Below are 280,456 nucleotides of genomic sequence, written 5' to 3'. Positions count from 1 at the left end.
ACGGATAAGCCCGGGCCCAGAGCAGAGCCCTGAGAGAACGCAGCACAGATTTAATCACCCTCTCCTCTCATTCCTTTCGACCACCTGCTCCCTAACTAGTAACCAGTTCTTCATTCACCCACTCATTCATCAAGTATATACTGAACAACAGCTTTGGATCAGGCAATGAATTAGTCCTATAAATTCAAAGGTAAACCCAACAGAGATTGCCTTGTCCTTAAGAAGCTTACACTCCTGGGGTGCCTGGGTGGCTCAGTTGGTTAAGCGTCCGACTTCGGCTCAGGTCATGATCTTGCGCTCCATGAGTTCGAGCCCCGCATCGGGCTCTGTGCTGACAGCTCAGAGCCTGGAGCCTGTTTCAGATTCTGTGTCTCCCTCTCTCTCTGACCCTCCCCCGTTCATGCTCTGTCTCTGTCTCAAAAATAAATAAACGTTAAAAAAAAAAAAAAAATTAAAAAAAAAAAAAAAAAAAGAAGCTTACACTCCAATTACCCTCCTCATCTGTCCCCTCCCCAATTCAGAAAAAAAAGCAAACAGGCAATTCTGACACTCGGTGATAAGTGTTACAATCCAGGCAGCTTTCAGGTGTATCTAGACATTGTTAGGAAGCACTCCAGGGAAGCTTCCTGGAAAGCTAATTATAGGGTGTATTAGTTTGCTATTGCTACTCTAACAAATTACCACAAATTTAGTGGATTAAAAGTTTATTATTTTAGGGGCGCCTGGGTGGCTCAGTTGCTGGAGCGTCTGACTCTTGATTTCAGCCGAGGTCACCATCTCATGGTTTGTGGGATGGAGCCCTACCTCGGGCTCTGCACTGACCACGCAGAGAAACTATTTATAAAAAGCTTATCATGTAGGTCAGAAGCCTAACACGGGGCCCACTGGGCTAAAATCAGTGTGTCAACAGGGCCATGTTCCTTTCTGAAGGCTGTTGGGGGGCATCTATTTCCTTACATTCTCCGGTTTCTAGAAGATGTTCACATTCCTTTGCTCAGAACCTCAGTTCTCCAACTTAAAAGCCACCAACGTCATATCCCTTTTACCATTCTTTCATCATCACATCTCCCTCTGGCTTCAGCTGAGTAAAGTGTTCTGCTTTTAAGGACCAGTGTGATTAGATTGGGCTCACCTGGGTAATCCAGGCTAATCTCCCCATCTGGAGGTATTTAACTTAATCATATCTGCACAATCCTTTTGCCATGTAAGATAACATATTTATACGTCCCAGGGATTGGGAAGCGGACATTTCCTCCTCAAGGGGGCCATTACTCTGCCTGCCATGTAGAAAGACAGCCACATAATGGGAAGGGCAACAGAGGTGGGATTTTGGCGGGTAGGAGGCCCTTTCCAGGCAGCGGGAAGAGCGTGTAGAAAGACCCCTAGTTGGGAAACGCATGTATTCTAGAAGCAACATGGAATTTGCCTTGGAATGAGGGAGGGAGTGATTCATTCAAGCCCCATTTATTAAATGATGACATTATGGGCATTCTGAGGATACAAGATGAACAAGACAGTCTTTGTCCTCCGAGGCTAGAGTGAAAAGCAAGGGCCAGATTATGAGAGGCCTTGATGACTTTCTTAAAAGTTTGAGCTTCATGCAAGAGCTATACAGAGTCATTCATCCGTTCGTTTGGCAAATTTTATTGAGCACATGCTACATACCAGGCACTGTTCCAGGCTCTGGGAAATACAGAAGTTTAAAAACTAAGGTAGGGGCGCCTGGGTGGCGCAGTCGGTTAAGCGGCCGACTTCGGCTCAGGTCACGATCTCGCGGTCCGTGAGTTCGAGCCCCGCGTCGGGCTCTGTGCTGACAGCTCGGAGCCTGGAGCCTGTTTCGGATTCTGTGTCTCCCTCTCTCTCTGACCCTCCCCCGTTCATGCTCTGTCTCTCTCTGTCTCAAAAATAAATAAACGTTAAAAAAAATTAAAAAAAAAAAAAACTAAGGTAAAAAAAATAATAATAAAACAATAACAATAATAATAAAAAATAAAAACTAAGGTAAAGAATCCCTGCACTGGGGCCCCTGGGTGGCTCAGTTGAGCGATCAGCTCTTGATTTCAGCTTAGGTCATGATCTCATGGTTGGTTCCTGGGTTCAAGCCCTGAATCGGGCTCTCACTGACAGTTTGGAACCTTCTTGGAATTCTCTCTCTCTCTCTCTCTCTCTCTCTCTCTCTCGCTCTCTCCCCTTCCCCCAAAATAAATAAACTTTAAAAAAAAAATCCCTGCCCTCATGGAGCAGACAGGCTAGTTGATGTTAAGGAAGGGAAGCAGATGTCTGCTTTAGAAAGATCATTCTGGCTAGGGTGTTGGAAAAGAGACAGGACTGGAGCAAGACTAGAGGTAGCCCAGCCCCTTAACCCCCTTCCTCAAGATTCATAGCCTTTCCCCACCTTCACATCCCTCCCTGGCCAGTTCCTGTTTTGTCAGGAACCCTCTTTCCCCTTTATCCTCCAAGGGTACCTATTCTGCAACACCGCCGGGCTCCCCGCCCCCAGCCCTGATTGAACATTCTATACCTGGGCTTCCCAGTGCTGCAGAAGAAAATAATGAAAACGTTAATACCCTAGCCACTACATATCAGAATATCTGATTCCAGCCACATCCTCCACCCTGCTGACAATTCCATTCCCTCTCTAAGAAGCTACCGCCCTCATTCCTTGCCTGAACCACTTTCCTGAACTCCTCAAGCCCAGCTTGACCCCCTTCTCTCTCAGGAGATTACCTACAGACCGACCGTCAGGTAGCAGCCAGTTAGCGCCTAACCTCCAGGCTTACCGATCTACACAAACATCTGCGGGTGCACCCTTCCTCTGAGATATCCCAGACAACCCCACCCCCCTGTGTCCGGATCCCATCTCCTCTGCAACATTTTTCATTAATCATCTCTCTATCTCCTTGGTCTCCCCCCTCAACATATGAGCATGTTTAAGCCTTCCCTTCTGAAAAAGGAAAGACATAACAAAAATCTTTCCCTTGATCCTGCAGCCCTCCCCCCACCCAATTGCCTTACATTTCTCCTTTCCTTTAACTGTCAACCTTCTAGAAAAAAGTGCTCAATGCTATTTTCGGTCTCTCGTATTCCTTAACCCACTGGAGCCTGGTGTTACTGTGACTGTTCTCACACCACGGGTCCCAGTGACTTTCCTGCCAATCCAACGGGCACTTTCCGGCCCTGCCTCCCCTGGATGTCCCCGCCACACTGGTGTTCCGGTCACTTTCCTGACACTTCCTCCCACCCTCCTTTCTGACACCCTATGGTCTCAGTTTTTTCCCCTGTCGACGTGGTTGTTTCTTCTCCATTTCTTTTGCAGGGCTCTTGCTTCCTCTGTACGCCCATCTGGGTGATCTCACGCATGCCCACAGCTTCGCCGACCATCTATGACTTGAAGAGTCCAAAATTCCTGTCATCTGTGCCTCTGCTCTGACTTTAGCTTCAGAAATCCACTGTCTGTTAGACAACCTCACCTAAACATTCCACAGGTTCCTCAAACCCAACATGTGCAAAATTAAACTCACGTTTGCTCCCCCAACACCTGGGCCCTGTCTTACGTAGTCCCCCACTTAGTGCTGGCACCACCTGCCACCAATTCCTATGGCATCAAGCAGAGAGGGATTCTAGATTCCTGCCCCCACTTCCCACATTCAATATATTATCAAATATTATTTTTTTAAAATTTTTTAACGTTTATTTTATTTTTGAGACAGAGAGAGACAGAGCATGAATAGGGGGGAGGGGCAGAGAGAGAGGGAGACACAGAATCGGAAGCAGGCTCCAGGCTCTGAGCCATCAGCCCAGACCCCAACGCGGGGCTCGAACTCACGGACCGCGAGATCGTGACCTGAGCTCGGACGCTTAACCGACTGAGCCACCCAGACTCCCCTATTATCAAATATTATTGATGTGACTTCCTAACCATCTCTCGTACCTGTCCTTTCCTTTTCATCCTCATTGCCACAGCCCTGGCACATCAGAGATTCTCTGATCTTGCACTCTGAACATAGCCATGGCCTCCTAAGCTCTCAGCCTGTTCTCCTAACCTGGCAGGGAGCAGATGGCACGCTCCAATCTGAAGAGACAATTTACAAAGAGTCAGCAGGGTGAAGGAAAGCCACAGGAATAGTGTGCAGTACTTTGGGGCCAGCAGGAAAGCAAGTTTCCACCCCCAGGCCTGCGAAGGCAAAGGAACTGAGAAAAGGGAAGGAAGAGAGGGAGAGGGAACCACCTAGGGGGAGCTGTGAACTTTGGTTGAGGGTGGCAGCCAGCCCACAGTGACTCCAAAGAGAAGGAAATCCCGAGAAACAAATATCCAGACCTCTTTGACCTCCTTCCTTCCAATCTCCTGCCAGGGCTCCCCAGTGGCCACGCCCTACTAGGAAGCCAGAGGGTCAAGATTGAGCCTGCAGGAGCAAAGGGAGGACACAGTGCATCTTCCAAATCCTTCCTCCCGTGTAACATGCCAGAGGTTTCTCTGGTCAGATCGTTCCCAGCTCCACTTGTCTACCCCCTGGGTTCTCTGTCACCTGCAGGACAAAATCTAAACTTTTTGGCATGTCCTGATTTCTCTTATAAGGACATTTTTCTCCCCACCAAAGTGCGTTATAAAGCCTTTGATAAGACGTTCAACCCAGTGACCCAGGCCTCTTCCCTGTTAGCTCTCCATTTGGGACTTTTCACTCCAGCAAAACAGATGCTGGTGGCCCACAGGCTCCTCTGTTCTCAGGCCTCTGAGCTTAGCCCAATGACAGGCAAACAGTAAGCTGTCACAAGTATTTGCCTTGCCAACAAGTGGTGAATGGGGGAGTAAATAAACACGTGTTTTTATCCCCCGTGGCTCTCGAGGATCGGGACTAGGATCATGTGTACATTATGATGTACGTGCCGCATTCTGTCTAGCCATTAACAAGTTTCACTCACATTCTCTCATTCGAGCCGCGTAACAGCCCGGAGTAGGAAGTGAAGCTGATATTACTGATGCTTAAGAGGGTGGAGGGGGCTACGCAAGGTCACCTGGCAGAGGGCCGAGAGAAATGCAAACTTCTCCTTCTCATTAGGGATCCTTTGCATTCACTCAGATTTCATCTTACATGAGAACAAAATAATATCCCAAGAAATCCTTGTGAACCGCAAAGTCACTTTTCATATTGTTCCCCCCTGCCCCCTGCCCTCCACGTAGGACGTCCTCCGGTTATTCAAATTCCCTTCCTAATAAATATCCTCTTACTGAGCTCTGGAGTCTCTTCCAATTCTACAACTATGAATCTAAGTATCGTGTTGGCTTTGTTGCACAGTTTTGTATTAATGAGGAAAATTTAAAGGCCCTGTATCTTATTAAAAAGGCCCTTCTGACATTTTTTTAAAAAGTAAAACTCTAGTAAACCCTAAATAGACTGAAATAGTAGCATTTCAATAAATATTTCCTTGAGACCAGGGAAGGGGTAGGTTGGCAGACGTTTCCATGGGATTCCCCTGGCTGGGGAGGGCTAGGCTTCTGAGGGAGGCTGGGAGCCTTGAGACCCTGGACACCTGAAGGGGACTGCAGAGCGGGGGGCCTGGGCGTCGGGTGTTGATCCTCACAGACCCGCCAGAAAGGAAGGAGGGCCCTGGGGGAGAATGGGATACAAGTGTGAGGAAAATATACTTTGAGATCAGGGATCATAGTTACTATGCCAAGCAAATGCAAGTGAGGAGCTGGCCAATTCTCGGTTTCTTTTGGGTGGAGTCTTTAGGAAAATTCTTCTAGAGACCACTGCTCAAAGAAAGGCACTCGGAGTAAAAATGTTAAACATGACCTACTGAATTGAAAGAAGCGGGCTTTTTCCCTACCATAGTTGGGGTGGAGGCCGCTCTACCTCCCCCACCCCTACTAAGGGTTGCTATTCTCTGGGGTTCAGGTGGGACGACCCACTTGGGCGAACCGAAAACCCAACGAGGCTGAGCGCACAGCGCGGTGACAGCTCCCCCTCCGCCGCCCTCAAGGTAGGGACTTTGGCGGGCGTCGCAATCCTGATAAAGATGGGGGCGGAGGGGGGATGTCCTCGAACCGCTAAGTGGTTCGTTTTCAGCCGAAGGACCTGGCGTGCATCCGACCCGGAGCAAAGGGGCCCCCGCAGGGAGAAGTAACGACCATCCGCAGAATCCTCCCCCGGGCGGGAAGCGGCGGCGCGGGCAGTCGGGTTCCCGAGCACAATCGGACGCCAGCGCGCAGCTCGCCCCCGCGCCCCCGCGCCCCCGCCGGGAGGGAAGGAGGGAGGGAGGGAGGCGGGAGGCGGGAGCGAGAGGTGGAGGGCGGTCAGGGTTCCGGGGCCCGCCCCGCCCTCGCGCTCGCCGCCGACTCGGCGCTGCGGGCTGGAGCGGGCGGCCGGGCGGCTGCCTGTCCAGGCCGGGGCTGGCCGCGCCTCGCGTCGCCGTGCAGTGCGCCGGGTCTCCGGGAGATGGCTTCTCCGCTCCCGCCCGCTGCTCCCGCTATTGTCTCGCCCGGGGTGGCCTGACTCTGCGGGCTCGCGCACGCTCGTGGCCCGGAGGGCTTCCCCCGCGCCCCCCGGAGCCGGTCCCGCGTCCTCCGCTGCCTCCCCGCCAGCCCCCGGCTCCCTCCTCCCCCCTCCCCCCCCCCCCCCCCCCCCCCCCCCCCCCACCCGGGCCGGCGCTCGTGGCTCGCGGAGAGGGGAGCGGCGCGCGCGGGCGCGGGGACGCCTGGAGCTGCGGGGCCGGCAGCCCACGTCGCCGAGCACGCGACACGTCGGGTCTCGCAGGGAAGCCCGCAGCGAGCACAGGTAGGACGCGCATCCGGCCGGGAGCCGCCGCCCGGGGTCTGCAGATTGCTCGCCGAGCCGAGGGAGCGGAGGTCAAGGGGCTCTCCCTCCAACATGGCAACAGCCGAGGTGCAACAATGGAAGGAGCCGCGGGTTCCCGGCGGCCGGCAGAGCTGCGGACGCGGTGGCAGCGAGAGCCCCGGACCGCGGCGCCCTGCAGGTTGCCGGCTCCCTCCGCCACCCCGCCCCAGCAGTTTCGGGGTGTCTCGGGTCCCCGCTTCTCACCCCTTTCCCACCCCTTTCCTCTAAACACACTTCCTGCCCTCCAGCTGCACGGCGATCTGAAGCAACCAATGGTTTGGGGGTTTAAGATGAGAAATAAAAAGCAAAACCTGCCCCGGAGTGGGGGTGGTGGGGATGGTGCTTTCTGTTGCGGTGGGTGAAAAGTCAGCATGTAGCCGGGGGAATGTATACATTTTCTGGCCAGACGGATGGCCGACTTGGCTTCTCCCTTATAAGGGTACTGCAGCACCAGGAGCAGCTTGGGGGAGAGAGAGGGACCCTCAGGCCTGACTTTCCGGGCCCTCCGCGGAGGCGCTGCTCTCCTGGCTGGTACTTGTCTCTCATTTTCAGCTCCCGACAGCGGCGACTTTGATGTTGGGGAGTTATGGCAGCTGCAGGAAGCCCTGGGGACGCTGCCAAGCAGGGGTGGGGTAGGGTGGGGAGCCAAGGGGCTTGGCCAGCTCCTGGGTTGTGAGAAGAGGTTCCCGAATGTATGAGGTTAGTGCACACACCCTAATTGGCTGAGGGTGTGTGTGTGTGTGTGTGTGTGTGTGTGTGTGTGTGTGTGTGAAGAATCTGCCATTGCTCTTATTCCCCGGGCCAACCTTCTCTCCCTCTGTCCCCACCCCCTTTTGGGGTCTTTGTGACTTCCCTGTCCCAGTCCCACCAGCCACGCCTGGAATGGAATCTCTATTGTCTCCTGCTGCCCTGATGTTTTTTTTTTTTTCCTTCTTCTCAATTCCGCTGGTGAATTTTGTACCCTGTGCTGGCTGGTCCCAGCATGGCACCAGATTCCTTAGCACACAGCTACCCCGGCTTCCAGAAGTGGGCCAACGCTGCCCCTCCTTCTTTCTCTAAACTACCTGACTGTCTGGGATGGGGCCAAGCAGATGTAAGCAATTTGCGCCGAATTCCAAGCCTGTATCAGTTGCTGAATGAAAACTTACTCCACTGCCGCACCAGGCCTTGGAAAGATATCGGAAGACCCAGTGTTCCAGAGGGTGGTAAACCTGATCCCAGGTTACTCCTCCTCCCCCAGTTCCAGCTGTGCATCCTACAGCAGAGAGGTTAGGAGGCTACACAGTTACATCTCCTCCAGAGCCTGGCAGTCGCATCCGGGGTTGTGTCCATGGAAAAATTAAGTAGAGGCATATTTTATAGCTCTGCCTGGCAGCCAGCGTCCGAGGCGATGGTGGCTCCGAGCCGGAGCCCTGGACTGAGGCTGTGGCTGCTTCTCCTTTGGCCTTTGGGTGAGCTCAAGGTTTGATTTCCATGGCTCTGAGTTTACTGCTGAGTGTGCATGGGTGTGTGTGTGTGTCTGAATTTGATCAAGCTCTCAGCCCTGGCCAGAAGGGAGCTTGTGCGTTTCCCTCTCCCTGGAAGCTTCAGTGAGGGAGGCCCGTGGGTGTGCTGGATTTTCCCTGGGGTGCTCCCTCGGGATTGCCCAATGACCTGGAATTCTTCTGGTCTTTGCCATGACATAGTGGCCCTCTAGCAGGCACCCCACAGCCTTGTGGACCTTTGAACCCCTCTCATTGGTTTCCTCACCCCACCTGGGCCTGGCACTTTGCAGGTACCTCATATGGATGGGCCTTCAGCCTGGACAGCCCTGCCGCAGCCAGCAGGGAGAAAAATGAGAGAACTCTGTTGCCTTTGGGGGGTTCGTGACTGGCCATAAACTTCAGGCTCCTCACGATGCCAGGATGTGAACTTGGACGTGACAGTGCGGAGTAGTAGAGAAAAGGGTGGGTGGCTTGGGGGTCAGGAGGCTTTCAGTCCTTGTGTGACTGACTTCGTAGCGCTGTGAGCATGGACAGCTTGTGAACCTAAGACTTAGTTTGCTTATCTGTAAAATGGGGAAAAAATAATACCCTGGGCTCACAAGGTTGTTTTAAGGGTGAAATACATTGCTTCCTGTGAGCTGAATAAAATCATGTGTGCAGAAGTACTCTGAAAGCTGCAGAGTACTATAGCAATGTGCGTTATTCACTCTTGAGTTTAGCCTTGGTAACAACAAAGGAGGGAGAGCTGGTGGGGGTTGGGGAAGGAGTGGGAGAAAGGGATGGAATAGAGAATGTTCTAGGACATGGGAAGAGTGATCTGATGATACCAAGATAGCTATGTTTTGGGTTACTTCTCTTTTTTTGGAGGGGGGGGTTACTTTAAAAAGGGCAGGATGGGAGCTAGGAGAGAAGAAAAGGCTGCTTAATAATATTTGTAGGGAAGTGGGGAGACATATACCACCCCCCACCCCAAAGGCTGGCTACTGTCCAAAGAGGAGTGCTGAGCTGGCAAATAATATAATAGCTAACGTTTACTGATGTCAGTCAGCTAGTTAATGACAGAGGAGGGATTTCAAGCAGGCTGTTTCACTCCAGACCCTGTGCTCATAACCTTGATGTCACTATCAGGGAGATGTTGGGTCTTGGGAGAATGGAAAGGGATTAGCAGAGTCACGGAATTCATTCACACTGGCTTCCCTTGGATTCGCATGCCCCTGACATGTCACCAGACTGGGACATACCTTAGACGATAAACTTCTCAAGGGCAAGGGCCCAGCATCGCATCTCCTTAATTCCCAGGTATTTGGGGGTTGAGGGTGAATTCCTTGGGTTTCTACCTCACAGCCTTTCTCTGCTTTCTCATTTGTATCCCTACCTTCAGTGTAAGGAGAAGGATGGGAATAATGAAGTCAAGCAATTTTGCTACCTTCTGGGCAACACTAATACCGTTTGGGAATTGAGGTGCTCTGGGAAACTGAGGCAAATCTTTTGTTTTAGTATTTCTATATCTGCTTTATTTTGTGTCTATTTAGGAAATTATTATTTTATTTAGGAATTTAGGAAATTATTATTATTTTATTTAGGCATTTAGGAAATTATTATTCTTGCATATCCTACGTATGACTTTTAGAACCGGAAAGGACTTTGGAGATCGATGCCCTGAGAAGTGACTCTCCCAAGGTCATGCAGTTAGCGATGCTGGAACTTTACGTTTGCCCCACAGATCACAAGATGACCAATGACAGGACCTTTCTTTTGGCACCTTAGAGTTGTGTGCAGACGATTGGGAAATTCTCTTAGAACACTGGTCATGGAATTCACTCACCCCAAATTTCTATGTCGGTGAAAGAGATTAAGGACACAGAAGACACCATTTGTGCATCGGGGCAGAGGCCTTCAAGTTCTGGAGAAGGAAGAGGAAAGAGGTTCTTGATATTCCTGAGGCAGAATGCAGAACTTGTGACTGAAGGAATCTTGCAATTCACGCCTTCCTCTTTTGGGATACTTCCTGTAGGAAGTCTCATCCAGCAGAGGCTCCGTGGCGTTTCAAAGAGGAGCCAAAGGTCATTTGTCTCTTCAGAAAATGTTTTCCTTTCACCAAAATGTTATGACTCCTGCCTCTCTTCCTTGCTGAAAACGCTGGTCAATTCTCTTCTTCCTGGACCTTTCTCTCGAGCCACCCCTAGTCACTGAGAGTCATCTCCTGGGTAATAGTTTTCTTCTCTGCGCTTCTTCCTGCCATGATTTGTGCATCCTATGTCTCTGCTCCTGAGGGTCCTGTCCTAATGGCTAGATTCCACTTTGTCTCCTCTCCTGTATTCTCCCCAGAGGGAGGTGGGTGTCCGAGATGAGAGCTGCTGTGCTCACATGGCCGGTTGCCCAGGTCCCATGCCTGGCTAAGCCAGGCCCACCAGGAGTTAACGCTATGGAGGCATCCTTTTCAGCCAAGTTCTTCTATCTCAGAGTAGTTGGTCCGCTTGGTAGCAAACCAGAAGACATAAGGGGAGGGGCAAAGGGGAAGGAACCAAGGAGATTCCATTTTCAGGAAATGCTACAGCTTACCTTGCTAGCGAGAAGAAATAGATATGAGCCTTTCTTGTCTTAGGTCGCAGGCTAATCTAGAATGTAGGTAGGTGTAATGATGGGGCTCTTCCAGGGTCGAGACCCCTCTTGAGAGCCCCCCTTTTCTGAAAGCAGGGCATCTGCCACATTCCTGATTCGCCCTGCTGTTACCCCTTCCTACAGGTAAATAAAGGAAGTTAAACTGACAAGGAGCACCTGTAAAGTGCACTTAATGCTGACCAAAACTGGAGAGATTGTTTGCAAATTGGGTATTATGGGAAGCTGGGAGAAGACATCTATATTATTTTCCCCAAGAATATTATGGCCAGGATTTCAGATTTCTGCTCTAGACCTTAAGAAGGCAGATTCTTATTATTTTTTTAAATTTTTTTTAATGTTTATTTTTGAGACAGAGAGAGACAGAGCAAGAACAGGGGAGGGTCAGAGAGAGAGGGAGACACAGAATCGGAAGCAGGCTCCAGGCTCTGAGCCATCAGCACAGAGCCCGACGCGGGGCTCAAACTCAAGGACCACGAGATCATGACCTGAGCCGAAGTCGGCCGCTTAACCGACTGAGCCACCCAGGCGCCCCAGATTATTATTTTTTTTAAGTAAGAGAGAAGTTAGATGTAGTTCCCTGACAGGAGACTTTGAAACATAGAGTGGTTCCAAAGGGATAGCCAAGTCTCCCAAGTGCAATTTTGATGACGCTGTTGCAGACCGTTTCAGCAAGGAAGGCGAAAAGGAGCCACCTGAGCTCAAGTTCAAGTACCACGAGGCAAGAGCACATGATGAAGAATAACCACCGCACTGAGTGTCCACCTGTAGCTATTTTTTGTTTTTGGGGGGTTTTTTGTTCTTGTTTTTAGTTTTTATTTTAATCCCTGTTAGTTAGCATACCGTTTTATATTAATGTCAGGTATTGTCCGCCTGTAGCTTCTCAAACGTTATCTGTACTTTCCCCTTCCCCTAACCTTGGAGAAAACCGCGATGATGAAATGGTCTCCTCCCCTTTCACCGATGTGTGACCTGAGGTTGCGGTTAGGTTTAGTTCAAATTAAGATTCCGAAACATGCCGAAGGTTGTAGGACTAGTTAGAGAAGAAGCAAAGTTTGAGTCCAGGTCAGGAAACTTCCAGCACCTGTGTTTCTTCCCTTGGTGCTCCCCTGAGGGGACCACTGAGAAGAAGTGTCAGTGAGCCCCAAGTTCTGAATGAGACAGGGCTTCCCCAAGAGTCCGCTGACAGAGTCTGTTGACAACAGAAATGGTTGTTTTCAAAGCCATCTGTGGTGAAGCTATGGTCACAAAGGGAGATAAGTCAGAGAATGTTTAAAAAAGAACTCATTCATTCAGCAGATGTTTTTTGAGGGCTTACTAATAATGACTTTAGGTGCTTTCAGTGATGAGGACTGATAGCCTTCCAGAACTTACAGTTGAGTGGGGAATACAGACAAGTAAATGGGCTGTGTGTTGGGGGCGGGGTGGGGGGTGAAGCATGGGATGCTTTGGAAACTCATAAGTGGGACACTTGGGGTAGTCAGACGTCCTAGAAGAAATTAAATGTTAGTCAAGGGGCTCCTGGGTGGCTCAGTCGGTTAAGTGTCCGACTTCGGCTCAGGTCATGATCTCACGGTTCCTGAGTTCGAGCCCCGCATCGGGCCCTGTGCTGACAGCTCAGAGCCTGAAGCCTGCTTCTGATTCTGTGTCTCCCTCTCTCTCTGCCCCTCCTCTGCTCATGCTCTGTCTCTCTCTCTTTCAAAAATAAATAAAAACATTAAATGTTAGCAAGATCTGAACGATGAGTAGAAATTGGGGTGGGGGATGAAGTGAAAGGCAAAGGGGGTGAAGTGAAGGTACTTTAATGTGACCAGAACCATTGAAGGAGTTTACCTTTTATCTTTTATTCACAATGTACCTGATGTTCTCCTCAGTGCACAGCAGTGGAAGAAGACAGACATAGTCCCTGTCCTTCTGGAGTTTGTATTCTGGGAGAATTTAGTTCACTAAGTTCACTAAGTTTAGTTCACTAAACCAAGCTTTTTTATTTTGCTGACAGGGATTCTATGCTGGTATATCAGGGAATTCCTCATAGATAAACTCTGGCGGAACTTAGGGAAAGTTTGAGAAAGACTCTTGTGATAGTCCTATGGGTAACATGGGGTGGAGGCAAGAGGTGGGTTAATTGATGGTTGGTTCCTTGTTCTCCGACAAAAACATCTTCAGTGCCTCTGTTCATTCATTCTTACATCTATTGATTCATCAACTGAAGGGCAGTATAAATTCAGTATGTACATACGAGTATGGCTTCGGACCCAGATTCCATGGGTTCAAAGCCTAGCTCTCCCTCATACTAGTTGTTTGACTTTGGGAAAGTTACTTGATTTCTCTGTGCTTCTGTTTCCTCGTTTGTAAGATGGGGAAAATAATAGTATGGGGGGGTGGGGGGGGAACAAGCTGTGGTGAAAATGAAATGAGTTCATTAATGAACTATCTAGAATAGGGCCTGATAAATAGTAAGGGCTTAGAAAATGGTGGCGGTTACAATCACATTATCATCCTTCAGGCAAGTTTGTGCTGAACCCTAGGGATACAAACGTAAATTCAATATGGTCCATGACCTTGAGGTAACCACATTGTACTCCAGAAATTACAAGTGAATGCATGAGTTGCTTTATGGAATGGGGTAATCCTATAAACTCGGTATGAGGCAGTTGTCCATGGCTGCCCCAAGAGGTGGTATAATATGAGGCAGCATTTCATAGAAGTATAGAAGCTAGGACAATAGCGTTTAATATTTTGGGGACTTCTAAATTCCAAGAATCTAATAAATGCAATGGGGTATCAACCGGAAACGTAAACTACAATTTTGCCTTCCTCATCCAGAATCTCTGATTCTGTAGCAGGGAGGTGTTAAATATTCTCCTCTGGCTTGGTCTGACCACCCTCAGAACACGGTATTTAACAGCTCTGTCCCTAGTGTAAAACGCTGTGCTGAGCGTGGTGGGGAAGACAAGATAAATAAGAGGTAATTTTTGTTCTTAAGATTAATGGGCTTATGTCTGTGAAAGTGCTTTGTAACTATAAAGCACCCACCTGGATAAAAATTATTTTTATTCTAATCACTAGTAGGTATAACACAAAACACTAAATGCCGTGTATATTTAAATTAAAAAAAATTTTTTTTTAATGTTTTATTTCTGAGAGAGACAGAGACAGAATGCGGGTGGGTTAGAGGCAGAAAGAGAGGGAGACACAGAATCTGAATCAGGCTCCAGGCTCTGAGCTGTCAGCACAGAGCCCGACACAGGGCTTGAACTCATGAGCTGTGAGATCATGACCTGAGCCGAAGTCGGACGCTCAACCGACTGAGCCACCCAGGCACCCCTAAATTTTTTTTTAACATTTATTTTTTGAGAGACAGAGAGTGAGTGGGGGTGGGGCAGAGAGAGAGAGAAGGAGACACAGAATCGGAAGCAGGCTCCAGGCTCCAGGCTCCAAGCTGTCAGCACAGGGCCTGATGCGGGGCTCGAACCCACGGACTGCGAGATCATGACCTGAGCTGAAGTCTGACGCTCGTCCCACCAAGCCACCCAGGCACCCCAATGCTGTGTATATTTAGAGATGTTCAAAAGAGAGCAAAAGTCACTTTCTGTCATAGGAGATGATAGAAGGCTCAAATACAAGGGCAGGTGTTTGTAGAGGGCAAGCCAGAGAGGATTCCAGAAGGCACTAGCGTGACCGAAGATTCATGGGAAAACTTGTGGCTCCACGGAATGCTTAATAACCATCAGTATTTGGGGGGCCTGCAGGGAACTGGGCTGGGGCTCAGTGTGGGGAGTCTTGAATGTCCAGTATGAAAGCAGGGAGAGACAGAAACCTTTTCATCAGAAGGATGATATGAACAGAGCCATTGCTCCCGGGTTGTGGCCGTGGAGCAGATGCTTTAGGGGTCAGTGGGGAGACAGAGACGCTTAAGAGGTTGTTTCAATTGTTCGGATAAGAGAAAGAATAATAATCTTTGGTGCTAGGGCACCTAGGTGGCTCAGTCAGTTAAGCGTCTGACTTCGGCTCAGGCCATGATCTCATGGTTCGTGAGTTTGAGCCCCACATCAGGCTCCCTGCTGTCCGCACAGACCCTGCTTCAGATCCTCAGTCCCCCTCGCTCTCTGCCCTTCCCCTGTTCGTGCTCTTTTTCTCTCTCTCTCTCAAAAATAAACAAACATTAAACAAATAATTTTTCGTGCCTAATGGGTGCTTTCAGTAGGTTATTTAACTTGAGGAAAGTAATCGGAAGCTTGGAAAGGAATGGACCAGTCTGAGAGAGACTGGAACAGGAAGGCTGGGAGATTTCCTTCACTGGAAAATAGACTGGTGGTGGCTCAGTCTGGAAAGAGCACTGGAGCGGGAGTCTGGGACCTGCCTCTAGTTTCTAGTCCCACTTCTGTCACTGACTAGCTGTGTGACTCCAGACAAGGCATTTCTCCTTCTGGTCCTTGGTTCTTTCTCTCTCTCTCTCTTTATGTTTTTATTTGAGTATAGGCGACACACAATGTTACCTTGGTTTCAGGAATACGACTTCTCCGTATGTTACGCTGTGCTCACAAGTGCGGCTACCGTCTGTTACCGTGCGATGCTGGTGCGGTATCGTCTGCTAGATTCTCTGTGCTGTGCCTTTTATTCCTGTGACCTACTCATTCCATAACTGGAAGCCCGTATCCCCCACTCCCCTTCTCCCATTTTGACGCTCAGCCTTTGGTCCTCTTATCTGGAAAACGGGGCGTCGTCCTTTGGTTTCCTCTTGTTTATTATTTGCTTGCTTTTGAGGGGCTTGCGACGGTGAAGAAATGCTTTGGGGTGTCGGGGGAGAGGGTGGAGGCGTTGTACCAAGGTAATCACCAACGTCAGCTTGCCCGTTGGGTAAAATGTGACGTGCCTGGGTCCCATTCTGTGAGATAGGAAAAACGCTATGAGTTTTGGCCTGAAACAGTTTCCAGTTTAATTCCTGATTTTGTCGTTTGCTAGTTGTGTGACCTTGGTGGGGGGGGGGGGCAGTAAATTATTCAGTCCTTTTCCTCTTTTCCGCTTGCCTCATCCATTAAATAAGGATATTAATATCCACACGTAAGGATTGTTGTGAGAATTAAACAAGACAAAACCTCGCACAAAATGCCAGAGGAGAAAAGCAGGTGTATTTCTTTCCTCACTTGACCTCCCCCCACCACTCTGCCTGCCCCCCTCCCTTTCCCTTTCCCCTAAACAAAGTATGACACCTTCGCTCCAGGGAGGACTGGGGACGTATCCCTGGGGATACTAACTTGACAGACTTTGTGATGGTGTTTACATACATTGGACTGGCATTTCAGCAAGGTGCCTATGGAACCTTAGCCCTAATGGGCCTGCACCCACGGTCACACCCTGGCTACACTTACCCAGCTGCCAGCAGTGTCACCTAATCCCTGCTGAGAATGGTGACTCCTGCTACCCTGGTGCCCTGAGTGAGGGTCACATGGGCAAGGCCCCCATAAAGACGGGGCTGGTGAGATGTTAATGAGCTACACTGTGCCAGGCTGATCACCCCTCTGTCGAATGTCCCCTTTGCTCAGCGTAGACTGAGGCCCTGCTCTCCGGAGACCTCGGTCTCCCTTGGGACCTTCCTGTGCAGAGTGGGGCATGGGAGATGGGAGAAAGGCATCAGGCAGGTGCAGAGCAACACCAAGTCGTTGTGTCACACACGCACACAGCCTCAGAATGTTAAGGAGACACTGAAAGCAAAAGCAGGAATTGGAAGGATTGACCAGGGAAGGCTTCTGGGGCTCTTGAGTCAGAGTGGGAAGAGGAGAGAGAGAGAAAGTAGGAAAGAGGAAGGAGCCTCCAGCTGCATCCAGGGCTTTGGAGGCCCTAAGAGTCAACCGGGTGGGGAAATAGGGTACGGGGAGTCTATACCAGGCTGTGAGTGCTGATGGGTCCTTCTGAGGACTCTGGAACCTACCGCTGGGACAGGTCTGGGGGGAGACCAGACAGATGTGGGGAGTCCTGGCTGGGATCTGGTACCACCGGACACTGCCTGCTGCCTCCTTCCCAGGCTGCCGTCTCTGTATCCCTTTCCCTGTGGTTTGGGGATTCTGAACACTGGGAGGCCATCTTGGAGATGGCCTTGGTCTCAATCTTAGTTCCCTCTTAGGGCCCAGCATCCTGAGTGGAGTTTCTCCTTTGACCGGGGTAAGCTAGCATCCTTAGTCTCCCTTGGGGGTCAGTGTCCTTGGCTGACCCTGAGCAGGATATCCTTCTCAGCTACTGAAGAAGGCCTGGGGGCCTCCTGGGTCAATCTTGGCCAACAATACCCAAGGCCTGGGTTAGGAGGTGTCAGTGACTTAGAGACCAAGCTGCCTGCTGGGCCTCGCTGAGGGGGACATGAGTTCTGGACAAGGACAAGAGATGCCTAGGCCTCAGGAGCTGAGACCAGGGAGGCCATGAGGAGGCACAGCCACCATCAAGATCCACCCCGCCTACCTATTAATGGGTCATTCCTCCCAGGCCACTGGAAATTTCCCTTTCCACTTCCAGAATGGGTTGGGTTGGGCCCTCCTCTGCTCAGACTCTGCTTTTTTAGATGCAAATGTCCCTGGGTGGGACTAACACCTTGGCCTCTCAAATGTCCCTGGGTGGGACTAACACCTTGGCCTCTCACACCCCTGTGTAAATTAGTATCAGATGTTTGCTGGTGTTTTGTGTGTGTGTGTGTGTGTGTGTGTGTGTGTGTGTGTGTGTGTGTGTTTCTGGGCTGTAAGATGGGGGCTGCTTGAGAGCGGCACCCCTTTCCTTTCCTACCCTGGTCTGTGGGGACCTCAGGGCCTTTTCAATGCACCCTGAACTTAGGAAATAACTGAGTACCTCTGAGGCTTCCCAGAAGCTAGGTGGCCCTTGGGCGAAGGTCCTCCTGGGCTCAACTGCCTGGAATCCCCTTCCCTTGCATTCTGGCTCCCTGGTCCCCTCCGGGCCTGCGAGCCTGCCTCCAGTAGGCTGCAATGTGGATGCCGAAGGCCCAGAGCTGCTCCCTGGAGCGGAAAGGTCCTGTTTTCCTTTTTCTTCCGGGTTCACCCTTCCATCTATTTTCTCAGTCGTCTTTGCCAGGGACACTAAGATCATGACCTCTTGGTGTCTAAGTCCACTTCCCCAGGGAGCTGATGAGGGAGTGAGTGAGGTGGAGGGGATGTGCAGGGGAGGGGGGGGACCTGGAGGGTGGGAAGGTATGGGGGGTATGCAGGGGCAGATGTGGGTAATTGTGGAAGGTGTGGGGATTGTGCGAGGTACGCGGGGCACAGAGGCGTGTGTGCTTGGGGGAGGGGTATGGAGTATGCATGGAGAGTGGGGGGGGGGTACCTGCAGGTGCGTGGGGGGAAGGTATGGGTGTGTGTAGGGTGGGGAGGGAGGAGGTGGAAGAGGTAGGTCTTGGGGGGTGAGGGGGTCTGCACAGGGAAGGGAGTGCGTGGTAGTAGCTACGATGGATGTGTGGGGGGACGTGGGGGAAGGTGTGGGGGTACATGCAGTTCGTGTGATTACCAAGGCTGTAGGTCCTTGAGAATGACTAGTCTACCAGGGATTTTCTTGATCTGGGGAGTTAGCACCAACCGCAGATACTCTTTCTTACCAGATCACACGTCCAGGTTGCCGTTTTAGGGACTGCGGTGGCAGAGGAGCAGCGGGCAGGGCTTGCGTACCGCGTAGAGCCTCCCCACCGGGATAAAGGAGGGCAGCTTGCCCTGGGCCCGGTGGCATGGTATGGGGCCTGGTCTCCAGCTCCTCAGGTTCCCGAGGAAGACTGGCTCAGCCTTTTTCTGCTTGACTTCCTTTTGGCCTTCCTGCAAGCAGAGCAGGTGGCTCTCAGCCAATGGCAGCCCACCGCCCCCACAGCCTGTCCCCGCCCACTGGCTCCCTCACCCAGGCTTACAGGCAGCCGCCCCCAACCTTCCCACAGACCACATGGGGGCTGGGGCCCCACTTTCTGCACTCTGTGTGTGTGTGATCATTCTGGGGACCGGCCCTCCGAGTCCTTCTCATTCTCATCCTGGGGTTTGGTCCCAGGGGTGTACTTGTGGGGGCGGATAGCACAGGGCTAGGGACAAGATTGTTCCTGAGTATTAGCACCCTATGACCCCCCACGTCGGGTCGGTGGCCCCTTCCCCACCCTGCCACAGATCCGGTATGCGTCCCTGGGGCAAAGTCGCTGACCCTTAGTGGGCCTCAGTCTGCTCATCTCTAATGGTCAAGGGGGCCCTGTTGTGGGGAGATCGCTTCCCTGATGTGTAAGGAAGTTGCTACCAGAAAACCACCAAAGGATTGTTAGAAGTGAATTAATCGGAGATGCTCCTTAAAAATCCAAGCTCTGATCTCCAGCAAAGATGTCCCTCTGGAGATAGTCCCACCGGCATTATTCCGTGCACTCTTCGTTAGTCCGATGCCTCTGCAGTTCCCCGAGCTACGCCCCCCTCCCCTTGCCGCGGGCCTGGGCCAAAATCTGAAGTGCTGCTCCTTGCTTCTTGCAGACTCTGATGGGTTAGCCCCGCCCAGCGTGCCCAGCATGTGAGGACTTGGGGCAGCAGCACGGAGCAGTGAGGTGGCCCCACACTGCCTCTCCTCTTCCCTCCGGTGAGTCCTCCAGGCAAAGCAGAGACTCTTTGGTGTGCTGTTTTCCCTCTGGTGCCACGGGCCGTTTGGGAACAGCTGTGACCTGCTTTCTGGATTCTGTTTAATGGGCTGGCCTCCTCCAGGGAGTTTCCCCAGCCTACACAGGAATCCTGGAGAACTGGATTCCAAAGGACTGAGCTGGGGAAGCTGGACTGGAGGTTCAGCTGGAGGTGACAGGTGACAGCAAGGGGCCTTGCAGGAACCCTTGGTTTGCAGGAAGCCAGTGGCCCTGTGTGACAAAGTAAAGGAGGGGGTGGCAAGGATCGTGAGGGCTGCTGTGTCCCCATCCCCCTTTCCACCTGTTTTGTGACATCCTCCTCCCAGAGGGGCTTCCTTTATACTTCGTGGAGTCTCTAATACCCTCAGAGAGATTAAAGGTTCATAGATGTTGGTGTTTGGAAATGTTGGGGTTGTTTTTATGACATGGGATGGGCTGGTGTAAATCTTTGTCTGAAACGAACTTCCCTTAGGAATCCCCTCAGCTAGAGGCAAAGCATAAGAGACTCTTAAATACAGAGAACAAACAGAGGGGTGCTGGAGGGGATGGGCTAAATGGGTGATGGGCATTGAGGAGGGCACTTGTTGGGATGAGCACTGGGGTGTTATATGTGAGTGATGAATCACTGAATTCTACTCCTGAAACCATTATTACACTACATGTTAACTAACTTGGATTTAAATTAAAAAAAAAAAAAAAAGGAATCCCCTCAGGGAGACCAAGATTAGCACAGGAAGGTCATCCTGGGAGCTCCTCCCCCCACCCCCCCATCCTATCCCACTGCCTTTCTCTGGAGGACCAAGGAAGCTGGAAGGGTAATTCTTTTATTTATTTATTTTTTTAATGTTTGTTTGTTTATTTTGAGAGAGAGAGGGACCATAAGTGTGTGGTAGGGGCAGAGGGAGAGGGAGAGACAGAATCCCAAACAGGCTCAGTGCTGTCATTCCAGAGCCCGACTTGAACCTTGAGATCATGACCTGAGCCAAAATCAAGAGTCCCAACGCTTAACTGACTGAGCCACCTAGGTGCCCCCTGGAAGAGGAATTCCTTTTTTTTTTTTTTTTCTTGGTGCAAAAAGGTGATTTTATTAAAGCACGGGAACACGACCCATGGGCAGAAAGAGTTGCCCAGGGATTGTGAGAAGAGACTGCTTATATACTTGGGAGTTGGGGGAAGTAAAGGCATTCTTAACCACATGCTGCTTGGAGGGAACCCAGCTGATCAGAACTAGAAGGGCTGGTTTTTGAGGCTGTGGTGGCTGAGGGCAGGTGGGGGTGGTAGGAAGCAGGAAGTATAGACCAGACAGAGAGGAGATGTGGCCGCTCTGGCACCAGGGATGGTTCCTGGATTAGAGATCCACACACTGCCAAGACCTCTCTTCCCTCTTTGCCAGGGGTTCCATTCAGGTGGCTGCCAGCTCCTGGCCCCTGATCCACGTCGCCAGCTCTAGGAAGGAAAGTTTTGAGAGGAGCCACGAGTTGCCTGCCCTCTTCCATCCTGACTCTCTTCTTACCCGAGTCCCAAATCTGCAGGGTTTGTGGTAGGAGCTATGATTGCCAGGGAGTGTGTGTGTGTGTGTGTGTGTGTGTGTGTGTGTGTGTGTGTGTGCGCGCGCGTGCACGTGCGCATAGACTAGCTGCACACGTGGTTTCTGAGCTGGACTAGAGGACTCTTGGACTCTGAATGCAAACAGAGCTCTATCTAACCATGTTGCACAGGCTTCTGGCATCTGTCTCTACTCTCCTAGGACCCAGAGAACCCTCTACGAACTCCAGTATCAACTTTGGCTTCAAGTTAGTGGAATGTCCAGGGGTAGGCCCAGGGAATCCAGGGATGAAAAATGAAGTTCCAGCAGCAAAGGCTGAATCACGTGGGGCTGCTTTAATTTGGCGCAGAGGATGCTAGAGAGGAGCTGGATGAGTAGGACAAGAGCACAGGCAGCTGTTTTGTGTCTCCCCACATTTGGAACTAAGTGACAGCCACAGAGAGGAAACAGATAGGAGAAAGACCTTGTGGGTGCATGTGACTCCGTGATGGGCCTGACATCAAAGAACCTCGTGGAGCTGTGTACAACCTATAGGCTTACAGTACAGAAGCTGGGATCAGATATACATCTGTTTGAGACAGGGAGCCTGACCTTTTGGATACACCTTCCTGTTGGGGGAGTTGACGCAGGGCATGCTGACATTCCTTCCTAGAAATGGCCCTCTGGAGGTGGGAGTGGGGGGTGGGCAGCAGGCCTGTGGAGTGAGGTGTGGGGGATGGGTCCCTGGCTGGAAAGCCAGTGAGATTTGGGGTACGGATGAGTATGGGTGTTGGGGGGTGGGGAGGGGCAGGGGTCATCTGAATACAAAATTCTGGAAGCCAGAGCTTCTATGTCCATATGGCCTCTAACCCCTTGACCTATTCTGTTCTGAGAGGAGGTGCTGAAGGCCCCTTCCTAGGTAGTCCTAGAACTGAGTCTTCTTCCCTTATTAAAAACTACTAAAAGGTGGGATGCCCAAGGCTGGGGGCTTGAGACCCTTCATATTTTTTACCATCTTGCTCAGTAGCTCTCCATTTTCCCTGCCCAGTGAACACGGGCCAAGACATGCAGTGTTTCCCCGCTTTGTGCCCCAAGGAGGGGGGATTGAATTATTTATGGATACGTCTATCATCTTTGCTAGGTGGCGAGCTCCCCGGAAGTGTGCCACAGCCCTCTGAGTACTTCTAGGGCCAGCATGGCACCTGGCGTGTAACCGGTACTCATTGGCCATTGACATTCAATTTCGTGGTTCTGGATGTGAGGAGATGACCCAGAGCTCACAGGCTGAGCAAAGGCAGAGCAGTTCTAAAAAGGTGCCCTCCAGCCGGGCAGCCGGAAGCCCTCTGCGCGCACAGCTGGTGTCACTGCTGGCTCACTGGCACAGGGACTGAACGGTGGGGAGTGTCCTCTCCTTTGTCTCCACCCTTGGACTCCAGACCATTGTGTAGCTCTGCCCCGACCCCATTTCCTCCCCCGCCGGCCTCCAGCCATCCTTTGGCAGCTGTGTGGACTGTTCGGTGCCTGGTGCTGCTTGGACCCTGGCACTGACCTGCTCAGCCATAAGCACGCCCCTCTTCCTTCACCAGCTGCCTGGTGGGGTCCCTTTTCCCCGCTACCCTCTGGTCTTCCTGGGAGTTCCGAAACCGCGGTCTGTGCGGTCAGCCCTGGCGGCGCATCTGAATTGCCTAGGGGAGAGGGCTTTGAACTGATCAGAGTCCAGGGATTCACCCTACCGAATCAGACCCCCCCAGAAGAGGGGCCAGGAACCTGTAGGTTTGAAAAACTTCCCAGATGGCAGTTGTGAACATTCCATTGTGGACTATGTATTAGATAATATTATCGTGTCCACCTTAAATGTTGTGGCTGTGCTAATGGCGTTGTGTTTATATAGGAGAGCGTGCTAGTTGTTTAGAGATTCAGCCTGAAGTATCTGGAGGTGGAGCCCTTGCATCTAACTTTCAAATGGTTAAGCAGAGACGGAGCGCGCAGAGGTGGGGAAGCGTTAACAGCGCATGTAGGTGGCCAAGGGAAACTGGCCGAAAGTGATCTGAAAGATGGACGGGAGCAGGGAACACAGCCATGTCACCGAGGTGTGCAACTGCAGGGGGCGCCATTCACATGGTTCTCTTTGTTGTGGTCCGAGGGTGACATTCACATAGAATACAGTGTGTGGGTACCCCCCCGCCCCCCGGAGTTGCGTGACACTGTCATACTGGCCCCAGCTGTCTCTTTTTGGATGGGCTACAAAGCCCCGGGCCCTCACCACCCCATGTCTTTCCTGGGACCTACATGGGTTTTTTTTTCACAGAATCCCTAGTAGCCCTTGGGGACTGAGGGAATAGAACCGGTTCTGATTTGTCAACCAGCAGAGGCTGGCAGAGAGGGAGCTGAATTGGGGAGGGGGGCGGGGAAGGCAGGAAACCTGAGACTCTGATTGCGAAAATACTTTGTGTATCCCCACCCGTCCCAGAAAATGAAATTTGGGGCTTGACTTCTTAGAGGGGAAGCCAGGTTGCTCTGGCTCCAGGTTGTTAGGACTGTCGCTCCTGTCTTCCCTCCATCCCCCGTCTGGATTTCCCCTATGCCAGGCTACCACTCAATACCTTCACTCCACCTTGGGGTGGGGGGGGGGCTCTCCTGGTCCTGCGGGGGCTGCTGCTTGTCCGTCTCCTCCTTCAGATCCCTCAGCATCAGAGTGAGCAGAGCACTGAGCCTTTTAGAAGGAGCAGCTGCCAGTGTGGCCCCGGGCACAAGATCTGTCAGCCGCTGGGCCTCCTCTGCCTGGCTGACAGACAGTCTGGTGGAGTCCTGGCCAGGCACCAGGGGACGGTGGTTAGAGAGGGGTAGCTCGGCTTTCCTCATCTGAATTCCAGTCTTGGAAGAACCTCAGGAGCCAGGCCTGCTGGATCATCTGTGGGTCTGTCTTCTCTTTCCTCCCGGGGCTGGGGCTGTTCCTTAGCTCCGGGATATGGCTTTGGAGTCCGCTGAGAAATTTGACTCAAGGAAACCGATCGGTTCAAGTCAGAGTCCCAGAGCTCGGGAGGTGCTTTGTGCGGTGGTCCCGTCCGTCTGCCCACCTGCCTGTACAGATGCCAAACCTGGCCCAGTTGAGGTGAAACCCAGTCCTGTGTTTGTAGGACCCCAAGGAAGGCTGCCAGCTGCATCCTGATCACTGGTCTTATGTCTAAAAACTCTTCCCACCAGAAAGCTCTGCCCTTACATCCCAGTTCCAGTTGCTTTTCTCGGTGGAAATGAGGTGAATTTGGAACTTAAGGAGCTTGATGGTGGGGGGGGGGGGGGGAGGTGACAGATATGTACCTATTTAATTGTGAATAAACTACTTTAAGATTATATTTGAGGTGTGTACAGGGTACTGTTGGGAGCATAAAGAAGCGGCCCTTAGTCCCATCTGGGAGTTCAGAGAAAGCTTCCTGAAGAATGTGATATCTGGGCAAAGTCTGAGGGGCGAGTTAGAGTCACACAGGCAGAAAGTGTCAGGAGTTGGGAAGGGCGTACCCAGGGGAAGGACAATGTTGAAAGAAGTCACTGAGGTATTGAGTACATGGCAAATGAATGGCTGTAGATGAGAGGGAGATGGGGCAGGTGATAAAGGATTTGTAAAGGAAGCGGATAGAGAGCCTTTGAAGGGGTGGAGGCCAGGAGGAGACGATCAGGTTTACCCTTTAGAAAGAGCCCTCTGGCTTTTCTGGGGCGAATGCCTTAAAGCGGGGGCAGATTAGAAGGAAAGGAGAAGGTGACAGTTCAGTGGTGGGCATTCGGGACTCGAGTTATGGGGTGGGCATTGAAACTGGGGGGGGGGGGGGTGAGATACACCTTTAGAACTGCCAATGAGTGGAACAAATGGGAAGATGAGAAGAGGCGAGGTTGCCTGAGTGTTGCCTGGGTGTTAACAGTGGCTGAGAGTGGAGTCCTGAGCCAACACCAACATTTCAGGGGTGGACAAAGGAAGAGCAGAACAAAGAAGGGAGTGGAGAACAAGAAAAAAAAAAAAAATAGGGTCATGGAAGCCAAGGGGTGGAGGGTTTTGAATAGAAGGGAAGGGTCCATAGAGCAAAATGCAGCAGCTATGTCTGGGCAGACAGAAATGCCTGTGGAATTGGATGGCCGGGACATTATTGCTGGGGCAGTTTTTGTGGAAGGATGGGGACAGAAGCCAGATTACAGTGAATTGAAGGGTAAATGGAAATTGGGAAAGTTCGGGTGTCTTCTGAGCTGTTGTATAGCTCAGCCGGGAAGGGAAGGAAGAACAGAGAAGGTATTGGCTGGAGGACAAAATGTCAAGAGAAGGTACTTACGGCGTAGGGTTTGGGGTTTTTTTTTTCATTTTCTTTTTTTAAAAAAATATATTTTTGAGAGAGGGAGAGTTGGAGAGGGGCAGAGAGCGAGGCATACGGAGAATCTGAAGCAGGCTCTGCGCTGACAGCGGAGAGCCCGATGTGGGGCTCAAATTCGTACACCGTGAGATAGTGACCTGAGCTGAGTCAGAGGCTTAACCAACTGAGCCACCCAGGCGCCCCTCATTGTTTCTTTTTAAGGCTAGGAGCAGCCTGAACATGTTAAAGTGCTGAAGAGAGAGACCCCGTTAAGGAAAAGAAGTGAAGATACAGCAGAGGGAAGGGAGGTTCATGGGATTGTGCCTCAGCAGGAGGCAGGAACCCTCTTCCCCTGAGACCAAAAAGGGCAAGAAGGGGAGGCTGAATGCAAGTGTGGATACTTTCATGGGAAGAGAGGCAGGACGTTGAGAGAGATCATTTCCAACGGCCTCAGTTTTCCTCCTCACAGTGGTGCCTGGTGAAGGCAAATCTTGATACTCTCTGGAATAAAAGGCTTGGTCCAGCTTGGAGCATTTATCTGGTATCTCCTGTCTAAAGCACTAGGACCTTCTCCTGGGACCAGTCTCCCAACTCCCAGCAGCTGTGTTCTGGGTATTTCCATCTGTTCATCCAACTCCTTTGAATTTCAAATAGCAAGACTCCCTCTTAGCCTTAGTAGGTAAAAAGTAATCTGTAAGAGGGCGCCTGGGTGGCTCAGTCGGTTAAGCATCCAACTCTTGGTTTCGGCTCAGGTTTTGATCTCATGGTTCATGGGATCAAGCCCTGCGTGGGGCTTTGTGCTGATAGCGAGGAGCCTGCTTGGGATTTTCTCTCTCTCTCTCTCTCTCTCTCTCTCTCTCTCTCTCTCTTTCTCCCTCTTTCTCCCTCTTTCTCCCTCTTTCTCCCTCTCTCTCTCTCTTTCTCCCTCTCTCTCTCTCTTTCTCCCTCTCTCTCTCTCTTTCTCCCTCTCTCTCTCTCTTTCTCCCTCTCTCTCTCTCTTTCTCCCTCTCTCTCTCTCTTTCTCCCTCTCTCTCTCTTTCTCCCTCTCTCTCTCTCTTTCTCCCTCTCTCTCTCTCTCTTTCTCCCTCTCTCTCTCTCTCTTTCTCCCTCTCTCTCTCTCTTCCTTCCTTCCCCCCTTCCCGCTCATGCTCTCTCTCTCTCTCTCTCTCTCAAATAAATAAACTATAAAAAGTGAAGAAAAAAAAAGGTAATCCGTAAGAAGCTGTTGAAGGGTGGGCAAACTCAACAGGCAAAGAGTCACGTCATATGCCCTGGGCTATTCCATCTTTGGGGAACTACTTGTTAAGATTCACTGAGCCAGCCATGGCCTTCAGGTCAGGGTGCTGCACCTGGGCCTGATGGAGGCACCAGGGTCCTAGACAGGCACCTCAGGCCAAGGGATACCTTTGTCCTAACTCGTTTGGGACCTGATGGAATTTGCCACCCAAGTATCTTTTGGAACCTTTTTCCTTTTGACTTTTTCAACTTTCTAATCATAAGGAACAACATGCTCTTGTTTATTACCTGCTGGGTAAAGCAGTGCAACAGAATGAATAATTTTTGATGATTCCATGAAATCATGAAGTTCTTGGCTGCTGGCACTAAGGGTCAGAAGCGGCCACTTCACCTTCACCTCCCCCAACCTAACCCGAAACATATACACACATGTGTCTGTGGTTCTCAGCTTCAGCTGCAGACTAGAATCTCCTGGGGTTTTTAAAAATACCACTGCTCTACCACAGACCGATTAAATTAGAATCTCTTAAGAGAACCAGGCATCAGTACTTTAAAAAAAAAAAAAAAAAAAAGTGCCCCCGGTGTTTTTAATGCGTAACCAGGGTTGAGAACCGTTGGGCCAGGCTAGCCTTGTCATTACAACCATTCAGTGCCATCTTCGTGTCATGGCTTCTAAAGAAAAGAACACTAACAGTGGGGTACATGAAGGGGGCTGCTTGCGGCCAGGGGCAGCTAGCCTGGGGATTCTGCCTTCCTGCCTGGCTTCCTGAGGGCCAAGGAGAATTAATATGGCACACCTATCATCCACCAAGTACCCGGGTCTCACCTGTTGCCAGGCTTTGTTTTACTGCTCATACTGGTGTATTTTGGGAGGACCTTAGTGCAGTCTGAGTAATTATACGGTCTGTTTCATTGGACTCTATTGTACATTTCACTTTATAGCTTTATGGAGGTATATTAGACGTACAATAAACCGTACGTATTTAAAGTGTACAATCTGATAAGTTTCGACGTATTTATATGTCCGTGCAGCTATTACTGCAATTAAGTCCTTGAACATATTTGTCATCCCCCAAAGTTTCCTTTATGCCTCTGTGTCATCTTTCCACTCCTTCCCGGAGAACCGCTGATCTGCTCTCTGTCACCGTAGATAGTTTTCATTTTCCAGAATTTTATATAAATGGAATCCTACATATTCATACTTTTGGGGGGGGGGTCTGGCTTCTTTGACGCAGAATAGTTATTTTGAGATGCATCCATGTCCCTGCACGTGTCGGTAATTTCATTCCTTTTTGCCTCTGAGTTGGTATCATTATGTGCACGTAATCACATTTTTTAATCCGTTCACCTGTTGATGGACCGACCCGGGTTGTTTCCAGCTTGGGGATATGACCAGGCTGCCGTGAATATGCGTATACGAGTCTTTGTATGGACATATGCTTTCATTTTTCTTGGGACGGTAACTAGCAGTGGGATAGTTGAGTCCTGTGGTAGGCGGGTGTTTATCTTCACAAGAGGCTGCCTGTTTTCCAAAGTGGTTGTCCCATTTTTCATTCCCCACCAGCAGTGTCTGAGAGTTGTCCTCTCTAAACGGACCAAAGAGCCCTTGTTTCCATCTTCTCTTGGCTGATGCAAGGCGCTTCCTCCTTTCCTCGGGGCACATGTGAGAGAGAGGAGGGTGGGAGCAAGGGACCACAGATGGAAATGTCTATTGATGAGTGGAAGGGTAGATGTGTTACATAGATAGAGTTGTCTTGGGATCTCTTTTTTTTATTATTATTATTTTAAATGTTTTATTTATTTTTGAGACAGAGACAGAGCATGAACGGGGGAGGGAAAGAGAAAGAGGGAGACACAGAATCTGAAGCAGGCTCCAGGTTCTGGGCTGTCAGCACAGAGCCTGACGCGGGGCTCGAACTCACGGACCGTGATATCATGACCTGAGCCAAAGTCGGACGCTTAACCGACTGAGCCACCCAGGCGCCCCGGGATCTCTTTTTTCTCTCCGTCTTTTTGTTTCTTCCCATCGGTTACAGGCACGCAAGAAGGAGGCAGTGGCCCAGATGATGTCGCCTAAGTCAGATTATTAAAACAAGTCTTTTCGTGGCTGAATGATTGACATTTTTAACCTCTCACCTGCAGGTGCCGAGACACCATGCCAGAACCCTGCACCCCTGACACTGGCAGGAAGTAGAAGGCTTCCTTGTCTCCTCGGTCACCTGTCCTCACCATGTCTTCGACTCAGGGCAATGGGGAACATTGGAAGTCCCTGGAGTCGGTGGGCATCAGCCGCAAAGAGCTGGCCATGGCCGAAGCCCTGCAGATGGAGTATGATGCACTGTCCCAGCTCCGGCACGACAAGGAGGAGAGCAGAGCCAAGCAGAGCACAGACCCCACTCTCATCAGCTGGGACGAGCCCGTCCTAGACTTCTACAGCAAGCCGGCGGGGAGGCAGAAGGACCTTAAGCTCTTACGCGGTCTTTCTGGCTCTGATCCTACCCTCAATTACAACTCGCTGTCCCCACAGGAAGGGTTATCCAACCACTCTACCTCCCAGGGCTCCCAGCCTGGCCCAGATCCCTGGCCCAAAGGCTCTCTGGCTGGAGACTATCTCTATATTTTTGATGGTTCAGATGAAGGGCTTTCTTTGTCCCCAGGACCAGGAGATATAGATGGCTCTTCCAAGAAACTGTCCCCACCTCCTTTGCCACCCCGAGTCTCTATCTGGGACACCCCTCCCTTGCCTCCCAGAAAGGGGTCTCCCTCATCCTCCAAGATCTCCCAGCCCAATGACGTCAACACTTTTTCTTCGGTCGAGCACCCTCCAGGCAAACTGCTAGGGCGTCGCATCCTAGAAGAGGACGAGGAGCTGGGGGGTGGGGGTCCGGGGCGCCTCCTGGGGCCTGTGGACTATGACGGTATCAATGATGCGATTACACGGCTCAACCTGAAGTCAACCTACGATGCAGAAATGTTGCGTGACACCACCAGGGGCTGGAAGGAGGGCCGGGGGCCCCTGGACTTCGGCAAGGACACTCCCGGAAAACCCGTGGCCCGGAGCAAGACCATGCCCCCTCAGGTGCCGCCCCGAACATATGCCTCCCGCTATGCCAACCGAAAGAATACGACACCTGGCAAGAACCGCCGGATTTCCGCTGCTCCGGTGAGGACCTTGTTGTGTGCCTCCCGTTCCCCTTCGCAAGTGCCGTTTGGAAACGGAGAGGAGTCCTTTCTTCTTGTTGTTCCAGACCCCAGTCTGCTGCATACTCCCCCTGGTAGTCCTCTCCTCCCCTCTGCCTCTGTCTCCCGGCCCCTGGGCCCTGGCAGGGGAGAGGAAAAGGGACACTAGTAGAGACATGGCTCCTCTTCAGGGCTGAGTTTTGTGCCCAAACAGCCCTTGTGGGGGCAGGTGTTTTGGCATCTCGGTTCCTAGTGGGTAGTAAGGTAAGGACTGAACCAGGCTTAGGGGATTCTTTGTGACCCTGTGGCCGGATGGCCTTGGGGACTGGAGCAAGTTGCTTCTGCTTTCTGACCTGCGGTGCCCAAAACGCTGTGTGGTAATGAGGCTCAGTCACGGCATTAACCAGTGTTTCGTGCTCCCTGGTCACCAGACCCTGGTCCAGACCCCTCAACAACCCTGCCTGATAGTCCAAGGCATGCAGTTCTGGTCTCTCTTGTTTCAAAGCCTGCTGGTACTTGCTCTCTCCCTCTGTCTTTCTCTGTCTCCCTCTGTTCCCCTGTCCCTCTTTCTCTCTCCCCCACCCTCTGCCTCTGCCCCCTCCCGTCTCCCTCCCCCTCCCTCTGTCTCTGCCTCTCTCTCTCTCTCTCTCAGCTTCTATTTCTTTCTCTCTGTGTCTCTGCCTCTCTCTGTCTCTCTCCTTCTCTCTCTCTTACTCTGGTGAAATATACACAAGATTTACCCATCTTGGCTGATCTGAAGCATCCAGCTCGGTGACATTGACCACATTCGCATTGTTGTGCAGCCATCACCACCGTCCATCTCCTCTCACGGGGAGAATATTTAGCAAACACATGCAGGACGACAGTAATAATTTCGCTTTGACCAGCAGAGTATAAAACAGCACCGTGCCTCCATAGAAGCACAGGTGGGTTCCAGGGCAGCTTTGATCTTTTTTTCTGGCTTAAAAAAGTGTCAGCAGGGGCACGCAGGCAGCTCAGTCGGTTGAGCGTCCAACTCTTGATTTCAGCTCAGGTCTTGATCTGAGGATCGTGGGATCGAGCCCTGTGTCTGGCTCCACGCTGAGCACGGAGCCTGCTTAAGGTTCTCTCTCTCTCCCTCTGCCCCTCCCCTCCCGTTCTCACTCTCTCTCTTAATAAAAAAAAAAAAAAAAAGTCAGCAGCAGCATCTCCGTGGGTAGGACCTGAGGCCACTTTGAGTTTCACCCTTGGGTCTGGAAACCCTGGCTGCAGAGGGAGTCAAAAGTTACCTCATAACTGATGGCTTCCGTAGGAACAGCGTTCCACTTCATTCCGTCCCTGTTTCCTCCTTATCCATTGTTTAAGGGACACCGGGGCTTTCCCACCGTGTGTCCCAGTAATTGGGATCCTTCACAGCCTGGGAAAAGCCACGTGGTCCTTCCTTCCTGTGCTTCTGCGAAGAGAGTCCCCCAAAGCAGGATCGGTTTCTGGGACAAGTCATGACTCTGGAGCTCAGGGCTTTTTAAGGGCCCTGCTTGAGAGGTGGGGCGGCTCCTGCTATTTATAGGGACGGGGAGATTCCTGTTCCCAGCTCTGAGTTCCTCACCCAGAGCTGGGCCTGCTCGGAGTCAGGCCGCCCGGGTAGGTGGTCACCTCTGTCGCTCCCTCTCTCTCTCTCTCTCTCGCCTCCCTCCACTGCCTCGTCCTTCCCCCAACCCCTGTGTGTCACCAGGGTCCTGAGAGGGAGCTTGGTGCAAAGTCTCCTTGAAGAAGCTAGTACAGAGCAAGAGGCTCTGGCCAGTTCTTAAGGGGCAAATGCGGCCCTGGTCTTCCCCACCTCAGCTCGGTGCGGGGGCTCATCCCACCGGGAGGGGGGACCCCTTGGACCCGCGGCCTATCCCACCGCCCCGCTTCCGCCGGGCTTTCAGACGGAGGGACCCTCCTTATCCCAGGCCTGTGGAGCCAGCTCTGGAAATGGGTGGCTCCAAATGCCAGCCTGGTACCCCCACTGCCAGCCTCTGCCCGGCAGACTCCCCCAGCCAGCATCGGGCGATGCCACCAGGGCCTGCCAGCAGGGCAAACGTAAGTGGCTTTTGTTTTCTTATGGAGCCAGGGAGTGGTACTGAAGGGGCATGAAAATGGCCTTCAGTAGCCACTCTGTTCTCTATCCCCCTCGCCTTCCCCTCCTCTGTCTCTCTGTCTCACTGTCTCTGTCGCTCTCGCTCTCTCACCCTCACTTTTGTGGGTTAATTGCTGACAGTGGTACTATTGTTGTGAGCGGGACACAGGCTGGAACTTGGCAGAGCAAGGGCCTCACATGCCAACTGCCCCCGCTGCCGCCCTCCCCTCCGCACCCCTCCATCCTCACCCTGGGGAGCAAGGCTAATGAGAGGGGTCACTCAGAGGAAACAATTTGGATATTCAAATGAGGAGCTCAGTTGCTGCCATCTGCCCTTAGGGGCGGGGAGGACGTGAGAAGAGCCAGTGGGAGGGTGAGAGGTGAGGCTTTGCTATGTGCACAGGCCTGAGCTCCCCGGAAGCAGCTGTTGGCAGCGGCTGCTTTACCGGATGCAGGCTGGGGCTCCATCTGAGCTGCCATTCCCATGGGGTGGCCTCCCCTGGCGGCTCTGGGCAGGCCCGTCAGGCAGAGAAACCTGTCATGCCCCAGCTCCCCCCCCCACCACCACTTCCTCCTCCCTGGGGCTGGGCTGCAGGCTTCTTTAGGGCTCCTCTTGGTGACTGAAAACAGCCCTGTACCGGGAGGCAGGTTGAGTCTCATCCGAGGGAGAATCCCCACCACCACACTCGGTGTTCTCTCTGATGGGAACCGGGGCCCAGGCGGGCGCCCTGACATTCCAGCCGTTCACGGCCAAAAGGCTCAGGAGCCAGGTTCTCTCCTGCTCAGAAGGCCGCTTTGATGCTTTCTTCCTCAAATAGCATTGACCGAGAAGGCACGTGGGTCTGAGTCACTGCCTCCAACTGAGTGTTCTCGGTCTCTCTCTGCTTTGGGTCCCTGGGGCTCGCTGTCGATGCCGAGGCATTTGCCCGGAGCTGGGCTTCCCCAGGCACCGTTTGGGTAACCCTCTTGCCCTGACCTCTGAGCTGGGACTGGGAAAAGGAGGCTGCCTGCAGAGCTCCCAGCCACACCCGTAGAAGCACCCCCAGAAAGCCAGCCCGGTGACCCAGCTGTGCTGTGCGCTGCCTAACCTGCTTGAGCTTATTAGACACTGCCTCCCCGGAGAGGAGGTTTGGCCACACGCTTGTCCATCCCACCCAGACTTCCAGCCTCAGCCAAGGCTTCCGGGTCTCTCAAGTAAAAAAAAAAAAAAAAAAAAAAAATAATAATAATAATGTTTATTTTTGAAGGAGAGATACAGAGCACAAGCAGGGGAGGGGCAGAGAAAGAGGGAGACACAGAATCCAAGGCAGGCTCCAGGCTCTGAGCTGTCAGCACAGAGCCCAATGCGGGGCTCGAACTCAAAAACCACGAGATCATGACCTGAACCGAAGTCAGAGGCTTAACCGACTGAGCCACCCAGGCACCCCTCAATTTTTTTTTAAGTTTATTTATTTTGAGAGAGAGAAAGCATGAGTGGGGGAGGGGGAGAGAGAGAGAGAGAGAGAGAACGAGAGAGAGAGAACGAACGAACCCCAAGCAGGCTCTGCACTGTCAGTGCAGAACCCAATTCAGGACTCGAACCCATGAACCGTGAGATCATGACCAGGGCCAAAGTCAGATGCTCAACCGACTGAGCCACCCACGTGCCCCAAGGCTCCCTCTTTTCACTTGGCTCTTGGTCTCCTAGGACAGCTGATAAAGAGCTTCCTGGATTTCCCACATTTTCCTGGGGCCCTGAGTGTTCAATGCTTCAAGAGCCTTTATACCCAGAGTTTCAGGGTGCAGATCTGGGAGCAGCCCGCTGGAAGGGAAATGCCCTGAGGCAAAAGGCACTGAGTCGGCTGCTCTTCTCTTAAAGGTGGGCTCCCGGCCCCATGCTGTCACCAATGGCCATGAGTTGTTTGAGGTCTCAGAGGAGAGAGATGAGGAAGTTGCTGCGTTTTGCCACATGCTGGATATGTAAGAGTTAAAGAATGGGGTGTTGGGGAGGGCTCTGGGGGCTGGGGGTGGGGGAGGGCCAGCCCACTCAGAACTTTCTCTGGGAAGGAAAAAGAGCCACATTTAATAAATCTCAATTCATCACTATGGGGTGCTGCCTACAACAGGTGTTTGTGGGCTTTTTGAAATCCTAGAAGTTTCATATTTTGGACAAAGTTTACGAACCCTTGATCCAACAGCCACATTATCCCAAGGGCTTCAGGCTCGGTTGCCCCCAGGAGCAAATGCACCCCAGATGGAGATAAGAATATTACCTGGAGCTAACAGAGAAAGGAAATGGAGCGAGGAGAATTTTTCCCTTGAATTTAGCATGGAAAACTTTGTCACTATAGAACTGTCCCTACGCTCAGCTGGGCTTGGGAAACGTTACGTAACCGTAGCAAATGTGTCAAGAACATGGTTTCCCAGAGCTGCTTCCCCAGTGCCCCCAGCCTGGCCTGCAGACCTGGAGGGACAGAAGGGCCCTTGGCCTCAGGGTGGGAGGGTCCCAGCAGGCCTCTTCTCGACTGCTCTCTTCTGAAGGCACAGCGAGGGTCCTTCTCCCTCTCTTCCTGCACAGCCTTCGATCTGGCTCTGACATCCAAGACTACTCCCTCACCGGATATGTCTGGAGTGCTGTCACCCCCAGCCCCGAGCACCTTGGGGATGAAGTCAACCTGAAGGTGACCGTGTTGTGTGACAGCCTACGGGAGCCACTCACTTTTACCTGCAACTGTAAGTGGGGGAGGGGGTATGAGCATCCCTTGAGGTGGGGCAGGGATGACTGTGGTTTGGACCGTAGGATCCTTGGACCTCAATTCCCACCCCACCTGTGGCTCCAGTGAGGGGCAGTGGGGAGGCTCCTCTGGGGGACTGGCTCAGGGGCGACCTTTTTGGGCCCACGGTCACTTTCTCCAAGCCCGAATTATGTGTTTGCCTGCTTCATCGTGGTAGCAGTGGTGCTAGAGAATGCTTAGCCAGGAACGTGGTGGGGGGCGGCGGGGGGTCAGGAGGGGGACCCTGAGCCCCGCCTGCCCCGGCACCCCGCCCCCCATCATGGCTCCCCTGCCCTACCCCTTCCAGGTTCTTCCACGGTAGACTTGCTCATCCACCAGACCCTGTGCTACACCCATGACGAACTGAGAGATGTGGACGTGGGGGACTTTGTGCTGAAGCCCTGTGGGCTGGAGGAGTTCCTGCAGAAGTGAGTGAATCTGGGGGGGAAGGGGGCAGGGAGCGTGGGTAGGAAATGGCACCTGCCTTCTGGGCGGTAGGGTTTTGAGGGGGCTTCCTCGGGGTGGTGCTGGGCTCATGGCCCCAGGCCGGCAGCTCCTCCCTGATCCCGCTGCTGCTTTCTGGGCACACTCGCAGCCACGTCGCACTTTCCCCAGCGCTCTGTCTTCCAGCAGGGCTGGCCTGCTTCTGAGCCAAGTCTGCTGCGGAAAGAGCTTGGAGCTGGAAGCAGGCAAAGACTAGGTCATATCTGCTTGCAGACGTCTGCGTGTGGAGAGAGGCGTGCGGGGGGCTGCTCCTCTTAGGTTGTGCGGTCTCTTTACGGTAGATGGAGGACTGGGCAGAAGTGCCCTTGTGGAACCTGGGGGAGAAATTACAGTTGCTTCCTCCTCGCCCTGCCCCTGCCAACGAGCCTTTCCCCCTTGGCATGTGCAGCTGGTTATCCTCCTCACCAGAGGCTCGCCTCCAGCTCCTCTCCATCCAGTGCCCCCTGCAGCAGGCGGCCTCCCTGGAAAGTCTGATGTGGACCAGCTGCAGCCATCCCCTTCCGCTGCCCCGGGGCTCTGGGTGCCCCGGGCGGGAGGAGAGGGTGTGCACCCTTCAGATGGTGCTGTAACATCGGCCGGAAGGCAGCAGATAAGGAAAACAGAGATCTGCTTTCCTCCCCAAGCTTCTGGGGGTGCCCACTGTCCAGTACCCCTGACCGCTTGGAGAAAGCCCCCTGGCCAGTACCCCTGACCGCTTGGAGAAAGCAAGCGTCAGCAGTGGGAAGGGAGGGGCCCGGATGTCAGCTCTTAGTGCCACCACTTGTACGCTCTCTCTCTCTCCTACATCCAGGTCTAGATGCAACGGTGCTTGACCAATGACTAGAGCAGTCCTTGGCTGGTTTCTCCCACCTTGAGAATATTGGGGGACCTTTCTGGAACACTGAGGGAAAGCAGGGGCAGGGCCCTGCATGGCGCAACTCCAGGAACACTGTTCAAGTGTGTTCCATGGGCACTTGCTTTCCCTAGAAGAATAAGAAGGGGTCCCAGACTCAGGGTCTCCTGGCAGAGAGCACCCCAGGCACTGTCGTAAGGGACAAGGGACATCATGGATCACACCGATCTGGCTGGTTTGGGTTCTAGCTTGCCACCTACTAGTTGTAAGACCCTGATCCTCAATTTTTTCCCTTAAATGTGATAAGGACTGAGTGTGAGAATGACCCAAGGAGCAGGGAAGGACCAGCCCAAAGACCAGAAAGCGTGAGGATTCAGATCAGCTGAACACTCTTATTTCCCCTGCAGTTCGCCTAGTCCTTGAGCCCTCAGGGCTGAAGGTGGTAGATAAGCTGTGAGGTTCTGACTTCCTGTCAGGACCTAGCTGGAGTGTTCAGTGTGATGGGTGGGTGGATGGGTGGTCCTGGGGTCACGCCCCTCCCACTCTTAACTTGAATGCATCCAGAGGAAGGCCTTCCACAGAGAAGGTCAGTCAAGTCCCCAGAGGAGCCCAGTGTCCTTGACTCTTGTTCGAGGAGCCCCCCCCCCCTTTTCCACTGAGGCTCTTTCTTCCCCACCCAACAGAAAAGCCTAGAAGACCCTGAGCACAAGACGCTGCCTTGGGTGGGGGTGAAGACACTTTGGGGGTTCCAGAAAGTGGCTAGCTCCCAAGGAAGCCCTGTGGTTTCCTACCCTTGCCGAGCAGGGCCTGATGTAAAGGGGGCGTGGTGGGTCCAGGATGCAGGCTGCTCTCAGATAAGAACCTTGAGACAGTCCCAGGGGAGGGCTGGGTTTCCTGCCACCTCCCCCATCCCCAACCACACTCTTCCTTCCTCCAAGGGCACTCCCTCCAGACCTGCCCCCTGCCCAGCCTCTCCACCCCCAGGGTTTAGCCACGGCTCAGCCTTGGCAGGTTGGGGCCTGGATCCGAGGCTTGGCCCCTCAGGATGTGGAGAACCCCTTAAGTCCTAGCTGGACCCAGACTGGTCTCTCAGGCTGGCACCGCTTAGGCTTCTGCACATACTCCTCCCCTTTGCTCCTCTCCTCTCCCCTCCATTTCTGGCCTAGATTCCCAGCTCTGCTGAGGAAGGAAGTCCCTTTCCGGCTTCTGTTACCCAGCTGCTGGGACCCGGCCCAGGCCTGCAGGGCTGGCCTGCGGGACACTCATTCTGCCCCTTCTCTTGGGTTTCCTTTCTGACTACTGTGTGATTTGGGAGGGAGGAAAAGGCTGGGTCACGGAAGGACTCCTAGGCCTTCTCTGAAACTTGGGTAGACAGGGTCTCACTTGTTGTTGCTTGAGCAGTGAATGGCCTGCAGGTGGGTGTTTATCAGGAAGTCTATAGAGATTTGTGTTGTTATTCACAGTCAAGCAGGACCCATGGAGGAAGGGGAGAAGCAGACTTCTTAGGGTTTAGGAATAACAGACCTGGAATCTTGGTAGGTTTGTTTGGTTGGCCTTAGCACCCCAGTCACTGATGGCAGGGGGTGGGAGCCTCAGGACCACAGTGTGGGGAGAGTGTCAATCAGTGAGCTCCACACCTGAGCACAGGTGACATTCAAAGTGTCCTATATACCAAAGCCAAGAGAATGGGACTTAATCACTGCCCCCTCCCTCCGAGAAGTCTCTGTTCCCCACTCCTTCCAGAAGGTCCCGCCCCTGGAGTGATCGGTGATGATGATCCAGGTAATAAATGCCTAAGAAAATCAAAGTTTGTACAGACCAAGGTTAAGTGTATTAGGTGGCTTTTTTTTTAGACAGACCTCTGAGCTCTGCTCTGACAGTTTCCAGGAGCCCAAGTACCCTTCCCTGCCTACACCCTCTTATTTCTGTCTTCCCAAGGCCAAGGTATGCATCTCCCTTCCCACTGCATCCCCAGGGTGCTAATGGTCTTGTTCCCCTGTCCCACCAGCAAGCATGCCCTGGGCAGCCATGAGTACATTCAGTACTGCCGCAAGTTTGACATCGACATTCGACTACAGCTGATGGAGCAGAAAGCTGTACGCAGTGACCTGGCCCGGACGGTTCGTGTGGGGGCGTAGCAGACAGCTGCCCGGGGATGGGGAGGTAGAGGGGGCAGGAGGTGATGCGGAACACAGTCAGTGGGAGTAGGGGAGGAGCTCTGGGTGGAGGTTAGGGTACCACTCCTCTCTGAATAGGCCACTTCTCCCATCCAAGTACTAACCAGGCCCGACCCTGCTTAGCTTCCAAGATCAGACGAGATCGGGCACGTTCAGGGTGGTATGGCCGTAGACTGAATAGGCCACTTCTTACATAGGTGAATGATGACCAGAGCCCCTCCACCTTGAACTACCTCGTCCATCTGCAAGAGAGGCCAGTCAAACAGACCATCAGCAGGTGAGAGTGGGTGCCATCTTGGATGTGGGCTAAGCAGGAACTGTGAGGGGACCCCAAGAGATAACCTTGCTTACCTTTCTACCAGGGGTTCTTACAGGTGTCAGGGATGAGACCCAAGAGTATCGTAGGAGAAGGTCCCCACTCTAGGGTGTGTTACATCTTGTCCCTCTAGTACTTTGCCATCACTCTCCAGGTGAGGGGTGGCGAAGCAGAAAAGACTCACCATCCTTCAGTCTTCATGAGGCTTATGGAAAAGAGTGGGAACCCCTTTAAACTAGAGTCTGAAGCCTGAGTTGTGGGAAGGGAGGGAGAGAAGAGGTCTTCCAGTACACCGGGTCTGTCCTGACCTCTCCTGTGACTTTTCCCTGTCCCCAACTCCCCAGGCAGGCCCTGAGTCTTCTGTTCGACACATACCACAACGAAGTTGATGCTTTCCTGCTGGCTGATGTGAGTATAAATCCCGGGGCTGGCCCAGCTGCCCAAAGCTCCTCCCCTCCTTTCCCAAAGTCCTCCTGGGTTCCTCCAGCCCTAATGGGATCTGGAGCAGACACTGAAAATCTGTCAGCAGGGCACTTCTTGCCATTCCCCCAGCCCTGGGCAAACCAAGACCGCTGGCTGTCGGGCAGCTGGCAAGTGTGGTTACAGGGGTTCTGCTCCCCTGTAGGAATAGGCCAAGAACCGTGCCCTGATCCCTGTCTCTGGAGTAGCGTCTCCAGGGCTAAGGGGCATAGAGTTGTCAGCTGCTGTACTTGAATGTGCACCGGAGTGTACTTCCTGTGAGCAACGCTCAGGAACCTCAGATTTGAGACAGTCTGATGTGCTGGTGTCGCAGGTAGAAAACTATCAGGAGGTGAAGGGTCTCAAAGGTAGGGTAGGGCTTGGATTCTCATGGAGTTTTAACCCTTAAAATCGTGAGAACAAACATCTGCCCCAAATGTCATGGAGCTTAAAAACAAAACAAAACAGGGGTGCCTGGCTGGCTCAGTCGGTTGAGCAACCGGCTTCGGCTCAGGTCACGATCTCGCAGCTCGTGAGTTCGAGCCCCGCGTCGGGCTCTGGGCTGACAGCTCAGAGCCTGGAGCCCGCTTCAGATTCTACGTCTCCCCCTCTCTCTACCCCTCCCCTGCTCACGCTCTGTGTCGCTCTGTCTCTCAGTAATAAATAAATGTTAAAAAAATTAAAAAACAAGACAAAAAACAGACAACGATCTTCACAACCAATCCCTGTTTCATTGATCCAGTTAATAGTGGACCTCGGACTCTTCGTTTTGGGGGAGTTGAGCATTCCATCTAGCTCCGTCCTCTACCCACCACCAGGATCCCTTCTCTATCAACCTCTGCTCGAACATTTACTGTGATGAGGGCAAAGGTCTCTGAACACCTCTTGTGTACCAGTCTGGTCCTACCTTAGTGGCCCCTATGGGTAGAGAAGCCTAAGGATCATCTTAGCCTTCGGGGAGTTTGTGTTCCTGCTAGAAAAATGGAATAGTGGGGCGCCTGGGTGGCTCAGTGGGTTAAGTGTCCGACTTCAGCTCAGGTCACGATCTCGCGGTGCGTGAGTTGGAGTCCTGTCCTCTGAGCTGCGGGTTCTGTGTGTGTGTCTCTCTCTCTCTGCCCCTCCCCACTCACTCGCTGTCTCTCTCTCTCTCCCTCTCTCTCAAAAATAAATAACCGTTTAAAAAAATTTAAAAAAAAGGAAATAGTAATATAAAACTATTTGTTGGGGCACCTGGGTGGCTCACTTAGTTGAGTGTCCGACTTCGGCTCAGGTCATAATCTCACGGTTCATGAGTTCAAGCTCCAAGTCGGGCTCGCTGCTATTAGCTCAGAGCCTGCTTGGATCCTCTGTCTCCACCTCTCTCTGCGCCCCCCTGCTTGCACACTCGGGCGCGCGCGTGCTCTCTCTCTCTCTCTCTCTCTCTCTCAAAAATAAATAAGCCTGTTAAAAAACTGTAAAGCTATTGGTAGACAAAACAGGATGGTAATGAATTCGTCAAGGGCTCTTGGAGAGTGATAGGAGGACCGACCAAGGAGGACTCTGGGAAGGAGGCTGATTTTCGCTGGTCCTTGACTTGAACTTATGCAGGTAATCAGGGCAGGATAAGTGAGGGGATTCCCAGTGAGGAGACTGCGGGAGCCCAGGTGCAGAGAGGAGCACAGGGGCATGGCCTGTCTGTGGCGCTGAGATGAGATCCCCCGGAAGCTCTAGGGGACAGCGTGAGACATAGGCTGCATAGGCAAAGGGGCCTGAATATGGTCCCTGGCTTCCTTGCTGTTTCCTATGGATTGGTTTTATTAAAACTGCATGTCTCTGGGGGATGTGTTTGTGTTACGTGTTTATATAGTAGCTGCCAGAGGGGATCTGGGAATAAGAGGCCGTTCAGGGAGGGTGGCTGGAAGAAGCCGGGAGTGTGGGCGTGGCTCACTTAATTCAACAGGATTGACAGTTCGCTAACTCCGGATGTTTGAAAATAAAGCATGGGAGTCCACTAGTTACTCCTGAGGGTCGTGAACCCCCACTCCTCCCAACCCATTCCCCTCAACAGGGTGGGTGCTGGGGTGCTTGCCTGCCAGCCTCACTGGGCCGCCTCCCACAGGGGGACTTCCCACTGAAGGCCGACAGGGTGGTCCAGTCCGTCAAGGCCATCTGCAACGCCCTAGCCGCCGTAGAGACCCCTGAGATCACCAACGCCCTCAACCAGCTGCCCCCCTGCCCCTCCCGCATGCAGCCTAAAATTCAGAAGGTAACGGGGACCCAGAGTGTGGGGAACGAGGAGAGCAGTATTCACAAGTAACGAGGTGATTAGGTGCCCACTTACTAAAAAGGTCTTCTCTCCACCTCCATCTTTCATGTTTGTAGTTGAGCCACATGAGTTCTTGTATCCCTTCTTCCCGAAGGTGAGGGTGGGCTAGGGTCTGCCCCCCGGATTAACTGCCAGGAGCTCAGCCCAAAGGCTTTATTCATAATCACCCAGGCGTCGCCTGGCACTTTGCATACCCGCCAGGGTGCAAAACCCAAACCTTCCCCTGGCTTCTTCCTGGCTTTCTTCTTTCTGGCTTCTTCCTGGCTCCACGACTCCCCACTGGGGGCCCTGTGCCTCGCAGACAGGCACTGTGAACTGGAGTGGAGCAGCCTGAGGGTTGGAGTGTCTCGTTTGGGTGGATTTTATCCTCGGCCCGGCTCACTCTGTCCGTCGCATGGCTCTGGTACAAACCATGACGCTGTCTCCCCCGGGGAGTCTCTGCTCCTCCAATTACAGTCCAGTCCCGTCCAGATGAGCACAGCTGTTGAAAAGCCCTTCTTCCAGCTGTGCCGGAAAAGGCCACAGCCCTGAAGCTCCCCTCCCTCTCCTTTTCCCCAATAGGATCCCAGTGTCTTGGCTGTGAGGGAAAACCGAGGTAAGGGAACTGTTCTCTGTCTGCATTCAGTAGGGGTGGCTGAAAACAAGGCGCTGCCCAGATTCCTTTTTCTCCCTTGGTCCCCTTGATTTATGAGTCCAGATCTGCCTCTGTGTGTGTGTGCGTGCGTGTGTGTGTGTGTGTGTGTGTGTGTGTGTTCCAGCTGGAGAGCACATTTCTTTCCACAAGATGTTTCCTCGTTATTTTTACTAGTTATTCCTGTGGTGTCCCTGGGAGATGGTGGTGAGGATAGGATGAGGCAAAGTTAGCCCTGGGCTCCCGATGAGAGAACTCTCACTTGGGTTGGTTGCCATTATTCTCCATAACTCTTGCCTTTGGAACTCAGAATGGAGGGGCGCGGGGGGGAGGGGGGTAATAAGGAATTTTTTACCTGGAGTCTTTCAAGTCCGTATCTCCGGGATTCTTGGTCAATGATTCCCAGTCTTTTGGATTTCATGAACTAATAACGTGTCCCACAAAGCACTGTTTTGGGGACCAACGTAGAAGCTGTCAGCTTTTATTTTGCCAGGCAACGACTTTTAAAGTTGTTGGCGATAATCATTCCTGCTATTTCCCAGAAGAAAGGACATTTAACACAAAATAAGTAGCAATACGTAAAAATAAGGAGAAGGTTTGACATTGAGCATCATTTTATGAGAAGCTCCTGCTTTTTTCCTCTCATTTCACCACGGATGGGTGAACCTTGTCAGGGCTGTTAGAAACCGACTGGCATTTGGGGGCTACCTAGCCAGTGCCATGGCAACAAGATGGGGCTTGTTGAGGCCTCGTGACCTTTCCTTCTGACCCCTTCCTTTCACAGAGAAGGTCGTGGAAGCTCTAACAGCTGCCATCTTGGATCTGGTGGAGCTCTACTGCAGCACTTTCAATGCCGACTTCCAGACAGCCGTGCCCGGGAGCCGCAAGCACGATCTGGTCCAGGAGGCCTGCCACTTCACCGGGCCCCTGGCCTTCACCGTCTATGCCACCCACCGCATCCCCATCACCTGGGCCACCAGGTGAGCCCAGCGGGCTGAGTTTGACTTGCAGGTGGCTTCTCCCGTCTGCTCGCATCCTGAGTTTATGGTCTGAGGCATGTGGTGCACCTCGGCTGAGCGGGGTGTGGGTTGGGACATCCCCAGGAGAGACAGAGGTCCCCCAGTGGGGGTGTGGAGAAGAGGCTGCAGCAAGATGGATTGAGATGGACCCGATCCTGCTGTGCCCGCTCCTTGCTGGTTGGTGCTGGTTGCATCGGCATCCCTGCCCCCCATTTATCCAAGGCCAGCTGATGGAGACACTGCGACAGATGGCCGCTTCCCAGATAGAGTGCATGCCCCAAGGCCAATGACTGCACTCCCTTGCAGATGCACAATGGGAGGGGGTGGGGAGGTGGGAGATGACCCTTTGTGGGGAGTTCCCTAGGCCTGCAGGGGTGGGTGGAGGGGGACGTTCTTGTGGTAATCCTCAGCTCCTCTGCCTGGTCCCCTGCATCCAGGGCCTAGGGGAAAAGGCATTTGGCTCCACCCCCACCCTTTCCGGACCCCCCTCCCTCTCCCTTCCCCCTCTCTCTTTGTTCCTCACTTAATGTATTCCTCTGGGCGATTGGCGAAGAACAAAGGAGGCAGCCTGGGAAACCAGGGCCTTCTCTGACCTCTTCTGTCAGGCACCTGTCACGAGCCACAGGGACCCCCATGTGTTGGCATTCACTTCGGCATATGTCGATTTCATCCCCCACCCTGGTCACCTGCGCATGCGCCTCTGTGCGCAGACACCCCATGGGCTGCATCCGACTGTAAGGAGGAGGCTGCACGGCTAGTCCCCATAAAGAAGGGAGGAAAACCGAGGGCCCAGCGTGGAGCCTGAAGCTGGGCGGAGGGACCCAGATCGAGTTGCTTCTCCTGGAGCACGCTTTCGCAAATCCAATTTGGCTGTCCTGTCCCGTGACCCCAGGGGCCAGGGAGGAGTTTTAGCAGGAGAAATGGAGCTTGGCAGAGGTCGGGTGACTTAGATGGGGTTTGGGAGCTGAGTGTCCTTGCTCTCTTTCTGTTGCAGCTATGAAGATTTCTACCTCTCCTGCTCCCTCAGCCATGGCGGGAGGGAACTGTGCAGCCCCCTGCACACGCGAAGGGCTCACTTCTCCAAGTACCTCTTCCACCTCATCATCTGGGACCAGCAGTAAGCCCACCCCCCACCCCCCAGACCCCAGGGCCGGGGCCCCTGCAGACCCACACAGCCTCCTGCATGTCCCCACCTCGCCCCGCCCCTACCCCCTGCATTAGACCAGGCTCCATCACTAACCCTACCCAAACAAGTCCGGCAGCCTCTCCACTCCCCAAACCTTTATTATTTTTTAATGTTTATTTTTGAGAAAGGGAGAGCACGAGCGGGAGAGGGGCAGAGAGAGAGAGGGACAGGATCCCAAGCAAGCCCACGTGTGGGGCTCGAACTCACCAACTGGGATCATGACCTGAGCGGACGAGTGAAGTCCCACACTTAACCGACTGAGCCACCTGGGGCGCCCTTACTTCCTTAACCTTTAAGTGGGGACACCTATCATTTCTACCTCTCAAGTTGTTATGAGACTCCAATGAGAAATATCCACAAGGACTCTCTCTGTACACCATAAAGGATCATATACAAGTTTAGTAGCTTTAATAATAATTGGTTGTCTTGACCTTGTCTCCCTTAAAAGGTTTAACTAGTCTGAGGGATTCTCATCCTCTTCCTTCTTCCCAAAGTTTTCATAGAATGCGGAGCGGGGCCTGTGCTTTCTTCCTCCGAGATAGGAAAGGAAAGGTCGTCCAGAAGAAAGAATAATGGCCTGGGAGCCACAGGAATAAAGCTCTATTTCTAGATCTGTCTCTAGACCTATGTTCCCTTTTGCCTCTCTGTGCCTCAAACTGTAAAGTGGGGACATGTGTCTAATTCAGAGGCAGTTGTGGCATTGAAATGAGATAGGTTATATATATAACTATGAAACCACAAGCACAAAATAGTATTAATCAGCATTTATTAACAGTAATTTGCTATTGGGATGTCAGGCGTCAGCCAAGCAAAGCAAGAAGGAAATGGAGATGAGCGGCCTTGAATGGTACTCTGCAGGTGTCTGGCTGCCCCCTGCCTTTTCTGTGCTGCGCACCCCCCCCCAACCGCTGTCAGAAAGCCCCTTGTTTGCTGCCCCCCCCCCCCCCCGTCAGCGTCACTTCCCCAGACTGACTGTGTGTCAGTCCTTATTTGCAGAGCAGAACTGGAACTTCAGTATTTGGAGTGCAGATCAAAGACTGAATGGGGTCCTTGGGGAGGCCAAGGTTGCCAAAATAGGTCGATGGAGAGCCTGTGCAAACCCCGGGAGAGGAAGGTTATTGTACAGGTGAACAGCTTGGGGGGGCAGACCCCTTCTTCTGTCTTCACACATGTGGAATTTAGAGAGCAAAAAAAGTATAAATAAAGCTTTAATCAAACACCTGCCAGGGCAGGAGAGACTCCTTGGAGGCAGGGGATGGCTGCCTTAAAAGGCTTTGGACTTTTCCGCTTCCCTCCCTCTGGCCTCAGTTACTACCGCTGCCCAGAGAGTTATGCTATACGGTGCTCCAGTCTGGGCAGACCCCACAAAATTGCCGTTAGACCCAGGAGTGGAGGCATCTTGGCCTCTCCGACCTCAGCCTGCCTACTCGGTGGGCCTCCTTTCGCTCCCTGTCTTGGATTCAGCCTCGAATCCCAAAGGGCTGGTTGCTGCCTATAGCCTTTTCCTCTCAGCACTCCTCACCCACGTGCCCCATGGAGACTCTTCGCACTTTCCTGGTCAAGATCAAGGCATTTGGGAGAAGACGCTACAGTGTAGGGTTCAAAGCACAGGCGTGGGCGCACTCACCCTTTCTTACTGTAGGTGGAAACTTGGGCATAATAGAGCTTACCTTACAGGGCTGTTTGAGACCCTTTGGGACATTGCAAGCGTGTGGCACCATACCTAGCACGTGATAAAAGCTTTCTTCTTCTCTGTTGTCATCTTTGTAGCTGAGGAAACCTTCTCCGTTCTGGTTTCCCTGTTGCAAGTGACTTACACAGTGACTGATAAACAGAGGTATCTGTGCATGCAAATCCTGTCTGCATGGCCCAGTTCCAGGGCAGAAGCCTCAGGTCACATAGCAAAAAGCACACAACGTAGACAGCCATCACACAAGGGAAACTGTGTTCTCCTCTCCACTGATGAGGAAACAGGTGCAGAGATGTGAGGCGTTCCAAGGTTGCAAGTGGCAAAACCAGGACTGGAACCGGCACATCCCAGGAGCCCTTCCTGGAGGAGGCAGCCCTTGTGATGTGATGTTGAGGAAGGGCTGCAGAGGGAGGGAGAGGGCTTTCTCCGGCAGGGAGGAGGTGCAGGCTGCAGTCTGTACTGGTTATCCTGACCCGCCCCAGATGACAGTCGTGGGAGAGGTCTGGGAATGCCAGGCAGACTCCAGCACTGAGGAGAAGGGGACTCTGGCTGGTTCTAGGGCTCGGGGCTTTGGTGTCTTCACTCCCCTTTGCCTCCAGAGGCAAAGCTGGAAGCCTCTTCTCGGGCTGACGAGAGAGGGGTCGGGGCCAGCCCCCTCTCCACTTTGCTGTGGGATCAGCTGACTCCTGTAGCAGCAGCACAGGGATCAGCTAACTCTCAAAATAGGCCCAGCAGTCGCACTCTGCCTGGCCTCCCCCCCCCCTCCCCAAGCCCGGCCTGGCGTGGCTGCTGATGGGGCCCTAATTATAGCTGCGGGCCCCCGAGTACAGGCAGCTGGGGCAGAGCAGGGCTCTGCCAGTCTTTGGTGGGTGGGAGGGAGTGCCTCACTTAGGTGGAGATTTTCCTGCAGGAGTGAGGGGTAGCAGTGGAGGGAGGCTGCTTGATCAGGAAACTGCGACCCTGGGTTGGCTGCCCTGCCTCTGTGCCCTCTGGCTGGTGGGGAGGGCGTGACAGTATGGACTTTGGCCCAGGGACAGCTTCCCCAAAAGGTAACGTGGGTCCTCCCTCGCTTTCTACAGCTTCCCTCCTCTCTCTATCTCACTCCACCCTGGCTCCTTATCCTGAAGTTGGAGGGAGTGGCTGGGCATGATTCCGGGACCGGGGCCACCCCCGGAGAGCACTTCTGGACTTGGGTAGTGGCAAGGCTTATGTGGCTTAGTTCTTATCTCTGGCCACTTTGCTTCCTCTGCCCCAGGGACTTTGGGAAGCCTCTTCTCTTTATCCCTTTGGCTTTGAAAATGTTTTGGGGTGAGAACAAACCATCTGGTGCCCTGGGGGTTGGGAGAAGAGGGGACAGGAGAGGACAGACATGTGGGACGACTGTCTGGAGGAGGGTGACCTGAGGGCAAAGAACACACGGCTGCTTCTTCCTGGTTGCTTTCAGCCTGGGGAGTGGGGGAGGGATGAGGATTGTTCAGTGCAGAAGGATTCTCAAAAGGAGCAGCTTCTTGGTGACCCTCTGCAGCAATTCTAAAACAAAGGAAGGAGTATGGCTCATAGTATGGAACCTGCAATCACCTGTACTCTGAGGTGGCTCTGGCTACCCAAGTTCTGTCTGGTCACCATGGGGAGCCTCAGAATCAGGATGTCAGCGTCACTGTACTGAGAGGCTGCAAAAAGCAGCATACTGTGCTTCTGGGAGCACCCCGTAGGGGTTTTGCCTCTGGTTCAGGACCCGTCCTGGTTCCGCAAGGCTTCCCCAGGGAGCACGTCTGATATCCCAAGAGACAGGTCAAGTTCTCGGCCTCCACTTGACTTCCTGGGCCACCTGTCCTTTGAAGCCCCAGGATGGCACCTCCTGATTTGGTTTCCTGTTCTCCCTAGGATCTGCTTCCCTGTGCAGGTGAACCGGCTGCCTCGGGAGACCCTGCTGTGTGCCACGCTCTATGCTCTGCCCATCCCCCTGCCTGGGAGCTCCTCTGAGGCCAATAAGCAGCGGCGTGTGCCCGAAGCCCTGGGCTGGGTCACTACCCCACTCTTCAATTTCAGGCAGTACGTGGTTTTCAGGGCAGCGGCGTTTTTGGCCTTGGAAAGGAAGGAGGGGGATAGAGAGAGGGGCCGCACTGACCAATGCCCCTTGGGAGGGTTGGCCACTTGGGGCTCACCAACAGAGCCCAAAGGGCCGTGGCCCTGGTGGAGGGGACCAAGGCACGGGACTAGAGACCAGGACAGTTCATGTAACCAAGAGCTTTCTGGGCAGGACTTGGTGGCACAGGAGGTGGCATGGAAATGTAGTGCTCCAGTAATGTGTTATCCGGCTCTGTCATTGGAGGGGCCTTAGAGGTCATCTAGTCGAGCTCTCTGCTTCATGGGGCATCCCAACTACCAGGTCATCCAGAGACTTCCTGGAAGGGGTGTGCTTTTTTAGGACCTAGAAGAAGGAAAAGCCTATGGTCTTAAGGGGAGGACGACAGAAAGGAGTTGGGTGATAGCTTCAAAGGCAGATTTTTGGATGGGGGAGCAGGAGGAAAACCACCTCCTTTGCCATTGCATTTGTTGGCTTATCCCCCCCTCCATCCTCCCTAGAGTCCTGACCTGTGGTCGGAAGCTTCTGGGCTTATGGCCAGCAACACAGGAAAACCCCAGTGCCCGTTGGAGCGCGCCTAATTTCCACCAGCCAGATAGCGTCATCCTGCAGGTGAGACTCCAGCCCCGGGGCCCTCCGTCCTACCCACTGCTCAGGACTGCTCAAGAGTCAGCTGCATATTTTCTACCTTCAGGTTTGGGCTAGAACGGTAAGAGAAAGAACTGGGCCATTGGGCACAGGATGGCGATACGATCAAAGCAGCTGGGTGAATGTGGTTGGACCGGCAGTCCCGGAGTGGGAGAGTTCTGTGGAATCTGTGTGCCGTCTCCTGAAGGTCAACTTGGACTTCAAGGAGCCTGAAGGCAGGGGCCTGAGCACCCACCCCCAGCCAGAGCTCAGTGTTGAACCCTCATGTTGCTGAGTCTGTTAAATCTGAGCTGTTCCCCCTTGGAGCCTGAGGGGAAGCCCTCCGGGAGTCCCTCAGTGCTCTACGGGATAGACCCATTCTCTGTGGAGAGGAGGAGGGGGTGGTTAAGCCCAAAGCCTATTTACCGGCTTCTGGCTCCCTTTTATGATCACGAGATGCTTTGTTTGGTATGGAATATGGAACATCAAAGTGGATATAGAATGAAATAGAATGATAGAGAGTGGAAGCTCCAGAGACAGGCATCTTTGTCTATCTTAACTAACTGTACTCTGTACTCAATGCCCAGGACCTAGAACAGTGCTTGGCACATATCAGGGGTCAATAAACATCTGTCGAAGGAGGGAACGTAGAACTCTTTTTGAGAACCGGCTCACTCAGCTCTGATACCCAGTTTCGGAGGATGGACACCGGGTAGCATAGAGCAAGGGGACTCAGGATCACAGGGTTTAGAGTTGGTAGGGTCCTCACCGGGCGTGTGGTCCCACCTCCCATCAGGCAGCAGTGTGGTTCCAGGGCTCCTGAAGGCTCCCTAGCGTTGGCTTGGAGGCTCCCGCTGGCTCAACCTGGTGACAGTTCTGTTCAAAGTTCTGGTCTGGGGCCGGTCCACCCCCCCCCCCCCACGGATACATCTCAGCCCACCCTCTTTCTCAGTTTCCCATTTTTCTCCCTCTCTCTGTTTTCTCACTGTTTTGCCGGAAGGGACTTTAAGGACCGCCAAGTCCATCAGCATTATTTTATAGACAAAGAACCTGCAGGGAAGGGGAGGTGGGGGAGAAGGGCAGGACCCCCCGTGTGCAACAGAGAAGCTGGAGACCCGGGAGGTGGCATTCCTCACTCACCTGCCTGTCCTCTCTCCTCGCTTCTCTGTTGCCATCTTCCAGATTGACTTCCCCACCTCAGCCTTCGACATCAAGTTCACCAGCCCCCCTGGAGACAAGTTCAGCCCCCGCTATGAGTTTGGCAGCCTCCGGGAGGAAGACCAGCGTGTGCTTAAGAACATCATGCAGAAGGAGTCCTTGTACTGGTGGGTCCTGGGGTCTTCCCCATGTGTGGCTCAGGCTCTGTTCTATCCGACCTCTCACCTGCCAGCTCAGGTTCCTGCCTTGGGAGCGGAGGTGGAATGGAGTGGGCGTTGCCCCTGGGCAGGAAGCAGGAGGGGGAGGGCTCTGCTGAGGGCAATCTCCAGGCTTTTTTTCATGAGCTGACACTAGGCAGAATGGAGAGGCCAGGGTCAGGAAATTAGATCTAGGAATGCCCATCCCCACCGTGGGGGCCTGGCTCAGACTCAGTCCTCTGGCCCAGAGGACCAGAGCTTTCCCCACGCCCCAGATATGCTGTCTACTACCTGTTGTATCCATGGGGGCAGCTGGCTCCCGCCCTCACCACCCTGCCTCCTCCTGCCCCTTCCACACCCACAGCCTTTGCATTTCTCTGGCCCTGCCACTTTCCAAAAAGGATCGGGTGTCAGGGCAAGCTGGCAGCTCTCAGGGGTGAGTGAGTCCAAGCTGATGTCATCCCTGGGGCTGCTTTTCTCACTAGGATTGGAGGGGGTCGGGTGAGGAACCCAGAGCTGGATTTGCTGGTAGGATGGGGCTCCCGCCCTGCCTGCTCTCCCCGTGTACCTCTCTGGCTCCTGCATGGCCCTAAGGCATGTCTGTAGGGGGAGGGTCGGGGGACAAGGAGACAGGGCTCATCTCATGTCCCACCCAGGGAGCCAGAGTAGCTGAGTGACTAGGGACCCTCCCCACCCCCACTCCTCTGCTGACCCCTTGCTTCATTAGCCCCTCTGCTCCTTTCTCCCATTAGACACCTGATCTCAGGCAAGGCTTAATTAGCTGTGGGTTCTATCAAACCTCCAGCTGGCCCCAGGAAAGCCCCAGAGGCTTCACAGCCATCCAGACCCTGACGTGTGGGGACCACTGCCCTCTGGTGGCTCAACTTGGGAGTGATGTTCTAAGGGCATCCACAGGAGGGGTAGCAAATTTGGTGCCCTTGGCCTTTTTGTCTGTCTGACTGAGAGACGTCCCGAAATGTCAGGATCAAAGATCCTGGCCCCAGTTCCCAATCTTTGCTTCACGCATTGCAATCACCCTAGGGATCTCTTGAAATGTTATTTATTTATTTATTTATTTTCGAGAGAGACAGACAGAACGTGAGCGGGGCAGGGGTAGAGAGAGAGGGAGAGCGAGAATCCCAAGCAGGCTCCATGCTGTCAGCACAGAGCCCAATGCGGGGCTCGAACTCCCGAAACCATGAGATCATGACCTGAGCCGAAACCAAGAGTTGGACGCTTAACCGACTGAGCCACCCAGGCACCCCTAGGGATCTTTTGAAAATACCGACGCCTGGTTTCCCCAGATGCCTGGTTTCCCCAGGCGTTCTGACTCAGCTGGTGTTCCCTGTGGCCCAGGCGTGGGGACTTCACAAAATTCCCCAGGTGGTTGTAATGTGCAGCAAGGTGTGGGGACCTCTGAATGGGAGAATGTGTAGCATTCTCTTGGAGAGTAAGTAACCCTACCCTCTGGCTGAAGGTGTTCTCTCTCACCTCCTCCCCTAACACCCTCACCGCAGGCTCACTGATGCTGACAAGAAGCGCCTGTGGGAGAAGCGATACTATTGCCACTCAGAGGTGAGCTCACTCCCCCTGGTGCTCGCCAGCGCCCCCAGCTGGGAGTGGGCTTGCCTGCCCGACATCTATGCTCTCCTGAAGCAGTGGACCCACATGAACCACCAGGATGCCCTGGGGCTCCTGCATGCCACGTGAGTTGTAACACCCACCTCTCCTGACCATGTGTCCTTCCAGAAGCCGGGGCTTAGCCCTGCCCATTGCTAACCTGAGCCAGCCCTGGGGAAAATGGTAAAGTGGGCTAGGAAATTCAGGGCTCTTTCACTTCTCCTTTTCTGCTTTTTCTTTGTCTCATTTCCCCGCAGCGTTCTATTGTGAACATTTTTCAAGCATGCTACAGAACTGAAAAATTTGCAGTGAACATCCATGGACCCGCCACCTAGATTCTGACCGTTTTCACTCTTTGCTATATTTGTTTTATTGCGTATCCAACCATCAATCCATCTTCTTTTGTAATACATTTTAGTCTAAGCTGCAGACATCCTCCTTCCCTCCCAAATACTCCAGCATATCTATATCATTTAACTAGAACTCAGTATTTGTTTTTTCTTTTGAGGCCAAATTTACATACAAGGAAATGCCTGAGCCTTAACCTGTACACTTGCTGTTGATAGGCGCACGCACACCCCTGTGTAACCCAAACCTTACCACCTAGTTCAACTTTAAAGTCCTCTCTCCCTCTTTCCCTCCGAAGGGTCCTCTGGGGACATGTGCCTCCCAGTATCAGACCCCTGGGCTGCCTTTTCCAGATGGTCCCCAGTATTCTTGACTTCTTTCGTGCTGCTCTTAGTAATTAAAATGTACCCGATCCATGTGTCTTGCCTTCAGGACTTTTTGAGGCAACGTTTTTGCTAATCTCTGCTAAACTAAATTCTGCCAAGGGGGTACTGGCTTATATGAAACTCTGTGATTCTCCATTCTTCGCCTGGCTGGTTTTGCATTAAAGGATGGTACCAAGAAGACGCAATCATGCTTTAATCCACACAGGGGCTCTCTGATGATGGGAATTTCTGGCACAGGGGGAGTTAAGGAGACGATCTTCAGGAATGGGGTTGAAGACCTTGTCCGGTTTTCTTTAAGTCCTACCAGGAATGATGGTGGCCACCCTCCTGTTTCCCCAGCGGCCCCATGCCGGCTCTGACCAGGAGACAGGGCCATTCTCAAGGGTTGCTCTCCAGACAAGGTGCTGAGGATTGCAGATTCCGAGAGGCCTTGCCTTCTCTCCACCTGTGTCTCTGAAGCCCAGGTGTGAGGGTGCTTGCTTACTCCTGTGTCGCAGCACCCGCGACTGGGTCGTCAGAGTGCTGGGCTCTGTTTTGTAGCTTCCCGGACCAGGAGGTGCGTCGGATGGCCGTCCAGTGGATCGGCTCGCTGTCGGATGCTGAACTCCTCGACTACTTGCCGCAGCTCGTGCAGGTGGGCAGACCGGCCTTCCCTCCAGTTCTGATGATCCCCTCCCCGGGCCCCAAGTCAGTCTGCATTGTCCTTGTGGGACCCAGGGTCCCCAGGAGAGTGGCAGGTGTAGACTGAGGACAGTCAATACATCGTCCTACTCCCATTCCCCTCCACAGGCCCTGAAGTATGAGTGCTACCTGGACAGCCCCTTGGTGCGATTCCTCCTGAAACGAGCCGTCTCGGACTTGAGAGTGACCCACTACTTCTTCTGGTAAGACCGTGTGTGGAGGTGGGAGGAAGACCTGCATCTTTAACTCGGGAGTATGTTACTCTTAGGTGTGCAAGGGCGGGGAGCTAAGCCGTCTGGGTCCCCGTGTGTTGCTAACTTACTATGTGGCCACGGGCTAGCACCTTTTCCTTGGTGGGGGGAAGGGGGTCTCAGTCCCAAGGGCACAGCGAGGATCATCCCTGGCCCTCCCTTCCACCCACACATGGCAGAAATATAAAGGGGGTGCCTGGGTGGCTCAGTTGGTTAAGCGTCTGACTTCAGCTCAGGTCACGATCTCGCGGTTCATGAGTTCAAGCCCTGCATCGGGCTCTGTGCTGTCAGCTCAGAGCCTGGAGCCTGTTTCAGATTCTGTGTCTCCCCCTCTATCTCTGCCCCTCCCCCGATTTCGCTCTGTCTCTCAAAAATAAATAAAAACTTCAAAAAAAATTAAAAAAAAAAAAAGAAATATAAAGGAGAGGGGTGCCTGGGTGGCTCAGTCGGTGAAGTGTCCAACTTCAGCTAAGGTCGTGATCTCACAGTTCGTGGGTTCGAGCCCCGCATTGGGCTCTCTGCTGTCAGCACAAAGCCCGCTTCGGATCTTCTGTCTCCCTCTATCTGCCTCCCCGACTCTCTCTCTCTCTCTCAAAAATAAATAAACATTTAGAAAATATATATAAAGGAGAAATGAAATGCCGGTGGGCTTTGAGCTCTAATAAAGGCAAAGTGGACACAGACTGGGATGCTAATGAACACTTCTGTATGCGTGCAGAGTCTATTTTCCTCCCAGCTTTGGGGTGGGTTTTCCAGGGAGCTGGATCTGACCCCATCCCCCCGTTACACACCCTTACCATTGATCCCCAGTCCTGACTCCCCACTCCCTTTGCCTTGCAGGTTGCTGAAGGATGGCCTCAAGGACTCTCAATTCAGCATCCGCTACCAATATCTGCTGGCAGCCTTGTTGTGCTGCTGTGGCAAGGGGCTGAGAGAGGAATTTAACCGCCAGTGCTGGCTTGTCAACACCCTGGCTAAGCTGGCCCAGCAGGTCCGAGAGGCTGCCCCATCTGCACGGCAGGTGAGTGGGGTGGGGCTGCCTCTACCCATTCTGGTCCCCGGCTTTTGTCACTAGTCATTAACTCCTTAGAAATCCTGGCCAGCAGGATGGTACTTGACCATCTATGATTTAGGGACTGGAAGGAGGTGCCTCTGCCTCTAACCTACAGGCCACAAAATTGACAGTCTGCAAACTGGATACAGCCCATGGATGTGTTTTGTTTGGCCTGCAAAGTATTCCATTTTTATTTAATGGCTTGCCTTAAAGGCTAAGCACATTTGTGTAAGTTGTTCACTCCACAAGAGCACTCAGCCAGAGAGGGCAAGTGTGGGCTGAAATCTAGTCCTACTTTGTTCACTGTGCTATGAGGCGTAGCTCAGGGCTGCCGCTACCCAGAGCAGGGACCTTTATCTGTTTTTGTACAACCAGGCTGTGTTAGGCCAACAGTGTTCTTGGATGCTAACATTTAAAAATTGGGAGAATTTAGGGGCGCCTGGTGGCTCAGTCGGTTAAGCGCCCGACTTCGGCCCAGGTCACGATCTCATGGTCCGTGAGTTCGAGCCCCGCGTCGGGCTCTGTGCTGACAGCTCAGAGCCTGGAGCCTGCTTCGGATTCTGTGTCTCCCTCTCTCTCTCTGCTCCTCCCCCATTCATGCTCTGTCTCTGTCTCAAAAATAAATAAACATTTAAAAAAAAATAAAAATAAAAATTGGGAGAATTTAAAGTCCAGATTGCCGGCTTTTCTTGGCAACAGCCTGAGCAGCACCACCCCCTTGAGATGCACCTGCTCTCTCAGTTATTGTAGCCTGCCTCACACTGTTGTGTCATCTGCCTCGCTTCTGTAGCTGTCTGGGCTTGCTGCCCACGCGCTGTCCCAGGCATGACACCCCAGGCTGGGGTGCTTTTCCTTCTTCATGGTCTCCTGGGGGGTGTCCGCACTTCTCAGATGGCGGTTTTCATACCAACCACTATACGGCGCCCACCTCTGGGAGGCGCCTGGTTCCTAGGGGAGCTTACGGGCACCCCTCTGACCCCTACTCTTTCCCCCCTCCCTCTCAGGGGATCCTCCGCACGGGCCTGGAGGAGGTGAGGCAGTTCTTTGCCCTCAACGGCTCCTGCCGCCTGCCACTCAGCCCTAGTCTGCTGGTTAAGGGCATCGTGCCCAGGGTGAGTGACTGGTGGGTTTGGGGCTCTTGGAGCAGGGAGGGCTCGTGGAGGCGAGGCCCTCCCACCCTGGTTATTGACAGATAGGAGGAAGAAAGGCATATCGGGGCCACTTCTCGGCCCTCGCACGTACGGACTTTTGTCTGACAGCCGCGCAGGCTGGAGGAATTGGGTCGGGGGCTGATGACGCTGCGTTTGAGTCCAGGCTGGTGATAATGACAGCAGCTGTCCTCTGTCACTGCCGAGTACCGCCCTGTGCCCACGCTGTTCTGAGTGCTTTACGCTGGTTATCCCATTTTACCCTTGCACCCCTTACGAAGTTGGTACTGTTGTGAGCCCCATTTTACAGAGGAGTAAGACTGAGGTATAGATGGGAGTCACGTACTAGTAGGTTGTCTGCCGAAGGGATGGGAGCGTGGATGTCAGGGCCGAGGCCGTAACTAACCAAAGCAGGGCAGTGGACCCAGCGGCGGTGGGGGCGGGGGGTGGAAGGAAGGAGTGCGGGCTCCCGAGAAACCCGGCACAAACAACGAGCAGGCCAACCGGCAGCAGCTTGACCCACGATGCTGACGCCATTTTCCTTTGTGAACCCCCCCCCACCGTCACTACTCTCTCCCATGGCAGGACTGTTCCTACTTCAACTCCAACGCCGTCCCCCTCAAGCTCTCCTTCCAAAACGTGGATCCCCTGGGTGAGAACATCCGTGTCATCTTCAAGGTGAGGACACTTCTCAAGCCTGGGGGATGAAGGTGGTAGAGGGAAGGGGAGAAAGGGGGTCGAAGGGTGTCAGGAGCCCCAGGGCAGTTCTCATCCTCTTACCCGGTGCTACCATTTCCACATGTGGAAGACTATCAGGTGACAAAGGAAATAGACTAATTCTGCATGGGCGCCGCGGGCTAGGAACAGAATGTTGGCAGGTGGAATGAGGCAACTGGCTGCTCCGTGTACCAAAAGAAGAGCTTTCTAGGGGGCAGGGCTGTCCCGACAGTGAATGGATGCAGTGGTGATCCGCTTGTACCCGAGGGCATTCAAGCAGAGGCTGAATCACTGCACCACAGCAAGGTTGAAAAGGAAATTAAGATAACAGGTGCAGGTTGGACTAGGTGAACCCTCAGGTCCTTTCTGACGGATGCATCCATACAGCTGAGGAGTAAATGATAGTCGGAGAGCAGATAATCCAGAGGGGGAGGTGAAATGCATGTATGCGACTTTGTAACTTACTTATTGGCCGTGTGTAAGTTCCACATCCAAGGTATAAATGCTCCAATTTAAAAAAGGCTTGATGGGGCGCCTGGGTGGCGCAGTCGGTTGAGCGTCCGACTTCGGCCAGGTCACGATCTCGCGGTCTGTGAGTTCGAGCCCCGCGTCAGGCTCTGGGCTGATGGCTCGGAGCCTGGAGCCTGTTTCCGATTCTGTGTCTCCCTCTCTCTCTGCCCCTCCCCCGTTCATGCTCTGTCTCTCTCTGTCCCAAAAATAAATAAAAAACGTTGAAAAAAAAAATTTAAAAAAAAAAAAAAATAAAAAATAAAAAAGGCTTGATGATCAGGAATTTGAATTCAGGTGGGGATGTGGGATTGAAGAAAGGGCCGAAACATCACGTGGGCAAATGCGATTACTGACCCATCTCTGGTCGGTTGAGCTGGTGTGAGGTGAGACGGGAGGTGGGAAAACTGGACGGTCCCCTGTCACTGTTTGGGCCAATGTGGTTCTCTTGGGGGGTCTGGGAGCGGGGGGAGGCAGTGGAGATGAGCTCTGGTCATTTTCTTCCTCCAGTGCGGGGACGACCTTCGCCAGGACATGCTAACCCTGCAGATGATTCGCATCATGAGCAAGATCTGGGTCCAAGAGGGGCTGGATATGCGCATGGTCATTTTCCGCTGCTTCTCCACTGGCCGGGGGAGAGGTCAGTTTGGGAGTGGGTGGAGGGCACCCCTTTGGTTACTGGCCTTCTGCCCGTCCCCCAGCATGAATCGTGTACTTCTCCAGAAGAAAAAAAAGGGCAAGATTATTTCAATAGAAGCTGTGGGGATGGCATTGAAAAAAGGAAGGCACGGCAGAGCGAGAAACTGGAATAAAATAAAACAGACTGACAGACATAACAGCCAAACTATTGTGTAGACTTTGGGTTCTGATTCAAACCAACCAACCATAGAGAGGTATTTTTTTGAGACGCTAGGGGGGAATTCAAATATAGACTGACTCAGGGTAAAGAATAATCGTTAATTTTTTGGATGTGCTAATGGCATGGTCGTTATGTCCTTGTTAGTTGTACTTGAAATATTTATGAGTGAAATGACAGGTCTGGGATTCGTAACGGGGCACCTGTCTGGCTCAGTGGGTAGAGCATGCAACTTTTGATCACAGGGTTGTGAGTTCAAGCCCCACATTGGGCGCAGGGCTTACTTTAAAGAAGGAAAAAAAAAAAAAAAAACCTCCAAGAAGGAGGGAAAAAGCAGGGTTGGGTGGATGAAATAGGTGAAACGAGATTAGCAAAATGTTGATAATTTTTGAAGCTGGGTGATGGTTATGTGTGAATTCATGATACCTTTCTCTATTCGTACGTGTGTGTGTGTAACATGTTCATACGTATATATGAATAATTATTCTTGAACATGATTCGCATATTCCCATAGTAAAAGTTAGTTCATAGCCGCTGCTCTTTTTTTGTTTCTAAGGGAGACCAAAGAGTCCCAGGGGCCCAGTGTGGACAATGAGGCTTGGGGAATGGTATTCCTCCTAGTGCTATCCTTTTCCCCTTATTATCAGACTTTGTCCAAATATCCTAGAGCCTAATTTACAGGGAAGCATCCAGCGAGGCTCCTGTGGTTCTCTCCCCGCGGTCCCCTTTGCTCTGCCCTGGAGTGCCCTACCCGTGCTTTCTCTCCCAGGGATGGTGGAGATGATCCCCAATGCTGAGACGCTGCGCAAGATCCAGGTGGAGCACGGGGTGACCGGTTCCTTCAAGGACCGGCCCTGGCGGACTGGCTGCAGAAACACAACCCCGGGGAGGACGAGTATGAGAAGGTAGGGTTGCGGGTAGGGGCGAGGCAGGGTGGGGTGCGCACACGCACAGAGGAGACGGCTCAGCTGTGCCGGGAGGAAAGAATTTGTCCCCTGAGCCACTGGAATGCTTCTCCTTCTATCCTTCTATCTTCCCCTTCTGTGGCTATCCCCTGCTTGATGTCAGAGCTTGTGTTTTTTAAAATAAAGAATAAACCGCTCATGTCACTTCCCTGTGTCTGAAAAGGTAAGTCCAGCTTCCGTAGCCCGCTATACAAAACCTTTGGTGATCCCGCCCCGCCTGCCCCTACCGTATCATCCACCATACCTCCTCTCTTATGATAACTTATGTCCCAGCCACGTGTTCCCTTCCCCATTCCTCAAAACGCACCCTCTCTACGTTGCCACATTCCAGATCCTCTACCCTTGGAGAGGAGCAATATGGGTTTTTTCCTCCCGCCCCTCCATCCCATATGCTATTTATTAGTAACGTACACTTGTCAGGTATTAAATGGCCACCATGCAGAGGCACCGTGCTTGGTGCTGGAATTATGATTTCTTCTGGCCGATGTAATAAAAAGTCAAAAAAAACACGATAGAAGTACGTACAGCAAGAATACACAGAGAAACCAACTCTGTGTCTTTGTGTTTAATATCAGTCTTTCAAAGGTAGCCTCTCAGCTCTTCTAGGCTTTCTGCTAGAATAGTGCCGGTGGTCTCTTCTGATGACTTCCAGTAGGAAAGAGCTGAGAGCTGTTTGTCTCCCGGCCTCTCAGCAAAGAGAGTTTCCCACAGCCTTCAAGCGAAAGCCCCTTAAATCAGGAGAGCGCCCTTGACCTGGTGAGATTTCCTGCAGTTATACTCCACATGACTCTGGTGGTGACACTTGAGTCACTTACCCACGGGCATATCACTATGCCCGTGGGTCAAGATAGGATGCATTTGGGGTAGAAGGAATATCTGTGGCGGGAAAACAAGCTGACAGACATGAAGGTCCAGACTGGGAGGTGACGGGTTGTGTTCCTTCTTGAGAGGTTTGTCTTCAGTCATCTATTTCCCTTTCCTAGGAATAGTCTTTTTCTTCCAGAAGGCGCATTCTGTGATTTTATAGATTTTCTGTTCTTAGATTCCTGTGGATTAGTCACCTGGTTCAATTAGACAAGTGGCAGGAGTTTCTGGTGGCTAGTTTTTTTTTTTATTAATATATTTTTCTAAGTTTTTATTTATTTGACAGAGAGAGGGAGGAAGGGAAGGGCAGAAGGGAGGGGCAGAGAGAGGGAGAGAGAGAATCCCAAGCAGGCTCTGCACTGTCAGTGCAAAGCCCAATGTGGGGCTCGAACTCTCCAACCGTGAAATCATGACCTGAACTGAAACCAAGAGTTGGACGCTTAACCAACTGAGCCACCCAGGCACCCCCCTGTGTGGCTAGTTTTGAAACAGGCCTCGTGGATGGCCAAGAAGCTCCAGGGAGAGAAGACCCCCAAAACCCTGGGGAGAGAAAAGAGTGAGCATTGAGTGAACAGTGATAGCAAGTGGGGCTGTTGGGGCTCAGTGGGGGGGTGGGAGGGGTTGTGGGAACTGGGAGGGCCTGGGACTCAAGGCCCTGAAGGATGAGTGGAAGTTTGCAGGAGGAGGCTGGTTGGGGGGGGGGGGGGGGGGCGGCACACATTCCCTATTTGGAAAGCTTTCTCTCATTCTCAAGTCTGTACATTCCTCTTTGGCTATGACAGTTTTTACCCTCTGCTGATGGGTCTTTCTTGATTTCTTAGGAATTCTATCAGCCACACAAAGAGGATTCATAGGGTGAAAGGTATCCATGTGCTAATTCCGTTATTTTTACCTCTTGGAAAGACAAATAAGGGGACGGAGGCTGACCTGATCACATAAGGTGGACCGAACCCCTTAGCCCCTCTCCCCCTGCTTTAAACTTAAAAATATCCTCACGCAGTTTACCGACTAGAGATGTCCGATTTTCAAGTGTAAAACACCGCTAGGAGTGTTGAGCTGGCTCAGCTCTTCTTTGGTGTGAAATGACTTCAATTAGATTAGTGCTGAGCTGCTGCCAGTAACTGTGGGTAAGGGAAGTTGTCTGTGAGGCAGGGGGAAGCCTGGAAGATTCTGAGCAGGGTCAGGAATGGACCCTTGAGTTGACTGCCTCAGTGCTCTGCTTGAGTCGAGATGGTCACAGCCGTTCGGGAACATCGTAAGCATTAGTCTTCCTGTCTAACAAGGTCTCTTCCGTCTGGGCTGGTCAAGTCTGGGCTCCAGATGAGCTCATGGGCTTTCCAACCAGTGTCCCTAGGAGAAACAAAGGTGCAGAAGAAGGTGAATTGCAGATCAACTGGCGGAGATATACTTAACAAGCCCTCTGTCTCCTTATGCCCTGTAAGACAGGAGAGAACTTTCTATGTGCCTGAGTGTGTATGTCCATACATGATGAAGGCTGAACGGGCAGGTGTGAGGTGCCGTGGGGGCTCACGAGGGCCGAATTCAGTCTGGCTGTGGCCCCTGGAGTCCCTCGGATCCGGCTTTATGTCCTGCCCTCCCATCTGCCTGCCTTCCTCCCAGGCTGTGGAGAACTTCATCTACTCCTGTGCTGGCTGCTGCGTGGCCACGTACGTCTTGGGCATCTGTGACCGGCACAATGACAATATCATGCTGAAGACCACGGGCCACATGTTCCACATAGATTTTGGCCGCTTCCTGGGCCACGCACAGATGTTTGGCAACATCAAGCGGTAAGTGGTCTCCTGAAGCCAGGCTGTGTGTGTAGGGCAGGGAGGTCAGTAGAAATGGCTCAGCACTGAACACAAGCCTGTAACGGAAGGGGCTGTACTTCAGTCCCTGAGCTGAGCAGCTCCGGAGAAGGGAAGCCTGCTACAGAGGTCAAGTCCTTGCCAGGCCTTGCAGATGAAGGTGGGGACCAGCTCTTCTCCCTCCGTGCTGAGGAGCGAGCAAAGGGAAACGGGCCCAAACCACGGCAAAAGGGAACACGATTAGATATCCAGGAAAAAATACTGGTAGCTCACGGACAGGGAATCAATGAAGGATGTCTCTGGGGATCTTTTTTTAAAAACTTCTTTTTCTTTTTTTTAACGTTTATTTATTTTTGAGAGAGAGACAGAGCACAAGCAGGGGAGGGGCAGAGAGAGAGGGAGGCACAGAATCTGAAGCGGGCGCCAGGCTCTGAGCTGTCAGCACAGAGCCCGATGCGGGGCTCGAACTCACGAACCGTGAGGTCATGACCCGAAGCGAAGTCAGATGCTCAACCGACTGAACCACCCTGGTGCCCCTCTGGGGATCTTTTAAGATTAAGGTAGGAAGAGAAAAAGGATAAAGTTAGAGCCCCGTCTCCCCAGGTTCCCACAAGTGTTGAGGGGAATCATTCTCTGATGTAACCCCACAAGGTGGGCTTCCTCCTCCATGTTGACCTTCTACCTGTATGTTCCCCTTGGCCCAGGGACCGTGCCCCCTTTGTCTTCACCTCGGATATGGCGTATGTCATCAACGGGGGTGACAAGCCTTCCAGCCGCTTCCATGATTTTGTTGACCTTTGCTGCCAAGCCTACAACCTCATTCGCAAGCACACCCACCTCTTCCTCAACCTTCTGGGCCTGGTGAGGAGTTCCATCTCTCTCTGAACCCCTCCCTCTTATCATCTGGCACCTTCTTTAAGACTCCCCTGTCTGGCTTCAGAGGATTTCTGGAGATCTGTTTCTCTGAGGTCTAGATAAAGGCAGGGCCCAGACTACTGGTGACCGTGGTGTCTGTGCAGTGTCTGGCTTCCTGTCCCAGCCCCTCCATTCCTGTGGCCTTCTAGCCACTGCCCACGGCATCTGTCTACCGCCTTCTGAGAGGGTTAGGGAGCCTCGCTATAGAAAATAGCAGGGGAAGAAGCACCAAGAATTCCTGGCTGTTCCAGGTGCCGTCTCTCCAACTTTGCTTTTCTCCTAGATGTTGTCCTGTGGGATCCCCGAGCTCTCAGACCTGGAGGACCTCAAATACGTGTATGATGCTCTGAGGCCTCAGGACACAGAGGCCAATGCTACTACCTACTTCACTAGGTAATACCCTGTGCACAGGACAGCGCTGCCCACCCCGAGTAGTTCATGTCCGGGCTGCCTGGAGGAGGATGGGGAGGAGTAGGGCTGGGGAGACAGGAAAGGCTTAGCTCAGATGGCAGAGCTTAGAGTCGACAACACGTGTCGTCCTGACTTTGCCTCTGCCTAAATTTAGGGAGGTTACTTGACTTCTCTGACTCAGTTGTTGGTGCTGAGCTTTGTCTACAGAGCCATTGTAATCTCTTACTTACGTTCTTGCTAGGTGCTGGTCAAAGACTTTGTTGATGGGATGATCGTGGGTTTTCCTTAGGGTCCGGCTCTCTGGATCAGAGCCTTTCCGTTTATCAAAACGTGGAGTTCCATGGTTCCATGTTTCCACATTTGATGATGTGTTCTAACATAGAACCTCTCCTTTTGATCAGAAGTCTCTAGAGTGAACGGTGCTTGGTGAGGCTTCACTGTACTGGATGTCTACTATATAAAGACCTTTACATGCTGACCCTGTGGTGGAATCCCTCATTCCTTCCTACCTTGGTTTAACCATCCAAAGATGCTCAGGAGGGCAGAAAGGGGAGATAAGCCCCAGGATTCACATGAATAAATTGCATGTAGATGATCACGTGCCCGTCAAGCACTCTACGAGGATATTACCCAGGGAAAATGATTCTGTCTGAACTGCGCGTGGGTCTCAGGTGTCAGAGGATATTCGCTGAGATAGCTCTGTCCAGCCAGTGGGGACTTGGGTCCATGGTTACATCTTTTCATTCCCATCGTCCTGCACCAACAGGTTGATTGAGTCCAGCCTGGGCAGTGTAGCCACAAAGCTCAATTTCTTCATCCATAATCTGGCTCAGATGAAATTCACAGGCTCAGACGACCGGCTGACCCTTTCCTTTGCCCCCCGAACACACACGCTCAAGAGCTCTGGCCGCATCAGTGATGTTTTCCTCTGCCGCCACGAGAAGATTTTCCACCCCAACAAGGGCTATGTAAGTGTCTTCTCCAATATGACCCTGCCTTGCTCCCCACCGCCCCCAGCATATTGGGATTCTGTCTCTTCACATCCACACGTGGGCACTGGAGTTGTGAGCATCCCGTGCCAGGAGCCACGCAGTCACAGACCACTTCCCTCTCCCGTGCCCAAGTGGGCTGCTGGAATCAGGGAGCTGAATTGAGTGGTTATTCCCTCTGGGTCAAAGATCCTATGAAACATGTATAGGAAATCTTTGCTTTTCAGATTCCTGCACATGTAATGTCTATCCTCTTCTTCTTTGGAGGCACTTTTGCTCTTTTCCTTCTGGAAAGTGTATTCCCCCAACACACACACACACACCCTCTTCTGTTCCCTTACCTACTCCCTTCATTGGGTGCACAGGGGTTGGCAGGTACTGTCTAAGACTTGGACCTTTGCAGGTTTATGTGGTGAAGGTGATGCGAGAGAATGCTCACGAGGCCACTTACATCCAACGGACGTTTGAAGAGTTCCAGGAATTACACAATAAGCTGCGGCTGCTCTTTCCTTCTTCCCTCTTGCCCAGGTAGCTGTCCCCTCTCTTCTCTGCACAGGGAGATCCTGGGGAGGGAGACCGGAGCTGCAGAGGGCTGGGGGGGGTGGCGGGGAGGGTTGGGGGGTACTGCAGGATCCTGAAAGTACCCTTTCCAAGATCTGTTTGCTTTTCTTGGCCTGGTGATCAGTGTGATGGCAAGTGCCCGCCCTGCTGGCCGGTATCTCCTGACTCTCTCAGCCCAGTCTTGAAAATAAGCTTGAGCCCACCTGCCAGAAGGAGAGAAAACAGGGTCTAAGAGGACTGACCGAATCTTTGTTTCAAAGTTTCTTCTCTTTTTTTTTTTTTTAACGTTTATTTATTTTTGAGAGAGAGAGAGAGAGAGACAGAACGTCAGTGGGGGAGGAACAGAGAGAGAGGGAGACCCTGAAGCCAGAGCAGGCTCCACGCTCTGAACTGTCAGCACAGAGCCTGACACAGGGCTCAAACTCACCAGCCGTGAGATCATGACCTGAGCCGAAGTCAGACGCTTGATCGACTGGGTCACCCAGGAGCCCCTCAAAGTTTCTGGTCTTTTAAAGAGTAAAAGAAAAATAAGCAAAATTTGGTATATACATACGATAGAATGTTATGAAATCTTGAAAAGAAGGAAATTCTGGCACATGCTACAACATGGATGAGCCTTGAAGGACCTTACGCCAAGTGAAATAAGCCAGTCACAAAAAAGACAAATCTTGTATCATATTCCACTTATATGAGGTCCTGCAGTGACCAGATTTCTAGAGACCAAAAGTAGCTTGGTGGCTACCGGGGCTTGGAGGGAGGAAGCGGAATGGGGAGTTGTTTAATGGGTACAGGGTTTCAGTCGTGTGAGATGAGAGTTCTGGAGAGGGGCGCGGTGATGGCTGCACAGCTCCCTGAATGTGCTTCATGCCACTGAACCATACACTTAAAAATGGTTAAGATGGGGCGCCTGGGTGGCTCAGTCGGTTAAGCGGCCGACTTCGGCTCAGGTCATGATCTCACAGCCCGTGAGTTCGAGCCCTGCGTCGGGCTCTGTGCTGACAGCTCAGAGCCTTAAGCCTGTTTCGGATTCTGTGTCTCCCTCCCTCTGATCCTCCCCCGCTCATGCTCTGTCTCTCTCTGTCTCAAAAATAAATAAATGTTAAAAAAAATTTTTTTAAATGGTTAAGATGGTAAATTTTACGTTCTGTGTATGTCACCACAGTTTTTTAAAATGATTTTTCAAATGAATTTTGACCCTGATGGGGAAAACTGCGAGCTCCTCCAGAGCCCCCGAGGCACTTCCGGGGAGCCACAGGACGCTGCCCATCAGCGTGGTTTTCTTGCCTGGCATCCCTGGAACTGCGGTGCGAGATGCTGCGGGAAGGAGTGTGTCGCTGAAGCAGGCCCCGGGAGCTGCGGGAGGAATGGGGCCGGCTAGTGAGACATGTGGGTCAGGTCGCCGAAAATGCCAATGAAAGGTGGCTAAAGCCTGTCGCCTCTTCCCTCTCTTTTCCCTTCTTGCCCCTCCGGGTGTTCCCACGGCCCACCTGCCTCGCCAGCTTCCCTAGTCGCTTCGTGATTGGCCGCTCGAGGGGAGAGGCGGTGGCCGAGCGGCGGAGGGAGGAGTTAAACCGCTACATCTGGCACTTGACCCACGCAGCCCCCGAGGTGGCCGAGGTGAGTGGGCTCTCTCTTGTGGGCTGTTCGGGGAAGGTCTGGTTTGGTGGGGGGTGGCGGGGGGGGGGGGGGGGGGGGGAGGGGTATGTAGTGGAAGCAGGGAGGATGCGCGCCCCCTGGCGGTCAAGGACGGGATTTGCGAGGAGGGCGGTGGCCGGCACAGCGAGGGAGGGAGGGGCGTGGCTGCAGCGCCTGGGGTCGTGCTGGCTAGGAGTATTCAGAACCGTGGGAAGGAAAGGAGATTTTTTGAGCAGGTTGAGTGTGTATTTACCTAGATTTTTTTTTTAAACAAACGGCATTGTAATTTGGTATTATAATGAGCATAAAAACCAATGTAGGCATCAGGAGCCCCATCCCTTCCGACCCATCATCTAACCCCATTTCTGTGTTTCCTTCCTATTTGTCTATAGGCAAGTGTGACTCTTACTGCTTTAGCTCCAATATCACTAGATGATATTTTTCTCACTTGGTGTTTATAATAAGCAGCACTTTGAATATCTGTACGAAATTATACTTTGACTTGCAGTGCCACAATCTCCTTAACCATTTGCTTCTTGAGAGAGAGATTATGTCACCCCCCCTTTTTTTCACTATTAACGCTAGAGTAGGTATTTTCACACATTTTAGTTTTTGTTTTCCCTAACAGACTTAGGAACCATTCTTGAGAGTAGGATTCATGGGCTCTGTCCAGAGTTGGCTCAAATATTTCTCTGCTTGAAAGGTGTATGTGTGTCCATAGGGGAGGGGGCGGCACAAAAGAACAGACTGCTTTTGACCTGATGTGACTTAGGTTTTTTTTTTTTTCCTTTTTGAAGAACTTTTTGTTATGAGAACTTTCAAACATCTACAGAAGCAGAGAAACAGTATAACGAGTGCCTATATCTTCATCACCCAAACGGTTAATGTTTTGCCATATTTGCTTCATCTCTTTTTGTATGAAGTGTTTTAAACTAAATCCCAGACATCATGACATTCTATCCCTAAATACTATGTATTCTTATATAACTATAGAAATCATACCATCTAATATATAGTCCATATTGAAAATCTCCCTGTCATCCCCCAAATTCTTTTTACAGCTGGTTGGTTTGAGCCATGATCCAAATAAGAAGTGCAAAAGATATTTGGTTCCATTTTATCAAGTTTTTTAAAATCTGGAATAGTCCCTTGCCTTTTTTTTATGGGTCCGTTGCCTTCTTGAAGAGTGACTCTGTGTCTGATGTCATTTCAGTGTGATTTGGTATACACCTTTTTCCACCCCCTGCCCCGAGATGACAAGGCTACGGGCACCAGCCCAGCTCCTAAGTCCTCAGGTACGCTGCCTTCTCTGTGACGCTCCTGCCAACCTCTCTGAACCATTCCCAAAGGTCATCTCTCCTGTCCCCCCTCCCTCCCCAGTTCTCTTCCCTTGACCTGCCTCTGTCTCTTCGCCTACTGGCTGGAGAATCTGGTGTCCTGCTCAGGCTGTGGGGCCCCCGGCTCCTCGTGCAGGTTTCCCAGCGACTGGATATCTGCCTGCTCATTACACCACACAAACTGGATAGAACATCTCAACCTGATTCTGAATCATGTTCACAGACATCACTTGACAGTTCCCCCATCTGATATCAAGAACCTGACAGGGAGATCCTGGGGGATGGGTGGGGGGGAAGGGGTAGAGGACCACGGAAACAACTGCCTGGCACCAGCTGGGGACGAGACTTCCTTCGTGACCTTTCTTGGTTTCTTTGTCCCTCCAGACGGCTCATGGGCCCGGCCCGTCGGGAAGGTGGGAGGGGAGGTGAAGTTGTCCATCTCCTACAAAAACAATAAACTCTTCATCATGGTGATGCATATTCGGGGCTTGGTAAGTACACGCACACAGCCTTCATGTGGTTCTGTATCTTTCTTCCGGTAGTTTTCTGACTGGTCAGAAGTTTTCTCCCTTCCTCTCATGAGAGTAACCACAGAAGTTACTGAGTACCCCCGGTGGCCCTGCTACCAGGCCAGGCCTGAGATATGACTAAGCAGGCAAGCACCGCCAGATACAGGTTCTTACTACCCGCGGTCTTTGGCAAGTTGTCTAAGTGTCCCGACCCTCATTGAAATGAAGATGTTAGTATCTACCTCGTAGAGTTATGGAGGGTTTCAAGGAAATAGCGCATACAGAGCACTTAACAGAATGCCTGGTATTAGTGTTGTGGCAATTATGATGATTATTATGAGGAAGAGGCCCAAAGGGTTTATTACCTGGTTGTAGAGATAAGGCAGCCACATGATGTCCTTCGAGCATAAGGCAGTATATAATCACAAAATTGTTGGTAGGAAGGGGAAGGGAACTTGCATTCAATACCTGCCATGTGCTGGACTTTTGTGGATTGGGGCATTGGTGTGTGGCAGGGGCATGAACTTTGGAATCAGAGCAACCTGGGTTTCACTCTGACAACTTCATTCATTCATTCATCATTCATTCATTCATTCATTCATTCATTCAATAAATGTTCATCAGGTGCCTACTCTGTGCCGGGCACTGATTTACTAGCTCTAGATCTAAGGGTAAACAAAACACAATCCCTGCCTTCAAGGAGCTTACATTCTAGTAGGAAGAGACAGACAGACAAACAGACGAGTGAAATATATGGCAGGTCAGATAGTGGTAAGTGCTCTGGAGAGGAATAAAGCAGAGAACAAATACTGGGGTGGAGTGAAGTGGTGACAATTTTATAAAGAGTGGTCAGGGAAGCCTTCATTGATGACAAGGTGTTCAAGCAAAGACGGAACAAGGTGAGGACTGTTCCAGGTAGAGGGAGCAGTTAAATCCCAAAGCCCTGAGTCAGGAATCTGCCTGGGGCGTGCTGGGAACTGCAAGGGGTCATTGTGGCTGAAGGCTGCAGAGCAAAGGGGAGAATGAATAGTAGATGTTGGGGTTGCAAAGGGCACAGCACTCCAGAACCTGAGTCCCACAGTCAAGACTGTGGCTTTTACCCAGAATGAAATGGGAACCGTTGGAGGGTTTTGAGCAGAGGCATGACAAGATCTAATTAAAAAGGATCAGGCTGGATGAATCACTAATTGGCTGGCCTTCAGCAAGCAACTTAATATCTCTCTGACTCATTTTGCACCTCTTGGGGGTTACTTGGATCAAATGACAAAATAGACAAAGACATTGGGCAAGGCAGGAAGATATCTGGGGACACGGTGGCTCAGTCAAAACAGACCAAGTTATGGCATGCCCCGAGCATTTGTATGACAAGTATAGACTGGGTGTAATGGGCAATCGGATTGATGTTTTGGTAGGACACCTAATATTGTCATGGTAGATATTTCTATCAGAAGGGAGTGAGCTGGAAAGCAGACAAATTATGGTGCCTTGTAAGAAGCCAGGTGTGAGGGAGAAGAGTCTGGATCAGGTTGTGATCACAGGAATGGTGATAGGGACACAGACGTATGAATCTTCTTTTTGTAACATTTGTAAAATTTGCACTCCCTTTGTAGCAACTGCTGCAGGATGGAAATGACCCAGACCCCTACGTGAAGATTTACCTCCTTCCTGACCCTCAGAAAACCACTAAGAAGAAAACCAAAGTGGCCCGGAAAACCTGCAACCCCACCTACAATGAGATGGTGTGTGGAGGAGGGGCTGGGGTGGGTTGGCAAACTGTACCTGTTTGTGTAAATAAAGTTGTATTGGAATGTGGCCCCACCTATCACGGAAGTGTCGTCTGTGGCTGCTTTCATGCTGCAGCGGCAGGATTGCGTGCTTGTGACATAGACCAGACTGTTTGTACTCCTGTCTGGCTCCTCACATAAACAAGTTTGCTGACCCTTCGGTTAGGGAGTCCACAGCTGGGGTATGGCCTTGGCCCTGTCCCGTGGGGAGGAGGAGCCTGCTGGTCCTTTGCTGATAATGAGCCGTGGCCCCAATAAAAAGCCCTCACCTGTGGCATGCCTGGGTGACTCCCTTGGTTGAGTATCCAGCTCTTGGTTTTGGCTCAGATCATGATCCCAGGATTGTAGGATAGAGCACTGCATTGGGCTCTTCACTGAGCATGGGGCCTGCTTGAGGTATTCTCTCTCTTTCCCTCTCTCTCCCTCTCTCCCTCCCCCTCCTTCCCTCTCCTTCCCCCTCCCCCTCCCTCCCTCCCTCTCCTGCCCTCTCCCTCCCCCTCCCTCTACCCCTCTCTCCTGCGCATGCTCTGTCTAAAATGAAGAAACCGGGGGAAAAAAGGAAACTTGTTTTTAAAGTTTATTTTGAGAGAGACAAAGCACCAGTGGGGGAGCGGCAGAGAGAGAGAGGGGACAGAGGATCTGAAGCGGGCTCTGTGCTGCCAGCAGCGAGCCCAATGCAGGCTCGAACTCACAAACCATGAGATCATGACCTGAGCTGAAGTCAGACGCTCAACCAACTGAGCCACGCAAGTGCCCCAAGGAAAAAAGGAAACTTAAAAAAAAAAAAAAAGTCCTCACCTTCCTCAACTCTAAGCAAAGAACAAAGTTCTTTATTTATTTACTTATTTATTCATTTGCTTTTAGATATTTAAGTAATCTCTACACCCAACGTGGGGCTTGAACTTACAACCCCGAGATCAAGAGTCGCTTGCTCTTCGGACTGAGCCAGCCAGGTTGCCCCAAAGAGCAGAGTTCTGTAAAGCTCTTCTTGGGTTCCAAGTACCTTCTCTAATCCCGCGGACTCGGGCTGGGGAGAGAAGTCGTCTTAGCCCCCGCCAGATCGAACCTCCACAGACTTAAGCATCTCCCTCTTCTGTGTCCCCCCATCTTCCCCATCTCTGTTCGCAGCTGGTGTATGACGGGATCCCCAAGGGAGACCTACAGCAGCGGGAGCTGCAGCTGAGTGTGCTGAGCGAGCAAGGATTCTGGGAGAACGTTCTCCTCGGGGAGGTGCACATCCGCCTTCGAGAGCTGGACCTGGCCCAGGAGAAGACTGGCTGGTTCGCACTGGGATCTCGAAGTCATGAGACCTTGTGAGCCCAGCAGAGCCCGACCCATCCCCCCCCCACCAACCCCCGCCCAGGACCCCAGGCGGCTGGGGGTGCCGGGGGAGACGACTCTTCCCTCCTCCATGTGCCCTTTCCTTGTGAAAGGGCAGAGCCCTTGGCGGGCCTCCCCTCTGTCCGGGTGGCTCAGGCCCCTGTGACGGGAGGCGGGCAGAGTTAGATGCTGTCTGCTGTCCCCTCCTCTGCCCGGCGGCATTTGGGTTGGCTGTGCTGAGCGGCTGTGAGGCTGCCGCGAAGTTTTAAGGTTACCTTGTGTCAAGGGAGCAACGCCTGGTTGGGGGTGAGTGGGGCGGGCTGAATGAAGTAGCGTTTTGAGGGAGGGTGGGTGGATATCTTTATTTTTATTTTTAAAAAATGAAATAGTAATGTTGTCCTGACTGGACAGGAAGCCTCGTGAGAAGGGACTTGCATATGCCTCGGAAGGCAAAAGAGGAAGACGTCGGACTTTTTGTATGATTAAGGTTCTTATTGGACTTTCCCCTAGGGTTTTGTTTGTTCGCTTGTTTGTTTCTCATCTGTGTTTTTCTATCCATAGGAATTATTTGGGGAGGGGCCCAGTGGGTCCTGGGTGAGAGCCCTCCCTCTCTAAGGGCAGGCCGGGGAGGGGCGGGGAGGGTCTGGTGTGCTGGACTGAGGCCTGCTGTGGGCCTTTCTGATTGTGCCTCCAAAGGAGAGCGGTGTGATACCTACGGGTGTAAGGGAGGGCCTTCCGAACGGGGCCCTGCCGAGGACCTGTGTTCAGGGACCTGGGCTCTTTCAGGGGGAGCTTTTCCTTCCGTCTTCCCCGACTTTGCCAGGACGTGCCCCGAATACGGTCTTCTACCCCTCCATTCTCACGACCCTTCTGGGGACCATCTGGTCCCTGAGGGTATGCTGGGGGTGCTTCTCCACACGTCTCTCTCCCTTCCTTTTTCCCTGGTGGGAGAAAGTGCTGCCTCAGCCCTTAGATTTGGTCCCCCCACCCACCCTGCCCAAGGACATCCTGGCCCTGGGAAGGAGACGGCTAGGCCGCAGATGCCAGTGTGGCCCCATCACCCGCCACACCCCCCCTTTTTTGTGTGCTGCTTTTCCCAAACTCCACTTCTGTCACATTTTTTTTTTTAAATAAGAATTTCCCTCATTTTCTGGGGCCATAAACTTATTTAGTCTGGAGCCAAAGGGATGCCCTAAGCCGAGGAAAAGGGGCGTGGGGTGGGGGACTCCAGTGATGTTCTTTGGTGGCGAGAAGGCTGGATCGGAGGGGGGGTGATTGATCCCTGGGAGCTGAGCTAGGAGCGAGAGACGGGGTCTCTTGTCTCTTACACTTTTTATTCCCTACCTGGTGGATTTCGGATTCACTCTTGTGCTTTACTCCAAAGGGTTGTATCCTTTGGGGGGAAAAAAAGAAAAGGGAGAGACTTTGAATTTGATATATTTAAACCGGAATTGGCTGGATGTACCCCACGGTTGGGGCATGGAGGGAATCGAGGAGACTCTGAACTATCCCTCCCCAGCTTCCTTCTCAGCTCCAAGGATCAGAAATTCCCCCGTTTGCTGACTCATTCCATAACCAGAGAAAGAAGCTCCGTTCACTGAAGCCACAGGGGAGCAAGGAAATGTAAACTTTTCTTTTAGGTTAAAAATGTCAAGGGTAAGGTGGCCACTATGGGGGAGGGGCTGGGGGAAGTGGGGAACAGGGGCAGAACTCCTCCAGGTGAATGGACCATAGATGCGTTACTGGCTTTTGGCCTGTAGCTCATTTTATTTTGACCCTCTCTGCCCCTGATTGAAAGAGGTCTGTGTACTGTATCCACTTCCCTTGTATCTGCTACTTTCTCTGGAACTGTATTTTCTAATAAATGACATTTGAGAAAAACAAAACCATCCTTTTCAAAATTGGTCGATGCTCACATGAAGACACCTGGTGTACAAGATGAAAATCATAACAGTAGGGGTCTTACGATTGGAAACTTTGATATGCGTTGGTGCGCTGCCCTGGGCCTTCGACACTTGTCAGTGAAATCTTAGCCTCAGAACAACTTGATCAGGTGAGTAGTAGAATCCCCATTTTATAGGTGAAGAAATGGAAGCTCAGAGAGATTAAGTAATCTGTCTTAAACTCACAGCCGATCAGCCTTGGATCTCGAATTGGAATCTAGGATTGACTCCAAACCTTGTGCAAACTCCTAGGTAATGTTTAATACAGCCCTTTAAGTTGGCGTAACATTTGTTCGTTTTCAGCATGTCTTACTATAAACGATGTCCTTTTTCGTTACGCTACCGTCAAAAGTAGATCTGGTTCGTTCATTAATTCTATCAACAAACATGTACCGTGCTTTCCAGTGCTACAAAGTGACATGCCTCCGTCCACAAAGAATATAGCTCCTGGGGTTGTGCGTTGGGCCCTGTGCCACGTACCGGGCTGAGGGTTACAAAGACAAATTCAAACGATCTCTGCATTTAAGAAGTTTACCACCTAGGGGCACCTGGGTGGCTCAGTCGGTTGAGCATCTGACTCTTGAATTGAACTCAGGTCATGATCTCGAGATTCATGGGATCGAGCCCCACATCAGGCTCCCAGCTGACAGCACGGAGCCTGCTTGGGCTTCTCTGTCTCCCTCTCTCTCTGCCATCCCCCACTCCAATACATAAATAAACTTTACAAAGTTTACTGCCGGCACACCTGGGTGGCTCAGTCTGTTAAGCAACCGACTTTGGCTCAGGTCATGATCTCGCGGTTTGTTGAGTTCGACCCCCATGTCGGGCTCTGTGCTAACAGCTCAGAGCCTGGAGCCTGCCTCGGATTGTGTATCTCCTCTCTCTGCCCCTCCCATGCTCATGCTCTGTCTCTCTCTCTCTCTCAATAATAAATGAACATTAACAAAATGTTTTAAAAAGTTTACTGCCTAATGATATTTAACCAGCCCCATTTTCTAAAAGGGGAAACAGCCTCTGAGATGCCTTACAACTGTTAAGTCATTAGAGCAGAGCCATAGCTCAGAACCCACCAAATGTAAGAAGGAGGTGGTGTGAACCTTGTACCAGCATTTCACCCAAAAGTTTTCAAAACTCTCCAGTGGGGTGTCCTATTTCACACCAGGAAATTTTGTGAGGCTTCCCAGGGACTTTCAGTAGTAAACAGGGGGAAGTGTTACCCATCTGCGGTGTTTCTAAGTGGTTTTGAGATGTCACTGCCGTTCTGGATAAATCCCAGGGGACCTTTTAAAAGTTAAACTTGACTCTGGCAAGAGTCTTAGTTGAGGAAATTTCTTGGCCGAATGGGGCAGAAATCTGAACCACCCTGAGGGCGTGGGGGTGAGAGCTGGGAGTATAGTAAGGGCTTGCTCAGGGAGAAGAGAAACAAGAGAAGCCCAGGAGGCTGGGTTCTCTGAGTTCAGAGAGAGGTGGCAGAAATGAAGTAACCTGACTGGCTGGGATGTGGGGGCAAAGATTAGATTGGACTTGAAAGGTAAAAAATGAGGCAGCATTTTTTTTTTAACATTTATTCATTTTTGAAAGGCAGAGACAGAGCACGACTGGGGGAGGGGCAGAGAGAGAGGGACACACAGAAACAGAAGCAGGCTTCAGGCTCCGAGGCATCAATCAGCACAGAGCCTGATGCGGGGCTCAAACTCACAGACCGCGAGATCATGACCTGAGCCAAAGTCGGCCACCCAGGCGCCCCCAAAAAGGAGGCAGCATTTTTAAGTCGGGAGGGAATTTTGGTGGCTGGGACGTCTGTGCAACAAACAGACTGAGGTGTCTGTTCAACAAACCACGCTCATGGTCTTCTCTGGGTCAGGCAGGGCAACCAGGCAGTGTGGCTACTAAAATGACAAAGATCCAGCTAGGGAGGCAGACCCGGGAACAAAAAGCGACAGTGCAGCGGCTCAGGGCCAGACGAGGGCAGGAAAAGGGAGGGAGCAGGCAGGCAGAGAGGGCCTCACAGGGAGAAACTGAGCGTCAAAGTCGATCAGAACTCCAGATTTTATTCTTAGTGTGATGGGGCTGCCATCACACTAAGCTTTTGAGGAAGGGACTGCAGTGCTCCAATTTACATTTTAAAAAGGTCATTCTGGCTGCTGTTTGAAGCAGGACTGGATGACTAGATGCAGCAGAGACGGTCCCTGCAGAGAAGGTCTCTGTGGGAGTCTAGGAGGGAGGTGATAGTGTGGGGATGGTGAGAAGAGTCAATTTCGGATAGAGAGTTGGTGAATTTCAAAGTAGTGCTGACAGGATTTGCTGATGGATTAGATGTGGAGTTGAGAGGAAGTGAGGGTGACTCCTGAATTTAGGGCCTTGGCAGCTGGGTGAGGAGGACTGGGGGCATTACAGATCATGGGGAAGATGGGCCTGGGGGAGCTAAATTAAGAGTTTTATTTTGGGGGAGCGCCTGGGTGGCTCAGTCAGTAAGTGTCTGACTCTTGGTTTCAGCTCAGGGCATAATCTCATGGTTCCTGAGATCAAGGCCCGAGACATGCTCTGCACTGTGAGTGCAGAGCCTGCTTGGGATTCTCTCTCCCTCTCTCTCTGCCCTTCCCCACCCCCTCAAAATAAATGAACATTTAAAAAAAAAAAAAGACTTTTGTTTTGGGTGCGTGGCTGGCTCAGTCGGTAGAGCATGTGACTGTTGATCTCAGGGTCATGAGTTCGAGCCCCATGTTGGGCATGGAGCCTACTTAATAAATAAAATTATTTTTTTAAAAAAGTTTTGTTTTGATCATGATAAAGTTGAGATGTGTGGACATCCACGTGGTGAGGCAGGAGAGTGGAATCTGAAGCTCATGTGTGAGGTCAGTCTAGAGTTTAGGTAAGGATGTCATCAGCATAGGTTGAGATCACCTAGATTAGAGAGGCTAGAAAAAAAAAAAAGATATGGGTGGACTGAGCTCTGATACAGACCAACATTCAGAGGAGCCACTGGAACTGTTGGGAAACCAGGGGAGTGGCGTCATGGGGGCACAAAGAAAAGTTCCGTCGGTACCCCAGGGCTGCTGTAACAATGCGCCACCGACTGGTGGCTCAAACAACGAATGAATTTGCTCACAGGTCTAGAGGCTAGAAGGCCAAGATCCAGGGGTTGGCAGAGTTGGTGCCTTCTGCGGGTTGACAGGGAGAATTTATTCCATGCCTCTTCCAGCTTCTCATGGATTGCCGGAAGTCGTTCACATTCCTTGACTTGTTGGGGCATCACCCCAATCTCTGCCTTCGTGTTCACATGGTGTTCACAAGTACATGTGTTTCATGCATGTGTGTCTGTGTCCAAAATTAGCCTTTGTATAAGGACACAATCAGATTAGATTAGACCCACCCAATGACCTCATCTTAACTTGCGAAGGCCCTATTTCCAAACAAGGTCTCATTCACAAGTACTGCGGGATGAGGACCTTCAATATCTTTTAGGGGGACACAGTTCAACCCACAGTAGTCAGAGGCTTGGACTTGGCAAATGTTCCTGGCAACCTTGTTAAAGGCTGTTTGAGTGGTGGGGACAAAGGCCACATTGGAGGAGGTGGAAGAGAGAAGAGGTCATGACAAGGTAGAGACCATGACCGTAGGTGACGCTCGAGAAACTTTGCTGTAGTGCTGCAGAAACTTGGAGGGCACGAATCTGAGAGAGTTTTGTTCATTTTTAAGATGGGTGATACTAACTGCATGTGAGTGTTCTAGAAGCTTGAGAGAGACAATTATAGGTTACAAGAAAGAGGGGCTAAGGAAGGCTGGAATTCCGTAGAAACAGAGGGACAGGATCCAGGAGGCTTCTTTTCTTTTTTTTTTTTTTCTTTTTGAGATAGAGGGAATCTTTTTTTTTTTTAATTATTTTTTAGAGTTCACTTATTTTTTGATGGAGAGAGAGAGAGAGCAGGGGAGGGCAGAGAGAGAGGGAGACACAGAATCCGAAGCAGGCTCGAGGCTCTGAGCTGTCAGCACAGAGCCCGACGCGGGGCTCGAACTCATGGAGTGTGAGATCATGACCTGAGCCGAAGTCGGACACTTAACCGACTGAGCCACCCAGGCGCCCCCAGGAGGCTTCTTTTCTTGTTACGGGATTGAAGGCAGAGTATGTGGGTCCAAATGCTGGAAGATGGGCGGATTTAGTGGTGGAAAGGTGAGGTTGTTTATGTCCAAATGTGTCTGGTTTCTCAATGAAGTATGAGGTGTGACCGTAAGCTGAGGATGTGTACTTAAGGGAATGCTGGAAATTGGAAGAAATTGTGAAACAGTCTCAGAGTGTGGGAGAAACAAAGCTGGAACTATGAACTGTCGTAGGAATGCCCGGCACTGATGAAATTTGTGGTCACAGATACGAAGCAAGTCAGTCGGTGCTGCTGAGTGCTTTTCCTCGGCCATGGTTAGCTGAGTGCGTAGATTAAGAACAAGTGGGTAGTTGAGTTCAACTAGGGTTGGGATTTTGCCAGCGAAGAGCAAGAGAATGAAGCGTCTTTGCAGTGGGTTCGTTTTTGATACTGGATCGTGGAATTCACGCTGGGTAAGGAGGGAAGCGAAGGAGGGCAAGAAATCACAACAGAAGTGGAAACGGCAGTGGTGTGGAGGTTTCCAGGGGTTGGTAAGTCGCTGAATAGGGATACGGGGCAGTGAGCTGGGAAGATGGCAGGTGGTGACCACGTGAAGTGTGGGATACTTAGAAGTGAGATCTTGGAGGTGGTGCTGGCAGACAAATGAAGTCAAAAGCTGTATACCCTCTGCCTCAGGCCCGCAAAATCTTTTAAAATGAACATAATCAACTGAGGTTTAAACCTCACCTTCTGCCAAAGTGCCAGTCAGCTTGCCAGTCCAAGGACTTCTTGTCCTCACCAGCACACCTACAGCTACGGCAACACTTTGTTATCTCGGTGTCCAGAGCTACCCTCCCTCCACCCTCTGGCTGATAGCAGGCTCGAGGAAGCTGGTTTACACTTTATTTTCCTGTTGGGACTGACAGGGCTAAGTCACACATTCTTACAGGTTTTGATGCTTTAGGACTGTGTTTTTTTTTCCCCTTTAGAACAACTTCCAAGGTAGGGAGAATCAAATTATATATTCAAGGACTAGATGGGGAAGGGGAGGCTCATTCAAGAAAGCTTTAAGGGGCGCCTGGGTGGCTCAGTCGGTCAAGCCTCAGACTTTGGCTCAGGTCATGATCTCATGGTTTGTGGGTTCGAGTCCCGCATCCCACTCTGCGCTGATAGTGCAGAATCTGCTGGGATTCTCTCTCTCCCTCTCTCTCTGCCCCTCCCCCACTTGTGCTTTCTGTCTCTCTCTCTCAAAATAAATAAATAAACTTAGAAAAACTAAGTGGAAAAGGGGTGCCTGGGTGGCTCGGTGAGTGAAACGTCCGACTTCGGCTCAAGTCATGATCTCACCACTTGCGAGTTCGAGCCCCGCGTTGGGCTCTGTGCTGACAGCTCAGAGCCTGGAGCCTGCTTGGGATTCTGTGTCTCCCTCTCTTTCTAACCCTCCCCCACTTCCACTCTGTCTCTCTTGCTCTCAAAAAATAAACACTAAAAAAATAGAAAAAAGAAAAAGCTTTAAGAAAACTTTTGGGGGGACATGTGGTGTTAGCCACAAAGTCGACAGTGGAAAACAAAAAAAAGGCTTAGCCATAAGGAAGATGCTGTTATTTTAAAAGTTTTTTAAGTTCATTTATTTATTTTGAGAAAGAGAGAGAGAGGGAAAACACCCGTGGGGGAAAGACAGAGAAGGAGAGAGGGAGAGAGAGAATCCCAAGCAGGCTCTACGCTGTCAGCACAGACCCCGATGTGGGGCTCGAACCTCCAAACTGTGAGATCATGACCGAAGCCAAAGTCAAGAGTCAGACTTTCTTTTATTAATTAAAAAAAATTTACATCCAAGGTCATTAGCATATGGTGCAACAATGATTTCAGCAGTAGATTCCAGTGATTCATCCCCTACGTATAATACCCAGTGCTCATCCCAACAAGTGTCCTCCTTCATGCCCCTTGCCCGTTTAGCCCCTCCCCTCACCCCCAACCCCTCCAGCCGCCCTGAGTTTGTTCTCCATATTCAAGAATCTCTTATGTTTTGTCCCCTCCCTGTTTTTGTATTATTTTCGCTTCCCTTCCCTTAGGGTCATCTGTTTTGTGTCTTAAATTCCTCATATGAGTGAAGTCACATGATATTGGTCTTTCTCTGACTCAAGAGTCGGACGTTTAACTGACTGAGCCACCCAGGCACCCCTGATGCTGTGGTTTTAGAGTATTAATACTTTTCCATTCATTCAGCAAACATTATTGGTCACCTATGATGTGCCAGCCAACATCTAGGTCAGTCATTCCCTAACTTTTTGGGCTCAGGATCCCTTTTACACTCTTAAAAATTATTGAAGACCCCAAGGAACTTTTGTTCATGTGTGTTATATAGTTATCAATAGTTACCGTTCAAGAAGTCAGAACTGAGGAATTTTTAAATATTCATTAAAAATAATAAACCCACTACATGTCAACGTAACACTTTTAATGAAAAATTATTTTTCAAAACAAAATGTAGCAAGAAGAGGGACATTGTTTTACTTTTTTTTCCCCAAATGTTGTTAATATCTGGCTTGATAGAAGATAACTCGAATCTCCTATCTGTTTTCGCATTCCACGGGTTGCCAGATCACTTATCATGTATTTTCTAGAAGATACATGTCCAACGTACACTCATGAAAAAAATGAGAGTTAAAAAGGAAAATAACAGCTGCATATTATTATGAACATTATTTTGGCCTTGAGGGCCCCCCTGAAAGGGTCTGAAAATGGGATCCCCGTGGGTGCCCAGATCATATTTTGCGAACCACTGGGCTAGGTATTGGGAAATCGCCCTCAAGGAGCTGAAACCAGCAGGAAAGAACATTTATAGGTGTATGTAGTGTAGCGTGTTAAGTGTTCAAGTAGTGTATAATAATATTGTTCTGACCGGGAAGGTCGACAAAGATTTCAAGAAGGGGTTGATGTTTGAGTTGGACCTTGAAGCATGAGTACTTATATAAGGGGGAGGAAGAGGGCTTTCTTGGCTGAGAAACAGCACACATAGAGGCAGGACACAAGTCCAAAGTTCTGGAGTATTAACACGCATGAACGGAAGTTACTGAAGAGAAGGCTGGCAAAGCATAGTGGGAGGACAGGCTGTACAGAGCCTTGATTGCGTAGGCCATGGGAAACCATTGTTAGCTGCTAAATCACAAGTATTAGCTGATGGTTATGCCCCTACTCTCTCTAGGCCAGGCACTGTATTAGGAATTTCATTCTCTCACCAACCTGTTGAAAGAGGAATTGTTAGTCTCACTTGACAACCAAGAAACTGAGGCTTCAAGTATTTAATTTTCATGCTTAGATCTCTTTTCTATTATTAACCTCCTATTATTAATACATTTTTTTCTGAAGTTCTTAGGATTAAAAATGAGTTATTTCCAGAGCTATGGATAAGATAATAAGGGGTAAACCATAGAAACTGAGGACCTTTTAGATTCCTAGAAGGAAGTGGCTGTTCTTTGAACAGTCCCATTGAAGCAGGAAGAGCAGCTGGCTTCCTCCTGGTTCCTGAAAGATCTTTCCGCAGTCCCTAAGTGCTTAAAATTGCCACACTCCGTCTGTAATAGATTTTTTTTTTTTTAATTTCAGAGGTGTCATTGAAAAACTTTTAGCAGAAAAAAGAAATGAACTAAGGAGAATTAAATATAGCAATTATAATAGACAAAATTTTTTCAAAGGATAACGGTCCGTGTGTCCTTTACATGCTGTATCCTGCGGTTCTGGGCGGCTCAGGACATAAATAGGACTTGAATGTGTTGCCTCCTGGGAAGCATATAAGAGAGTCAACACCTCCAAGGACTACGTTTCTTTCCTCCTCTGCAACTTCAGTTTGCCTCTCCTGAAAGGGGACAGTCTAATAGGGCACCACCTAAGAAACAAGAGTTCACATTTTCGTGGGGAGATGTATGTGGATTAGATACTGAAAGCTGGGTCGTAGGCAAAGCTAAGTGGTGATTCAGAAACTCGAAAACCGAAAGGGCACGAATGCATAAGAATGATTCATTTTTCCCTTACGATTTTGCACTCATTATCCACTCCAAATTATTAGTGTCTTAACACCAGACGTGTATTTACACAGTATTGTCAATTCTTATCATACTAAGATCTCATGCTGACGATCTACTTAGCACTCAATACAGGAACCCCGATATATGCAAGCCTAAGGTAAGGGTACACACTTGGGTGTGTATTAGGACCTTAAGAGGGCTTCCGGGAATTGTCGGGTTATCTGGCAAAGTCCCCTTTCGCCCAAAGGACTGGGTGGGGCTGGGGGGCACCGGGGCGGGGCGGTCTCCTAGGAGACCACGGGGGAACCAGTGCGCACGCGTACAGCCTAGGCCCGGCTGATGCAACCTCCGGCGGGCGGGCTGGGTCCGCCGAGAGTAAGGAAGCCGACAGGGAACGGCCGGAGACCAATCAGGGACCGCACGCCGGAGTGGGGAAAGGCCCGCCCGCCGAGGCTGTGCGAGTGACGTTGGGCGACGCGGGGCTGGTGGCGTAGCCAGCCCTCCTCCTTCGTCTCGTCCTCTCGCCTGGGGGTGTCCTGCTCCGCGCTGGCCCCGCGGCCATTTTGGGCTTCGCTTCCACCCGCGTCCTCTTGCCCAGCCCTTCCGGGGTCGCGCTGCCTAGGGGCTTTTTAACGGTCCGTCTCTTCTGGACAGTCGCTGCCGTCGCCGCGGGAGGGCTCTATCTATGGTGGAGAGGCCTCGGGCGGACTAGGACACCTTCTTCCCGCCAGGATGAATGTCGTCTCGGCCGCTACGTCCTGCGCCTGCCGTTCCGGACTGTGGTCTGCCGCCCGCGGCGGAAGCCGCTTCCCGCTGTGGTTCTTCTGCTGGCCCGGGGATCGGCCTGGGGCCCCGACTCCGGCCAAGACTGTTTAGGCCGCTCCGAATCCCGTCCGACCTTCAGCCCTGAGAAGACTGCCAAGAGCAAGGAGATGGAGCCGGCAGCAGACGGGTCTCGGCCACGGCCAGCCTCTCGGCCGGGCTCCCGGATCCGGCTGCCCTTCTTCTTCCCTCGGCGCCCGCAGCCCGGCACCTCCAAGTTGCCCTCGCCTCCTGCCCCGGAACACTCCGGGGACCCCAGACTTGCTGCTTCCCCCCAGCCTCGGACCAGCTCCTGGGTGAAGCTGCTTTCCCAGCTCTTCGCGCCCCTCCCCAGCCTGCTTCAGAAGCTGCTGGTTTGGAGCCAGCTTTTCGGAGAGATGGTTCCGACCAGATGGCTAGATTTTGCTGGAGGGTCCAGCGCCCTGAGGGCCCTGAAGGCTCGGGAGGACCCAGCCGCGCCCCCCGCGCAGAAATCTTTGAGTTCGCTGCGGCTCGACCCCTCGGACGACTCTGGTGCCAGCCCCCTCAATTGGCTGGAGGAGGGGATCCACTGGCAGTGCTCGTCTTTAGATCTAACATCGGAACTCAAGGCCAAGGCCGGAGCCCTGGACCCCGCGGCACACGCTTTTCTGTTAGAGCACCAGCTGTGGGGAGTGGAGCTGTTGCCGAGTGGCCTTCAAGGCCATCTTTGCTCGGACCGGGAACTTGGCTCTTTGCCCTCCGGGCCTCCAAACGTTAAGCGTTTAAGCAGTTTCAGCGTGGTCTCCTATTTGTTGAACCCCTCCTATCTGGACTCCCTGCCCCGGGTGGGGCTCGGCTATCAGAGCGGCGTGGGAAGTGGCGAGCTAGTTGATTTCCAGACCCTCAGCCCCGAGAGCAGCTGTGTGACCGAGGCCCATGACCCTCCCCAGCCACTGAAGGCAGAGATCACTTGCGCTTCATGGCGGGGATGTCCGCCCCTTTCTAGAGAGGGCCTGCCCGAAATCCACCATCTTCGCATGAAACGGCTGGAATTCCTCCAGCAGGCCAGCAAGGGGCAAGCGTTACCCAGCCCAGACCAAGATCATGGCTACCACAGTCTGGAGGAGGAGCACAGCTTGCCCCGGATGGATCCGCAACCCGGCGGAGACAGTCCGACACAGTGTGTTCCCTCTGCTGGAGCCGTTCCCGGAACCGCCCAGAAACCGGGAACCGAGGAGGAAGTCGCGTTGGTGACCACAGAGGACCCGCTTGCTGTGGAGAAACCGGGGCCTTCAGAAGGCTGTCCGTCTCGTGAGGTACCGGTGGAAAAAGAGCCTGGCGAGGACCAAACAAGTGTAGTTGACTCCTCAGACCTAGAGGATGACATTCCCTTATCCTCGAGACCAGCCTGTAGCAACAGGTTGATAGATTACATTTTGGGAGGCGCATCCAGTGACCCGGAAACAAGTTCTGATTCCGAAGGTGAGGGTTGGGATGAGGAGGCTGAGGATGATGGTTTTGACAGTGATAGCTCATTCTCAGAATCAGACCTTGAACAAGACTCTGAAGGGCTTCAGCTTTGGAACTCTTTCTACAGCGTAGATCCGTATAATCCCCAAAACTTTACGGCAACAATTCAGACTGCTGCCAGAATTGTTCCTGGAGCCCCTTCTGACTCCGAGAAGGATTTGTCTGACAAGTCTGATCTAGAGAATTCTCCCCAGACCGGAAGCCTTCCCGAGTCTCCTGACCAGAATTCTGGGGAGGAAGAGGACTGGGAATCTAGTGCAGATGAAGCAGAGAATCTCAAACTGTGGAATTCTTTCTGTAATTCCGATGACCCCTACAACCTTTTAAATTTTAAGGCTCCTTTTCAAACATCAGGGAAAATTTGGAAAGGCTGTTGCGACCCAGAGAGGCCATCTGAGCCCGCTGCGGCCATTTCGGAGTATCACACCTTACTTTCTTGTGAGGTGCACCTGTTAGGGAGCCGAGAAACCGAAGGTCCAGACTTGGGACAGGGTGGGGTTCTTTCTGGACAAAGACACACGCGTATCAAGAGGAAAAAGGTTTGTGTCTTTCTTCTAATGTGCCTGTTAATTTGTACTGTTTTGATGTGGTTAAATACAATAGGATGACTTTTCTGGAGGCATAGTCGTGCATATTTTTTGCGCGGAAGGACTCTAAGCTTATATACTCGGATTAAGAAATGACACCCTCCCACCTCCACCCCCCCTTCTTCCCTCTTGTAGAATGTTGTTCCTGTCCAGATGGAGGACACTGGGGTATAGACGTTAGCAGGAAAGTGCCCTTTTTTTTTTTTTTTTTTTTTTTTTGTTAATGGTTATTTATTTTTGAGACAGAGAAAGAGCATGAACAAGGGAGGGTCAGAGAGAGGGAGACACAGAATCCAAAGCAGGCTCGAGGCTCTGAGCTGTCAGCACAGAGCCCGACGTGGGGCTCGATCTCACGGAGTGTGAGATCATGACCTGAGCCGAAGTAAGATGCTTAACCGACTGAGCCACCCAGGCGCCCCGGAAAGTGCCCTTTTCATTTGGGTTTGTAGCTCTGGGCTATTTGCATGCAAACTTCAACTTTCCACTCTTTTTTACGGAACAGAAAAATCAAACCTTGTGTGTATACACAATTTAAATTTTTCGGGAGGTTGGTCAGGTCCTGTTGTAGCCATAGAGTTTTTAAATGTGGTACGTCACTTGCAGACCTTAATATTTTATTTACGGGATAACAGTGTCTTCGTTACTGTCCATTAGGACCCAGAGGGATGATGGTACCAAGTAGCAGGCCAGATTTGTCTGGTTGTTTGCCATGAAAGAAAATACTAGTTTCAATATGAAAGACTTTTTGAGATGTACGTGACTTTGACGGTAAAAAACCCAAAAACCAGGAAATAGTATTGCCTTTTCCTAAGAGTGCAATTAGTTATTAGTTCTCATTGGCCAGTTACTGGTTAATAATCATTTGTAACAATGATGGTCACTTACTAGGCTTAACTTGAGTAGTTGCTTCCTAAACTAATCTCAAAAACTTCATTTTATTCTTTTAACACATTGTCAAGTTGATCTTATTTTGGGAAGCCCTTTGAATTGCTTTGTATTTTCCCTCTATTGTTTGTTCAGCTAAAGTTATTAATTGGAGAGGAATCCCTCTAAGCACACAGGGTGTCTTTTATTGTAGAGGGAAAGTTTCTTTAGTTTCCTGTACACTTATTTGGAAAGAGAAAGAAGGGGAAATTATTGCTGCCCTCTGATTCTGCCGCATCAGAGTTTGAAGCGGACAGTGCCATAATCTATTGGCTCCAAATAGCCAGCTGAATTGATCCTTTGAAACTCTTCCTGGGTAGAAAATTTCTCTAAATGGTGATAACGTATGTCTCGCCTGTAGAAGTAGAATAAGTCATGTTAAAAAATTCGTTCACTCTTCTGTAAATGTAGTCATAAAAGATCTTTCCTCTATATTTTTAATGGGCCCCTGGCAAAATGACCTATTTCGTGACTAGATTAAAAAGCAAAGTGGGGCAGCGGAATGCACATTTGGTATCTGGAGACTTGTGTTCCCTCCTGCTGAGCTGTTAGGGCCAAGAGATTTGGGAAGACAGCCAGACCTGCAAAGTAACTTGACCTCTCGTGGCCTTGATTGACTCATTTATCTGATGGGAGTAATAATTGCATCTATTGTATGAGTTATTGCATGATTTAAATGAGATGAGTAAATAACACTCCTAATTCATCCCCTTGCCTTTAAATGGTAGCTGTACAGTTCAGGGACCTCAGGCCAGTCTCATGTCTCATTTTCGCTTACTCATTGAGTAAAAATGAGATGAGTCAAGTAGCTGGGAGACTACTGACTATGAAGTGGAAGCAACATTTATAAAGGATTATGTCTAAAACAGTAAAATTATTCGGGCAGCCTTTTAGTACTTGACATTCTTCAGGTATATGGGAATTGTGGAGAGTGCCTAATTTTTTTTTTTTTTTAAGTTTTTTTTAATGTTTATTTATTTCTGAGACAGGGAGAGACAGAGCATGAGTAGTAGGGGAGGGGCAGAAAGAGAGAGAGACACAGAATCCGAAGCAGGCTCCAGGCTCTGAGCTGTCAGCACAGAGCCCGACGCGGGGCTCGAACTCACTGCGAGATCACGACCCGGGCTGAAGTCGGACCCTTAACCGACTGAGCCACCCAGGCGCCCCTGATAGTGCTTAATTCTTAAAACGAAACATTGAGCTATGGGAGTTTGAAACGCCTGTGCCATGGCATTAACAGTGCAGATTGTGGGGCCGCACTCGGTTTGCAGTCTGTTTGCTACACCTCCTGGAAGCTGTGTCATTTGAAACAAGCCCATTAACCTCCCTGCCTTTCTTTCCTTCTCTGTACAATGGAGGTGATAATCGTACATGTCCTATGAGGATTAAATGAGGTAGAAATTGTGAAGTGCTCTGAAGGGAGCTTGGCACATGGTAAACACTCTATCCATGTTGTTGTTATTATTTAGTGACACCATGAGTGAGTAACTCTAGAATGCAATATCTAGTAAGATGTTACATGCTTGCTAATTGTCCTCGAGGGCATTCCTTGGCCTGATGTAAAGGGAAGGAAAGGAGAAAGGAGTAGGCCACGGTGGGATTAGCTGATGTAACTATTGAACATATTTTAGAGCAAGTATTTACTTTTGTACTTCGCTACGTCCGAAAGAAACTTCTATATTAGAAATTAAGTAGGGGTTAAAAAGGGACTGTCACTCATTACGTGAAATCATGTATACTATAATATTTACATTTTCATGTGTATGTAATGATAGCATATTAAGGAGGAATGAAAAGGGTTTTTATCTCAACCACAAAGTCTCTTAGCAACATAGCCTTAAAATGTTAATTTTGCTGTATTTTGTTGACTAAGTAACCTTTTTAATAGTCTGATTACAAAAGTAATACTACATGTTCATGATGCAAAAGTTGGAAAGCACCGAAAAAGTGAAATTTTATTTAAAAGGAAAAAGAATAGAAATAGTGAAGGTCTTGTTAAAGCTTTTGGTGCCGTAAGAAAAGCATCGACTGACATTGACGAATAACTGTTTCAAATATTTCTGAAAAGTTCTGGGGGAAACATTTGTCATTTTGGAAGAAAAGTGTCACAGAACTGTACTTCCCTAAGGATTGGAAAAAAAAAAAAAAAAAAAAAACACAAGGATAACATCAGGAGACTTACAGTTCCCCATCTGGATTCATTTTCTTAACACCAAAGCCAAGAGGAGGGAGGTAGAACAACACGATGACAGACGGGGGCAGGAATGTATGTGTATGTGTGAAGGAAATTAAGATGGCATTGGCTCACTTTAAAAAAAAAAATTTAATTAATTGATTAATTTTTAAATTTACATCCAAGTGAGCATGTAGTGCAACAATGATTTCAGGAGTAGATTCCATAATGCCCCTTCCCCATTTAGCCCATCCCCCCTCCAACCACCCCTCCAGTAACCCTGGGTTTGTTCTCCATTTTTAAGAGTCTCTTCTGTTTCGTCCCCCTCGCTGTTTGTATATGATTTTTGCTTCCCTTCCCTTATGTTCATCTGTTTTGTCTGTTAAATTCCTCCTGTGAGTGAAGTCATATGATATTTGTCTTTCTCTGACTAATTTCGCTTAGCATAATACCCTCCAGTTCCATCCATGTAGGTGCAAATGGCCATTTGCTCACTATTTATTGAGATGCCATCTAATCAGTCAGAACTACTGCTGCTTTCTTCTTTGTCTTTTAAACTTCTGTTACAGTTGAAACCACATATTCCTCTGAGGTACTGGGTTGTTTGATATTCCGAAAGAATTAGTAGCATAAAGGTTTGGTTAATTACCTCAATGATTGTAAGATCCTAAAGCACGATTAAAAATAGTCTTTGTCTTTATAGGTAACCTTCCTTGAAGAAGTTACTGAGTATTATATAAGTGGTGATGAGGACCGCAAAGGACCATGGGAAGAATTTGCACGGGATGGGTGCAGGTTCCAGAAACGAATTCAAGAAACAGAAGATGCTATTGGATATTGCTTGACAGTTGAGCACAGAGAAAGAATGTTCAATAGGCTCCAGGAAACATGCTTCAAAGGACTTACTGCTTTCGAGCAATGTTAAGATGGTTTGACAGCCTCTAACTCGAGCATACACTACCTCTTATTTGAGAGGTTTCTTTTAAAAACAAAATTTGGCAGCTGTCCTTTTTTTTTAGAGGATATGCAACTTGGACCCAGTGACCTAAATTTTTTTTTTTTTTTTTTTTTTTGCAACCAATCCCACTCAGAAATGTCCAGGTTTGAAGCCGAGCCCTGGTAATGAAGGATGAGATGATGTGGTTTCTAATCCTCCCTTTTTTGACTCAGTTGGATGTGTTTTTGAATGTTCTGTGCTTGCCAAGGTGAAATAGGGGACCGTTTAAGGTGTAATTTTGCATTTCCAAAGCTTATTTTCTTGGGAAACAATATTTATAGGGTGCAAAACCCATTTTCCATTCTAATTTAAATTATGTTTACCTGTCTGAAAACGCTGGGCTCTTCCTCCCTGACATTCTAAAATTAAGAGGCTTTTATGTTCTCTCTATTTTTATCTCAGTGATGTGGCCCTTCTAACTTAAAAGCTGAGAAAATAATCTTGTGTATGCTACCAGCTTAAATTATCTTGTGTCAACTTTTTTTCCCTCTACTAAAAATGACTCTGGTTGAAAGTTGTGTGGTGGGTCATTGTTTCTAGGTGAAGTTCTACCTAAGACACTTTCAGGAACCGCCACAAAACTTCCATGTGTAGGACTCTTCTGGTGTTTGGGAAAATTGCATCTTTCTGCCAAATTGTAATGTCTAACACGTTTAACTTCTGTGCAAACCGTCTCGGAGAGGGTTCTGTACATGTTACTGTCGTGCCCAATTCAATGGTTCTTTGCATGTTGCAACAGGTAGAAATTGTTGTAAAAGACTCTGGAAAGCAATGATTGCATCATAGGCATTGATTTTTTAAATCGAAAAGCCAAGAATTGTCCTAGGAAGGAGCTAGGAGACCTCTCAGAGCAATTTGGTTCTGTTGTGTATGCTCTCAACAGAAAACCAGTGTTATTAATCTCACGTCTCAGCACCGTCACTTTTAAAACCTGTCAGGGGGACACTGTAAACTTGGAAATGGGCAGTTCTGAATTTTCCAGTTTGCAACATAAAACACAGACTTCAGTCGATATCCAAGTTTATCGTGTTCTGTTACTGAGAGAAGTAAGACAAGGCCTGTACTTCCAGGATGGTACTATAGACTTAACTCGAAAGTCTTAATATTTTTAGCCCAAAGTTCACTTTTGAATTGAAGTTTTTGCAGTGACTGATTGTCCTTGGTTTGCTCGGTTAGCTCTACATGGTGCACATCTGTTAGGCCGAGGTAATGTTGATCTCCTCCTATTGGTCCCTCTTTACCCCACGCGCCTCCTGTCGCAGGTGGTGGAACACATGAGTAGAACAGGTGACCTCCAGTTTCAACTTGTTTCAGTGTGGAAACAAATTTTTCATCAGAAGTGCTGGCAGAGTTACTACCTCAGTTTATAATCTACCTGGTCATTACTTCCATCCAGTCTGCTCTAAGCATTGCCTCCAGTGATAACACACATACTCACAGGTGAATACACGGCGAGTACGCCATCATCAAAGCCGGTCCCATTTTTGCAGAGCCCTTCCCCCCCGGGCGCTGTGCGCCTCCACTTGAGGCCATTGTAGGGGCTGCACTTGCAGAGTCCTGCTGGAGCGCAGTGGAAACAGGCTGGTTTCAAGCACCGCTGCGTCAGATGGAAAGAAGGCACCATTTGCCTTGAACGAAGCTTATGGAAAGCGTCTAGGCGTTCTTTTAAAACCAGCCTGCAGCCTGCTGGTTATTTCACAGGCTCCGCCTGAAATCTTGCACCTCTCGCTTATGTGAAAATAATGGCATAGCTTGCCACGTATTGGATTTTGGCACCTTGTTCCCTGGGGATTCCGACCTCACTACCAAATGAGTAAAAGCTTGGGGAAGAGTTCTCCCACTTACCACCCTCCTTTCAAAGAAGCGATCAGACAGTGATGAAAAGGACAGAAGGGGCTATTTTTAAGTGGGGCTGAAGGAGAAAAAAATTCTTGTCATTTCATCCCAATCCTAGTTGTTAGAACAAAGTCAAACCTGGAAGCTGTCACTGAACATTGTGCACGTTTAAAGTCTTGCAATGGTGCTTTAAGTATCAATGTAGCATGTGAAAGGCTTTGTACAGACAGGTAAAATTTCCTTTTCTGAGTGTTTGAAATGTGATAACAGCGCCTCTTCATCTTTAACTTGAAATCAAAACTGTCAGATTTTATTTTTTTATAATTTAAGGAAGGTGAATTTAGGGGACGAGGAGACTCTAAATTGGCTTCTACAGATGCAGTGATTTAAATGTAACCAGTTTGTTGGGATTTTATAGCTAAAATTATATTTGTGTATATAACTTTAACTAATCTGTAAATTGTAATAAATATATTTGCAATTATTAGATGTTACATGATATTTTGGTTCAAGTTGATATTGTATGTTTCCTAGTATTTTACATTAGCTTTGGACTTACTGAGCAGAATTTTCAGGATTAAATCAGGTACTTGTGTGAAAGCACTATAAACTTAGAGGTGCTGGACAAATTTCTGTACTTTAAAAAGGTTATGTGACATGTAAATTGCACCTCAGCTTGTTGAAGGGGAGGAATTTTAAGGGGATGAGTAGGATTGCAAACCAAGTTTTAATAGGGGAATTTGGTTCTTATAGTATGAAATGCCCTTCTTAGAGACTGGGGATTTGATTCCAAAATTGGCCCAGGCATCCACTTCTGCAAAGAAAACAGTAAAATGGGGTATTTCACAGAAGCAGTCAAATTCACATGCTCGGCTTAGCATAGTGTTTCTCTTAGGTACAGGGAAATTTTTTTTTTTTTTTTTAAATTTAAATTCAAGTTAGTTAACACAGTATAGTATTGGTTTCAGGAGTAGAACCCAGTGATTCATCACTTACATACAGCCAGTGCTCATCACAAGTGTCTTTTTTTTTTTTTTTTTTTTTTTTTTTTACATTTATTTATTTTTGAGACCCAGAGACAGAGTGCGAGCAGGGGAGGGGCAGAGAGAGAGGCAGACGCAGAATCCGATGCAGGCTCCAGGCTCTGAGCTGTCAGCACAGAGCCCATCGCGGGGCTCGAACCCACGAACTGTGGGATCGTGACCTGAGCCAAAGCCCGATGCTCAACCCACCGAGCCACCCAGGCACCCCACAAGTGTCCTCCTTAATACCCTTCACCCATTTAGCCCATCCCCCCATCCATCTCCCCTCCAGCAACCCTCAGTTTGTTCTCTATATTGAAGAGTCTTATGGTTTGCCTATGTCTCTGTTTTTGTCATATATTTTCTTCCCTTCCCCTATGTTCATCTGTTTTATTTCTTAAATTCCACATATGAGTGAAATCATGGTATTTGTCTTTCTCTGACTGACTTCACTTAGCATAACACACTAACTCCATCCACATCATTGCAAATGGCCAGGTTTCATTTCTTTTGATGACTGAGTAATATCCCATTGTGTGTGCATATATATATATATATATATATATATATATATATATATATGCCACCTCTTTATCCATTCATCAGCCAATAGATGTGGGCTCTTTCCATAGTTTGGCTATTGTTGATAACACTATGAACATCAGGGCACGTGCCCCTTCAAATCATCATGTTTGTATCCTCTGGATAAATACATAGTAGTGCAACTGCTGGGTTGTGGGGTAGTTCTATTTTATTTAATATTTATTTTTGAGAGAGAGCAAGTGGGGGAGGGGCAGAGAGAGAGAGGGAGACACAGAATCATAAGCAGGCTCCAGGCTCCAAGCTGTCAGCACAGAGCCTCACGTGGGGCTTGAACTCATGAACTGTAAGATCATGAGCTGAAGTCGGATGCTCAACCTAGTGAGCTACCCAGGCACCCCAGGATAGTTCTATTTTTTGATTTTTTAAATTAGGTTATGTTTTGTGAGAGAGGGGGGGCGGCCCGGGCAGAGAGAGAGGAAGAGAGAATCCCAAGCAGCCTCCACACTGTCAGTGCAAAGCCCGATGTGGGGCTCAGACTCATGAATCGTGAGATCATGATCTGAGCTGAAATCGAGACTCAGACACTTCATCGACTGAACCACCCAGATGCCCCCGCCCAGTTCTGTTTTTTAACTTTTTGAGGAACTCCCATATTGTTTTCCAGAGTGGCTGCGCCAGTTAAGTAGCAGGGAAATCTTAATGTTTCTTTAGTTTGTGCATTATTATTAATGATAACCATGATGCTGTAAATCATGACATTCTCCCATTTACAATGTTGCATAAATGTGATGGCAGCATCAGAAAAATCAAACTTCTTACCCTGAAAAAAAGACAGCATTTGGGTTATAACAAGCCTATTAATGGATTAAGGCATAATAGCATTCTTAATTTGGGTATTTGGATCTTCCTAGCTGATGAAGAAAATTTATTAAAGATATAGTTCTGAACCGGGAGGAAAGAATAGTTGCAAGCAATCAGTATTTAGTACAAATTGAATTGATAGCCCCAGGTTATACTTTATACCATCTTGGGATTAATTGAAGCATTTTTGGCTCTCTCTTCCCGGAAGTTTTATGGAAATAGCCATATTCACATCAAACCAGATTTATCGCTATGACTCCCGATATCATGGAGAAATTGTGCGAAATTTTCACAATTGGAGAAATTTTTGGAGAAATTTTTTTTCTACTTTAATAGAAAGTTTAAGGCAAATATTTAATTACTGACCTCAAATTTTGCTGGTTACAGATGTAGGAATTTGGTGGTCTCATCTGGAGACTTCTTTGGATTCTCTGTGTACCTTTTATTTTTATCTTTTATTTTTTAAAAGATTTTATTTTTATTATCATTTTTTTAACGTTTATTTATTTTTGAGACAGAGAGAGACAGAGCACGAACGGGGGAGGGTCAGAGAGAGGGAGACACAAAATCTGAAACAGGCTCCGGGCTCTGAGCTGTCAGCCCAGAGCCCGACGCGGGGCTCGAACTCACGGACCGTGAGATCGTGACCTGAGCCAAAGTTGGACGCTTAAGCGACCGAGCCACCCAGGCGCCCCTAAAGATTTTATTTTTAATCTCTACACCCAACACGGGGCCCAAACTCACAAACCTGAGATCAAGTGTCGCATGCTCTCCCGACTGAGCCAGCCAGGCGCCCCCTTCTGTGTACCTTTAAAAATAAATGGAGGGTTTCTGGGGGGCTCAGTCGGTTGAGCTGCCAACTCTTGATTTTGGCTCAGGTCATGATCCCAGAGTCTTGGGATCAAGCCCTGTGTTGGGCTCTGCACTGAGTGAGCATGGAGCCTGCTTGGGATCCTCTCTCTCCCTCCGTCCTCCCGTTCTCTCTCTTTAAAAAAAAAAAAAAAAAAAGTGGAAATATCTTGTTTGTCTTTTTTTCTCACAAAACACACGTTATAAAAGTATCCAATATAGAGATATATAAAAGAATTCTTAGTACATTCTAAAAAATAAGTATGCTGCCCAGGGTACCCTTTGAGTTGAGAGACTTCATTTCTTTTGTATGTATAAGGAGGTTTTGATATTTCTTCATTTAACTGATTATAACACGAATGTTAGTTTTTTTGGAATCTTTCTGTATTGGTAATTAGGATCTTTTCCTTATGGACTTCATTGAATGCTTTGTGGTCAATACAAAACATTAGTCTTTTGCTCCCTGGATTTGCTCCAGAGAGACTGTTTGTGTCGGTCAGTTATGACTTTAAAATACAAAGGTAGCGTGATATCAATATCTAGAGCAATAGGGGTAATAAATAGGATAAATCAATCTCTTTTAACCTAGCTCACTTTGAGGATTCACTAAGCAAGACTTATATTGCTTCCAATTAATATGTTTTAGTGACAAATTTGCCATCAGGGAATTTAAAGAAACCATTTTACACATGGAATGGAGAATACAGGGGGTCGGTAGGAGTATGTGTTACTATGTAATAATTTGAGTTGCATCCCTGTTTTACCGTTGGCCGGCTCTGTAATCTCACCAGGGAAGACAGAAGAAGCTAGGTGTATAGAAAGCGGGTTGCTTGACCCATCGGGAAGATACCCCAGGGATCTGATGAGGACACAAGGTCTAGAAACCTGAACTACAAGGGACGAACTTGGGAGTGATTTATCAAGTTTTGTTCTTTTAATCTTTTACTCTTTCCTCCATCTGTTCACTATTGTTCTTGCAGATCCTTCCCTAGAAGACAAGGATGAGGACCTCCGCAGCAAAAGAACAGCACGGTTTGCCAGAGGTGTGTGTTCATTAAAGACACCGTCTACCCAAGGGGAAGAAAGGAGCTCACAGGGGCCTTAACTCTCTCCAGAGCTTGCTGCATACTTTCCCACCAAAATAATAGGTTACCATATATGTGGTTTAAGACTGGATTAATTTTGGGGGTGCCTGGGGGGGGGTTCAGTCAGTGAATTGTCGGACTCTCAGATTTTGGCTCAGGTCATGATCTGGTTCGTGGGTTCGAGCCTCCCACTGGGCTCTGCACTGACAGTGTGGAACCTGCTTGGGACTCTCTCTCCCTCTCTCTCTGCCCCTCCTCTGCTTAATCTCTCTCTTTCAAAATAAATAAACATTAAAAACATAAATACACTGAGATGGGGCACCTGGGTGGCTCAGTCAGTTAAGTGTCTGACTCCTGATTTTGACTCAGGTCATGATCTTACAGTTTGTGAGTTAGGGTTAGGGTTAGGGTTAGGGTTAGGGTTAGCGCAGTGTGGAACCTGCTTGGTATTCTCTCTCTCCCCCTCTCTCTCTGCCCCTCCCCTGCTTGTGCCCCCCCTCTCTCCGTCTTTCTCAAAAATAAATAATTGAAAAAAAAAAGACTGGGTTAATTTTCATAAATATCCCAAAGATGTTCAGGGTCGAAAAGAGAGGTGGGAGTAAATCTGCATGCAGTATACCATTTTGAGTTAAACCTGTTTTTTTTTTTCTGTTTCTTTTTTAAAAGATTTTACTTTCAAAAGTTGATTATTATTTTGAGAGAGCGGGAACATGAGCAGGGGAGGGGCAGAGATAGAGGAAGAGAGAGAGAATTCCAAGCAGGCTCCACGCTATCAGTTGCAGAGCCCGATGGGGGGCTCAAACTCACGAACTGTGAGATCATGACTGAGCCGAGATCGAGAGTCAGACGCTCAACTGACTGAGCCACCCGGGTGCCCCTAGGATTTTAAGTAATATCTACCCCCAACATGAGGCTTGAACTTACAACCTTGGGATGAAGAGTCTCGTGCTGTACCGACTGAGATAGCCAGGTGCCCCCAAGCATGCTTTTCTTTTTTTAATTTTTAAAAACTTATCTATTTTGGGGCACCTGGGTGGCTCAGTCGGTTAAGCGTCTGACTTCGGCTCGGGTCACAATCTCACAGTTCGTGAGTTTGAGCCCCGCGTCGGGCTCTGTGCTGACCGCTCAGAGCCTGGAGCCTGCTTCACATTCTGTGTCTCCCTCTCTCTCTGCCCCTTCCCTGCTCATGCTGTGTCCCTCTCTGTCTCAAAAATAAAAATAAAACATTAAAAAAAATTTTTTTTTAAAAAAAACTTATCTATTTTGAGAGAGAGAGAGAGAGACAGCGTGAGTGGGGGAGGGGTAAAGAGTGAGAGGGAGAGAGAGAATCCCAAGCACTCTCAGTGCAGAGCCCTCCACAAGGCCTGAACCCACGATACCGTAAGATCATGAGCTGATCCAAAACCAAGAGTCAGATGCTTAACCCGGGTGCCCCAGCATGCTTTTCTTGGTGGAGTTCATGCATTGGCTCAGAAGGCAAAAACCAGAGAGGAGTCAGTCCCAAAACAGTTTTGAAAACGCATCTGCATATATATTCTGGGATGGTTGTCTTTAAAAATGTTTCCTCATGAGAAGATGAGTCCTTCATCTCAAAAGTACCTCCAAGAGACTCCTCACTGCCTTATCCACAACCTGCCCTTTCCCTCACTTCACCTTTTTATTTATTTATTTTTTCAATGTTTGTTTATTTTTGAGAGAGAGAGAGAGAGACAGACAGACAGACAGCCTGAGCAGGAGAGGGACAGAGAGAGAGGGAGACACAGAATCCGAAGCAGGCTCCAGGCTCCGAGCTGTCAGCACAGAGCCGGACGTGGGGCTCGAACTCACGAACGGTGAGATCATGACCTGAGCCGAAGTCGGGCGCTTAACTGACGGAGCCACCCAGGTGCCCCATTCCTCACTTCACCTTTTTAAAAAAAACTATGTTCATTCTGACCTCATCTTGTTAACATTTTCACTTGTTTCTTGTCTTTTGCCACCCTCGCTAGCCTGGAACTGTGACTAGCATATAGATATTCAACAAAGATTTGAATGAGTAAATCACTTTTATTTATTTATTTATTTATTTACTTACTTATTTACTTATTTATTTATAATCTCTTGAATGAGTTAATCACTTTTTTCTTTTCTTTCCTTTGTTTGCGTGTGTGTGTGTGTGTGTGTGTGTGTGTGTGTGTGTGTGTTTAGTAATCTCTACACCCAACGTGGGGCTCAAACTCACAACCCCGAGATCAAGAGCCGCGCGCTCTTCCAGCCGAGCCAGCCAGGTGCTCCAGGTTAATCACTTTGGTAAAGTCACCTCTCGTAGAGCGTTCGCTGAGGTCTCATCGACGCAGCCGGGTCTGATTACAAACAAATGTGCCACGATCACAGATGAGGTCGAATCACGGAACTGAAAGGTCCTCCCAGGGAAGCCGCCGGCCGCTCTTAACTTTGTGGAATGGAATCGCAAACGCCAACCTGGCTGGGGATACCACATCAGTTCATTCGAGTGTCCTTAATACGGTGCATGTCAACTGCTGACTTTCACACGTGAGCAAATCGGCCGAGTCCTTTTCTTTTCCAGAATTAACAGCCTGTATTGCGGCGCCAGGGTATCTGTTCTCTTCCTTTGCGGCTGGGGGTTTCTAGAGATGCTCCGTTGATTCCACTAGATGGCGCTCCTCACCATCTCAGAGTGCCTGGTGGATTCCCTGCTGTTACCATGTACTACTGCTCCCTTGGAGGCCATTCCCGCGGTGTGTAACCGAGCGGGAGAACTGCCCTGCCCGGTCCAGGCCTGCCCATTGTGACTCCACCTTTTGGTGGTGAGTGCCCGGAAGTGGAGGCTGTTCCCTGTGGGAGTACCAAGGTTTGTATTTGAACGCAAACAAGTGAATCGATTCTTCCTGAGCTCCACAGAGAGAGGCTAATTTAGGAGACTGGAGGTGGAATCTAAGAGGCCGATGATGTCGGATCTTGGCTCGACCTTCCGGGTTAGGGTTTTTCCAGTCCAGGGCTTCATCTCACTCAACTATTTGCTTAGCATTCTGCTTTCTATTGCGTGCTGGTGAACCAGGGCAGTCATCCTCAGTGACAGGAGAGAGGGTGGCACGTTGCTCGAGGCGTGGAGAATCACTGTGTCTGATCACAGAGCTGTGCACGAGACCAGCTCGGAAGGTGGAAAGGATCCTCAAGAACCGCTGGGCTGGGGTTTCGGGCTGCTGTCGCCCGATTCCCTCGTACCGCTAGTAGCCAAGGCCAGGTGGACATCCAGGACCGCTCTTTGGTAAGTTGGTATTGGCTCCACGGGCTGGCCCCGGTCTACCTCCAGGGGTGCAGCACAGTAACCCGGATGTCTCAGGGGCACAACATACTTTCCGTCAACTCAAGTGATAATTTCCATGGCCGCCGCCTCCCAGTGGACCGGCTCCCCCACCAACACGCACAGTTCAGGAATTTATTGACTCGTGTGTTTCAGAAAAGCAATTAAATGTGTGGAAAGTCTGTCTTCCATGTACACATTATGCTTATTTGTAGTAATTGCGGTGTTCTTGAGAAGCTAGTATTACTAGTGGTGAATTTACACCTACAGTTTTAAATCAGGTGATTCTTTCAAGTGAGAGCATGAGGTTTGGTGTTATGAAAGGCACTTCCTGGTTAGGTAGATAAAGAGCATTTCCACTACCCCAAAAAGTTCCCCCATGCTCTCTCTTTTTTTTTTTTTTTTTTTTTTAAAGTGAGGTCCACGCACAACGTGGGGCTTGAACTCAAGACTCAGATCAGGAGTTGCATGCTGGACTGATGTGCCCCTCCCACATACTATTTCGTATTCAACCAACCTCCAGCTTTTGGCAGCCAGTGATCTGCTTTGTTTTCTTTTTTTCTTGCTTTGTTTATTTATTTTGAGAGAGAGAGAGAGCACATGGGAATGGCAGAGAGGGGGGGAAGAGAGAGACTCCCCAGCAGGCTCCACGCTTTCAGTGCAGAGCCCGGCACGGGGCTCGAACCCATGAACCACGAGGTCACGACCTGAGCTGAAATCAAGAGTTGGATGCCCAACCAACTGAGCCACCTGGCGTCCCCAATGACCTGCTTTTTATCACTATTTTACCTTTTCTAGAGTTTCACAAAAATCGTATCTTACAGTATGTACCCTTTGTGTCTGACTTGTTTAATCGAGTGTAATACTTTTGCAATTCATTTATGCTCTTGGGTATACCAGTTGTCCACCCTTTCAGTTGCTGAGTAGTATTACTTGTACGATTACACCACAATTTATTTATTCAATCACTAGTAGAGGGACAGGTGGTTTGTCTACAATTTGTGGCTATTGAATAAATAGCTGCATAAATGCTGCATAAATGAATAAAGCTGCTATGAACATGTGTATAAAAGTGTTTCTGTGGCCATACATTTCCATTCCTTTTGGATAAGTTTAGGAGTGAGACTGCCGGAGCACAGGGTAAGTACATGTTTAATTTTATAAGGAAACAACTTCCAGTTTTCCAAAGCGGCTGTACCACTTGGCAGCAATGTATGAGAGATCCAGTGTTCCCATGTCCTTACCCCTGCTGGATATTGTAAGTCTTTTTAAGTTTAGCTCTTCTAGTGGATTTGCAGTGGTATCTTATTCTGGTATAAATTTGCATGTTCTTGATGTTTAATGTTATGGCACATCTTTTCATAAGTCGATCTGAAACAGCAAATATCTTCCTTGGTGAAGTATGTGTTCAGATCTTTGGTCTGTTTTTAACCAAGATTGTGTGTGTGTGTGTGTGTGTGTGTGTATTTGGGACTTAGATATAAATCCCTTACCATGTATATGTTTTACCAATATTTTCTCCCAGTCTATGGCTGGCCTTTTCATTTTTTTTCACGTTTATTTATTTTTGACAGAGAGAGAGAGACAGAGACAGAGACAGAGTGCAAGTGGGGCAGGGGCAGAGAGAGAGGGAGACACAGAATCTGAAACAGGCTCCAGGCTCTGAGCTGTCAGCACAGAGCCTGATGTGGGGCTTGAACTCATGGACTGCGAGATGATGGCCTGAGCTGAAGTCGGATGCTTAACTGACTGAGCCACCCAGGCACCCCTCATTTTGTTAATCATGTCATTTAAGAGCAAATTTTAAAATTTTGTAGAAGTCCAATTTATCCATTTTTTCTTCCACGGTCCATGCTTTTTGTGCCATTTCTCAAAAATCTTTCCCGAAGTCACATATATATATTTTAAAGACCTATACTTTCCATTATTACTTTAAAACTTTTTAAAATGTTTATTTATTTTTAAGAGAGAGAGAGCACGAGCAGGGGAAGGGCAGAGAGAGAGAGGAAGACAGAGAATCCAAGCAGGCTCTGTGTTGTCAGCACAAAGCCCGACATGGGGCTCAATCCCATGACACTGGGATCATGACCTGAGCTGAAATCAGGAGTCGGTTGCTCAACGGACCGAGCCACCCAGGTGCCCCTCTGGTCCAGTAATTTCTGATTTGTAATTCATTTCCTTCTTTCTGCTGTAAATTACGTGATGTATTTTATCTATCTCCCAATTTACAGATGAAGGACCCAAAGCATCATGACCTACCCAAGATGACACAACAAGGAAGAATGGCAAAAAATGGGCAGGTAAACCCAGCCTGCTTCCCGAGTCCCTGCCTCATTCGTCTCAGGCAGTCTTCATAGATGAGATGGAAATAGAGCTAGACTTGGAAAAAATAAGTACTCTTAATTGGGTAAATGTTGGGGAAAGGGGGCAGTTAATGGGTAAGGAGGCAAAGGCTATTTCAAGCAGGAAAAACAGCTTTAGAGAAAATGTGAAAATGCAAGAATATAGAAACATGTTGGGGAACGGCTAATAGGTCAGGCAAGCTGGGTACGGGTTCTGTGGGATGGAAAATGTAGCAGAGAATAAAGTTGTTACTCTAAATGATAGAGTATTTTGAAGGCCATGCTAAGAAATTTGGTTTGTTTCATGCTACATAAAGGCAGTGACATGGCCAAACTGGTTCTTTTGGATTACTTCATGGGTCATTGGTAGATGGATTGTGTTCAAGCCCCACGTGGAGCATAAAGCTTAGTTAAAAATAAAAGGGGGGGGGGGGGCGCCTGGGTGGCTCAGTCGGTTAAGCGTCCGACTTTGGCTCAAGTCATGATCTCATGGTCCATGAGTTCGAGCCCTGCGTCGGGCTCTGTGCTGATGGCTCGGAGCCTGGAGCCTGCTTCGGATTCTGTGTCTCCCTCCCTCTCTGACCCTCCCCCATTCATGCTCTGTCTCTCTCTGTCTCAAAAATAAATAAACATTAAAAAAATAAATAAAAATAAATAAATAAAGGGGGGGGGGGCGCACCTGGGTGGCTTAGTCGGCTGAGCGTCCGACTCTTGGTTTCGGCTGAGGTCATGATCTCACTGGTTCGTGAGTTCAAGCCCCACATCGGGCTCTGTGCTGACAGTGTGGAGCCTGCTTGGGATTCTATCGCTCCCTCTCTCTCTGCCCCTCCCCCAGAAGTAAATAAATAAACTTAAAAAAAAAGGAAAAGGTTCTGACAGTTTTTTTAAATGTTTATTTTTGAGAGAAAGAGAGAGTGTGAGCAGGGAAGGGGCAGAGAGAGAAGGGGAGACACAGAATCGGAAGCAGGTTCCAGGCTCCGAGCTGCCAGCACAGAGCCCGACATGGGGCTCGAACGCACGAACTGCAAGATGGTGACCTGAGCCGAAGTTGGACGCTTAACCAACTGAGGCACCCGGGCACCCAGTTATGACATTTCTTACTCCCCAGCATATTCATAATTGTTATGACTATTTAGTTTAAAATTTGATTCACATATCTTTCTCTTAGTAAGTCATAAACTCCTAAAGCACCATAGCTTAGTTATGAGGGTGGGCCCAGAGCTTAGCCTAGAGCTTGCTTGACTCGCATTAATTTGTTCATTCAGTATCTTTTATGACCACAGTGAGAGACCCTGTACTCAGCTGAATATTCATTTATTTAGCAAAGATTTACTGAGCACTTGCTGTGTGCTGAGCCAAGTGCTGAGAACAGGGATGTGAACAACGCGGGCAAGGGCTCTGCTCTCAAGCTTACATCTTAGATGGGAGAGTTGATACACAAGCAAAAAAATGAACAGGGTAACGTCAGGTGGTGAGCTATGCCTTGAAGATAATGGAAGAGAGAGAGATCTGATAGGGAGAAACTTGGGGAATGACTCTGGATACAGTCATGAGGGTAACTTTGGCCTCATACCTGAATGGTAGGAAGGAGTGAGTCATAAGGTGATGGGGGGAAGGGAGGAATGGGAAGAAGGGAGTGAACTAGGAAATGCCAGTGGATGAGAGGCGAGGGCCAGATCATGCAGAACCTACAGGAAGGAAATTTGGGTTTGTTCGAAGTGTAGTTGGAGTGCTTGAACTAGTAGGTATTCAAGCCCTTAGTGGTGTGTTTTTCTCTTTGTAAAGATCCTCTGGCTATTGCGTGAAAAACGCAGCGGGCCAAGCAAGGGAGGAGGGACACCAGACGGAGAGGCTATTGGGATGGTCTGTGTGGGACATGATGGAGGCTTGGACGAGGTGGCAGTGGAGGTGGAAAGAGGGTATATCTGGATGGAGATCCACTTGACTGGATGTAGAATGCAAAGAAAAGAAGGAGATCTTGGGTGATTCCCAAGTGAGATGACCAAACGTCCCGGCTCGCTTGAGACTGAGGAGTTTCCTGGGACAGGGTTTTCAGGGCTAAAACGAGGACCGGCCCCGGGCAAACCAGGACAAGTGGTCACCCTAGTCCTAGGCTTTTGGTCCAAGCAGTGCGGTGATTACTGAGTGTGCCACATACTGAGATAAAGAGTACTTGGGGAGAACAGATCTGGAGCTGGAAATCAGGAGTCCTGTTTTGACCACATTAAGTTTGAGATATTTATTGAACATCCCTGTGAGTGATTAGGCAATGGGATATATGCATCGGAAGCCCAAGGGAGAGGTCAGATTCAGATAAAAATCTGGAAGCCAGCAGCCCGTAGATGGAATTTAACACAATGGGGGAGATGGCCCAGGGGGAGATCCAGGTCGAGGGTGAAGTTTGGATTCTCTCAACATTCTGATGTTAAGCAGAGGAGAAGCAGTTACCCAAGATATTAAGAAGGAATAGCCATTGAAGTGGGAGGTAACCCAGGAGAATGGGGTGTCATGCAGGCCTAGAGAAAAAAAGAGCTTCCTGAAGGTGGGAGTGGCCAAACGCTACTGGGAAAAATGAAGACAAAAAAGCAGATTTAAAATACAGTCCCTGAAAATAAAAGAGAGATAAACCAAGAAACAGACTATCGAGAGCTATAGAGAACAAACTGATGGTTACCAGAGGGGAGATGGAGGGGGGGGATAAGTGAAACAGGTGATGGGGATTAAGGAGTGCACTTGTCTTGATGAACACAGGGTGATTAAAATAAAAACTTTAAAAAAAAAAAAGGGCACCTGGGTGGCTCAGTGGGCTAAGCATCCGACTCTTGATTTCAGCTCAGATCATGATCTCACGGTTTGTGGGACTGAGCCCTGACTTGGGCTCTGTGCTGACAGCGCGGAGCCTGCTTGAGATTTTCTCTCTCCCTCTCTCTGCATACATACAGTGCATACACTCTCTCTGTCTGTCTCTTTCAAAATAAATAAATGCACGCCCCAAAAAGGCAGTCCCTGCTCCCAAGGAGTTCCAGTCTTGTGGGGTGACAGGAAAGTCCATTCCTGTACAGGGACGAGTACTAAAATAGTGATAAGCACAGGACGTCAGGCAAGTGTAGACGGTTCCTCCCTGGGCTGCACCTTGAAGGAGACTGAAAAGGCAGAGAAGGGTTCTCCAGGCCGAGGAGGCTAGGGCACAAAGGTACAGGCCATTGTAGGGGGTTCGGGATGGCTGGGGCACAGAGTAGAGAAGCAGACAGGGGTACCCAGGGCAGGGAGGAGGCAGGGCCAAGAAGCACCTGTTGGACTTAGCGACCTGGAAGTAAGTGCTTACCTTTGCCAGAATAGTTTCAGCCGTTTTCAAGGAGCTGTGGGGACAGATACCAGACTGTGTGTAACTGGGAGGCAAAGAATCAGGCACTCTGAGCGCAGACATCACTTCTTTAAGCAACCTGAAGTGGAAGGAGGGAGTGTGGGGATATTGTAGCTTTTCTGGGCACGGGAGCAGAAAAGGTGGACAGATTGATCCGGGGGGGTAGTTTTGCAGTGTGTATACGGCTGAGGACAAATGGATAAGGGTTTTGGCTAGTGGGGGATGTTGTGAGAGGCCGTGAGTTTGGGCTGAATGGCGCAGGAAGTGACGTGAGGCTTTCACTGATAGATTTGGAGGAAATCTGAGAAGCCCAGAGGTCCCGTAGGAAAGCCAGGAACAGGCGGGAAGGGAGAAAAGAGGAACGAGGGTGTTAGGAGGACCCAAACTGTGATCAGAAAGTGGGATGTTGGGGTTCATGTTTTCCAAGTTGGAGGGAATCTGGGTGGTCGGAAAGGTTAAGGCCTGGTCTTGGGTATGAATCATTTAACGGCGTGGAGGTGAGTGTTCCCGGAGGTGAGAATAGTAAGGTATTGTGGGGTTAGGACATTGGTCAGTTCACTCACATTATTAGTATTGAAATCACCCCGAATGAGAGGGAGCCAAGGCATGGCGGAGGAAGGTGTTAAGCCAGGGGCCAAAGTCTCTGATGAGTGTAGACCAGCACAGTGGGGGGTGGCAGAGCCCGGAGGGGGAGAAACCGGTTGGCTGAAGGCTGGAGCCATTTTCACATAGAGATAGGAGCATAATGGTGCCTTATGCATTTATTGAGCTAAACTGAGCCAAAGTGCTGTGTTAGTTCCAGGAAATGCCCAAGTCAGCACCAGCTGCCATTTTCTAGAAAAGCCCCCGGCCAGACATTTAAAGTGGGCGCGACAAGAGCATTGCCTGAACCGTGGATTCCAGAAGGGACCCGGAGAGGAAACCTCAGCAGGTTGACTACGGGGCCGGTCCTCCCGGCTCCACCCAGCCCACCTCTCCTTGCCCGGAGCGGAGGCCTGACGCTTTCGTTCCTCCCCTCCCCTCTCTGGGGAGCTGCCAGTGCCAGTGCTCCTCGCCACGACGCGGCCCTGGCAGGAGAAATCAGCCAGCCATCTTGGGCTGGCGTCCTTCCCAGGAGAAGCCAGAGCGGCGCCTTGGAGATGGAGCTGAGGGGGGCACATTTCAGGCGAACTTCTCACCGGCGGGCAAGGGCTCATTAGCCAAACGATCATCTTCCCCAGGCCCGTTGTCAGACCAACTTAAAAATAACCCGGGCTGTCTCCCCACCCTTTCGCGCAGGAGTGCAAGTCGCTTCCTGCTCAGACAGAACCCACCCGAACCTCAGCCCTTCTAGAACACTAGCAGCATCCGCACATTCCTTCTCCTTCCGAGGGACGTGACTGCGCTCAAGGCTTTTCCCTTCAGGACACCGCTCCCTCTTGTCGTCCTACCTCCCTAGCCTCGTGTTTTCCAGTTTCCTTTGCGGATTCCTTCTCACTAACTTGACCTTTCAGAGTCGGAGTGCCCGGTTCTCGGCCCCTGATCTCCCGCCTCCTCCCTCCCCCCACTCACTTCCTTTGTGACCTCAACCAGCCTTGTGGCTTTCCCACCATCCAATCACTGGGCAACACCACATGTGTATCTCTACTCCCGAGACAGACTCTCACCTTGTATGGCCAGTCACCTCCTTGGCATCTCTACCTGGGTATCTCCCAGGCATCTCCAGCGTAACGTGCTTGGAACCGAACCTGCGTCTCCCCACTCTCCCCTGCCACACCTGTCTCTCCTGCAGCCTGCTCTTGTCTCAGTCTATGGCAACGCAGTCCTCCAGCTGCTCAGCCCAAATACCTCGGAGTCATCCTGACTCCTCCCTTCCCCTCACAGCCCAGTTACCGTCTAATCTACCAGCAAATCGGTCAGCTCTTCCTTCAACAGATACCCAGAAAAAGTCACCATTTCTCACCGTTTCTACCCCCAGCGCCGTGAACCAAGCCATCCCTATATCTTGCAGTAGTCTCCTAGCTGGACTCTGCTTCTACCCTGTCCAAACGGCAGCCAGAATGATCCTCGAGAAAATGTTAAGCCAGGAAGGGGGCACCTGGGTGGCTCAGTCAGTCAAGCGTCTGACTCTTGATTTTGGCTCAGGTCGTGGTGATTCTAGGGTCATGGGATCGAGCCCTGCGTTGGGCTCCGCGCTGAGCGTGGAGCCTGCTTAGGATTCTTTCTCTCTCTCCCTCTGCCCCTCTCCCCGGTTCGCATGCTCTCTCTCTCTAAAATAGAACAAAATAAAAAACAAATTAAAAAACCCCAAACATTAAACCGTGAAGATCATGGCACCCCTACAGGGAACCCTCCACTGGCTCTCCACCTCATTTAGAGGCGAACATAACTATTAAATACCAGCATTCAATAAAGACTACCATCGTCGTTATTCTTTATAGAGCTGAGGAATCTGTTATAATCTTCTTGTGACTATGTAAGTCTCTTGGCCAAATACGTTTACACGATAAAGTAAATGTCTTGAAATCTAGCTTTCTGCTGCAGATTGGGTTTCCAGGAGACCCGAGTTGTGGAATTCTACTGTGGAATTGCCACAATTCTGGGTTCTTCCTGAGTTTCCCTGTGTCCTCCAAGAGGAAAATGCAGGCTTCGGATGAGATGATCACTCAGATCTTCTCTTGATCTAAAATTGTGGTTTTCTTGAAAGAGAAGCGTTCTCGTTCTTGGCATCACAAAAAATGCAGGTGGTTATCTCACTGGCTTTCCCCCCAAAAAACCACATTGTTTACACCAAAGGAAAAGAAACACGAGACACTGTGACCTTTGTATTGGTCAGGACTTTTTGGTTGTTAGGGGCAGAAACCCAATTCAAACTAGGCTGAAGCAAATAAGGGCACCTACAGGTTGAAATCCCAGAGGTAGTGCGTCCTCTGGTGAGCTGGGTCCGAGGGCTCATGGGATATAAGGAGGACCCGGGCTCTCCTTATCTCTGGTTCCACTTTTTCCTGCATTGGTTTCCCTTTCAGCGGCCTCTCCCACCCGAAGATCCCAGGAGCTCCCAACAATTGCCAGCTTCAAATCCAAGAGAAAAAGGGATTTTACCTGAGAATTCTGGGTCCTTTAAAAAAAGTAAATTTCACTGGGGCACTTGGGAGGCTCAGTCGGTTAAGCATCCGACTCTTGGTTTCGGCTCAGGTCATGATCTCACAGTTCGTAATTTCAAGTGCCCACATCGGGCTCTGCGCTGACAGTGTGGAGCTTGCTTGGGATTCTCTCTCTCTTTCCTCTCTCTCTTTCTCTCTCTGCCCCTCCTGCACTCCCCCCTCAAAATAAATAAATAAACTTAAAAAAAAAAAAAGTAAATCTCATTGATTTGGTCTGAGTCATGTGTCCTTTCCTAAACCAATCACTATGGCCAGGGGAACAGAGAGTCAGATTCACCACATCCGTGCCACAGTCCCTGCCCCCCAGTAGGGCTGGCGTAGGGCGAGGCCAGCCCATCCAACCCCCATGGGCTGAGAGTGGCAGAAGGGACCATGTCAGAAAGGAAATTCAGGGGCTATTAACAGAAGAAAGGAGATTAGATATTGGACAAGTCAAGATAATAGACATTTCCTTGAGGCCTCAGTAAGATTTTTTTACAAGAACTACATTAATTTCCGAGGTCCTCTGTAAGAAGTCACCACAACCTGGGCAGCTTAAAACGACCCAAATGCATTCTCTCACGGTTCTGGAGGCCCGAAGTCCAACATCAAGAGGTTGGCTGGGCCACACTCCCCCTGGAGGCTCGGGCAGGGGCGGGGTGGGGTGGAGAATTCCTTCTTTGCCTCTTCCAGCTTCTGGTGGCTGTCCATATTTTTGACTTGTGGCCACATCACCTCAATCTGTGCCTCTGTGGTCACATTGCCTCCTCCCCTTTGGTCTGCTTCAAAGTTCCCCCTGCGTGTCTCTTATTGAGGATGCTTGTCATTGAATTTAGGACCCACCCGAGTCATCAGGATCATCTGTTCATCTCCAGATCCTTAACTTAATTACATCTGCAAAGACCTTTTTTCCAAATAAGGTCACATTCGTAGATTCCAGGGATTTAACATGGACAGCTTTAGGGGCTGTTTTTCACCCCACCACTGGTACCAAATGAAAAGCATAATATATATAAGTGATGAATCTGAGGCCTCAAAATATATGAGAGGATCAGAATCATTTCTAAATATTACAGGTACTTTTTATCCATATGCTTTGTTGCCTTTTAAAAAAGTAAAATAAAATTTGCTTCAGGGGAAAACAACTACATTTTTAACTGGTCCACAAAGCACATAAGGTTTTCATTTCAACGTATCAACCCCCCTGCTCTCTTCCAGGTAACTGTTGAAGCAAGGGCTGTGTTTATTTGAGTTTACTACTCCTTTTCTGCCTCATTTTGAACTCCTTTGATAAAATGTCTTTCTGAGCAGTACTGATACTGATCACAACTGATAAACAAGATCTACAATGTGAAACGCCACTGGTGAGGATACCCCACAATTGGAAAAGTATTTTCAAAACTGCTTCTTTCACATGAGTAAAAAAAAATTGCAAAATCTCAACCAACACCCTTTTCATGTCTAGGTAAAGATTCTAAGGAACCCCAGGGTGGATTAGAGACAAATAATGCAAAAATCTCGTGAAGAAACCAACAGGAACCCCTACACCTCAAAGACGACAGCGGCAGAATACGTGTTTTCAAATATATGTCACTTCAACCCCTATTTCCACCCACATTCGGCCCAAGCAGCTGCCCTTACTGGTTGCTCAGGTTAGACTGGGAGCTCACTGGCTGCTGGTATTTTCCCTGGGGGCATCTTGGCAATAATTGTGGGGGTTCAGATCCTTCGATATCACAGGGGCTGGGTAGGTGGCTCTGTGCTTTATCAGCAGGATGAGTCCCTTACAGGTGTTTCACAAGACTGGGGACTGTGGACAGGCGACTGAAGTTGGAGGGGAGCCTGATCCCTGACCCTCCCAGCCTCCCCCATTCAGGAAGTTAGTGGCACAGGGCCTCACCTGTGCTTCTCAGGTGTAGCTCTGTTTTGCTCTCCAACGCAGCTTTTTCGGTTAGAAACCCCTAGGATCTGAGAAGGGAGGACAAAGTTGGGTGTGGGGTTCTACTACTCCTCTGCATCCGCAGAACGGGCTCAGCTTTGACCTGGCATCCAGGAGTCAACTTGGAAACGTTGGCAGAGTGAATTCCCAGAGTTGGAGGCAACACGATGTAATGGCAAGAGTTCTGGCCCGGACATTGGTGGGCACATCCTTGTCTGCCACACTCGCTCAGTGACCTTAATCAGCCCCTTCTCTTAGTTCCTCAGTTTCCCATATTTAAAACAAGAGGATTGGACCAGATGTTCTCTGAGCCATCCTCTACCTTCACTGTCAGATGCATACATGTTACGTCCTCCAGGTTGAGCACTGGGATACCTGGGAAGGCTCACTGTCTGTTTCTTTTTCCAGAAAACACGCTCTACGCACACCTCAATGAGGCTCATGGCTATATTCAGCAGACCCCTAAATAAGGTCCCAAAGTACAGGACTGTGGTTAGAGTTAAGGGATGTTCGCAGCTATGACAGTATCGGTCATCATCAAACATTAATTAGGTGCCCCAGGTCGGTGCTAGGACTACAGAAATGCGTAAGATGAGCCCCTGCCTCATGCAGGTGAGTAAATCAAGGATTGCATTACAGTGTGATAAGTTCCACCACAGGGTTATTAACAAGGCCTCATGACAGACAGGATGGACAGACAAATCAATCTGGGGTGGAGTCAAGCATGGCTTCCGGGAGGAGGTAACACATGGGCAGACACGATTTCCTAGGTGGAACAGGGATCAAATCCCTTAGAATGTTCACAGTGAGCACGCTCACTCCACACATACTTGGCAGCTGCCGTGCAACACGTTGCTTCCTCTAAAGGCAGGTGTCTTTCTCATTGTCTAATGACTCCCTTGGGTCTAACACATGGATTGGAACGGTGTGGACCTAATAGGAGCCCCAGGGGCTGGTCCGGAGTAAGTTGGGAAAAGCTCACTACACCCGGACTTCGATACAGAGACAGCAGAACTGTGGGTTCCAGCAATACTATTTTTGATATGCCACTTTTGAATGTTTGCAACCTGCATTCTGTGCACAGAACACATTCCAGTCCTTTTTTTTTTTTTTTTTTTTCTTTTCTTTTTTTCTTTTTTCCGTTTCTGGTGCAAGTTAGGGGGAAGGGACTCAAAAGCTGCTGTTCTCTGGGTGTGTTCCTAAGGTCTCCCTCCGATTCTCCTTAGTCATGGCAGGCTTCTTGGAGGAAGTGCTCAGAAACAAAAGTAAGAGCTGGCTTGACTAATGAGGCTGACATCCAGGGCCCCTTGCTGCCCACACCCGTGCGTGCCACCCTTCCCTGCATTTGACCTTTGTTCCTCTACTAACCTCCCTCCAAGCAGAACCAGGTTTGACCACCCGCCCTTTTCTGGTCAGGGGCCGGACGTGTCCCCTAGGTTCGTCATTCAAAGCTCTTTCGGCCAAACTGGTTCCCCGCGCCCTGCGCCGGGGGCTGGGGACCCGCCGAGCTGCCGCTGTTAGTCCTCCCGGCTGTGAATTACCTTCGGCGGCGGCGGCGGCGGCGGCGGCGCGGCCCCGCCTCCCCTCGGCCGGCCGGCGGTTCAAGTGCAGGTTCGCAGCTGGGAGCGAAGAGGCGACACCCCTCGCTCGCGCACGGAGACCTGCTCCTCGGGCGGCTGCGGGCGGGGAGGGGACAGCGCTCGGCGCGGCGGCCAGCAGTCCGGCGAGGGAGCGTCGGAACCCCCCGCGGCGCGGATTGCCCGGCGTTAAGTTGAGGAGGCGTCCGAAGCGGGCTCCGGGCGGGGAGGCGGCGGCTGGAGTGGGGGCCCGGCCCCGCCGGGGTTAAGTCTCGCCTGCTCCCTGCTGCCCGGCTGGCGGCCCGCCGCCTTCAGTGAGAGGCCGGCGCCCCGCAAGGACCCTTCCCCCCCCCCCCCCCACCTCCGTCCCCCTCCCCGCCTGCGGGAGGGCGGACAGTGGGGGCTGCTGGGCAGGAAGCCCTCCACCCCCCCCCAACTCCACCCTCCACCCCCCCCCCCCCCCCCCCCCCGTCAGCCCCGCGCCCCGGGGGGGGGTGCCCAGAGTGAGAGGGGCCGAGATGGCCGATGAGATTGACTGGCTGGACTTGCCCGGCCGGTGGACCTACGGAGTTGACCGCGGTGGGAGAATCTTCTTCATCAAGTACGTTGGTCTCTCTCGTTTTGCCATTTTATGTTTTCTTTCGAGTTGTCCAACTTGGAAGGTGGCAGGGCGGGGGGCAGGCTGAGCGGTAGGGGGAAGCGATGGCTGGAAAGGCAGGCATGACTAATAAGTTTATCGCCGCCTGTTTGAATGTGTCTCCCGCCTTTTCCTCAATGGGTCAAGGTCCAGCTAAGGCTGGGCATGTCCTCCTCTGGAAAGGCAGGGCGCGGCAGGGCAGGTGCGGGCCTTTCCGGCTGGTCCCCATTCACGGGGGACAGAGGGGGGGGGGCAGCGGGTGCCCGAAGAAGGATGATTGGACCCAGTGTCCAGTGGGCCCGTCATTCCTTTCAACCCCGTCCCCTGAAAGGGCCAGGGGTATGTTCTTTCTCTTGCCCCCTCCCCCACCATATTTTCCTACAGAACACTTGGGCTCAGAGACATCGCACCAGGAGACCCTGTCTCAGCCACCAGTTCCTGGCCGTCCCTCATCCCAGGACTCTGTGTTGCCAGGAAGACAGCCCCTCTCCCTTCCTGCTTCCTTTATGGGGCTGTGTGGTCAAGGGGAAGGAGAAGATGCCCACGGCGCATTTGGCATTCTTTAAGGAGAGGGAGCCTCTGCTGCTCTCAGTAATATATTAGTACCGTTATATTAATTTCATAAACCAAAATGGCTCTGGCATAATCTCATTATAACAGAGTGGCCTCGCTGGTGCGATTTTGGCCCGCTCCTGCTATAGTCGTTCTTTGCCAGGATAGAAATCTCCCGATAATGTAGCAAGTCTAGAAGCACAGCATTCTGAACTGTTACCCACACATGATGGGTTTTTTCTTCCTCAAGATAGCCACTCACAGAACATTAGAGCTGAAAGGGAGCCTTGGCTGCAACCCCCTCATTTTTCAGATGGGGAGGTGAGGTCTACAGAGAGGAAGGGTACTTGTTCCAGATAAAACCACTTGTTAATCAGAGCTCTGGCCAAGCCCGGTACCCGCTGACTTTAGAGCACTGCTTTCCCTCCAGCACCAAACTGGAGCCCAAGGAAGCCAGCGGATTTTCCCCTTGCTTCTCCGTTGCCACACTTGCTTTAGGCCTTTCTTCTGTAATTATCATCGCCATGATCATAATTGATGCTGTAATTAGATTATGTTAGAAATTAGCTCCACTGAAGTTCTCCATCCTGGGTCAGATTCTTAAATAACAGAACTTCACCGGTATTGAAACCGGAGTCCCTTTGGTCAGTGGTTTCAGACTTTTGAGTCCATGTAAATCACCTGAGGAATGGATGGAGAAAAGGCAGCTTCCTGAGCCCCGCCTCCAGAGATCCACATCTGGGGCGGGGCCTTCGCCTGTGTATTTCCAGGAGCTCCTCAGCTGAAGTGGTTAATTTGGCTGTCCTCATCTTTCTTCCCAGACTCTTGCGTGCCTTCCAGCTTCTCTTGGCCTTTCACTCCGCGAACATTCGAGTAGCCACTGTTTGTGTGCCACACCGCGAGGCATTAGAGATTAAAAAAAACAAAACAAAACAGTAAGATACAGGTTTTTCCTTGAAGGTGATAGGGAGAAAATGCAAATAAATACTTGGGAAATAATGGGATATATTCTCAAGGTATTTGCATGATGGTCTAGGAACACAAGAAAAAAAGAACTGACGTTCTTTGGGGAGCGGAGGGAGAACTTTCTGGAGGAGGAGACATTTGGGCTGATTCTGGAGCAGAGGACCAGGGTGAAAGGGGCCCTGAAGCAGAGGCCTGTGGGAAGGAGGGCGCTGATGAGTGCCAAGGCACAGGTTGTCTAGAACACTCTGAGGGGGGGTCAGTGGAGATGGAGTGGAGGCTGCAGGGGTGCTGCAGAAGAGGGGGCAGGACCAATAAGAAGGGGCAGCTTTGGAGAGGCCTTGTGTGTTAGGCTAAGGGGTTTGAACTTGGTCCTGCAGGTGATAGGAAACCAAAGGAGATTTGTATTTTTATTATTTTTAAAATGTTTATTCACTTATTTGTGTGTTTGTTTTTAATTTTTTTTATGTTTTTTTATTTTTGAGAGAGAGAGAGAGAGGGTGCACGCAGGGGAGGGGCAGAGAGAGAGGGAGACACAGAATCCGAAGCAGGCTCCAGGCTCTGAGCTGTCAGCACAGAGCCTGACGCGGGGCTCAAACCCACAAACTGTGAGATCGTGACCTGAGCCCAAGTCAGACGCTTAATTGACTGAGCCACCCAGGTGCCCCTTTACTTTTATTTATTTATTTTTTGTTTTATTTAAGTCATCTCGACACCAAACAGGACCCCGAGATCACGAGTCACACGTTCTTACGACTGAGTCAGCTAGGCACCCCCCAAAGGAGATTTTTAAGAGGATTGACACACCTAGACCTGGGTTTTGGAAGGATCCCTCTGGCAGCTGTGTGGGCAGATGATGACTTAAAGGCTGAACAGGGGCGTAGGGGGAGAAACTTGGGGTTTGGAGAGCAGTCAGGGGTGACTGCTGAAGTCCAGGAGGCAGCTGATGAGGCCTGGATTTAGGTGGTGAGGTTACAAGGAGGAGAGATAGGAGAAATCTTTAGGAGGGTGTTCATTTACGGCCTGAATGTCGGGGAAGAGAGGGAAAAGGAAAAATCAAAGATGAATCTCAGAGGTTTTAACTTGAGTGTGACAGAGATGAGGCGTATGGGACAAGGAGCGGATTTTAGGGGGCGTATAGATTCAGGGGAAAGTATTGAATTTGAAGTCCCTGCGGGGCCTTCAGGAGGTCATGTCTGACAGGCAAGTGGATGTACAGACAGCGGCCTGGGCTGGAGAGGAAGTCCTGGGAGTCGTTGCATAGGGGTGGAACCATCCAGAAATGTGTGACCAAGACGATGGGGGTACCCAGGCAGCACCAGTGTAGAAGGAAAGGATAGAGGAAGAGAGACCAGAGATTGCAGGATCGTAGCGAGGGAAGGGCACTGCCCTAGCAGGAGGAGGAGAGAGATGGTAAGAGGAAGGAACGGTCAAGAGTGGAAAGGCCAAATGAGCTTAAAACTGGAAAGTGGCTAGAACTAAGGAGGTCTTTACTGACTTCTAAGAAAAGTGGGTTCAGGGGAGGACTGAGGACGGAAACCAGACTGCAAAGGATGGATGAGAGGGAGACCAGGAAGTGGGGACAGCTAGAGGGGACCAGTTTCCAAGAAGGATGCTGGGTCAGTAAGAAGAGGAACAAGCTGGGAGGGGAGGCGGAGGGTTCAGACCAGAAGACAAAGACCAGAGTGGGGCTAAGCAGACGATGACCTGAGAGGGAGAGAGAAGTGGAAGAGACAATCTTGTGATACTCAATAGAATAAAGTTCTGGAAAAAACAGGAGATGACGGGGACTATAACCCAGGCAGAGAGATTAGCCTTACGTGGAGGAAGGCCGCTTCTTCATGTAGAGACGAGTATTTTTTAACAAATTTTTTCAATGTTTATTTATTTTTGAGAGAGAGACAGATAGAGCGTGAGCAGGGGAGGGGCAGAGAGAGAGGGAGACACAGAATCTGAAGCGGGCTCCAGGCTCTGGGCTGTCAGCCCAGAGCCCGATGTGGGGCTCGAACCCGTGGACCATGAGATCATGCCCTGAGCTGCAGTCGGACGCTTAACTGGCTGAGTGAGCCACCCAGGTGCCCCTAGAGACAAGTATTAAGGTGGGGATATGGGTGCTTTTGGGGGTGGCTGGGTGGGCGTATTGAGGAAGCTCCTGACTGATGGTTTCTCGTTTTTCTTGAAGTAAGTGATAAGATTGTCCATTGAGAACGGGGAAGGGGGAGGAAAGAAGAGGCTGGTGAGGGCATTGAGGTTGATGGGGAAGCTTTAGAACACTCTGCAAATGGCAACTGGCCGGGGCCCCTGAAGAAGATTCTAGGTGGCACTTAGGGACCAGCTAAGCGTGGGGACTGTGGGTTTGCAGTGACATCGGTCCTCCCAGTTTCACAGTTCTCTGTCAGCCCAAAGCCAGGGGTGGAGACAGCCTGTGACTGCATCGTTCTGGGCCAGGAGCTGGCAAGGGGAGTAGCAGAACGACAGGGGAAAGGCGTTGAGATTGCGGGATTGTGTCCACCTCTGTGACCCTGGGATTGTCCATGATGTCCAGGACGCATGGAGATGGTCGTCTGAGGGAATGATGTGAGAGGAGAAGAGGAATCGGGGCCAGAAGGTGTCCGGGTGGCTGAAGAGGAAGTGTAAGGGCGTGAGTTTCCCCGCACACTTAAAGTTCACACTGGCTGGCTTTCCTCTTCCTGGGCTTCCTCTCCCACTGCCTCCCGGCACCAAAGCCCACGACACAGGGCATCTCTGTGTGCGCACAACGGTTCGAGGGTCCTGGGGGCACCAGAACGGTGACTTTGTTTCTTGTCTCCTCATCAGACGGGTGAGTCCACTGGGAAATCCCGTCCTGTAGCAGGTGTCCAAACTTAGAGAAACATTAGTGGAGTCCAGTGAAAAAAGAAAGCATGTGTCCACACGAAGACTTAGGCATAGGTGTCCCTGGCAGCTTTGTTTGTAATGGCCCAACCTGAAAACAACCTGAATGTTCATCACCAGGTGAGTAGATGGACACCGTGGTATATTCTGTGATGGAATACTACTCGGTAATGAAGCGGAATCAACTATGAACACATGTTACCACGGAGAGGGAAGGGAGAGAGAGAGAGAGAGAAAAGAAAGGGAGAGAAGGAGGAAGAAAATAAGAAAGTCAAAGAAGTCTAGCTTGCATGATTCCTTTATATACAATTCTAGAAACTCTAGAAAATGCAAACTAATCTATAGTAACAGGAAGCAGATTAGTTGTTGTTGGGGGGGGGCGGTGCAGGTGGAAAGAGCTGACAGCGTGGGAGAGAGGAATTATGAGGGGGCACAAAGGAAAATCGGGGGGTTCACATCTCGATTTTGGTGATAGTTTCACAGGTATCTATACATGTCAACACTTTACACGGTACGCTTTAAATATGTGCAGCATTGTACATTGTGTATCTTACTTCAATAAAACTTCTTAATGAGATTTGTTATATTAATTAAAGTATTAAGGATACTTTAACATCAGCGAGTAGAGTCCTGTCCTGGACCCCAAGACAGGCCCCACCCCAAAGCCTGGATGATGCAGGTGATACAGACTCCTCTCCTCCACGTGCCTGGGTTGGCCCAGAAAGTCAGGTGCCTCGTGTGGGTCACATCTGGCTCTGGAAAAATTAATATCATTTGGTTGGTGGGGGTGGAGAAATGTTGATGGGTTCATCTGCCTCCCAGTCTAGACCCAGCGGCTCTGTGGTCTTGGGGAGCCCAACTTGCCGGGAGTGAGCTGTTAGAATCCTGGCTTCATCACTTATCGATCATAGGATTTGGGGCAAGTCCCTTAACCTCTCTGAACCTCAGGTTCATCATCTGTAAAATTCCTCATGTGAAGGACTGTTGTGAACGAAAATATTTAACATTGAGACACCCAAGGACTAGGGGTTCACCTAGCCTCCTCCTCTCGTATCCCTTGAGAAGCTGCCAGTTAAGTACCTTCGCCGTTCTCCCCAGAGGCTTCACCTGTCACCCCAAATGTCACCTCCTTAGCGCACCCTTCGTGCCGTTCCCCTTCCTTAATTTCGTCCCGGATAGCACTTCCTCCTCTGTGGTGGGATAACGCTCTCTATGCGTAGCTATAATAGGGATAGGGTATACTTCCTATTATATTACATTGCAACCATCTTTTTACATGTCTGTTTCCCCCATGGGTGATAAATTCTTTGAGGTCAGGGTCAGATGTTATTTATGTCTGAATCCTCAGCATCTGCTCGGTAAATGCTTTGTGCATGTGAATGAATGAATGGCTGTGTGGATTCATCTATCTCACGTGCCTGGGATCAGACCGTCAGTGTTGGTGTGAATTGGGAGAGGGATGTCCTACTCCGGGAAGCCTCTATTGTATCTGAGACTTTTTTTTTTTATGGGTTTTTGTGGTTTTTTTGAGACAGAGAGAAACAGAGCACGAGCAGGGGAGGGGCAGAGAGAGAGGGAGACACAGAATCCGAAGCAGGCTCCGGGCTCTGAGCTGTCAGCACGGAGCCCGACGTGGGGGCTCCAACCCAACAACCGTGAGATCGTGGCCTGAGCCAAAGTTGGACGCTTAACCGACTGAGCTACCCAGGCGCCCCAATATCTGACACTTTCTTATTGGTTTTGTTTTTTGGTTTTTTTTTTTTGTAGCGATGAGGAAAAGTCAACCAGCTGGGTGCACCCTGGTACGGAATCACCGATCCAGAGTGGACACTCCTCCAGCCCAGGTAAGGAGCTTGGTTGTCCCCGCCTTTGCAATTGAGGAGGAAGCGATGGCTTGAGGCAGCATAACTGCCCTGACTTGGCTTCTGACTTTTTCTTTTCGGCACGGATGGATTCAGCTTAGCATTTGGACCACCTGGGGAGGGTGCAGGAGCGTTGATGCTCACCTTGAGGTCTTTCTGAGTTTCCAGCTCTGTAGTTAGTATATGGGACCGATCTTTGAGGACACAGATTTGACCCCTCTGTCATCCCCCTGCCCAGTCAGAAACTCGTCTCCATCTTCAGAGCTCCTGAGCTAGGCGTAATCCCAGCTCCTGGTGCTGTACCATAGAACCGTGTGCCATGATGGAAATGTTCTCTGTCTGAGCTGCCCAGCAGAGTCACCGTTAACCACAAATAGCTACTGAGCGATTGCAACGTGATTAGTGTGGCTGAGGAAGTGAACTGTTAACGTTTGAATTCATTCAAATTTAAGTTGCCCCACATGGCTAGTAGGAATGCCTTCACACTGGGGTGGGGGTGGGGGGACATGAGAGAAAAGGGCGCGGGGCCCACACTGACTGCTTACTGTAGGGCAGACTCCAGTGCTAGCCCAGGCCAGTGGGAAGGTGAGGACACGTACAGGCGGAATTTCAGTCTAACCTGGGGAGGCAGAGACACCAAGAATGAGAAGGGCCGGGGTACTTCGAGTGGACAGGCAGTGTTCCTCTTCAGAATGCTGCCACAGACCCACCCTCGCTGGCCTTCTGGCCTTTCCGCTGACTGCACACCACGTGGTTCTAGGAGTCTGGGTCGCTCACGGGACACAGCCAGCACTGCGGGACACATTGGGTTAAGTAAGGTGTTGGCCTGCCCAGAGCCTACTTTCTTTTAGATTCTGGGCTAGGATCATTGTGTTGTCAGGGCTGGAAGGGACTTCAGGGACCCTGGAACCCGACGCCTTCTTTCAAGGGTGGGAAGATCGAAGAACAGAGGGGAAGTACCTGGCTCGAGGCCGTTCAGCTGCGCAAAGCCGTGCCAAGGTGAAATGCCTAAGTTCTAGAGGCAGAGAGGCCTGGGCTCCAATCTTGACTCTACTTTCTCTCAGGGTGGTCTTGAGCAAGTGGCTTAAATCTTCCGGGACTTGGCTCTTCTTCATTGGCAAAATAGGGATAGGACCGCGAACCTCCGAAGATGATAGCAAAGGCTACCCGGGAGAATCACCATCAATGAAGGTGACCGCTATCGCTGTGGTCACTGTTGTTACTTCTGACATGAAGTAAGGCCTCTTATCCCAAGATCGGGCTGTGTCCCTCTCCTGGGTTGCTGTTTTTGCTGCTCTCCGTGTTTAAAATTTGATTCCGTGTACCTCGCTATGGCCCTAGGTAGGACCAGAAGATGGATAAAAGCCTGTGAGCCAATTACTTCATTTTGGGCTGCAGCCAACTGGTTGTCCGAGGCTGGGAAGGGGTTAAGATGCCCCTGAAGCTTGCTGGGAGGGCAGCTGCCTCAGCGGGCACTCCGCCTGGACAGGAATATAAGCACTTCTTGGTGTTGCCCGGGCAGAGAGGGCAGTGTGGAGGGAAGTTGCTGGAAAAGGCAGGGGACAAAATCCACGCTGGCCTCTTTCCCAGGCACATCACAGTGGCAGGATTATTTATGATTCTGACCCAATGGGGATCCCTCTACTTGGGGAGACTGCCAACCCACGCCCTTCTGAATGGGAACGTCCTCCCACAGGGACAGAGGGGAACAAGTAGCATTTATGGAGCAGCACAGAGGAAAGAATGTCAGCTTTGGAGGCAGTCGAGACCAGACTCACATCCCAGACCAGACACTTCCTGTGTGACCTTAAGCAAGTTGATTAACCTCTCTGGGCCTCAGTTTCCTCGTCTATAAAAATGTTCAAGCCAATGCCTATTATATACTGCTTTTGTGCAAATTAAATATGCTAACAGTGGTAAAATGTGTAGCTGAGAGGAAGGAAGCACTAAGTGGTAGCTGGTGTTATTATTTCTATGGACCAAGCCCTGGGAGGGGAGCTGGGTTCATTGGCTTCCCTGATACTTTGAAGCAGCAGCATCACCACCAACACTAACCATGGAAATCTAGACCCTTGAGAAATAGAGGTGAATAAAATGAATTATACAGACTGGGCCCACCACTCTATAGAACCCAGGTTCTGCTCTCCAGCAGCTTGTGCCCTGAGGCAGCTGATAATATGGCGGGAGAGATTCAGACCAAGACTGAATGGCTATGTTTTGTAAAACCTCATACACAAGGCAGGTGTTTGGCCTGACCAGACAGGTGGCAGTGATCATCTATCAAGAGCATCCGCACATGTTTTACAATAGGTCAGCCACAGGGCTCTTGCACGCCCAAAAGGAATGATCTCCACCAGTGCCCTGCCTGTCTCCACCTTGGACAGTGGTTTCCCTTGAGTTTCTCAGAAGACCCTTCCTCTGCCTTGGGGTGGAGGAATCCTGTTTGTCAGGGAGGCAGGATGCTCTTTTGGGGGGATGGGTAGGATGAAACAGTACCTAATAGAACGCTCTTAAGAGATAGAGTGCTAATAGAGCCCCACTCTTAGGGGCTGCAGCCACCTGCAGGGAGTGCCTGGGCACCTCCGAGCCACGGTCACCTTCTGTATCTATTCAGGTTTTGCTCACTCTGTAAGCCTGTGATTCTCTGCTCTGAGCATTTCCATGGATATATTTTTTTTCAGAGGTGCTATTAAAAAAATTTTGTTCTAGATTAACCAGACAGAAAATCAACAGAGAAGGATTAATGACCTTAAATGGCCTTAAATGACATATTAGATCAAATGAATTTAATGGTTACAGACATAACGTTCCACCCCAGACCAGAAGATACGTTCTTCTCAAGGGCACATGGAACATTTTCCAAAGTAGATCACATTTTAAGACACGAAACAAGTATCAGTAAATTTAAGAAGAATGAAATCATATCAAGCATCTTTTCAAACCACAATGGTATGAAACTAAAAGTCAATTACAAGAACACTGGAAAAATCACAAATATGTGGATGCTATATGCTACCGACCAACCAATGGGTCAACAAAGAAATCAAAGGAGGAATGAAAAAATACCTTGAGACAAATGAAAACAGAAATACAACATACCAAAATCTCTAGGATGCAGCAAAAACGGCCCCACGAGGAATGTTCATAGCAATATGGGTCTACCTCAGGAAACAAGAAAATCTCAAATAACCGCACCAACTTTACACCTATATAGGAACTAGAAAAAGAACAAGAAGTGAAGCCCACAGTTAGTAGAAGGAAGGAAATAACAAATCTCTGGGTGGAGATAAATGAAATGGAGACTGGAAAAGACAATAAAAAAGATGAACTAAGAGCTGGCTCTTCGAAAAGATAAAATTGACATGCTTTTAGCTTGACTCACCAAGAAAAGGAGAGAGAGGGCTCAAGTAAATAAAATCAGAAGTGAAGGAGAAGTTACAACTGACACCACAGAAATACAAAGGATCATAAGACACTACTATGAACAATTATATGCTAGTAAATTACCCAACCTAGAAGAAATGGATACATTTCTAGAAACATGCCATCTTCTTTCTCAGGCTGAACCATGAAGAAATAGTAAGTGTGAATAGACCAATTACTGGTAAGGAAATGGAATCACTAATCAAAAACCTCCCAAGAAACAAAAGCCCAGGACCAAATGGCTTCATGGGTAAATTCTACCAAACATTCAAAGAAGATTTAATACCTATCTTTCTCGATCTTTTCTAAAAATTGAAGAGGAAGGAATGCTTCCAAACTCATTTTATGAGGCCAGCATTACCCTCATACCAAAACCTGACCAGGACACCAGGCAAAAAGAAAATTATGGGCCAATATTCTTGATGAACATAATTGCAAAAATTCTCAACAAAATATTAGCAAACCGCCTTCGACAACACATTAATAGGATCATTTACCATGACTGAATGGTATTTATTTCAGGGATGCCCAGAAATAAACCTATGCATATATGGTCAATTAATTTATGACAAATGAGGCAAGAATATGGAATGGAGAAAGGACAGTCTCTCTAAAAAATTTTTTGAAGTTTATTTATTTATTTTGAGAGAGAGAGCAACTGGGGGGGAGTGCAGAGAGAGAGGGAGAGAGAGAAAATCCCAAGCAGGCTCTGCACTGCCACTGCAGAGCCCGATGCAGGGCTCGAACTCATGAGCCATGAAATCATGACCTGAGCTGAAGTCAAGAGTTGGATGCTTAACTGACTGAGCCACCCAGGTGCCCCAGGACAGTCTCTTTAAATGGTGTTGGGAAAACGGGACAGCTATATGCAAAAGAATGAAACTAGACCACTATTTTACATATACACAAAAATGAACTCAAAATGGATTAAAGATTGGAATGTAAGACTTGAAGCCATAAAACTCCTAGAAGACAATAAATTCCTTGACCCTAGTCTTGGTGATGACTTTCTGGAGCTGACTGTAAAGGCAAGGGCAACAAAAGCAAAAATAAACAAATGGTACCGCATCACACTCAAAAGCTTCTGCACAGCCAAGGGAACCATCCACAGAATGAAAAGGCGACGTACAGAATGGGAGAACATATTTGCACGTCATGTATCTGATAAGGGGTTAATATCCAAAATACATAAAGAACTCGTATCACTCAATAGCAAAAACAAAACCAAACCAAAAAACCCACACAACACACAGAACACATAACCCAAGACAAAAAACATTCTGATCAAAAAGGGGGCAGAGGACCTGAATAGACATCCTTCCAAAGAAGACATATAGATGGGCAATAGACACACAAAAAGATGCTTAACATCACTTATCCTCAGGGAAGGGCAGTCAAAACCACAACAAGACCATGGCTCTAATCAAAAAGACTAGATGCCACAAGCATTGGCGAGGATAGAAGAGAAAAGGGAACCCTCATGCACCGTTGGTGGGAATGCAGACTGCTACAGCCACTCTGGAAAACAATATGGTCGATGAATGGGTAAAGATGTGGTATATATCTGATAGAATACTACTCAGCCATAAACAAGAATGAAATCCTGCCACTTGTGACAGCAAGGATGGACCCGGAGAGGGGTGTGCGACGTGAAATGAGAAAGACAAATACCGTATGATTTCCCTTTTACGTGGAATCTAAACAGTAAGACAGAAGAACAGGCTAAATACAACTCGTTGATAATAGAACCGTGGTTGCTGGAGGGGAGGGGAGCTGGTGGGGGGCTGAATGGGTGGAGGAGGTCAAGAGGTACAAACTTCCAGTTAGAAAATAAGGAAATATATAACGTACAGCACAGTGACTATAGTCAGTAAAAGTTGCCAAGGGTAAATCCTAAAAGTTCTCATCGCAAGAAAAAGTCCTCAGTATCTTGTCCAGAAGCAGCAGAAGCTGGTGGTAATGATACTGGCCTGGGGTTTGGAGGCTTGAGTCCTGTTCTGATCTTGGGTGCTAATCACCTGTGAGGCCTGGGACAAGGGATCCGCCCTTGGCTCTTGCTTGGGCTTCTGTGTCGGGAGAGGGCTGTGGGACCGCCCTGAGCGCCCTTCCAGGGGAACCACCTGTGCGTTCACCGCTGGGTCCCTGGGGCTGGCGCAGGGCCTGGCCCAGAGTAGCTGCTCAGGAAAAGCTTGTCGAATGAACGAGCAAACCCTGTAAGGTAGCGATCCATTCGGTCACTTAACTGCCATCCCTCTTCTTCTTTGCTAGAAACAGACCGAAGGGGATGACGGACCAAAAAGGGTGAGAGATAGGTGGGTTTGAGCACTTTTGGCTGGTCTGTGAATTTTCCTGGTTCTCCGGGCCCCATCCCTCCTGAGCGCAGACCCGGTGTACCGGGCTGAGAAGAAAGAGAGGGTCATGTTGTGAATTTGCTTCCTCACAGGGTTGCCCAAAGGCTGGGAGATGGATTCTACCCAGGAGGGAGCTGTGTACTTCATCAAGTGAGTAAGATGGGAGTTTCTTTCTGGTGTGGCTGTTGGGCCTGCTGTTTTGGTCACTGATGCCTCCCTGGGTGGGGGGTGGGGGGGTTGTTAAAGGGGCTGCTCTTGCACTGAAGGCCTTGCTGGGGTCTGTGAGTGGCCAGGAGGCCTCCAGCCTGGCAGAGAAAGCTAGGTGGTGTGTGTGTGTGTGTGTGTTTCTGTTGGCCTGGGAGGGCCAGTGTCAATCATGAGAAGTCTTCCCAGTTTGGATGGGTGGGTGGAGTGTGGGGGGAGCAGGGATGGCTCAACAAAGTAAAGGAAAGCGGCTGCTTTAGACACCCCCGTGGGACAAAAGTCTCCGAGGAAGGAGACGGAGCGGGAGGAAGCCCGAAAGAGACAGGGAGTGGAGCAGGAGGAGGGAAGGTGTGAGTGAGGTGCGCGGACAGGCAGGTTGGGCCGTGGCAAGGCCCACTCCGTCTCTCTTGCTCTCCTAGACGGGGCATCTGTGACCCTGGAGGTGGCAGGGTACGTGCGGTGCTGTTTTTCCCTGGGGTTTGGTCACGCTCCGCCGTGGGCCGGGCTAGCTGGTGCTCTCGGCAGCCGGCAGGACACCTGGGGAAGGCGCCCTGGATGTAACCTTGGAAGCAGAAGAGAACTCTTTGGGCTGGGGTGGTCCCCGTCTACCCGATTGGTTTCATTTCCCGCTGCCTTGGCCTGGGTCTCTCCATCTCCCAGGCAGGCTGGGTCCTGGCATTGTTCCCACGGGCGAGGCTTGGCATGCTCAGGCCTGTGCCTGGCCTGGCCTTGGAGTCTACAGGGCTGGTAGAGAGTGGCTGAGCAGACGGTTGGGGCGTGGGCACCGCCAGAGGCATCCCCTGCCCGGCCGGGGGAGGGAGGGCCCCCCTCATCTCCTCCCTCTCCTGTTCTCCTTCCAAATCTTCATTCATCTCTCATGAGCGCCCACCCTCCCTCCAGACCAGCCAGCCTTTACATCAGCTTGGCTGTTAACCATCTTCTTGAAACAAAAACAAAACAAAATGGACAAGTTATCTGCTTCGGAGACTGTTCAGCTAGGACGTGGCTTCTACAGCCTGAGCGTTCCCTGAAATTGAGCCCAAACCCCTGCTTTGGTTAAGAATCCTAACCATCTTCTGGGCTCCTGGGTGGCTCAGTCGGTTCAGCGTCCGACTTCGGCTCAGGTCACGATCTCGCGGTCCGTGAGTTCGAGCCCCGCATCCGGCTCTGTGCTGACAGCCCAGAGCCTGGAGCCTGTTTCGGATTGTGTGTCTCCCTCTCTCTCTGCCCCTCCTCCCCCATTCATGTTCTGTCTCTCTCTCTCTCTGTCAAAAATAAACATTAAAAAAAAAATTAATTATAAAAAAAATCCTAACCATCTTCATACTCCTTAGGTGGATCTGGTGCTTGAGACCATCTACTAAGTACTTCCACCTGTATTACCTCATCTCGACCACCCCTGAACACTTACCACCTGCCGTGGCCTGGCCCTGACCCTTTCTTGGCCTGGCCCTGACCCTTTCTGACCTCATCTCCCATAACAGGCCAGCTACGGTGATTTTTATCTTTCTTTTCCTCCGGTGTGCCAAATTCATGCTTACCTCAGGACCTTTGCATCTGCTGTCCCTTCTGCCTGGGAGCACTTTCTTCCTGTTTTTGTGCATCTGGCCCCTATGTATCATTTAGCTCGAATGTTATCTTCTCGGAGGGACTGTTCCTCACTACCTGCTCTGCTCTTCCTTAGACCCTCTCTCTCTCTTAAGTAAACTTTATGCCCAACGTGGGACTCAAACTCACAACTCTGAGCTCAAGGGTCTCATGCTGTGTAGACTGAGCCAGCCAGGCACCCTCAGACCCTCTTACTTTTCTTTATACTACCCGCCACTACTTGGAAGTTTGTCGTTTCTATATTTCTATATTGACTTAGTCATCGGTGGTGTTTCCCGTTGCCTTGTCAGCCCTGAGAACAGATTCTGGCTATCTCATGCTCCACTGTGTCCTAGAACCTTGCCGGAGTGTGAGAGGAATCTGAGATATTTGCTGGAATAAATGAATGGAAATGTTGGGAGGTAAACCACACAGGCGTCACTGACGCCTCCGGCTACCAGCCCGGAGCATCACGAGCTCCTCACCTTTTCTTCGCCAACACCAGTTCCGTCTTTCTCAGAAAGTGCCACCAGAGGGGCACCTGGGTGGCTCAGTTGCTTAAGTGACCGACTGACTCTTGATTTCGGCTCAGGTCCTGATCTCACGGTCCGTGAGTTCGAGCCCCGTGTGGGGCTCTGCACTGACAGTGTGGAGCCTGCTTGGGATTCTCTCTCTCTGCCCCTCCCCTGCTTGAGCTCTCTCTCTAAAAATAAATAAACTTAAAAAGATAAAAATAAAGAAGCGACACCAGAGGAGATCCCTCCAAGACAGCCTCAAGCCCCACTGCCTGGCAATTCTCCTCCTAAATCTCTTTCATGGTCAAAGCCTGACTTCATGCCCACATGGGCTCTCACCTGGATCATTCTAGCAGGTTCCCGACTGGTGTTCCTGCCTCCAGGCCATACTGCCGCACAAATGCTTCTTTGCTGAGTGCAGCTTTGGTCACATCATTCTGCTTTAAAAACCGTTCATGCTTGGGAGCCTGGGTGGCTCGGTCGGTTAAGCGTCCGACTTTGGCCCAGGTCTTGATCTCATGGTTCGTGAGTTGGAGCCCCGCGCTGAGCTGTCTGCTGTCCGCACAGAGCCCATTTCGGATCCCCAGTGCCCGCCTCCCCCTGCCCCTTGTCACTCCAAGAAAAAAAAAAAAAAGAACAAAACAAAACAAAAAAACCTTTCATGCTTCTGTCAGTTACAAGATAAAATCGAAATTCCTTACTCAGGTACTTCAAAGGGCTTCATAATCTGGTTTCCTGCCTTCCTGCTCTGACTTCACCTCCCATACTCCCCAGTTTGCCAGACCAGATCATTTGTGGTTCCCTCAACACATACCTCTTTTCCATGCCTCCCAGCCTTTGCAAGTGCTAATCTCTCCTCTCACAGGGCTTGTGTCCACCTGTGAATACTTGCCTTTCTTTGAAAACTCGGCCCATGACATCACTCCTTTAGGGAAGCCCACCGGTGTTGTAACTGTTTACATGTGTGTTATTTTCCCTAGATTGGTGGTTCACTAACTTGAGTGTGCGTCGAAATCACCCGGAGGGCTTGTTAAAACAGATTGGCCCTAGCCCTAGAGTTTCTGATTCAGAAGGTCTGAGAATTTGCCCTTCTGACAGGTTTCCCAGGTGATGGTGATGCTGCTGGTCCGGGGACCATACTTTGAGAACCACAGGGCTAGACTGAAAGCCGGTCGAAGGCAGGGCACACATAGGGTGGCCATAAAGTCTGGAAACACAGACAGTATCATTTCATCATGCGTCGCAATGAACTGGCAACAAGCTGTTAAGCGTTCGCGTCTGTTCCCAGACTTGGTGGTCACCCCATGCGTCAGGAGCAGCAGTGGCCGCTCTGAGAGCTGAGCTTTACTACGCGATCTCATTCAGTCCTCACGATAGCATTGGGAGGGAGGCGCTAACAACCCTAACTGTTTCAGCACGGAAGGAGGCTATAGAGACTTAAAACTGAGCTTTAACGCTGAGCAAAAAAAACCCTTCAGTGTCATGAAGCTTGTGGAAAGCAAAGCTGGGATTCAGCCCCACGTCTGCTTGATTTCACAGGCTGTGTGCCTAGCGTAATGCCACAGAGATGCCACAGCTGTCTCTGGAATCCTTGGTGCCGGGCTCAGTCAAGGGAGGTGCTCAGGAAACCCCGACTGCGTGAGTGAGTGAGTGAGTGAGTGAATGAGTGAATGACTCTGGCCCTCTCATTTTCATGGTTCCCTGCATGATCAAATCCCTACCGAGGTTTGGGACCTTTGGTTGGTGGGCGAGTTGGAGACCCTGAGGACTCCAGACATGGGTCCCAAGGCATAATAATGAAAGTCAGATATACAGACAACTCGGGAAGCTATTTTCTTTTTCCTTCTAGCGTGGAGGGGTCAAATTTCAATGAGCAAACATTGACATTTGCCCAGGACCGGACGAATATGATAATTATGTGTCAGTAAGCCTTTCCCTTCATGGTGTCTGGGAGGTGACTCTCGTGGTGTCCACAACTGATGTCATTGCTCAAGTGTGCCTGCGGTTTTGAGGGTGTCACAGGAAGGGTGGTTCAGAGAGAAGAGCAAAGGCCAAGTGTTAAAATGTGGGTAAAACCCCCAGCAATACCCCCAGTGTGCGTGTATCACGTGAATCCAGAAGAGGGCGCCAAAGCACACGTGATCAGCCCGGCCAAGGCCTTGCGGCGTTTGCTCAGTGGTGACCCACAGATTCACTCCAGAACCATCTCGACCGTCCTCCGCCACAGGTCAACCACTCTGGATCTGGTAGACTCCTTTCAAACGCTTAGAGATCTGGGTGTGTTACACCCATTCCTGATTTTCTCTGGCCCTTGACTCCTCCCCCGCTTCCTGCTAAGGCAGCCAGCTGTGGAGCTTGCCAATTCCGTCTCCCAGAGTGCCTCTCTCTTTCCCCAAAGTTGGCAGGGAGGGAGGCATGGCAGTGATGCTTTCTGCAGAGCCCGATGACCTTTGTTCCCAATCTGGGCCCCTTCTGTCCCGCACCCCCTGACACCGGTGCCCCCGTGGGCCCCGCACCTCCTCCGTCCCAGGGAGCCTCACCCAGCGGCTGTCACTTCTTCCATGTCTAAGGAGGCGCCAGAATGGGCGGTCACGCCAGCAGTGCCTTCTGCTCTTCCATGGGCTGCTCAGTGCTGCGCCAGGGGCTGTGGAAGGCAGGATCCAGAAGCCCGGGGCTCTGGCCCCAGGTGCTCATGGGAGTCATCACATAGACCCCAACCCGTGAGGCCCCGGAGGAGGCGGCACCCTGGAAGTTGGGCTTTGTTGTCTCCAGAACCCAGACAGGACAAGGAGAGGAGTCACAGGGGGAACAAACCTCATACTTACTGAACTGACTAGGTCTGCTCTCGGCAGTGGGGGGGGGGCACAAAATATCCCAGAACAGTAAAATGAGAGATGAGAACAGGTACTGAATGCAGTGGGGAGGGGGGGGTGGTGCTCAGGGAAGAGAAACCCCATTTGCAGATGAAAAAACTGAGATTCAGCAGCCAAGGAACTTGTTCCAAGTCACTCAGTTGGTTAAGGGGAGGAACTGGAATTGGAACTCAGTAGGTCCTCAAAGGTAGCTCACCACAGGGGGCTCCCTTTTCTGCCCCCCATTTGGTACTTCCGGCAGAGAGAGAGGCCCGTGTGGACGCGGCTGGGGTGAAGAATGGGTAAGACATATCCGAGGGGCAACAAGTCCGTCAATTTCATGGCCACCGAGACTGTGATGACCTTCAAAAGGCCAGGAGGACCCGTGTGCTTGTGCTGAGCGACTCATAGTGGCCCAGAGTTCTGGACCTGCCCCCCCTGAGCCTGGGGGCCTGGATTCTAAGGGCGCTTTCTTCAGGATCCTTCCTCCTCATGCCTCCTCCTCACGCCCTCCCCACCTGAGTGTCACAGGAGTCTTGCTTCTCCACTGCTGGGCTCAGGGAGAGAGTGTAGACTTGGTAAAGGGAGTTTATTTTCTTGGCTCCTCTGCGTGTCCTTGCTGGAACTCTGAGACCCTCCTCATGCCAGGTGTCCCTCACCCCACTCCTCAAAGGTGCTGCCCCTACGGAAGTCCTCCCTTTGGTTTCTCATGCCCCGGGGGCCTCCCAGATCGCCCGGAGACTTCGGCAGAGCCAGCTCAGACCTCTCGCAGGATCTGTCTGCAGCCTTTGCCCTCTGTCTGCCAGAGAGGAAACCCTCCCAGCAGGCCCTTCTGTCCGTCTCCTGCCTTTTCCAGTTGCCCAAGGATTGTGTGGGATTGGGGCTGGGGTCCTAATCCCCTTCCTCGCCCTGCCTGTCTCCCTCCCAGATGCTGCAGTCTCTGGCCCCAACCCTGCTTTGCTCCATTGACTGTTCAAGGCCAGAGATGCCCCCCAGAGCCCCTCGTCTTTCTTTGGCTGGAAGCCGGCTCTCCCCCTGCCGGTCCTGGGCAGCCTTGCCAAATCCTGGACAGCCAGGGCAGGTGGGTTGGGCTTAATCAGTACTACCTGGCACCAGGCCTGCACCCAGGATTTCTCTGTCCCTTCAGCTGAGTGCCTTTCTCATCGCCGATGAACTCAGCATCTCAGCTGGGCTGGGAGAGAGGTGAGGGGTGACTTAGGGATTCTCCTCCCCACCACGGCTGCAGGCAGGTGCATACTGGTCTAACCTGAGGTTCTCAGCTCTGGCCTGGCCTACTCTGGGGTTGAAAGTAGCGCGCGCTCTCTCTCTCTCTCTCTCTCTCTCTCTCTCTCTCTCTCTCGGGTGTGATCAGATCCCTGTAACGATCCCCCTCCCCACTCACGTGGCTCTTCCTGGACCCTGGAAGGGAAGTCTGTGCTCCTGCCCCTTCCATAGCAGATTCTTTTTAAAGAGAAAGGCTTCAGTTGGGTAACTGATGCTTGTACTCCAATCACATTAAAAGAGACCCACAGAGAAGGACGAATCATTGTATTTGAGTGAAGAGAAGCTTAATTTTTGAAATCAAGTTGCTGTAATAATAAATACTCAAAAAAGATATAATAGGTGGGTGAGTCCTTGCAGATGCCCTCCATCTAGCTCCTGCTTCTTGAAGTAGTCTTTATTCAGAAGTGACCCCAGGGGCGCCTGGGTGGCTCAGTTGGTTGAGCATCCAGCTCTTGGTTTCGGCACGGGTCACGATCTCATGGATGTGGGTTGGAGCCCTGCGCCGGGCTCTGTGCTGACCGTGCAGAGCCTGCGTGGGATTCTTTCTCTCCCTTTCTCTCTGTCCCTCCCATGCTAGTGCTCTGTCGCTCAAAATAAATAAATGAACTTAAAAAACAAGAAAGCAGTGACCACCGTAGCTCATCCAGTTTGGTCTGTAGCTTCCGGGTCTCAGGAGCAGGAGGGACTGAGACCCAGTGAGCCTGCTGGACATCCCGGCAGGCATATGCCATTTTCTTCCCATCTTTCTGGTCCCGGTTGTGAAATTCAGTGTTTCTATTGCACTTACGCACTGTCACAGAGAATCTGTTATTTTTTCCCCGCATCTCCAGAAATGTGAAGAAGAGAAGGAAAGTGAGGCAGGGAAAGAGAGAGAGAGATCGGGAGAGATCTCTCAATGGCATGGGCTTGTCTACAGCAGAAATGGGGCTGCAGTCCTATTGTCTGAAGCCCTCCCTTCTGTCTCTGAGCAAACACGGGTACCCCCTGGCTTGGCGGGCCTCCTTGCCCCAGGTCACTGGAGACCAATTTGGGCTGAGGACCCGGGAGGTCCTGGCGTCATGTAATGGGGTCCAACCAGTTCCAGACTTTATTTCTTTAAATTCCTTGTGGGGGGCGGGGGAAGGGGGCGTGAAGGCACCAGGACCCCTACCAAGCCCTCCTAACACCCAGAGGTGTGCCCGTCTCTTGGCTGGACAGCCACCGAGATGAAAGGCAACCACAGGCCGGTCTTGTGAGTCCCCACGATGCCAGACCCCTGGACACCTTCCGGTTCCCTGCACTCTAGCGGGAGAACAGCAAAATGCAGCTCACGCGAGGAAGGCCGCCCGGATCGCCTTTGGGGGGCAGCCCTTCCTGGTGGTGGAAGGCCAGGAAGGCTGTGCCCAAGGGCTCCGTCCTTTCCTGGGCTCCAGGAAGCACGGATGGTTAGCAGCTTGTCGCCGGTGTTGATGGAGTTAAACCTTTCCAGGGACTATTTACTCCTGATCCTAAGTGACAGCTTGGGGAGGGAGAGTCACGTGGCCCTGAAATCCCCGCGGGAGCCGATGGAGCATGCCCAGCTGCTTCTGCCTGGGAAAGATGCTGGATCCTGCAGTCACAACAGCATCCTCTCCCCGCGCCAGGGACCTGCCAGCCGGAGAGATGACTGATTAGACCGGATCAGATCCAGAGCCCCGCTCTTCAGACGGGGGCCCTGAGGGGCGGGGGAGGAGGACCCCAGCTGGCCGGAGCTGGGGGAGGGGTGCCTTGGGGCCCGGAGAATTCTAGCTTTTCAACGCGGGGCACACACCTCTGAAGCCGGTGAGTCTGTTCTGATGCATCATATAGATGAGGCGGGAGGAGGAAGGCTGTGCTCTGGTCAGGGCTGGCAGCCGCCCGCCGTGTGAGTCTGGGCTGCTGGCACTGTGGTGCCACTGCCTTCCCTGTCCCTCATTCTTGGCAGCCTCACTTGGGGATCATGGATGCTGCGGATGCTAATTATAACCCGCTCTGTGCCCCCACCCCCACCTCCAGGATCCCCAGTCTGGGCTGATGCTGTTTGCATTTCTTTCATTTGAATTGCATCTCTTGGGTGAGGCCAGCTTTGGTGCTGCCAGCTTCCTAGGGTCTAACTGCCCCCCTCCCCCCCCCCCCAGCCTGGCTAGAGCAAAGAGGCCAGCCCCACATTGCCTCTAATCTTGCTAGAAGTGAGTTGAAGGCCAGCAGGAAGGAAAGGTGGAGGGGTGTCCAGGGGTCAGGCTCGGGTCAGCCCCAGGGACTCACCTCCCTCCGTGTGGAGAGGAACCAGGCCATGTGTATTTTAGGGAGCCCGGGGTGGGGGCCCTGGGCCGCTGAGGCTCTTGGATTCTTAGGGGCATCTGATCTCTGGGATCTCAGGTTTAGTGGAGAGCACCTGAGGAGCTGAGGCCTGGTACGTGAGCCAGAGGGGATGGGTTTGTAACGGTGGGGTCGGGCTGCAGCTAGCAGGGCCTCAGCCGTATTGTGTGAGCTTCTGGGCAAAGGAGCAAGGTGGGGAGCTGGCAGAGAGGGGTGGTGAGAGATCGGGTGGGGGTTGGGGGGGGGGATTCGATAGGAAGGCAGAGGGAGAAGAGAGGCGAGAGAGATGCTCTTGGCGACTGCAGACAAGCCAGGGGAGGGAAGAGAGGGGGCCGGAGCCTGGGAAGGCTAGGGATGGGAGAACCAGGACAGAGGGAGCCAGCCCTAGGGCTCAGGGGTAGGGAGGGCTGCAGAAAGGGGGAGATGGGGGGAGGGATGGGGTCAGAGTCAGAGCCAGAGAGGGTGGAGGCCTTCTGAGCTTGGCAGGTCTTTCCCTATCCCAAGAGACCCCTCGCCCTCAATCTGGCAGTTTGGGTGGTCTCCTGGACGCCGGCTGGGGTGGGAGCCCTGTGGGCACGTCTCTGCTTGAGCTTGCTGTCCAGATGGCCTTGGGGGCATCGTAGGCACCCATCCTACAAATCCCCCAAATCCTGGCTTCCAGGCCCCTCTCGGGGAGCAGGGAGCTGGGGAGGATTTCTGTGGCCTCCCCCCTCAGGGAAGCTGCGTTTCAGCTTGGACAGGAGATGAGCAGATCCTGGTGGTGGAGAGGAGGTGGGAGGGAGGTCCCAAAGAGACACTGCTCCTCTCTCTTACACAGCCTGCGTGGGGTCCTGGAAGGGCCGGATGGTGTCCTGAGGCTGGGAGCCATCTCTCGGTGGGGGTGACAGGAGGGGCCGGGCAGCCTGCCTGGCACCATCGCTGGGCTCCCTTATGGAAAACGGGCTCTCTATGTCCCCTCACAAGGGCGCAGAGAGCCGGGCTGCAGATATGAATTATTAAAAGTCCTTGGTTTTCCAATCAGAGGCGAGGCGATAAATGTGTTAGCTCTGGTGTGTAATTAATCCTGGCGGGCGGTTGCACAGGCTCGAGACAATGGGGGCTTTTTTTTTTTTTTTTTTTTTCCGCCCGGTTCAGCTTTTTTCCCATCTTCCCAGGAAGGTGACTGTGCAGGACGCATTACACAGATAATTACTTTTAACGCGTCTGCCTAGATTATTGAGTTGGATTCTTCCTGCTCGGTGTAAATGAAGTAATTACCGAGGAAGTCAGGGAGCTCGGCAGCCAGCTCTGGCTCCCAGGCTGACATCACGGCCTGCCCAGGCCCCGCCCGTGGCCTTGGCCTCAGGCGAGAGAGCTCCTGGGACCCAGGGCAGTGGACAGGAGAAGCTGAGCCCAGAGGGGGCCCAGCCCAGGGTGAGGAAGCTCTGTGTCAGCCGGTCCTGGTCAGCTGCGGTCTCTCTGTCTTCCTCCCTGGCTTGTCGCGGGGTTCCCCGAAGCCACTGGTACCTGGCAGGGACCCCATCCACATGAGCCCCCCAGAGGAGGGTCAGGAGGACGAGGACTGTCACTGGGCGTCAGGGAGAGCTTGCTGACCGGCAGGGGCCGGTGGCTACGGGAATGGGTCCTGCTTGTCAGAGGTTTTGCCCCTTGGGTTGAGCTCTGGGCTGAGGTGGTCTGGAGGCCAGTGCACTAGTGGGATTGACTTTGGCAGGCCAGCCCCTGACCAATTAAAAACATATTGAGAGAGGAAGGAACACTTTGGTTAGGAAACATTTAGAATAAATGTGGAACAGAGACAAAGAGGACTTGAGGCCGGCTGAGTGGGACCCTTCCCTTGACAACTGTTCAGGTGGGTTCCTGCTTGGCACCCGCACCTCCAGAAGCCCCCCAGAGACTGTCTGGCCCAGCCTCCCTCCGCACCCAGACGAGCCCTCTGTACCCTTCCAGGTGGGAGCACCAGCCTCCAGCGACGGGGAGCTCATTACCTCACCAGGCAGCCTGTTCTGTGGTTAGAACATTCTATGTGGAATCAAAATCAGCCCACTTCTAAGGTCTGCCCTTTGGTTCTGATTCTTTGAAGCAGAACAAAGCAAGTCAAGCTCTGTTTCCTATGGTGATACCGAGGGTTTTCTTCACATGAAAATAGCATATAGTAATGTGTGGATGTAATGTATTTTATGTAACCAGTTTTGTGTTGGACGCTTATAAGGCGTTAGCCTTATTTTCCCTTTGCAAATAATACGATGTGAACATTTTTGTGCAGAAGGCTTTTTCTGCAGTTTGGATGATTTCCTTAGGATAAATCCCAAGACACAGAATTAATGTGATGAAGTATATACATTTATTTATTAAAAAAAATTTTTTTAATGTTTATTTATTTTTGACAGAGAGAGAGAGACAGGGCATGAGCGGGGGAGGGGCAGAGAGAGAGGGAGACACAGAATCCGAAGCAGGCCCCAGGCTCCAAGCTGTCATCACAGAGCCTGACGCGGGGCTCGAACTCACAGACCGCAAGATCATGACCTGAGCCGAAGTCGGACGCTCAACCGACTGAGCCACCCAGGTGCCCCAGTATATACATTTAAAAAATTACTATTCTGAGTAGAAAAGTAATACATAGTCATTAAAAAATATAGAAACATATAGAGAAAAGATTAAAATTACCCATAATTATCTCAGAGATTTGGTATATAATTTTACCATTTTCATATCTATATGTTTTTACGAATTCATGCACAGATGCATGACTATATTAGCAAGATATGCATGTATACATTAAGATTTTGGACCAAGAATATATATTTTTATCACTTACATAAGTGACTTCCTAGTGTTGCATTATATATCTATTCCATTTATTTGTTTAATTGACCCCCTTGTTAAACTAGGGGTTTCCAACTTTTTGCTTTTATATTTAAAAAAAATTTTTTAATGTTTATTTTTGAGAGAGAGAGCGAGCGCGAAAGAGCACCCGTGGGGGAGGGGCAGAGAGGGGGGACAGAGGATCCAAAGCAGGCTCTGTGCTAACAACAGCAAGCCCAGTGCAGGGCTCGAACTCACGAACTGTGAGATTATGACGTGAGCGGAAGTCAGTCGCTCAAGCGATTGAGCCACCCAGGCGCCCTCAGTTTTTTTGCTTTTATAAATAATGCTGCAATGAACATATAAATATCTTAATCTTTACATATATCAATGATTTTTTCCCCCTTAGGCTACCTTTCTAGAAATAGAATTGCTGTGTTTTTATTTATTTTATTTATTTTTTTTAAAGTTTCTGTTTTATTTTATTTTTTATTTTTTTAATGTTTATTTATTTATTTATTTATTTATTTTTAACTTTTATTTATTTTTGAGACAGAGAGAGACAGAGCATGAACGGGGGAGGGGCAGGGAGAGAGGGAGACACAGAATCCGAAACAGGCTCCAGGCTCCGAGCCATCAGCCCAGAGCCCGACGCGGGGCTCGAACTCACGGACCGCGAGATCATGACCTGAGCTGAAGTCGGACGCTTAACCGACTGAGCCACCCAGGCGCCCCAATGTTTATTTATTTTTGAAGGAGAGAGAGACAGAGTGCAAGTGGGGGAAGGGCAGAGAGAGAGAGAGAGAAAGACCTAGAACCCGAAGCAGGTTCCAGGCTCTGGGCTGTCAGCACAGAGCCGGATGTGGGGCTTGAAGCCATGAGCCATGAGATCATGACCTGAGCCGAAGTCGGACGCTTAACCGACTGAGCCACGCAAGCGCCCTTAAAGTTTTTATTTTAATCACCCGGTGCTCATCGCGATCTGTGCCCTCCTTAATCCCCATCACCTATTTCACCCATTCCCTGGCCCACCCCCTCTCTGGCAACCATCGGTTTGTTCTTTGTAGCAAAGAGTCTGATTCTTGGTTTTTCTCTCTCTCTCTGTCTTCTTGCCTTTTGCTAGTTTGTTTTGTTTTTTAAATTCCACATATGAGTGAAATCATATGTTATTTGTCTTTCTCTGACTTATTTCGCTTAGCGTAATACCCTCTAGCTCCATCCATGTTGTTGCAAATGGCAAGACTTCATTCTTTTCTGTGGCTGAATTGTAATCCACTGTATGTATATCCCACATCTTCTTTATCCATTCATCTGTCGATGGACACTCGGCTTGCTTCCACATCTTGGCTATTGTAAATAATGCTGCTATAAACACAGGGGTGCATGTATCCCCCTGAATTAGTGTTTTTGTGTTCTTTGGGTAAATACCCTGTGATGCGATTGCTGGATCCTAGGGTAGTGCTGTTTTTAACTTTTTGGGGAAAACTCCGTACTGTTTTCCAGAGTGGCTGCACCAGTGTGCATTCCCACCAACAGGGAATTGCTGTTTTAAGACATTTTGACGTATTTTGCCAAATTCTTGGCTGGAAATTACTAATTTACGTTCCCTGCAGTTGTGTTTGAGAATGTATTTTGTTACGCGAGCGTCAGCATCGAATATTGAAACATTTTCATTGCTTTAATCCCTTACTTCTTCATTGTTTTAACCCATTGGTTTGATTAGTGGTGAGATTTTTTTTTTTTAATTTTTTTTTTAAACCTTTATTTATTTTTGAGACAGAGAGAGACTGAGCATGAATGGGGGAGGGTCAGAGAGAGGGAGACACAGAGTCTGAAACAGGCTCCGGGCTCTGAGCTGTCAGCACAGAGCCCAATGTGGGGCTCGAAGTCACAAACCGTGAGATCATGACCTGAACCAAAAGTTGGACGCTTAACCAACTGAGCTACCCAGGCGCCCCAAAAAGAGGTGTATAAAGTATGAATAGCCCATCTGTTGTCATTTGTTCGAGATTTTGGCTTTTCTTAAAAGGTAGTTTAGTGCAGTTGTCAAGATGGCAGTTATGGGGTGAAATTTGGGTTGAATCTGGACTCTGTCATTTACCAGCAATATGACCTTGACAGTGACTTAAAAAAAAAACAAACTCTCTGTGCCTCAGTTTCTCCATCTGTAAAATGAAGATAACAATGTTACCTATTTCCTGGACTTCTTGTAAAGATAGGTGAAATCACTTATGCAGAGCAGGTAGAATCATGGCAAGCAGAGCGACACCTGTGTTTGCCATTATCTTACCGTTATTGGTTTGTGCGAAACACACACATATCTCAAGACAGTATCATGATCTCCCTCCTCCAAGCACCCCAAGTCTCCTTGTCCTAGACTAAGTGCCCCCATGCCTCCAATGACCCCACTTCCTTTTTCAGGCTTTTCTGGAGCCTTACTGGGGTGTGGTCCCACCAGCACAGAGCGTGATGAGGCAGCCACACCCCATTCCCAGGATGATCCCCTGGAATGTCGCACTTCTGGGGACTGCTGGCAGGTACCCGGATGAAGGGGATTTGGCTCCTCTGGCGTCTTCTGCCAACGGGACACTCCACTGGAGCCCCCTCCCCGCTGCGTCCGTCTGTACTGATCAATCCCTCCTTATTCCTGTGAGCCCGATTTGCATCTCCCAAAGTAGCAATAAGAGAGAGTTGGGACACTGCCCGCCCGGGTTGTGGGAAGGATGCCCGTCTGGAATTTGAAGACATTAGATTCAAATCCTGGTCCAAATTAGAGGCTGTATGATTTGTAACAAGTCACTTCATATCCCTGAGGTTTTTGTTTCCCGATCTGAAAAATGGGGTTTGTATCACTACCCACGTAACTAGTTGATCGCTAGAAGAGTAACATACATGGAAGTGCTTTGTAAAATGCAGATAATTATACAAACGTCAGTTCGATGTGTGCATTTGAACAGAATGTATCAGATGGCGATGCTTTATCTCAAAGGTCAGACCAAGGTGGGTTAGTAGGAAACGTGTGTTTAGGGCTGATGGTATTTAGGGTGACTGTCCAATCTGCCTCCCTCACTGAATTTAGTCTCTCTAGATGGTTGGTCCTGATGGAGTGGATTCAGGAAATAAGGTGGGGTATATCAATGCTGATCTGATACGCATTCATGGGTGCTCAGGCTTTACTCCTGCAGTGTCGAGGACCCCCTCCATGGAGAAAGCAAGGTCCCTGTTTAGCTCTGACATCACCATATCCACCCCGTCTGGCTCATCATCACCTGAAAACCTGAGTCCTTAACCGCAGGTCCCAATTTGCTTTTAATCGGCCCGATGCTTGCGATTAGCCTGTTAAGTTCACCCTGGCCCCTGGTGGTGAGGTCGTTGTTCTGATTTTGCTGGGTTCCTGGGTCCTCATTGGCATCAGTGGGCCACCCAGAGACCACAAGCCTGCTTGCCTCGCCTAAAACTGTGACTGTCTAGGATGGAAGAGGTCATAGCGGGGAAGGAAAACCTGCTGTTGGAGAGGTGGGGTGGTGGGGTGGGGAGGTGCTGACAGGTGTAGACTCATTGGCATCACAGCTGAGGTCTAGAACCCAGGTTCCCTCCTTCTAATCCAATGCTCTTCCCCTTCCGAGCTTCAGTCTCCTCATCTCGAAAAGGGGAGTGATAATTCCTGCCCGGCCTGCAACACGGAGGTTCAACTGAGCTAACGTAGGAGGTGGGTACGGACATAAAGCCGTGCAACATGAAACTGCTTTATCACATCAGGTGTGAAAGCCTTTCGGAGTTGCAGAAACAAGCTCGGCATCCCTGGGTCCCCTGTCCCTCATCAGTCATTCCTCCTACTATCTGGTAGTTCCTGGTTCCTCCCCGGAAACCGTGGTTGATTTGAGGGCCTTGGCACATAGCAGGTGCTCAATAAATGTTGGTTGGTTATAGGAGCTTTGGATGGAAGAGAGTTTGGGCTCAGGGAAAGCTTCTGTTGGTATGTGGCAGGGGTGGGGGGGACATTTATTTCCTGTCCTCAGCCTTGCCCCTGGCTCCTCTGGACTGAGTTGCTTCAAGGCTAGAGATAGTCTTGAATTCGTCTTTGTCTTTGTGATGTTTCGCACAGAGCCAAGCACGTAGCAGTTATTTGGTAACTGCTTTTTTAAAAAAATTTTTTTAAATGTCTATTTATTTTTGAGAGAGAGACAGAGACAGAGACAGAGTGCGAGCCGGAGAGGGGCAGACAGAGAGGGAGACACAGAATCCAAAGCAGGATCCAGGCTCCCAGCTGTCAGCACAGAGCCCAAAGCGGGACTCGAACTCACAAACTGCGAGATGGTGACCTGAGCCGAAGTCAGAGGCTTAACCGACTCAGGCGCCCTAGTAACTGCTTTTTGAATGAATGAATGATTGAATGAATGAATGAACGAGACAGAGTAAGGTGATAGAGCATGGCCCTGATAGTCAGATGAGCAGAATCTTAGAATCCTGGCCCTGCCGCTTTCTTTTGGCGAATGTTTACCGTATGCCCATTATGTACCAGGCAGGTACTAGGTTGCAAAAATGGATTTTTAAATTCACAGTCTAGTTAAGGGAGCAGACGTGTGAGCAAATAATTGTCCTGTATGCGATAGAGACATATGCTACATATGTCGGTGGCCAAGAAAGAAAGTGGGAGACTGTCCCTGGAGAGTCAGGAAAGGATTCCCAGGGAAGGGGCCTGAAGCTAGATCTCGGCAGGGTCTCACTGGAACTATAGCCTCCTTCACAGAGGGGAGGGCGAAATGAAATGACATAATGAGTGCACCATCTGACGCTCAATAATCGTTTAATAAATGTGGAAAAATGTCCCCTTGGAGCGGGTGATTGCTTTGTGGGGGAGGGGCAGGAGCCAGGAGCCGAAGGAATTTCCGAAGCTGACCCACAGAGCTGAACTCCTTAGTTCCGCCAGCTAATCGCTGTGCGACCTGGAACAAGTTCTCTCACTTCTCCAAGTCTCAGCTGCCCTAGCTGCAGGGTGGGGACCATGGGTGTGTTGTACGGGTCGGCGGAGGAACTTCACGCCCAAGGCCCCTAGAACGTGCCTGGCACGTAGTAAATGCTAGAACATAACAGCTCCCTTTTTATGGCCAATGTAATTCACGGAGAGGCTACGTCTACACGCAGACCCACACAGGTTGCATGCCCGTTGACTCCCAGATATGCTCAGAAAGGAAGGTGGGCGAAGGGGGCCAGGGTTAGGCCGAGGGACAGTGGCTGAGTCTGAGAAGCCCTCCAAACTCCCGTAGAAAAGGTTGCAGGGATGAGGCTAGGGCAATGGGGCGATGGGTGGGGGTGGAGGCCGGCTGGTGGCTGGTGCCTCCTAACTGCTGAGCTGGGGGACCCGCCTCAGGGAGACCGGGACGTGGTCCTTTGACAGCAGGAACTTAATTCCCTCAGGCACGTAGGCCCGGCCCCGGCCAGTCCTGCCGGCAACATCCCAGGGCTCTGTCGCCTGACTGGTCCCCTGACCTTCCACAGCAAGGCAGCCTGGCGGCCATGCTGGGTTGCCGTGGTAACTGGCAGCCTCCCAGCTGGGTTGCCTGGGTAACCAGTTAGCTGGTATTGGGGGAGGGGGAGGGGAGCTGGGGGGAATCGGCCTCAAAGAGGCAGAGAAGGACAAGGGCGGGACCAAGACGAAGACAAATCCCTGATGCCCCCAGCACAGCCCTCTCCAGTCTCCCTCATGGGATTGGGAAAGCCCGAGAAAGGCAGGTAGGAAAGGATGTGTTGTTTCCTGCCGTGCAGGTGCGTGCGTGTGTGAGTGTGTGTGTTTTGTGGGATGAATCCTCTTGGCCAATGCAGGACATTGGGAAGATACGATAGGGCCGGGCAGCATCTCCCAGGCAGTGAGATCCAGAGGGGAGGCCATGGACCAGCCAAACCCCGATCTCAATCCTGGTCCCCCCCCTCCTGGACGACGTCACCTCTTTGAGCTCTAGTTTCCTCATCTGTAAAATGGAGGTGCTAACACAGACCTCCAGGGACATTGTTTGGGACAGTGGCTGTCTCCGTCAATGGCGGCTTCCCGCTCTCCTTCCGTGCTGATTTTCTATTCCGTGAATGCTTTCCAGCCACCAAGGGCTTGTATCTGGGGCCCCTGCGGCAGGGGATGGGGGCGGGAGGGTTGGAATCCTTGAGGACCTAGAGACGTGACTTTCACCCTCAAGAGTTTACCATCCCAATCTGCTGAGGGCTGGAAGCAAGTTTTTGTAAGTGGGACCGTCTGCAAGAAAGTTTTCAAAGTAAGGCCTAATTGGAAATTGTGACTGCGACCAGTAGAAATACCTTCTCCCACAGAACCGGCCGACACGTCTGTGTTACCCTGACTCTGTGTGGTGCACACCAGCTTCCTGTTAGATTTTCGTTTAGTCTGGCCTGTTTTGTTAAAAAAAAAAAAGCTTTGGCTTCTCAGGTTGATTTCACGCCCACCGGCGGGTCACCCACTGCCTTCAGCGTGACAAGCGCTGAGAAACACGCTCCCTCAGGTGTGCGTGGGGCCTCGGGCTCCTCCCACCTTCTGGTTGGATCCTCACAGCTCCAGAGGTAACTGAAGCTCAGGGGTCACGTGGCTTGCCCAAGCTCACAGATCAGCGGTTGCTGCACATGCGATTTGCCCAGGGTCACAGAGCCAAGGCTTGACCCGGGGTCTCTGTGGCTCAGGTGCGTGAGGCACCCCTGTGTGTGCTGATCCCGCTGCGGTGAGAGGAGCTGGAGGGTTCTTCTTGGGGAGAAATTGGGATCTCAGTTCTGCCCGTTGGGATCTCAATGCCCAGAAGGATCTGTCGCAGCCGCCTCGAGGAAACTGAGGGCCCGGAGCCGAGCGCAGAACTCCGTGCGTCTGGTCCGTTGTCACAGGGATGGGAGCGGCTGGGTGACTGAGGAGGGCTGTCGAAAGATGAGACTGAGTCTGAAGCAGCCTGGGTGCTCCCTCAGCATTTGCGAGGGGGTAAGTCTGGGAGGGCGGCGGGCGGCGGGGAGGGAGGCCTGGCTGAACAAGGAACTTTTCTGGTTACTGAGCTGGGCTGGGTAGGGCTGTGAGGAAAGATTCCGTGTCGGGGTCCTGGGGCCATGCCTAAAGTCCTCAGATTTTCTGACAGGAAAGACTTAAGCCAGTCCCCTGAGAAGCCAGCTTTTAATTCTACCTCCTGTGCCGCCACAGAAATGATAGTCAGCAGGAGGCCTGCCAAGCGCGGACCTGACCGCAGAGTAGGTTCTGCTGAAGGAGAGCTTAGCACCAGGCGGCTGAGGCTGGGAGTGGCCGGAGAGGGGAGGACACGAGGGGCTCTGGAATACTCAGGCAGAATCCTACCCGCCCCCCCCCCCCCCCGCTCCATAAATATTTACTGTGATCAATCCAAGATAAGGCCCGCAATAAGAATCAGGAGCAGGGGGCAGAATCCATACTGCTCGGTTCTGTTCTCAACCCTGCTGTGAGAATTTAGCCTCTCAGTCCCCTCAGAACTTGGTTTCTCCATGTGTAGGGGCTTAGAAGATGGGTGCAGTTCAGTCCCTTCCCACCGCAGACTTTGCCCTTTGCAAACAGAAGCGCGGGCCAGGCATTTATAGCAGAGAGGCACTTCCTTTCCGTTCGGGTGTATTCCCTTTCCAGCTTCCACACGTCACTCCACTGCACAGAAAGCTGCCCAACGCACCAGGTGGCCAAGAGGGGGCTGCGGGGTAGCGTGGTGGGGCCGGTGGCACAGGGCCTGCGGCTCTAGAGGCGATGGGGCAGGGGGCGCCTCGAGCTTGGCCTGTCTCTCTGGGCTGGCCTTTAATTTCTTCAGCACCCACTGATTTGAATGTCAACACTTCCAACGGTAAAAATGAGAACGGTCAGAGGTATCTTGTCCAGGCTCCCGATCTCAGGCTCTTGGTGCCTTTGTAACGGGTCAGGCCAGGCCGGTGGGTGGGTGACCAGGAATTCTGCCGGAACTCGAGTGGGATGGAAGTTTCTGTCCGAGGCTGGGTGAACGGAGGCTGGGGAGATGGGTTCCCAGTAAGGAGAGTCAGTGGCTTGGGATCATGCAGGGAGACTGTGCCTTGCCTGAAGATAAACTGATTCACACTGTGAAGCTGTAAGAGTAGCCTATAGGGTCCCCCTTGTCGCTGTGCCCGCACGTTCTGCACGTACCCGACAAGCTATATACCATATTCCTTCTAGCTGGTCCAGGGTGACTTTTGGTGCCCTCTTTTTGCGAAGAACCTGCAGTTCTGAGCCAATGGCCACTTACTCAAGACCACATTGAACGGTGGGGGGAGAATCAGAATTAGAATCTGTGGCCGTTTCCACATTTCCTGCCGGAGCCCTCTCCTGACCCCTGGTGTGACCCAAGTTTGAATGCAAATACATTAGCAGTGAGATCATGGAGATGGGGGGAGGGGTAGCTTGTGATTATTCTTTTGGCTCCATTTTGTCGTGGCGCCCCCCCCTCCCCCCCCAACAGTCATGGCTCATTCGTGGCCGCTCAGGACCGCCCGGCTGGCCTCCTCTCCCTAGGGGCCCGGAACCTGTGTCCTGGGAGAGGTGGGGGGGGGAGGGGGGCTGCCACTACCGGGGGCAGTGGGGTGGGGGGTGGTGTGCATGTGTTATTAGCATGTTCATGTGCATATAGGGAGGGACCGTTGGCCGCTCCTGGTCTGACCAAGGGGCCCTTCAGATCATGCAGAAAGCAAGCCACCAAACTGCTGAGGCAGAGGCTTAGAGGCTGAGCTGGGCTGGAGGGGGAAGGAGAGAGTGCCGGTCCTTACCACTCCCTCCTCCACACACAGCCGAAGGGGGGTGGGGGGTTGTTACCTAACGGGGCCAGTTCCTCCAGCAGTCATACATGGCTTCCTTTTGTGGCACAGGCCTTGTCTGAGTCCAGAAACCCTCTGTCCTCATTCAGGCCCAACCTAACCCTCCAGCAGCAGCCTGCAAAGTGGGCTTGACCTGTTCCTTTCTTTTCCCCTGTCTGCTGCTCCCGAATGTTTCCACCCGGCCCCGGTATCCTTATCACGGGGCTCACTTTGTGGGACCACTGGCTCTGTAGGACTTGTACTGTGGGTGAGGCTGGACCACGGGCAGAGCGCATACAGGCTTTGGTGGGGGGATAAACAGGGAGACCCCGCAGACCTGCCTCGGGGCGGCAGATCCCCCATGGGACGAAAGCAGGAAGACGAAGGAGAGACCAAGAGCTCTGGGGGAACAGATGGAGAGTGTGTGCCTTTCGATGGGCCGCCTCCGGCCAGCTGTTCTGGAGGCCCAGCAGGTGAGCCACAGCGACACAGAGAGCGCCCAGACCCCAGAAAAGACTTTGTTGGATCTGAACGGGAAGCATCTCGGTTGGGCCCGGCGTCTTCCAAATCTGGTGTTGTCAGGACCAAGGCCAAGTTATCAACACTTACACTTATTAAGTTATATGTATTTTTAAAGTGTCTTTTATTGGTTGAAACGGCCAGTTGGAAAGAGAAGTGGTTCTGAAATGTTGTCATTCACATATGTCCTTCCCTCTGATAAATTTGTGTCTCCCCACGGCGATTAGCACACTGCCGTGAACCAGCGGGTACTTGATCATACCTTCCCCCACCTTCCCCGGGCAGTATGCTTGGGGATGCGGCAACTTGCAAGGCGGTAAGATGCGAAGCTGCTCTCAGCCCAAAGCTTTGGGTGGGCTGAGACCTCAGATCTCTCCACTTTCTGGCTCAGAGCCGGGATCGCTGTCTCCCAGCCATCGGCCGAAGGATTTGTAGGTAGAGTTTGATGTCACCTTTTGCATCCTTCTCTGCGTTTCTCCTTGGACGCATCGTGGCTTTGTCCCTCGTGCTGGGGCGCTCAGATGATGCAGATAAGGTGCTGGCCCACAGTCTAGTTTGGGTTAGGCAGTGCTGAGCCTCTTTCATTCTTTTTGAGGATGACTGTGTATTTTTCATATTTCTTCGAGAAGGAGCAAGCTCTTTTCAGCCAGCTTAGAGGAGTTCATCGCTCCCGCAAGAACCTTGCCGGATGACAAGTCAGGGGAAGGGGATGGCCGCAGAAGCTCATTTGCATATTTCCCACAAGCCTGCCTTTGGCTCAATTTCTCAGCCATCCCGGGCAGGTTGTAGTCTGGGCATTGCTGTCATTTTTCTCTCCGTCACATGCGCCAGAATCTGTGGGCAGGTCCAGGCTAAATGTAGCTCATTATAAACACTGTACTCGGGTGTCAGAGTCTGTTTTTTCTAGACCGGGAGACCGAGACAGGAGAGCGACCCGGAGTCTCAGCTTTGGAAGCAACCTTTCATTTGGTCCAGCCCCCCTCCCAGATAGCAGTCACCTTCCCAGACGCATGATCACTGTATTCCCCGGTGACTAGGAGCACTCCCGTGTGAAGCAGCCTTGGGCCCTGGTAGACGGCTCCAACGTGTAGCCTTCCTTAATGCTGATCTCAAGTTGGTCTTCTACCCTTTGGTAAACTTGTCTCGATCCTTTGGTTTCAAGAGTCAGGCAAGCGTGGAGAGACATTAGGACACAGCAGGAAAAACCTAGGCTCTGGGGTCCTCTGCCTCGGCCCGCACTTGACTTCACGCTCGCCAGCTGTGTGACCCTGGTTGTAATCCTAACCTCTCTGAGCCTTAGTTTTATGCACCTGTAAAATAAGAATAGTGATGGCACTTACCTCATAGGGTTGTTGAGAGGATTAAGCCAATTATCACATGTAAAAAGCTTAGAACAGGGCCTGGCAACTGGAAGTCACTTGGCACATGGTAGCTTTCATTCTCTTAAAATAAACTGTCTAGAATTGAACACAATACTCCAGATAGGGTCTATTCAACAGGCCTCCGATGCCCCCTACTTGACAATCTATTTCTTTTTTTTTTTTAATTTTTTTTTTTTTAACGTTTATTTATTTTTGAGACAGAGACAGACAGAGCATGAACGGGGGAGGGTCAGAGAGAGGGAGACACACAGAATCCGAAACAGGCTCCAGGCTGTCAACACAGAGCCCGACGCAGGGCTCGAACTCACGGACCGCGAGATCGTGACCTGAGCCGAAGTCAGACGCTTAGCCGACTGAGCCACCCAGGCGCCCCTTGACAATCTATTTCTATGACCTCAGACTAAGTTTGTGAGTCACTGCTGTTTAAATTGAGCTCACTGTGCTGGAATCCTCAGGTTATTTTCCCGCGGAGAGCTGTTTAGACCTCCTCTCTCCTACATAAATGATGTGATGTGTGAGTTAGCGGGAAGTCTTTTCTCTCTCACTGGGTCACTTTTACTCTTCTCCGTTCATCCCGATGCACTTGCTTATCAAGTGAGCTGAGCATGTACGGTCGGGGCCTTCCTTACCTCCAAATCCAGCTCTGACACTTCCCAGGCCTACAGGGCAAGGGACGCAGGTGCCCCAGGCATATCCAGAAGGCCTGGTTTCAAGGCAAACCTCTGAGACCCTCCAAATCTTTGCTCTTCGTGAACCAGCAGCGTCGACATCATCTGAGAGTTTGTTAAAAATGTGGAATCTCAGGCCTCACTTCCAACCTACTGAATAAAAATCTGCGTTTGGCAGGATCTCCCGGGTGACTCATACGTACATTGAAATTTGCAAAGTACTGCCCTGCATTACTCAGCCTGGGGTAGGAAGGAGGGTCACGGGGGGAAGAATCCTGTCTTCCAAGATCTCACAATGAGTCCTACTGACCAGGCTCCTAGGGACAGACATAAAACTATTTCTAAGATAGTCTGTGTTCTCTGCCTGCCTCTTGGCATGCCAATAATACGGTTTTTCTAAAACACTCATGCACTTTAGGAAAACATAGATTGTGCACTTCCCCCATTTTCTTAGTAACATGCTCTTGAGCATACTTCAAAACCTGGGGCTTGTATGTACAGTTAGAATCTTGTTGATGTTACATGTGGGGTTTTACATTTACGAGCTATATCGTTTTGTTGACGTGAGGCCCTTATTCCGGTATATGGAATGCTGATTCTGCCGTAGGTGTGTTAGCCGCCCAGCCTGGCTTTGTCAGTAGCAAATCTGGTAGCCTTGCCTTCTGAGGCTTTGTGCCAACCATGGATGAACACGTGGAACACAAAAGGATCGCAACAGACCTCTGTGGCACACCATCAGAGACTCATTCCTTGCCTGTGCCTGGGCCTCCACCTCATCAAGTTGGTCTATGGTGTCATGGTCTTGGTCTATGGTCTATGTGCCAGGCATTAGTATTTTAAAAGCTCTCTGGGTGGGGCGCCCGGGTGGTTCAGTCAGTTAAGTGTCCAACTCAGGTCACCATCTCGCAGTTTGTGAGTTCAAGCCCCACGTCGGGCTCTGTGCTGACAGCTCAGAGCCTGGAGCCTGTTTCAGATTCTGTGTCTCCCTTTCTCTCTGCCCCTCCTCTGCTTGCACTCTCTCTCTCTCTTTCTCAAAAATAAATGAACATTAAAAAAAAAAAAATAGGGGTGCCTGTTTGGCTGAGTCAGTTAAGCGTCCGACTTTGGCTCAGGTCATGATCTTGTGGCTTGTGAGTTCGAGCCCCGTGTCGGGCTCTGTGCTGACAGCTCGGAGCCTGGAGCTTGCTTCGGATTCTGTGTCTCCCTCTCTCTTTCTGCCTCTGCCCCGCTCATGCGTGCTTGCTCTCTCTCAAAAATAAATAAACACTAAAAATAAAAAAAATAATAAAAGCTCTCTGGGTAATTCTGGTGTGAAGGCAGGATTGAGAACCGCTGGGCCAGATTACCTCTGACATGCATGCTCCTCCCCTCTGACCTCAGAGGCTCCCTGATGCCTGGTAGGCATCTTCTGGGGGCTCTGGTCCCCAAGCCTGAGGTCTGCTGGCTAAGGTCCATGGAGAGAGGGCCTGGCTGGCTGGTGTAGCACAGTGGCCGGGCACTGGGCATGCCATGCAGGACTACAGGGCACTCCTGTCTTCTCCAAATCCCTGGGAGAGGACGTGGGGTGGCTGCTGTCAGCCACGTGCTCTCCTGCCCTTCTCGGGACAAAAGGATCATCTTTTGGTTGGACACCAAGCTCTGATGTGAGCTTCTTTCCTGTGTTTCTGAGCTTGCGGTGTAAGGAGAATAGCCAGCCAAAGGCCAGCATAAGTCAGTTTCAGCCTAAGTCAGTCAAGATGGCTCCCTGCCTGCTTCCTCTCTGTGCCCCGCGTTTCTGTCCTCCTCCATAACTCAGGAGGTGACAGCACCTCAGCACCTCTGAGCCTTCTCTTGCAGCTCTTTCCCCTCACACCCCACCCCCACCCCCCACAGGCCCAGGGCTGCCCCATGTGGGAGCTGCAGCAGCTCCCAGGAACCTTTGCTCACAGACACACGAATGCACGCAGACCCCCCTGACTTGGCACTGGGGGGTCGGAGCACCTGCTTACCCAGCTGGCTCATCTGGGGCAAGACCAGCTTCTACCCCGGGGCTCAGGATGTTGCTGTAAGCATCCCTTCCCTGCTTCTGCAGTAGGAGTGTGTCCAAGATCTGTGTTATCTCGTCCTGTCCCCTTCCTCCCCACAGTCGCCGCTGGGTCCCCAAGTGTCTCTGCAGTGGGCTCGTTAATTGGCGCTTCAGCTGGCTGATTGACTCTAATGCGGGTGAACATTTATTTACCCCAGCAGCCGCCTCTCAGACAGCCGTTAATTGCAGGCACGAGAGAGACAATAATTATGGGATAATGGGTGGCTTTTGTGTGAGTCCTTCTCCTTGCACTGAGTCAGCAAACACGAGGGTTTGTTTCCTAACATTCAGCTACCCTGCTGAGGAGATGCCGCAGCCCTGCTCACTCCACCCCTGTCACATCCAGGGGCCTCCCCTCAACCTGGGGTTTTGTCCCTGGGTGACAGAGAGCATGTCCCTATCTTCAAAATGTCGCCTCCTAATTCCCATGCAGTCGTGACCCCGTTTTTAGGATTTGTGAGGTTGAATTGGTGCCTTTTTGGAAAGTCACACCTGCTTTTTCGAGAAGTGTGTAAGTGAATGCTAAAATGTACGCCTTATTCCACTGGCCCTTCCTCGTCTCTGTATTTCACAGTTGTAGTTAGCGTGTGGCCATCGTCCTGTGTCACGCGTTGTTTTGTGTATAACGTTATTTTACACAGATACTTCCAGGTATGCCAATGGCCCATACATTTGTCATTTTAAATAGCTATAAATAATTCCGTCAGGTTACTTCATTACTGGAGTGCTCTTCTCTTATTACTGGGAATTTGGGTTGTTTCCAATTTGTTGCTCTTATGAATAGCTGTGCTATGAACATCTTTATATGTTACTGATTTTTTTCCCCCCAGCTATTTCCCAGCGGGGTGAAGTGAATTATGAGTCATATAGATCTGGCACAGTGCTGAGAAGAGCTGAGGTGGGGAGGAAGCTGGAGTCTGGGGGGGGCAGGCAGGGGATGTTCAACTGGTTCCCTCCCTTCCTTGGCCCAAAGTACAGTTCCTCCGCGCCTCTGTCTCACCCATCTCTAGTGTGACCCTGGCTCCAACTTGCCCAGTAACAGCCCAAGTTAGTGAAATAGAGGCCTTGTCCTCTGGTTCGCTATCGATCTCCCCAAAATGTAGTGGCTTAGAGCAGTAATGTATTGTTACCTCTCAGGGTTCTCTGGGTTACCGGGCTCAGCGGGGGCTTGCCTGGGTGTCTCCTGCCCTTGTAGTCATCTGAAGGCTGGACTGGGCCAGACAGGCAAGGTGGCTTCTTACCCGGCTGTCATTGGTGCCAGGGGAATTCAGGAGAGGGAGAGGTCACTTTCTGGCTGAGGCCATGAGGCCAGACCCCATGGAAGGCGTGTGTGTGTGTGTGTGCGTGTGTGTGTGTGTGTGTGTGTGTCTGGGGCTGTTAACAGAGCACCTACATGTAGCCTCTTCCCGTGGCCTGGACTTGCCTTGGGGACGTGGCAGCTGGTTCCAAGAGGGTGAGTGTCCCGGGAAAGTATTCCAAGAGATCCACGTGGAAGCTTCAGGCTTTTTTTTTTTCTTTTCAACCTTCTTTCTTTTGTTTTCTTTATTTATATTTAAAAAAAATTTTTTTTAATGTTTTTATTTATTTTTGAAGGAGAGAGAGACCGAGCGTGAGCAGGGGAGGAGCAGAGAGAGAGGGAGACATAGAATTTGAAGCAGGCTCCAGGCTCTGAGCTGTCAGCACAGAGCCCGATGCGAGGCTCAAACTCACAAACCGTGAGATCATGACCTGAGCCGAAGTCGGACGCTCAGCCGACTGAGCCACCCAGGTGCCCCTTCTTTATTTATATTAAAGTTTATTTATTTTGAGAGAGAGAGAGCATGAGCAGGGGTGGGACAGAGGGAGAGGGAGAGAGAGAGAGAGAGAGAGAGAGAGAGAGAGAGAGAATCTCAAGCAGGTTCCGTGCTGTCAGTTCCCATCTCAGGAATCATGAGATCATGACCTGAGACGAAATCAAGAGTCTGCCGCTCAACCCCAACCGACCGAGCCACCCAGGCGCCCCAGAAACTCTTTTCTTAAAGTAATCTGTACGCCTAACGTGTGGCTCGAACTCACAACCCCGAGATCGAAAATCACATATGCTCCCCTGACTGAGCCAGCCAGGCACCCCTTGGGGTTTCTTATGCCCAAGCCTCAGAATTCACACAACCCCACTTCTGTTACATTCTGTGGGTCCAACCGAGAGCCGCAGACCTGCCCTGATGCCCAGGGAAGGAACAGACTCCACCTCTCAGGAGAGGATCAGCAGAGAATTTGCATCACCTTTGTTCCTCCCGCCCTGGAAAGAAAACTACTGGTCTCTCATGAATCCCCTGCGTGGCTGCCTCTGGAGAGGCGGTAAGAAACCCTACCCCTTCATTTCCATTCCAAATCCAGCCCTTCACGAGGCACGGAAGCCATGTGACCTCTTCTCAGAACCTTCCTGAGGCCCCCACAGAAGTCCTAGCTCTCTTCCTGCATCTGGCCTCCCTACCCCTTTCTAGTCTTTGGTCGCGCTGTCTCTCACACAGCTCTCAGCACATCCTGGCACTAAGTTACTTATGGGCTTGGCTTGCTAGGTTGTAAACTCCTGCTTGAAGGCAGGCACTCTGTCCTTGTTCATCTCCACACCTACCCTCAAGACCTAGCGACTGGCATGAAAAGGGGCCTCCATAAATTCTCTTTCCTTCCCCCTTTTCACACATCGGACACTCCACTGTCTGTTGATTGGACGACTCGATTATCTTATTGGAAGGCAGGGGGCGGGGAGGAGGACAAACATTTACTGAACACTCAGTGTGCGCACTTACCGGCACTGGCTAGGAGCTTATACTTATAAATTATCTTAATTTTTACAGCAAGCTGGGAAGGACGTGGTAGTATCCCTGTTTTGCAGATGATGAAGGTGCGGTGGGGAGATGTTATGTGGTGCGTCCAAGGTGACATCGTTGGGTCTCATGGTTGAAAAGTTGTAGAGCCGTGGGGCACCTGGGTGGCTCAGGAGGTTGAGCGTCCGACTTGGGCTCAGGTCATGATCTCACGGTCCGTGGGTTCGAGCCCCGCGTCGGGCTCTGTGCTGACAGCTCAGAGCCTGGAGCCTGCTTTGGATTCTGTGTGTGTGTCTCTCTCTCTCTGCCCCTCCCCTGCTCAAGCTCTGTCTCCGTCTCTCTCAAAAATAAATAAACATTAAAAAAATTTTTTTGTTTTAAGTTGTAGAGCTGCGATGGAAACGTAGGTCCTTGGGAACTTAGGGCAAATCTTCTCTCCTGGACCCTTAACCTCTTGGAAGCTCAGTTTCATCACCTGTAAAACGGGGTGGACAATAGTTGTTTGTCATTTGGACGGAAGGAAGACCTGTAGAATATCCTGTGCTCGGTGTAGAGCGGGCACATACTCCTCATTACCCATCGTGGTATGACTTCTTGTTCTCAAGGGTTTGGCAAACACTATACATTCGGGATGGCTTTCTGGCCAGTGACGGTTGACGGAGCTGCCCCGCTAGGTCTCTGGGTGTGTGCGTTGTTCACCGACACAACGCGTAATCACTCTGGTACACGCTTCCAGATTACATCCTTCCCTCCCTGTGGAGCACGCTCACAGCCCTTTCCCGTGGACTGTCCTCCAGTGGGCAGCCTCTCACCTTCTTTCTAATCGCCCTGCAGACGGCCAGGACCCAGTCACCCAGGTGGCCTCCCTTAACCACAGCCAGGCCCGGGGAGCCCATCTTCCCCCATTAATTGCTTTTGTTTGCTCCTTGAAAATTAATCCCAACAAGGACCCATTCATTCATTCTCTTTCTTTTTCCTCATCCTCATTCTCGCTTGCTCCCCTCACCTCTCCGCTCTGATTCCATTTGGGGGTCTCTCTCGGTCTCACCACACGCAAGGACCCTGTTCAGGATGAGTGTGCAGTGGGAGCCTTCCACCGGATGAGTTATGATATGGCCTGGAGACGAGACTACGGCACTGGGAAGGGGGTTTCGTGGTAGAGCTAGGGACAGCAGTAATTTACGTCTTTCCTTTCCTGATGCCCTTCCCTCTTACCGCTTTGGCTCTGGCCTCATCATTCTCTGGCTCGAGATGCTGCCTGGGAAGGGAGAGCTGGCTAGTCTCGGCGTCCGTTAGTCTGGTCTGGTCCTCTGTCCCTTCATTCCAAGGCCAGGCCTCTCTTCCACTCCCCTGCCTGGCTAGTGATGTAGAACATGGAGTGGCCAGAATCACAGAAGGCAGAGGGGGTTGGATTTTTTTTTTTTTTCCTTAACTCTTCTCACACCCTTCCCTCCAAAGATCCAAACTGAAAAGTCTGGGAGTCCAGAAAGACGTGAGCTTCTTAGAATTCTTTCCTCCTAGCGCTGGTCATTTGGGAGAGCAGCATACTCAGGGGAGGTGAAATGGAATCCACCCCAGCAAACCGCCTGCCAGGAGCCATGGAGGAAGCCTCTCCAGACCCCACTCTCTTCATCTCTCTGGTCCAGCATCAGCAGGGGCTCCTCTCAGACCGTTGCTAGCTTTTGTGATTCTGGTCCAGTCTGATTCTGTTCCTGGACGCCTGGAGTCCCACAAATCTTCAAGCGCAGAAAAGCATTTCGTGCACCCATGAGGGTTTGCAAATGTATGTCCTTCATGCTGACAAGCCCACGGTGGGGAGAAGTAGAGGGAAGAAAGTAGAGCTACGTGTAAGCTGGTCCGCTGGTGATTCTGCGAAAACACTTTCTAACACACGTACGTGCACGCGCACACGTGCCCCTTCCTTGGGGTCTGGCCTGATGGCCCTAGCTGGAAATGACCTCTCTTTCCACTGAATTCCTCTGGCATCAATGACTCAGAACACTTAACAGAAAATCTATGGGTTTTTTTTTTAAGGTTATTTATTTTTGAGAGAGAGGGAGAGATTGAGAGAGAATGTGCAGAGTGAGAGGGAGAAAGAGAGAGAGAGAGAGAGAGAGAGAGAGAGAGAGAATCCCAAGCAGACTCCACACTGTCAGTGAGAAACCTGATGTGTGGCTCGAACTCACAAAACATGAGATCACGACCTGAGCTGAAATCGAGAGTCGGATGCTTAACCAACTGAGCCACCCAAATCTGTGCTTTTAGGGGCACCCGGGTGACTCGGTTGGTTGAGCGTCCAACTTCGGCTCCGTGCGTGACCCCACGGTTATGTGAGTTCAGGCCCCGTGTCGGGCTTTGCACCAGCAGCGAAGAGCCTGCTTCAGATCCTCCCTCTCCCTCTCGCTCTCTGCCCCTCCCCCACTCACACTCTCTAAGAGAAATAAATAAACATATTTTAAAAAATCTACGCTTTTGGTTGTAGGGTGGTAGTAGATCCTGTTGGACTAATACACTGGGGATGGATTGTAGAAGGCCTTGTATTTTGAGCTAGGAAGTGTATCCTCTATCCCATAGGCATGGAGATACGATGAAGGCCCGTGAGTCAGGGCGTGGTAGAATCCGCATCTGGAGAGAGCAGGGAGACAAATTCAGGAGCACACGTTCATCTCCAGGGCAGTGGGACTGGGGATAACATGGCTCAGGCAGGTCGCTGGGTCATGTTTAAGCTCTACTCATGTATACTCATGTTTAATTTAGACTATATCATGGACAGGGAAGATTGATTGGTTATGGGGCTTTCTTTTTTTTTTTAATGAGTATTCATTTTTTTCCATTTGAATCCAAGTTAGTTAACATGTACTGTAATAATGATTTCAGGAATAGATTCAGTGATTCATCCCTTACCTATAATACACAGCGCTCATCTCAACAAGTGTCCTCCTTAATGCCCATCCCCCATTTAGCCCATCCCCCCACCCAACAGCCCTCCAGCGACCCTCAGTTAGTTCTCCGTATTTAGGAGTCTCTTATGGTTTGTCTCCCTCTCTGTTTTTATCTTATTTTTGCTTCCCTTCCCTTATGTTCATCTGTTTTGTTTCTTCAATTCCATATATGAGTGAAGTCATGTGAGATTTGTCTTTCTCTGACTTATTTCGCTTAGCATAATTCACTCTCGTTCCATCCATGTTGTTGCAGGTAATGGGGGTTTCTGATGACATACTCAGAGCTATTTCAGGGGCTCAGGAGGTGAGGTTGGGAATCCAAGACCTAGGGTAAATCTTCAGGGATAGAGTTGAGTTGGTGACTGGAGGCAGAAGCATTATGGGTAGGGCGTAGGGGACCAGATGAGGGATTAGGTGGCAGGACCCCTTAGAAAGCCCTGCCTGACACTAGAGAAGTTTACATTGAATCATCCCCATATGTGAGGGCTTTTGCCCTGGAACACCTTAGAGGTACCTCTTAGCTGAGGCCAGGTGACAGAGGACTGTGGTAGAACGGTGGCCATGGTGCGGGTCGAGGGAGGATTGAAGGAAGGTACAGATGTCATATTGGCCCCATTACCCCCATTACATGCTCAGAATAGATGGCCCTTCCATTCTCCCTGGGGGCTCAGCCCTTACTGCCCAGATAGAAAAGGGGGAGGAGGGAATGACATGGCTCCTTGTCTATCAGCTTTCTCTCAAGGTCACTTTTGTCTTCCCTCGTCGAAACTGGCACCATATCCCTGGCACTGCCGTCCCTGGAGCTGCGATCCCCAGTCGCTCTGGCAGAGAGCAGAGAAGGGTGTAGCTGCCTACTGAAGCTTCAAAGATGCACTTGAGAGACGGGCTCGTCCTCCAGACTGTCCCCTAATCCTGAAAAATAGCCTTCCCCCACCCCCTCTTGCCAAGAGAGGCCTTCTCTAGAGCCTTTCTCGGGTCGGGGAGGAAGGGAAGGACTCCGTTCAAGGGGCCCAGCCTGGGTGTCTGTACATTGAGGGGAGTTGTCTGCATGCTGGGCAGAGGCCAAGCTAAACACCCCCCTACCAGCTGCCCCAGCCATCCTGTTTTCCTGGCCTGGCTGGGAATGGGGGCTGGGGGTGGGCCGTAGGTTAACCCTTGAGAGGCCAAGGGGAAGGAAGGAGTCCAGGGGGGGGGTGTCTCTGTCTGATTCCTAGGTAGGTGGTCTCATCAAGACCGAGTCCAGAGCCGGCCTCCGGCGGTGATCTTATGAGGAGTGTCAGTGTGTTTCATAGATAATTACAGAAGTTCTTCGGGTGGTCAGGGTCTTTGAGTCGCGCCTTTTCTCGGCACAGAGTTGGAAGAGTTCACTGAGCAGGATGAAAGGGAGTTTTGTTCCCACCCACCTTGTGGCCTGCCCCACCTGACTCCGCCCTCTGAGCTGGGGGTTTGTGTTAGCCTCGCTGTTTGTCCTGGTCTCCTGTCTGGGAGCAGGCTTGCTTGGGGGGAGCTTTTTCAGGGTCCCCGGGGTGCAGCATGTCTAGTCCATTCTGCCTGCTTCCCCGCATGCTTCCAGGGAAGGTTCTGAATTCTCTTCCTTCCCCTGCCAGTCAGCATCCTATCACTTTTAGGTCTTTTGTGTCTCAGACCCAGAGAGAAGTGGCTCAAGACTGGACCTTGTCAGAACTCAAAAGCTCAGAGGGACCTTACAGTTTTTAACAGGCTGGCTGAGAACTCTTTGTCTATCAAGAGCAAGATGAGGGGCGCCTGGGCAGCTCAGCCGGTGAAGCGGCCGACTTGGGCTCAGGTCATCATCTCACGGTTCATGGGTTCGAGCCCCGCCTCGGGCTCTGTGCTGACGGCTCGGGGCCTGGAGCCTGCTTCGGATTCTGCGTCTCCCTCTCTCTCTGCTCCTCCCCTGCTCACACTCTGTCTCTCTCTCTCAAAATAAATAAAGATTTTTAAAAAATTATAAAAAAAAGAGCAAGACGAGTGGACATCACTTAAGTTTTTAAGGGAGTTCATTGCCAGTGAAACCCTGGGCTTGCCAACAGAACAATCCGCCTTTGACCTCTGAGGCCCCTGAACTTGCCCAGTCTGGAGGTGGGTCCCTAACTCTTGGTCCCCGAGTGACAGGAGAATAGGGCCAAGGAGGCCCCTCCCTGTAGGACCAGCCGGTTGCGTTACTTTCACCACACCCTTGAGGGTCAAGCCCTGGGCTGCCCGGCAGGGAGAGAGGCGGTCTCTGGGCCTCAGAAACAGGGCTCCTGTCTGGACATTGGCACTTCCATAAGATGTATAACTTCAGCTCACGCACTATCTGCTGAGCCCCAATTGTTTATCGCCTGAGGACCCAGACCAGTAACATAAGGCTTCTTTGGGTTCTGTGAAGGCACAGTGAAAAATAGTCAACGTGTGTGAAAAACTCTGCAAATGTCAGAGATTATTATTATTTTTTTAAATGTTTATTTTCGAGAGTGTGTGTGTGCAAGCAAGGGAGGGGCAGGGTGGGGGGGACAGAGGATCTCCAGGCTGACAACAGCGAGCCTGATACGGGGCTCGAACTCACGAACTGTGAGATCATGACCTGGGCTGAAGTCGGACACTTACGCCACTGAGCCACCCGGGCTCCTCTTGGGGATTATTATTAATGTTATGACTCACAGGAGAGGCCGAGAAGCCCCGCTAGCCCGCAGCTGCCTCCCTGTGGGAGTGAAGGAGAAGGAGCCATGTGGTGGGACTTCCGTGCTCCTCTGAGTTGGGCCAAGCCCTGGATGGGGAGAGAAACCCCAGTCATCCCACAGGTACAAATCCTAGGTCCCGATCACGCCTCCCCGCCCCGTCCCTTCTTTCCTCTTCTTCCTCACTCCTCCTCCTCCTGGCCAACCTGTCCCACTTCCCTCTGATGGAGCTGGGGGCGCCTCGGCTCTCCCGGGCAGGGGGACCGGTTGGTCCTCTGCCTTATCCTTACTGGGGCTGGCTTGCAGAGCCTGGCAGAAACCTGCCTCCTCCTTCCTAGGTGTGGCAGGAACTCTCCTTTATGGGAGTGATACCTTGCGTTTATGGAGCGGCGCTTCCTCCGGGAGCCCGGAGCACTTCTCCTTCCGTGCACGCTCCCCACGCTCTGGAGGTGCAGGCTGAGAGAGAGGATGGTCGCAGCAGCTCGGGGACTGACGCTCGGCGGTGTGCAATGGCTTGCCTTGGGTGGTGCGGCCAGCAAGTGGCAGAGCCCGGATCTGAGTTTCAGAGTCAGGGCTGCCCCAGGATTAGTGGGAGGGCCCCAGAGCGTCAGTGAGGGTTTTGTGGGGCCACTGCCTCTGTGCCTGAAGGGTCAGTGTTCACCGCCACCCCACCCCCCCGCCCCCCATCGATGCCTGCTTGCCCCCTGGCTTTGGTGTGGGTTGACACCCAGGTAACCTTGGGCCTTGTGGCCCCTGAAGGTCAGTGAGAGTGAGGAGGTGGGAGGCGGTCACCTCGTGACCGCCCAGCATGGGCATGAATATGGAACGGGCACCTTGGATGAATACTTAGTGAACCCTGGGTCCCCTTCAGCGGTGTGCCCCCAAAGGGCTCCGGGCCGGCTCTCCGGCTCCCTTGATTGGCCCCTCGGTCTGAGGTGGAGCCTCCCTTCTGGCACTCCGCCCTCAGGAGGCAGGTGGATCAGTCCACTGTATCTCTTCCAGGAGCAGGCAGCTAGCAGGTAGGAAAGGGACCTTCCGGGCCATGTGGTGAGTCCGGGAGCTGCCTCCCACACACCCGTCCTGGGCTGGGAAGGGCTGGGAACTCCCCCTGGGAACACTGGGCGGGGAACACAGTGGCTGGGGCCACTGGAGGTGCGGGACTGTGGGAGCAGGGGTGGGTGGTTGGGTGACTGGTGACCCGGATTATATGTTCCTGGGGGCCTCTGGAACCTTCCCTGCTCCATCTTTTCTCCCTCAATCCCTACTGCTGCTTTCTCCTTCTTTCTTTCTCCTTCTCTCTAATCTTTCTCTGACTCAGTTATTTCCTCGGCAGATTTGAGCCCTGGAATGTGCCAGGTCTGGTGCTCTCCCCTTGTCCTTCTGCCCTTCCCGAGGACTTTTCCAGGCACCCGGTACCTTCTCTCCCTCTCCTTTCTGAATTCTCCCTCCCTTTCCCCCCTCCATCTTCTCTCTCTCCCCTTGAGCCCTGTGATCAGAAGCACCAGGAAGTGCTAAGGGAAGGACCATCGTAGGAGGTAGCTGTTTGCCTAAGGCGGGGTTGGCTGCAGCCTGGGCCCCTGGGCTGGGCTGGGCTGGGCTTCAGCACCGGCTTGGGTGCTTGGCTCTTCTGGGGCCTTCCTTCCCATACCTTCTTCCTTCTCCCCTCCTCCCCTTCTCTACTCTGGCATCTCCTGGGGGCAGAAAGGCAAGAAGGCATTTGCCCCAGCCGTCACAGATGCTGCTTTGTAGAGATGCTACCTCTTTTCCAGACCCCAGGGTAGTGGGAGGCTGAATTCAATATGGGATTGGAAAAACTCCTAGTTTTCAGGTCCGGCCCAAGGTGGTCTGGGGAGGAGGGGAAGTGCTGAATTTTGCCTCTGAAGATTGAGTGTGGCTCCTCCCCTACCTTGTGGTAGAACCTCGAGAGGGTTGCTTTCTTCTCCGTAGTAATGGCCCTACCCCTGTCCAAGGATCTGGCCGTAGAAGATGAGGTGTAATGTATTCAATAGTGTACAATAATCTCCAAGTACCCAAGCTCCAGTGTTTCTTCACTCAGCTCACGGCCCATCTCGTATCAGACATCCCTCCAGTTCCTTCTAACCTTCTGATTATTTTACGTAAATCCTACTCAGCTTATCATTTCATCTGTAAAGGTAGAGACTCTTTTTGTTTTGTTTTATTTCTTTATTGTTTAAAATTTTATTTATTTAGGGGCGCCTGGGTGGCTCAGTCGGTTGAGCGTCCGACTTCGGCTCAGGTCATGATCTCGCGGTCCGTGAGTTCGAGCCCCGCGTCGGGCTCTGGGCTGATGGCCCAGAGCCTGGAGCCTGCTTCCGATTCTGTGTCTCCCTCTCTCTCTGCCCCTCCCCCGTTCATGCTCTGTCTCTCTCTGTCTCAAAAATAAATAAATGTTAAAAAAAAAAAAAAAAAAATTAAAAAAAAAAAAAAATTTTATTTATTTAACTTCAAGACAGTTAACACACGGCATAGCAAAAAGATCGGGACTCTTAAAGAGATATATCATTATCGCACCTAAACAGAAATAACAATTCCGTAATGTGATAAAATACCTAGTTGGTATTCATAGTTTTCTGATTAATCATGTACGTGTTTTTCCTCTTTTCTTTAATTTGGCTCCAAATAAGTCCATAGAAGTTGTGATTGGTTGTTACAGATTTTTAAGTCACTCTCAATTATATTCTTTTTCTCTTTAATTCTCTCTTGCCATGCTTTGCTAAAGAAACTGGGTGGTTTGTCCTGTAGAGTTTCACCGTCTGGATTTGGCCGATCGCATCATCATCATGTCATTGAACGTACTCCGCTGTCCCCGTATTTCTTGTATGTGTAGTTACGTTTAGTGTTGAATCAAATCCAGGTTCCTCTCATTCACTTGTTGGGGGGGGGGGGGGTGTGTGTGTGCAAGAATCCCTTGGTTGCGGGGTGTACATCTATCAGGAGACAAACAATGTCTGGGCGTCTCTCCTTTTGTGATGCTCCCAGCCTTGATGATCATTGCCTAGATATCCATTCATTCATTACGGGCTAATTGCCCGTTAATGACTCTCTCTAATTAGACGTTGCTCTGTGCTCCCACAATAAGTGATCCCTGACTTTGGGAAGGGGGCTCCTTCTCTGAGAGGTGTTGCCGTGGAAGGCGAGACCACATGGCAACATGGTGGCTCGCTCCCACCCATTCCGGCCTCTCTGTGGGTTGCTAAGACCGGCATCCCGTAAATACCAGGTTGGGAGTCCTGGAAAGAGTCCTCTGCATCTCTGTTCAGCCAAATTTCAAGTCTTTGCGCCGACGGACAGAGTCAGAACGCAAGACACTCTAACGTTTCCAATTAGCTCTGAAATACAGTTCAGCCATAGTTAATCAGATTAATGGTCAGACACAAATCTTCCCTGACTATCCCTTATACCCACCCCTGGCTCATACTACTACCAGTGATCTAATAATAACCCTTCATAATTGTATACTACTTTATAGTTCGTAAAGCACGCACGCACACACACGCATACACGAGAGGGTACGAGGGAGGCTTTGAGGTCAGCTTGCTTGAGTGCGGATTTCGATCTACCACTCCCTAATTGCTTGGCCTTGGGCAAGTTAGCTAACTTCTCTCCGCATCAGTGGCTCCACCTACCTTACAGGGTTGTTATGAATTAAGTGAGATGATGCGGACAGAGAGCACAGTCCCTGACACACGGTCGGCGTCCGGCACGTTGTTAGCTATTGCTCATAGCGATCCAGTCTGCGACCGTGAGGCTCTGCAGACACGACCCAGGACAGAGCGGCGGCAGAGGGAAGCTGGCCGGTTATCACAGGGCTGGGATTGTGCGCGGCTTGTTCCGGGATCCAGCAAGAAGGAGGTCCGAGCAGCGGTTTCTTTCTCATTCACCCCGGCCGGGCATCTCAAAGTGGCCTGGGCTCGAGCCTGAATTTCAAGGATGATGAGGTTGTACCCGAAGTCAGGAACTTGCTCTCAGAAGCACAGAGGGTCAGGAGACGTGCCTAAAATGGGAAAGGATACCCCGCCACCCTGGCTGTCTAACACCTGCCCTGCCCTTTCCTCAGGAATGGGAGCAAGCGGGAGGGAGTAGGAGGACGCGGGGTTTGGCTTAGACTCGCTCTTGTATTTTTCCCTTTCGGAGGCCTGGACTTTCTCTCTGCCCATGCAGATCAGAGATGGAAATCTGCAGTTAGACAATGAGACCCAACGACCTGCCTGGCCAGAGGAGAAGCCTCCTCGCGAGGCGCCAATCAACCACGGGGGCCCCCAGCACGCTCCTTGGCCTAAGTGGGCCAGAGACTCCAGGCCAGGAAGGGCTCCGGGGGGGGGAGGGGGGGGGCGGCTGGTAGACACCAAGCTCATTTGCTCTGCATTAGCTCCTTATCGCCGGCCGGTTCCCGTAACTCTCTACGTGCTGGGCGATGCAGACACTAAGACCCCATTTCGTGGGCCCTGAGCGGAATACAGAAAGGAACACTGCCGAGGATACATAGGGAGTGAGGCCTCCATTCCAGGTGGGAAGGAGAAGTAGGAGGGCTGGGCGCACAGTAAGCCCTGGCGCTTCTTTCTTAGGCATCAAAAAAGGAACACCCGCCACATAATGAGCAAAATGAAATGCTATATTTCTGTTTCACTGGCCTCCTGCCTGTTATATCCTTGAACTACTTCTTCTGCTGGGCGCTCAGCCTTGTGACTCAAGCATGTGAGCCCAGAGTGACAGAGTTTCCATCCCAGGCAGAGGAGAAGGGGAGGGGAGAGACTGGGGAGAGGCAGAAACCCAAGTGGCTGCTTTGCCCGTAGTTTCACACTACAGAGGCGGCTGTACAGAGCGGGCTTCTGCCTGGATCATTCCGGCCTGAGAATGGGGTCCCAGGGTTGGGGCAGCGAGCAGAGTTCAAGGGCGCACATTTAGATCATACAGCCAGAATGGGGACGATGGGGGCAGTGGACGCCGAGTGAGGTCAGATTGAACTTTCTCCCTGAGTCCCAGTGCCAAGCTCTTTGCTGGCACGCAGAAGGCACTTGTGGAATGTGAACTGAATGAGTGAATGGATTAATGAATGAATGAATCAAGGAATCAAGGAATGAATCAATGAATGAACCAACCAGTCCAGGAAAAGGAAAGGGGGGTTGATTACGTTTCTCCTTAGACCCTTTAAATTTTTTTTTCTAATGTTTATTTATTTTTGACAGAGAGAGAGAGAGAGAGCGCATGAGCGGGGTAGAGGCAGAGAGAGAGGGAGACACAGAATCCGAAGCAGGCTCCAGGCTCCGAGCTGTCAGCACAGAGCCCGGCGCGGGGCTTGAACTCACAGACCATGAGATCATGACCTGAGCCAAAGTCAGACGCTCAACTGACTGAGCCACCCAGGCACCCTCCTTAGACCCTACAAATTCTCTAGCTTGATCTACGGGTTGGACTTAGGGCTCGATCAGCAAAAGTCGTTTGTCAGAAATGTGTTGTAAATGGAAGCAAAGCTTGATCATCTATCCCACGGAGCACCGCGTCAGTTAACCAGGGTTTGGGCTTCTTTCCTTTCCCTTTTATCTCCACGTCTCTGCGTGCGCTCACTTGGACGGGGTGCCTGGGGCCACACATGGAGGCCTCAGAGTATAAGCTGGGACCTATCTGTAGATCTCCACTCCTTGTGCCCTCCTGTCCCTCCTTGGGTTCTGAGTCTGGGTCTCAACCACCTCAGTCTCTTTCCCAGAACTTTGCACACAGTGGGCACTGATAAAACATTTGCTGAATTAAAGTGGCTGTGGGGACGTCTGGCTGGCTCGGTGGGTGGAGCATGTGACTCTTGATCTCAGGGTCGTGGGTTCGAGCCCCATGTGGGGTGTAGAGATTACTTTAAAAAATAAAGTCTTGAAAAAAAATTTTTTTTAAAAAGAACAAGAAATGGCTGTGAATCGGCAGAGCCGGGAGGGAGAAACTTTCTCGATCCTGACATCTCAAGCCCTGTCTCTTCTGCCTGGCCCTTGAACAGGGCAGACGGCCGTTTAGGGACAGAGGCGCTGAATGTCCATTCCTGCCCTCTGGGCTCCGCGAACTCAGGGGCCCGGTGTGAGCCTGGGCTCTGTTTCAGCTGGCAGAAGGGGCACGGAACCAAAGCCTGCCCTCATCCGTAGAGAAAGTCGGCTACAGCAGGACTGGACATGTCGCGTGCTCAGCCGCCTGCCCCACAAAGCAGCTTAGGAGAAAATTAAGTGGATTCAGGCCAGGGGAAGTACAGCTCATTGTGCTGGACTGATTAGGAAGGGGGCAGGGCAGGGGAGAAACGAGGGCACTGCCCCTTTTTGTGCCCAGTCCCACCTATCAGTCAGTCGCAGCTCAGCTGTGCTTCGCATTGGTAACCTGGAAACGGCCCTTACTGCTTCTCCCCATGCCCATCCTTTGACCCCTTCTTCACCCCAACCGCTGAGATCTTTGTAGGACTAAGTGACCTCTAGGGACAGCCAGGGGGCAGAGTTCTGCTCCCTGGCCTCCTCCTGGGTTGACTCAGAGGCTCCTCTAAGAAGTCACCAACAGGAACCTTTCTCAGGGTTCCGGGCAACTTTAGTTAGTCTCTACCAGTATTTTGTCCTCTATCTAGGAGGGTAAACGTATCCAGATCTTCCAGAAGAATCAAGGCCCAGCGAGTATGCCTACAGTAACATGCGAGCCAAGGCCTCACCGGGATGGGCATCTGGGCCCTCAGCCTCCCAACCAACCCTGAGACCTGAGCTTTCGATATTTCTGAGCATGAAGATTTCACGTAACGCCCACGGGTGCTCTGCCAAACCAGAGGCTTGGTTCACGTGTGAGTCCTTCGGGAAGGTGACCAGTCTGTCTCTGTTTTAGCACAGGAAGTCCTGCATTTGAGAACCCCCTCGGTGCTGGGCAAACTGGGACAGTTGGCCACCCTGTGCCAGGGGATCCTCTCTCTGCCAGTCCTCTACACCCGGTTTGCATTTCTCTGTGTTGCTTAAATCACAGGGAACATTTCTTCCCACCAGTCAGCTTCTGTGGGCTGACCCCAGAGATGGGGTCTCTCTCACACATAACTGGGCAGAGACATTACCTACCCAAGATGGACAAGGCATGTCTTCTTTACCTCCCAGGGGCTCTGAGATAATCAAACTAGTTGTTCCTTTCTGCCAGCAATTGGGGCAGCGGAAACAGAGCCCGCCCGTGGCTCCTGCCAGTCCGCTGCTGAGACGTCTGGTCAGATCCTGCCTTTCCGCATCTCCTGTCCTCTAGATAACTCCAAGCGACATCTGGTCTCTGGTCTCCTTTGCCTTCACACGTTCTCTCTGCCAAGGGACAAGGACACATACAGGTGACACTTAGCCTTCTTTCAGAAAACAGAGAAGCTGAAGTCCACAGAGAGTTTAGTAAGCTGTCGGGCCATATAGAAGCACTGAGATCAGAACCAACTTCCAATTCGGTGCCTTTCGGCACAAAACCTTCAGCTTTTGCGACTTCTGGAATAGTCTCCCTTGCTCCAAATCACCTCTTCTGTGTCTTATCCCTCCCAGTTCAGTTCCGATTTTGTCAGAGAAGCCCAGCCTTAGAGGTGATTCTTTCTACATTCTCTTTCTTTGGCCCTGGCCCTGTCCAGTTGGTGATGAGACTTTCCTGTCTAAGGATCAGTCTCTTTCTGACAAGGCACGGAAATTAGCCAGAGCTGGTGGAGCCCAGCCCTGTCCTTTCCATCCCGCCTCATAAAGGGGTTATTCACTGAGGCCCCTCTCTTTATTCTATTTATAAATCTTTTCAGCGTGTCTTTGTCCCAGTGACAAACACTGTTCTACCCTCCTTAACCCTGCCCTCTACTTCAGCTCGGTTGAGATGCTAGAAATTTCCTTCCATCCTCTGCCCCTCGTAATCCACAGCCCTGGCTCTTACCGGGTGTGTCTGGCGATCAGGTCAGAGAGGAGAGCCGCCCTTTAGGGGGACAGGCCCAGGGACAGCGGCAGGACTCTGGGGTGTGGACACTGGACAGGCCCCACGAGGTCCTGGACCAGCTGAAACACGGCCTCCGGCCCCTCCCCCCCGGCTGGATTTTTATTACACCGCATTACAGCCGGGGGTGACTCACGCGGACCCTGGGGCCCAGGGCAGAAGCGTGACTTCAGTTGTCACTCAGCACTCGTCAGAACACTCACTCGGTACGCTAGTAATGAGAAGCGAGTGAAGACCGTGGACGGCGGGAGCGTGTGACCGACCTGTACTTGGCTGGGGTGCTCGGCAGCACAGCTCTGGAGTCAGTCTGCCCAGGTTCCTCCCGGGTGCCCCCACTCCGGGTGGCTCACCTCATTTTGTCTCCTCTGTGGAAGGGAGAGGGTAGCCGCCATCTCAGAAGGTGGTTGTGAAGGCAGCACGAGCCGCGTTTAGAACCGTGCCCGACACAAAGTATGCGATCGAATGGCCATTACCGTCAACTAGCTCCTGGCCTCTTCAGTAAGTTGTTCATTCATTTAACAAATATGTATCGAGTGCCTGCCATGTGCCAGGAGTACAAGGATAAACTTGTTCCGAGTTTCCAGTTACACCCGCACTTTCTAAGGCCGTCTATTTTGGCCTCAGCCTCTTTCTTCCTTAAGGTCCAGTGACAGTGACTGAGGTTGAGAAGTAGGTGGTCACTTAGAACCCATCTAGCTCTTAAGGATCCTAGTCCGCATGGTGGGGGCAGAAGCCACTCTCCCTGGGACCCAGGGGACCTGAATTCTGTTGATGACCTGGCTGGTAACCAGCTGGGGGCCCTGGGATAGGTCACTTCATCCTTCTGGGCTTCAACATCCCCATCTTTCAAGTGGACCCTTGTAGGCTCCATCCTGCCTTGTAGGGGTGCCATGTAGATACAATGAGATCCTGGGTGCACAAGTGAAAATGCTTTGTAAATGTCAGGCTGGGGCGGAACAAAGAGGAGACAGTCCCCAGGACAGCTCCCAACCTACGTGCAGAGGTGGGCCTCCCTCAGGAAAGGGCCTGAGCACAAACTCCTTGAAGGCAGCGCTTGGCCCACAACAGACCCTCCATAAATGCCCGGGCCCTAGTTGTAGCCCCTCAGTAAATGTTCGTCGCACGAGTGAAGGTAACAAATAGATCCAACCAGCGTAAATGCGGGGAAGGCATTAAGTTCTGAGAAAATGCAAAGCAAAGGCAAGATCAAGATTGGGCGTGTCTATCAGGGAGGGCTTCCTGGAAGAGATGGTTCCGGTTTGGGATGGGAAGAAGGGGAAGAACTCGCGTCAGTAAAATGACACTCCGTGGGACAGGAAGGGCATTGGCACACTCCCCAGGGCCAGCTAGGCTGGTTTGTCCTTGGGGAGGCAGGTCGCAGAAGAAAGGAGTGAGTGAGAGGGGTACAGGATGTTGGGAAAGAGCCCTTGACGCCCAGGCCCAGGAGTTTGCATGGGCAGCAGCCACAGCTGGGTTTTGTAAGAGAAAAAAAAAAAACAAAAAAAGCTTGGTGAATGTGCAGGAGAGTGTTCGAGAAGTGTGGTGGCGGTTGGTGGTGAGCAGAGCGCAGGAGGCCCATTCTCTGCTGTCTCCCCGTGAAGGGCAGAATCCCTTCAGTGACTGGTTAAAGCCCTGGATAATAGGGGCAGTGGTTGCGGCTACAGAGGCCTGGGACCACCTGCCAAGCGGCCACTAATGACACTTTGAAGGTGGCAAGAACTGGCAGGCAGCTCTCTGGCTTCCCCAGGCAGGGCGGGAAGCTGGCCTGGCTCATTAGGGGTCTGGGAACTGCTGTTGCAACGGAAAGGGAAGAGAATAGAGAATTTCCAGACGGCCGCCTCGAAAGTAAGGACTGAAGTCACACGGCTTAGAGCCCAGAGGTTGATAGATCGTTATTTCCTCCTTTTGAAAAAGCAGTCAAGGTGCTCATTTGTTACTGTATTTAAATTGGGCAACGTGAGACCGAGCGCAGGGGGTGGCCACACGGACCTGAGGTCCCACCTAAGCTCTGCCACCTGCTGTGTGACCTTCAGCAAGTTTCTCGGCCTTTCTGGGCATCGCTTTGTTCATCTACCAAAGCCTTTGTCAGAGAGTTAATTTGAGGATTAAGAAAAATGGTGTCAGAAGCACTGACAATAGCTTATAATGTAGCGCTCAGGAAGCGGTTACAGTTTCTGCCTTTGCTCTCTTTTTCCCAATGTCCCTTAGTCTTCCGCTCAGGCAGAGGAGGCGGAGTGCACACTGCAAGCCCTGGGGGGCAGCTCCTGGCACCTGCTTTTCCCAACCCCGTAGCAGGCCGGGCCCTCTGCGCCCGCACTGTCCTGAGCACAGGGGACACCAGACGGTCAGACTGCCTCCCTCTGCTTTGTACCCTGGCACCTAACAGTGGAGCAGACGTTTACTAAATGCTTGTTGGATGAAAGATGGATTTGACAGGGTCCTTTAAGACTCACGGTCTAGTAGGGGAGGTAGACTTACGAACAAAGAATTCAGAAAACTGAGCTTAGGTGCGCAGAGTGTTTTGCAAACAGACGAAGGAACATCGCTGGGTGAAAGCAGGCGGGTTCGGGCTGAGCCTTGAGGTCAGGGTGAGGGGGTGGAAGGGGTGCAGCAGGCCAGGGGCCGCATGGAACAGCGCGGTGAGGGGTTGAAGCACAGAGAACACTTCTGGAGTCTCAGGGGAGGGGGCTGGAAGGTGGGCTGGCTTGTGAAGAGCCTTGACAGCCCTACCCGGGAGACTGGATTTAATCTTTCAGGGGTTTAAGCAGGGCACGGGGCAGAGTTTGTTTCCTCTCTTCTCCTTGCCTCCATCCTTATGGCCCTGTGCTGTGTTACCGAAGGATCAGAGAGGCTTGCAGCCTGTCCGAGGACACACAGCAGATTAGCTCTAGGGTCAGAATAAGGGCTCCGTGCCCTTGGCTTCCACTAAGCAGTGCTCTGTGTGGTGGACTGTGCTGTTGGTGTTACTTGACTCCGGCTGCTGTCCTTGAGGACACTGCCAAGGTCATCAGGCCAGCCGTGGCCTCTGGCTGACACTATCCCATATTCTACCTTTCGACAACAGCCTTGTCCATTCAGGGAGCCCAGTGTGATTGAGCTCGGAGCCCCCCCTTCCCCTCCTGGTTCTTTGGCACAAAGAAGAAGCCACAAGATCCCCTGGAATAGCTTCCCGCTTCATTTCCAGGTGCCTGGCTGCCTGGCATGTGCCAGATTTGGCTTGAGGACTTGTTTTGCAAGAGAGATGGGGCAGGGTTCGCAGACTGTTACGGCGTCATTCTGGACATTTTTGGAGAAGGCCAAGAAGCCCCTCTGTCCCCCGACTGCCCGCCCCCACCTATTCCAGAGATCTGGTTCCAAGAGTGTACCCCCAGGACCAGCATGCTTTGCACGTAGGAGGTTTCCACAAATACGTGTTGGGGGGGGGGGGGTGTGACTGGTATATGAGCAATGGACCGTATTGGAAGAGGCAGGGGACCTGGTACTTTCTAGAAAAGGAGAAAGGGGCCTCACAGGGATTCAGTCTACACAGCAAGCCTTCCGCCTCCTCACTCCAGCGAAACTCCAAAGAGAAGCCAACCTGCTAAGTTATGGTTTCTGGTGGTTTCTCTGCGTCACGTAGGGACCAAGGCTGCTCAGGAGCCCCTTCTCGAGAAGCCACCCCTGCCGCCCGCCTCACAACCCCTCGGGAAGGCAGACCTTGGGTTGGGGGTTGATCCGGGTGGAGGAACATGGCTCCTTCCTCAGGCTTCTGCCGACACTAGCCCCTCACCCAGAAGGACCCCTGAAAGCTCACCCCACCCCCCAGGTTGGGGGTGGGGTCCAGTGGGGGGGGACTCCCCAGCTTGTGTTGCGGGCCCCCATTCTCCCAAATCCATTCCGTCATCAGGACGGGGAGGAGCATCCATGTAACAGGTGGGAACGGCGAGGCAGGAGGGGGCCAGGGAGCACGGCAGAGGAAAAGAACACAGGCGAGTGGCTCTGTAGCTGAAAGCCTACCCCCTTACAGGTGCTCCTTCCTTACGTCCTGGGTGGCTCTGGGGTAGCCTGTCCAGCACCCCAGGGAGACCCGCAGAGGCCCACATGCTGTGGTCCAGTCCCACCAGCTCCAGGTGCCTCTGATCTCCTGGTACCTGCTCACCCTCCTCCCTCACCCCTGCCTGCCTTCCCGCTCCCTCCCCAGCCCCCTCGCCTCCCTCCTTCCCCTTCTGTTTCTTTCTCTCTGCCCGTCCCTCTTTTTCCATCCCACCTTCCCTCCTTCCCTCCTGCCCGGTCTTCTCCAAACATTTATTGAGAAATCACTGTATGCCCGGTACCAGGAATGCAAAGACGAGTGAGACATAGTCACCGCCCTTAAAGAACTCAGAGTGCTACGGGGGGAGACAGACGCCTCAACAAATCGGTGCCATACGGGAAGGGGTGACGGAGGAGGGCTTGGAAATGCCTGTATAGGAGTTAACAGAGAGCGCACAGGAGAGGGAGGGGTCACGCCTGTCAGGGAGGGGAAGGGAAGATTTATGGGGGGAGGGAAGATTTATGGAAGTTTCCACCAGCTCGGAAAGGAGCCCGGCCTTACTGGGACCTACCCTCATTTGCAGTCACAGAGTCTGTGACCTGGGAGCAAGCCCCCTAGCCTCTTTGGACTTCAGTTTCTCTCTTTGTTTGTCGGTTTTGTACCGGGGTCACTGTTTGAGGTTTACCACGGGATGAGAAGACACAAAGGAGAGTGGTGGGCTTCGCCTGGGATGTGGGGGTGTTGGCCAGCTCTCGCTGGAGAGGACCTTACCGGGGGAGGCCGGGCATTTCAGAGGAAATGGTCCGTAGAGCTGATGGGTAGATTCACCTGCTCCTCTTCTCGCTCGAGCTCTGACTTTTCCCGAGGGAAAGGAGGCCTGGTCCGCAGTCACAGCCTGCGCTGCCTTCTTCGGCCTCTTTCTCCCCGTCGGAAGTAGCAGCCGGGTTCCAGAGGTAAAACCGAGTGCCTTGTGTCCCAGGGGAGTTTGCACTGAAGTCAAGGCGGGAGGAGACCAAGGGCAGGCTGGGAGAGCCAGTGCCTCTAGAGCCTTTGAGACAGGGGTCACATCACTTCCTGGCTCCTAACCACCGGAAACCTTCCCAGGCTTCACGGGGCGCTCCCTCACAGGGTGACTCTGGCAAGGCTGGGCTTCTCGGGGCTGGCAAACAGGACAGTGGTGCCCCTCCTGGCGTCTCTGGGCCACGGAGGAGGTAAAATGAGACGTGATCAGAAAGAACCCCGGTCTTCTAGAACAAAGGGTGTGGGAGAGTCTAATATCCCTATGCAAGTTCATATTGTCGAGATTAATCAAGGACTCAGTACATCATGGTTAGGAGCCCTGTTAGCCAAGTTTATTATTTCCAACTTTTTTTTTAAGAGAGTGTGTGAGCACAAATAGGGGAGAGGGGCAGAGGGGGAATGAGAGAGAGAGAGAGAGAGAGAGAGGATCTTAAGCAGGCTCCACGCTCAGTTCAGAGCCCAATGTGGGGCTCAGTCCCATGACCCTGGGATCATGACCTGAGCCAAAATGGAGAGTCGGACACTCAATCACATCACCTGTGCCTCTTTCCCTAAAGCAAGGTGTGCAGACACCTGTGAAGCCTCTGAGCCTCGGGAGTTTGAGTCCAAGTGTATATTGTCCTCGGAGAGACCCTTCTTAGCTTCTCCCACAGCAGTGGTTTTCAGTTTTTTTCTCCACGCTACGGACAGATGTTTACTCTGTAAGCAAGGAACACGTACCCTTCTCTGTGGGTGTAAGTATATGACATTACGCCTCTTTAAAGTTTATTTATTTTGAGAGAGAGAGAACGCGGGTGGGAAGGGGCAGAGAGAGAGGAAGAGGGAATCCCAAGCAGGCTCTGCACTGGCAGGCACAGAGCCCGACACGGGGCTCGAACCCAAGAACCGTGAGGTCATGACCTGAGCCGAAGTCAGATGCTCAACGGTCTGAGCCACCCCAGGCGCCCCTTTTAACACTCTTCTTACAGAGTGCTGTGTGTACTGATATTTTCAATTCCGTTTCATTCAATTCTTAAAATGCCAATCTCGATTTTACTCCATTATAATTCAAAAATGGTAGTGTGAAAGTCTCTGGCCTACAGAATCCACTCAGAAAGCGAGGAGGACAGAGAGGGGGAGGCTCCCGAGGGGAAGGGGAACAAGACACGCCAGGCTTGCCGTGGCCCCTTTTCAGAAGCAGGCGGGACTCTGAGACAGTGGGAAGGTACCTCGTGGTTCCCAGACGCGGGGCTCTGGAGAGAGCGTGTTCGGACCCCAGGAGATGGCTGCAGCTGGGGTCAGCTGTTCTTTCCTGGAGACCTGGTTGTAGGGACATTGCTCACGGTTATCTTATCCCTTCCCAGACCCAACCCAGGGAAGCGTGTTCCAACCTGGAGCCCAGAGCGTGGCGCTCATTGCTGAGGGCTTGAAATGCACGGGCATCTCTTTTTGAGCCGATTGGTGTTCTATCAACGTACCCAATGCTTTGCTTTTTTTTAATTATTTTTTTTACATTTACTTATTTTTGAGAGACAGAGACAGAGCACAAGTGAGAGAGGGGCAGAGAGAGAAGGAGACACAGAACCCAAAGCAGGCTCCAGGCTCCGAGCTGTCAGCACAGAGCCCGATGCGGGGCTCGAGCTCACGAACCGCGACATCGTGACCTGAGCCGAAGTCAGACGCTCAGCTGACTGAGCCACCCAGGCGCTCCTATGCTTTGCTTTTTTAGGTTCAACTTTTGAAATATTTTTATATTCGTCAAGTTGTACACTCACAAGGGCTGAATTAGGTAAACATAGGTTCCATGCTGTTCCCCAAGTGAAGGTAGAGAGGCATGATGTTGATGTTCTGGCCAAGGCTCAGAGCAGACTAGAGCCCGGGCCCCCTGGCCTCCAGTTCTGGTGACCTCAGCTGCAGATTACGGGGTCGATTACGTGATTCCGTGTTAGCCGTGGAGATGTTAAGGGAGGTGGGTACAAAGAGGAGAGGGAGGAAGGACCAGGTCAGTTCAGGAGGCCCTGCCCACTCTGGGGTGTGCTGAGGGAACCCTGCTTGCACGGGTCCCACACCGGCATTTGGGACAAGGGACTTCTGGGGAGGTTGGGTACCTCCGGGCCGGCCCATTGAGAACATTTCTCCTGTGTCCCTATTCTGAGCAACCCACAGCTGTCCTTCAGGGGCAGCTGTCTCCCCAAGCCTTGCTTGGGTTTCTTGTGGGGACAGGGAGCGCTCTAACACCCACTCTTACATCCTGCATCAGGAAAGCCAGGCCCTCCCCCAGCCGGTGGCCCTCCTCCGCTCATCAGCCCTGGTGTTGCTTTTCATAGTTTAAAAAGTGAGGAAAATGTTTTTCAGAGCCGTAGTTGCTCCCAAAGGATCCTGCCTTCCTCCCGCTGGGAGTGAGCCTTCAGAGATCAATTTATCTGCTGATCACGGAGAAAATATTAATCGAGCTGGAGCCACTCTGTGCCTGGTGGGACTCCCCAGCCGGACCCCTAGTCCCCTTCCAGCATCAGTTAGTTAGAAGGGAGAAAAGAAGCCATAAATAGAGAGCGGTTCCAATAGCATGCAAGGTAAACACACAATACATGTTAGTTCCTATTCTCACCCCCCAGCATGACCCCGGGGGGCCATGCCAAGGGGGCCCCAGCATTCTCCCGCCCCTCTACAGTGGCTCCCTTTCTGGAATGCCCACCTTCCTTCTCTCAGAGGCTCTTGTCTCCTTGCTGCTGCCTCCCTGGACATTTCGTGACTCTTCACTCATACCACCCTCACCACGGGCCGCCTTTGAGAAGAGGATGGCTTTGTGGGTTTGGTGTGTGTCCGGCCACTAGATTGGGGTTCCTGGAGTGCAGGGACCCCATCTTATGTCTGTCTCTGTGTGGCTGCTTAAGACCTGTCTAGGGAACGCACGACCAATCCGTGACCGTATCTTCACGGGGGGCACTTTGTATGGGCCGGGGGGTATTTAACGGGGCTTTCTGGAAAAGGTGACATTTGAGCTCAGCCTGACAGCAGTGTCGACCTGCTTCTCCTGGTAGATTTACATTCAACAGGCATCTAGGATGGAATGGGGGATTGGGTTTTGTGGAGAAGTTCCCCAGGTTATCAGTTAATCCGTCTGGCTGAGCTCAGCCTGAAAGTCTGCCTCGTGGATGGCAACTCCTGGTGAGAGGGAGCGGTGGCACAGCCACACACACAGCTGCCTGAAGCCTTTGGGGGAAATATCGAGAAACTGTGGCCCGATTAGGAGATCGACACCCAGGGGCACCTGGGTGTCTCCGTTGGTTAAGCGACCGACCCTTGATTTTGGCTCAGGTCATGAACGTTTGTGACTTCGAGCCCCAGGATGGGCTCTGCGCTGTCGGCTTCTCTCTCTGCCCCTCCCCTGCTCGTGCTCTCTCTTTCTCTCTCAAAATAAATAAATAAACTTTAAAAAAAGGGGGGCACACCTGATTGAGTCTCGCGGTCGTGAGTTTGAGCCCCACGTCGGGCTCTGTGCTGACCGCTCGGAGCCTGCTTCGGATTCTGTGTCTCCCTCTCTCTCTGCCCCTCCCCTGCTCATGCTCTCTCTCTCTCTCTCTCAAAAATAAAATAAACATTAAAAAAATTAAAAAAAGAAAGAAAATTGACTTACAGAGCAGTGGGATATGACCTTCAAAGGTAAATGAGGATGTGCTGTAGTGGGCCTTGGGTGCCGAGGAGTTAGGCCTTTCTGCAGCCAGCAGGGGAGGGGACAGCTGCTGGGAGTTTCTGAGCAATGAGAGTAACGTGATGAACGCAGGCGCGAAGCAGGGAGGCACCGGTGTATTTCTCAAGCACAAAGGCAGAGTCCAGAACTTTCCCTTATCACCTGTTCCAGGAGCTTCTTGGTGTCTCCCCTAAACCTTTCCTGCTGTAATCAAAGCCCAAGTTCTCTTAGGAGTTGCAAAACAGCTGGGCAGGGCCCAGCCACTGGAAAGAAAGGTCGTTCTCCCATTTCTGCCAGAGAGAACCCACACATCTTGGTGGAACAGGTGTCCGAGGGTTCTGGGCCAAGCTGGCAGAGCCCCGGGGCACAAGAGGGCACTGAGGCCTGCACTGGTATAGGGGTGTGGGTTGGAGGTCGTTGGAGCCTCATGAGAGACCCCCCCCCCCCATGAGCAGCCCTGGGTTTAGCCTAAGGTGCTGTCCCCCCACCCTGCCCCCCAGCACTGGCATACACACCGTCCCCTTGAAAAGCCTGTGGGCATCAGTACAAGGGTGCCTCCCCTCCTGCTCCACTATGAGGGTGAAAGAGTTGAGGCCTGTTAAAGGACTGGGCGGGGAGATAAGGGCCCAGAAGAGGAAAGACAAGATAGGGTTCAGGGAGGGGCACAGGGGAAGAGGTTGGCGGTCGGAGCGGGGGGAGGCTCGCTGTGTCTCATCCCAGATTGTCGGGGTGCTGACACCTGAGAGGGGGACCCGCCAGGATCAAGGGAGGCAACAGGTGTCCGTTGGCCTCCAGTCTCCTGCTTTGACCGTCCCCAGGCTAGGGGGAGCAGGCGGGAGCTCAAGTCTGTCTTGACCCCCAAGGGTCCTCCCCCGCTGTTGCCCTTGTCTCGTTGCCTCCACCTGTCATCTGCAGCAGCCTCTGAGGGAATCCCAGAGACTCCAGTGTCTAAAGAAGAAAGCTCTTCGTGAGCACGGGATTTCTCCCCCCACCCCTGGGCTCCCGGGGCAAGTGGAACATTCCATTTAAAGGGTGAAACAGGAACAGGTGAGCAGCCGGTGCAAAAAAAGAGAAAGGACTCAGAGACACGGGTGGGAGGAGTGCTGGGCCACCCACCTCCACCCCTGCCACCTTCCTACCAACCTGCTCGAGGGCTCCTCGCTTCCTGTGTCCTGACCCCAAAATGCCACCACGGCAGGATATAGCTCTGGGACACCTGAAAAAGCCAGGTAGGCAGACATCCTCCCAGAACACCCTGTCCCTCCCATCTGGGGACCTTCACTTTCCCGCCTGCCTGGAGCTACTGTGTCCCACAATTCTGGGGGCACCATTCACACTGCGCTCTATGTGAATGGCACCCCCTGAGGGCGTGCCGAGTCAGGGAAGTCAGTGCCAGCAGATAAGTAGGAGGGCAGAATCGGACACTTTGCTGTGCTGCAGGCAAACAATAGGGACCTTTCCAGGAAGCTCGGGGAGGGACTGTAAGAGGATCCCTGGGTGGATGCTCTGTGCGGTGGCTTGAACAGGTTTTTGCATTTGCTACTGATTGCTTAATTAGACACCTACATAGTGCTCTCTGCTAATGACCGCATCTCCCAGGGAGATGGCAGATAAAAAGGTGGGTGGTTTAGACAGCGCCAGGTGAAGGTCTCAAGGACAGCTCCCCGAGAATGGGGGTGGGGGCGAGCTGGAGAGGTAGCGCATCGTGGGGGTTTCCTTGGGCCAATACAGACTACAGACTGTCGCTTCTCTGCAGCGACCAAGAAAAGAGGCAGTGTGGGCCTGGGGCCTGCTTCTGTCTCCAACATTAACATCCCGTGGGAGCTTTCAACTCCTGGCTGTGGTTTGCCGTCTTGAGAAATGGGGAGGGTCCTCTCCCGCATCTACGTAGTCACTGAGGCCAGAGGGGCCCCGGGCACGCGCGCATCCCCGGAGGGAGGCGCTCTCTGCAGCCGAGAGCAACCGGGTGTGTTTCCAGGTTGATAGGTTGGAAGGAGAACCAGGCAGGAGCCCCTCGCCGAGCGCTGTGAGCTCCAACCCGACAATCAGGAACCACTCGGGGATTTGAAGCCGAGCTTCGAGCTTCAATAATGGGCTGAGAGCCTGGCCGCAGACGTTTCAGAGCTGCTCGGAGGGCAGGGGAGAGGGAAGATGATGCAGGCAGTTCCCTGCTGAGGATGAGAGGAGCGGCTGCGCTGAAGTGTTTGTGGTCCCTCGGTGCCCGTCCCCAGCAGTCTCCAGCCTGTCTTCCTAGAAGTAGGGTTGTCGGGCTGGGGGAGCCGGACAAATATTTACCAAAAGCAGGCTGCAGAGGGAAGGTGCCGGGGCCCAGGTCAATGTGGGGTTTGTGCTGCCCAAACAATGCCATGCTTCATGGGCCCCCAAGTACCCTAGGCCTGGCAGGAGTCCTGGAGCCGGGCCCCTGCGAAGTCTGGCTGAGGAGAAGCATGGGGTCGTGCACCATGAGCTGGGGAGATGCCACTCTGCCCCTTGGGTGTCTCTGGGATGCTGGCATCCTGGCCTCGTTCCCACCATCCCGGGCAGGCCTCGTGACGATGGATTTGGCAAGGGGCTGGGGCGCGGTTATATGCGGTGAGCTCCCCTGTGCTTCTGGTGGAAGTGGTGGAAATATTCATTTCTGCTCGTTTCAGAGGCAGAGTGAGGTTGACAGAGATGATCAACTGTCATAGCAACTTTGGGCTTAAGGAAAAGACCGTGAATTTTGAAGCTGGGGCAGGCCTAGGTTTGAAGTTTGGCTTTAGAACGTCCTAGCTATGTGATCTGGGGCAAGCTAGCTAACTCCTCTCCTCCTCACCTCCTGTGGTGTAAAAGGGGATGTTAGGACCCACATTGCCATGGGTGGTTGTGAAGCTTCCTCCTCTAAAGAAAGAAAACCATTCCTTTTCTGCATGACCTGGATACTTTCACGCTGAAAGGAGGAAAAGGGAGCATATTCAGTTTCATTTAATAAACATTTTTAAGCAAAGGTATTTCCACTTTCAAAGAGTCAATGATTTTTTTTTTTTTTTTTTTTTTTGTCTTTAAAAACCCTTTGAACGTCTTGGAAGGAAGAAGTATTCGAAAACTCTATTATATTTGGCAGTTATCATTAGTTTTGTGTTACCCCACTCGGAAAGTCTTCATCTGCTCAGTTCCAGAACTGGAAATAGCGGGTGGAAACAGCAAGCACGCTTAACCGCCCTCCTCAACAGTGGAGCAGGCCACCTTCAGAAGTAGTGAACATCTCGTCCCTGTGCGAGTTCGGGTGGTAGGCTCATCTTTGCTAGGTGCTGGAGAGAGCTTTTCCTGCTTTGGGTGGAACAGCAAAGTGCTTAGCATGGAGGTCCCTCCTATACCGGGGAGCCTCTGATTCTGAGATCACCCAAACTCCCCAGCTGAGGATCAGAGGTTCCCCCTACCCTACTAGGCGAATGCACGAGAGAGTGGGGCTAGGGGAAAAATTCCCCACTGGGCTTCCTGACTTTCTTCTCCAGAGCACAGTTCTCCTCTCCCTAAACGTTCTTTACTACAATGGAAGGCTTTGTGCCTGTGTTCACTCTCGCCTTGCTGTGTGTCTCAGAACCAACTCCTTTTCTGGGGTGGATCTGTCGCCCGTGTTCCAAACCGTCTCTGGGAGGATGGGAGATTAACAATCAAGCAACTATTTGTGGGATTCCTGCTAGGTGCAAGGCACTAGTGTGAGAGCGGAGAGAGAGGGCAGGGAATTAAGAGCCTCAGTCCTTAAAAGGCTTCAGTCACTTTTGGAAGGAGACAAGCTTTACGCAAGTAGAAAGTCAGTTGAGGGTAGAGGGCTGTAGGAAATGACAGTGGTGTGGTAAAGGTGATAATAAGCACGCATGGGAGAGGAATAGATAGCTAGTCGTGGGCAGAGGTGCTGGGGTGAACGGGGCCAGTGGATTCCGGACAGCAATTACTGTTGGATGACAGACTGGGGCGGGAGAGAGGCAAAGTCGACCTGGCAGGTATAAGCCTGTTTGACTGGGATGGTTAACGTTGCTATGGATAGAAGTAAGGGAACTTGGATGGCGAACCCATTCATATTTGACTGTGTGGGGCGCCTGGGTGGCTCAGTCGGTTAAGCATCTGACTCTTGATTTTGGCTCAGGTCATAATCTCATAGTTTGTGAGATCGAGCCCCGTGTCGGGCTCTGTGCTGATAAGGCAAAGCTTGCTTCCGATTCTCTCTCTGCCCTCCCCCCAGCCCCCAGCTCTCTCTCCCTCTCTCAAAATAAATAAATAAACAAAAAAAAACCACTCATAGACTGTGTTTAACCTGCGTAGGTTGCAATATTCGAATGGTACAGAATAGTTTCCAAAGAAAAGTTTCTCTCCCACTTCATCTCAGAACTACCCCCCCCAGCTCCCTCCCTGGAGGTGACCATTCTTAACCGGTGTGTCCTTCCTGAGAAGCTCTAAGCCAGTCTACACCATGACTCCCAGGCCAAATCCAGTCCACCGCCTAATTTGTCAGGACCCACAAGCCAAAAGTGGTGTTTGTCTGTTTATTTATTTAATTTATTATAAATGTTTTTGAGAGAGGGGGACAGAGGATCCGAAGCCGGGCTCTGCGCTGGCAGAAGCAACCCTGATGCCTGGCTTCAACTCACAAACCACCCTTGAGATCATGACCTGAGCTGAAGTCAGGCACTCAACCAACAGAGCCACCCAGGCGCCCCTTATATTTTAAATGATGAAAAAAAAATAATAAAAAGGCTTTTTGATTCATTCAAATGATATGAAATTCAAGTTGTCGTATCCGCAAGGAGAGTTTTGCTTGTTCACAACTACGCTCTTTGGTTTATGCTAATTGATTTGTCCTCATCTGTTTATGCTCCTTTACACGTTGTCTGTGGCTGCTTTTGTAACACGAAGGCAGAATTGAGTGTTTGCAACAGGGACTCTATGGCCCAGGAAATATTTACTGGCCCTGAAAACATTTACTATCTTACCCTTCACACAGCAAAGTTTGCTGACCCCTGCTTAATGCTCAGTAGGGGGGTGGGCTCCAGGGGACCGAAGCTTGGAGCCTGGAGGTGGAGTTGTGAGAAACTTCTGGGAGAGATCTTCAGTGCAAATCTGTGACCTCAGCCTGTGGTTAAGTGATTTTTCTCACCATCGGTGATTCAAATGAATACCTAGTTGTACCGACTAGAGCGTGATTCCATCTGACTTTTGAAGACTCGGCTTTTGGTCTACTACAACCCAAGATGCCAGGCCAGCCCGGGAGTCACTCCCCAGCTTTGCGAAGCCATTTTTTCTTCCTGGCCTCAGCTCCCTCATCTGCAAAATGGGCGAGTGTCTCCCTACTCTCCCTTCCCACTCGCATGTGGCCTGAACCGTAAGGGAAAGGGGCGACTCCATAAGAGGCAGATGCAGAAAATTGAAAGAGGAGTAGAGGGGAAGGTGAGTTTAGCAATTAGTTTATGCCAGACCAGTTATCTGGAATCTGAGCCTTAGAAAAATACCGTTCCTTGATGTGGAGCTAGAGGCTAGAAATCCCTGCTCCTAAACCAACAACTTGGCCATCAGCCTTGGTGCCTCGACCCTGAGCGCCCCTTAAGCACCTGAACTTGAACTGGAGCAGAGAGGCGGGGAGGGGGTCGGGGCTGGGGCTGGGAGCGCCTGACAGGTCGCTTCCTGTGTCTGCCGGGCTCCGCTTGGCTCTGCTCAGGGTTTCTGGAGCTGAGCTGCTACAGCTAGAGGGCTGTCTGATGTTACTGAGTTGCAGAGTAGCAGGCGGGGTGGGGAGGGAGGGGACCGAGGCGGGTGAGCCATCAGACCCCAGGAGCCGGGGGTGTGAGTGTGTTTATATAGGACTCGGCCAACCTGCAGTTTCAGATTTCAGACCCCCGCTTTATCAGGAGACTTTCCCCTGGTTTTCAGTCAAGGCTGGAGCTGGGAGAGAGCTGACACCAGAGCCTTCCTGGAAGGCTAGGGAAATTCTGCATTCCCGGGCTCTCTCCCTGTCTCCTTCCTTCTCATGGGAGCTGCACCGGCCACCCTTGACAATTTTCTCCAATCTGGAGTATTGTCTCATTCCTTCCCAATCAGCTGTCTGCATCTTCCCGTTGGGTCCTGACTTCTAGCACGGAAGGTAAAATCTGGGGTCCTGGGGACCTGGGCTAGGAAGAACTGGGGCTACCCAGACTTTCAGTGGAGAGGAGGGGGGGGGGTGGTGCGCACATGTTGGGCAAAGAGGAGTGGTTCACAAGGAGAGAGAGAGAGAGAGAGAGAGGAAAGGAGGGAGGGAGGCGGGAGGGAGGGAGGGAGGGAGAGAGAAAGCGTGAGAGAGAACTGAGAGAGCATGTTTGTGTGTATATGCGTTTGTGCGTGTGTATGTATTGGGGGGTGTTTCTACTGGGAAGCAAATTTTCTTTTCATTCTTCTTTCATTTATTTCCTTTTTCTCTACTAACAAATAAGAATGCCCCATGACTGTCCATCTCCCTTGGGGATCTCCCATCAAAAACTTCTGACTTCTAGAATGTGAATATTTCCTCACTTGAAGGCAGGGGGGCTACAGAGGGAGCTTAGGGACACGGGTCTGTACTGAAAATATACTTCCAGGGGACTAATGCCCCGAGAGCCAGGCTTGCTTTCTGCAGGCACTTGGAAGCACCCCCAGGAAAGCTAACTCTAAGTCCTGTAGCTGTCCTTGTGGTGAGAAGGTGTAACCAGTATGGGTCCCAGCATGGTCTCCGTGTGGAATTAGCGTGAACTGGCCTAAGGAGACCAAAGCTGTGAGAGACAAGTGCTGGGAGCATGTTCTTCTCCGTGTCTCGGAATTGGGCAGGTTGGAGGCTGATGCCTGGGGGCAGGGGGGCTTGGCATTGATTGGCGGGTGGCGAGTAAGGCTGGGCTGCGTGCGGGTCTGCGTTCCCAGGCTTTGCATGGTGTTTCTCAGTGACCGGGAGCAGAGACCAGATCCCTACCTCCTACGGGAGCTGGTGGGCGGGCAGCCTGCCCTGGCCGCTGAGACCTGTCTGTACAGTCATGCCCAGTGGGCAGCACATGCTGTGTGGTAGGGTCCGGAGGGCTGGTGGGTGGACCAGACCCGTGACACTGGCAAGAGACTGGAGGTGGCTTTTGAAAAGCAGATTTAAGGTGATGAGATAAGCATGAGAAGCAGACTGTGGCCGCGTGAGCCGGAGGCAGAATGTGGAGTGGACAGAAAAGGAGTCAGGAAAGGGGACCAGGGAGTCCTAAGCTCTGGTACCTTCCAAAGCTGCAGCCAGCCAAGGGACCTCAACTCTCAGTATAGGTGTAACCTCAAAGAGGTGAGAGAACCAGGGTTTGTCTACTGGCTTCTGAATACAATGAGAAAGATGGATGAGAGGCAATGTGGACAGGGCAAAGGACAGTAAAAACACATTTCCAACAAGGACATTGTGTAGGACGGCCGAACCTGGCATGCAATCACGCAGCTATTTGTTCGGCAATATCATTAATGGGTTGTACAGTCTGATTATTTTTGAAACTCTGGGCATTTAACAAATTATTTTTCATTTACCTCACCATCTACTTCCGAAGAGAATTCCAGTGTCTTTGTATATCTGACAGCTGGCGTGATGTGCAGTTCTGGCCAACGGGTAACAACAGCCCTTCCCTTTTACCGGAGCTTTCTGGTGTGGGCGCGCCTTTGCAGATAACTCTGCCACTCTGGCCCAATGCAGCAGATGTTTACCGATCCCTTTCCTCTCCCGGGTACCCTGTTGGATATTGAGGTACAGATGTGGATAAGACCTGTTCTGTCCCCGAGAATCTCACTGTCTAACAGCAGCCCCACTAGGAAGACAGAGAGAATATCATGCCCACCATATAGATAAGGAAACCAGAACCAAAATGTGCCAGAGGACTCATGGTTAGTAGGCAGATGGCCAAGGACAAAGATCAAGATCCAGCTCCTAATCCAGGGCCTTTTTTTAATATTTTCCCTCTACACCACGAGCTGCATCCCCTTCCCTGTCCTCGCCAGCCCCCAGGCCATCCCCATCAGCATAATGAGCGAGAAGCAATAATCTGCAGAAGGCGGAGTGGAAAAACTGCTCCCTGGAAGGGAGTCAGTCCTCTCCGGGCTCCTAATTGTGCCACCGAAATGGCATCGGCGGGTCCGTGTCTGTGTCACGTTGCCGATTCGCTGCCCTTTACCGCTCACCGGAGGCCGCCTTCACATCTCGGATAATTCTTGACTTGGGAAGATTGTCTTCTTCCCTCCTCTCCCTGGCTTGTCTCCGCAGGCGAGGGGACTGTAGAATTCAGGGGCTCACAGAAACCTGGGAGGCCGCACGCAGGGGTAGACGCTCACTGAACACTGGGTGTGTACCACTGCGGCCGGCATTTGTTCTTGTCTTTGTAACTGGCCTGGTTGCTGATTTCCCCCGTCTGCCCCATTCGTCTGGCCCAGGTTTCCTGGAAGGGTCCAGATCCCCAAAGCTGAGGATCTTTCTCCTCATTTCCAGGCTTAAGCGAAAAGGGACGTAGAGCGGTCATCTGGCCCAGTGATTATCCATTTTTGGTCGGTGATGGAGTTTTCACCAGTCTGAGGTGAAATGGAGAGAAACAAGGAAAACCCTGATCCGATTTTTTTTCCCTTGAAACAAAATGCATTCAGTTCAAAGGTCTTCTTTTGGGGGCAGAAGATGCGCTCCAATATTTATGCTGGGGTTATGGCTTTTTTATTCTTTTCATGCGCTGGTGGTGAGAGTAGATGGTACTTGGGCTTTCAAAATGTCCTTATTTGGCAAAATAAAAAGTTGGCAGCCTCATAGGGGTTCCTTAAATTTCAGTTTTTGAAATGTAACTGGTACACGAAATCCAAAAATCTTACCTCCAGGCAGGACTTTCTCCAAACAGATGAGAATCTCCCTGATAACAGCTCCTTTGGGCAGATTCCTGAAAACCCAGACTCTGGTCTTGTCACCACTGTCCTTTCCCTGTGGGCCCTTGGATCATGATAGACTCACACTGAGTCTTGGTTTTCTCATTTTTAAAAAGTGTTTCTTGATTTTGAGAGAGAGAGAGAGAGCACATGCGTGAGCGGGGGAGACAGGGGAGAGAGAGAGAGAGAGAAAGAGGAGAGAGAATCTCAAGCGGGCTTCGAGGTGCCAGTGCAGAGCCTGACACGGGGCTCGATCCCACAGAACCGCGAGATCATGACCAGAGTCGAAATCAAGATTCGAACACTTAGCCGACTGAGTCCCCCAGGCGCCCCAGTTTTCTCATTTTTAAAAGTTGTGGGAGGTTCTTCCCTCCTGGACGAGGCCGCTCACTGGCAAAGGAATGTGCCCTAGAGACTCTCCCTTCTCTGAGGGGCTCCAAGATCAGGCTTTGCCAGTTCTTATGCCTGCAGTTATCTTTTGGAAATGTTGGAAATTACCTTCTATCCTTGGAAGAGAGAGAGAGAGAGAGAGAGGGCGTTTGTGGATTGGATTAGGGGAACGGCATGGGGTATATTTTATATCTGGGGTCTTGGTGTCCAGCGTTAGTCATTTGGAAACCCCCCCTTGAGATGGGCAGGAGCTAAGGGCATTTAAAAATCTTGCTATCGGTTTTTGAGATAGCAGATCTTTCTTGAACTCTCAAGAATATCAGCTGGAGCTTTCCGAAATCTGTAGGCTCCTGGAAGCCTTAGAATGTCTGGGTCTTCCCTTCTGAGGAGTCGAGCCTGAAATAGCAACAAATATGTGGGAATCCCCGGACAGCCCGGCCGCCAGACTGAGACACGGGCTGGCTGTGCACGCGTGTACAGACCTGCAGAGGAGAAAGTGTTAAAGGGGACACCAGTTTGAAATCCCCCTGCACACTGCACTAGATGCTCTCTTTGGGATTTATTCTAGGACCCTTCTCCTGAGGACAGATGCCAAGGAGCTCCTCCGTTAGGAGAGAATTTTCTGATTTTCCCCCATTTTCGTGTTCTGAAACAAGAGCCCTCCTCGCCCGGGAAAGCAGCTGAGGTTTGACTCAGGTTGTTCTATTTGGGGGAGTGGGTAGCACCCCCTCACCTCAAGTTTGCCTGGGGCTGAGGGGGAAGTGGCACAAACTAGTGAAACAACAACAACAACAACAACAACAACAACAGAAACCATAGGTTCTGACCTGGAAGACCAAGCCCAAGTGTGTGAAATTCTTCTCTCCAAAAGGTTGCTGGATAGTGAGGGGTCGGTAGAGCAGCACAGGCCTTAAGAACAGCACTGTGGAGGGGTGCCTGGCTGGCTCAGTGGGTAGAGCATGAGGCTCTTGGCTGTGAGTTCGAGCCCCACGTTGGACATAGAGGGTTTTTTTTTTTTTTAATTTTTTAAACTTGAAAAAAGAACGGCGCTATGGAAAAGCACACGGCTGTGACTGATGACAGACACCGCAGACCTATTCAAAGTAGCCGAAGCAGGAGAGAGACAAGAGGGTAAAAGGATCCAAGAGGTGCAAATTCAAGATCTCTGCCCCCTGAGGAGCTTCTGGAGGGTAGAGCCCTCCACAGTCCACCTGGTGTCTCTACCTGGGCGTGGGGCAAGCTCATGACGGCGACACGGCAACGGTTCTCTCAGCGCATCTCTGGTCACCAGCGATGGGGGCTTTCCCCGAGGTGGCTTTAATGAAGATTTTGTATTAAACGTTGGACAAGTCTGGGACACGGAGTCAGGGTGTACAGCCACATTCTTAGAGATCAGCATCTCATCCGAGATGTTCAAGCCAAAGGGCGAGCTTGGCTTTTTCTGACTATGAAGGTCAACAAGAACGTGACTGGCACCTTAAAGACGTCCCCGCCCTTGTCACGGCGAGACTATGAAAAGCAATCTCTGGACTCCAAGGCCACCTTTTTCTTCATGACTGCATGATCTTGGGCAACTCAGTCCCTCTCTGGGCCTCCTGAGTCCTCATCTGTAAAATGAGGGAGGTGAAGTTGATTGCCACGCTTCCGTTCTCCATTTGACTGACAACAGGGCCTTTCCCGGAACTTCGGGTAGACCTGTGGCTCCAGGAGGAGTAGAGTCTGCTTCCTCTTCCGGCGTTGCGGGTCTGTGTCCAGCAAATACATGTCTGTTGGGAAAGGGTCTGTTGGCTCGAGGCGGCAGGCTGAGACAGGTGTCCTGAGGACAGCAGATCCAGAGTCAGAATGGAGAGGCCCGCCTGGATGACCGTGCCTCGGCATGGCCCAAGTCCTTAATAATCATCCGTAAGTCCCAGAAATGTACAGCCAGAGCCAAGAGATCTAGAAGAGCCATTGCCCAGCATAGCTCACAGTTACTGGCCAGGTCTAGCTTCCCATTTTAAAAGCCTCCTGGGGCCTTGAAACAGCATCAGGAGAAACACGCCAAACCTGTTCCGCTGTGTGTTTGCTTCTCGCCCCAGAGCGTCCCATCTTCACGATCTTTCTTACACGCGGTATCTTTCCCTTTCTTCAGCCCAGTTCTCCACAAACTCTGGCCCCCTCCATCCCCAGTGGTCCCCGAGGCTTAGTCACTTATTCCCCCGGGAGTGCCTTTAGGGACTGGGTAGCGCACGTGAAGCTGGGGGGTGGTGGTAGGGTGGAAAGAAGAGCCCAATGAGGTGGGAAGTTGGGAGGCATGCTTGGAATATTCGGGCATGTCTATACCTGAAGCCTAAGCAGATAACAGCAACACACGGCCTGTGCCAGCTCTGTTCAGGTGGAAAGGCCGCAGATTCTTATGGGTTGACAGGCTGGTCTTTGGATCCTCTCCCCTGCCCCATGCCAACGTGTGTTCCGGGGAGCTGGCTGCAGGCTGCAGGAACCCAGGGACCCAGGAGAGATCCAGATTGTGACAAGGCAAGTGTTTTGAATGGTTGTCAACATCTTTAGCCTAAATAACTCTGGTGGCTCTCCTGAAACCCCCGTCTTCAAGGGGCTGGAGGACCAGTATAGACAGTTCCACAGTTAGTCATCTGAAACCCCAGGGCCTGTGCATTTCAGAACAGTAACATGATGCACATACTGTGTGTTACATCAAGCCTCCAGCAGGGTCTGGAACAGCTCCAAAATCAAACATATTAATATTTCTGCAGCCAGGCTTATCTAAAGAGTCACAGAACCGGGATAAACAAAGCCTCTGAAGAGTCTCATGCGAGTTCAGGTCATGCTTTGCTGCTAACTAGGTTCAGGTTAAGTTGGGGTCTGCCATCCGTTGAGTTAGGAAAAAATGTTCAATTTTCAGATGTTTGTGGATTTGGAGATGCTGTTAAGGCATTGTGGTTCTGTCCTGCCTTGTATAATCCTATCGGGTGGAATTAGCATTCTCATTTTACAGAGAATGAAGCTAGGGCTCAGATGATCAATAAGTTGCCTAACGCCTTTCAGCCAATAAGGGTGATTCCAGCCCAGGACTGTCCACCTCCAGAGCCAGGCTTTGTCCTCCAAGGTATGGCACACTTCGCCGCTCCAGCAGTGAGGGAAAGAGAGTGGAGGGTGGGGGTGGGAGCTCTGACTTTGGCATTGTACCCAATTAGGGAGGTGCTTTCTGCACATCTGATAGGGATCATTTATTGGCTTGTTCTTATTTATACATTGACTCGTGGGATCCCAGTAGGCGAAAAGCTCGGAAGAGAGGAAGCTAAAGTTCAGTCAACTTTATGGCTTACAAGAAGAATCCAGCTGGCTTCATGGGGGCTGAGAGAGCCAAGAACAAATGGGGTCAAGTTGGGTTTAGTGAGAGAAGCATCATCTGCAGTGGACACAACCCCCGTGCAGAACCAGTGGAATGCACATTGCTTCCTGCTTCCCCACCCATTGCCTGGCTGTGGAAGTCTTCTTGCCTTGAGTAGGGACTGGTCTTACGAGAAGGACTCTCTGGAAGGATCACAAAGCCCCAGTAAGGGCGAGAGTGATGCGCAGCTTGAAATAAGAATTCGATTAGGGGGTCTCACTGGTCTTCATTAGTGATGTGAAAAAAGGTCAAAGCAAGTGCTAATGTAATCTGCTGAAGATACAGCATGTGCTTTTAACGCTTCATTGGAAAGATGGACGTTGGTCTGTTGTGGGAGCAGTGGCATAGATAATCTCCCTCCCTCGACCTTCTGTGTGTTGTCAGATGACAACTGCCATTCCTGGGCCACCTCTAGGTCAGGCAAGGGCCGAACTCTCGAAGTCTAGGCACACGGGTGTCCACGGTGTTCCTGTGTGGTCAGGAGCCTGCTGTCAGGGGACTCTGCTCTGGGAGGAGAGCGGCTATGCTGTGCCCTTCACTAGGAAGATACCCATTAGGAAGGGTGGTAGGTCCGTTGCCATAGGAACGAGGAACATCTGCTCCAGCCCAGTAGAGAACAGATGGGGGAAAAATATTCTTAAAGGGACCATTAGCTCATGGAATTGGTGCCAGGGAAGTAGTTTAGAAGACCTGAGGGGCAGACCGGTCCCCTTGGACTCAGAGAACTGTGAGGCTCAGAGGTAGCAGAAGACCCACAGTTGCTTTGGAAAGTTCAGGAGAAAGAAGACAAGATGATTTTTTTTTTCTCCCCTGAATCGTGGCTGTCCTCTGAGAACATGTCTCAAAGCCACATCAGCTTGTTGGCCCGGAGCTCCCCGACTCCCTCTGTCAGCTGCGGTCACCTGCCACCTTCCTTAGGGATCTGAGCTTGCCTCTGTGGTTGCCGGCTCCCTCTTAAACATCCCAGAAGCTTTTCTAAGCTGAGTAGTAGCAAACTTAGACTCGTCTTCTCTGACCCTTACCTTCCTCCTTGCCCTCTCTGCCAGCCTGGTCTCTGGGCTGGCCCGGGGCCTCCCAGCCCGGTTGTCTGCCGCCCTTGGGCCCGGCTCTCAACCCTTTCCTTTCTTCCTCTGCTTCTCTTCCTTTTCTCCTCATACCAGCCATGTGTGCAGAGTCAGTGAGACGTTGGGTCTTCCAGAAGGCATCTTGTTCCTCTTGCTGGTATTAATTAGGACTTCTGAGCGCACACTACTGAAGCCACTCACAGCATCTTCGGCCCCAGAGGGGATTTTATTGTAAGGGTCAGAGAAACGGCTGGGTCACAGGAACCAACTAGAAGCAAGAAGCCAAATGCCACAAGTATGATGTCTTGCCGCTCTCCCTGTGCTGGCTTCAGTCTTTGGTCTCACTGCAGACAGGCTACTCAGCTTCCTGGGCAGTCTACGGGGTCCAGAAGGTGGCCTCCAGTGGCTCCCTCGTGTACCTGGAGGTCACCTGGAGGAGGTCTCGGATCTCTTTTCTCTCTCAATCCCAGTTCCCATCCCCGAGGAGGGTTTTGGTTGGGTTGAGACCAGGTGGCTACCCCCTGTAACCAAGAGAGTGGCGTCAGGTTTAGGGACATGGTTGTTACCACTGTAACTATGTGGGTATTGGGGTCGGGGCAGTTTCTAGAAAGGGTGGGTGCTTCCTAGTACATGTTAGCCCTTCATGGGCCTCCAAGCCTAGAGGAGTCTGGCTTGAAGACTTTATACGCCCCCGACCTCTCCCGTTCGGCTCTTTTCCTGCCTGATCATGGGGACGGGTAGGGGCCTAGTCGGTGGCTAGACTGCAGTGTCACTGCCACTCCCTGTGAGTGGAAAAGGCACAGAACCTGAACCTAGAAGGCCATTCAGGCCCCTGCCTTACCCATAGGTAACACTCTGTCTTTTTAGTGAAGTCCTTTATGAAAAGATTTTATTGTTCCATCAGACACTAGGGCATCAACATCTAAAAGCCTCACAGTTGGAAAGCCCATTACTGTTTCTAAGTTCAGTTATTAATAACGTAATTGGATCCATTGTCCCACATTCCATCTTGGGCTCGCGAGGAAGACCGATGCCCACCATCTTGTTTAGGTTAGGATTGAATCCGTGACGATGAAATCACCCTCTGGTATGAGAGAATGGGAATTTGGGCCAGGGTGTCTGGGATTGGGAACCATTTCCGGCTGGCTGCTGCCCTTTATCCAAACAAACCTCAGAGAAGAGACAAACCGTACGGGGGTCAGATCGTATACTCTCTTCATGGTGCTACCCCCCTTTTTCTTTATGCCCTCCTTCATACCTTCCTCCGCCAAACCGCTCCCCTCCATCAGCTGTAATGGCAGAAACGGCACAGAAGCACTGGGGCTGGAAGGAGCAGGGGGGAGGCAGGCCCCATCTGGCTCTGCGCCGTGAGGGGCGTGTGGGAGAGAGGAGTGGAGAACTGAGCACTTCCCTCCTGGAGCCTGGGAGGTGGGGTATCTCTGAGTAAAGCAGAGGGAGGGCCTGCAGGGGCCCAGGAGCTGGGCTATTTCTGTAACACAGAACACATCTGCAGCCAGCCACAGGAGAAGGTCAAAGTCTGGGCGCAGGGCTGGAATGCAGGGGGCCAGGCGTCAGGGAGAGCCTCGGTTTCACCCCTTCTGGCAGCTTGGAGGGTGCCTGCAATGCCTTTTGGGAAAGGTGGGGCTCCTGGGATAGGGAGGAACTCAGCCCCTGATGGTGATGGTTGAGGGTGTAGTGCATTGGAGGGGGGGGGCTGGGGCGTGGCACAAAATCCAAATACCTATTGCGCAGAGGCGGGGAGGAATTTAATTCCAAGGCGTGGGGGCACTGACTAATTCGGGCTGTCTACCACGAAGCAAAATCAGGTCAGCAAAGCATGGGTGTGAAGGGAAAGCGAAATAGTGCCGAGGCAGGGGCAGGAAGGTTCCAACAAGCACAGGTGAGTCTGTCCGCTCAGAGATGCGGACAGGTGTGGGGGCGAGCTTACTGCCCCCCATGGCGTGAGCCACGCAGTTTGGTTCCAGGCCCCCTCCAAGAACCCATCTGTATTTGTATTTGTATTTGTAGTCTTTTTCTTAATGAGGACCCCTCAGGTTGCAGAAGCTTCCGGCCCCACAAAATCTGGCTCTGCCCCCTGTATCCCCATCACCAAGATACACTCACCTGCGCCAGTCCCTTGCTGCCACTTCGCACAGCCCTGTCCCCTAGACATACACCCCCTGGTGTCTCCCTTGCTTCACTCGCATCCCCACACAAGTCCTGTGTGCCTTGTGGCTTCTCGGGTATCTGCTTATAGTTAGAAAGTTGCCCTGTTCCAGCTCTGCCCTTGTCACAGAAGGACCGTCTTGGCTCAACCTGACTGCTGTTGACTTTTGGCCACCCTGCCGTTGGCCTTCCTCTCTTCAGCACCTTAGATGAATGATCTGTCAGTCCATGTCCTTCATGTGCTGTGGGTCCTCCCTAGCTGAGTCCAAACGTCTACACTGGGGCTAGGGGTCCTGATGGGAAATTAGCCCGAGAGAGGGGCTTTCTCGAAGAACCTAAAGTGCTCAGGTCTCCGTGGTCTCTCTGGTCCCTCTTGTTCACTCTCTGGGCAAGGTGATTCCCTGTTTCCTATCCCGTGGGCCCCAAGGGGCAAGGCCTTGTCCACATTATACCGCTGGAGGGGTACGGTGCAAACACTAGAACTTGGGGCTCCTCAGTTGACTCCTGCCCAGTGATGTAGCCCCTGGCATTGACTTGCTTTTTAACTTCCAAGTTCGATATGACCCAGGAAAAAATATGCACCTTCCAGTTCAAAGTACATCAGGCCAAACCTCCCTCCCATTTGAGATTCTCAGATGTTGATTATTCTGGATCCTCAGGGTAGGGGGACAGGTGACCGCTGCAGATGATCCCTTGTTCTGAGGTGCGTAGTGCCTTAAAGACATTACAACCAGATTTAGGAATGGCTAAGTGCCATCTTGAGGAATAATTTCTGTTTTTTTTTAATGTTTATTTATTTATTTTAATTTTTTAACCTTTATTTATTATTGAGAGACAGAAAGACAGAGCATGAGCAGGGGAGGGGCAGAGAGAGGGGGAGACACAGAATCCGAAGCAGGCTCCAGGTTCTGGGCTGTCAGCACAGAGCCCAATGCGGGGCTCGAACTCACAAATCTTGAGATCATGACCTGAGCCGAAGTCAGACGCTTAACCAACCGAGCCACCCAGGCACCCCGATTTATTTTTTTGAGAGAGAGACGGAGAGATAGAGACACAGAGTGCAAGGGGGGAGGGGCAGAGAGAGGGGGAGACACAGAATCCGAAGCAGGCTTCAGGCTCCTAGCTGTCAGCACAGAGCCCGACGTGGGGCTCGAACCCACGGACCATGAGATCATGACCTGAGCCGAAGTCAGACGCTTAACCAACCGAGCCACCCAGGCGCCCCTTGATGAATAGCTTCTTTAGGAGCAATTATTAACCATCCATTTCTATGTATCAAAGTGCTAAGGGGCTTTATGGTCAAAATCAGGCCATTGCTTCCTATGAGTGAACAGTCCAGGGCACAGGCGCAGATAAGAATGATTACTTGCATTTACTGAACATTTACTAAGTGCCAGGACCTCTCTTAAATTTTCTACTTGGATAATCTCATTTAATCCTATGACAAACCCAGGAGGTAGGTGCATATATTACCCCTTTTTACAGATGGGGGAGTGAAAGCACAGAGAGGTTGAGTCACTCCCCCAAAGCTCCTTAGTTGGTAACTGGTGGAGCCAGGATTGGAGCTGGGGCAGTCTGACTCCGGAGCCAAAAATCTCAAGACCAATGCAGATTCAACTCAGTAAAAATAAACTAAAGGATTAGTTTGTAGGATGATGCATGAGAAGGGAATTTCAAGTTGCACAACTTACATGAAGTGGGAAGAGAGCCGGCTTTGGACTGTGTCCTGGGCTATGGTCCCAACTCTCCTACCTCCTAACCCTGTAGCTTCGGGCTACCTACCTGACCTCTCAGGTTCCTCCTCCCTAGGCTGGATCTCAGCACCTATCAGAATTTGCTAGCGTCATGGCGTCATGGCACGGATAGGTGTTAATTTCCTTTTCTTTTCTGTGCCGGTTGTCAAGTCTTCCTGGGGAGGGTGAGGAGGATTGGGGAATTCAAAATTAATTCTTGTTTCGGGAGGAAAATGTCCAGCCGGTTCTCCAATACCCGATCTTTTGGACAAGACTTTCTGCCAACCCCATTTCCTACTGTTCCCTCTTGGGACTGCCTAGAATGGGAGGAGAGAGACTAGAGAAAGAGGGGCGTGGGCTTCCCTCCAGCCCTTCTTTCTGCATCATCGTTTTTTGGTTTTTTTTTTTTTTCCTTTTTCAAAACAAGGATATTCTCTTGCATAACCATGGCACAAATGAACAGATTTCGGAAATGTCACGTTGATGCAGGACTAGTACCTAATAAACAATCCGTATTTAAATTTTATCAGTTGCCCTAATCATTAGAATCCAATCCAGGACCATGCCTCTTTATTCCCCTTTACTCTAGAAGAAGTCCTCAGCCTTTTTCTGTTATTCATGCCTTGAGGTGTTTCGAAGAGCGCAGGACCCTCCCTAGCCCTTTCTGGGCCTTGTCCAGTCTTCCCAGCTCCCTCCCATGCCCCCCTAGCCTCATCCTTGAGCAGGTCTGAATGAGGTAAGGGATGTGAGTTCCCTCGTAGGGACAACACTTAAGGGGTGCCAAAAAACTCAATTATCCAGAGCAATATTTTTATGTATTTATTTTTTTTACTGTTTTTTCTTGTTTATTTATTTTGAGAGAGAGAGAGCACAGGTAGGGGAGGGGCAGAGAGAGACAAAGAGAGAGAAACTCCCAAGCAGGCTCAGTGCTGTCAGAGCAGAGCCTGATGCAGGATTCCATCGCAGTGAACCGTAAGATCAGACCTGAGCCACAATCAAGAGTCGACCGCTCAATCGACTGAGCCACCCCTGTGCCCCCCACCCCGCCAACCGAGAGCAATATTTTTAAAAACTCAAAATTAGTGCCAAAATTTCATAAAGAACGAAATATCAGCAGTTTAAGTAAAGACGGGACCTATAGCAGTGCCCCTGTAAGCCATGCTGGAGCCTCAGACAAGAGGGAAATTCAGTAATACCGATCTGGGTTTTATTTAAAATATGTCATTTATCATGGGTTGTTTTTTTTTTTTTTTTGCATTTTTATTTTGAAAAATATTCCATTAAGAAAATAGTATCAATCTTGATTACTGAGTTCTTGGATGCCCCTTACATGTCGTGTCCCCATGCCCTGCACGGTTAGGTCTCCTCCCTTCCAGCATCCTGTCCTGGGAACAAGGGGAGAGAGAGGTGGGGCTCCCAGCCAGCCACTGTTCTTGTGCCCTGGCCAGAGTGCTGGAGGAGGGAGGGTGGGGCAGGGAGAGAAGAGGAGGGAGAGGAGGGGTACAGAGGCCTGGAGCCCAGCCGGGTTGCTGGCCTGGAGCCCTCTAACAGCTTCCAGCTGCTTCCACACCCACCAGACTTCCTGCCTTGGGAGTGGCTTTGGTTGTCATCCTCCCGCTTCTCATCAAATGTGTGATCAAATTAGATCCTTGATCCTCTCGTCTCTAACAGTCTCCTCACTCTTAACACTGCATGGTTCCCGTTAGTTGATCCTATTCTGACCCTAGATCTGCCCCTGTTTTCATCCACCCTGGGAGCCCCTTCTGGATCAGTCACCAGAACATCCACCCAGGGCAGGGTGAGCACCGGATGCTGGTCCATGGTCCACAGTCGGAGGCAGTCACCCCCGCTGGGGACAGATCTTGTGGCAACAGGAAAGAGCTCTGAACCGAGATTGAAAGACCCCATCAGGGTTTAGCCTCCCCTCCCATACGGCAGGTGGGTTATCTCGGCCAAGACTCTATCTCCTTGAACTTCAGGGTTTTTGTTAAAATGAGGGGTGATAATATTTCTGCCTGCCTCATGGGGCCATGAAAGAACCAAATGAGATAAGGATAAGAGTGCTTTGGGGATCATAAAGGGTTATACTTAATATTTTCCCTTCTGTTATAAGATAATCCTTCATTTTTATAAAGACCGTATTCAGATCTGCCACATTTTTGACCTGAATCCATGCGAGGTATTCAGGCCGATTCAGGGCCCATGCTCATCCCTGGCTTGAACCGGCATTTCTGTCAGACTAAGTCACCAGGCAAAGCTGGAACCCCAGCCTGTCCCCCCGACCACCCCTTGCCCACATCCATCACAGTGTAAACATAATGGGTGGGACCCAGGCGGAGCTGTTGTGTTGTTTTGTCTTGTACTGATGTTTCAAACGAAAGTTTTTCTACTTTACTGAGGTACAATTAACTGAAGGTAAACTGCATATATTTAAAGGGTAACATCTGATGGGTTTTGTGAAACTACGACCACGATTAACATAATGTCCCCGGACGTGTGGCTCTCCAGTGTCTTCCTGCCTCTTTGAAATCCTGCCATCTACCCCACTCCCCCTCAAACTTTCATCTGCTTTCTGTCACTATAGATTAGTTTGCATTTTAAAATTTCTTATAATGGAGTCATACAGTATACATTTTCCACCTTGGGGGCATCTGACTTCTTTCACTCGGCATAATTATTTTGAGATGCACCCGTAATAATTCATTTCTTCCTATTGTCAAGGCATAGCCCATTGTATGGGTGTAGCACATACATTGTATTCACCTGTCCGTGGACATTTGGGGTTTTTTGCAGCCTGGGGCTCTGACAAGCTGCTATGAACATTTGTGCACAAGTCTTTGTGTGGACACATGCTTTCGCTTCTTTTGGGTAAATACCTAGGAATCAGTGGGTTGTAAGATAACCACATGTTTAACTTATTAAAAAACTGCCAAACTTTCCCAAAGCGGAGGTACCCTTTATATCCTCATCAGCAGTGGATGAGTTCCATTCCCCTACAGTCTTGTCAACACTTGGTATGATTAGTCTTAATTTTAGCTATTCTAGTGGGTGTGTACCATTATTTCATTGTGCATTCAATTTGCCTGTCCCTAATGACTAATGATGTTGAGCATCTTTTCGTGTACTTGATTTGACATTGTATATCTTCTTTGGTGGAGTCTTTTGCCCATATTTTTTGTGGTGGTGGTGGTGGTGGTGTTTGCCATCTTAATATTTAGCGGCAAGAGTTCTCTATCTATTCTGGATAAAGATCTTACGTCTGGTACATGTTTTGCAAATGTTTCCTCCCTGTTTATGGCTTGCCGTTTCCTTTTTGTAACCGCATCTTTTGAAGAGTGGTTTTTCATTTTGGTGACGTTCAATTTCTTGATGATTTCTTGATGAAGTTGGTGAATTTTGTGTCCTATTTAAGACATTTGCCAAACCGAAAATCACTGAAGATTTTTCTCCTATGGTCTCTCCTAGCAATCTTACAGTTGTGGCTCTTACATTTAGATCTTGATTCCTTTTCGGTTAATTTTTTTACGGTAGGGTCAGGGGGCTTGTTTTCGTTTGCCTTAGGTGTAGGGATCTCTGTTTTTTTCCAGCAGCCTGTAGTAAGAAGGCTGTCATTCCCTCATTGAGTTGCCTTTACACCGTTGTGGCAAACCAATTGACCATATATGCATAGATTATTCCTGGATTCTCTATTCTGTCCCATTGATCTATACATATATCTTTATGCCAATACCACATTGTCTTGATTACTGTAGATTTACAATGAGTCTTGAAGTCAGAGAGTCTAAGGCTTCTAACTTTGTACTTCTTTTTGAAAGTTTTTTAGTTATTACAGGTCCCTTGATTTCTATATGCATTTCAGAATCAGCTTGTCAGTGTTTACAAAGGATCGTGTTGAATCTGTAGAAAAATATGGGGAGAATTGATACCTTAACGATATGGAATCTTCCAATCCATGCAAACAATATATGTCTCCTTTTATTTACATTTGGTTTAATTTCTCTCAGCAGTGTTTTATAATTTTTAGTATATAGGTCTTTCACATCTTTTGCCAAAGGTATTTCTTAATATTTCACACTTTTAATTCTACTGTAAATAGCGTTTTTAAAATTTCAATTTTCAGGTTAGTAGCTAGAGGTACAACTGATTTTACTATATTGACGGTGTATCCTGAGCCTCTCCCCCTCCCCCCCCCCCCCCCCCCCCCCCCGCTTTTAAAAACTCAATAACAGAACTGGGGCCTGGAAATACTGAGGTGCAGGGCCTTTGCATGATATGATAAGCATTTAAAGTGGTATGTAACAACGTTAGCATCTTTCCCTGTTTTAAGTCAATAAGTCATTCCAGTAGCAGCCCCACAGCCTGCCGTGGCTGTAAAGGGAATGCCAAGAGGGGGTGGGGTGGTGAATCTGACCCTCCACAGGCTGTGCTTCCCTAGATTTCTGAGGGTATTCTTAAGGTCCGACTAGATGGAAATATAGTGCAGCCCCTTTAAGAGACTAGGGCCAACCAGCCATCAGGCCACTGGGAAGGCAGCCTGGGAGATAAGATAAGGCCCCCGGGCTGGTTTAAGCCAGGGTCCTGGGCCACAGTGGCTGGGCTTACTGGTAGACAAACAGGAACCAGGGGTGATAAGGAGGAGGTGCCAGCTGCTAGACCCAGGCTGGCAAGGCCTGGAGCAGCCAGCTCCCTCACTGGGCCCTGAAAGGAGAAGTGGGTATTCATTGTGGGCGTGCAGGGGGAGGGCACTTGCATTCCCCTGTGTATGCTATATATTTATGATCATGTTTTTAACACTCTAATAGAGTATACTTAAAGGCCTTACACGTAGTACATGTTCGATAAATCCGTTTGCTGAGCTCTCTATGTTCTCTCTGCTGCTAGCTTTAAGCTCTAGTAAGATGCTCTGATATAAGGTTTTGAGACTACCTGGTTTCTTGCTCAAACTAGAAAAATCCCGGCAAGGACTTACTCTGAAAAGCCCGGAGCTGCTCATTTGCACATATCTGCATAGATTTGCATGTGTCCTACATGTGGATACTTTTATGCTGGATTTAGATTTCCCCAAATCAGAAGCCTATTTTTAAAGGGATAAAGAGGGGATTTGTCTCCACTCATGCCTGCCCACCTTTCAGCTGCATCCTCCAAAGATGCAAAAAAAAAAAAAAAAAAAAAGAACCCAAAACAAAACAATTTCTGCAACTTTCAAATATAAAGAAGACCACCTATAGCTGCACAGTTTAAGTAGAGACGAGCAATCCTTTGCCGGTCAAGAAGTTTCCTTTCTTGGTTTCTGTTACAGTTCCTGCTAAGACTCTCCAAACTCCTGAGCGAGGCAGGGGATTATTAAGGCAACGAAGCCCTCTCGCTAAACAGCCAGGAGCTGAAATGCTCAGAAGCCTTCAAGGATTGTGCCCCGTACATGGACAGAGAAGCTAGAGACGCTTCCATCCACCTGAGACCACCTTCCCACTGCTTCCCGTCCCAGGGCTCGGGATGCGAGGGACTACCTTTGTCTGTTCTCCCTCCTCCAGGAATAAATAAAAATATCATCCCCTCCCCCAGATCCCGGCTCCTCTATTGGCCTGCTAGGCAAATATTTCATAATGTGGGCTCATCCAATTGGGCACCACGCCAGAGCCAAGCGCCTCAGGTTGGAGTGTGCTCCAATCAGGCGGGGCAGCCTGGGTGGGACTAGAGGGCTCCCGCTCTCCGCTCTCCACATGGGAGGCCGGCATTACTCAGGTGGATGACATCAAGGTGGGAGTTGGGCTGGCCCAGGGCTGGGAAGAGAGGACAGGGCTGTCCATCAGTCAGCCGGAGGCAACCCAGCGCTGAAGGGGTTAAGGCCAGTCAGCATGTGTGGCTGTTAATGATTGCTACCCACCAGGGACCTGGTGAGTATTAAAGGAAACCTTTTCCCTATTCCTGAGTGTGAAAGGAGTCGGGACGAGCAAGCAGAGGCCGGCGAGTGAGTGGTGAGAGTGGTGATCTGTCCCCGTGTGTTTGCCTGGGTGGCTCTGGACCAGGTAAGGGAGCGCTGGATACACCCAGTCCGTCAGCTAGAACGGGCTTTTGTTACAGCCGGATACAAATTCTCAGCTTGGGGCCAGATTTCAGTATCAGGCTATTTCTTACAAGGGAATGTTGAGGGTTGCTTTCATCCAAGGGGGTGAACTACTTGGCACAGGAGCTGGAGATACAAACCATTGTCTGTCCTGATGCGGAACAATGGTTTTGTGTGTGGCCACCCTGTACATAAAGCTGGCTGGCTGCGTCCTCCCTCTCTGAGCCATTGTCTCCAGAGAGGGGCTTGGGAGCCCCGGGCAGAAGCGCCCCCGGCCTGCCCTCTCGCGGGCTGATTTCCTGGGAGCAGGCAGGAGGGAAGGCAGAGAGGCCCCACCAAAGAGGCTGGGATTGCTGTGGCTTGTCCTTCCATCTTTTTTTACTTAGTCAGGTGTGGAGAGGAAGAAGGTAGGACAGAACGGCGGGGGGGGGGGGGGGGGGGGGGGGGGGCGGCAGTGCAGAGAGCTTGCAGTGGGCCTGGAGTGCGACTCTCATGAAGAAGACAAAGTTTGTCATTTGGGAGCCAGACAAATCCAGAAAAAAAAAGAGGACCAATCTTTTGGGTTCGGGTGTCTCTCGTTCCCTTTCTCTCAACTTCAGGTCCCTCCTTCCCTCAGCTTCCAAAACATTTGTGCTCTTTGACCCAGGCACCGTCTCCAGATAAGTCAGACTCCTGCAGGGAATGTGGACCAGAGTTCTGGGTTTTGTTGGAGGGGGCAGGTGGACTGTTTTCAGCTGATGGGGGGTGTGTGTGTGTGTGTGTGTGTGTGTGTGTGTGTGTGTGTGTATGCTCAGCACGCGTGTGTACTCATGTGTGCACATGTGACAAAAAATGAAAGCCTGATCTTTCTCCAAAGCAGAAATGTTGACTCCCCCACCCTGCTGCCCCGCTGTCCCCACCTCCCTTAGCCAGGAGCTCTTTTGTAGCCGTGCCACTTTCTTGGGACGAAAAAGGTTGGAGGGCATAATGCTGATGTTAGGTGGCCCTGAAGGGGACTGTTGGGTAGGAACGGAGCACTCCCTGTGCCATCTTGAAGGCAGATTTGAGAGATAAGGCAAACCCAAGCCCCTGGTGGCTTTCAGCTGGGCGCTTCAGCTGCCGGGCTGCCCACAGGCAAACAGAAACCAGGCACAAGAAAGGGGAGGGGCCGGGCCCTGGACCCAGCAGGGCAAGAGCAAAAGCCAAGTTTCTGGGCATGTGAGCCAAGAAAGGTGGGGGGGGGGGGGGGGGAGTAGGGATGGGAGGAGCGGGGCCACTTGTTGTGCTCTGCCCTGTATTAAGAGAGCGAGCCGCAGAGGGGATCGGCCGCCTTCCGCCCTCACAGTCCCAGGGGAAGTGGCACGGAGGGCCTGGCACCCCCAGGCTGGGTGGACTTCCTGGGCATACAGCCTGTGCAGTGGGCCCCTCAGGCTCAGCAAGGCCTGGTTTAATGCTCTGCTGTTGCCATCCTGACATTCTTAATCTTCGAACAAGGGGCCCCGCGTTTTTATTTTGCACCAGGCCCTGGGAATTCCGTAGGCTGTGCCGTCCCCGGGCCCAGCCGGGAGTTGCAACAGCAGCACAGTGGCTCACACGCTCTGACAGGTGCAGGCAGCCGCACCTGTTACTCTGGTGTCACTTACCCGGACTGGCTCCTGTCCTGACCGGCACCAGTACAGCATCCTTCTCCCTTTCCTCCTCTCCACTCCCCTCCCGAGAGCATTCTGTTCCTTCTTGTTGCAGCTTCCCTGCCTCGTCTTCCTTCAAGGCTATTGCATGGCAGGCGGGGGCGGGGGGAACAGGGGTGGGGACAGTGGTCCCCTCTTTCTGTCTCCCTCTTCCCTTCCCTCTGCAGGCCCCCTCTTTTCCTTGGCTGGGGTCTAGGCCTGGGAGTGCCTCTCCCGTTCCTCTGAGATCTTCCTCCCCTGTCTCGGCCTGGGTTATCAATGAACGCACTCTGGCACCCGCTTCAAGTGCTGTTTGTTTAGGGACAGATTGTTTCCCTGTGACTACCACAGGCTCCAGGTCTGGGTGGTAGGGTGGGATGGGGGAGGCGCAGGGAAGGAGGACTTCTAAGCCCCCTGTCCTTGGTGGCCACTCCTCTATCTTTTCCCTGTGTGCCTGCTCTTCCTGTTCTAAACCAAAGGACCCTGCAGATCACCTCTTTCCTCCTCCTCCCTCTGGTCTCTGCCAGAAGTTGGCCAATCCAAGAAGGAAAAGGAAGGCAGGGGAGGACCGGGCTCCCCCATTCTTTCCCCCTTACCACCTCTCCTCTCTGCACAGAGTGAGCTGCTGTGTAACCTTTCCCCAGTGCCTCCCCCAAGCCTGCCCCCAACAGGCTGTCGGTAACAATATTCCCCATCTTGGAGGGGAATCTCTTAATGTATATGCTTTAAAAAGTGATGGATTCTCCAAATCAATTCTGATGCGACTTTGAAATGTATCAAACTCTGGTGGTGGTGGCAGATTTCCCCTGCTTCTTGCTGTAGCTGAGGACTAGCAGGGCACCTGTACTCCCTGAGGACCCTGAGCCCAGAGCAGCTGGTGTGGAAGTGCATGTTCCAGAGAATCAAAAAATATTAGAACTGGAAGGTGGCTTGCAGAGACTCTGGCCCCGTGCTGTCCAGATAGACTGCTGCACGATGATAGAGTGCGCCATGGCTGTCTGTCCCGTGTGGTCGCCTCTGGCGACTGTGACCGTTGAGCCACACGGTGAGATGTGGCTAGCATGACGAGGAACTGGCATTTTAATTTTATTTCATCTTAATTAATTCCAGCGTAAATAGTCCCATATGACTAATGGCTACTAAACTGGACGGCACAGCTTTAGAATAATGCTACTTGTTTTATGCGATCCCTTTAATTTATTAATGGTTATAACTTCAGCAATTGCCGAGGAATTATTATGTGCTTCCAACATGTGATCTTGTTTAACTTAACATCTCTGGTGTCACTCTGTTACAGATGGGGAAACCACTGCCCTCACCCTTTTCCGTAAGGATAACCCACACGCTCTCCATTCTTTGACTCTATGCGACAGCCTTCTTCAATAGTTCTCTAAGTCCTTTCCTTTCTAGATCTCACTTCTCCTCTCTGGGATAGCAGGGGGAGCACTCTACAGCTGTCTTCAGTCCACAGAGGGGGAAGACGGCAATGACCTTCCCCAGGTACAGCCATTTTCTGGCCCGTTCCACTGGTGGCCTGTGTTCCCAGGATCACTTTGGATCCTCCCTACAGCAGACAGCAATCTGGGGAGATGCCTCTGCCCTCAGAGCCCTTGGCAAGCTCCCCAGGCACATGGGAAGTTCCAGACTCCTCACTCCCAGCAGAAGGAGGTGTTCAGAATGTCCCACAATCCATCTGTGTCCCCCAGTCTAGGAGAGATGAGCAGCTGAGCCCTCCCTGGGGGGAGGGGCCGGCTTGGCTCCCCCAGGGCAGGTGAGGGGTGATGCTAACACTAAAGCTTTGCTGCCATCCGCCTGCCTCTGCCCCCCCTTGCTCCATGCACCTCCCTGAGATGAGGGCTCCTCCCCCCCAGAAGCAATTGTCCAGGCCCCTGCTCTCTGCTCCCATTGATTTACTGCTCTCCTCTCCCCCAGACAAAGCCCCCGCTTCATAGACTCTTATCAGCTTGGGCTGGCCAGTTGGGAGGGGGGAGGAGAGGAGGGGGCCCCGGAGCATATGGAACCTGCCTTCACATCCCCCAGCGAGAGGGACCGGAAGCTGAGCCCTCCCGCCTCTCTCACTCACAGTTCCATCTCCCGAAGTGCGATGGCACACGTCCACTCCTCCCACTGCCTCTGCAACCACGGCCATCACCCATTCTGTTCCTACTGCGTGTGAGGTGCTGGCCAACAGCAACCGAGAAGGCCCAGGCGGTAAGCAGTTTGCATGCGGCCGCCCTTCCGCATCTCCGCACCTAGGCAGGTGTCGCCGGACTAACATTCATGGGTACCCCCCCCGCCCCTGCTCCATGTCACACACAGTCCCCAGACCTATGGCCCACGGGCTTACAAGTAAGAGGGTTTGTGTCTTTTATCCCCGCGTTCTCGCAGCCAGCCTGGTGGAGCAGGTGTCTCCCCTCTGAATCATGAAGCTTTGTCCCTCTTCTTTCCTGGAGACAAAAAAGGCTCAGATTGGACAAAGAACAGGAACTTTGTCTTCTCTCTCCAGTCACTAGGGTTGGGACAACGGACCTCAGCTTCCCTGACTCTGATGTGGGCCTTGCCTTCCTCCAGATGCAAAGCCCAGACCACATGAGCTTAATTTATCCCCTTTGTTCTGACCCCCTTCATCTGTGTTGTGTACTGAACAAGGCCTACTTATTACCATTGGTTCATTTTTTTAATTATTATTCTTTTTTAATTTTATTTTTTTTAATTTACATCCAAATTAGTTAGCATATGGTGCGACAATGATTTCAGGAGTAGATTCCTTAGTGCCCCTTCCCCACTTAGCCCATCCCCCCTCCCACACCCCCTCCAGTAACCGTCTGCTCCATATTTAACAGTCTCTTCTGTTTTGTCCCCCTCCTTGTTTTTATATCATTTTTGTCTCCCTTCCCTTATGTTCATCTGTTTTGTCTCTTAAAGTCCTCATGTGAGTGGAGTCATATGATGTTTGTCTTTCTCTGACTGACCACTTTCACTTAGCATAATACCCTCCAGTTCCATCCGCGTCGTTGCAAACGGCAAGATTTCATTCTTTTTGATTGCCGCGTAATACTCCATTGTATATATATACCACATCGTCTTTATCCGTTCATCCATCGATGGACATTTGGGCTCTTTCCATACTTTGGCTGTTGTCGATAGTGCTGCTATCAACATGGGGGTGCATGTGTCCCTTTGAAACAGCACGCCTGTATCCCGTGGTTAAATGCCTAGTAGTGCAATTGCTGGGTCGTAGGGTAGTTCTCTTTTTAGTTTTTTGAGGAACCTCCGTACTGTTTTCCAGAGTGGCTGCACCGTTGGTTCATTGTTGACACAAGGAAGCTGAGGCACAGGACGACTTGACCCTCCCCAGTTGCTGGATTGATAACTGAGAAGGCATTTGTAGCCTTGGAGGGTGTGGAAGGAGGGACATTAGTCTGGTTGCATTGTTCTCTGAACACTTACTCTGTCGAATGCTTTCCCTTGGGGTGAGGTGGGGTGGGACTGTTGTCTGGGACACCAGACCCAAATCTGCTGAGCTAGGAATGAAGAGAGCTGGTTCCAGTGACCTTCTGGAGGCTCGGAAGCGGACAGCTGGGCCGCCTCAGCTTCTGAAAGGTTGGGGTTTTGGGATTTAGCTCAGAGCCGGGGTGGGGGGGGTGGGGATGGGGGGGGGGGGAGACAGTAATTAATTAGTATCCTGCCCCTTTATCTCGTGGGACTCTTGCTGACTGTCAGGAGAAGGCGGCTTGGAGGCTGAGGGAGGAGACTGGGGCCTTCCCCCTGCTCCCATCAGGCTTCACCACTCAGGAAAGGCTGTGAGGAGGGAAGGTGGAGCCAGAATGACAGTCCTTCCTAAATTTCCTTTCCCTTCAGCAGGGAACAAAACCAAAGCGTGAGGGCAAGGAAGGTGAGGAGCCCCAGGGAGCTGCGTTGCCCCAGTTCTCCCAAGTTGGGTCAGGCGTGGGGTGGAAAAGCGGGAAAGGCCCCTCTCGTCCTGCGTCCTGCACATCACAACTTCTGGGCCCAGAATCCCGATCTTGACGTTTGCAAGGGCCATTGGTGTTCTGACAGTTAAGGAATGGCGACTTCAGGAATGACGTTCAGTAATTCATCAACCAGAAAGGGCAGGGGCCTGGAGTCCTGTGGTTCCCCCCCTCCCCCGTGGTGTCTTTGGATCTCTCGGGGGGGGGGGGGGGGGGGGGGTAGGCACCGGTGGGGAGGTGAGGAGGGGGCGCTCAAGAGGCTCAGTGGAGGTGCTCTTTACTGACCAATAAGGGAGAATTTCAACGTTTTCATAACATAGCGTGGCTGTGCTGAATATCCACCCCGGTTATCTTCATTTTTCAGAAGATGAATGGAATCACATAAAGTAAAATCGTCATCGTCGTCGCCGTCATCATCAGTTTGAAGATAAGATAATCCAAGCTGGGGCACAAGATCAGAGTGAACACTCCCCGCAAACTTCCCCTCCCTGAGATATCCGCCGCTCCCCGCCGCACACACGCACACACGCGCACACGCGCGTGCACGCTACAAACAGTGACCGGGACTAAAGAGCCCGCGAGAGCGCAACCCTTACCCTGCCGTCTGGGGCTTCTTTCCAGCCCAGGGCAGGGGCTCGGAGATAGTGAGGCGAGACCCCAGGAAGGACACAGTGGGGAAGGGAGGAAACCTGACTCTGGCCCCCTGATTTGTGATTTCCCCTCCATTGGCTACTAAGCCAGTTCATCTGCTTTCTATCTGAGGTAGGGGCCGAGCTCCGGTGAACATCCCCCAGCATTCCACAACCGGTCATAGTCAGGGAAATGTGTTTTGGCCCTTTGGGGTGGGGATGGGGGCTGTGAGGAGAGGCAGAGTTGAGCAGGAAAGGGGGCGGCCCGAGTCTTACCTTTTAGCCGCTCAGCCCAGTGGCCTAGCATTTCAGGACATTCCAAGCTTGCTTGGCAGAGGACGCCCTATTCCTGCCCTTTTGGAAATGACTGTGGCCTGGGAGGAAGGATGGTGCAAGGACAGAGAGGAGAGAACGAGTACCAGTGTGATGCTGGCAGCTGGGTCCCCGGAGCCCGCAGAGCTGGTATTTTGCTCTGCAGGCAGCAAGCACGTGGAGAAGAGACAGTGCCGTGCCGAGGTACTCCTTGCCACCTGCAGATCCCCAGGAGGGCCACCGGGGCCTGACCTCCTTTGGCTTCTTTGTGTGGCAGCAATAGGCCGGAGGACAGAGGGACTTTGGTGGGGAGAAGTTGGCTAGGGCAGCGTATTTTTCCCGAGGAATGATCGGGAGAGCTTCAATGGTCAGGCACACCAGCGCTGTTGGAACTGTAAACCGAGCTGGTTTTAATTGGGACAGAATGCCGGAGAAGATAAAGCTGCTCAAAAATAATGATGAGACATGGTGGGGGGGAGGTGGGGAGCTGCAGCCAAACCTCTCCCTACCTTCCTCCCTCCCCCCCGCCCTCCGGCAGCAGCCGTCCCAGGAGTGTGGATGGCCTCGCTTAGAATTTGCTAGCTGGGGAAAAGAAGGAAGTGGGAGGGATGGGCCACAGGCAGCACCCCCCGCTTCCCCCACCCCTCACCCCATGTCCTCTCTCCATATAATGAGCTGTGATGCCAGAAGCCAAAGTGCTCTCTGGATGGGGAAGCCTAGCCAGGGCTAATTCTCTGTCAGCAGATTCTCGGGAGCTATGGAAATGAGGCAGCTTGGTATAGGGCAGATAACCAGGAGGGGCCCAGAGGGTGGAAGGCGTTGAGTGTATTTTTCTAGTTGTTCAATATTTATCACGGTGGGAGCTCTGGGCGTCCAACCTGTGTGTGTGTGTGTGTGTGTGTGTGTGTGTGTGTGTGTGTGCGCGCGCGCGCACGCACGTGTGCGTGCACGTGTGCAACCATGCATGCCTACAAAGGGTCGCGGAGACTGGGGTTGAATTTGCTGCCTTTGACCGTGTAGTGCCAGTAGCCCTCTAGACAGATGCCGATGCTTGGGGAGGATATTTGGAGACAGATCAGTACTGGGTTATCTTTGTAGCAAGGCTGTCACCAGGACCTGGAGACTGAGGGCGCCTCAGGAAGCAGGAAAGCCCTAACTAGGAAGGAGAGGCGGATGCCCGGCCTCTGCTTGTTGTAATTTACTGGTATTGGCACTTCTGGAAAGCCAGCCCCCGCCCCACACACGTAGCCTTCTTAAACCTGAATGGTATGTTTTTCCTTTTCTAGCTCCGGCACCTGGCATGTTTCTTGATTTGTTTCTAAGCAAATTAATCATCGCCATTATCTCTTATGCATAAAACATTTCACAGTTTGCAAGTGCCAGCTATTATTTCATAGAATTAGAAGGTACCTCATTTGCACACGAGGAAACGAATAACCAGAGAAGTCAGGTCACATTGCTAATTCCCGTTGGATCTTGGACTGAAAGCTTGGTGTTGCCCAATTCTCTTTTCACCGGTGGCACTGCCATTGGGGCCACGTTTGTAGGCACAGTGGATAAGGTGGCCACCCAGTGGGAGATCCAGGAGTTTAGGGATGTTCCTGCCTCCATCACAAAATCTGCTTGACTGCTTGAGATTCTCCCCCTTTTTGGGGGGTGGGAATCAGGAGGTCCATTTGGAGATGTACTCATAACTATTTGTTCCTGAGAAATGGAGGCCTTTGACATACCCCCACCAAAAAAAAAAAAAAAAAAAAAAAAAAAAAGGAAAGAAGAGAGAAAAAAATGAATCACCTATCCTTGTTTCCCTTTTAAAATATCCTGCACCTGGTAAGTTCTTCTTGACGTCTACCCTAAAATGACAACCTGTCATTCTGTGCAGTTTAGTGGTGAAGGAAAAGAACCCCAGCTAGGCATTCTGTGTGCCTGAACCCTGAGGACTTCAGAGCCCTCGACAAGCAGGGAAAGCCCCGGAGCCTACATTCCTACTCCCTTGTGCTAGCTTCACTGGGCATGGGAGAAGTAATTTAGCTTACAACTTAAGCAAAGCCTGTGGGAGGTTCCTGAGCTCAGCTTGAAGAGAAAGGGGATATTTTTTGCCTTCTAGAGGAAGAAAACTCATTTTCCCAATGCACCTCCACTCCCTCCTCCTGTACGGAGGAGCTTAATTTTCTTCCCCTCCTAATGAAGACGGATCAAAGCCAAGCTGTATATTCGAGGGGGAGCCAGGCAGGGGAGCTGAGTGAAGGGGCGAGGGGGCAGAGACAGAGCTTCTCTCATGGAGAGGAAGTAATTAATTTTAAGAGAGAGCAAAGGTAGGGAGGCCCTTGGTAACAGAATGTCAAACTCCAAATGCAGGTGGCTAAAAATTAAGTCGGAGCACGGAGGGTTTCTTTTGTTCGTTCATTCATTTGCTCGTTGGTCCAACAAATATTTATTAGGCGCCTACTGTGCACAGGCAGAGACCTCAAGCTGGCACCAGAGGAGGGCCCAGATTCCCACAACCATAGCAGGGCTCAGATAATTAGGCTGGGCCAGAGAGAGGTGGGATCTGGCAACCGAAGGCTCTTGTCACCATTTGCAAAAGTACCGCTAAATGGTTGAATATATTGACCGTTTGGATTTAGGATTAGTTGCCTCAACATCAGTAGCTGTTGAACCCAGCTCTCGCCAGCCGGCTTGTCTTGTCACAGTTAAATAATAATGTTGTCTGCTCGCTTTTGCATTCACTGATTGCACGGTTCTCTGAGCTGTGACCTCGATCCAAAAAATTAGATCCGCCCTCCCCTTTCAGTGTCTGTTGTGACATCACAGAATTGCCATAACAACAGACTATGATGTCAACGGACTGCCTGATGCTGCGATAAGGGACCACGCTGCTCAGAAGGGATTCTGTCATCCGAAGGCAGAAATGGAATAATATGGAAAGCCAGAGGAACTGAAATTTGATATCAAAAAAGAACAAGTTGGCAGCATAAGCTGACAGCGGGTCTGGAGCCTCCCTTGCTGGAGCCCTTTGTGAAGAGCCAGGGCACTTAATGAGATTGATTGCAGAGTGAGCTTGCCTGGAGGCAGGGGGTTGGAAGAGATGACCTTCAGAAGGCCCTTGCAGTCCCAGGACCCTCAGACACCGAGGGCATTAGGGAAAGGGGAGATCTGACTGTCTTCAGCCCCCGGAGAGTTCAGGGAACTTCAAGGCGATGCAAACCTCCTTTGCCCCTGAGCAGATCCAACAGTCGCCAGCTGGGATTTATCATATGGCATCTGGGAAGATTTTCAGAAGTAAACACACGGTGACCCCCTCTGAGCCCTGTTTGCTGCCCTCTTCCTCACAAGCTTTGGGAGGAAGCTTTCCTTCCAGTTCACCAGAGCAAAGAAGCCAGGTCCTTGCCACCAGCTCTGGCTCCCCGTGCCCCTCAGCTGGACCCCAAGCGGAGGGCAAGCCAGGCGGGGCTGGGTCCTAAGAGAGCACGTTTGGGGGGGGGGGGCGTTTGCTGCGCAGAAGCCCCCCTCGCTGTGCCCTGTCTGCACCGAAGTCTGGGAAACTTAATCTCAGCTTCTAGGCAGTGGCAGCAGCCGAGCCTGGAGGTTCTTCTAACCCTCGTGCCCGCGGGATCAGAAGGGTCTCTGCGAAGCACGTGGATTTCAGCCCAAGGGCCTGCGTTCGGGGCTGGGGGTCGGGAGGCAGGAAAGACCGTCTTCCTGCAGGCCGCGCAGATGGGAGTGCGGCCCCAGACGGCTCCGCCCGCCCGGCCACTCTGTGTCCTTAGCTCAGGGAGGTCGGACTACCTGGAACTTGTACACCTGCTCGGCGCACGCCCGCCTCTGTTTCAGCGTTTTCTCCTCGGGGACCCGGACCGGGAGGCTATCATCCCTGCTCATTTATTCTGCCTCCAGCACTCAGACGGCAGCATTCGGGCTGGATGCTAGGAAGCCACGGGCCCCCCAGGGCACCTGGGCACCCCCTGCCACCACCCGGGGAGAGCCCCTCCCCCTCGCCTGGTGCCGGAGCCAGGAGGAGGGGGAGCCAGCCGTGCCTGCCTCGCGCCCTGAGCTGGCCACCGGGACCCGGAGGACTTACTTCTCAGAGGGATGGTAGGAGCAGGGTGGCTGGCAGGTCCTCTGAGGCTGCCGAACAGGGGACAGAGCTGCCAAAAGGATGTTGAAGTTTCGGGCTGATCGGCGGGTCAGGTAGGGATTTCTTCAGTGGCCGGTGAGCCGAGTTCCGTGAGCGGGCTGATGGGTGGCTCGCTGGGTCGGGGGCTTCTGAGCGAGGGCCCTGCCAGACCTGACCTGGAGAAGGAAGAGGAGTTAGGTCAATGGCTGCTGCATTGCAGTGCTTGTGAAGGGGAAGCTATTTTGAAATTGGTAGCGCCGGGATGGAGAGAGGACGTCATTTGTAGGGGTTGCTGGGTAGGAGAGTCTGGGGCAGGGAGCAATTCGCTGTCCCTTGAGAGACCTGTGCCGGCTGACAGCAGACTGTGTGCGTGCGTGTGTGTGTGTGTGTGTGTGTCTGTCTATACCAGTGTGTGTGGGGAAGGTTCCAGCCGTTAGCACAGGGAACATGTAGCGGGCTGGACGTGGGAGGTGGGGAGCAGGCGCTCTGTGCCACCGGGGAAAAGCAGAGATCTTGGCACCTCGAGGACCTTATTTTCACAAACTGCTCGCCTCCCGATGGGGGAGAGGCGGGGGGCGGGGGGGACTGCAACCAGTCACCCTTCCTTGCAACGACGCCCTGCAGTTGAGGAGAGCATCCCTGTTGGAGGGAGGAGGGAATAAAGTTTGAGACGTGGAGAGCAGGTGAGCAATATGCTAGAGTTGGAACCGAGTCCTGGTGGACACTGGCCAGATTTAGGGTCCTGGCCGGCAAGCCCAAGCTGCAAAACCCTAGATTTCCACATAGACGGTGGCCACTGCTCACCGGGCTTCTCTGCACAGGGCTTTGGATTCTATCTGCACATGGCTGGTTTGGGAGCCGAAAAAAAAAACCCACCGTTTGTTATTATCTCTAACTCCAGCAGACAGCCCAGGGGCTGAGATTCCCGGACTGTTGAAGAGGGATCTCCATAAGGTTACTTCTCACGTGGAGTGGAAGGGACCAAGCTAGGCTCTCTTTCCTCGGGGGCCGGCTGGGGTGCCGCATGCCAGGCAGCCCTGGCTGATCGCTGTCAGAGTGCTCAAGTGGCCTGGTGTCAGGACCCCCCCCCCACAAGCCCCAAGCTTGGCATGGCTTCAGCAGGCGCTGTCCAGGTGCCTGCTTCTTGGGGCGGACTGAGACTATTCTGGGCTCTCACAGCATCTCTCACGAGGGATGAGTGAAGACCTTAAAACTCACCCAGTCCCCCACTGGCTAGATGCTTGGATCCTACAATGTTCTTGCCAAGTGGTCCCCTGTTCGCAGAAGCCATCTTCAATGGCTGCCATTGGTGGCTTAGACCCACAGCACCAGCCCCCCTCTAAGGTCTATCTGCTACCCTTTTCACAGACTGTCTGTCTCCCCCAGAAGCCACCAGGAAACTAGGCTGACATTCAGCCAGCCAGAGAGCCACAGCAGGACTTCCCCAAGGAGCCTCCACGGCCCTGCTCCCCATCTGCTTCTGCACAGACCCCGTTTCCTAGCAGCCTGTCCTCCCAGCACCCCAGCCCACCCCAGGCCCCAGCATCCCTTAATTAGATGTGACTGTGGAGCCGGCACTCACCTCGATGCCTGACGGTCCCCAGGGCCTCAGTACATCAAGTGGCCCCTTAGATGCAGGGACCCTGGACTGGAAGCGTGAGTGGGTCCCAGCCCGAGCTCAGGAATGGAGTTTCTGGATCTCTGGTGTCACGTAAAGCAAGAGATGCAACATAAAACAGGAGAGAAAGGAGTCCAAGGTCACAAGGGAATTCTTTCAGCAAATAATGAGTGAGCAGTTTTTATGTGGGGCACGGGCAGGAGTAGTTCCTGGGAGAGAACCTGCCACACACAAAACCTTGGCTGTTGGAGACTCCTGCCCCCCCCCCCACTCACTTACAAGCCCAGGGTCACCACTGAAGGGGTTAAGTGGGACATATTTCCAGCCTCAGCGATCTGTGTAAGTAGTTAGCACTGACTAGTGAAAGGTGTCTCCCTACCCCCCACCTGACTGCAGCTGCTTTTTCTGCAGCCCAGCCCCCGAGCCTGCCTCTCCTGGACCCCACAGACGACAGAGGGACCATCTCCCATGTGGCCATCGGGGCCCTGTCACTGCCTGGGGCCCACCCTTCCTTTAGCTTGTGTCTCTGCCTTCTCCGTCTTTATCACAACCTCTCTCTTTTTTGCCTCCACAGCCACAATGAAAGACGGAACACATTTCTGCACCCAGTGACTGGCCAGGTCCCAGAAGAAAACAAAAAATTTAACTTGAAAACGTATGTCTGCCCCCATTGGCTGCTTGACCTTTCCAGCCTTCCCCACCCCCGCCCCCACTGCCACTTTGCAGCTGGGAAGGGGAAAGAGGGGGTGTGGAGAGCAGAGGGAGTTAGGGTCTCTCACCTCAGTCCTGAGGAATGGAAGCTTCTAAGGGCCATCCAGCTCGTTGACCTCACCCACTTTTCCCAGTGTCTCCCAGATCTCAGGCTCGAGGAGTGAGATAGTTTTGAGGTGGGCGTATCACCCAGGGGCCTTTGAGGGAGGTGCTGAGGGAAGGTGATATAACCCTGAGAGCCAAATGTGAATTCCTCTCGGCTTCCTCTGTGGATCTCGGCTCAGTGAATGGAAGGAAAAGAAAGATCATTAAATGACTCTCATATCCACTGAGGCATTGTGTCTCTTCAGTTAGAAGGAAAAGGAGTTCCAGAGTCCTAAGGTCTAGGTTTTTAAAATAAGTTTACAGGAAAGAAAGAGGAAAATGCCCAACCAAGATTACTGGCATGTGGTCTCAGAAGAGCAGAAGGAGCAGCTGAGGTGACCTCTTGATAGCACTTAGGGGATGTGATTTTGTGCTAATGCTGGAACAGTGGGTGGCAGGGTAGGGAATACAGCTAGGGCCCTTCCATTCTTTCTGGGTTCTGACCAGTCCCTTTCTTCTGTTTTCATCAACCTGAAATCAGATCGGCCTTGGACATGTCCAATAAAGCAGGTGGAAAACGCCCGGCTATCACCAACAGCGACACATCCAACCACAACATGGTGTCCGAGGTCCCCCCAGAGCGGCCCAGCGTCCGGGTAAGTCTAGCCCCCAAGGCAAGCTGTCAGGTAGGAATCCTAGGAAATATGCTAGCCTGTCCAGCTGTTTCAACAGTCTCCAAAGAGCAAGTGAGGTGATGCAAGAGGGGTAGAGCACAGGAAGGGAAGAGGGGTCAGACCGGAACCTTATGGAAGATCAATCTCTAGACTGGGGGTTCTCAACCTTGGCACTGTTAGCATTTGGAGCCACATAGTTCTTTGTGGTTTGGGACTGTCTTGTCACTGTAGGATGTTAAGCAGCATCCCCAGCCTATACCCGTTAGATGTCAGTAATACCTGCCCTATGACAACCAGCGTCTCCAGACGTTGTTAAATGTTCCCTGGGGCACAAAATTGCCCCCTCCTCCACCTATTGAGAACCACTGATCTAGGGGGACGGCAAAAGAGGAATCATTCTTGGAGGAGATGCCAATTGAGAGCTCAGAAAGGAAGGAGAGCCTCAGGAGGAAGAAGTAATCCAGACAAGAATGTGGCACAGAGGTCCAGTAAGATAAGGGCTGAAAGCGTCCATGGGGCGTACCACTGGAGAACCTGACAGGTGGTGGGATGGGGGCAGAAGGCGAGCAGGAGAGAGCTAAAGAGGAGATGGGAGGGCAGACAGACGATGAAGAGTAGAAACTAGTCTTCTAAGAAACTGGACAGTAAGGGGTAGTACAGTCATATAATAGAGTGCTCTCCAAAAATTAAATTGCACTAGAGCTATGTGTATTAATGAGCATAAATCTCGAAAATGTAATGTTGGGTAAGAAGCAAGTTGCAGAATATGAAAAACGTGCTATCGCTTACGTAAAACGGACACGAAAGTGATATGGCATATGTATAGGTATATTTGTAGTACAAGCATGTAACCACTGCCAAGCTGACTAGTTTTGGGTCAACAGTTGCCTCTAGGAAGGAAGAAAGGTAATGAGATTGAGGAGGGGCTCAAAGGGAGTTTCAGCTGTATTTGTCACGTTTTGTTAGAAACCAACAAAGTGGTGATTTATTCTCTGCTTTTCTGAAGTGTTTGAAATATTGAAATGTACATATCTGTAAAGAAACTTCACTGTTAGGGGGAATGAGGGGTAGGAGACAGAATCCAGAAGATATGCAAGATGGCAGGAGGTCTGCTTGGTCCATCTTGTTTTGTTTTGAGATGTGCGAGCAGAAGGGGCATGGCCCAGTAGATGGGTTCAGGAGGAAGGGGACAGCCGTGAGTCTCATTTCTGTGGAGACAGAAGTCCGATGCAGAGGTGCTGTTAGCCTGCATAGGGAAGGGGTACTCCTGAGCTACACGGGAAAGTCATGTGAAGCTAGGAGGTGGGGTGTAGAAAGTTAAAGACGTTCCCATCTGACATCCTCAAGTTCTACACGGAGGTAGGAGGTAGGGTTTTCTGCAGAGAGTGGGGTGGGTGGAGAGGCAATGAGGCTTGAGAATATGCCCAAGGTTTGGAGAACGGGAACAGAGGACCAGGAGGGGAATATGAAATATTGTGTGATGATGTCGAACGGTCAACTGAGGTCACAAACTTGACTCTGGCTGACTCCAGTCCACAGTTGTGTGTGGTTTTACTCCAGCACCACTCCCAGACTGGCCGTGAAAGCAGGGAAGGCAGACGGTTGGATTAGCCTAAGGTTGAGTGGTGCTGGGAAGCCGTGGCAGAAAGATAAGGAGGCGAGAGTATGGAGGGTTTGGCAGGAGAATGGCTGAAGTGGTGAACTATGGGAGTGGCTTCTAGGCCACAGAGAGGAGGTGAAGCTATGGCAGGTGAGAGCCTGAGAAGCAAGGGAAGGATTTGCGGATTTGCTTATTCTTAGGGGAGTAGGTGATTCAGGTGCCTAATCTCAGCCTTTATATGTGGATTTTTACTAGTAAAGTTTAGAAAACAATTTTATTCCCCAGATTGGGGTGTGCTTTATAATAAATCCCAATTTCTTCTTTCCTTTCTTCTGCAAGTATTTGCTAAATGTTTATTGTAGCCAGATACCTTGCCGGGCTCTGGTGACGAAGAGATGAATAAGATTCAACTTCCTCCCTACAAAGAGCTCAGAGTTTGGAGAAGGAGCTGGAAAGCCAACAGTTCCATTGCAGTGTGACATGCTCTAGACTACAGGAGTGGACAGACAGGAGGGGCAGCTAACTGTCCCAGGGGATCCAGGAGGTTTTGTGGAGTAAGGGGGGTCTACACTGGGCTTAAAGGATGAGTTGGGATTTGTTAGGGAATAAGGGAGATCCTGATCCCTCTGTCTTCCATGGGTCATGAGCAAAAGCAGGCGGGATAGGAGAGAACCACCAGGAGTTTGGCCTGACCGCAAGGGACCTGTTGGGTAGAGGGGCAGAAGGTGGGTCATGGGCCCGGCGACTCTTACAGACCTGCCTTGTGAGCCATGCTAAGAAATTGATTAGTCTTCTAAGTGGTGAGAGGTAGTAGGAAACGTTAAGAGAGCGTCATGATTACCCTGTTTTAGAGAAGTAACCTGACTTGTTCCAGAAGGTGCATAGCAAGGAGAGATGACGACCCGACAGGAAAGAACCGATCCGAGAACCATTAGGAACATAGACTCACCCACCCGTAGATGTGGGATAAGGAGAGGAGGGAGGAGGGAACGGTGTGAGACGGTTCAGAGTTCTAGTTTGGGCAAGTGGGTGGATTGTAGTACCATTCACCAAGTGAGAAATACAGAACAGGCTTGGTTAGGAAGACAACGGGCTTGGGTTTGCATTTACTTCATCCTGGCTGGACAACCTGTTACAAAATGGACCAGGGCTAGGAGAGAAGTCTTGGGTACAGATTAGGGAATTTTCAGCCCATTGCTGGTAGTCAAGGCAATGGGTATAGATGAGATACATAGACAGCGTGGAACAAGAAAAATGAGAATTTTAGAAGTTTGGTCAAGGCCCACCAGTTGAGTAAAGGTGGAGATTGAGAAGGAGCGGCCACAGGTGGAGGAGCTCAGAAGAAAGAATACTGTCACAGAAACCAAGAGTCGCAGGAAACAGAGAAAGTAAATGCTCTCCAGGGTCTTAGGATGATGGCCTAAGACTGAGCAGCCTTAATTCAATGACATTGCAGCTGCCACTTCAGGAAAGAGGTGCAGGGGGGTTAGGAGTAAACGCGAGGAGAGGATGTCAGGACTCTTCCCAGGAGAATATTCCTGCAGGGAAAGGAGGGAAAGTGTTACCTGACAACAGGCAGTGGATGTAGAGTTGAGGGGGGATTCTGGTGTGTGTGACAGAGAGAGGTGGAGGGAAGAGAGACAGACAGAGACAGACTGATGCCTTAAGATGGAGAGGACTGAGCCCATGTGCCCAGGAGAAGCAGCCAGTAGAGAAGGAAAAGTTGAAGACAGATTTGAGAGGAGATTATGAATGAAGCAAAGTCCCAGGAGATGGCGGGTCGAATGTGTTAGCCTTGAAAAGGAGGACGACACCTCTTTTGACATGGAAGAGAAAGAGGGGATGAGTGGTGAGGACAGTAATTTTCTAGGTAAAAGGGTGTGAAATTGAGGAAGTGCATGTCTGATCGCCCGATTATCTGTGTGTTGGCGGGAGGGGAGCCAGGTCCACCGCGGGGAGGGCAGAGGGGGAGCTCGCGGGGCAGGGAGCGGAATGATGGCTCATGAGCCGAGCTGTGCTTGGGGACGGTGGTCTGTGGTGGCCTCATCTGTACTGCAGTGTGCTTCTCCTCTGCCAGAACCGTACTCTGGCAATGAGTGCCGGGAGAGGATAATTTGATTGCTCGGGGATTTTGAGTTTTAGAGAAGGTCAAGCAATGACAACGGATGGGGTGTTTTGGAGGGTAGCTGACCTATTCCCATGTGGGGCCTGGCCTTCTTAAGTAATTTTTTTAATTTTTTTAAATGTTTGTTTACTTTTGAGAGAGAGACAGAGAGCAAGCGAGGGAGGAGCAGAGAGAGAGAGGGAGACACAGAATCCGAAGCAGGCTCCAGGCTCTGAGCTGTCAGCACAGAGCCCGATGCAGGGCTCGAACCCACAGACCGCGAGATCATGACCTGAGCAGAAGTCAGATGCCTAACCAACTGAGCCACTCAGGCACCCCTGGGCTTCTTAGGGAAATAGATACGACCAAGAGGCAACTGACGGATCCAGAAGAAAAGGGGAGGACTGAGGAGCTGGAGATGCCAGTGGAGTAGAAAAGCCGATGGTGTTGAGTAATGGGGTGACCAAGCCCAAAGGACAGGAGGGCGTCAGGAAGTCGAAACCTCAGAATTGAAGATGTCAGTGGTGAAGGGGCCTGGGTGCGACCAGGTCAAAGGTGCGGCCATGGGAGTGAGTGCTGGGGTAGAAGCGAATGGTTTTGGAACTGAGGACCTCTCGGTACTATCAGGTCAGGGCAGTGGGTGGGTCATCATCAGGGACAAGGTCACGGTGATGGCAAGACTTTGAGTGAAGGGGATGATTGGTACCAGAATCCTAAGATTCTGAAGGAATGATCTAGAAGCTGACAGTGATGAAAAGGGCTAAACAATGGAAGATCAGGGGTGCTTCCAGAGTGATTATTGCCAGCATGTGGAAGGGTGACAGTGTCCATGTGGCAACAAGGAGCCAGGAGAACACTTGTGTATCCTCCCTGCTCTGTGCTACGTCGGCCATTCGAGAGGGAGCAGGACTCTGACAGGATGATGACATCGGGAATGCACTTGTATTTGGATGGGTGCCAGAAAGCTTCACAAAAGAGTTGGGGAGTCAGGACAGTAGAAGAAAGCCCGGGGGCGAAATGAAAAATCTTACTTTCTCTTCACAACAACAACCACAACAAAACCCACACCATTGTGAGACGGGTCGGACTGATTTTGAGCCCCATTTTAGAGATAAGAGAAAAGCAGCGAAGAATTGGACAGCTGTGCCCTTGAGTGAGGACAGATCCAAGAGTCCCACCTGGTCCTCTTGGCGTGACGAGTCCCCCAGGCGTGGAGAGAGATACAGCTCCCACCGAGGGTAGCTTCCGTTGCAGATAGAGCAGAGAGGAGGACAGGAAGAAAGTCAGGCCTGCTTCTCTCTCGGCCTCCCCAGGCAACCCGAACATCCCGCAAAGCCATCGCTTTTGGGAAGCGCTCACACTCCATGAAGCGGAACCTCAATGCACCTGTCACCAAGGCGGGCTGGCTCTTCAAGCAGGTGAGGCCTCCTCTGCCGGTCCCCCCTCCATGACCGCCGCTCCCATTCCTCTGTATTTCTGAGTCCCTGCGTGATTTGGTACGTGCTTCCGTATCCTATTTTTGGTATATCTCTGTGAATCTCCTAATTTTATAAAGACTCAGAGAAGTTGAGTGTCTTCCCCAAATCACACAGAAAAATTAATGTCAACTACGGGAATCCAGCCAGGTCTCCCGATGGGCAGATGCAGTGACTTTGAAGTACGCTGGGTCACCAACCCCATGAGAGTGCCGTCTGGCTCATTCTCAGCAGGTCCCTCTTGCTGCGCTAAGGGGACTGTCGTTAGTCTAGGGGTCCGCTAATTCTTCCCAGTTTGACCTTGCCACTCTGCCTGACTGCCCTCTGCCCAAGTATCCTGGCTCATCTCTCATCCCTTTTATCTTCCCTGGGAGAGATGCTGAGGCCCAGAAAGACAGAACTGGAAGGTCACGGGCAATAGTCCAGGGTCCGTTTCCTGCGCCCGAGGCCTTAAGGGGGTCGGCTGCCACTGGTTAGTGGCAAAACCGCAACCAGAGGCAGGATGTCCTTGTATAATTCGTGCCGCACACCTTCCCCTGCATTCCCCCTCCCGTGCCCAGCTCACGGTCCCTCCCGTCTGTCTCCACGTGTCCCACAGGCCAGCTCCGGGGTCAAGCAGTGGAACAAGCGCTGGTTCGTCCTGGTGGATCGCTGTCTCTTCTACTATAAAGGTGAGCTTCGCTTCCACTGGGGCTGGCAGGGGCCACAGGAAGGCAGGGCCCACTCTTGCTTGTTCTGCCAAATCATCGGGCTCTGCTTCAGGTGGACGTTGGTCAGTGGGCCAACGGTGGCCGGGCGGTGGGGGCGGTGGGGGGGGGTGGGGGGGAGGGATATGCAAATATGCCCCGTAGCTGCCGGCACCTGTGGGTCCTGACGGTGGGATGAAGACAGAGCCCGCTCGCTCACGCGCTCGATCACGTCACATTCAACAGTACTTCCCGGGCACCCTCGAGGTTTCAGGCAGAGTCCTAGGTCCGGATGGAGGACACAGTGGGTGACCAGGAAAGTCATGTGACACGCGGTGAAGTCCTGGGGCGGGGGATGGGGTAGGAACGGGAAGAAGAGGAAGGTCCCTACTCACTACTAGGTAAGGTGACCTACCAATCGGGGCTTGTGTGTGGAGCTTCCTCCTGTCGCCCTGTCGTCCAGTCTGGGGGGGGCAGAAATCGCAGTGTTGTTCACAGCTGTCGCCACAGCGCCTAAAACGCTGCATTATGGCACATGGTAGGTGCCCAGTGTTGAGTAAACGAACATCCCCCAGCTTCTGTCCTCTCCGTGCACCCCTACACTCACTCTCTAGCCTCTCAAAAACAGAAAGAGAGAGAGAGAGAGACCTAATAACTTTGGTGAGGCAGCCTCCAGGAAGTTATTTTTAAAATACGTACAGCAACGTTGTGTCAGGGAAGGCACCTTGGGAGCTAGTGAGGGCTGATGACAGCGACGGCCCCGTCACGCTGACGCGGGGCCACAAGAAGAGAAGGGTAAAGTGATTTTGCAGCAGGAGAGGCTGTTTCTTTTCCTCCATGCCCCAGGAATGGCAGAGCCCTGCCTCCTCTGGGCCTCCTGGGGGCAATTCAGTGAATCATTAACTTGCACAAACAAAGGTTGTACCCAGTGACCCTCCAGAATGCTGCTGTCCCTGTGCCCTGCGTTGCTGCCACCTGAACCCGAGGAGAGAAATCAGGAAGGGGCTGCATATACAGGATCCAGTCACAGAGAAAACCCCAAGACGGAGGGAGAAGAATCCGCCAAGACTTGGTCCCTGGCGCTGAGCCTCTGGGACCCAGGGCTTACTGGAGCCAGAGTATGAACGAATATGAAGGAAAGCCAGGCCCTCTGCAGACAAGAGACTCTGGGACTGGCGTGAGGGTAGAAACTTAAGAGCTGTGGACTCAAGAGGCACTGTGATGGGGGCCACCATCCACTGAGAGATGCGCTCAAGAGACCCCGTAAACACTGGCCTGGGGACTACCAGGCAGAAGGCCATCACCCCCAGGAGATGGCAGCCTCTGTTTCCCTGAAGAAGCCCTGGGTCCCCGGCCCTGGGTCCCTCCTGATCCTTTGGCTTAGCCCTTCCTCTGCGTACCATGCTGAGTCTGCATAGGAAGCTGGACCTTAAGCCAAGTATCTTATCTAAGTGATGAGGAAGAAGAGAAGGGGAACCCATGAGTGTATAATCCCAGAGACCCCTTCTGAACCCTGAGGGTTTTGCAGGGTCTCTAGCCTGACTCAAGAGCTATCCTAGGGAAATGGGGAGAGGCTTGCCAGGGCCTCAAAGTTGCCCCCCCACCTATTCCACAGAGCACCCCCACCTTCCGTGGCTCCTGCTGACACCTGGGGGCCTGACTAGCTAATCCATCAGGCTCCTTTGGAGATTCGGGATGAATTATGTAACAGCCTGGCTGTTAGCCTGATCCGGGGAACAGAGGGCCAAGAGGTTACGCAGGGGCATGTCTTCCTGTGGAGACATGGGGGCCATAGAGGGGAAGGCAGACCCCTGTCAGGAGAGGACAGAGCAAGCTGCTGGGTGACTGGGAAAACCTTGGAAACGGTTACCCAGAGGAGCCTGAGCCGAAGAGGGGACTATCCTCTCTGCCCTGCCCGATCCCATTATCATCCATGTGTATCCCTGTCGGAATTGTCTTGCTTGCAGAGTCTCTATAGACAGGAGAGTGGTTAAGAATGCCTGCTCAGGGGGCACCTGGGTGGCTCAATTGGTTAAGCGTCCGACTCCGGCTCAGGTCATGATCTCACGGTTCGTGAGTTCGAGCCCCGCGTCGGGCTCTGTGCCGACCGCTCGGAGCCTGGAGCCCGTTTCAGATTCTGTGTCTCCCTCTCTCTCTGCCCCTCCCTCGCTCACGCTCTGTCTCTCTCTCAAAAATAAGTAAACATCTAAAAAAAAAAAAAAAAAAAAAGAATGCCTGCTTGGGAGTCAGACTTCTTGGGTCCAAAGACCAATCCACCACTCTCTACTTAAGTAACCTGGGACCAATTACTTAACCTCTCCGCTGTATCTCAGCCTCCTTCCCCAGAAAATGGGGTAGCAGCAGGACCTTTTCGTGGGATTGTTGGTACGGTGAAATCCTTTAAGGCAATTAACTTAGAACGGGACCCGGCGTATAGCAAACCCTCCGTAATGTCAGTCGTCACTTATCTGTTTACCCTAAGGTAAGCTCCTGGAGGGTGCGTACCACTTCTCTCTCGTTCGCCTCTCTAGTCCCAGTATCTAGAACCGTGTCTGCAAGGCCGCCGGGGTTCCCTACCTCCCGGGAGCGTGCCTCGCGTTGTTGTACAGAGCACACCCTGGGTGCTTGGTGGGTGGCGGCCCCGAGTCCTGACAGGCCGTAGATGAGCCACAAGTATTTATCGGTATCTGTCGTAAGAGGGCTGATACCCTCCTCTCTCTCTCCCCCTCTGCGCGGGCCACGGGCACGTGCGTCTCACCCGGGCCTCTGTTCACCCGACAGATGAGAAGGAGGAGAGCATCCTGGGTAGCATCCCGCTCCTGAGCTTCCGGGTGGCGGCAGTGCAGCCTTCGGACAACATCAGCCGAAAACACACCTTTAAGGTCAGTTGGCATTTCTCTCCCAGGCCAGGCGGGGGAGGGGGGCCTGCTCTTGTAGAGCACGCAGGACTGGAGAAGGATCACGAGCCACCTCCCCAAGGAGCCCCCCAGTGGTGGCGGAAGGAAAGAGTAGGCAGTGACCCCTGGACTCGCTACAGGCTGTTGTAAGGCTGAGGAGAGGCCCGAGAGGCCGCCTCCTCTTACCTCGGGAGTCAGGTGGGGCCCGTGGAGATGTGGATGGTGGTCCCACAGTTGTTCCTGGGGGCGGGGGGAATGAACCCTCTGCCCAGCGGCCTAGCATCGGTCGCTGCGGAAATTCCTCGCAGCAGAGGCAGGGGCCATGGCTGGTGGGGTTCTGACATCCTTTCTGGAAAGGAATCCTCCCTACACCGAGCCCGGAGGACTGGACCCCCAGTCACACCGACTCAAATTTCAGCCTCTAGAGAAAATCGGGAGTTGGGTTTGATGGCAAATCAAGAAACGTGAACCTCCCAGTAGAGAGCAGTTTGGGAGAACAAGAGCGCGGGAAGACGGGCCTCGCGTGGGCCTGCTCAGTGTCGCTCCCTGAGAACCCCTGGGGAATCCACCCATCAAAGACACACTTGCAGCTGGCTCATCACAGGCCAGTGTTTTTCCACATTTAAAAATTCATGACCCACTGAAAACAATAAAAACCCCGCGCCCTTTTTGTACTTGATGACGCAAAGACCATAGGCTCCTTTCACTTCCAAATATAAAATCAGGGTACCAACCATGCCTTGCACTAGCACAAAGCCATCTGTCCCCTAGTTGAGAATTGCCGTCCACGACCCTGAAAACCTAAAGCCGTGGTGTTAGGTGATAGAAACTGCCGCTAACACCAGGTCAGTATCTGAGCCTGTAGGACCTCAGAGCCTGCCCCCTCCTGTCCTTCAGACTCTGCTCACCTGACTGTGGAAGAGAGGTGGGCCGCACGCCCAGGTGTCGCTCCAGAGGACAGAACCAGGAGGGGCTTCTTTGGCACATAATTAGTTCCTAGCCTCCTAGGGTCCTGTCTGCCAGAGGTGTGAACAGAATGAGCAATTAATAAAACTCTGGCTCCAGGGAGCCAGGTTCTAGCTGGGGGAAATAGAAACAGGTTGTTGAACCAACAACAGAAAGTCCTACTATACACATTTGCGCACACACCCACACAGTCAAACAGCCTGTCTTACTCTCCCCTCCAGACCTGTGCACAGACACATCCACACTCCAGCTCGGAGCTCTGCCAGCCACAGGCATTCCATCAGCGCCCCGAGTGACTGACACACATGCACACACACGCACACACGCACACACGCACACACACCCTCCATAGCCCCAGCTCGCCGTGCCCATCAGCCCCTCTCCTCCTTCCCTTTCCCCCGAGAAGCGCACTGCCTCTTTAAAACCCAACTCTGAGGGCTGTGCTCAGTGGCTCACAAAGGGTTCCGATTGTGGCTATCGAGTGGCCCTTCCCCAGGGAAGGGAGGGGAAGGGAACGGAGACAGATGGGAGGCTTGTCCTGTTACGGCCACCAAGTGAAACTCTTGGATGGCTAATAATGAGCCGGGCACTGTTTCTGCCCAGCCTGCTGCTGAATGCCTTAACCTCTTCCTAACCCAGCCCTGTGGCGGCTCAAAAGACTTCACCCCACTGGGGACCTCCCTCAATATCATGGCCCAGTTTCACAATGCCAGGCTGGTGTCCCCCTCCGGCTCGCCATCAACTGCCCTGTCTTCTCCCAGGATCTGCCTTTTCCTGTTGCAAGCGGTTCCCGTGCCTTTGCTTTCTCCTTGTTTCCCTGTGGGCATGTTTTGTCCTCTAGCTTGACCGTGAGCTCTTCAAGTGCAAAGAGCAGGGCTGTTTTCCTGTGACTGGTGCCGGAGCAGAGCTCTGCACACACGGGGCGCTCACGAGCAAATTAATTCACTTGCTGTCCGCTCCTACCAGTCCCAGGTCACACCCACAAGACCTGCCTGTGTCTCTCTCTCCTGTACAATAACCCTGTGTCCTCCACTCCAGGAGGCCAGCCTGGGCCCCTGCTCTCCGTACCCTTGTGCAGTTCCAACCCCGAGGTGCCTCCTTACAGTTTCACTGCCTAGAAACACGTCCCGCTGCCCACAAGCCAGCCCCCTGCTGGAGGGTGGGAACTGGCAGGATCCAGAGGAAAGAGGCCCATCTCTACTCCTCGAGAAGTAGGACATGTCATTGCGTGATGACTCCCGTCAGAAGGGAATCATGTGCTGGGGAGGGGTGGCACAGCAGGGCGAATGTCCAGCCAGGAAAGCATGTGGGAGGTGTGGGTTTGACACAGTTTGACACAGCTGCTTCGGAGAGCCCTGGGGCTTGGTCAGGAGAGCCCTGTCTTCTCTCCTTCCAACCCTCAGAGACCCATGATTTCACACCCGTGGGGTCAGAGACCAAAGTGAGGTTCACATCTGAGACTAGTAACCACCCGGATTTCTCATGTCGAGCGGGGTAAACCAGGCTACCTCCTTTTTCCGTGAGCCTGAAAGTCTCACCAGGGAAGCATGCTGAGGTTCCAGAAAGAATTCGGCTCTGGAGCATCTCTTCCTTGTGGCCTTAGAACCTGGAGTCTCACCAGGTAGAGCCCTCCCCGTTAAACAGGTGCAGCGCGTCAGGCCAGAACAAAAACCCAAGTTGTTTGCAGCTGCAGAGCCGGAGTCAGGGACAGCACCGACGCCCTGAATCCTCCCCGCCAACAGCCCCGATTGCCTTGGCGCAAGCTCTGCCCTCCCCGCTCTCGGCGGGCTGAACCGGGAATCGCTGGGTGCTGTCGTCCCAGTGGTTGACAGCCAGTAGAAGGGGGTAAACTGAATAGCTCCCCACTTCCCTCTGCTCCTCAACCTTCCTGCCACGTCATCTTCTGGCTCTCCCTCTGGTGTCTGGTTGACCTGTTCTCTGCTTCTCCTCCTTCTGACTGCGTGAGGACCCCTCCTCTGGACAGGAGCTCTCTTCTGGGTTCCCGCCTGCCGCACCTGCTCGCGGCCACCAACTAGGTAGCGTGCTCTAACAGTCCGTGCGTGCCCCTTGCATGCCCAGGGAGGTGGAGGCCTGGCTGTCTCTGCACAGAAGAGACGGCACTCGGTCCTCAGAGGCCAGGCTGGGGCCGAGGCTGGCATGTGCTCGGGGGCGGGCCCCCCGGGGGCGGGGGGCGGGGGGCATCTCTCTCAGACATCGGGTAACTGCCCTTCAAATCAAAGACGGAATTTGATGGGAGAGCGGGCATGGTAATTGCACTTCCTGTTTGTAATCACTTCAGGTGGGGCAGGTAAGCTTACCTGGCCATTGGGCGGCTTATTGGGGTCCAGAGAGCTAGCCAAGGCGGACGCCTAGACGCCAGCTGGAGCCCTTGGCCTAGCTCGGTTTGCGCCTGAGCTCCTCGTGGGGAAAAGAGCTGGAGGTCAGGGGGACGGCCCGCCTGACCGCCTGTGCTGTGGGTGTGGGTGTCTTCTCCCGACAGGTGACCACGTGCTGGGTGGATGAGGCCGGGGCCAGTTCCACGCACTGCCTCTCCCCACAGGCTGAGCACGCTGGGGTCCGCACCTACTTCTTCAGTGCCGAGAGCCCCGAGGAACAGGAAGCCTGGATCCAGGCCATGGGGGAGGCTGCCCGAGTACAGATCCCCCCAGCCCAGAAGTCGGTGCCCCAAGCTGTGCGTCACAGGTGAGTCCCGGGGCACAGGGCGTGGGGGTGGGGAGTGCTAGAGAAAGAGGATCAAGGAAGCGCCCCACTCTGTGTCCTGCTGAGCCCGGCGTGCTGGCTTGAACCTCTGAGAACATGTGAGCTGCTCCTTGCCTCCTAGCAGGGCTAAGTGATTCCAGAGCCTGGAGTCTCCCTTCCCTTCCCCCTGACCGGTTCTTCCTCTTCTCTCTGGGCTGGTGGAGGCCAAGAGACAAGCCAGGTTCCATCGGGGCCTGGCCAGGAGCCAAAGACCAGGGTCATTTGCTCATTTATTCTTGGCTTTGCACATTAAACCCATGACCTCTGGAGGAGGGTAGACTCGGGTGCGAATCCCAACTTAGCTACTTGCTCACACTGTGACATCAGGGTGATCACTTAACCTCTCTGAGCCTGAATTTCCTCCCCGTGAAGGCAGCAGTTATAATCCTACCTCATAGGGGCAGCCGGGAAATCCTGACATGCAGTGAACACTCAGCCCATGGCCGCCCCATCACCCCTGCCACCTGTCGCCACCCACAGCCTCACGGCCTGTCTCTGCTGGAACCGGGTAGATGGGAGTCTTGAGTTAGATTGTTAACAGGGATCCAGAAGAAGGAGGTTTTTACGATACAGACTCCAAGTCTATTTTAGTGTCTTAGAAGTGTTTACCAGGCAACGCTGCAACAAGGATGCTTGAATCTGTTGAATTTGAGAAGCGGTAGGGAAAACATCGTCACGAGGTCCCATCTTCACTTCAGCTGAGGGGCGCACTTCCAGAAGTTTGCTCATTTAGTTCATAAATATTTACTGGAAATAGGTATGTGTGAGGCACTGTAGGGGGCGCTAGGAAAACAAGGGAAGACCAGTCTACATGCTTCTGCCTCGTGGAGCTTACGTTCAGGCGGAGTCTGTCCCGGAAGAAGCTTGTCCTGGAGAAGAAACTAGCATGCTTCTAAGCCTAGAATGTTTGAGGCAACAGCTTAGGCGCCTGGCGCCCGCCGTGTTTGATCACACGGTCCTATGAGGGGAGCGACTGTTATACCCGTCCTGCCAACGAGGAGCCCAAGACTTGCAGAAGTTAAGGAACTTGCATAGGACAGCAGGCTGAGCTGTAACGAGCCTCCATGGCTGAAACATCAAGGACAGTCACTATCATGAAGCTTTGGTGTAGTGTGCACCGAGTTTGGGGGGCTGGAGCGGGGACAGACTGCAGAGGAGACCAAGTCTGGGGTGGGTTAGTCTTGGCCATAGCTTCCGAAGGCTGGATGCAATGCAGGTCAGCAGAAGGGAGCAGAGAGTGGGCCGTGGAGAGGACCTAGAGGGGGAAAAGAGCACACCACGCGTGGGCAAGAGTGCACTGTGTTTTCGAGTAACTGCCCGGGCTGGAGCAAGAAAGCAAAATGGGCATTTGGGAAACAGAATTGTCATTCATTGAATCCCGTTTCCATCGCTACCTTCCCGCCCACCCTTCTCCACTCCTTTTTCCTTCCCAGTCTACCACCCCCTGCCCAGCTCGCTGCTGGGCTGGAGTCACTTACAACATCTCCCTTGGCATCCTGCAGCCATGAGAAGCCAGACTCAGAGAACATCCCTCCTAGCAAACACCACCACCAGCCGTCCCACAACAGCCTCCCCAAGCCCGAGCCAGAGGCCAAGACTCGAGGGGAGGGTGACGGCCGGGGCTGCGAGAAGGCAGAGCGGAAGCCCGAGAGGCCTGAAGTCAAGAGCGAGCCTCTGGTGAAAGCCAATGGCATCCAAGCCGGACCAGAACCATCCTCGGAGCCGGGCAGCCCTTACCCTGAGGGCCCAAGGGTCCCAGGGGGAGGAGACCGGCCCGCCCAGCCCAATGGCTGGCAGTATAGCTCCCCGAGCCGGCCGGGGAGCACAGCTTTCCCGCCTCCGGACTCAGAGAGTGGGGGGCACCAGCGGAACTTCCCCCCACGTGCCAACCCCGACAAGATTGCCCAGCGCAAGAGCTCCATGAACCAGCTGCAACAGTGGGTGAACCTGCGCCGGGGGGTGGCGCCCCCTGAAGATCTCCGGAGGTGAGTCCTGATGGGGCGTAGGCGTGGAGCTGGGGTGCTGCGACGGCCAGGGGCGGGGGCTGGGGTAGTAACACTTGCAGCTTCCCTTGCTGGAAGCCTTCGGGAAGCCAGGCTGAGTTGGGAAACCAAGAAGACTCCAAAACCCAGGGTCTCAGGCTTGTCCAGATCCTTTCCTGTCCCCCGTGGCACCGTCTGTGGAGTGTGACCCCTGCCCGATTCCTGCCCTCTCTGATTGCTTCAGAGACACAGGGTCAGAGTCCCCGGCACCTCTCCACAAGGATGCTGGGTGCCCAGGACACGCGCAGGCAGTCATAGGAGGGGCCTCGGCCTTGCTCCTGTCAGATACCCGTCTGTGCTTCCCACCCTCTTACAACAGCCCCTGTTCCAGCGTTTCCACCACCGTGAGCCTCACTGACTGCCAAGCCCACTCACCCCATTTTTGAACGGCTCTAATTGTTTGAAAGTCTTTATTTATTGCAGTTGTAAAAAAAGAAAAGAGGGGCGCCTGGGTGGCTCAGTCGGTTGGGCGTCCGACTTCGGCTCAGATCATGATCTCGAAGTTGGTGGGTTCGAGCCCCGCGTCAGGCTCTGTGCTGACAGCTCAGAGCCTGGAGCCTGCTTCAGATTCTGTGTCTCCTCCTCTCTCTGCCTCTCCCATGCTCATGCTCTGTCTCGCTCTGTCTCTCAATAATAAACATTAAAAAAATTTTTTTTTAAAGAAAAGAAACGAAATGAAATGTCGCCACTCACTGATCCTAGTCCTGCCCTCTAGACCAATTTCCTCCTTTGTCCAGTGACTGGCTTTCAAATACTGGAAGACATTTATTAGCCTGATAGCGTTCATCTCGTTCATCTCGGGACAAGTGGGGCTGCTGCTCCCTCCCCTGGGTGTGGGCGGCTCCAGGGACCCCAGGTGACACCTTCAGGAAGGCTACTCACCTCTGGTGGCACTCTGCTGCTCGGGACATCTGGCCCGCCCCAGGGGTGAGCGCCTCACTTGGGATGCATCCCAGGAACCTACTGGTCCCGCCCTTGACAAGAACATAAAATCTGGGGAGGTGCCCTTTTGACCCCCCTGTGTTGGGTGTTTCCCCTCCTCCCTGCACCAGGTGCCTGGTATGTTCCCTTTCCTTCAGCTGTTTGCTGCTCTGAAAGGATCTGATACATTGTGCTTCAAGCTGGGATAGAACTAACAAGGCTTAAAGTTTCTTCCCAGGAAGCTCTGAATGTGAAATTTCTAGCCTCGGGTTGTTGGTTGAAGGAGGAAGCTGCTTTTTTTTTTTTTTTTTTTTTTGAGATACAGTTGTTTTTTTTTTAATTATTGACAGAGAGAGAGAGAGAGAGAGCGCGCGCGCGCGACAGCGAGAGAGGGAGAGAGAGAAGCCCAAGCAGGCTCCCTGCTGTCACAGCAGAGCCTGATGCAGGGATCAGACTCACGAACCGTGAGATGGTGACCTCAGCCCGAGAGGGAGGAAGCTTTGAGGGAGTTTCCCTGCACCTCTGGAAGCAAGCCTCAGTGCCCAGGCAGTGGCTACCTCTGTGTGCTCCCAGGGTCAGCCTGGGGCACCATTCACCTGTTCACGGTCTGCTCTAGGCTGGAGGACACAGAGGCGGGGCTGGGGCACAGATGGGTGGGTGGGGTTGTGCTCGTTCTGGCTTCCTTACAGTGTCCTCTCTCTCAGTCCCTCTAGGTTCTACCCCGTGTCCCGCAGGGTCCCTGAGTATTATGGCCCCTACTCCTCCCAGTACCCTGATGATTACCAGTACTACCCACCAGGGGTGCGGCCCGACAGCATCTGCTCAATGCCAGCCTATGATCGGATCAGCCCACCCTGGGCCTTGGAGGACAAGCGTCACTCCTTCCGCAATGGAGGCGGCCCTGCCTTCCAGCTTCGGGAGTGGAAGGATCCTCCGGGCTACGGGCGGCAGGATGGCACCATCTGGCTCCCCGGCCCCTCCCCCTCCCGGCAGCCGGTCTATTATGATGAGCTGGATGCCACATCCGGCTCCCTGCGCCGCCTGTCCCTGCAGCCCCGCTCCCACTCCGTGCCCCGCTCGCCCAGCCAGGGCTCCTACAGCCGCGCCCGCATTTACTCCCCCGTCCGCTCACCCAGTGCCCGTTTTGAGCGCCTGCCACCTCGCAGCGAGGACATCTATGCTGACCCCGCTGCCTATGTGATGAGGCGATCCGTCAGCTCCCCCAAGGTGAGCCAGCAGCGCGCCCCCTCCTTCCTCATCCCCTGAGGTCCCCCACGAGCCTACTACCATCTGCGGAGAAGATGTGCAGGTGTGCAGGCATCTGGGACTCTTGGGGTCACTGTGCCCCATGGGGACACACACCGTATGTTGGTAGGAGCCACGATGATGCCCAGGACGCCACTGGCCCTGCAGTTCTGCCTGTGGGAGAGCTGCTTTGGGGGATGTGCTCTGACCCCTGCGCAGGAACACTGGTGCCCTTCCCCAGGTTGTGCCGGGAACCCTAATTCCTTGTCAGAGGGCAGAGAGGGTTCTGTCTTTTGAGGACTGGACGGGTCACTGCAAGGCTATCGCAGTGGATAAATGCTGCAAATCCATTTGAATTTGGAGTCTGCTCTGGGACAGGATACAAACATCCCTAACCTTGAACGTTAGTTGGTGGGGAAGTCCGTGTCCCAGCCGGACCCCCTCACCTCTCCAATCCCCTTTCTCTTCCAGTATGATTACCTGGGAGACAGGCGGCCAGTCCCTGCAGGACTGTTCCCCTACAACTACCCACCATCCCCCACGGCCCACGATAAGATGGTACGTCCTCTCCTCCCGCCCGCTGCCCGCACGACCTCTCCTCCCAGAGCGGGGGCCCAACTAGGGCAGCCACAGGGGTGCTCTGTGCCCGGTACCTGGCCCTCCTGGTTCTCAGCAACCTCTGGATACCTCCTCCCTCCCGGCCGGGACTCTAACCCCAACGCAGAGCTTGATGCCAGTTACCCCCAGCTCTGTGACATAAGGTAGAGGAGCAGGGACTGACTAGATCTGGAGGCGCGTGATGTCCTGATCGTCTCGACTCCAGAACAGCCTCCCGTCCAGCATGGTCAGGGGCTTGGGTCACGGCCTGGGAAGAAAAGTTAGGTCCGAGTGTCCATTAGCAGACGTCTTCTCCAAGTCTGCCCTTGGCCTGGAGTGCGGCTTCTGGGAAACGACACAAGTGGTGGGATTAAGGAAGAAAAGATTTTCCATGGTGTGTCTTTTCCTTTCCTCCCTGCTTTCCACTGGGCTCTCCCTGGAATCTGTTCTCCGGAGAATTTTGGTCTCCACCGGTCTCCACCCGGAGAACTGGATGGAGACGCCCCACCGGGGATGCTGAGGAGGGTCACAGGAACCAACAGGCAGAGTCCTTGTCCCCGAAGTCCTGTTGCTGACCCCTGTCCTGACACAGCCCCGGGAGGCCAGGGTGGAGGAGCCTGCGCAGGCGTGGAGGGGTGCCCCTTCCTTCCTTCTCCCTGATCCTTCTCTGTCTAAGCCCTAGCCCTGACACACAGCACGTGCACCCACCCAGAAACCATGGATTCTTCCAGAAAACCCAGGAGCTGGTAGGGAGGGCCAACTGCATTGCTTCAATGGTGCTTCCCTCTCCCAGGGGAGGGCCCGGTGGACGGGGAGCCCTGGAACTGGGGCCCTCGAGCTGGGGCCAGAGTGAGTCCCTCCTCTGGTTGAGGCGGCCAGGAAGCAACCTCGGTGCCTGCCCCCAGCCTCTTTCCTTCCCTTCCCCAGAGCTCCTCAAGGATAGACAGAGGCCTCTCTTTGACCTTGCCCCCACTCGCCCCACCCCCCCCCCCCCACCCCCGCCCCCCAGCTAACTCTTAACTGCTTTGCTTCCTTTTTATTGTTTTCTGTTGTCCTGTTCCTGTTTGTTTGTGTTGCTGTTGGGCCTCGGGCTCCGGGTAGGATGAACTTTTAGACCTTCAGTTGCAAAGAAACCTAGAGTATTTGGATCAGCAGGTAGGCAGAGCTGGTGCCCCCTCCCATTCCCCTGCCCTCCTGTCGTGTCTCCCTGCTCCTCCCCACCTTCTCATCTTCCCTCCATTTGACAACCTTTGTTGGCACCCCCCGGACACAACAAAGTGGCTTATATTTTGGTTTGCGCCTTCACGCCCCGCCCCCCTTCGCCTCAAAGCCCTTAAGTTTCCTGGGGAAAAGGAGAATAAGAAATGACCACATGAATAATTAATGCCACCTCCTATTTGTTCAGGCCAGATGGAACTGTCCCTGGGGGGTAGGCGGGAATTTGCATTTCTGCTGGAGAGAGCAGCAGAGACCTTGAACTGGGGGTGAGCGCCAGGCAGGGAGGTGGGGGGGTGGAGGGGGCTGGCTAAAATGCTAGGGATTTAGTGCAGCCTGAATCCGGGAACTGATCTATCATAGTTCACAGGCTGTTGTTAAACTATGTTGTTAAACAAACATAGTTTGTAAACCAAGGACTACAGACTTGCCCTAGGATGGTGTCTTTATAGATCCTAACGCATTTAATCTTCATAACAACCCCCGCAAGGTGGGTACTGTTGTTATCCCCATTTTAGAGCCGATAAGACGAAAGCACAGAGAGGTTAAGTAACATGCCAGGGGACACACAGCCAACAAACGGCAGAGCTTGGAATGTGGCTCTGAGATTTTGACCCAAGTTGTAGCAGAGGAAATGACTAACATGTGAAGAAGCAGGAGTCAATCCTCATCAGGATTATTTTACGCTCTTACAGTTCCAGAGAGAACCATACCCTTGACATCAGAGGCTACCGCCATAACTGTTGGTCGTTCTAGACACACAGGCCTCGATGCCTCGGGGAGATCATCCTCTTAGAAGGCGTTGGGCACTAGGAAGAATTGATATCCACGTTTTGATCAGCAGCGACAGCTCCCAGCCCTCACGGGCGTTGCATTTTACTTCCAGAAACAGCACGTGGTGTCCACACCATGAGTGGTCCAGTCCACGTGGGGATGGGTCTCCGGATGCCAGCCCAGAGCAGCGCTGACAAGTGCTGGCGTTTCTCCATAGGAAGCGGGGTCTGCAGTGCCCTGGGTAGTGAGGGGCAGGGCTGAGTGCCCTCAGGGCTCCTGGGCAGACTTTCCTTTCTGTGGCCCATCCACAGTGCCTGGCTGCACAGGACTTCAGTGCCACAGCTGGGCCCCTGCTGGGGCTTCTGGCCCTCATGACAGGGCTGGGCCCTTAGGCGGGGGGGGGAGGCTTGAGAAATAACCCTTCAGAGGACCTCCTCTAGATAAAGAATAATTTTTTTAAAAGAATAATATTCCTAAAAGGAAGTTGTATATGCTAAGAGTCCAAAATGTGGAATCAGACATTTAGTCCCAGTTCTGCCATTTTACGAGGGTTGTGGTTTTTTTGTTTTGTTTTGTTCTGTTTTTTGTTTTTCTTTTTTCTTGGAAATGTCGCTTTGTCTCCCTGGGCCTTGGTTTTCTCAATCATAAAATGGCTGTTGTAGAATCCGCCTTTTCTGCCGTACAGAGTTCCTGGAGAATCAAGTAAGAGGGTGCATGGCAACGCTTTGTCAGGCATTGGCGAGAAGTGGTCACTGCTGCTATAATGATTTTATTCGTTTTCTTCTAAAACGCAATTTAAAATATTACTTGAGCACCTTTATGGTGTATAAGGCACTGGGCTAGGTGCTTTCTCACAAAATCTAACATTTTGGACAGACCGAAGGGACACAGAGGAGAGGAAGGAATCCTACAGTCAAAGCCTGCGGGGGCTAAAAGATCCCCAAAGCCGCAGCGTGAGCGGGAGCAGAGGCCAGGGCGAGAACATTCTGGCTTCCCTCCTTTATTGCTTGAGATCCACTGGTAGGGGAAGGAATGAGATCAGTGGGTGTCCAGGAGAAGCCTGGGCCGCCTTTGCCCTCTCCAAGCCTGGTGCATTACCAGGTCTGCTTTGCCCTACACACACACACACACACACACACACAGAGGACACAGTCATGGCACACAGCAGCATGCAAACACACACATACACACACCATATACAATCACACATACTCCACACACGCACACCCCATACACAACAAACACAATCTCATACACACAGGGCTCCAGGAAGATAGGGATTGACTTGAGTTCAGATCCTTACGGAAAGATGTGGCCGATGTCCTGTTCACCGTTAACTATTTGACAAACCTCTTACTACCGCTCTTTTCAAAGCCTTTTCAATGACACTTTGTGCCATGGAAAAAAATTCCAAAGGGCTAAAAGAGGTAGAGGGATCAGATCCTAGGAAAGCCTTTGAAAATGCTGTGGACCCTGCAAAGGGGAGTGGGTGGGTACCCCTCGCCCTGCCCACAGCACACAGAAGCAAGGCTGCCCCTGGGTCACCACCTAAGTGGATAACATAAAAATACGTATGGGCGTGACACAGATTGGGCAGCTAAGGGCCGAAAACGTGAGAGCCTCCTGCATCGTGACCCCAGAAGCTCTGCCCTAACGTGGCTCTGTCCCTTCCCTCATTCACTTCCTCTCCCCAGAAGGCTTTTCCCACAGAACTTCCCTCTGTTTTCTGCTGCCTTCGCCTGTAGGTCAGTTGAGTTAAAGGGACATAGCCAAGGACGCTCCCGAATGTGTTCACGTTTTGATGTTGCCACGCTGGAACCAGTGGGGGAAATGACAGCATTTCTAGTTGATTTGGTCGGCTTGTCCTCCCTCCCTGTCCTTCCTCTCTCCTGCCCTTCCTTGTCTCTCTCTCTCTCTCTTTCTTTTTCATTTGGCAAGTAGTCTTTCCCCCTCCGTGTTCCTAATGGCCCTTGAAACGTAAAGATAACCTGTTGGGAGAGCAGTGTTCCAGCATCTGGTGTCCCTTTAACATGGCTTGCTTGTTTTGGCCTCCTTATTTGCTCCTTAGTGTCATCCAAGATCGTCATGGATGTTACCAGCCCAGCTCTGGAAACCGTGTTTAGCAATCCTTTCTACTCTAGAGCCAAGAGGTGGGCAGGGGTCGGGGAGAGAGAGCTGTGCCCACCTCTGTGTGAAGGCCCATCCAAAGAGCAGCCCCAGTTTTCTTTCTCAGCTGTTTCATTTAGTTCAAATTTGGGGAGATGGGTTTTTCCAACTGCCGGTGTGGTCTTTGAAGCAACGTGAGGAAAGAGAGTTGGGGCAGGGAGTTGACCTTGGCCAGTGTGGATGAGACCCACACGTCTCAGGCACCCTGGGGGAGTGTCACTGGCTGGGGGGCGGGGGGCGGTCTCTGCAGGGCCGTGAGCGAAGGCACAGCAGCCCTCCAGCTCCCTTCTGTGGTCTTTCCTCAGGGCACCTTCAGGGCTGGTCCTGGGACAGTTCACAAGGGGCCAGCGATGGCTAAGGCCAAACAGAGAGGGAGCTGGAGACCCCGTGAGAAGCTGTCCTGTCCTGTTTCTGGGAAAACAAGCCCAGGCGGGTGATGGGGAGATAGCTCTATGTGGGCCGGAGTTTGAATCGTCCATTCCTTCCTCTCTCCAGATGAGTGAGAGCGAGACTCTCATCAGTATGGTGAACCGCATGGTGGAAAACTCCTCCCCCAGGGCCCAACTCTTCATGCAAGTAAGGCCTCCGCCTGGCAGCATGGTCCCTGTCAACACCATTTCAGCTGCTTGTGCATGGTCGGGTCAAGCCATCTGGGTTGGGGCTTGCTCTGCCCAACCCTCCATCCACCAGGCCTCATCTCCAGGCCCCGCCTGGCCCCTCTCCTTTCATCCCACCGTGTCTCTCTTGTTCTTCATGTTCATGGGTGGACCCAAGGCCCGTTTCTCAAACCATCAAAATAGCCAGCACCACCATCCCAGGGATGGTATCACGCCAGGGATCACAAATCTGCTTTTTAATGCCCAGGACTTCTATCTCGTGTTTGTTATCTTCTTAACAGACGTCTTTGGGGGTAAGGGCATGAGGGGTGTCATATGGAACCATCCAGTGCCAAGGTTGTGTAGAATGTCCGGTGATTTCCAGATGCTTCACCAGGGGTGGGCAGCGTTTGCCGGACCCAGGTGTACTTCTGGGTTAGACACAAGCCCTGTGGCTGGTGTTCAATCTACTAAGATGATAATTCTCAAGTGTTTCTGATGCTCATTCCATTTCCTCATGCCTCACCCTCCAAAACAGCTAAGGGTTAACTGTTGTTGTCATGGTCGTTACCCAAGCCATCTGGGATCTACGCACCCCCAGAGTCCCTCCCGACAGTAGATCTTGAGCTCAGGGGAGAGGGGAGAGTAGGAGCTGGGCAGAATCAGCCTCAAGAATTGGGGAAAACCTACACAGGGGCCATCCCAGGCTTCCCAGCCGGGGGCAAAGAACTAGCTCAGATTCCCGGAATGGAGGCGGCGAGAGGTGACGGACCACGGTCTCGGACAAGAACGGAGCGAGGGTTGTCCGCGTTCCCGTCCCCACACGCCCTGCCTGTCCCCCGCTGCTGTAACCGGCCTCGTGTTCCTGCAGGTCCCTCCGTACCCAGAAGTGTTCCGGGACGGCCTCCACACCTACAAGTTAAACGAGCAGGATACAGATGTAAGAGCAGCTCTCCTGCTCCCCTGTCCTCTCCGGTCCCTCCCGCTGTCGCCCTCATCTTCGCTCTCCTCCGCTGGGGCTTTTCCTCCGTCCATCTCTGTCCTTCTGCCGGCTCTTCATACCTTTGACTCATGTCCTCTGTCGCCACCAAGACAGCATTCTGCCTGCCCCTTCCTCATCCCCTTTCTTTTCTCGTTCGTACCAATTACCCGTTCCTCCCATGCCAGCTGCGTGCGTTTCTCCACTGAGCCCTAGGCCCTCTCGTCTACAGCAGCGGGGGCTGCTTATTACAAGGAACTCAGACTTGGTTAGGAGGGACATCAGCCAGGCTGCTCTGGGCCCAGCCTGGCAGGAGGGCCTCGGTGACTGGAGGGAGGAACCTGGCCCTGGCCTCAGGGAGCTTCAGGGTAGTGTCGTACTAAATGGGCTCGGTAACGGGTTCCACAGGAGGGCAGGGCAGGGAGGCCAGGGACCAAGCAGGTGGCATGTGAGCCGGGCCTTGAAGTTCAAAGGCCCAGAAGACAAGATGTGGCTCAGTAGAAAAGAGCCAGAGAAGTGTTTGAGGAATGGCGTGAATAAAGGTGTGGATATGGGGAAAGCGTAAGTCTTCCCAGAAGAGAAGTTTGGCCTAACCTGCCTCCTCCCCATCACCACTGGCCTTGCCTGGGTAGCGGGTCCGCCCAGTAGGCCTAGGAGAGTTTCCATCCAGGCGAGGACCAGATCTCAGAAGGAAATCCCAGCCTCAGCCATCCGGAGACCCTGGAAGGAGGGGAGAGCAGGGTCCTGTGAGACTGGGGAGCCAGTTCACTGGTTTTCCCAAGACTGCCTGCTCCTCCAATCCATGCCCGCCGGGAAGGCCTGGGAGGCCCAGGCCACGTTGTCTCCTCAACCCTTCGGGAACCGGAACCCCCAGGAGGAGGGGAATGCAGGGGCTTAACATTTAACTCCTCTCTCAAGCTGACTCCCTTCCTCAGAGAATAAGCACATCTCCCTTCCCGGTAGGTCCTTGGGGAGTCTCCCAAGGCGAAGACCGTCTTCCTATTCCCAGGAGCCTCCAAGGTCAAGGTGAAGAAGGCCTAGGGTTCCTCAGCAAGGGAAAGGAGGAGGTATCCAGAGGCCAGTCCCTTCCAACCAAATTCCCAGGTCCCCATCAAACCATATCCTTCACCCCCTTCTCTCTCCCTCCCTTCCCTCGACCCCCTCGGGCCCCCCAGAAGCTGCTGGGCAAACTGTGCGAACAGAACAAGGTGGTGAGGGAGCAGGACCGGCTAGTGCAGCAGCTCCGAGCTGAGAAGGTGAGAGCCAAGGGGTGGTCTTGGGCTGGGGGCATGTGGGGACGGCGGGGTGGGGTTGGGGGGGCGGGGGGAGGCTGGCTCCGAGAGGTGTGGGTTGCCATCTCCGCCCTAAGCTGACACAGCTCTGTCATAAACCTCTGTACCGCCCTCCCCTGGAACTGCTGAAGCTCTTCCGGGGGCCCCAGCCAGGGAGGACAACCGCCACCAAGTTGCTGGGCTGAACCGTTGGGGCTCAGGCCTCTTAAAGACCCAGAGAGGAGTTATCAGGGCTGTTCACAGCCGGTCCCCTGCCCTTCTTCAGGAGAGCCTGGAAAGTGCCTTGATGGGGACCCACCAGGAACTGGAGATGTTTGGAAACCAGCCCGCCTACCCGGAGAAACTGCTGCGCAAAAAAGAGTCCCTGCAGAACCAGCTCATCAACATTCGGGTGGAGCTGTCACAGGCGACCACGGTACCCCCCCGCCCCCGTGGGCACCCCGACAGGAGAGCCGCCCCCCCCAGGCTGTCTGTGCCCTCTAGCTCCCGACTCTCCTCTACGGGCAGGAGCAGCAGGGGGCTCTTGGCCAGAAGGGGCACAAACGCGAGACCTTAGTACCGCCCTGCACGCGGCCGTGCGTATGCCGGCCTCTTCGATCCGTAGTCTCTGCCGAGGAAACTGGCTTATTTTTCACACACCGCACCTGCACCGCGATTCGATCAGGACAGGGTGAAGTCGAGGGCTACTCGTTTCCTCGGCTGTTCTCACAGCTTTGCTGCCTACCTCTGTCCTCTCCCCTGGAGATCCAGGACACGGGCGGCAGTGCCACCTCCCTCATCTCCCGTGGGCACGGGGCCGACCCTGCGGCCGGTACGCACTGCCTGGATAATGGCTCTGGGCTGCGGCGGCCAAAGGCCCAGGAAAACGTGGCCCAGAAGGGAGAAAGGTCTCTAACCCCCAGCAAGCAAACACCTCTGGGTTTTCTCTTTCTGCCCTCCCACTTTGTATCACCCAGTGTGGGAAGAACAGTAGGGTGCGGGCATCGTACGATCCCCTTGTGGCCTACCCCCACGTCTGGAGAGGACTCTGGTTTCCCTGTGTCTGCCTGCAGTACGATGGGCCACTGCGCCTCTTGTAAGGCCAGTGTTTGGCTGTCATCAGAATGTCTCAGCCCTGGGCCCTCTCCGCCTGTCCCTCTGTGCCCTCCTCCCTCGCCCTGCCAGACCCCAGGTACCTTGGCCCCGGGCCCCGCGGCGGGATGGGAGGAAGGCTTCGGCAATGGCCGCTTTCTCAGTAAACCCACCCGCCCTTGCAGGCCCTGACGAACAGCACCATAGAGTATGAGAACCTTGAATCCGAGGTCTCTGCCCTGCACGACGACCTCTGGGAGCAGCTCAATTTGGACGTCCAGGTGAAGAAGGCCCCTGGGCAGGGGAGGGGCGGTTGGCATGCCTTCCCTTCTCCTTAGGGCCACAAGAGACCAAAGTGGCTTCCTTTCCTGCTTTAGAGATCTCAGAGACTTGAGACAGGGAGTTGGTCCTGAGACAAAGGACAGGATTCAAGTCCGCTTAAAACAGACGCTTTCAGGACGAAGATAATGTGGATTCTTCTTTAGTTCCATCAAATCATTAGGAAGGAGTAAAGCTGAAACACAAGAGAGCTGGGTTAGACGGAAGGTATTTTATGACTGAAAGGATTTAACACATAAATACGGACACGGGCGTCGGTCTAGACAAGCGTATAGGTCTCTACGGGGATATAGATATGGGTATACGTGTAGCTATCCCTCGTGACCTCAGAAGGAGTGGGCAGTACGGGAGAAGCCACCCGGGAACTTTAAGATAGGAAAGAGGCTTTCCTTCCCAGGAGGGGTTAGGAACGCTCTGCTTGGAGGCAGGAGGCTGGACTCATCCACCTTGGGGAATTCTTATCCTTTCCCTCGATCAATCGTATCTACCCAAGCTGGGCAAGCCCTGTCTCTCTGATGCGGTTAATGCCCCAGTTTCCCCTATTTTCCTCCTGGCAACAAAACTTACCACCGCCCTCGCTTGCAGCTGGTTAGGGAGGGTGCGGTGAAGGCCCTCTTGGTCCAGGTCACCTGAATGCCACCGTGTCCTGTGGGCAAGCCTCACTTTCAACACGCACATTTTAGGAGGTAGGAAAGCACTCTGAGCACCAGCTCTGGAGACAAAGAGACCCAGACTCAGATGGTGGTCGCACTGCTTGCTAACGGACGGCCTTGGGCGCACATCCCTTCATCCCCAAAGTCGGGACACCTGTCACTTTTGCCTCGCAGACTTCTGGTGCGGCCGAGATGAGTTAGTGTATGCAAAGCACTTAGCGCGGAGCCTGGTACGCGGCACGGAGGAGGGTCGGGCGCTAAATAAGTGGCAGCTGTCAGTTTTCAAAGAGTGTAAACTCTAACCAAATAGAATCCATGAGTGTGTAGGCATGCATTGGGCGTGAGTGTTACGAAAGGGCTGTTTGGATACAAAGAATCTTAGTAAGTGGGGAACTCTTGCCGTTGATAACTGGCTCCCATAGTGGCCACCTAGGGGGACACTTGCTCCAAGACCACCCTGACCTCCCTGGGGGAAGCTGAGTCATGTTGACCTAACGGGGCTAACGGGGCTCTTGACTGTGATAGCAGGGCCCTCTCCTCTGGCAATTCCCGCATTCCATTTGGCAGAAGCCGAGGGGGGGCACAGTCTTCCCGTGAGAAAGAGGAACGTGCTGGAGGGCTGTGTGCCCGTCAGCGTGCGCGTGCGCACGGGGCTCTTGTCTACCGCCGGCCCAAAGGGATGCAGGGAGGAGGCTGGGACGCTCCTCACGGCCACCTCCCTTGACCTGCTCTTCTGCTGTTTCAGAATGAGGTACTCAACCGGCAAATCCAGAAGGAAATCTGGAGGATCCAGGACGTGATGGAGGGGCTGAGGAAAAACAACCCGTCCCGGGGGACGGACACAGCCAAGCACAGAGGTGGGTGCCTTCTCCACCAGCCTCCTGAAACGCTCGCCAGAAATGCTCCGGTGTCTCTGGCGTCCCTCCCACATCTGTCAGCTCCCACCTCTCCAGGCCCTTACGCTGAGCTCAGAGCTAGTCAGGGCCCTCTCAGGCCTCCAGAATCTTCCCCCGGGCGGGTAGGTACGACTCCCTTACTCCCTCCTCTCCTCCCAGAATGCACCAGACCCCTCAGAGACACTGTTGCCCCTGATGGTCTAGATTCCTCCCCAGAAAAGGTCAAAGAGCACCTATGCCTCTCCCCACCCCTAAGCCCACGGGCCCGTTGGCGATCTGAAGCCACTACCTTAATGTCTTCCTGAAGCCTTTTGGGCTGGACTTTGGGCTGGCTTTCTTTGACATCTCGGAGGCAACAGTGTCCTTTCCGTCCGTCATCGTCCCCTGTCCCTGCACAGTTCTCCACGGCCAGCCTGCACCCCAGCCCCCATAATAAGTCCCTTCAGCAGGCCCAGGTGGCCCTGGAACCTTCCTCCCACATCCCCGGGTCCTCCCCTGCCTCCTCCACCTGTGGAGCCCATCCACACGCCTGGCCACACCCCTACCCTATCATCCCTCACCTCTCCTCTCCTCTGCCCCCAGGAGGCCTTGGCCCCACCGCCACCTACAGCTCCAATAGCCCCGCCAGCCCTCTCAGCTCTGCCAGTCTCACCAGCCCCCTGAGCCCCTTTTCACTGGTGTCCGGCTCACAGGGGTCCCCCACCAAGCCCGGATCCAGTGAGGTAAGCTGAGAAAATGGAGTAGAAGGTAGGTGGGGGAGGAGGGAGCAGGTCCTCATCTGCCTGAAAGACCCGGATTCTGTGCCCCTCCCTGCCCCAGAGGCCGCCAGTCCTGGAGCTTTGGCTTTCGGTCCGAGGCAGTCGTCATCTTGCGCCCAGTTTGGCGGACCTCCTTCCAGATTTCTCCTTTCCTTGCTCTCATCTGCACTTGCCATCTTTAGCTTCCTCCCGGGGAAGTCTCTTCCCAAACAGCAGGATGGTTAACAAAGATACCACTTAGTGGGGATTTAAATCCGGAGCTTTCCAGCACACGAGAGGGTGGAGAGTCAGCGTCGGGAGCAGTTTCCTAGCCAGTCAGCAAGAGTTTACAGGGGCTCTCCCAGGGGCCAGGGACGGCGTGAGGCCCTCTCAGACATGTGCCCGTGTGTGCCCACAGCCCTCCACTTGGGGAGCCCAGCGTCTGGTGCCGACCCAGACCAATTTATAGGAAACAGCCAGCCTCTGGAGCGTGGCGGTGTGTGTCTCAGTATTGACCATAAACGCTCTGATATTCCCAAGAGACGGTGGAACTTTGGGCCACTAGGCATTGGGACAGTCAGAGGAACAAGGGAAAGGCATCACAGACAGGAGGGGCGGCAGAAGCAAAGACACAGGGGCACGAATGTGCCCAGCGCGATGATGAGACAGTGAGCAGGGAGCTTTGGAGAAAAATGGGGGAACAGTGGGGGCAGCAGTCACAGGCGGGGGCTCTGCTGAAGAGGGCCCTGAGGCCGGGCTGAGAGTTCACTCCGGAGCTGGAGCTCCATCCGGGCGGTGGGTGGGAGTCCGGTGGTCCAGGGCCCCGGATGTCCATGATGGGGGCCGCAGGTCTCCACGATGTTGTCTGTCCGCCTGCTAATGCTCTTTTCTCCTGCTCTCACAGTGGCTGCTCTCCTTCCTCCTAATGCTCTGGCTTCTCTCTGCCTCAGGAGCCCGGCCCGCCGCGGCCCCCCCTTCCCAAAGCCTACGTCCCCCTGGAGTCTCCTCCAAACGTGCCTCCACTCCCTAGCGAGAGCCGCTTCTGGCCGTACCCCAGCTCCCCTTCCTGGCACCGCCGTGGCGAGCCAGCCAGGGGTCAGGTACCCAGCACCCTTGGGTCCTGGAGGGCAGGGGCGGAGGGAGCGGGGCGAACGGCCAGGCGAGGGGGCGAGGCAGGACACGGAGTCATTTTCCCCATTCCAGTAGTCATTTCCCACAGCTGCCCAGTTGGACCCTGGGATAAGGAAAGGGATGGCGGAGAAGGCTTTCCCCTTGGTGCTCTCTGTGGACAGGGGGACAATGAGTTGCCCCCCTCCGTGCCGCGGCTCCCGGGCAGCCCCTGGCTGCCAGCACCAGCCGGCCAGGAAGGGCCAGGGACCCGCAGCGACCGGTGCCATTCGGATCCCCTCCTGCTCCTGTCCGCCTCAGACGCCGGTCCTCTTGTGCTGTCTCTGTCTCTGCCTCGCCTGTGTCCTCTTGGGTTTCCTCGGCCCTGGGATGTAAGAATACAGGGCCCCCTTTTCTGCCCCGTTCTGGCTCCCCAGCCCCTCTCCCAGGAGAGAGGTGCAGTTAGGCTGGCAAGAGGTTGCACGGTGAGTAGAAAGAGTCCTGTGCCTAAAACAGGGAACCGTATTTCCATCTTGGCTCGGCTGCCGTATCTGCACCGCCCGGAGGGGCCGCCAGTGAGGGGGGCAAAGCAGGCCACGCTTTCCAGATGAGGGGAGGCGATGGGGCTCACCTGTGCTCTCTCCCTGGACTAGAGCCGGGGTTTCTGGCCTCTGGCCCAGTCTTTCTGTGTGCACCTCACTGACACTTAGACTCTTCAGCTGCACGATGGGGGCGAAAGGGGGTGCAGGTGGTATCTGAAGCCCCTTCTAGTCTCATGATTCGGCGAGCCCTCAAGCTAAGTGCACTTTTCTGTCGCCCAGAATCTTGATACCAAAGCCCAGCTGGTTCTTTCGCTTAAGTTTTGGGTGCGATTCCAACAGAATCCTCAGAGATCCGCGGCCTTATAGACCCCTCCTGGGCCTCTGCTGAGGGTCTCTTGGAAGCCCTGAGCCCTCACTCCCCAAGATGAGCCAGCATTGGCCAGCCTTAAGGTGGCCTGAGTGGGAGGCTCGATCTCACCCCTGCCTGCTTCCCAACTGGCTCACTTAGAGTTTCCTTATCCCTTGTTTTCAAGGGTCTGTGCTCCAACCATTGCAAAACAAAGAAACACCCCTGGGGGCCAAATCCTCAGCAGTCCCTAGGGCACCAACCGTCTCCTCCTTTTTCCTCCCCAGCCCAAGGCAAGCTATGAGCAAAGCAAGAAAGACCCCCACCAGACGTCACCCCTGGACACCGCCAGAGACATCAACCTGGTGCCCACCAGGCAAGAGGCGGAGGCAGAGAAGCAGACAGCTCTCAACAAAGGTACTTCCTGTCCCATCCTCCCCTAGACGCAAGGCCAAGAGTCGGAGAGCGGCCCAGAGAGGTGCTCATCACAACCAAAGACAGCGAGTGCCCACCCATCCTCGGCCTTTCATCTCGGCCACAGGTGGCACTGAGCCGCCTCTAGACGCAGGCTCCCCTGTGTGTCTGCCCTCCTGCTTCTCCAGGAGGCCCACCGGTTCTTCTGCCTCCCTACAGTTGGCATTGTGCCCCCTCGGACGAAGTCGCCCACCGATGAAGAGGTAACCCCGTCAAGGGTGGTGAGGAGGAGTGCCGATGGGCTCACCAACGGACTCTCCTCCCGGGTGAGTACAATCTGTGGGCGCCGAGGCCCGAGTGGGCCTGAGCTGGGCTGAGGCCTCTCTGTGTCCGCCCATCTGTCCACCATCAAGAAACCCCGGGTGGGAGGAGGAAGGCAGGACAAGTAGGAGGGGGCAACAGCTCCACTGGAGAAGCCTTCCTTCGGGAAGCCATACCGAGGGACAAGGGACAAGGAAGATACACATTACTTTCATTGTTCTAATCTTCCTCACAATTCTCAAATTTGCCGTGGCCCTAATTCATGAGAAAGATAGAAGGATGTTGAACAAAATTATTATAATGTGCCAGCGATGAAATACAAATCCAGCAAAAATCAGGGTCAAACGAGCCGACCTAAGGCAGTAGATGGGTTTCCGAGGGCTGCCAGGAACTTAACAAAGCATCCCACACTTGGGGCCTTAAAACAACAGAAGTTTATTCTCTCAGAGTTGTGGAGGCCAGGAGTCCCGAATCGAGATCATCAGGGTTGGTTCCTTCTGGAGGGTCTGAGAGAGCACCCCGTCCAGTGCCTCTGTCCTAGCTTCTGGCATTGCAGGCGATCTTTGCTGTTCTTTGGCTTGTAGACCCAACATTCCAGTAGGCACTCCTACCTTCACATCTCCTTCTACTCCGTCTTCTTTTTTTCTGTCTCTTGTAAGGACGCCCATGATTGGATTTCGGGTCCGCTCTAATTCAGGATGCTCTCTTCTTGAGGTCCTTACCTTAATCACACCTGCCAAGACCCTATTTCCAAATAAGGTCACATTCACAGTTACTAGGGGGTTAGGACCTGGACGTATGTCTTAGGGGCTATGCTTTAACCCGCTATGGACAGGCTTCCTAGAGAAGGGAAATCTAAGGGATTAGGGCAGATGAAGAAGCTGGGAGGGCAGACGAGGCACGTGTCAGAGCCCCGTTCTCCCCCTGCAGCAGGAGCGCCCCAAGAGTGCCGTGTTCCCTGGCGAGGGCAAGGTCAAGATGAGTGTGGAGGAGCAGATCGACCGCATGCGGAGGCACCAGAGCGGCTCTATGAAGGAGAAGCGAAGGAGCCTGCAGCTCCCGGCCAGTCCGGCCCCCGACCCTGCTACGCGGCCCGCCTACAAAGTGGTAATGTCCTCGCAGCGACCCACGGGCCTGGCCCGGCATCTGCCAACAGTGTCCACTCCCAGTGGGTGACCAGCCTGGGCCGGGGCAGTTGGGTGCGGGGCACTGGGAGAGGGGCTGGGAAGGGCCCGAGCTGGGCACCTGGGGAGAACGAGGCGGGGGTGTGGGGGGAGACTTCTCCCCACTAGGCAGACGATTCACTGCAACAAGTATTCCTTTTTGTGCGTTTAAAGAAAAATAACTCCCCCCACCCCCACCCCCAAAGAATGCGTTGATTGTCTTAGTGGAAATGAAGTATACACAATTCACTTAACACAGAATAGTGCGAAGTTCACCGCCCAGAGAGAGGCATCGCTCACGCAGTTTCTAGAGCGTTTTCTATGTATTGAAAGATACACACTGAAGATAATCACGATGCCACCCTGTCACCTGGTACCGTTCCCAAACCTCATGTTGTTCTATCCGGGTCCCTCAGCAGCGCGAGGTTCGGAATTATCACCCCTGTTTGGGAGACAGGGACACAAAGTCAGGAGAAATTAAGGATTCCTGGGCCACACAGGTATTGAGTGTGGAGCTGGGAGTAGCCCCAGGCATCTGCCTAAGTTTTCTTTCCACCACATTTCAAAAATACAGGAAAATTACGATTCGTAAGTCCTACCCTCAACCAGCTTGCATTCTACCTGGTGGGTTGGAGCTTGTCTGATACGCAACAACTAAAGGCCAGTGTCAGGCACACTAATCAACTGCCCAAAACGTATGGCACAGAATATGGGAACACAGGCTACAGCCAGATGCGAAGTACCAAGTACTGACGAGACCTGTCGATGAGATTTGGCGTCTGGGCCTTTGCAGCCGTCCCCGCTCTGGACAAGCAGCACGGAAGGAAGATAGCCGGGTGGTGGGGCCGCGGGGCGGTGGCCGGATGGGGCGTGACGAGCAGGGAGGACACAGGCCTGTTTTGCGCTGTCTGGAGACACGGGTAGCAGGGGAAATGGCTGCCGACAGCAGGACAGGGGCCCCGCGTGGTCACGGCGGTGCTGTCCCCTAGGTGCGCCGTCACCGCAGCATCCACGAGGTGGACATCTCCAACCTGGAGGCGGCCCTGCGGGCAGAGGAGCCTGGCGGGCAGGCCTACGAGACGCCGAGGGAGGAGATCGCCCGGCTCCGCAAAATGGAGCTGGAGCCCCAGCACTATGACGTGGACATCAGTAAGGAGGTGAGTGAAGTCCGGGAGGGCGGAGGGGGAGGAAGCCTGGAAGGGGGTGGGATGGGGGTGGTGACCCAGGTCCCTCCGCAGCTGTCCACGCCGGACAAAGTCCTCATCCCTGAACGGTACATTGACCTGGAGCCCGATACTCCCCTGAGCCCCGAGGAGTTGAAGGAAAAGCAGAAGAAGGTGGAGAGGATCAAGACGCTCATTGCCAAGTCCAGGTAACAGGCCTGGGCGAACCTCGACGACATCTGCCCACCCAGGCACCCAGGGCACCTGGGACATTAGCGCCACCGAATCCAGCACCCCACCCCATGCCAGTGGGAGCCCTGAGCCTCCCCAGCGGAGAGCGCGTGGAGGCCGTGGCTTGAGGCAGCGGACCAGGCCCGGGCCCGTGGCAGGGGCCGCGACGCTGCCGCCGTCGGGGGTCAAAAAGACAGCTGGGTGCAGGCACGTGCTGTCGTCAAGACAAACTGATGGGTTGCCCTCTGGTGACCTCTCTTCCTCGTCGAGGCCGCCCTAAATGTTCACCTGAACCTTCTGATTAATTTTAAAACATTGTAGGAAGGGGCCCCAAAATGTGTTCGGCCAGGGTCCCACTCACCCCATTCACAGGCCTCCGGCCACCCTGCCAACCTCAGTCCACAGGCCCCCACCCCAAACCAATGGGACCGTCCTGTCCGCCCCCCCACTCCATGTCTGTGTGTCTGTGCCTCCTCAGTATGCAGAACGTGGTGCCCGTCGGCGAGGGGGACCTTGTGGACGTGCCCCAGGACTCAGAGAGCCAGCTGCAGGAGCAGGAGAAGCGGATTGAAATCTCCTGTGCCCTGGCGACCGAGGCCTCCCGCAGGGGCCGCATGCTGTCTGGTGAGAGGGGCCGGGCCTCGCTCCTCCAGGGAGACCGGCTGACCAGGTGCAGGGGAGGAAGCTCAGTGCTGCGAGGGGGCCAGGGACAGAGAGACCGTCAAGATCAGGATAAGCATTTATTGAGCACCAGGTACTGTGCTAGGCTCCGCGGGGTGCAGAGGGGCCAGAGTTGCATCCAGGAGCTCAGAGCCATGGTGACCCTCCCAGCAGCTCCGCAGAGGAATGGCCAGAGGCCACGCAGGAAGCAAGAGAGCCCCCCACCCCCCACCCCCTGGACAGCTCGAGGAAAGGCACAGCCAAAAGGTGATAACTGAGTCTGGTTGGGAGTGATAGGCGTGGAGTGAGGGCCAGGCATCAGGGCCTCCTTTCATGGCCCTTTCCTGCCGCGTGCACATGGGAAGGTGGAGACGCTCTAGGTGGCCGCAGAGTTGAGAGTGATACAGTCACCAGCCTGGCTCCGGACCCGAACCCACTTTTCTGCTCATTAAAGATGAGCATGACGAGTGGACTTCACACTGACCCAAAAGCGAGAGGGTTCCAGGCAGACACGGTGAGGCCGGAGCCAGCCTGAGATACGGCCCCAGAGAAGGTGAGAATGGAATCAGGAAGAACGGACGAGGCTCCAAGACAGCGATTATGTCATGAAGCCTGGGGGGGACGGAGCGCGTCCTCTTCCTCAAGACAAAAGGTGGTGAGGACAGAGACGAAGAACTTTGAGGGCCAGTCCAGAGGGAGGCCCAGGAAGGATGCCAGGGTTACAAGGGCTTTGGTCGAGGAAGAGGAAGAGGCAGAGACGGGGGTGCTGGCCACAGGGACGGTAGCCTGGGCGAGGTCAGGCCTGTGGCCAGGAGCCCGGTGGAAGGCATGGCGTTTCGTGCTGGTGATTAAGAGGGGTTTGAATTCTGGCTTTCTGAGGCTCCATCTCCTCCTCTGTAAAATCCAAATCAAAATACCTGTCTGGTGGTGCAAGGAATGTCAACAATAAATGCTCAGCACCTAGCGCGGTGCCTGGCCCTTCGTCGGTGCTCAATAAATGCTAGCCAGGTGTAGTCGTGGTGGCGTTGGTGACGGTGGTCGTGGCTCATTGAAATAGCAATAGATGAAGGAGAAGTAGGGTCTGTTTGTGGTTTTTCCAACTATTTTAAATATGGATATTTTTAGAAACCAGAGGGTTTTCAGCTACCACAAGGGGGATTTGAGTACGCCTTGAGGAAGAACCTACTGGCAGTTAGAGTCTAGGGGACATTAGATGGGTGGCCGAGGAAGACCCCCCCGCCCGGGGTGCGGTGGGGGGCGTATTTCAGAAAGAAGCTGTCAGTTGGGCTGGAGTCGAGGACACGAGAAAGGGACGGGCTTCAGACAGCCCCATCCTGCAGCCAAGGGTGGCAAAACCAGTTTGGCTGCACGGAGGCCTCTAGCTAACCTCTCTGTACTTTAGCCATAAAGTGAACTTGAATCTTCCAAAGATCAAATTCCCCGTGCTCTGGGCAGAAGGCAACTTCCTGTTTCGAGGGTTAGAGCACACAACACTGTTTTTAAAACTTCCCTCTGCCTTCGCCGCAGCCCCTGGCTCTCTCGGCTGTAGTCTCCCAGCCAAAGGTTCCATGAAAACAGAACCCACCCCAGCCTATCAGATTTCCCTCTTGATAGACACCGGCTTACATTTCAGGGTCTACGCGCTGAAAGCAAACTATCCTTCGCTTTTGCCAAAACCCCAACTATTTAAAAAATGGCACAGCGGGGCCAGACCTCAGACTAAGCCCACTGTCCCCCCTGCCCCTTGGCTCGTGGCCCAGATTCCCAGAGCTGCTGCTCTGCCAGGGACAGCGAGGACTGTCCCTGGGCACATGCCGTGCGGGCATAGGTCCAAGCCCGGGACCTGAGTGCTGGGCCCGGGGCCATAATAGCAGGGCGGCGTGCACAGGATGGAGGCGTGGTGCCTGAGCGTGGGCGTGTGGTCAGTAACGAGGGCTGGAGCGCTTGTGGGTGTGCCCAGTGTGTGCAGACTCAAGAATGGTGTATACGGGAAGATGTGGCAATTTTTAATACGTGTGTGTGGCATGATGTCCCGTGCCGTGTCTGTATTCGGGTGGTGTTGGCAGAGGCGCACGTATCTGTGTGTATTCGGGTGTGAAGCGTGAGTGTATACGTGTGCAAGATGTCTACGGATATGGTGTGGAGACCATTATTTATGAGCACAGGTGGCATCCGGTACACCATTGGAGTTACATATGCGTAGGTGAGCGTACAATAGGAGGATGGAGGTGGTGTTTACGAACGTATGTGTTTGTGTGCGATTGGCGCTTTTTTTTTTGCAGTATCGGGAATGATCAAATACACATGAGCGTATGTCGTATATATGTACACGTGGCAGTACTGATGTATCTTTGTGTGCAGGGTGGGAGAGAGCACGTGTGACATTTATTTGTTTGTGAAAGAGAGAGCGTGTGAGCAGGGAGGGGCAGAGAGAGAGAGGGAGAGAGGGAATCCCAAGCACACTCCGTGTTGTCAGCTCGGAGCCCAGCATGGGGCTTGATCCCCATGAGATCGTGACCTGAGCCGAAATCAAGAGTCGGACGCTCAACCAACCAAGCCTCCCAGGCACCCCGTGACCAATTATTTATGCATGCAGATGGGGTAGTACTTGTGGACACACAGTAACAATATCACATCTGTCCAATCCATAGCTGCTACATATGTGAATTTTAACTATTGCAGTGCATACATTCCTGATACGTATTTCGTACTTTTCTGCCTTGGTAAGGAAGTTATATTTAACGTAACCCATGTTGCTTGCTCTTGCTAATTTAGTATCATTGTAAATATGCTTATTTTGTGGATCTGTTGAAGGGAATGCCCTTAGAGGCTATAGTTGGTACAGACTGTAGCTATGCTAAATGTTCCCAAACTGTTACACTTTTAAAGGTTTTATATCTAATTTTGCAAAAGACTTTTTCTTCCTCAGTCGTGTCTTCTTCTAGCTGTCAGTAGGCCTCTTGATTCCTTTCTCTCCCCTAATTTCCCTGCTTCTGATCTCCCAGGGGGTAGAAACCCAGCAGGTCAACACCTATTAGAATAGTATAGAAATTGGGGCACCTGGGTGGCTCAGTCGGTTGGGCGTCCGACTTCAGCTCAGGTCATGATCTCGCGGTCCGTGAGTTCGAGCCCCACGTCAGGCTCTGTGCTGACAGCTCAGAGCCCGGAGCCTGCTTCGGATTCTGTGTCTCCCTCTCTCTCTGCCCCTCCCCTGCTCGTGCTCTGTCTCTCTCTGTCTCAACAATAAGTAAAACATTTTTAAAAATTAAAAAAAAAAAAGAATTGTATAGAAATGAAAGTAACTAGAGTCCAAGGAGCTCATCTATGAATAAGTGTAAGAGCCTCACTGCATGCACGTTGGAACATCAATTTGGCTTTCCTGAAATAGCCCTTGCCTGTTTTTTTTTTTTTTCCATCTTTTTGACTATTTTAGAAGTCGAAGCTGCCACATAACTAACCATTGGGTCCACGATACAGACAGACGCACAACTGTGTGTTTCGAAAGCGTTTGTGAGTGTGTTTGTATGTGAAGTTACACGTGTGTTGGGTCACGTGGAAGAGAACAGATTTGGAAGTGCATGCGCACACGTATCTGAGATGTTTGCAGCGCGTGTGGAGGTATTATTGGATCCTGTGCACAAACTATGTATTGTGTGTGGGCAGACACAACTTCCCGCTCACGGGAAAGTTCCAGGTCTTATATACAACTGTGGGTGTACGTATATATGCAGTGGAAGCTGCCCCGGCCCCCTCTCTTGCGCCAAGGGCAGGGAAGGTGATGAGGTCCAGGGCAGGGTGGAGAGCAAGGGACTAGGAAGTTCGATGCCAGGATCCTTCTCTTGAAGGAAACAGTGTGACCCTGGGTGAGGTCTGGTTCTCCTCTGAGGCCAAGTGAGGACGTTCTGTCTGCCAGTCTCCTTGCCTCACAGCCGCACCGCGGTGCCCAGGGGCCTGGAGCCCGCACAGAGCTGGTCCCTCATAATACGACCCCCCCTTCCCATTGCCCTTCCACTTGGCTAGTCTCAGCATGGCATCATAATGTAATAAGAGTAAAATCCATTAATTCAAATGTCACCACTTTTAAGGTTTGTAATGATTTGTTTGGCTTGGGGGTGAAGTTTGCCCTTCCTGGATTGAGGAGAAGGGGGTTCCCTGGTGATAGCGGGGGCCGTGTTTCCAAGACCTTGAGCTCGTCTGAGTCCACGGAGCTCACTTCAACCCTGCCGGAAGCCTCCGTTTAAATGGAGGGGATTCCCCCACCCCGGTGACAACTTGGATCCAGTCGTCAGATGGGGGCCTGACGATCTGGGCTAGTGTGATTTTACTGCACTATTCATCATCATCGTTAGCGACACCACCGTGTATAAGGCGCCGTCGCTGGTCCCCTCTGCGCCATCTCCCCGTTGCGCGGACGGGAGTGGAGCCTCCGCCCAGAGAGGCCGGCCTCGGCCGCGGTCACACTGGTTCTCAGCAGAGCCCGCAACCGCCCCGTCTCCTCCGGGGACCCCGTGCTCCTCCGGGGCGCCCCGGGAACGAGGCCAGCTCCGCTTCAGCTCCCCTCTCTGCTTGCCTCCTGCCTGGCTCCCTGCCTGGCTCCCTGCCTGGGGAAGGGCCTTGCTTGCTCTGGGTGCCCCGCCTCCCCGCCCCTCCCCCACCCACCTCCACCCACCCACCCCTATTCACCTCCCTGTTCATTTCTGTTTCCAGTGCAATGTGCCACCCCAAGCCCTCCCACCTCCCCTGCTTCCCCGACTCCACCAGCCAACCCCCTATCGTCTGAATCCCCACGGGGCACCGACAGCAGCCATACCATGCGGGTCTGAGCTCTGACGTAAGAACTTTTCTTCTGTATTTCATCCACCGCGGGGAGTGGGTCCCCCGCCCCCCACCCCCGTGAGCCATCCACACCCCTCATCCCAACATCGCTTCTCCTGCACCCCCAGTGACCCCCCCCGACCCCCGCCGCTCCCTCCCCTCCCTCCATCTGCTTGAGCCCTCCGGCGTCACGTGCAGTGCTGGGCTGGCGCCGGCTGGCAGGGCCGCTGCTTGGTACCGCAGTGCCCGCGGGCTTTGCTTCTCCAGAAGCAGACAGGGACAGAGCTGAGGCCCCCGCTGTCCCTCTGTCGGCCAACAAGCCTTCTACCTGTTGAGATGCACAGCGGTCCTGCCTCGGAAGCCCCCAGGTCACCCCCAGATCTTCCTGTAAATTAAAATCACACTGGAAACGGTAGCAAAGGCTGTGCATCTTCCCCTCCCCTCGCACACAGCCGCTCAGTATCAGGCAGGTGGAAAAGAACACGGACTTCCATTCATCTGTCCCCCTCTCAGGGTTGGGGGCGTGGGGCGGGTTTCCGCAGGGTTCTACAGGAAGAGACCTCTGTCTCCTCTGCTTCCCGGGGAAGCTTGGCTGGAGTCGGTTCTCGTCTGGGTAGCACCTCTCTGACCCGTTTCTCTTTTCTCTAGTGCAAGCCCTGGCCGAGGCCAACGCCGTGAAGCTGCACAGAGCCACGTTCTGAAGGCCGCCTCTGCCCCCCCGAGGTCCTGGTCCCCCACCCCGGCCCCCCCGCGCCTGCGCTCCTGTGGGAATGCTGCAGGGAGCCAGGCTGGGGGCCGGGGTTGCCGCCGAGAGGATGCCTCAGTGTCCACACGCCCGCCACGCCCGGCCCCGAAGCCCCTCGCTACTCAGATGGTGGTCCTCGGCCAGGGCCTGAGAGGGCGGGCAGGGAGCACCCTCCTGTCTCGTGCCCAAGTCACAGGGAGCTAGGCCTGGCCCTGCCCGGGCTGGTGATGGCCTTACTGGAACATTTCCTGATGAAGAGGATGCCCTGGTGGGAGAGACGCCCTGGGCCGCCTTAGGTTAGGACTAGGGGAAGATGGACACTCTGCCTCTTCTGGGCCCTCTTGACACCGAGGACGGCACCTGCCATCATGTCCTTCCCCCATCAGCCCCACCCTACTGCCCCGGCTGCACCCAAGGCTTTGACACATCTCTGCTTATGGGTGCTCCTTTGGGGTCCAGTGGAGACTGACCACCCTGCTTGAGCCAAAGACAAGATGACAAGACATGGGGAGAGGCTCCTCGGCTCCCGGAGGGGACGGTGCTGGCTGTGGGTAGAGAGCAGCACGCAGGTCTGTGCAGCGTCTGAGGGCAGGTTGAGAAGGGGTAGAAGAGAGAAAGGGAGAGTTGGAGGCGAGTGGGAGGGAGGACAAGGAAGCAGCAGGAATCGTTTGCAAGAAAAAGGACAAGGCAGAGATGCAAAGAGGGGGTATGGGATTGGTTTCCCCAGGATGGAGCCTTAGCTTCGTGCCAAGTACAGTGCCGGACTGTCAGCTCCGCTCCTCCACCGGGTCCCCCAGATCCGCGGGCTGCCCGCACACTGGCTCCCGGAGGACCCACCAGCAAGCACGTGGGGGCCTGAGGCCGTGGGGACGAAGGTGTGGGGATGCTGGTGTGGGTGAGCAGGTTGGAAGATGGCTCTTTCTTAGGTCTGGGCCTAGCGTCTGCCTCCCCCTACTAGGCTCAGGGTCCGAGAGAAGGACCTGTCTTCTGTAGGGTGTAGTCAGCCTTGGGGCCTTTCCTAACCTTGTTCGGGACATTTCCTTGTCCCCCTTCCCCTTGGAATGGGCTGTGGGCCAGCTGAGCGAGTGCCCTGGAGAGGTAGCACAGCCTTAATCTGGGAGGCCAGATTCTAGGACCCCACCCCGCATTCCAGGCGTCCGGATGAGGCCGTATGGAAGGACTCCCGGCCTGGCTGTCTCACAATCCACCTACCCGGGGAGGCCAGTGGAGGAGACACAGAAGCAAAGCTCATTCTTCCTCCTCTGCGGCTCGTCTTCGAGGACCGTAGCCAGAGAGGAGGGAGGGGAGAGAGTGAAGCTGGAAAAACCTCGGCCCCTGGGCCTTCTCTCTGCCAGAGCTGATGCCCGGAGACTTCCCGAGAACGACTACTTTATCTGCCGCCAACTCTTCTCCACCCCTTCGCGGCTGGGACAGTTACTGGTTCATATGCAAGTAAAGATGGCAGTTGATTCAACAAATATTTATCAAGCACCTTTTATGTACCAGGCACTGTTCTAGGTGCTTAGGATATTCTCGTGCTTCTGCGGGATTGCAGGCTGGGGAATTTCACTTCACTTTTAGCAGAGGTGTTGACCGTGACCTTTGGCTACATTTCCCATCTTTAGCACAGCTCGAGCACCCCAAACCTGTTTTTTTTCCCCTCCCCTACACACTGGCGGGCAGGATTGGCCCTCTCCCTCTTTCCGGCACCTTTCTCCACCCACAAGAAACGGCTCTTTGGGGGCCTTCCATGCCTTCTCCTTTCTTTGTCCGTCTCTCCTTTTTTAAAGTGGTATTTTTAGAACTACATGTAAAATACCAAGGATTAACGCCTGCCACCTCGCTCTCACCTCCCGTTTCATAAAGCTGGCTCTTTATGTTGCTTTACATGCCTTAATATATGTTTTATGAAGATTATACATATTATAGATATATACATAATATATATATTTGTTTGGATGTCTGGTCCTTTCCCAGAACTCCTGCCCAGGCCCATTTTCTCCCCTTCACTTTCCACACCATTCCTACCTAGCACGTTGTGGCCACACCCCATGCCTTTTGATCCAAAGAAGGGGAGAGGACAGACTTATTTTAAGACAGATCTATTTTACGCTTTTATTATAAAAGCAAATCTATTTTCAAAATGTGCAATGTCTGAATGGAATTGGCCAATGGTAGGAGGAGACTGGGGCGGCTGCCTCTAGGTCCGACCCTGTGTCCTTCCCTATCCCCACCCTCCCCACCCCCCCCCCCCACACCCCCGGCAGCTTCCTCCTCCTATTCTCCAGTCTGCAAAGGACCAGTCCCCAGAGCTCACCCAGAGAGCATCTTACCAGGGCATCCAGGCTCTTGGAAGTCCTGGTCTAAGGATTTGATTACAACTGTCAACTCTTGATGACCGTCTAAGGTTACGGGATGTGAATCCTCTCAAAGGAAATGTTTACAGTTGTGTGCACAAAAGCACACCCGTGCGGGCACACACACTCCCCCGATGTGCTCCTGGACCACCTCCCTTCATCGGTCTGCTGGAAAGGGCAGACAGTTTAATGGCAGCCTATGCTAAACAGCACCAAGAATTCTGTTCCCTGATGGAGCCAGGATGCAGTGCAAAGGCCAAAGGAAAACAGTTTGGGATCACAGGTCCTTCAGCACAGACACATTCAAGTTCCTCGGACTTCTCACACTCCTTGATCCCTTTCCGGTCTGGGTCACATCGACGACCTCTGTCTCCCTCTGTGACCTTTCCTCTGGGGGCTGTTGATAAGGGGACGGTACCTCGGTCTGGCATCCAGACTGCGAAGTCAGCTTCTGGGCTGAAGCGAGTCCCACGGACAAGGTAACATCTCAGCCTTGCCCAGGAAGCCCCCCGGGGACTTTCATCTGGAGGGCTGCCGCTGGGGCGCTGAACTCCGCCGGCTCGGCCTTCCATGCTCTTATCCGCCCACAAAGTAGGCAAGGGGCTCTTGCCTTGCAAGGTTTCGGGCAGAATGGAAGTCTTTCGTCCAGATCCGGAATCAAAGGTTTGGGACTGTCACAGAGCTCCTGGCCAGCATTTGAAGCCTGACCTCCCAACTCTGACATTTACTGACACCCTATTCCCAGCCTGGAGCATCTTGTTATGAATGAATGGGGCCCAGACAGAGGCCCAGGGCTAAGTGACCCACCGGGAGACAGCCCTGGTTACTATTCTAGGGCCTTCCCAATTAGCACATTACCTTCCTGATCAATAACCAAGAGGCTGTAATCAAATACCGCTACTGTCACTTTAAAGATTTTCTGAGGTCGCAAGCTGTGCATACTTGCTCTCCTGCCTTGGGGAGAGGCATGGTCTTGGGGCAGGGCTGAGAATAGCAAGACGGAATCAATTCCTTTCCCCTGTAGGCACCCCCCACCTGGCAGCTCTTAAAACTAAGGAAAATATGAAATACACGTATATATACATATATCTATTTATGCACATACTGGGGCCAATTTGATTTGCTAGCATTAGACAATAAACCATACAAGGAAATGTATGATCTCAGTGTCTTTATTTAGTATAAAAGTGACCTTAGAAGAAAAGTTAAAGTTAGATAAACAGAGGGCATCTCTGTTGGGGACCAAACATCTGTAGCAGCTGCTTTAGCATCATTCTAGCCAACAAGCCCCTCCCCGGGGAGGGGCCTCCTGACTGAGCGTGAACGTTCGCTTCCCCCGCCCCGCAGCATTCTTTCTAGATCTAGGTACTGAAGAATCCCAGTGAGCCCTGCATTTGTATCTTGCAAGTTTGTATAAACCCAATACAGGAAATAAAATGAATGGTTTGTACGCGTGCTGTGTGTTTCTCTCACTCTGTGACTGCCTGTGGCTGGCCTCGCGGTTCCTGGCAGCTTACGAGCTTGGCAGAAAAGGGGAGAGGGTCTGGGGTGGAGCCTTCCCTGTGGCTAAAAGCAAAGCTGGGTCCGTGGTATGCTGCCACCGCGCTCATCTCTTCTGTCCGGGTAGCCCCGAGTCAAGACGTGTCCCAAGCAAGGTCCTGGGTAACGAACATTAATTAGATCAGTGTTCAGATCCTGGAGACTTCCCTTGACTCGTCTCTGAGAATGACAGTAGAACTACAGGAGAAAATTCTTAGGTGTTCTCAATTACTACACAATGCCCTGTACTTCTGCTTGAGGGGACAACAAGGTATATGATTTGGGGAGGGGTATCAGAAAAGCCACCCCAAGTTATACTCATCCGGCCTCAGTGCTTTGGGTTTATGACCTTTGGCAGGTACTCAGTGATTATCAGCTATGGATCCTCAGCGTGAAGGACTTTATCAGAGCTTCTCAATTTGAAATCTTGAGTAATAGTCAAGAAGCCCTGTGAATTCTATGCGGTGGAGAGTAGAAAGAGAGAGTGAGCCCAGGATAGTGGCAGGCCTCAGCTGGGCCCCTGCAGGATGTCTCCGGAGAGGTGGAGGCATTAATGGTTCAAGGTAGAGAACTTTGAGAAAGAAGAAAGGGGAAGGCAGGCCTCTTTCAATTCCTGATTTTGCTTTAGTCTGGTTCTAAGGGCTGATTTCAAACTCTGGACACCTGTTCTCCTTCCTAAAGAGCTAGCAGAGAGCATGTGTGTGTTTAACAAATAATAGGAGTATATTTGGGGGTTTTGTCACATCCCCAGGAGAGCTAGACGCCCTGTGGTCCTTTGTGAATCCGGGAGAACTGGGATCGAAGCAGACTCAAGACAAAAGCCACTGGAGCTGGAGGAGGTGCCCTGGAGAACTTGCAGCTCTCCAGGGCCTGTGTCTATCTGCAGTTCCCTTGGGGCCAGAGCCGGAGGCTTGGAGAAGAGGTGGTGGGACAGGAGAGCACAGGACATGGCTGGGTGTTGCTGTCTCCACAAATGGGCTGGTTCCTGTCCAAGAACGATGCCCATGGGGGAAAAAAGAAAAGAAAAGAAAAGAACGATGCCCATGGATCTCTGCCTGCTCCAACTCCCGGCCCAGATCAGCCTTCTAATCAAGCTAGGCTGGGGTTGGAAACGGGGGTGGTAGTCAGGAAATGTAAGTGAAAACGCACCTAGCAGAATGCCCTCCAAAGAGTGCTGCTCTGGAACGTCGTGGTCATGTATTATTCTTGGAGAGAGGCATGATGGGCTCAGGCAGGCAACCAGTCTTCGGATCCTGCCTCTGTGGCCAGGGAACGAGGCCCAGTCCACAGCCCCCTCATCCCTGAGCCTCCGCTGCCTCCTGGCCCTTCTCCTGGCCCTGCCGAAGTTTGGACAAGTCACCAAAGTTCCTGAGTCTCAGTTTCCTGGTCCATGAAATGGGGATATCAACCACCATTTTACGGAGCTCTAGAGAAAGTCAAACGGGAACACGAATGACAACCACTCTGAAAACTCAAATTCATCTACAAATGTGAGGAGGCAGTGGTGACGTGATGTAGACCCCTGGGGAAGAAAGAGAACGTCTCCCAAAGACGTTCTCCCACGTTCTCCCACTTTGCTACCTCCACTGCCTTCGACAAAGACATCACCAGGGCCCCTGCTGTCCAGCCCTTTGAGATGTCCCTCCGCTCCCCACCTCTATTCCTCCAGCTCCAGCCTTCCAGGGCCCACAACCTCCTCCCTGGGGGGTGCTCCTAAGAAGGGGCACCTGGGTGGCTCAGTCGGTTAAACGTCGGACTTCAGCTCATGTCTTGATCTTGCGGTCTGTGAATTCAAGCTCTGCATCGCGCTCTGTGCTGACAGCTCAGAGCCTGGAACCTGCTTCCGAGTCTGTGTCTCCCTCTCTCTCTGCCCCTCCCCCGCTCACACTCTGTCTCTCTCTCTCAACAATGAATACACGTTAAAAAAAAAATTCTTTTTAAAAGAAGGGGCTCCTCTCTGGGAGTGTGGGCTGTGGACCAGCCCGTCCAGGCCCAACACCTGTACCCAGCGCTGCCATCAGGGAACCAGGCCGGGAGGGCCCAGTTTGAGGACGGTCCCGTTCTTCCAAGCTCACAGGCGAGCCCCATGGTGGCGGGAAGGGGGCGGGGGGGGGGGGGGGGGGGGGGGGGGGAATATTCCTAACTGCTATTTTATACACCTGTGCGAGCAGTTAAGCACCACATTTGAGAGAAGTCTTTCAATAACAGCATTTAATAGTATACCAACACTAGTAATATTAATAACAAGAGCAATGGTCATAACTATACTGGAAGAGTAAGAACAATGGCTCATCAAGTGTTTACTGTGAACCGGTACCCGGTTCCGGTTCCGTGCACTCCCCACGCACTTACTCACCAGTCCGCGTTCTAACTCTAGGGGACAGGTGCAACTCTCACCCAAGACGCTGAGGCCCAGAAAGGGTAAATCAAGTGGCCAAGGTCTCACGAGGCTAGGAGGAAGCCCAGGAGGCACACTCTGACTTCAGAGCGGAAGCTCTTAACCTACCAGTGGTTTCCATGGGGGTGATCGCGCCCCCTAGTGGAAATTTTGGAAATTTGCGGGGAGCTTGTAGTGGCTGCAAGGTACCGGGCAGATCTCCAAAAACAGTTAACTGTCTTCTACCCTGCAGGACTTTAAAATGTACAACCGACCTAAACCCACTTCTAATATAAGTTGGTCATACGGCAATTCATAATAGTACGAAGTATAAGCTTCTAAGTTTTTTTTAAGTCAGTTTCATGAATAACTCGGTAAGTTACGAGATGGTCTTAATGGAGAAGAAACTTAAATGGAATAAAGACATGGTTTAAAAATTGAGTTAAACTACCGCATACATTGTCCCCACAATGCAGTGGAACATTCAAGTACTGTTTCCGTGGTTGAAGATGGTTCCAAGTAGCAAGCACAGACCGACTGCAAACATCTAACGGAGATCTGGGAGAACCAACCATTACAGCAAAGATACCTGAAATGCAGGAGATCTCATTAGATCGCCTTAATAAATGTTTTTAGAGATTATTTCATAGGATTGTCATTCTTTAGATTTTTTAAGTTTTTGCAGCCTCAGGATGGACACCTAAGTTGTACGGATTCGGTGTGGTAATGTTTGGGGATGCTGTTTTTTCTCTAGCTTTCCCCGCCCCTGTCCCGGGGGCCCACATGCAATTGTCCTCAGGCACTTGTATCCCCAAGTCCCTTTCCAATCTAGCCTCCATTCCCCATTGCCTATTGGAAATACATGACCTCCAAGGCCCAAATTCTAGACTGAATTCTCCCTCAACGTGCGACAGCATTTCAAGACAGAGATCTGTGTGTCTGTGACATGCCCGCGCTTACTTCGTTCCCGCCAGAGCACCGGGAGCTATTTTAACAATACACACAGAAGACCCGGTTCATTTGCATTCACATCGCGCCTCCTCATTGTCTCCACTCTGCCTTGCTATGTTATCCCTCTTTCAATTAAGGCTATTTCCCTCTTTCTCTTTTTATATGTAAGTACACTCCATTTGTTGTAATTTACCTAACGGGTTTTATTCTTTTGTTCATTTCCTACTACTCTCTCATTTTCTTGTGGGTGGAGAGGGTGTTTTTATTTTTATTTTGTTTTGTATATAATGACTCTCTGGTCTTCTATTTCTCTTAAATTTAAGTGTATTTATTATAAGTAGGTGCAAGCAATCTGCCTGTTTCACTTATGGCTTCATTAAATCTTGCCTGGACATTAATATATTGAGAGACCCCGTGCTTTACTATGATTTTTCCCTTTTTTACATAGTTTTATTTGTGTTTTTAAAAATGATGTGTGTAGATTGCTCATATCGTCTATGAACTTCATTTCAGGATAGAGGGGACATTACAAAGGGGATGCTGGCTCATGGGTTGAGAGCCACGGCTCTACGGTGGCAGAAAGGATGTTAAGAACTATCTGCCCCTCTTTTTACAGGCCCACAGAGGGAGGGAAGGATGACCCATGTCTACACAGCTGGTGGGTGGACTTTCAGAACTAGGCTTCTGAAATCGTCCAGCCCTACCCCAAGCCCAAATTCATCTTTCATCCTCCCTGGCTCAACCTCACTGTCCGACGCTGGACACCGCTGGAGAAAAGGAGGTCGAAGCCTTTTGTGTCTAACTCCTCTGGGGCGTTTTTGCCCTTGCTGTAACCCAACCCGGCTCGCCCAGAGACTGCCGGCAACAGGTTTTACCCAGTGGCTTGCCGCCCCCTAGCGTCTAGCATGGGTACTAGCGCCAAGCAAGCGGACTTCACAGGCACGATGAATTGAATACTTTTCCGAAGAGAAACGCGGATTCCAACTCTTGCCACACCCCCACCAAGCCAGGCAAGGAACCCGGGGAGCCCGAGATCCCAGTCCACTCTACAGTCTGAGTTCTGCGGAGGACTTGGAAGCAGTTACACTCAGCCTCAGGGCGCAGGAGTGGGGGGCGTTGGCGGGGCCAGGTGGGAGTTGCCTTCGCCAGGTGGGCGGAGCGTGTGCCCAGGGCTGGTGTCCTCTGGGAAGATCCAGGAGAAGGGAGCCTGCGACTTTAAGCAGCCGTTTGGGTGGGGATGGGGGAGAGGTGGGGTTTGGAGAGCGGAGGGAGTTAATGATTTACCAGAGGCCCGTTTCACAATTTCCCAAGGGTCAGCTTGCCTGGAGCACGCACAAGCGCGGTCCTCCCTGCTCCTCTCCCCTTGGCAGCTTCGACCCGGAAGGCCCCCCAGGCAGCCTGCGGCATGATCTCCATCACCGAATGGCAGAGTGAGTGGGGGGGCCGGTGCCGTGGAGGGGGCTGGGCTGGAAGGGAGGATCCAGCCTGGGGCGGAGGGAGACGCCGCCCCTCCCAGCCAGGATCTCTCTCTGGGCAGCAGGCAAGGCGACCTCTGGAGCCGGAGGCCGGCAGGTGCTGTGCTGGCATCCTCCGGGCAGCGGGGCCAGGACCGGGTGTGGCTCCTCTGCCTCCCCGTGGGGGGAGGGTTGCTCAGGACCCCCGCGTAGCCAGAGGTTGGTGCCTGGGGCGGGGGGGGGGGGGGGGGGGGGGGTTGGGAAGTTCACCTCCCCGTGCTGTTCCCTTTCCCATCATGGTTCTTAGACCCGGGATGCCGCCAAGGGGGACTCAGGAGGCCTCTGCCCATTCAGACATTTTCCCCACAAACTCTCAGCGTCTCCTGTGGTCTTGGCACGCTTCTTCTTCTTCTAAATTTCATGATTCTCTTTTTTTAATTTTTTGAAGTCAACTCTACCAAACGTGGGGCTCGAACTCATGACCCCGAGATCAAGAGTCGCCCGCTCCACAGACTGAGCCAGCCAGGCACTCCACCTTGGGTTTCTTCTTACCAAAAACTAAACTCCACGCCTGTCCCCAAATTACCATACCATCACTCCTAAATATGGTTGTTTTTAAGTTTATTTATTTCGAGACAGAGAGAGAGAATGAGTGGAGGAGGGGCAGGGAGAGAGGGGAACAGAGGATCCAAAACGGACTCTGTGCTGACAGCCCCACGCGAGGCTTGAACTCACAAATCACAAGATCACGACCTGAGCTGAAATCCCAAGCTTAACCGACTGAGCCACCCAGGTGCCCCACTCCTAAATATCCTTCTCTTCCTTTGCAGGGAGAGGGAAGGGAGATAGTCCACAGGTGTGGGAGGGGCAGGAAGAACTGTGATTTAAAGCCTCTGAGCCCAGGATCTCATCTGTGAACTGGAGATAATATTCATTCACTGAACAAATTCGTCCCCACTCTGTGCCAAGCATTGTGTTGGGCATAGAGTATATCATAGTATACTGAAATGGAACAGACCTTTTCCTGCTTGCAAGCTAGGGTGGGGAAACAGGGAATTAACAGATCAAGAAATAAGTATGTCGTATGTCAGATGGTGATGGGTCCTCTGGACAAAAATAAAATAGAGTAGGGAGGCTAGGGAGAGTGAGGTAGGAGGGGTTACTGCATTGTATAGCGTGGTTAGGGAAGGCTTCCTTTTATACAGAGAAGCAAGGAAGCAAAGCTATGCAATGATCTGGAGGGGAAATTTTTCCAGGAGAGGGAATAGCCCGTGCAAAGGCCCTGAGGCATTAGCATACTTAGTGTGTGGTGTGGCTGCAGCAAAGTGAGTAAAGGGGAGGGTGGGAGGAGTTTAGGTCTGGGAGGTCACCGAACAATGAGGCTGTGTAAGAAGTTTGGTTTTATCTCTACACGATGGGAAATGACTGGAGGGTTTTGTACAAAGGAGTGAGTGATACGATATAGGTACATTTTTATTTTTTTAAGTTTTTTTTTAAAGATTTACTTATTTTTGAGAAAGAGTGCCAGCTGGGAAGGGGCAGAGGGAGACGGAGACACAGAATCTGAAGCAGGCTCTAGGCTCTGAGTTGTCAGCACAGAGCCCAGCGCTATGCAGGGCTCAAACTCACAAACCGAGAGATCATGACCTGAGCCGAAGTCGGTCGCTCAACCGACTGAGCTACCCAGGTACCCCAATTTATGGACATTTTTATTGTTTAAAAAAAATTGTTTACAGTTATTTATTTTTGAGAGACAGTGAGACAGAGTGTGAGTGGGGGAGGGGCAGAGAGAGAAGGAGACACAGAATCCGAAGCAGGCTCCAGGCTCTGAACAAGCGTTCAGCATAGAGCCTGACGTAGGGCTCGAACCCACGAACCGTGAGATCATGACCTGAGCTGAAGTCGTTCAACCGACTGAGCCACCGAGGCACCCTTTAAAAAAAATTTTTTTTAATGTTTATTTATTTTTGAGAGAGAGACAGATAGAGTGTGAGCAGAGGAGGGGCAGAGAGAGAGGGAGACACAGAATCTGAAGCAGGCTCCAGGCTCCAAGCTGTCAGCACAGAGACGGACGCGGGGCTCAAACCCACTAACCGCGAGATCATGACCTGAGCCGAAGTTGGATGCTTAACCAGCTGAGCCACCCAGGCGCCCCAATTTGTGTAAATTTATCTTAATTTTATATTTTTAATTTACATCCAAATTAGCATACTGTGCAACAATGATTTCAGGAGTAGATTCCTTAGTGCCCCTTACCCATTTAGCCCATCGCCCCCCTACAAGCCCTTGTTTGTTCTCCATATTTAAGAGTCTCTTCTGTTTCGTACCCCTCCTTGTTTTTATATGATTTTTGCTTCCCTTCCCTTATGTTCATCTGTTTTGTCTCTTAAATTCCTCCTATGAGTGAAGTCGTGTGATATTTGTCTGCCTCTGACTAATTTTGCTTCGGGTAATACCCTCTAGTTCCAGCCACGTGGTTGCAAATGGCACGATTTCCTTCTTTTTTGATTGCCGAGTAATACTCCAGTGTATAATTTATGTACATTTTTAAAAGATCGCTCCGGGTGCCGGATTGCAAACAGACTGTGGAGGTGTGCGGTCAGCCACAGGGGGACAGTTCGGAGGTGAGAGATGGTGAAGCCATGAGGGTGGTGGCAGTGAAGTGGTGGAAAGTGGTCAAGGCTGGGTCAGCTTTGAGGAAACTGCTGGAAGGATTTGCTGGTGGGCTTGATGTGGGCATGAGAGAAAGAAGTCGAGAATCCCACCAGTATTTTCAGCCTGAGCGATTAGGTGGGTCGATTTGGGTTTTGGACATGTCGAGTTTGCTGTGTTAGTAGACATCCAGGTAAGCTGTCAAACAGGCAGTCAGGTATAGGAGTCTGGAGTTCAAGGTTGAGCGCCAAGTTAGAGACATTTGGGAGTTGCCAGCATATAGACGGTATTTAAGACCACAAGTGCATGAGGTCGCCTAGGGCACAGTTTCTCAGCTTCCCCACTACTGACATTTGGGGGCAGGACAATTCTTTGTCGTGCAGGTCTGTCCTTGCTGCTGGTATGTCCTCCTCCCATCTGTGACCCTGAAAAATGTGCGCAGGCATTGCCAAATGTCCCCTGGGGAACAAAATCACCCCTGCCCGTCCATCCCTTGAGTTGAGAACTGCTGACTTAGGGAATAAAAATAGAGAAGGGAGCTGACCCCTGAGTCTGGTGGCAAGCCAACATTTTATTAAACCAAAGTGTGGGAAGTCCGCAATGAGAGAGAGAGAGAGATGAGGGAACCAGATTTAGGTCAGGTAATGGTGAGTGGACCAGGTTTCCCTCCGGAACCTTAAGACTTAAAGGATGCGTATGCCTTAGGCAGATAATGTGGGAGGAAGCCTATATACAAAGGCCTTGAGGAAGGAAGGCTCAGAGACACAGTGATGAAAAGGGAAGGAGGGAAGGAGGGAAGGAAGGAAGGAAGGAAGGAAGGAAGGAAGGAAGGAAGAGAGGGAAGAAGGAAGGGAAAGAAGAAGAGACAAATGGAAGAAGGAGGGGTCAGGGAGGGAGGAAGGGAGGGGAGAAGGAAGAAAAGGAGGAAGAAAGGAAAGAAGGGAGGGGGGGGAGGAAGGAAGGAAGGGAAGAAGGAGGGGGGAGGGAGGAAGGGAAGAAGAGAAGAAGGAGGGGGGAGGGAGGAAAAGAAGAAAGAGGGAGGGAGGAAGGAAGGAAAGAAGAGAGGAAGGAAGGGAGGGAAGAAGGAGGGAGAGGAAGCAAGGAGGAAAGGTAATGTGATTAGAGTATGATAGGCAAGGGGGGTGGTGGCAGGAGGAAGATGAACAGGCAAGTGGAGACCGCACCATGCAGAGCCTGTAAGCCAAGGTGTGGCTCAGGGGACACTTGTAGCCTAAGCCCAGTGGGAAGCCACGAAGGGTCCCGAGCGGTGCACTAATATGATTGGGCTGTATGCTTTCTAAGGCCCCTGAGTGCTGTGTGGGGAAGGGCCGAGAAGCGGGGGACTGAAGTAGGGGACAAACTGGAGAGTGTTGTAGGAGTCCAGGAAAGAGATGATGGTGGCTTGGAATTTAGCGGTAAAGGTGGAGGGAAAGGCACCCCTTTCAAGATAGCTTAGGCAAGAAGAAGCAGTAAAACTTAGCTGTGGGCCGAACAGGAGGGATGGCGAGAGCAGTGAGGGAGTCTCGGCATGGCTCTCGGGCTTCTGCCTCAAGCTGCTGGCTGGGGCGGGGGGGGGGGGGGGGACATTTTTATTCATTTGGGGAAAACCAAGGAAGGAAGCCCTGTAGCTCCGCCTGGACCTGTGGAGTTCCAGAGGCCCTGGAGGGAGAGCGCCAAGCTGGGATGCCAAGCCGGCAGCTGGGTGTGAGTTTGGCAGCTCAAAGAGAGGCATGGGCCGGAAAGAGAAATATCGATGCTGTCAGCACACAAGTGATGTTTAAAGACGGGGGCATGCATGTGAAATAGAATGAAAAGCGAAGCGAGCTCGGGCTGAAGCCCCGAGCAACTGAAACCCCAAGAGGAAGAGAGAGAAGGAGGAGCTGGCAAAGGAGACTGGGACGGAGTGGTCGGAACAGCAGGATGAGAAGCGAGAACAGGTGTCACGGAAGCCAAGGGAGGGTGTTTTGAGAAGGGAGCGGCCAACCACTGACAGATGAGGGCCGACACCCACCTGGATGGATGGCTGTCGGATCTGGGAACAGGGACATCATGGATGGCCGGAGCAAGAGCCACTCCTGTGGAGGGGTCTGGGGGCAGAAGCGGACCGGACGGGGTGGTTAAAGGCACATCTTCTAGAGCCAGACGACTGGGGGCAGACGTTGGTTCTGCCCGCTACTGGCTGCGTACTGCTGGGCAAGTGACTCAGCCTCTCCGCGTTTCTATTCTGTTTGTGACGTGGGGCCAACAGCGCAGTGGGGTTTCCTATACAACCCACTTCATAGGCAGCGATGAAAATGAATGAATGAGTGAATGCGTGTGAATATATGTGAGTGAGTGAGTGAATATGGGTGAAGTGCTTAGACTGTGCCTGGCCCAGGGTGGTCATGAGTGTTAGCAGTTTTCACTAGGAATCGCTGTTGGTTAATTTTGAAAGTGAAGAAAGGCTCTTTCTCTTCTCGTTTCCCTCCTTCCTATTCCTAGTCCTGATTTAGTCTTAAAGCTGTCAGCTGGGAGGGAGAGGGTGCCACCAGGGCAGGGTGAGGAGGGCATCCTGGCAGGGTCGGGGTGGGGGGCTGGAGAGTAACTTTGTAGTGGGTGGGGGTGGGGGGGCCCGCTTGATTTAGGGGGACACCACCTAAATCAAGTGATTGAAGAAACATCAACTCTGGCTGGTCTCCAGCAGGGGGAGCGCTGCCCCATCTGTGTGGCTCATGGGGACGTTGGCTGCAGGTACTTCTGTCACTCCCGGTGACATGCCCCATCTCCCGCCCCCTCGGCCACCTCGCTTGCCTGTACCAGCTCTTGAGGAAAGACATGGAACAAGTTGGAAAAGTGATAACTCTCCAGGCCAGTAAATCATTGTTGCAGGAGCGGGGAGAACATAGTGTGAATTCAAGAAACTTATGCTGTGTCTGCAAAGTGAGTGAGAGGGTCTTCTTAAGTGTTTGCAGGATGGACATACGGATATTTTAACACAACAAAATGAAAACCCAGTAAGATATTCACACCATTTCTATACAAAAACATCTACTAAAGGAGATGGAAGGGAAGGGTGTATCATCAGAATTGGAATCAATGACGTTTTAATGGTAGGAGACAAGTGCCTATACGTCACCGAGGTTTGTCAGAGACGGAAGGAATCGGCCGCTAGTAGGAGATGCATTCTGGGCAGCTGGATGTGTCGAGAGAGAGGATGTCACCTTGGGTCCTCACAAAATCCAGCTCTGCCAAATGGGAGACCCAGTGAGACTGACAGTGAGTTAAATGAGGTTTTGGTCTCGTTTGTATTTTAAAGTAATCTCTGCCCCCAACGTGGGGCTCAAACTCACAACCCCGAGATCAAGAGTCACATGCTCTACTCACGGAGCCGGCCAGACATCCCTCCTCTTATCTCTATGTTTAATCATTCTTTTAAAGAAGTCCTTTGGCCTTATTTCTATACTGAACCTGACCCTACTCCTCTTAAGTTCACTATGGTAACAGATTATGAAAAATGACCTGATGATGATAGCGTTGTTTGATCTTCTTTCCCTTGTAAACAGAACGTAGCCAATAAGTCTAGTCTCAAAGACTTTGTTTTTGTTTTGTTTTTACAGTTCTGCCTCGAAACAACCAGACTCTTAACAACATTTTATAACAGACTTTTAACAACATTTTATAACTATCTCTAAAACTATGGCAGTAATGCAAATTTCATAGGTATTATAGGGACCCATTCTAAGATGTTAGTTAGCAAGTCCAGTAAAATTTTTCCCTTTAAAAATTACCTTTATGTTTCTTTAAAAAAAAAATTAAGGGACATCTGGGTGGCTCAGCCAGTTAAGCGTCCAGCTCTTGATTTCGGCTCAAGTCATGATTTCACGGTCTGTGGGTTCGAGCCCCACATCAGGTTCTGTGCTGACAGCACAGAGCCTGCTTGGAATATTCTCTCTCTCTCTCTCTCTCTCTCTCTCTCTCCCCCCCCCTCCCCACTTGCACATGTGCATGCCCTCTCTCTCTCAAAATAAATACACTTTTAAAAAATTAAGCCACCTTCAATTTCTAAAAAATTAAGCCATTTTTTAAAGTTTATTTTTTCAGTAACCTCTATACCCAACTTGGGGCTCAAACTCACGACCCCAGGATCAAGAGTTCTATGCCCTTCCCACCTGAGCCAGGCAGGTGCTCCTAAAAATGAAGCCATTTTAAATAAAGTTACACATGTTGTCGTTGAGAAAGACAGTCTTGCCATATCCCCATCTGCCACATAATTTACAATAAAAAGAAAAGAAGGCATTCTAAATATATGAAATAGATAAAGTATGTCGCAGAACTACAGTGCAAACTCGAAGTGTCACATCACCAGTAATTTTTTCAAAGGAAGCAACGCGGTTCCATTTATAATACCATCAAATAGAAGAAAATTACAAGGCGCCTAGGTGGCTCAGTCGGTTAAGCATCCAACTTCAGCAGGTCATGATCGCGTGGTTCATGGGTTCAAGACCCTTGTTGGGCTCTGTGCTTATGGCTCAGAGCCTGGAGCCTGGTTCAGATTCTGTGTCTCCCTCTCTCTCTGCCCCTTCCCTGCTCACATTATCTCTCTCCCCCTTTCCCTCCCGCCCTCCCTCTCTCCCTCCTTCCAAAATAAATAAACACTTAAGAATTTTTTTAAAAAAGAATAAATACTTAGGAACAAACTTAACCAAGGAGGCAAAAGTCTTACTGAAAAATACTGAGTGTTGCTGATGGAAGTTTGAAGGCACAAATAAATAGACATCTTCTGTTTATGGGTTGGAGGATTTAATATTGTTAAGATGTCAATACTGCCCAAAGCAGTCTACAGATTCAGTGTGATCTCTATCAAAATCCCAATGACGTTTTTTGTGGAAACAGAAAAATCCATCCTAAAATGCATATGGAACCTTCAGGGATCTCAAATAGCGAAAGCAATCTTTAAAAAGAACAGAATTGGAGGTCTCACACTTCCTGGTTTCAAAACTTTTAGAAAGCTACAGTGATCAGAACAGTGTGGGACTAGAATAGAAACGGACACATAAACCAAAGGGATAGAACAGAGAGCCCAGAAGTAAACCCAGGTACAGAGGTCAAGTGATTTTCAGCAAGGGTGACAAGACCATTCAGTGAGGAAATGACAGTCTTTTCAACAAACGATGTTGGGCAAACTGGACATCCATGTGCAAAAAGAATGAAGTTGAACCTGTACTTTATACCATATGCAAGAATTAACTCAAAGTTTATCTTAACTCAAAGTAAGGGCTAAAACTATAAAGCCCTTAAAGAAAACTTAGGAGAAATGCTTCACGACACTGAAATTGACAATGATTTCTTGGATATAATACCAAAAATATAGGCAACGAAGGAAAAAGTAGTTAAATTGGAGTGTATCAAGATCGAAAACTTCCCTGCATCAAAGGACACAATCAACAGAGTGATTTCTCCTATAGGAGAAATATTTGCAAACCATATGTCTGATGAGGGGTTAATATCCAGCATATATAAAGAACTCCTACAACTCAACAACAACAACAACAACAACAACTCCAACCTGTTAAAATGGGCAAAGGACCTGAATGGACATTTCTCTAAAGAAGATCTACAAACGGCCAACAAGCACATGAAAAGATGTTCAAGGGGCGCCTGGGCAGCTCGGTCAGTTAGGCGTCTGACTCTTGATTCCAGCTCAGGTCATGATCTCACGGTTGGTGAGTTTGAGCCCCGTGCTAGGCTCCATGCTGACAGCACGGAACCTGCTTGGGATTCTCTCTCCCTCTCACTCTACCCTGCTCCTGATCATTCTCTCTCTCTCTCTCTCTCTCTGCCTCTCAAAAATTAATTCGTTTAAAAAAGAAAAGATGTTCACGATCACCGATCGTCAGGAAAATGCCAACCAAACCACAACGAGATACCACCTCCCACTCATTAAGATGGATATTATCAAAAAGAAGACAAAACAAAACAAAACAGAAAATAACAAGTGTTGGTGAGGATGCATAGCAATTGGAACCCTTGGACCCTCGTACTGGGAATGTCAAATGCAGCTGCTGTGGAAAACAGTGTGGCACTCCCTCAAAACCTTACAAACAGAACTACCCTATCATCTAGCATCATCTATAAACCCACTGCTGGGTATATACCCCAGAAGAAATGGAGGCAGAGTCTCGAAGAGATCTTTGTTCACCCTTGGTCACACCACCATTATTCCCAGTAGCCAAAACGTGGAAACCACCCAAGTTCCACCCACAGATGAGTAGATAAACAACCTGTGTTACATCCGTACAATGAACTACCACTCAGCCTTAAACAAGAGGGACATTCCGACGAGGGCTGCAGCCTGAATGAACCTTGAGGCCATTATGCCAAGTGAAATAAGCCAGTCACGTGAAAACCCTGTATGACTTCCCATAGAGGCCACCTAGTTAGACTCCCAGAACTAGAAAATAGAGTGGAGGTTGCCGGGGGCTGAGAGGGACTGGAGAACGGGAGTTAGTGTTCAATGGGGACAGAGTTTCAGTTGTGACAGATGGAAAGCCCGGGAGGTGGCTGGCGGTGACCGTTGCAGAACACGGTGAAGGTACTTCACGCCCCTGGGCGTGTGCGTAGAAATGGCGAAGATGCTGAATTGTATGTGTATTTCATCACCATTGAAAACGACAGTTTAATTCCATTTAGAAATGAAGCCGCGCAGTGAATGGTCACTGGTGGACTCTCAGAGTGGCAGAGATAAGTAAAATGAACAATTCTGTGGGCTGGAGAGGGTTTCGGGAAAAGGGGAACTTCATATCCTGCTCTTGTGACAACTCCTCCTGAGGGGAGCGATCTGGAAGATATATCAAAATGTCAGAGATGTAGCCCCTTGACCAAACAAGGGGCGCCTTAATATCCTGCCCTTCTGTGCTGTGCTCACTGGCCCTCAGCAAACGCCTGCAGCTTCAAAGGTTGCCCTGGGACACGAAGCAAAAACACACACTGCAAACCGGGGTGGGGTGCTGGCGGTGTGGGTCCAGAACCTGGCACAGAACTGCCCAGTCGCGGGACTGACGCTAGAGGAAGCTGAGGGGCGTGTGGTGGGCCACCCAAGGTGCTGTGGCAGGAGGGAGGGTGCAGAGTGGGGCAGCAGGTGTTGGCCAGGTTGCAGACTCCCAGGTGAGCACTGAGCACATTCTTCTATTTTTCCAATTAAGTATGAGAGGTCGCCACCTGAAAGCTGCGGATGGGGCAGTTAGAGGAGGAAGCGGACAGTGTGAAGAATAATCCAGGAGGGCAGGCCTCTTGAGAAATCGAGCAGGACAGCCGGGCGGTTCTAAGCTTTTTGGGGCTGGTGGTGGTGAGTGGTCAGTGGTGCCCTTCTGCCTGGGTGTGCATTGGGCATCAGCAGCTCCCGGCTGCAGGAGGACAGGACCGGAGGGACCCAACCAACCCTGACCATCGTGTAGACAATGTAGCATTTGTAAACAAGGGGAAGCTGAAAATACAAAAGGCAGCGAGGGTAACAGTAGCCGCCTCACAGACCCACGGTGAGGACAGAATGCCACAGTGCACGGAATGGATCAGGAGTGTGCAGGGGCAAAACATAAACCTGTGCCTGCCCTTCCTTTCCCTTCCCGTCCCATCATTCCCTGTGAGCACGGAAGCTGAGATTCCTGGGTGGAAATGGAGCTGCCCCATCCCCCACCATCCAGTAGCAGTGGGGGAGACTTCCAGCATCCCAACCTGCTCCCCAGAGCCCATCCCACCCCATCCTCCTTGCCCATTGCAGAAATTGGTGTGGGCACCACCGGCTTCGGAATCTTCTTCATCCTCTTTGGAATACTCCTGTACTTTGATTCGGTGCTCCTGGCCTTCGGAAACGTGAGTCCCCAAGCCTGCATACCCTCCGCCACCAACCTACCTGAGGTCTCAATTGCCAGGAAGATGGGCCCCAAGTTCATTCAGATTGTGCCCATCCAGGGGTCTGCACCATCAAGCCTGGGATGGTGAGGGTGGCCGGGGGTGGGCAGCGAGGCCTGCTGGGCACAGAGAATCTGAGGATGTGGATTCTCATGCCAAAGCTCTGGGTGAGGCCCTGCAGGTACCAAGATGAATGGGCTGCTGTCCCTGCCAGTGGAACGCCCCTGTCTAGGGATAGGGACATAACGTGAATGTCCGTGACTGGGAAGGAAGGCAGGGGCAGCCATAAAGTCGCAATAAGATAAGTACACTTAATCTAGAACAAGATGTCTGGAGGAAGAAAGCATATCCAGCTGGAGAGGGACGAAAAGGAATTTGGAAAGGCAATGGGTGTGGAGGCAGAAGGAACAGCAAGAGAAAAGGTATGAGGAAGGGGAGGAAAGGCATGGAACATGCTGGAAGAAAGCCAGAGAGTTAAATCTGATGGACACCTGGGCACTCCTAAGGGACCATTAGGAGCCAAGCTGAAGATAGTGACGGGGCCAGACAGTGGAGCCCTGATGGCTGGCTATGGCTGGGTATGGCTGCCTCAGTGTTCACCTCCGTAAAATGGAGAGACTCTGTCTATGCCGTCTTCCCCGGGAAGTGTTGGTGCGACAAGAAATAAAGTCATATATGAAAAAGTGATTGGGAGCCAAGAAGTTGGGTTGAATTGGGTGAACGGATGGAGACCTTCAAAGTCCTCCTTGTCCATCCTCCTGTCTCGGGGCGGTTCTGCTCCTAACAGAACTCTTCCTGAAGAGGCAGCAAGTCCTGCCCCAGGCCTGGCCCCCGACTCCCCGTTGGTGGGGGGCGGGGGGTGTTGGTGTGTTGGCTCTCATGCTTCTCTCCCTCCCTCCCCCGCAGCTGCTATTCCTGACTGGCCTCTTGCTCATCATCGGCCTGAGGAAGACCTTTTCCTTCTTCTTCCAGAGGCACAAGCTCAAAGGGACCAGCTTCTTCCTGGGGGGTGTGGTCATTGTGCTCCTGCGCTGGCCCCTTCTGGGCATGTTCCTGGAAACCTATGGATTCCTTAGCCTCTTCAAGTGAGTGCGGGTCTCCTTCCCCTGGATGAGCCCACCAGGGCCGCTGAGCAGCTGAGATCACCCTGCCAGGTTTGGCCAGCACGACCGACAGGGTATGCAGACACAGGGATGCTATCCCGCGGATGGGAGCCACAGAAGGACTGAAAAGGCAGATGGGCATCAGGCAGGCACTTGGAAGTTCCCTCCAAATGTAGGACGAAGGACAAATTGGAGGGATTGGCCCATCCACCTGCAAACATTGAGCACCTGCTGTGTGCCCGGCCCTAGGCCTGCCCTTAAGGAGGAGACACAGGGCCTGCCTTCAACTTGAAGAATCCAGCAGGGAGGAGGGGCAGTGAACTAGCATTTGCCTGGCCCTTCATATGCCCCTAGCACATTCACAGTCGTCACCTCACTTTATCGTCTTTACAACCCACTGCAGGATTGCTCTCTGCAGATGAGGAAACCAGATCTGAGAGGCTGCCCCCCCCTTCCCCCACCCGCCGGAGGTCTCACACAAAGTATGCAGAGGATCTGGACTTGATCCAGGCATCCCTGGCTGCTGGCCTCATGTCCTTCGGCCTGTCCAGTGTCAGCCTGGCCTGCTGAAAGGTGGGGTGGAAGTCAGCGAAGATGTGTGGCCACTGCCAAGGCCAGGGAGGTGTGCAGGGCAGGGAGGGCCTGTCCTGAGACAGGCCGTGGGGACAGGCAAGCTTTAAGAGGAGACTGGGGGGTGCTTAAGGAGAAGAAAGGAAAGGATGTCGGGAAGGTGGGGCTAGAGAGGGAGGATGCCTATTGTCTCTGGGACACTGGAGGACAGTGGTGGGATGGAAAAGACGGGCTGAAAGAAGCATGGCTTATGCACTCACCGGAAGGAGCCGGGGCCAGGACCCCGACTTCTCATAAAGCCCTCCGTTTGCCCAGTGCGGCCTTGAAAACACTTTGATTAGCCTGAATGGCCCAGACCTCCTAGACGTATAATGTGGCTTCGAGAAACTAAATTTTCTCACACGCGCTCTGCCACCCACTTGTTTAACATCCAGACATGTCACTATTCAAACAGCCACTTATTCAAATAGTCAAAAACACAAAAAGTACCTACTGCGTGCCAAATACAGAGCTAGGTGGAGGGATGTGGCACTCAACAGGGAGAAACTTCCCGAGGACCTCGCAACCTAGTCGAGAAGAAAAATTCTGACGACAGTGACCATTTATTGAGGGATTAGAAGGGTGAGCGGGGCCACTGCAGATTCAGTAGCTCCAACCAAACGTAAACCTTGACAAAGACCCCTTGCAACAGCATTGGGGGGGGCGAGAAAACCAAAATCAGAGCTCTAAGGGACGTCAGAGTTATCGGTGAGCCGCGGGGAAATGAGGCCCCGGGAGAGGAAATAGCTCAGCCAGCATTCAAATGTCTAACCCCCTCGCCTCTCCACACACACAGGGCTCCCCCCCACGCCAACCTCAGTGTTTCCAAGCCCTTTGAACGATGGTGCACATGTGCCCAGCCAGACCTTGCCAGGGTGTGTTTGACAAGAGTGGGGAAGCCAAGGGCAAAGGGTGGCTCCACGCGTGGGCACCACGCCGAGGCACCAGGGAAAACACCCATGAGCACGGCCGCCAGCAGCTACCCATGCGGGGGCCCAGGAAATCTGAAGCAGGCAGCACCCACCCAGTCCAGGGAGGAGAAGACAGTAACAATGATACAAACGCTTCTTTTCTTAAAAAAATTTTTTAATGGGAGGGAGAGAATCCCAAGCAGGCTTCGCGCTTTCTCAGCGCAGAGCCCGACACGGGGCTCAAACTCACCGACCGTGAGATCGCGACCCATACCGGACGCTTAAACAACCGAGCCGCCCAGGTGCCCCCAAACAACCACTTCTTGAACATTTCTTTGCGGAAGGCCCTATGGTGTAGATACTATTATTAACCTCATTTACAGCTGGGAACTGAGATTCAGAGAAGTTGAGGAATTTGCCCCAAGTTTATACAGCACGAGCAAGTGGCAGAGCCCAGATTTGAACCCAAGAAGCCTGACCCCAGCCCCTTTATTCTTAACCACTTCACATGGTTGCCTCCCCAAACCCAGGGAGTGCAGAACCAAGCCTGCCCCCAGTGCCCAAGGGCCCGCTTTCTGGGGAACCAAAGCTGGAGCCTTTGGGTGGATCTCGCCCCAGGCCATCGCTGACCCCTCCCCCCACCTCTGCTCCTAGGGGCTTTTTTCCTGTCGTCTTTGGCTTCCTGGGCAATGCCTCTGACATCCCCTTCCTGAGTGCGGTAAGTAGATTATGCATGTGGCTTGGTGATGATGCCTTGGGGTGAGGGGCCCTGGTGAGACTGCTGCCCCAGTGCAATGGAGCCTTCCCGTCTCCCCTCAAGCCCCTTTCCCCTCAACTCCTCTCCCCGTCCCCACACCTTCTCCATTTGACAAGAGCAGATGAGGAGAGGGCACCCGGGAGCATTGTGCCTAAGGCGTAGGTATTGAGGCAAGTGGCTATTCATAGCTCCTTATTAGAGCCAAAGAAACAGATTCAGAGAGTCTAGGTGACCCAGCCAGAAAGTGCCAGAGATTTCTGGGGAGCTGGCTGAGTCTGGGCCCCAGGCATGGAGAGGATGTGTGACAGCCAGTGACAACAGAAGCTGGTGGCTGATCCTGTCCTCTCCTGGAGGCACGCAGGGGGCAGCGGTCCCCAGCCCCTGCCCCTCCCTTTCTCTAAAGCATATTTTCTGACAGAACAGGAGCTGAGAAGCTTAGGGAGGCCCTACAGCCAGCTGGCTCATCCCCGTGACCCCCTCTCCCGATCTGTACTCAAGGCCCAGCTCTCAAGGCCCGCTCCACAATAACCTAGATATGGAGTGTGCTGCTCACTCTTTGTCTGAAGTAATGATTCTTGGCTCCCACAGCTGTTCCGGAGGCTTCAAGGCACCAGCTCAATGGTCTGAACAGCAGAGACGAGCTCCTTGAACTTGGATCATTGGTTGAGGGGGCTGGAAAGGAAGTGGGGGCTGCCTCCACCCTGCAGTGACTCATCTCCCCATCATCCCCAGCCCTCTCCAAGTCCAGAAGGAAGAACAGAGTTGAATGACTGACCTCAGATTCCAAGTCAACTCAAAAGGCTGTTGACATGGCTGCGGACAGAGATCCGGGGCCCCACCGCGGTCAGACTGGGGCTGGTATTACATCCTGCCCTGTATTTATGGGAGGAGAGCGAAGATTAAATCCCCAGGCTGTGAGTGTGTCTGAGACTCAGAGTCACTGTCTCTAGCCTGTCAAGTCCAGTCCCTGACTCAGGGCAGGCCGACACATACAGCATTCCACTGAGCGAGGGGCAGGCCTGCTCTCGTAGCCTATCATTTTTATCCTTGTGGTTAATGGCCCTAATGAGTGAGATAATATGTCTGTAAACCCCTGTTAGCAGTAGGCATTAGACCAGTGATGGGTATCAGCCTGAGTGCTGGTGGGAAATGCTACTCAACCATTAATTAGGCGGCTGCCTGCATGGCACACCCTCCAGGTAACACTTGGGCTCAGAGAGCTTCTCGTCTGAGGGCAGAGACATAGCCCCTGCCTTCAGAGAGCCCAAGCCTGATAGAAGGGATGTTCTCTGTCCTGGGGAGCCCCTCGGCCAAGGGTAAAGAGCGTTCTTGCAGGCCCAGGATGGAGACCAGAGTCCCTTGCAATGCATACACTAGTAAATACATAGATGCATTTACATACATAGATGTAGATGTAAATGCATCTACATAGATGTAAATGCATACATCTAGTAAATATCCATGAGGGCCCCCTGTGTCTACACCGAGCACTGGAGTAGATGCTCAGGGTGCAAAGGGGAGCCCTGTCGCTGCCTCCAAACACGGCGATTACAAAGCCATGGGATGGCGAGGTGTGGAGGGGAGCCCACGAGCAGCATCTTCAGATGCTGTACCTGCAAATCACCCGTCTGGATTCCCTTGGCACTTCCCAGGTATGCTCACCTTCTAGAGTTTCTCTCTTCCGCCCCCTTTCTCCTGCTCCTTCACACTGGGTGTGCTTGTACTTCCTGTCTAGAGGGCAGGGTCTCCCCCTCCCCCTCACATAGTCCATTTCCATGTCATTTGGGGCATAATGGGTCTCCAGCTGAGTGGGTCTGGGGTGTAGGGGGTGAGGAGGATGGAAGGAAGAGTGGGAATCAGAAAGCCAGCCTTGGAGGGCTTCTGGAGGGGGACAAAGAGGCTGCTTTCAGTGCTGAGAGCCAGGCAGTGGGAGACAGCAAACGCTGTACTCTCTGAGGGGTCTGAGGGCGGGGAGGAGGCAGAGGTGGGCCTATGCCTGGAGACGAGACGTCACCCCAGGCTTTATAAAAGGGACGCGATCAGGGCACTGATGAGGGTGAGCCCTGGAGCCCAGCTCCCCTCTCTGTGCGTGTTCATCAACCCAAGAAGCATCTGGAGACCCACGGAGCTGCCACCCGGCCGGACAGAGCCAAGGTAGGTGCCCGGGGGCATCCACACGTGGAGAGGGGTCTGCCCAGCCCCAGGGAGGCTCCAGAGGTGGGAGCAGGAATTTAGTTCCAAGAACGACAGTTGTAGCCCAGACAGGCAAAGGGGATGCTGATCTTTCCTGATTATCAGGTTGGCCAGATTATTCTGGGATTAGTCAGTGAATACCCTGACTCAAATTTATGAAACCAGGACCTTGGGGATCCCTTACAGTGGAAGGAATAGGAACAGTGAGTGAGTTCTGGCTGGGATGAGAGGCCACGGGAGCTTTTGGAGGGAGCTAGGGAAGCCCTCAGGGCTCATGGGCTCCACAGGTCTCCTCCAAGCAGCTCTCCCAACTTCCGGGTGGCAAGTACAAGCCTAACCCAAGAGCCCCTTTGCACCCTGCTAGCCACCTGCACCAAGAACCGGGGGTCACCCCAGGAAGGAAGCCACCTCACTTCAAAAGCTTTCCCACCACACCTGGAATCTTTTACTGATTAGGTACATAGCCTGTGGTGGGGGCACAGAAATTGCCTACAGCAGGTCAACCTCTCCAGGCCCTGTGAAAGCTGATGGTTCTTTTCCAAACAATTCAACTCTACTATGTTCAATGCCCCTGTGCTGCCTGGGGGGGGGGGGGGGGGGGGGGGGGGGGGGAGGGGAACGTGCTCAATACCCCTGTGCTGGGGGGGGGGGGGGGGTACGTGGGCATGCTCACCTGCCACGGTGGTATCTATAATGGGGAGGAGGCGCTACGGGGTGCCAGGAGCTTGGAAGAAGGTACACTAGCCTTCTAACCACACGCCTGCCCACCCCTCACCTTCCCCACTCACCACACTGCCTGCGCATAGCAGCCGGAATGCTTCATCTGAAATGCAACACACACGCATTCCCCCCTCGGGCTCAGCCTACACTGGGATGAAGGCCCCCGCCCCGTGCCCCTTCTCCAGCCTCACCACAGACAGTCTGTCTCTCCAGGGAAGCTCTGTGGAGGACCTGTGGTCCCCTCCACGCCCGGCCCCTGCTGGCCAGCTCCAGCGCCCCCTGATGGAAATGCCTTCCTTAATCCTGTATTCACGCAGCTGACCAGCGCTCAGAAACAGCCGTGGCGCCACCCCCTGTGGCAAACCCGCCTGCCCCCCATCCAGGATAAGCCCCCACAGCTCCCTGGGTACCCACATGCCGCCAGCCTGTCATTTCTGGTGTTATTTTGAAGTGGTCAGCTAAGACGACTCAACTTCTTGAGCTAGGTTCTTGGGGGAGGAGCTGGGAACAAGCACCCTGTGTCTTAGCACACCTGTGCACTCCTAGCACCTAGCACAGCACCTAGTTCAGGAATGATCTCTGAACTAACCTGGGCTGTGTGCATCCATGGTCTGAAGCCACAAAAGAAATGGTTGACACTGCTCTAATGAACTGATCCTGCCTCTCCTCCATACCCACCCAGGGTTTAAAGCAGGTGCAGAAAACTTGTCTGGATTTCACAGTGTCACAGCATCAAAGTCTGCAAGGAAAAGCGACTATCTGAGGGGACAGTTGGTGTCCAGTCTGATGCAATGCTCTTACTTCACAGAGAGGCAAAATGGTCCTGAAATGGGGGTGACTTACATCCCACAGGGAGGGGGGCAGAGCTGGAGCCAGGTTTGAATGTGTTTTCTTTTAATGTTTATTTATTTTTGAAAGAGACAGAGCATGAGCAGGGAAGGGGCAGAGAGACGGGGAGACACAGAATCAGAAGCAGGCTCCAGGCTCTGAGCTGTCAGCACAGAGCCCGACACAGGGCTCAAATTCATGAACTGCGAGATCATGACCTGAGCCGAAATTGGACACTCAACTGAGCCACCCAGGCACCTCAGGTTTGAGTGTTCTTGATCCCCTTTCAGGAGTCTTCCTATCTGCCCCGTGTCCAGATCCTGGAGGCTGCAGGGTGGGGGATGGGGGTGGGGGCAAGAACAAAGGGGTAGACGATGCTAAGCAACCATTCTTTAGCAGCTGATGGGCGCCAGTGATAGCCCTGCCCCTCCCACTTGCCCCCTTGAACCACAGCGGCTCCAGTGGACACCTTTTTTGTCCATCCCTTTGACCTGCCTCCCCATTAGTTTGTCTTTAATCATGCTTGTTGGACAATACCAAAGTGCTGATGACTTTTTTTTTTTTTAATGAGTATTTATTTTGAGAAAGAAAGCACAAGCAGGGGAGGGGCAGAGAGATAGGGAGACAGAATCCCAAGCAGGCTCCAAGCTGCATCAATGCAGGGCTCAATCTCACAAACCATAAGATCATGACTTGAGCTGAAACCAAGAGTTGGATGTTTAATCAACTGAGCCACCCAGGCGCCCCTCCCCCCCCCATGACTTTTTCAAACAGAAATTCAACTTGGGGGCTGCAAGAGCTGGGGTGGGGGTGGGAGGCTGAGAGGGTAAAGGCAAAGGGGGTGAAGTGTGGGTCAGGGTACGCAGCCCCCACCCCAGCAGCCGAAACCACGAGGTCAATTGAGTGCATATCCTCTTGGAGCCCACAAAGACTAGAAAAAGGTGGCACTGACCTGATACATCAGGGAAAGTTTTTTCTCTTCCCTGTATTACAGGCAATAAGACAATTTAATGACAGTCCTCAGGTCCGCGAAGGGTTATGAGAGATAATGAGATGATTGCCTCTTTCTTACGTTTCTTCTTGGAAAAGGAAAAGAAGAAAGTCTCTGCTGCAGCAGGAGGGAACTGGGCCAGGTTCGGGAAGTTGCAGTCTAACGGGAGAGTTGGGCCCAGGAAGTGGAGGGTTTCTGCAGAACCCGGCGGGGAGCTCCCAGGCTCCAGAGGATGTCTGGACCTCAGTGCCCTCCACTCAGTGAAACTCCTTGCCCTGCTTCGCTTCACCCCTCCCTCCTGGGTGCCACACACGCCCCCCCCCCCCCCCCCAGCCTCCAGGGCTTTCCTCTTCACACTGGGCAGCACCCTGCCCATGCCCTGCGCCTGACTTAGTCTCCCCTCCTTCCTTCTATCTCAGCCTCAGGGCGCTGCCAGGTCCTGTCTTCTCACCAGGATGAACTCGCTGGTTTCTTGGCAGCTGATGCTTTTCCTCTGTGCCACCTCCTTCAGGGAGACATTTGAAAAGGTGGCACCCATGGAGAATCCTCTATCTACAGGTATGCGTGGTCTGGGAAGAAGGGCGGGGCAGGGCGGGGACAGGGGTGCACATGAGTTGTCGTAAAGTAAGAGTTACCATGGTTCTCAGATTAAGGCTAGTCTATCAATGTGACTTAAACGCTGCCTCTAATGAGAATCTAAGACTAGCACATGCCATTCATTTAGGGGCCGCATCAATCTTGCAAGCAAGGGATGTCTTACTGCTGTTACGGGCATCTGAAGGCTGACCCGGGTCAACCACTGAGCTCCTCTCTGCTCGATGCCAACCACCTGTCTGAGCAGATCCATTGGGAAGGAATGTACTATGCAAGCTTTTCTGATCAGTGATCTCAGACCCTGTATGGGGAATTTGGGGGGGGAAAAAAAGACCTAAGCAAAAGGACAGATCGTTAATATCTGTCAACCTTATGAGTTCACTGTGCAACTGATTAGCTGGAGAAACGGAGGCCCAAAGAGGCAAAGAAACCCCCGGAAGTCAATCAAATGCTGCAACAGCCCTGCAGGTGCAGGAACTGCCAAGAGCGGGCCTCTGAGCGGCACGAGCTAGTCCCTGGAACAGGAGTAGTGGGTTTAACGCTGCTTGGTGGTCAGTTTCCTGGGCACATGAGATGCGGCTTGGCCTCTCCGGCCTGTGGTAGTTCGCTAGCCATGGAACTTGGAGCATCCCCTGTACACGTGTGATACCACTGCGCCCATAAGATATCCCAGAGCAAAGAGAAGATGGCCCGGGTGCCCTTGGCCAACCGTGTCTTCTCTCCTGGGATCCACGTGTTCTTTCTGGGTGAGGGAGGCTCCCCCAGAGAATAACCTCACTGCTTCCCCCCCAGGGACGTTGACCTGTTGACTCTTTTTGGCAAGTGGCTCTAAGTGAGGCCACACACAGTAGCCTGAGCAGTAATCCTACTGCAGGGATGATGGGTGTCACTGGGAAGAAAGCCATCATCCCTCCCTGCCTCAGCCAGGCCCTAAGCAAGGCGGGAGGGGCCTTCTAGGAAGATTAGCATTAACTCTGAACCACGCCCACACTCCTCTCCTCCCAAGTATGCCAAGGCATTGAGGAGCAGGGCTCAAAGCCAACTACCCCCCCCTCAACACACCCACTCACACACCAGGCCTCATTTCCACTAATCTCGTGCCACAATTGGCTGGGGTTCCTGTCTACTCAGAGCTAGTTGCACTATTTTACTGCCAAAAATTACAGTGAATTTAACAAGCCTTGCATGTGAAGTGCCTTCCTAATTAGCCTTGTTAGCCCTCAGTGTGAAGGGAAGAGATTATATCTGGGGAGGCAGGGGTGAGCAGGTGAAGGTGACCCAGATAATTTCTCATTCTTCACTGAGCCCTTATGCAGCTTATTAGGGGGTCACACTAACTGGGGGAGAGGTGTGGGGCACAGTGGTCTTAGCTCTACCCGTGTTTTTGTTAACTACAGACTTTTCATTTGCTCTTATATATTTAACAAGCATTTGAAGCCCTACTACGTGCAGGCGCAGATCGCTGTTTCAAGCACACAGAGAGACAACTGAACGAACACGGCTCCCACCCGCCCCAAGGAGCTCAGTCCAGTGGGGGAGCCTGAGACAGAGACAGGACAGAGGGCCAGGCAGTGAGCCAAGAAATGCCCAACTTGAGTGTCCAACAAATACTGCAGGCTTATTTCCAAGCTCTACCCTGTTTGCTTCCGAAAAGGAAGTGATTTAATACAAAAGACATTTAAGATCATTCTGGCAACCATTTGAAACCAAAGCTATGTTGAAAGAGGAGCCAGTGACCTAACCCCCGGGGGGGGGGGGGGAGGCGGCTAAGATGGTCTGCATTGGGCTCTGGGCTTCCTAGAGGTCCAGGAACGAAAGGGACCAGGAACTACGAGAGGGAAGCACAGGCTAGGGGTGGGAGCAGGTGGTCCAAAGCCTTCTCTCCTGGCCTCACCTCAACCTCTCCCTGTGGTTCTGCCCTAGGCCAGCGGCTCGGATCCCAGGCCCTCCTGGCCCCGTGGGAGCAGAGCCCGCGATGCGCGGAGAGAAAGCCCGCCGGGGCCCAGCCCAACGCGCGGGGGGCCTCGCTGTGCCCTCCTCCCGAGAGTGCCTCGGGGCCCCAGCGGCCAGGCCTGTGCGCCCCCCGCAGCCGCCTGATCCCCGCCCCGCGGGGCACGGTGCTGGTTCAGCGGGAGAAGGACCTGTCCGCCTACAACTGGAACTCCTTCGGCCTGCGCTACGGGAAGCGGCAGACCGCGCCTCCCGGAAGCGTCCGCGGGGGGGGCGCTGCGCTTGGCTGAGCGCCAGGTGCGGGATGGGGGCGGGGGCATGAATTTCAAATCCCAGACTAGGCATCTGAGCTGGGGGTGGGGGGTAGGGCAGTGGGAGGGGGACTGGAGCTTCTGTCCTGAAACAGTAAAGGAAATGCTGCCCAAACATCCTGAGTGTGATTTGTGGCTGATTTTTGCAAGCAGCGCCGATTAGATAGTTTTCCCTCGCTCCTCAATTGGATTTTTACTGGTTTTAAGATGACTTTAGTCTTATCAAGCTCAGTGCTTTTCAAACTAGAGATATGAAGAACCAAATTGTTTTTCCCCAGTCTGGGGCAGATCACTACTTAAAACACACACACACACACACACACACACACACACACACACGATGAATCGCTGAAAATTTTTAAAATTTTAAAAATAAAGAGAAACCGGAACTGGTTGCTGCTTCAGTGTTTCGGCAACATCAAATTTCTATTAAAATTGCTGCAGCTGTCCTCTTAATTCCTAGACTTAGCTCATTGCCTGCAGGTGACAACATTTCACAGAGGGGCACGAGCCATGGGCCACACTTTGAGTAGCACTGATCTAGGCCAGAGGAAGACGGCTTAAGTACCTCCTCCTTTCCCAGGGAAGTTTACAGCCAGTTGGACAGCTTGATCTGGAAAATGATGCCAACCACTACCCTTTCCACTGAAGCTTAAAGATCACTCCAGCAACACCCCCCCCCCCCCGAAACCTCTGCTGGGGCGCTCAGCCCCAAGGCACTGAAGTCTGCATGCAAGAGTGGCCTGGGCCACCCATACCCCTCCCCCAGGGAAAGCCCTGGATGCGGCCAGTTCTCTACCTGTATCACTTTTCTGCATCCTCGTAATCACAGAGGGCACTGGGCATGCAGTATCCCCACTTTCAGGTGAGAACCCTGAGGTTCAGAAAGATACATAACTCACTGAAGGCCTGCAGCCAATGAATGGTGAGCCTAATCAGTCTCCAGACAGCACCTGGCCCCCACTTCATGCCGGGAAGGGTTTCCATCTGAGTCAGCCCTGGTGGACATTGAGAAAGGTCAGTCTGCCCTATGGGGACATTCTTGGAGGCCCCCCCAACAGCTGGGGAGTTGGTTTCTTTAGTAAGAAGTAGAGGCTTGTAAGTAGGGAAACTGACA

General features: G+C 52.0%; 5 protein-coding genes, 2 long non-coding RNA genes and 1 other non-coding gene across 34 annotated transcripts; 6 read left to right on the top strand and 2 right to left on the bottom strand.

Annotated features, from left to right (window-relative positions):
- The first annotated feature begins 6,704 nt into the window (after positions 1-6,704).
- On the top strand, positions 6,705-72,775 carry PIK3C2B (phosphatidylinositol-4-phosphate 3-kinase catalytic subunit type 2 beta). The gene is given in 35 exon segments (XM_042924759.1): positions 6,705-6,776; positions 19,426-19,528; positions 28,803-29,823; positions 33,797-33,897; positions 34,496-34,650; positions 34,999-35,119; positions 38,036-38,147; positions 38,402-38,481; positions 38,865-38,928; positions 41,078-41,224; positions 41,846-41,879; positions 42,700-42,895; positions 43,929-44,051; positions 47,695-47,862; positions 48,397-48,508; positions 49,706-49,848; positions 51,396-51,584; positions 52,773-52,866; positions 53,022-53,116; positions 54,005-54,185; positions 55,223-55,330; positions 55,952-56,044; positions 57,101-57,230; positions 58,216-58,299; positions 58,302-58,351; positions 60,896-61,065; positions 61,788-61,944; positions 62,282-62,391; positions 63,176-63,377; positions 63,802-63,926; positions 65,459-65,576; positions 66,808-66,889; positions 67,316-67,422; positions 69,051-69,179; positions 70,353-72,775. Coding segments are annotated over 33 exon segments (4,902 nt in total). The 5' UTR covers positions 6,705-6,776; positions 19,426-19,528; positions 28,803-28,890; the 3' UTR covers positions 70,542-72,775.
- Positions 72,776-75,145: 2,370 nt separating this feature from the next.
- TRNAN-GUU lies at positions 75,146-75,218 on the top strand. The gene has a single exon. It is a non-coding gene; the product is annotated as a tRNA-Asn (tRNA).
- Positions 75,219-80,947: 5,729 nt separating this feature from the next.
- Positions 80,948-99,848, top strand: PPP1R15B (protein phosphatase 1 regulatory subunit 15B). Of its 7 annotated transcripts, none has more exons than XM_042924840.1 (4): positions 80,948-82,856; positions 93,677-93,739; positions 96,840-97,049; positions 99,317-99,848. In XM_042924840.1, the coding sequence occupies exons 1-3, from the start codon at positions 81,524-81,526 to the stop codon at positions 97,010-97,012; spliced, it is 1,569 nt and encodes a 522-aa protein (XP_042780774.1). In that variant the 5' UTR covers positions 80,948-81,523; the 3' UTR covers positions 97,013-97,049; positions 99,317-99,848. The 7 variants fall into 7 exon arrangements, with proteins under 7 accessions (XP_042780774.1, XP_042780775.1, XP_042780773.1 ...); XM_042924841.1 differs by lacking the exon at positions 99,317-99,848 and adding an exon at positions 99,052-99,066; XM_042924839.1 differs by lacking the exon at positions 99,317-99,848 and having other exon boundaries at positions 96,840-97,699.
- A 1,067-nt stretch (positions 99,849-100,915) lies between these two features.
- Positions 100,916-104,328, bottom strand: LOC122211594. Of its 2 annotated transcripts, none has more exons than XR_006198726.1 (3): positions 104,222-104,328; positions 102,753-102,870; positions 100,916-101,989 (listed from the first exon to the last, which is right to left on the bottom strand). It is a non-coding gene; the product is annotated as an uncharacterized LOC122211594 (long non-coding RNA). The 2 variants fall into 2 exon arrangements; XR_006198727.1 differs by having other exon boundaries at positions 100,916-101,943.
- A 34,936-nt stretch (positions 104,329-139,264) lies between these two features.
- Positions 139,265-250,629, top strand: PLEKHA6 (pleckstrin homology domain containing A6). 17 transcript variants are annotated; one of them, XR_006198696.1, is made up of 28 exons: positions 139,265-139,384; positions 208,743-208,823; positions 209,505-209,619; positions 214,655-214,759; positions 215,415-215,487; positions 218,284-218,384; positions 221,866-222,068; positions 223,559-224,110; positions 225,793-226,315; positions 226,805-226,891; positions 228,032-228,085; positions 231,581-231,661; positions 232,553-232,621; positions 233,836-233,916; positions 234,218-234,367; positions 235,209-235,304; positions 236,761-236,872; positions 237,494-237,633; positions 238,599-238,748; positions 239,931-240,060; positions 240,277-240,383; positions 241,309-241,485; positions 242,531-242,698; positions 242,780-242,913; positions 243,414-243,559; positions 248,303-248,426; positions 249,059-249,724; positions 250,511-250,629. XR_006198696.1 is itself a non-coding variant. In XM_042924680.1 (27 exons), the coding sequence occupies exons 1-26, from the start codon at positions 139,323-139,325 to the stop codon at positions 248,416-248,418; spliced, it is 3,684 nt and encodes a 1,227-aa protein (XP_042780614.1). In that variant the 5' UTR covers positions 139,265-139,322; the 3' UTR covers positions 248,419-248,426; positions 249,059-250,629. The 17 variants fall into 17 exon arrangements, 15 of the variants coding, with proteins under 15 accessions (XP_042780614.1, XP_042780611.1, XP_042780612.1 ...); XR_006198695.1 differs by having other exon boundaries at positions 250,309-250,629; XM_042924680.1 differs by having other exon boundaries at positions 221,926-222,068; positions 223,628-224,110; positions 249,059-250,629.
- LOC122211481 lies at positions 168,966-173,453 on the bottom strand. 3 transcript variants are annotated; one of them, XR_006198697.1, is made up of 4 exons: positions 172,688-173,453; positions 172,119-172,376; positions 169,711-169,801; positions 168,966-169,228 (listed from the first exon to the last, which is right to left on the bottom strand). It is a non-coding gene; the product is annotated as an uncharacterized LOC122211481 (long non-coding RNA). The 3 variants fall into 3 exon arrangements; XR_006198698.1 differs by having other exon boundaries at positions 168,966-169,201; XR_006198699.1 differs by having other exon boundaries at positions 172,119-172,373.
- A 7,009-nt stretch (positions 250,630-257,638) lies between the features above and the next one.
- GOLT1A (golgi transport 1A) lies at positions 257,639-272,669 on the top strand. Of its 2 annotated transcripts, none has more exons than XM_042925447.1 (5): positions 257,639-257,809; positions 268,242-268,333; positions 269,345-269,457; positions 271,650-271,713; positions 272,341-272,669. In XM_042925447.1, the coding sequence occupies exons 1-5, from the start codon at positions 257,785-257,787 to the stop codon at positions 272,377-272,379; spliced, it is 333 nt and encodes a 110-aa protein (XP_042781381.1). In that variant the 5' UTR covers positions 257,639-257,784; the 3' UTR covers positions 272,380-272,669. The 2 variants fall into 2 exon arrangements, with proteins under 2 accessions (XP_042781381.1, XP_042781380.1); XM_042925446.1 differs by having other exon boundaries at positions 269,279-269,457.
- Positions 272,670-273,551: 882 nt separating this feature from the next.
- Positions 273,552-279,356, top strand: KISS1 (KiSS-1 metastasis suppressor). The gene is made up of 3 exons (XM_042925553.1): positions 273,552-273,906; positions 276,939-277,042; positions 279,002-279,356. Exons 1-3 carry the CDS (start codon positions 273,590-273,592, stop codon positions 279,316-279,318), a joined length of 738 nt encoding a protein of 245 aa, XP_042781487.1. The 5' UTR covers positions 273,552-273,589; the 3' UTR covers positions 279,319-279,356.
- Positions 279,357-280,456: the final 1,100 nt, after the last annotated feature.

The sequence above is a fragment of the Panthera leo genome, chromosome F3 (assembly GCF_018350215.1).
Source record: "Panthera leo isolate Ple1 chromosome F3, P.leo_Ple1_pat1.1, whole genome shotgun sequence".
In the NCBI taxonomy this organism is placed as follows: Eukaryota; Metazoa; Chordata; class Mammalia; order Carnivora; family Felidae; genus Panthera; species Panthera leo.
The sequence above is the reverse complement of the archived record's forward strand: the minus strand, read 5'-3'. Positions and strand labels throughout refer to the sequence as shown.

Coding starts and splice junctions, on each gene's coding strand:
- PPP1R15B (XM_042924838.1), top strand. CDS start 81,524: ATGGAGCCGGCAGCAGACGGGTCTCGGCCACGGCCAGCCTCTCGGCCG. Junction 83,444..87,291: donor CGCGTATCAAGAGGAAAAAG/GTTTGTGTCTTT, acceptor TTGTCTTTATAG/GTAACCTTCCTTGAAGAAGT.
- PLEKHA6 (XM_042924672.1), top strand. CDS start 139,323: ATGCCCCCAGCACAGCCCTCTCCAGTCTCCCTCATGGGATTGGGAAAG. Junction 214,760..215,414: donor CGGGCTGGCTCTTCAAGCAG/GTGAGGCCTCCT, acceptor CGTGTCCCACAG/GCCAGCTCCGGGGTCAAGCA. Junction 224,111..225,792: donor CCCCCTGAAGATCTCCGGAG/GTGAGTCCTGAT, acceptor CCTCTCTCTCAG/TCCCTCTAGGTTCTACCCCG.
- GOLT1A (XM_042925446.1), top strand. CDS start 257,785: ATGATCTCCATCACCGAATGGCAGA. Junction 257,810..268,241: donor CTCCATCACCGAATGGCAGA/GTGAGTGGGGGG, acceptor TGCCCATTGCAG/AAATTGGTGTGGGCACCACC. Junction 271,714..272,340: donor ACATCCCCTTCCTGAGTGCG/GTAAGTAGATTA, acceptor TGGCTCCCACAG/CTGTTCCGGAGGCTTCAAGG.
- KISS1 (XM_042925553.1), top strand. CDS start 273,590: ATGGAAGGAAGAGTGGGAATCAGAAAGCCAGCCTTGGAGGGCTTCTGG. Junction 273,907..276,938: donor CCCGGCCGGACAGAGCCAAG/GTAGGTGCCCGG, acceptor TCTTCTCACCAG/GATGAACTCGCTGGTTTCTT. Junction 277,043..279,001: donor GGAGAATCCTCTATCTACAG/GTATGCGTGGTC, acceptor GTTCTGCCCTAG/GCCAGCGGCTCGGATCCCAG.